Source organism: Homo sapiens, chromosome 3 (assembly GCF_000001405.40).
Source record: "Homo sapiens chromosome 3, GRCh38.p14 Primary Assembly".
NCBI classification, from domain to species: Eukaryota; Metazoa; Chordata; class Mammalia; order Primates; family Hominidae; genus Homo; species Homo sapiens.
Window position 1 is genome coordinate 40354537 of NC_000003.12, and position 286113 is coordinate 40640649.

Here is a 286113-nt window from a genome sequence, read left to right on the forward strand (position 1 = left end):
AAGGGCAGGGATCTTTGTTTTGTTTATTGATGGATCCTAAGAATCTGGATCAGTGCCTGGCACACAGTAGGCACTCAATAAATGACTGTTGAATGATTTTTTTTATACTAAGATGGAACATAGGAAATTTTGGTCATGTATTTGGTCATGAAGGGAACATTAACAAACTGTAAAAAGCACAAAGTATTAGAACACATTTAATGACCAGAGTTCAATGTAATTAGAAATTAACAACCAAGTAACACTTTTCAAAAAGCTTTCCACTTCTATAGTTTGAAACAGTTTTCTGTGTCTTTTTTTTCTTCCTCCCTTCTCTCTCCTTACCTCATCCGGCCCTGGCGCCTCCCACGAAGCATCTACCTGGATTCCCAGGTGATGCTCCACAGTTCACTCCTCCAGGATGCTCTCATTTCTGAGCTGTAAGGCTGCAGTGGAAGAGGAGCACCTGGAGGATGTAGTGTGGGGCTGCCACTAGCCAATAAGCAACCACTTACACACGAAGTCCGGACCACAGCCTGTCCATGAGATGATAGTCCAAAGAAGGAGAAGACTGGGGAGGAAACGGGGTACAGTATCTTGTGTAGGGACAATGAGTACTTTGTCACTGATCGAAGATGCAGCCTGCCCCAAAGCAGGCAGTCATGCCAAGAGTCCAAGCCTAGGGACCTGAGTTTTCCACTGGCTGTGAGCACTGGTCCATCTCTGTGCAAGTTGGTTATGTGGTCCATGTGTCTGTTTCAAGAGTAACTGTGACCATGGGACTCAGATATGTGATGCTCACCATCTTCGCTTTCATTTTACTTTACTGAATACACTTCTTAAATTGAAGTGTAGCGTACATTCAGAAAAATGATCAAATCATAAGTGAATAGCTCTCTATGGACTGAATTGTGCTCCCCCCTAAATGTATATGTTGAAGCCCTAATACCCAATATGACTGTGTTTGGAGACAGGGCCTGTGAGGAGATGACAAAGATTAAACAAAGTCATAAAGGTTGGGTCCTAATCTGATAGAACTGGTGCCCTTATAAGAAGAGGAAGAGATACTAGAACTCTCCTCTCTTTGCCATGTGAGGTCACAAGAAGGCAGTCATCTGCAAGCCAGAAAGAGAACCCTCCTAGGAACCAAACTGGTGGACACGTTGATCTTTAACTTCTCGGCCTATAAAACAGTGAGCAAATAAACTTCCATTGTTTGAGCCACCCTGTGTATGATATTTTGTTCTGGCTACTTGAGAAGACTAATATAAGCTCAATGAATTCTCACATAGAGGGCACACCAAGTAATTACCATCTGGGTCAAGATATAGAATATTACCAGCATCCCAGAGTCCTCATTATTTCTCACCCCCAACCCCCCTCCTCCCAAAGTTAGCCAACTTTGGACACCAAAAGCAAGTTTTGACTATTTTTGAATTTTTAATAAATAAAATTGTACAGAGGAAAAATAAAAATCTTTCTAAATAATTCAATAATTCCTAGTCTAAGAACCAAAAAAAGGAAACTATAAATTATTGTCTTAGAAATAAAATCATGATATATAAAAAAATCTGTGATACAATCTACAATCTAGTGACACTAAGAAGAAAATTTTTAGCCTTACTTTAATTTATTGGAATAAAAAATTGGAAAGAAATAATCTACGAAAAGAACAATTAAGTAGAACTGAAGAAATTAGTAAAAATAATTAATAAAGGCCAAAAACTGTAATAGAGAAATTAGCATAGATCAGTAAAATCAAATCTGTGTCCTTTTTTTTTAAATTGTGAGACTGTCTTGCTCTGTTACCCAGGCTAGGTAGAGTGCAGTGGTGCAATCTTGGCTCACTGCAGTCTTGACCTCCCGGGCTCAAGCGATCCTCCCACCTCAGCCTCCTGAGTAGCTGGGATTACAGGTATGCACCATCATGCCCAGCCAATTTTTTTTTATTTTTTTTTTTTTTTTTTTTTTGTAGAAATGTGGTCTCCCTATATTGCCCAGGCTGGTCTCGAACTCCTGGGCTCAAGTGATCCTCCTGCTTCAGCCTCCCAAAATGCTGGGATTACAGGTTTGAGCCACTGCACCTGGCCAAACCTGTGTTCTTTAGAAGGACAACCTGGACTGAGCATCTTCCATTTGTTCCTCCAAAAAACACAGAGTCAGCTGGAGAAGGGTGAAGATGCTGGAAGTCTTCAGGACACTGAAGTTCCCCCAGCATCTTCGCCCTTCTCCAGCTGACTCTGGTCCTGGGAGACTGATCTCTATGTACTATATCCAGAGGTGCCCAGTTGTTTGGCCAGAGGGGAGCACCAGCTGGAGTTATGAGGGAGAGGAGAGTCAGGTTAGAACATTTATTTCTTTAGCTTGATCTCTGCAGGCATCTTCCTGTGTCTGTCACTGCCAGATCTGAGCTCTTCTAAAGGAGGCCTCTTCCATGACTCTCTCCTTTCAGCTTCTGGTCCCTGCTGCCTCCCTCCACCAACTCATGTCTAGGAGTGATAATGCCCCTCATTACTAGCCCCTTGCATTTCCCTATACCCTGCCCACATCTGTGTAAAGAGTCCTTTATTAAACTCTCCTCAAATTATTCTATGTGGGTATGCCTAATGTTTCCTGACTGCAGCAACTCCCCAAAATTAAAAAATAAAATAGAAATTAAATTTTAAAAGCATTTTAGAAGGTTTCACCAAGAGAAAACACACACACACACACACACGTGTGTGCACGTGCACACACAACTACAACAACATTAGGAAAAGGAAAGGAGAAACAATTGCAAATATGGAAGAGGTTTTTTTAAGGATAAATCAATTATATGAAATTTTATATCAATAAATTTGAAAATCAGGGAATGGATAATTGTTTAGGGCAAGATAAATGATCAAAATTGGTTTAAGAAAACAAGCAGAAAAGAAAAGGCAGTCAGGGATTTAACCCCAGGTGCCCCTAAATGAGGCACCTGGGGTTAAATGATTAAATAAGACCAAAGAATTTTCATGTTACATAAGTTGTTCTACAGCATAGAAAAAGATTAACATTTCCCCAACTCCTTTGTGAACCTGTCATAAACCTGATACCAAAATTAGCCAATTAGAAGAAAGTGATTAGTCAATTCCGCTGAGGAATATAGATGAAAAAAATATCCTAATAAAACTCCAGCAAATTGAGTTCAGCAGTGGATTAAAAGAAAAACATATAATGGATTTATTCCAAAAAGGGAAAGATGATTCAACAATAAGATATCTATTACTGTAATTCAGTGCATTAAGAGATTGAAGGGTGGAAATCATACAGTATCTCGCTAAATGCTGAAAAACCATTTGATAAAATTCAACACCCATTCCTGTATTAATTTTTTAAAGTATCTCCTAGCAAAACAGCAATTAAAAGAAACTGCATTATCTTGATGATGGGTATCTTACCAAAATCTGCAGCCAACAAGCAGGGAAGGAGGAATTAGTCATAGCACGGACCTCAAAGAAACAGGGCTTTTTTTAAAAGATAGTTTACTAACAGATAATACGTTGCATGCTTCAAAATCCAAAAGACATAAAAGGGTGTCAAAGAAAAGTCTTTTTTAGCCCATTGTCCAGTGATTCAGCTGCCCTCTCAAGAGACAAGCAATATTACTAGTTTCTCAGTTATCCTTCTGGAGCTAGTTTATGCATTTGCAAGCAAATTTGTAAATCTGTATATTTTTTCACACAATGGTAGTAAACACTGGTTCTTCTCATTGGCAAAATATTATTCTATATCAGTACATAATGAGATCCCTCATTCTTTTTTTCTGGCCAAAAAACATCACTTTGGATAAATGTAAATTTGTTCATCTACTACTCTGCTGTGAGATAGGTCGTTTCAAAACTTTTGCTATGATAATGCTGCAGTTAATATGCTTTATATATTTATCGTTTTGAGCACATGTGAATGTATATGCATTATTGTGTAGTAAAGAATTCAATCTTGCACAGAAAGAAGTTCTGACCTCTGCCTTTGGCTTCTAAAAGGTAATTTATGTCATACCAGGTAGGAGGATCTTTGTTTAAGGTGGAGACTAGCCACACCAGATCTTAAAGTAGCATTATTCATACCCAACAGCCTTAGTGTCAAGGTTGGCCATGTCAGAAAGACTATGTGACTTAGGGTGGAGACTTTGGGTCATGCATATGATTCAATCTGGGGACTGAGTTCAATCACGTGGGCAATCAATTAACAAGTCACACCTATATCATGGAGCCTGAGTAAAAACTCTGAACACTGAGGCTTGGGTAAGCTTCCCTGGTTAGCAACACACATGTGTATTGTCACACATTGACACTGGGACAGTGACACATGCTGACTCCATGAGGAGAGGACAATAAAAGCTTGAATTTGGAGCCCTCCTGGTTTCTGTCCTATGCTTCTCTTCTTTGTCTTATCTTAAATTCCATCTTTTCCAAGAAAAAACTCTATCCTTCCCCTGTAATAAGCCATCACCATTTAGTATAACAACTTTCAGTGACTTTTGTGAGCCCTTTAGTGAATTATCAAACCTGAGGGTAGGAACCCTCCAAATTTGTATCAGAAATGAGGACCATCTTGTGTGGAGAACATGCCCTCTAATCTTGTAGTTGGCCCTAAGCTCCTCACAAGGATAAATCCAGGGGAGTAGAATTTTTTGGTAGAGGTATATGCATTTGAAAGTTTTGTAAATATGAACAAAATGTCCTTCATTGAAATTATGCCAGATTGTATTCCCACTAGCAATAGAGCAGAGGTTTTAACAAAAGGGTGGGGTGAAACCATAATAATCACTTCCCCACCCTGGATTGTGAGAAGGTAAAGTCACTTCTTGGGAGGGCTGTAGACATTAGGGGAAAGCAGAGTTTAAAGGCAAGGAGGCAGGGAGAATATTCCCAGATGTGATTGAGGCAGGAAACATACACAGGGTTTGGGGAAGTTGAGAAGAATGGAAGCTGCATTGAGGACAAAGAAGAACAGAATGTGCAGCTCAATGGGGAAGTAGAGTGGCCATCTTCAACATGGAGCACTCATGCTCCTGGGTGATACCAAGGGCTTTGTGAGGGCTTTGTGAGACAGGATTTCCAGATCCTCAATGTCCTTATGTACCCTTTCCTAAATAAACCTGTCTGAGAAGATGCTTGTGATCTTCTATTTCTCCTTCTGCCCCTGTACCAAGAAAAGATTCATGTTTCATACACCCGAAAGTTTCCAGAGGGAATTGTCTTGGGACATCAACAACTCCGGGACATCCAAAAAATTGACAAGTAGAAAATGCATCATTCCTGAGGGAGACTGTGGCTCTACCTTTTCTGTACAGTGATGTCGTTGTCAAGGAGCAGATGTAGCATACTCATTTTATTTTTAAAATGCAGCCAGACTTCTTCTGAGAATAAGTAAGCCTGATTTGGTGGATAGTTTGGACCAAGAGGACTGGCATTGCCAATTAGGTTGTATGGCAGGTATTTTCATAAATTAGATAAGCGAAACCTGCAGCCATAATGTTTTGACAAAACATATTTAAGGCTCATATATAGTATGTGTACACTGAAATTATATCTTTTGCAAGTATTTAATCTCAAGATGAAAAAGTAAACAACTTAAAAATGTGTGAAAGATGCATAGTTTTACAATAATATGTAGGTACAAGAGGTTCAAAAGAACTGCAGTAGAAGTCTCGGGAGGTTGGAACCAACTAAAGGAAATAGAGATTGTAATGATCTCTTGTAGGGTGGGGGTGGATGCTGAACTGGAGGGCTTACTTCGTCTGAATGAGAGAACCAGGAACCTTGGACTCTGCAGATGTTGGGGATGGAAGAGGGAGGGTTAATGGCAGACATAAAGATCATCATGTTATTCCAGGCTGGGCGCGGTGGCTCATGCCTGTAATCCCAGCACCTTGAAGGGCCAAGGCAGGCGGACCATCTGAGGTCAAGAGTTCAAGACCAGCGTGGCCAACATGACAAAACCCTGTCTACTAAAAATACAAAAATTAGTCAGGCTTGGTGGCGCGTGCTGTAATCCCAGCTACTCGGGAGGCTGAGGCAGGAGAATCGCTTGAATCCGGGAGGCTGGGGTTGCAGTGAGCCAAGATTGTGCCACTGCACTCCAGCTTGGGTGACAGAAGAGATTCCGTCTCCAAAATAAATAAATAAAAATTAAAAATCGTCATGTTATTCCTTTGAAATTTCACTTGTCTCTCTCAAGCATGTCAGCATGTCTTTTTTTTTCTGTCTTTGCTTTTCTTTCTCTTTTTGTCTCTGCCCACCACCTTTTTCCTTCTCTGTTTACTTCTGCCTGAGCTCCCATTCTCTCCCCTTCAGATTTCTTCCTCTATCATTTCCTCACCCCTACCTTGATCCTTGCAACTGAATTAGCATGAGTACTGAGCTAATGAATATATTCTATTAATTGCATGTTTTAGTATCTCAGGTTCCTAATTCTTCTAAAAATTGTGTGAGATGTATTTTATTTTCTGTTTCAAAAAGTGTAATTTAGTTACCACTGACTTTCTAAAGATGCCTGATTGCTTTATTCCCTCTGGACCAGAAGCTCTTGTCAGGATAGAAAAAGGCTGCCAGTCTTTGTCCTGAGCATATCAAACTATATACTTTTCACCTGAGGACTCTGCTTTTTGTTCTCTCAGAAACCTGTGAGCACAGCAGTTCCTGTGGAGTCGCTCCTCAGTGCATGGCAAGCTGCAGTTCTCCTGTCCCTTCATTCCACACATGTTCCCTTCTTTATCCCACCTGTCTATAGATGTCACTGGGGACTTGACTTTATTTCTGGTTATTGCACATCCTGATTTCTCCCCTCACAATTTCCATTATCCATCCATCACGTCCTGAGGGTTTTACTGCTGTGGTCACCTCCCAGCATGTCCACTCACATAGGCCGTGCCGTTGACGAGGAGCGTCGGCGGGGGGAGGTTCCTATGGGGGCAATTTCCTTCTCTTTGGCAGACAAGAGAAGGAAATTGCCGAAAAGAAGGAAAATGCCCCCAGAGAAACCCCTGCCCCACCCCCGACCCTCTTGGTTTCCTTCTCTCTTCCAGTTGTTCAGTTGGAAAAAGTCAAGGAGCCCATTGGATCACATTTCCAGAGCCTTACTGTGAAGAGTCTTTGTTGTTGTTGTTGTTTTAACTATAAAAAGAGTTGTTGAACATCATTGTCTACAGTTCTTTTACACCTTTAATAATCTATTGCATGGACCACAAGCAGGTTGAAAGGTGATTTTTATCTCAGTTCTATAAATACTGGTGAAAGTCTGTGGGCCAGTTGCTTAATTTCACTGGGCCCCGGTAGGAAAGATCACTTCTAGGAAAGCTTCCAGCTCCAGAATGTATGATTCCATCAAGTTCTCCAGTTAGTTGGTATCACAAAAAATAAAGGGCATCTTCCCTGTCTGCCTTACTCCTCCTCTTTATACTTCCTGAGCATAGCCCAGCACTGACACATGGTAGTCACCTATGGCAGACTTTTACAGACTATATGGAACCTGCTTTGTCACGAACATGGCAAATGACATGACCATCATGGAGTTATAAGGACTGGGCTTCTCACACCTCCCTCTGCAATGAAACTGGGCATTAGAGATGCTGTTATTCTTCTCCTCACTCCTTACCTTGGTCTCCTCTATCCACTAAGTATCATGCTTGAGAATGAATCCTGAGAGTCTTGAGGAAAAGTGTTTACCAAGTACTGGATAAAACACATGGTGATTAATAACAAGTTAAGCTGCCCAAAATTTCATCTTGTCTTTATCAATACCTGTAATTGACTTTTAGCTAAACCAGCAGCCAACGTCATCATTAGCTCCAGAAGAAGGGTCTTTTATCAAGTTTAAGGGCACATGATTTGGCTTGTAGTCAGCATACTTCCATTCTAAAAATGGCAGCAAATACGAGAAAAATTAAAATCTAGGACCCACACTTCTAAGAAAGAAAGAGGAGTTATAAGGATTGCAAATTTCTTGATTTTTAATTTAATGATATAATTATTTTTTCCAGAAAAACTTTTATTCAACAGTGGTATGGATTAATGGTTCCAAGGAATTATGACATTCTATTAACTTTCCACAAGAATTACTTCATTGCATTTAGATTAAATTTATTTTATTAGACTGTGAGAACTATGTCTCAGCAGATTTCCTTTTTGCTTCAACCCTTTTGAAATTCTTTATTTTAGTAAAAACAATATAAACAAATCATCTTTGTTTCTTATTATTCACTTGTGCCAAAGATGACTTTTTATTATTATCATGTTTTATCTTTGGAACAACACACAAGAAAAAAAAACTGTTGGTTGCTTTTGCAGAGGGAAACTAGGTGGCAGGAAACAGGGAATAAGGCCAAATTTTTATTGTACCACTTAAATTTTGAAACATGTGAAAAGACTTTCATTGGAAAAAATTAATAATGAAATAATACAGGCACATAATTTAAAAATCAATAGTATTAAAAGACATTTCTCTGCCCCACCTATCATTATTCCCTCTACTTCTTTAGAGGCATCTACTTTCAACTCTTTCATCTGCTTCTCATACTTAGCCTCACATTTCTAAATAGGATGCTCTTATTGCTTCTTCTAAATTTATCAACTTTAGAGAGTGTCTGTTAATTTCCAATTATGACATTGGAAAGTTTAATCCTTTTATACATCATGACAACTTGCTTCCCCTTTGTCATCTTTGCAATCTGGTTGTATCATAGTTTTTTAGTTTAACAAACAGCCAACGTAAGTATCATATACTGGTGAATCAAGTTGGTCTACAATTTTCTTCCTTCCTCTTATGGTTTTCTACTTTCCCTCTGTTTATATTTGCTTAATTTTCTGTGATATTTTTTCAAGTGATTCGATAGATCTGTTACATGTCCAATTTTTTCAAATGCTCAAATGCATACATCACATTTCCCCCAGAATTTTTTTAAGAATTCTGGCTATCCTGAGATTACCAACTCTGGTTATCAACTACAGCACTCAAGGTTACTCACTCCTTTCTTAAGAGCCTCCTTTGTTCACACTAACTTTTCACTGAAACTCTGTTACCAATATCGTTCTACTTGGAAAAAGGTAAATTAAATTCTGTTTCCCCAAGGGACATTTCCTCCTCTCCAGGAGCTGCCAAAACACCGTGACTATTCTTCCTTTGAACTCCCTCTCTTTCTTTAAAAAGTCAGTGAGGGCTCAAGGTATAAATAAGCTTCATTCACTACCAGAACACATATTATTTATTTTATTTTATTTTAATTATACTTTAAGTTCTAGGGTACATGTGCACAGAACACATTTTAATGTAGCAAGCTTGCATATCAGTAGACACGTGTTTGTTTATATGCCAGCATCACAGTGGATGCCAAGTATCAGACATGTTCCCTAATGTCAAAGACTTTACAATCTGGCTCACGTAACACAGGAGTGAAACAGAACTAACAATCAACAGTTCCTTTCTATCTCTGATTAATAGTTCTTCCATACCTTAAATGTATTAATCTTTGTAAAATTATCTATTTTTTGTTCTTTTCTTCTGTCTTTTTACTCTCTTATCCTGTATGCTAGCTATGACACTAATGTCTCACTGCCTAATCATTGTATTTTTATAATTTTTGGAAACTGTCACATTTTGCCTCCAAAGCTGACCTTTCACAAGTTACTTAATCTTTTTGCATCTCATTTCTTCATATGTAAAATGGGGATAATAATGTTACCTTTTAAATTTGTTTTGAGCATTAAATGAGATCAATGTGATGAATTTAGCCCAGTTCCTGACACTTGATAAAATAGTCAATAGATAGTAACTATTGTCTGCATATTGGAATTATTTGTTATTATCATCATTTTACTTGGACATAGGAGGGAATCTTAAAGCAACATTTCACTATCTTCTAATAGCCAGTGTTATTATTAAGAAGTCTGATGCTAATTTCATTTCCATTACTTGTAAGTTACCTTTTCTCTTTCTCTTTCTCTTCCTCACTGCCCTCTCCCTGTCTCTAATTTTCTCTCTCTCTCTTCTCTCCATCATCACTGTTTTAAAAATTCACAATGGCATGTTTTTATTTAGCACTTTTAATCTGGACATTTCTTTTCTCCACTTCTGGAAATTTTCATTCTACTTCTTTGATAATTTCTTCCCTCCATTTTCTCTGCTCTATTTCTGGAATTTCTTAAAACTGCCAGTTTTCTTTTATTTCCATTATTCATGGTCTGATTTATTTTTGGTATTGAGTTCATGCTAATATCTGCAGCTGTCAGTGTAATTACCATTGTCATCTTAGTGTGATGGTTCTAGAGCTTGAAATTTCTATATTTAAAAACAACATTATACTTCACAATTAAAACTAAAAACTTAAGTTAGAAGTGTAGGCTAGCGGCCTACATATCACATCTTTTGACTTTGCTCTGGAGTAATTTTTAAATTACACTATTCAAAGGAATACATTTTGCTCTGTTCTCTTCTCCGTAAAGAGTAATAGCAGAGGAATTTAAAAATGAAAGAACACAAGAAAGGCCTTGAGGATGAAATGTGTTTCATCCATCTCTGAATTTTATCTTCTTTTCATCAGCTGGGCTATAGGATGGACCTAAAAAATTGGAGTTCTCTCTTATCAACATGAAACATAGCTAGCAGTCCTGACTGTATCTAAACCCATCTGAGCTATTTTAAGACCTTTGTAGATCTTCAACATTCTGGTTTTTGAAAGCCCCACTCAGAGTCTTATTAAAACTTTTTTTTTTTTTTTTTGAGACAGAGTCTCGCTCTGTCACCCAGGCTGGAGTGCAGTCGCACAATCTCGGCTCACTGCAAGCTCTGCCTCCTGGGTTCACGCCATTCTCCTGCCTCAGCCTCCCCAGTAGCTGGGACTACAGGAGCCCGCCACCATGCCTGGCTAATTTTTTTGTATTTTTAGTAGAGACAGGGTTTCACTGCGTTAGCCAGGATGGTCTCGATCTCCTGACCTTGTGATCCACCCGCCTCGGCCTCCCAAAGTGCTGAGATTATTAAAACTTTTAAAATGCACTCATATCACAAATAATATTGTCCCAGGCACTGTTCTAAGAACTTGGCATACATTAGTGAACAATACTAAGACCCTTACCCTTGTAAAGCCTTTATTCTATATAATTGATATCCAGCTAAGGAAGAGTCAGGTTGAATTGAGTTGAGTATAATTAAATGGTTGGCATGTTGTGTTAGGTAGACACTTATGTTAATACGTCAGGTTAGTCTAGACTGTACTGAGGGAACAAACAGTCCCCCAAATCCCAGTAGCTTAACATAACACAAGTTTATTTCTGGCTCACGACATGTTCATTATAGTTTAGAAGGGCTCTGCTCCATAGACGTAGTCACTGGGAACCCAGACTTCAGAAGGCATCACTGTCTTGTAGCTGCACCAATGAGTACATACGACCTCTTCAGTCTCCACAACTGGGAAGGAGTAAGATGGAGAGTCATGCATTGACTTTTAAATGTTTCATGCTAAAAGTGACAAAGGCCACTTCCAGTCACACCCAATGGCCAGAACCAGCCACAGGCCCTGCCTAACGGCAAAGAGACGGGAAAATGTGGGAAAGCCCAGGAATATTCATAGGTAGTAAATATCTCCACAATAAAGCTTATTTTAATACTTGTTTATTTCATTCTGAAGTTTTCCTTTGACACTTTAAAGTCAATAAATGTTTTCAAGTCTCAGATGTTTGCAGGAAGAACTCATAGGCCCTAAGCATTGTTCCTACAATTATAATAGTTTGCATTATATTTACTGAAAGGTTATTACATGCAGGCATTGTTTTAGGTGCTTTATATGAGTATGTAAATGTGTTGCTCATTTACTCCTCACAACAATGCTATGACGTAGGTACTGTTCCTACCCTCATTCCACAGCTGAGGAAATAGAGGCACAGAAAGGGTAAGTCACCTGCCCAAGTCACACAACTAGTGAATGACTATGCCTGAACTTGTGCCACCTCATCACACTGCCTTTCAGATGTGAAGGATAAACAGCCTGTGGAACATGCAGCATTTATATTTTCTGCCTGTACCAACACTTATGGTCACAATAATGAAAGAGGAAAGAAAAGAAAGAGGAAAAGCAAAACTTCTGTCCAGTTTGAGACCAGTAGTGAGCAGTTCTCATTTTCCTTTGGGTGTGTTTCTAGGCAGAAGAGTACATAAAGAGACAGGAGAAATAGGAGATAACCTTCTTCCTTGAAAAGCTTGAGATTACAATACCCACTACAGCCTGCATGCTGGAAAAAATGGGATAAAGCAGCTACCTAACCAGTGCTATCCTAATGGAATTTATTTTGCCTTCAAATGAGCATCTAATGTGATTAAAGAATGGAAGTTATTAAACAAACAAGGTTTACCAAGGCATTTCTTTCCAATTTTTGTGTGTGAAACAAATGTAAATGTAGCCAACTGGCTCAAGATGTTGCCTTACCCGAAACCTTGCAATTAGAGATTGTAGAACATTCATGACTCAGCACATCTATTCACAGTGCAGGCTGTTTATTTCTGGTTTTGTATTCAATGTGTCACCAAAAAGTGCAAGCAAGACTCAGCAGCATGCAAGCCTGCACTAACATGCACATGCTCAGTAAACTTAGACTAAGAATCTACACTAGACCAAGAGCACATACTGTGCAATCCCATTCATACAGTGTTCAATAACGGGCACCAACCAAGAATTTCATATCCTGCCAAACTGAACTTTATAAGCAGATGAGAAATAAAAAATTTTCCAGACAAATAAATGCTAAGGTAAGGTAAGGCAAGTGATTGTTACCACTATACCAGCCCAAGAGATCCTTAAGGGAGTTCTAAACGTGGAAACGAAAGAATAACACCTGCTACCATGAGAACACACATAAGTATATAGCCTGCAGACCCTAGAAAGCAACCACACAATAAAAACTACAAAGTAACCAGCTAACAACTTCACAATAGGATCAAACCCATATATTGATATTAACCTTGAAATATGTAACTGGCATAATTGCTCCTACTTGAAAGGCACACAATGGCAAGTTGGATAAAAACAAACAAGACCTATCCATCTGCTATCTTCAAGAGACTCATCTCACACATAATGACACCCATAGGCTCAAAGTAAAAGGTTGGAGAAAAATCTACCATGTAAACAGAAAACAAAAAAGAGTGGGGGTTGCTATTCTTATGTCAGATAAAGCAGACTTTAAACCAACAACAGTAAAAAAAAAAAAAAAAAGGACAAAAGGGCATTACATAACGGTAAAAGGTTCAATTCAACAAGAAGACTTAACTAAATATATATGCACCCACATTAGAGTAGCTAGATTCATGAAACAAGTGTTTCTAGATCTATGAAAAGACTTAGGCACATAATAATAGTGACTTCATAATAATAGTGACTTCAGCACTTCACTGACAGCATTAGACAGATCATCAAGGGAGAAAACTAACAAAGAAATTCTGGACTTAATTTCAACACTTGACTTATTGGACCTAATGGATATCTACAGAATACCCCACCCATCAACCACAGAATATACATTCTTTTCATCTGCACATGGAGCATACCGTAAGATTGACCACACACTTGGACATAAAGCAAGTTTTAATAAATTCAAAAAAATCAAAATCATACCAACCATACTGGACCACAGTGAAATAAAAACAGAAATCAATACCAAGAAGATTTCTCAAAACCACATAATTACATGGAAATTAAACAATCTGCTCCCAAATGACTTTTGGGTAAACAAAATCAAGGCAGAAATTTTAAAAAATCCTTGAAATAAATGAAAACAGAGACACAACATATCAAAATCTCTGGGACGCAGGAAAAGCAGTGTTAAGAGGAAAGCCTGTAGCACTAAATGCCTACCTCAAAAAGTTAGAAAGATCCCAAATTAACAATCTAATATCACACCTAGAGGAACTAGAAAAATAAGAACAAATTAACCCGAAAGCTAGGAGAAGAAAAGAAATAACAAAAATCAGAGCTGAACTGAACAAAGTTGAGACCCAAAAAATTATACTAAGAATCAACAAAACCAAGAGTTGTTTTTTTGTAAGGATAAACAAGATTGATAGACACTAGCTACATAAAAAAGGAAAGGCTCAAATAAGCACAATCAGAAACAGCAAAGGTAACATTACAATTGATTCCCCAGAAACATACAAGATCCTCACAAACTATTATGAACATCTCTACACAAAGAAACTAGGAAGTCTAGAGGACATGGATGAATTCCTGGAAACATACAATCTCCCAAGATTGAATCAGGAAGAAACTGAAACACTGAAAAGACCAATATTGAGTTCTGAAACCAAATCAGTAATTTAAAACAAACCTATCAAACAAAATACCCCCAGACCGAATGGATTCACAGCCAAATTCTAACAGACATACAAAGAAGAGCTGGTACCAATACAACTGAAATTATTTCAAAAAATTGAGAAGGAGGAACTCCTCCCTAACCCATACTATGAAGCCAGCATCATCCTGACATCAAAACTGGGCAAAGACACAAAAACAAAAACAAAAAAACTACAGATCAATATCCCTGATGAACATAGACACAAAAATCCACAACAAAACACTAGCAAACCAAATTCAACAGCATATCAAAAAGTTAGTTAATTCACTATGAACAAGTAAGCTTCACTCCTAGGATACAAGTTTGGCTCCACACATGCAAATCAACAGATGTGACATAAACAGAATTAAAAACAAAAGGCATATATGTTAGTTCCGTTTCACACTGCTGTACAGAACTACCTGAGACTGGGTAATTTATAAAGAAAAAAGGTTTAATTGACTCAGTTCTGCATGGCTAGGGAGACCTCAGGAAACTTACAATCATGGCAGAAGGCTAAGGGGAAGCAAGGCACATCTTTCCAAGGTGAAGCGGCAGACACAGAGTAAGCAAGAGAAGAAGTGCCACACTTTAACACCATCATATCTTGTGAGAACTCACTCACTATCATGAGAACAGCATGAGGGAAACCGGCCCCCATAATCCAATCACCTCCCACCAGGCCCCTCCTCGTGCATGTAGGGATTAAAATTCGAGATGATTTGAGTGGGGACACAGAGCCAAACCATATCACCATATGATCATCTCAATAGACACAGAAAAAGCTTTTGATAAAATCAAGTATCCCTTCATGATAAAAACTAGGCATTGAATGAACATACCTCAAAATAATAAGAGCCATCTACGGCAAACACACAGCCAACATCATACTGAACAGGCAAAAACTGGGAGCATTTCTCTTGAGAACTGGAGCAAGACAAGGATGCCCACATTCATTAATCCTATTCAACATAATTCTGGAAGTCTAGCCTGGGCAATCAGGCAAGAGAAAGAAATAAAAGGCATCCAAATAGGAAAAGAGGAAGTCAAATTATTTCTCTTCACTGATGACATGATTCCATACTTAAGAAACTCTAACTACTCCACCAGAAAGCTATTAGAACTGATAATTTTAGCAAACTTCCAGACTACAAAGCCAATGTACAAAAATCAGTAGCATTTCTATACACCAATAATATTCAAGCTGAGAGCCAGATCAAGAATGCAATCCCATTTACAATAGCCTGAAAAACATAAAATACCTAGGAATACACCTAACCAAGGAGGTGAAAGATCTCTACAAGGAGAACTACAAAACACTGCTGAAAGAAATCACGGACGACACCAACAAATGGAAAAACATTCCATGCTTATGCATTGGAAGAATCAATATCATTAAAATGGCCGTACCGCTCAAAGCAATCTACAAATCTAATGCTATTCCTATCAAGCTACCAACATCATTTTTGGTAAAAATGAAAATTTTCACCAAAGAGAATTTTGGAGAGTTGGAAAAAAAAACTGTGCTAAAATTCATACGGAACCAAAAAAGAGCTCAAATAGCCAAAGCAATTCCAAGCAAAAAGAACAAAGCTGGGGGCATCACATTACCCTACTTCAAGCTATACTATAAAACTACAGTAACCAAAACAGCATGGCACTGGTACAAAAACAGACACATAGACCAATGGAACAGAATAGAGAATTCAGAAATAAAGCCACACACCTACAGCCATCTGATCTTTGACAAAGTTGACAAAAATAAGCAATGGAGAAAGGGCTCCCTATTCAACAAATGGTGCTAGGATAGCTCTCTAGCCATATGCAAAAGAATAAACTGGACCCCTACCTCTCACTATATAAAAAATTAACTCAAAATAGATTAAAGATTTAAATGTAAGACCTCAAACTGCAAGAATCCTAAAAGGAAACCTAGGAAACACCATTCTGGAAATGGGCCTTGGGAAATAATTTATGACTAAGTCCTCAAAAGCAATTGCAACAAAAACAAAAATTGACAAGTGGGATCTAATTAACTAAAGAGTTTCTGCACAGCAAAAGAAACTATCAACAGAGTAAATGGACAACTTATAGAATGGGAGAAAATATTCACAAACTATGCATCAAACAAAGGTCTAATATCCAGAATCTGTAAGGAACTTAAACAATTGAACAAACAGAAAGCAAGTAACCCCATCTTAAACTGGACAAAAGACATGAGCAGATACTTCTCAAAAAAAGACACACAAATGGCCAAAAAACATATGAGAAAACGCTGATCATCACTAATCATTAGATAAATGCAAATGTAAACTACAACGAGATGCCATCTCACACCAGTCAGGATAGCTATTATTCAAAAGTCAAATAACAACAGATGCTGGAAAGACTGTGGAGAAAAAGGAATGCATTTACACTGTCGGTGGAAAGTTGTTTGCAGATTTCTCGAAGAACTAAAAATAGAACTGCCATTTGACCCAGCAATCCCATTACTGGGGATATATCCAAAAACAAAAAATCATTTTACCAAAAAGACACACCTATGTGACAGAGGCAATATTTTTGGAGATAAAATCTGAGAAGTTTTCAAAATTAAGGTATAAATTTTCAGATAAAAAGATCATTCAGCATCCAAAGTGGGAATAAAACAAATTATTAATCCATTATAGTGAAATGAGAGATCAAAAACAATAAGAAAACCTTAAAGACATCCAAAAAGAAAACAGATTATCTCAAATGGAACTGAAATTCGGCTGACAGCACTTATTATCAGCAACAAATAAATGCCAAAAGACAATTTAATATCTTCAAAGTGCTGAAGGGAAATAACTGCCAGTGTTGAAACCTATACCAACTAGATTCTTAGTCAAGAGTGAGAATAAAATAAAATGTACCAGTTGGGGTCGAACCAGATAAGGAGAACCAGTAGGAGATGAGAGAGAGAGAGAGAGAGAGAGAGAGAGAGAGAGAAATTTGTCAGAAATAATTGGTTTACACAACCGTGAAGGCTGGGAAGATCACAAACAGGCTGGAACTTCATGGACAGGTGCTGAAGCTTATTGTCCACAGATGGCAATCAGGAAATCAAGATTCAGGGAGAAGGGAGAGAGCCATTGCAGACTCATAACTGTTCAGAGTCTCCCACACAGGGAATGGCTAGGCCTTCCAAATGATGTCTTCACAGCAGTACCTAAATTAGTTTACTTGAATAGCTGAGAAGTGTATATACTGGAAAATGGCTAGTATCTCTCTTCCATCCTCCAGCTCTTGGAGGAGAATATTCCTTGTAGCCCACCATAACTGGAAACATTCTGTAAAGGAGATTCTGGGGATTGTAGTTCAGTCTAGCCAAGTTGCCTCCCATTGGCAATCCAACCACGAGGCAGTTGGCAAGAGAGCTTAGGTGATGCAACTTGTGGGCCAGAGCAGGGAGAGAAGGGTGGAGAATGTGCACAAAGGACATAGCAGTATTTATGTCTGACAGAAAGGACTTTAAGATCAAAGCATTATTAGGAGTGAAAAGGAGCATTGCTAATGATAAAAGGAGTAGTTCACCAAGAAGATATAACAATACTGGACCTATACAAATCTAACAAAATAAGCTTTGATATTTAAAGGAAACATCACAGGAGTTATAAGGAAACACCCACAAATATACTACCATAGTAGAAGGTTATAACAAAAATCTCCCAGAAAGTGATGGATTCAAATGACAAGAATTTTCTGTCTATAGAAAGTACAAACAACCCAGTAAGTTTCATATAGTGAACATATTTAGAATTCTACTCCCAATAATTAAGAACATACAGTGTAACTGAAAACCATCTAAATGTCCTTCAGCTGGTGAATGGATAAACAAAAAAAGTAAATGAATTGTTGATACATGCAACATGAATGAATCTCAAATGCATTATGCCGAGTGAAAGAAGCCAGACTCAAAGGGTCACATATTATATGATTCCATTTATATAATATCTGAAGGAGGCAAAAATTAAAGGAACAGAAAACAGATCATTGGTTTCCAGGAAGGTAGGGAAGTGGTTGACTACAAAACAGCAGTCCAAGGGAATCTGTTTTGGGGGGGCATTGAAAATGTTCTGCCAGCCCAGGCAACATGGCAAAACCCTGTTTCTACTAAAAATATAAAACAAAACAAAAAATTAGCCAGATGTGGTAGCATGCACCTGTAGTAGTCCCAGCCACTCTGGAGGCTGAGGTGGGAGAATCACCTGAGTCCTGGAAGTCAAGGCTGCAGTGAGCCAAGATTGTACCACTACACTCCAGCCTGCGTCACAGGTGTGAGACCCCAAGAAAGAAAGGAAGGGAAGGGGAAGGGGAAGAGAAAGAAAGAAAAGGTTCTGTATCTTGATTGTGGTGGTGGGGTGGTGGTTACATGACTCTCTGCATCTGCAAAAACTCACAGGACTGTACACCAAAAAACAGGGAAGTTTTCTGCATACAAACACGTTTTTAAATTAAATGTTAAAAAGTCTTTTCAAGCTCAATAAAATAACTACAAAATTGACCGAGAACAGGATCACAAAGAATGTCTTAAGAACTATCAAATGTCAACACCTCAAACCCCAAATTTTCTAACTATGGCACAATAAAACTCCCAATCAGTTATAAAAATTTAGTTCCTGAATCTTCTACTTTTGGAAACCAAAAAAATACTTTGAAATAATTCAAGAAGGCCAGGCACTGTGGCTCACACCTGTAATCTCAGCACTTTGAGAGGCCAAGGTAGGCAGATCACCTGAGGTCAGGAGCTTGAGATCAGCCTGGCCAACATGGTGAAATCCCATCTCTACTAAAAATACAAAAAACTAGCTGGGTGTGGTGGTGGGCACCTGTAATCCCAGCTATTCAACAGGCTGAGGCAGGAGAATCGCTTGAACCTGGGAGGCAGAGGTTGCAGTGAGCAGCGATTGCAGCATTGCACTTCAGCCTGGGCAACAGAGCGAAATGCTGTCTAAGAAAAAATTAAAAATAAAAAAATAATTCAAGAAGAAATCACAATAGAAATCATCAAATATTTAGAACGGAATAATAACAAAAGTATTAAATATAAAAATTTGTTGAGCATAGCTAAAGCAGCACTTGGAATAAACAGCATAGTCTTAGATGCGTATATGAAATACAGAAATTTAAAAAATAATAAGCCAAGTGTTTTGCTCAAGAAGCTAGAAAAAGGACAACAAAAATATTTTTTAAAATAGAAAGAAGAAAATAATACAAATAAGAATAACATTAGCCATAATTGCAAACGAAGGCACAACATAGAGAGGACTGTTAATAAAATGACAGTAGAATTGTGGCTGAGAGCCAGACAAAAAAACTATGAAAATAATACAGAATCCAAACAGGTGGAAAAGAGATAAATTGAAGCCAGTCAAGTGGAGAAGGAAATTAGGTGTATTCCAGCTAGGAGTATAGAATTTCATTTCCCCAAATCAGGAGATAAAAACTGGAAAGTGATTACTATTAATATTGGTGCCCAGGGAACATGTGAGGCACTTGTTTATAAACTCATTCCCACTGAAGGGCTTTGGCTGGACCTGCCCATGCCTGCTTGGTCCCAGGAAAAGACAGAGTCCAATTCTTAAAAAGGGTTTAGTGTGCGCCCATCTGTGCTTGGGTAGAAATTGACTTAATACAGAAGTTCTCAGGAACCCCAAAAGCATTTATTTCCATGAAGTTTAGTTCTCAATATTTAATGCATTAGAGTTAAAAACTTTATTCATTTAAAAATAAAAATAATAAAACCAATACAACATCATTTGCAAACAATGCAAAAATGAGAACAATCAAAATATCCACAAATAGGGAAAACCATTAGTGAACTGTAGTATATTTATATAATAGAATACTATACAGCCTATTTTAAACTAAATCTATAAATATTATCATGGATAAATCTCAGGAAAAAACATTTTGAGTGAAAAAGACACGTGGCCAAAAAAGTGGAATATACAATATCATGTATGTAAATTTTTTAAGGCAGGAAAAAATTAATTGGTAGAAGCAGATCTCTGAATGCCAGGCTGCCTTTGAATTTATTCCAGTAGGCAGTAAGAGATCACTGTTGAATGAACGAGTCATAAAAAGAGTTTGAGCAGGGAACCACATAACTTGACCTTTTCTATAAGGAGATCAGTCCTGCAGGGTTCTTAGTCTAGGGGCCATATAGAGAATTCAGGGGGTTGTGTCCTTACATGTGGAAAAAATACATCTTTGTTTATAGAAAATGTAATGTTTCCTTCAATTATGAACACAGGTAATGAAGCACAATATTAGCAAGACCTATGCCATTGTCTCCAATAGAAATCACACATGTTTTCATGTCACATTATAGTTGTGATGGATGTCTTTAAATATTCTTTATGTTCATCACACTTTAAAATGAGAGTGGAAGTTAGACCTGCTTCTGGATCTCATTATGTAATGATTTAATAAAGAAGCATATATATATATATATATATATATATATATATATATATATATATACACACACACATATATATATGTATATATATATGTTAAACCACAAATTTGATTTTTGATATGGTTTGGCTGTGTCTCCACCCAAATCTCATCTTGAATTATAGCTCCCATAATCCCCATGTGTCATGGGAGGGACCCAGTGGGAAGTAACTGAATCATGGGGGCGGATTTTTCCCATGCTGTTCTCATGATAGTGAACAAATCTCATGAGATCTAATGGTTTTATAAAGGAGCATTCCCCTGCACATGCTCTCTTGCCTGCTGCCATGTCAGATATGATTTTGCTCCTCATTCACCTTCAGTCATGATTGTGAGGCCTCCCCCACCATGTGGAACTATGAGTCCATTAAACTTCTGTTTTTAAATAAATTACCCAGTCTTGGGTATGTCTTTATTAACAGAGTGAGAACAGACTAATACAATTTTTAAAACATTTTGAAATGAATTTAATATAAAGAATTCCTGTGTAATTCTGTTTCATTTTATATATTTAATAACATGTTTTGAGAACATCTATCAGCTTAACCAGACTGCCAAAGGGGTTCATTGTAAAAAATGGTAAAAACTAAGTAAAATGGCAAAGAATGGGAAGAAGCCTGAACAGACCAATAACAAGTAACAAGATTGAATAATAAAAAGTTTTTCATCAAAGAAAAGTCCAGGACCTGATGGTTTTACTGCTGAATTCTACCAAACATTTAAAGAACTAATACCAATTATTCCCAAACTATTCCAAAAAATTAAAGAGCGAATTCTTCCAAACTCATTCTATGAGGCCAGCATTACCCTGGTATGAAAACCAGAGCGAAACAACAACAAAAAAGAAAACTACAGGCCAATACCTCTGATCAACATAGATGTTAAAATTTTCAACAAAACGCTGGCAAACCAATTCAACATCACATTTAAAAGATCATTCACCTGTATACATACGTAACTAAACCTGCACGTTGTGCACATGTACCCTAAAACTTAAAGTATAATAAAAAAAAAAAAAGATCATTCCCCATGATCGAGGAAGACTCATCCCAGGGATGCAAAGATGGTTCAACATATGTAAATCAATAAGCATGACACACCACACTAACAGAATCAAAGACATAAACCATACGATCATTTCAATAAACACACAAAAAAGCATTTGATAAAATTTGATATCATTTCATGATAAAAACTCTCTACAATCTAGGTATAGAAGGAATGTGCCTCAACACAGCAAAGGCCATATATGACAAACTCACAGCTAACATCATACTTAACAGGGAAAAGTTGAAAGCTTTTCTTATGAGATCTAAAAAAAGACAAGAATGCTCACTTTCAACAATTTCATTCAACATAGCACTGAAAGTTCTACAGATCAGTTAGGCAAGAGAAAAAAATAAAGGGCAACCAAATTGGAAAGGAGGAAGACAAATTATTCCTGTTTGTGGACAACATAATTTTATACATAGAAAACCCTAAAAACTTCACAAAAAACTGTTGAAACTAATAAACAAATTCAGTAAAGTTGCATGATATAAAATAAACATACAAAAATTAGTAGCATTTCAATACACCAATAGTGAACTTTCAGAAAAAGAAATCGAGAAGCAATCCCACTTACAAAAGCTACCAAAGAGAAGAAGAGAAAGGCAGGCGGGAGGGAAGGAAGGAAGGAAGGGAGGAAGGAAGGAAGGAAGGAAGGAAGGAAGGAAGGAAGGAAGGAAGGAAGGAAAGGGAAGGGAAGGGAAGGGAGGGGAGGGGAGGGAGGGAGGAAGGAAGGAAGGAAGGAAGGAAGGAAGAAAGGGGCTCAGGCCTGTAATCCCAACACTTTGGGAGGCCAAGGTGGCAGATCATCTGAGGTCAGGAGTTCAAGACCAGCCTGGTCAACATGGCGAAAACCCATCTCTACTAAAAATACAAAAATTAGCCGAGTGTCATGGTGGGTGCCTGTAATCCCAACTACTCGGGAGGCTGAGAAGGAGAATCACTTGAAATCAAAAGGTGGAGGTTGCAGTGACCTGAGATTGTGCCACTGTACTCCAGCCTGGGTGATAGAGTGAGACTCTGTCAGAGAAGAAAGCAAGAGAAGGAAGTAAGGAAGGAAGGGAGGGAGGGAGAGAGAGAGAGAGAGAGGGAGAGAGAGAGAGAGAGAGGGAGGGAGGGAGGGAGAGAGAGAGAGAGAGAGAGAGAGAGGGAGGGAGGGAGGGAGGGAGAGAGAGAGAGAGAAAGAAAGAAAGAAAGAAGAAAGAGAGGAAGGAAGGAAGGAAGGAAGGAAGGAAAGAAAGAAAGAAAGAAAGAAAGAAAGAAAGAAAGAAAGAAAGAAAGAGAAAGCAAGCCTAGGAATAATCTTAATTAAGGAAGTGAAAGTTTTATACAATGAAAACTGAAAAACATTAGTAAAAGAAACTGAAGAAGACACAAATAAATGGAAAGATATCACATGTTCATGGATTTGAAAAGCTAACATTGTTAAAATGTCCATACTATACAAAGCAATCTATAGATTCAATGCAATCCCTATCAAAATATCAATGATACTCTTCACAGAAATAGAAAAAAACAATAATAAAAATATTTGTATGGCACCACAAAAGACTTTGAACACCCAAAGCAATTTTAAGCAAAAAGAACAAAGCTGGTGGCATCACATGACCTGATTTCAAAATATACTGCAAAGCTATAATAATCAAAACAGCCTGGTACTGGCATTAAAAATAGACACATAGGCCAATGAAACAAAATAGGGAACACAGAAATAAATTCACGCACTTACATACACATTTATAGCCAACTGATTTTTGACAAAGAGCCAACTGATTTTTGACAAAGATGCCAAGAAGACACACAGAGATATCAGAGGGGAAAAAAAAACAGCATTTTTAAATAAATGGTCCTGGGAAACTGGATATCCACATGCAGAAGAATGAAACTAAACCCTTCTCTCACCATATACAAATATCAAATCAAGTGGATTAAAGACTTAAATGTAAGATCTGAAACAATAAAACTACTAAAGAAAACATAGGGGAAATGTTTCATGACATCAGTCTGAGCAAGAATTTTTTTGGATCAGACCTCAAAAGCACAGGCAACAAAAGCAAAAATAGACAAATGGGATCACATCAAATTAAAAAACTTGTGCACAGCAAAGGAAATAGTCAACAAAGTGAAAGAATAATCCACAGAATGGGAGAAAATATTTGCAAACTATTCATTTGACAAGGAGATACTATTTAGAACATGTAAGGAACTCAAATGACTCAGAAAAAAAAAACACAAATAATACAATTTATTTATTTATTTATATTTATTTTTGAGATAGAGTCTCACTCTGTCGCCCAGGCTGGAGTGCAGTGGCGCAATCTCTGCTCACTGCAAGCTCCGCCTCCTGGGTTCACACCATTCTCCTGCCTCAGCCGCCCGAGTAGCTGGGACTACAGGCACCCGCCACCATGCCCAGCTAATTTTTGTATTTTTAGTAGAGATGGGGTTTCACCGTGTTAGCCAGGATGGTCTCGATCTCCTGACCTTGTGTTCTGCCCTCCTCGGCCTCCCAAAGTGCTGGGATTACAGGCGTGAGCCACCATGCCTGGCCAATACAATTTTTAAGTGGGCAAAAAACCTGAGTAGGTATTTCTCCAAAGAAGACATACAAATAGCCAACACATTTATGAAGAAATGCTCAACATCATTAATCATCAGGGAAATGCAAATCAAAACGACAATGAGATATCACTTCACCCGAATTAGAATGGCTATTATAAAAAAGACAAAAAAATAACAAATGCTGGCATGGATGTAAAGAAGGAGGAACTCTTTATATACTGTTGATGGGAACATAAATTAGTACAGCCATTATGGAAAGCAGTTTGGAGGCTCCCAAAAAAGTTAAAAATGAAACTAGTATATGATTCAGCATTCCATTGCTAGATATATATCTAAAGGAAATGAAATTAGTATGTCAAAAAATATCCATACTCTCATGTTTATTGTAGCACTATTCACAATAGCCAAGATATGGAATCAACCTAAGTGTCTGTCACGTAAGTGTCTATCACTATCAATGGATGAGTGGATAAAGAAAATGTGGTATATATACACTAGAGAATACTACTTAGCCTTAAAAAGAAATTAAATCCCGTCATTTGTGACAACATGGTTCAACCTGGAGACTATTTTGTAAAACGAAATAAGCCAGGCACAGAAAGACAAATACTGCATAATTTCACTCATATGTGCAACCTAAAAAAATTGATCTCATAGAAGTAGGTAGAATAGTGGTTACCAGAGGCTGGGGAAAATACAGAGGAGTAGGGCATAGGAAAAGTTTGGTGAACAGGTACAAAGTTACAGTTAGATAGAAGGAATAAGTTATGATGTTCTATTGCACAGTAGGGTGACTATGGTTAACAATATTATTATGGTATATTTCAAAATAGCTAGAAAAGAGGACTTTTAGTGTTCTTACTACAAGTAAATGATAAATGTTTGAGGTGATGGGTTTGCTAAATATGCTGGTTTAATTATTACACAATGTATACATGTATCAAAACAACACACTGTATCCCATAAATATGTACAATTATTATGTGTTAATTAAAAACAAACAGGAAAACAGAATGGGGGGGAAGGTTGGGGCAGATTCCTGGAAGGCTGTTGCAGGAGTCTGCAGTCTGATTCTGTGATAAAAGGGCCCAGACAAGGGTATAGTAAGAGGAAAGGACTGAAGTTCTGATACACGAGTGTCTGACTCATTTCCTGCCCAGGCCCAGTATCTAGCACAGTGCCTGGCACATAGAGGCCACCAAGTCAAATCTGTTAAATGAATAGAAAATGGAACTGGCATGAGAGGCAAGTGTGAAGTGGAATATACTGGGTTAGTCCAGCGAGTAGGATTATGAGGCTAGGAAGAAGGACGGACCAAAGGCATAGAGGCTGTTGCATCAAACTTAGATACGTTCCAGTGAAGTCTGAAGCTAGAGCAGGTGCAAGTGGATGGCAGACTTGCAATGTGCCTACCAAAAGTAAAGGGCTCATTTGTCTTCTGAGCCTTTGGATAGCCCATAATCACACATTGCTGTTAGTTTTTAATTTCACTGGATCTTGTTCCAGATTTGCTTTTTCTCCTTTATACACGGGCCTCTTGAGCATATTTGTCAGTCCTCCTGGATGTTGTCCACAAAGTCAAGTTTGGATGAGGCTTTTCCTAGCTCAGAACTTCTATTGCAAGGAAGAGTTTGCCCTACTATATAATACCACCCAGACAAGACCTGAATCTAGGGCCAGAATCACAAATTTTTTTCAAAAGCAATTGGATTTTATGATGGTTAATTTTACATATCAAGTTGACTAGACTGAGGCAGGGGGTAAGATATTTGGTTAAACATTATTCTGAGTGTGTCTGTGATGTTGTTTCTGTAAGATTAACATTTGAATCAGTAGCTTGAGTAAAGGAGTTTGCCCTCCCCAGTGTGGGTACACATCATCCAATCCTATGACGGTTTGAATAGAACAAAAAGTCAGAATAAGCCAGGTACAGTGGCTCATGTCTGTAATCCCAGTGCTTTGGGAGGCTGAGGCAGGAGGGTTGCTTGAGGCCAGGGGTTCAAGGCCAGCCTGGGCAACATAGCAAGATAGCATCCCTACCAAAAAAAAATTTTTTTAAATTAACTGGGCATGGTGGTACACACTTGTGGTCCCAGCTACTCAGGAGGCTGAGGGAGGAGGCCAGGAGTTTGAGCTCACGAGTTCAAGGTTGCAGTGAGCTATGGTTGTGCCACTGCACTCCAGCCTGGGCAAGAGAGTGAGATCCTGTCTCTAAAAAATAAATAAATACTTTTTAAAAGGTGGAATAAGGGAGAATTCACTGTCTGCCTGCTGTCTTCTAGCTGAGACGCTGGTCATCTCCTGCCTTTTGGCTTGGGCTAAGACTGAAACTTACGCCATCAGCTCTCCTGGTTTTCAGGGCTTCAACCTCAAATTACAACTATATCCTGGGCTCTCCTGGGTTTCCAGTTTGCTTACTGCAGATCCTTGGGCTTTTCGGTCTCTGTAACCACACAAGCCAATTTGTTATAATAAATCTATTTACATATATACAGATATACGATTCACTTTCTCTGGAGAACTCAGACTTATACAATTTTTTTGGAAATTTTAGTTGGACACAATCTTCTTTGTCTACAACTCTCCATCCACAAAAACATTACAAGACCATAAATTTAGAGCAAAATCATTTGTTCCTTGTGCTTGTTAAATTTGCTGAGCCAACAAGGTGCATCAAGAAAAATGAAGAATAAATTTCAGAAGAACTTAAGTTTGGCTAAAATGGGGAGGGTGAGGTCTGCTTTGAAGGGGGCAGAAAAGAGGGTTCTGTGGGACACATGCACACATGGGCACACAAACAGGCACACACACACACACACCTGCTCCATTTCCTCCTCATCTGCTCTTCATGACTTCTGGCAGTCTAACTTCCATCCCAAGGCTCCACTCTTAGCCCTTTACTCCTGTTCATCTCTACTTTCTCCCCAAACTCCAACTATTCCCTTTGTGTTAATGATATATATACCTCTAGCCTTGTGCTTTCAAAAATAATGGAATCACAGCCTGTCTGATTCATCTAATGCCTTCATTTCACAGATGAAAAAATTGAGGATCCTAGAGGTCTACAGATATGCCTAAGATCGCACATCTGCTGGTAATTAGAAGAGTTGAGACTCAAGCCAGGTTTCCTAACTACCAGTATAACATTCTCTGATAACGTGGTTGTCCCTCTAGTCTATAGTTAGCTATGAATTATCTCCAATACTACAAGCCTCAACATACAATCAGAGAGATAGCAGTCACTTGTAAAATGTTGAGTCTTAAATAGATAACTGGAGAAAAGTATTTATCATATAAGGTAGTAAAATGGTTAATATTCTTAATCTATAAAAGAGCATCCTATTCACTCAACACATATTTACTGAGTGCTCACTAGACAGTTAACAGTGCTAAGCACTGAGAATGCAAAAAGTGATGTAAGAAAAGCATGATTTCTGCTTGCACGTGGTTTACTGTCTAGTGGACAGAGAAAGACTAACGAGAGAATTCCTGTTATGAAAGGCAGTTGTGCACAGCTTCTCACCCCCTGCATCGTTACATAAGAGCAGCCTTGGGCCTGGAACATTTTCTTGCACAGAGATAAAGAGTCATCATAGCCTGTGCTAGGCACATCTCTGCTTTGTAATAACTTTCCCCGTTCCGGGTTTCACGTGTACTTCTTTGTTCTTAAGCGCATGGGTCAATGGCCATCAAGTGCACCTCCAGCTTTCTATAGTTCTGGCCCCAGGGGGATGGGTTGAGGATCTTCACCTGCAGCAACAGAGCAGTGTATGCATTCCATCTCCCTGCATCAGCTAGAGGTCAAGACCCACTGCCATGGGGGCACACAGTCATCACTGAAGCTAATCCTGTTCCATCTCTTCTCTATATGAGTAAAGTGTTTTCCATCCAGTGCCTGTGTGAATCATCTTTCTTGGTGACATGGACATCTCCAAACCATACAGTAAGTTAACATCCTGGGACTGCTGCTTTGGTGATAAGCAACAGGGGTCATTTGCTCAACAACGACTGTAATGAAACTCTAGCTGAAAGAAAGGAATGCCTGCTTTAAAAGCACATAATTTAGGGACTTGACCCAGTTTGGATGTATGATCCAGATTAGGGGATGCCGGGGAAGTATCAGTGAAATGACTGAAGTGAGAAAAAAAGTATAAACAAGTGCTAATTAGTAAAATAATGTACAAAGGTCCTATGGCAGGAGTAAACATGATATATTTGAAAAACTGAAAGAAGGCTGGTTTGTCTTCAGAGCATGAAGTAAGAAGTAGTATGGGTTAATAGAGACTGGAAAGAGAGATAGAGAATATACCTTGCAGGGCCTTCCAGGTCACATTGAGAATCTGATTGTGAATCCACTAAGAAATGGACAGCATAGAAGAGTGTTTTACAGAGAGTTTTGACACAGAGAGATCTGGGTTTTGAAGAGATGGGGCCTGTTGGCTTGGGAAAATGGATCAGAGAGGAAGAAAATGGACACAGAGAGATGTGTGAGACCGTTGCCAAGATCCAGAAAAGTGTGCATGGTAGCTTAGACCAGTGGTTCTCACCAGGGAAATTTTACTCCTCTGAGGACACTTGGCAATGTCTTGAGACATTCTTGGTTGTCACACCATGTGTGGGAGGATGTTACTGGCAACTAGTAGGGAAAGGTCAAGGATGCTACTAAACATCCTACAATATACAGGGCAGTTCCCTCAACAATCATCTGACCTGAAATATCAATAGTGCTCCAACTGAGAAATCCTGGCTCAGACCAAGATGGTGGCTGAGAGAGAAGGAAGTACATATTGCAGAGACGATTAAGAGGCTAAAATCAGCAGTAATTAGTGACTGATTGATCGTGTATAATGGGGGAAAGACTATCAAAGGCAACCCTCAGGTTTCTGGCTTGCTCACCTGGATGAGTGGGGAGTGCCGAGATGAGAAATGCTTGAGGAGTTGATGGTTTGGTAGGGGAAGATAAGGAGCTCTGCTTGAAACCCTGTAAATGTGAGGTGCCTATATGACACTTGAAAGATGAAAAACACAATTCTCTAGGTCTACAGATCAAGAGGGGAAGCCTGAACCCTGTATTTGAGAGCTTCTGTGAATAAAACAGAAGACGTAGGCATGGATGAGATTACCTAGGAAAAGAATACAGAATGAGAAGAAAATAATCCTGGAGACTGAGTCTTGAGAAACTCCCAGGAAAGGAGCAGGAACCAGCAAAATTGTCTAGAGAAGTGGGAGGACATGGCACGCATCAGATGCTTCAAGAGGGCCTGTTTCCTGGCACCTTCTCCAACACAAGCACCACTGATTATTATTGCTATTTTTTTTTGAGACAGGGTCTTGCTCTATAGTCCAGGCTAGAGTGCAGTGGCATGATCTCAGCATCTCAGCTCACTGCAGCCTCCACCTCCCAGATTCAAGTAATTCTCGTGCCTCAGCCTCCTGAGTAGCTGGGACAGGCATGCACCACCACACCTGGCTAATTTTTGTATTTTTTGGTAGAGACGGGGTTTCACCATTTTGGCCAGGCTGGCCTTGAACTCATGACCTCAGGTGATCAGCTGACCTCGGCCTCCCAGAGTGCTAGGATTACATGCGTGAGCCCCTGTGCCTGGCCTAGATCTTTTTAAACTTTGCTAAGCTAATCAAGTCTAATCAGTTTTTTTTTAATCTTGTTTAAATATACCAAAGTTTTAGTTGACAATTTTTGGTAAATAATGAGATTAAGCATCTCTGCCATGTTAGTCAGCCATTCATATTTCTTTTGTAAATTGGCCAATGCATGTGACTTGCCCATTTTCTATTTCAGATATTCATATTTTTCTATAGACTTTAGTATATCTTACGGTTTTAAACTCTTTACTGTCACATTCTTAGGTATTTCCTGAGAATTTATCTTTTTTTTGGTGGGGGGGGGTTGCAGTGGGTGGTGTCTTTCTATTCAGTCATTTTTCATTTTCATGGATTCAAATTTGTTGACTTTATTTCTCTTCCTGCTTTGACTGCATAGTAGAAGAGACTGTTCTTTCCCAAGGATGATAAAAATGTTCTTCTACATTTTTTAGTATGTCAAATTATTTTATACATTTAAATTTTTAAACCACCTAAAATCTATTTTTGTGGGTGATGAGTAATTAGAATCCTTTTCCAAATGAGCCAGTTGTTTCAATACCAGTTATTGAATAATATGTTATTTCAACCTGTTCTTTATCTTATAATCCTATATCCAATAGTCTGTTGTGGCCTATCTTTTTTGTTCTTTAGATCTCTCAGTATATTCCTGTGCCCAAGCCAGGCTGTTTTTATTACTGTGGCTTTACAATATGTTTTGATAGCTGGTGGGCAAATCTGTATTATTTTATAATCAGGAAAACTCACAAAGGAGTGTGTGTGTGTGTCTGTGTGTGTGTGTGTTCTTGCATGTGGAAGGTGGATGAGGAAATGCCTTTGAATGACTAGGTCTACTTTGGAAGCTGCAAAGGAGTTTGACACAGTGCCTGGAGCAGAGTTTCCAGAAAAGCTTGGAAAAATAAAAGGAGAATTGGAGACTACAGGGCTCTCAAAGGAGGCTGATGCTCACACTTACAAGGTCTGTAGGTTGATGCAAGCAGAGAGGAAAGCTGGCATGGACTGATCTCTGTTATTTTTATACACTAGCACTAACTGCCTTTCAAGGCCCATTAGGCCTGGAAACCTTTTCCCAGCCCCTGGGAAGTCACTGGGGATGCTAAGGTTAGTCATTCACCCACTGGGGCTATCTAACTGAGCTCAGGTCCGGGTGCACTGCCAGCAGCTGTTTGTGTACTTACAGCCCCCTGGGTGCAGACGGACCCCCAGCTGCCAGCCATATGCCTTATGTTTCATTGTCCCACAGCTTTCAAAGAAAACAAGTCTTTTAATTCAGCAAGTATTCACTGAATGTCTGACACCCCCAGTGCAGACCCTGTCCCAATCCCCCAATGGGGTCCACCTCTATCCAACTCTGGGTGAATGACCATGGTGCTCTTGCGCGCGGGCACACACACACACACACACACACACACACACACACACACACAGGCACACACACATAACTCAGGCTTGGGGCCCACCTCTCTGGGCTCAGAGGTATCAAAGCAGGGGCATTCCTATCTTAAGGACTTCTTGTCTTAGGGGCTTTGGCCCCACCTGCACAGGACAGAAAATTAGTGGATTTCTAGGAGAAAGCAGGCTATGGCAGGGTATAGCCAGGGACTCAGCTCTTCCTTCCAGACATGCAGGAACCATAAGGAGGGATGGTCAAACAGGGCCTGCTTAGGCCTCTTGCTGGGATCACTCCAAGGGTCTCTGGGGTCACTCAGAGGAGCCGGGAGGCTGCCTGCTGCTGTACACTGAGACAGACTCCTGGGGTGTTTGGATCACGGCAGCCCACATGCTGCCTTTTTGTTATCTTTTCTGTTTTGCCTCTTCCGGGCTGTACTTGTCTTGAGTTTTTGGCCTTATGACATCCATATTAAATGGGGTAGGGCAGAGCATTGCTCAGTAAACAGCAAGAATGGCCCTGGGCATGGCCAAGGCAGTTCTGCTAAGTGTGAAAGGGAATGTGCCTGCCATACTTTGTGCTTTAGGCCCAAGTGACCTAGGGGCCAGCCTGCCTACTGGCCTCACTCCCAACATTACAGGTGTTTGACTCTACTCCACCCCGTGGAGAGACGGAGCACAGGAGCCACCCACCGGGGGACCACATAAGGTCATGCACACCCACAGAGTGCCCAGTCCCTGCCTGGCCTTGTCCCCATTTTCCCTCCACCTAGGGTTGGGGTGACAATGGAGGTAACTAGAAGACAGATCAAAAGGTTCTTGGTCTTGACACAGATGCAAGAAGGAGGCAGATAATAGACACCTCCCTTCCCCCTCGCCCACATAGGCTCCGGTGGGTTCTCAGGGCAAGGCCTGGCTCCCTCCTCTCCGACTTCAGGTACAGGTGAGTGTGGAGGGAACTGAAAGAGGAAAGGTGAAGTGCTGTTTGGCTTCGACCTGGAGGGGGACAGAAGGCTCTCTGGGCAGGCAGGGCCGGTCTTTTGGCAAGAGGCGCGCTCTCTCTCCCTTCCCCTTCCATCGAGGGCTGGGTGTGAAGGTGAGAGCAATCAGAAAAGAAGGTGAAGAGGTACTTGGCCTTGACACGGACGGGGGGGGCGGTCCCAGGCCGAGGCCGCCCCGCCCCCGCCCCGCTATACCCGGCGCCGCCTCCCGGCGTCTGAGCTGACACCTCCTTAGCGCTGGCCGCGGGCCGCCTCTGCGGCAGCGCTAGTCGCCTTCTCCGAATCGGCTCCGCACAGGTAAGATCAGGGGACCCGGCGCCTGAGCTGCCGAGGAAGGAGTCGGGGGTGCTGCGTGAGACTGAGAGTTGGGAGGCAAAGAAACAAAATCGGATTTCCTCAGAGGGCCAGAGGAAGAGACTGAAACACGGTAGCCCCAAATCCTTGGGCGGCTGGGAGGTGGTCCCTGTCATGCCCACGACGGGTGGGCGCGTCTTTACCGACAGCCTGCATGGATCCGCAGATGTGCTGGGCGCTTAGATGCCTGCGGCTATGCAGAGACGCAGTCCAGAGAGGTGACCCCAGATCCTGGTGGGGGCTGGATCCCAGGGCCCCGACATCCCTTTGCAATTTCCAGCCAGCAGCTAAAGACTCCCTTCCCGGGGCTTTAGAGAGGCTCCAGGCTCGCGATCCATGAACACACAAAAACCTTCCTTGCTCATGTTCTGAAAAAAAGCCCCGCCTCAGCTTTGTGAATGTTAATAATAGGGGGAAGATTTGTTCTCTCTTGGGTGTGTGTACAGGTGGAACAATCTGCAGAAAAAGACCTTTTTTCGGAAAACCTTTTCAGTTTGAAGTTTCAGCAAATCCATTTTTCATTTCCTTTCATTTGGGGAGATGACATGAAATTTAAGCTCCAGCTTTGGGGCTGTCTCTGAAGTTCTGGGGTTCGGCTTACCTTTCCCGGGATGAGGTTTTGATTTGGAGGAAGTAAAATGGGTTTTGTCTTAACCTGGGCTCGTTCTTTAAACTTGTGAGGCCGGGGCGGTGGACTTACTGACATCCTGTATTCTCTCACCTGCAGCTAGGAGAAAAGATGTTCACTGTGCTGACCCGCCAACCATGTGAGCAAGCAGGTTAGTATCTCTCAGCAGGTAGCAAGCGTGGTTTTGCCAAATCGCAAGAGAACCCCAGCTTCGGCCTACAGTTTTTCATCCATATCCCCTGCAAATGATTGTTTAACTTTATTGGTTTGAGACTCAGTACTCAGCTGGGTTTCAACACCGGCATTCCTCAAATAAAAGTAATGCTTTTCATCAAAGCCACACAAAACAAGGACTAACATGCATGTTTCACTTAAATGGTTTTTCCGGTTTGTATAATCCATTAATTTGGCCCTTGTGGTTTCCCTTAGCTAGCTGTGTGTAACGTTTGCTTTAGAATACTGTATTGTTGATTTTGTGATCAATTGTACAGTACTTGGATCTTTCCTGTATTCCCATCCAAATGTTGCTGGCACAGTGCCTACAACACCCCCACCCCTCACTGTGAGTCAGTGTTGTTATGGTTGATACTGCAGGCACAAGTGCAGGATTTTCTCACACTGGAAGGCACACACACACAGACACACACACACACACACACACACACACACACACACACACTTCTAAGCTTGCCCCGCCTGCCTCTAGAGCACTTTTTGGAGTTGCTCATGTGGAAGCCCAGAAGGCTCTGGCTTCTCCAAGCTCAGGTAGGTACCTTGCAATTACCATGTTTGTCCAGCCCTAATGACAGCACAGCTCTAGGCTGCATTTCCTAAATGAGTAAGACCTGGTCTCATCCATTTTGCTTTGTAATAAGCTTTTCTGCAAGGACAAGAGTTTGCTTAAGGTAATCATAGCTTTTTACTTGAAAACTGCTGAAACACAGAAGACTTAGGAGGCCAGCCACGTAGCTGTGGTCAGGAAACTGCATACATATCACACACTCCTCCCCCATGGATAGACATTCTTTAGTCATGCCCCTAAATTGGGTATTCTTGTCTTCCAAAAGGATATGATTTTAGGATAGTAAGGGCAATCTATATGAACTTTTATTTTTGTAAAGGGACATTGCACTTGAGGAGCTGTTTTCCTTTGATCTTTAGGTTTTCCCCCAAAACACTTTGAAATGTTAACACAGATTGTAACGTCACTCATACAGACTAACCTGTTACATTCCTTCCAAAGGACAAGTTTAACTTGGCAGATTAAATTTCTACCCCATTTTGTTAGAGGGAAAAAATCCCTTAAACTTCTATAACTAACACTGACAAATGCATTCTTTGAAAGCTAATGCAAAAGTTTGCCTCTGTGGATTAACTGGTTCCTGTACTTTTATTTGGAATCACAGAAAAGTGATACAGGACCTCTTTACATGCTCTGCAGGTCAACTCCATGGCAGTTGGCTCTCCTTTCCATTGCTATTACCCACAATTCTGTAATGAGTAACCTTGTGTCTAAGTCATTTTACACATGTGGAGCTAGTTCTGTGGGATAACTTCCCAAAAGAGTGATTGTGAGTCAGATGGCATGCTTATTTGCAGTTTTCATAAATATTGACAAGTTGCCCTCCATTGATGCTGTACCAGTTTACACTTTCAATGACAAGGTAGGAGGATTAAGGTGTTAAGTGACCAACTTTGACACCAAGAAGTGTCTGTGACTGCAGCTACACTGCAGGGGAATCAGTTGAGATGGAAAGAGTTAGCTGTTCTGAGCCATGAAGACCTACTGCGTGACTGCCCTCCTGTAGCAAATGTTGTGATGTGACTGAATTTGGGGGCTGAATCTAATTATATCGTGGGCGCATAGACATGCCCTGTTATTCTTCTGGGAAAATGGCTTACAGAAATAATGGAGGGGTAAAGCATAGGTTATAATGATCTAGGAATAATGTTCTGGAATAAGACAGGATCTATCCAATTGCTGTTCAATTGATCTTCCTATAATGATGAAAATGTTATATGGCTGCACTGTCCAATATAGTAGCCACTAGCCCACATGTGGTTATTGAACACTGGAAATGTGGCTAGTAAGATTGAGAGACTGCATTTTTTTATTTTAATTAATTTACATTTAGATAGCCAATTGATTAGATATATATTGGAATTCGATGAATCTAGTGATCTTTCTATTAGTGTTCATCATATTTCAACCATTTGGTTGTCATTTATGTTGATGTCCCAATAGTTTTACCAAGACTATTATTATTATTTTTTTAGAGACAAGGTCTCACTCTGTCACCAGGCTGGAGTATAGCGGCACAGCTCACTGCAGCCTTGAGCTCCTGGGATCAAAGGATCCTCCAACTTCAACCTCCTGAGTAGCTTGGGCTACAGGTGTGCACCACATGTACAGTTGATTTTTTTCATTTTTTGTAGAGACGGGGTCTCACTATGTGGCTCAGGCTGGCATCTAACGCCTGGCCTCAAGCATCTTCCCATCTCAGCCTCCCAAAGCTGGGATTACAGGCATAAGCCACTATACCCAGCCCAAGATTATTATTTAGTCAGTATTTTCATTGAATGTCTTTTTATCTTTTTAAAAAATTAGGTATAACTTCTATTCAGTGAAATGGATAGATCTTAAGTCGTGCCCCTAAGTTGGGTGTTCTTGCCTTCTAAAAGTATGTTTTTAGAATAGTAAGGGCAATTTATAAGTTTATAATGTTTTTTTAAAAGGAAATTATACCTAAGACACTGATTTGCTTTCATTTTCAAGTTTTCTCCAAAGGACTTTGAAAGGTTTGATGAGTTTTGACAAATGCACACATCCATATACTCCACACTCTGTATAGCGCATTGCCATTACCCCAAGAAAGTGCCCACATATTCCTTCTCAGTGAATCCCTGCCCCAACTTCTGCCCCCTGGCAATCACTATTCTGATTCCTGTTACCTTCCTACTTTTGAACTTCAAATAAATGAAATCATTTCAGTATAGTATAGTACTAATTTTTTTATTTTTATTTTATTTTATTGAGACAAGGTCTTATTCTGTCACCCAGGCTGGTGTGTAGTAGTTTGATCTCAACTCATTGCAACCTCCACCTCCTGGCTTCAAGCAATTCTCCCACCTCAGTCTCCCGAGTAGCTGGGACTACAGGCGCATATGATCACACCTGGCTAATTTTTGTATTTCTTGGTAGAGACATGGTTTCACCATATTGGCCAGGCTGGTCTTGAACTCCTGACCTCAAGTGATCCACCCACTTCGGCCTCCCAAAGTGCTGGGATTACAGGGGTCAGCCATCTGCCCAGCCTAATTTCTTTTTCTTTAACTGAGATTATTTTTAAATGAAATATTCTATGAGATTATTTTTAAGTGAAATATTCTATCACCTGGTTTAATTTTTTAAAAATAGATTTTTTGAATCTCCATTAAAACTAATGTTAGCTGGGCGTGGTGGCTCACACCTGTAATCCCAGCACTTTGGGAGACCGAGACAGGCAGATCACTTGAGCCCAGGAGTTCGAGACCAGCCTGGCCAACATGGTGAAACCCTGTCTCTATTAAAAATACAAAAATTGGCTGCCGTGGTAGCAGGCACCTGTAATCTCAGCTATTCAGGAGGCAGAGGCAGAAGAATCGCTTGAACCTGGGAGTTGGAAGCTGCAGTGAGCCAAGATCACGGCACAGCACTCTAACCTGGGCGATAGAGTGAGACTCCATCTCAAAAAAAAAAAAAAAGAAAAGAAAAAGAAAAAAGTAAAACAAATGTTATTGTAATTCATCTCAGGGATAACCAAAATATCAGAAAACTAGACCATGCATACCCTCCCTGCAACACTGTTTTAGTACACAATTTGTGAGGAAGGGCAAATAGGTATTGTTTGTGCTTCCCCAAAACTGGGGAGAAGGGGAGCTTATTTGCTACTCCATCTTAGAAGTGTGGGTCTCGCTAACACCAGAGAAGGTGGTTTATGCACCTGATTATGGGGCCAGTCCATCAATTCTACAAAGAATACCAGTGCCTGGTTTTTACCTCCCCCTCAAGTGTCTTCTGGGTCTTCTCATTTTAGGCCTCAAGGCCCTCTACCGAACTCCAACCATCATTGCCTTGGTGGTCTTGCTTGTGAGTATTGTGGTACTTGTGAGTATCACTGTCATCCAGATCCACAAGCAAGAGGTCCTCCCTCCAGGACTGAAGGTAAGTGTGAAGGGACTGGCAACAAAGGGAAGAAATGAGCATAAAGGGGAAGAAATCAATTATTCCAAAACCATGAGTTAGAAGAGCAGAAAATCCTTTCCCCCCATCTCTGGCTGAAGCCAGGAGAAGTTAGTGTAAGACGCAAGGGAGAAGGTCTGGACATGCTGGGTTTGTGATATTTGAGGCTACAAATTGAGGGTAGTGACTGACACCTTCTCCAAGGACTGTGTAGTCTTGCTTTGACTTCTGACTTCAAAGCTAAAATTTGTAACCAAGAGTTGCAGATAGCTATCAAAGATTTACCAGTTCAGCCAGGTGCGGTGGCTCACGCCTGTAAGGCACTTTGGGAGGCTGAGGCAGGTGGATTGCTTGAGTCCACGAGTTCGAGACTAGCTTGGGCAACATGGTGAAACCCATCTCTATCAAAAAAAAAAAAAAAAAATTTACCGGTTAGTGCACTTTCCATTTTGACCAGTTTATCTGTTCTCCCAACCACACAACCCTGATAATGAGTAAAGACCGAGGCTGAGCACAGTGGCTCATGTCTGTAATTCCAGCACTTCGAGAGGCCGAGGAAGAAGGATTGCTTGAGCCCAGGAGTTCAAGACCAACCTGGGCAATATAGAGAGACTCCATCTCTACCAAAAAGAAATTTTTCCAAAAAAAGGAAAAAAGAAGTCAAGACCAGGAGACCCAGGCACCTCTTCTAGCCTAGGCTGAGTGAACAAAAAATCAAGAACTTGAGAAGGTCTCCTTGAGCTCTATTTGTGCTGCTACTCTTGAGTCTAGAACATGTGCTGTGTTCCTTCCAACACTTCCCTCAACAACACCCCCCCGGCAAAAAAAAAAAAAAAATTACTCAGGACCTTGTGCTTAGTCCCAGAGGCCCCTCTTAGTTCTCAACAAGTCCATCCCCAAATGATCTTTAGGCTCAGAATCATAATATATCCCCAGGCTTGGCTCTGAGGGTGCCCTTGGAGACAGGAGGTGATTCCATGAGAGGCTGACAAGGGAAAGATGAAGCAAGTTGATGAGTCCTTCAATCATTTTGGGTAGGGGTCAGCAAACATTTCTCATAAAGGGTCAAATAGTATATATTTTAGGCTTTGAGGTCCATTTATAGTCTCTGTTTTATAACTCTTCTTTGTTTTTTGACTCATTAAGAATGTACAAACCCTTCTTAGCTGTGCCATAGGGACCAGGTAATTCAGCCATGTTCTTTGAATCTCATTTAACATTTACACTTGACCTCACAAGTCTTTTCCATATCTTCCTGCTGTTAGTGACTATTCAAAGGTAATATTTGAAATACATAGACATTTTTAAAAGAAAAGAAACTAATATTGTTTTGGACTCTAAGGATGGGTTTGAGCTAACATTCTAAGGCAGCTTTTCTAAAAGATTAGAGTAAAATCTCCATTAGATAATATAATAGCATTTGGTTCCTTGATAGGATATTTTATTTAAGAATCTCAGCCCTCATGAATAATGTGAATTAAAAATTAAAAAAAAACCTTATGCAATCACCCAATAATGAGAAGAAAGCAAATTACCCAGTTGTCCAAAGATATTAGCTGAGGCCTAAAAGAAGGTGTTTTCCCAAGCTCCAGGCACTGCCTTCTACAAACTACTGTATATAAAATTGGGACTTTGGGAGGCCGAGGCGGGCGGATCACGAGGTCAGGAGATTGAGACCGTCCTGGCTAACGTGGTGAAACCCCATCTCTACTAAAAATACAAAAAATTAGCTGGGCGTGGTGGTGGGCGCCTGTAGTCCCAGCTAGCTACTCAGGAGGCTGAGGCAGGAGAATGGCGTGAACCCGGGAGGTGGAGGTTGCAGTGAGCTGAGATAGTGCCAACTGCATTCCAGCCTGGGCAACAGAGCGAGACTCTGTCTCAAAAAAAAAAAAAAAAAAAAAAAAAAGGAACTGCAACTAAGAGTAATATATTTTTTATTTTTTATTTTATTGTTATTATTTTGTGAGACGGAGTCGTGCTCCGTCACCTAGGCTGGAATGCAGTGGCATGATCTTGGCTCGCCCCAACCTCTGCCTCCACAGTTCAAGTGATTCTACTGCCTCAGCCTCCCAAGTAGCTAGGATCACAGGTGCCCACCACCATGCCCAGCTAATTTTTTCTTGCTGTATTTTTAGTACAGATAGGGTTTCACCGTGTTGACCAGGCTAGTCTTGAACTCCTGACCTCAGGTGATCCACCCACCTCAGCCTCCCAGAGTGGTGGGATTATAAGCATGAGCCACCGTGCCCAGCCGCAACTAAGAGTAATATCTCTTTACACTTTGTATAGTGCTATTCAGTTAAGTCAGCGCTTTTCCCTCATTACATCACTTAGTTCTTATGCCAACCATAGAAGGTGGACAAAGCGAGCACCATGACTGCCATTTTGAAAGTGAGAAAATACAGGTTTGGTCAGTGAATGACAGGTCCAGAACTGAAACCTGGTCCCTTCTGTTCCCAAGGCCAGGGCTCTCTTCACTGCCTCCCACTTCTCCCTGACCCTGAGTTCTGAATGGAGATCCCAAATGGAGGGAAGGGATTGGCCTCAGATAAGAGAACACTTCCTGCTTTGCACAGGATGGAAAGGTAGGGAGGATGCATGCAGATGTGGGAAGGTTTGTTGAATTGAAGGAGAGGAGTTAAGCCTAGTACCACCCTTAGACCCTGATAGCTGGGCTGCCTGCCCTGGGCCCCACATTTCAGAAGGACCAGCTCTAGTTGCACTTCAGGCTTATCTCTCTCTATGACCCAAACGAATGTGTTTACCCAGAGCCCATGTTTCCCCTTCTAGAACACACTGTGGTGCCCAAGACTTCAGAATCTAGGGTCTTCGTGGACCTCCAGAAGGTGGACATCACCAATGGTCTGAGGGGTGGCCAAGAGGCAGCTGCTTACAGGGAGTGTAAACAGAGCATAGCTGTGTGGTCTGAACTGTCCACACACAGGTGCATGGGCTCTTTATTCTGTGAGAACAGGTTTGGGAAAGGGACAGGGCAGAAGCCTCTATTCATAAAATTTTGTCTCTAATCCTACAAATGTTAGAAATGGGCTGGTTAAGGCAGTTGCCAGCTGATGGCTTCTACTTGTTCTGGACAGTAACAGGCAAGTCCTCTGTTCAAAATGGAGAGACATGGAGGAATCAGATGGAAGACTAGTAAAATGAGTAGATAAAAATAGATCCCTGGGCAGTCTAGAGGGCACTGTTGAAGGAGAAAACCACACATGTTGAATGCTACTGTCTTAGGTTGGGCTCTCCAAGTCAAAGACATACGTGCAAGTAGATCATCTGGGGATGATCCCAGGAAACACTGGTGAGGGACTAGGGAACTGAGATGGGTCAGGCAGCCAAGAGAGGGCCTGCTATGCAGCAGGTCGGCACTGTGGGCAACTGGGACTCAGTCCTGCTTGAGACCCTGTGAGCTGGTACAGAGAACTCAAAGTTGTCCCATATCAAGGGGCATACAGGCATGTGCCTCCCAGATATCCCAGTCAAGGGCATATTTATTCACCAGCTTCCATCAGTCATTAGCTGAGAGGCTGCTCCCTGGATGTTAACTCTCTAGTCCTTCTGGCATATTTTGTGATCAGGTAGACTCGGGCCACTAGTTAAGCCTTCAGGCAGGTGGAAGATGGATAGTTCTACATCACAGTAGTAAGGCCTGAGGGGATGTGGGCAGAGAATTGTCAGTGACTACTCCATGTAAATAATATTGTTATTATCCCTGTATTGCAGATGAGAAAACAGGAAAAGAAAGGGCAAATAGCTTCCCATAGTTACACAGATTGAAAATAGCAGAACTGGTGTAAAGGAAAGAAAAGAGAACAGACAACAGTGGCCTTAAACAAGGGTTTGGAGGAACCAGGAGACACACCCTCCACCAATCAGCAGGCAGTTCAAAGAGGGGATTTTAAATCTCTTCTGAATCTTGGTAACAGACCCTAGCCACCATTGCAAGGGACAGGAAATTGTAAAACACAGGAAGATGAGCTCGGAAGGTCCATTCTGCTTAATTGGGTGGATTAAATGTGAGAAAAGACAGATGTTCTGGGCCAGTTGAACCAGAAACGGAATGACAGCTTTGGAAGAGAGTGTTCCACATGCAGTTTTTCTCAGGATATGGAGAGATCTCTCTTTTTTTGTTTTGAAGAGGATTGCAGGTGATGAAGTTGAGCAAATATGAGGGATTTTAAATTATTTGTTATGTTTATTTTTTTATACCATGAGCCCTGTTTTGCTTTCGTGTGCAGCTGACAGTTGGTTCTAAAGGGCCAGCTCTACAACAGCCTGTCTGGAGGGCTCTGAAATGTTACAGAGGACTCTCATGCAAGGTCGTATCTGGCTATTAAATCTAACCTTGGCTTGCCTAACCCTGGTTTATGTGAGGTTATGGTCAGAACTATTAAAATGCAGTCAAGGGGCGAAAATGTCTGAGTCTCTTGTGTTACTGGTCTGACTTGCTCCACAAGCTTGAAGAGTAAACATGATGCCATCACTTGTAATTTTCACTCGGCCCCCAGTCCCCCGCTTTATCATCATGAAGTCCAATACCTTCCTCTTGAGGCTTCACCCTCCCTACCCCTAATCATAACCATCCAAGAACTTTAGAGCTTCTCAGTCCAATGATCAATACTATTGTACTGCCTCTTGCAGCCATGTGATGTCACTGTTGAAGATGGGTTCTGCACAGTCTAAAGGTTTTAAGGATGGGCTTTTCCACTGTGACCTGCTCAGCCCACATTAGTTCCCCATACTGGGTCCAAGATCATAAGCCATTTTAGTCTACACTCCCATGCTCAGCCATTACTCTCCAAAGCAAAACCACTGGCCCAGTCTGTGTTGAAATCATTCCCTTTTAACCCTCATTGAGCCTTGCTCATCAGCCTGGATTTCTGGTGCCTTGTAGCCCACCCTGGTCTACTTCTTGGAGAGTAAGAGTTGGATAATTAGTTTCTTTTTTTTTTTTTTTTTTTTCAGAAAGCCTCGGTCTCCTTATGCAAATGGGTCCTCTCCTCCAGCCAGATCTGCACACCCCTTAACTAAGACTTTACTTTCAAGGGACTTTTTGTTTAAATAAGAAAGTCTGCAATGCACCTGATTACTGAACAGTCATGCCATTACACTTGGTTTCCTTGGAGCTCAGTGAAAACATCATGGCTATGATTACTGAACAGTCATGCCATTACACTTGGTTTCCTTGGAGCTCAGTGAAAACATCATGGCTATGAGTACAGGTTTTAGAGTCCGTTAGACTCAGGCTTGATCCCAGGTCTGTGATCTTGGGCATTTACTTACTACTGTAAGCCTCGGTTTGCCCATGTGTCGAATGGTATGATATGATATGATATGATATGATAACATATGTCTTATACAGGCAATAACACAAAGCACTTTCTGCAGTGCCTAGAATAAGTGCAGGACAAGGCTTATTACTACTACTATTTATTATCATAGTAATAATGATAATAATAATAAACAAATCTAAGAAAGTTGACCTTATGCTTCTGCTTTCGCTATTGCTTTAGACAGATCACACAATCCTTAAGTGTTGGACCAAGGAGACTGGCCCTTTCAGTTAACATTAATTGCATTCACTGTTAGATACAGAGTAATTTAACCAGTTTCCTTATTCTATACATTTCTAAACTGAAAGACTGCTTCCTTTCAGTTAATCCACTGTGTCTTCAGATCCACATTTGAGCCATGGTTTTTTCTGACACTGCATTAGACAGAGGATTACTTACTACTTTTTATCCGAACATCACCTTGCCAGCTGAACTGAAATTCATTCCCATCCCCTCTCCCCCAAAAGAATCACACTGAGTTTCACTGTTTAGGCAAAAGAGCTCTGAAAACTGGTTAAAGACCATTTTTCCCACTTTTGAAAATGTCAGTGAATGATGGTAGGGCTAGATCCGTGTGAGTCGGTAGAGGTGGGCCTATATCAGCAGGTGCCGGAGGGACAGCCATTTCTCCAGTCTCACAGAGCAAAGTCTGGCTGCTGCAGACCCTGGTGAAAGCTGGATCCCAGTTGGAGTTACAAATGAGAATGGATACTCTTCTCTCTGATCTTGGCCCAGCAGCCCTGAGCTTCAGAAACACAGGAAAAACATGCACCCTTTTTGAAGGGTTGGAATAAAGATTTGAGGAAAGGAAGGTGACAGTTTTTCTCCTATTCTCTCTCTCCTCTTGTTTTATGGTTCAGCACCAGGCGTGGCAGGGCGGGCTGGAGTGGTGGTGATCAGGTCAGGAGCAGGGGGGAGGAAAGAAAGCAGACCAAGAATATAGAGGCCTGGACCTCTTTAGTTTAGTGCCTGGTTTCCTTCTTGCCTTCAGTTTCAACCTGTACTTTAATCTCCCTGTGAGTCGCTGCCTGTGACAGATTATGAACAATGCCACCCTTGTTCCCCATGAGGGATGTCAGGTCAGGATCCTGATCAACATTCATCATACTGAAGGGCTGAGATTAAGAGGCTGTCCAAGTTCACATACCAGTGAACACAGATGTTCTATTTCAAAATAATGGAGAGGCTATGATTCAGGAGCTGGAGCAACTTTTTAAAAATATGGTCCCATTTCAAACAAAACAAGCATTTGTAATATAGATAATAAAAAGTTGGAAACCTCCTAAATGTATAGGATCAGGAAATTGGTTAAATTACTCTGTACCTAAAAGTGAATACAATGAATGTATGAAAATGGTGATATCAATCTGTTTCTACTGTCAGGAAGACATGTTCATGATATACTTTTAAGAAAAGAGCATTGCATGGCCAGATGCGGTAGCTCATCCCTGTAATACCAGCAGCATTTTGGGAGGCGGAGGTGGGTGAATCACTTGAGCCCAGGAGTTCGAGACCAGGCTGGGAAACATGGCGAAACCCTGTCTTTACAAAAAATATAAAAATTAGCCAGGTGTGATGGTGCACACCTGTAATCCCAGCTACTCGAAAAGCTGGGGCTGAGAATCGATTGAGCCTGAGAAGTTGAGGCTGCAGTGAGTCGTTGGTGGCACCACTGCATATATACAATGATATATGTATATATCCAGATACATATATACATATATTGTTAGAAAAGATACAACAAGGGCTAACGCAATAGTTGGATTTGAGGGATGCTTTGTTTTCTTTTCTGTTTTTCTTGTTTTGTGATTTTATTTGTTTCTTTTGCTTGACTGGCTTTTCTATATATGCTAATAGCCTGTATTTATGAGTAGCCATTAAGCATTAGGCATATAGCCTTCTATTTACTTCTGCAAGTAAGTCCTCTAAAGATGAGGGAACCCAGAAAGGTTAGGCAACTTACCCAGTCCAGCATCATAAAATCGAGAATCCATCTGAGTCAGCTTGCCTCCAGACCCAACTTCATCATCTTCTGTGGGACAGGCTAGGTTAACCCAAAGGTGGTGCGGTGGGAGACTTCAGGCCACCCTGAAGGCCTCTGGATGCCCTAGGATGACTCTGAGCACAAACAGATACGGGGCTTAGGTATGCATTGCTAATTCCAAATTCTATAGGCTACTAATACATGCTCTTTCCTGGTCAGGTTTGGTCCAGAGCCTGGGCTGGGCCAAACCTGCAGGTGAAACTTTCTAGTGCCTGCTCAAGTTGGACAAATTGGTCCAGGACTCTCAGCCTACTCTCCTGCACACAGCCAGCCCCAGCACTGCCCAGCAACACCTGCCTGTTCATTTGTTGACATACACATTGCCAAAGTGTGATCAATATGTCAATATTATTTTTTTATTTTGCTTTTTTTCTCCTTAATTATGAATACTTTAATTCTGAGCACTGATACAGGTATTAACATGCCTCAGCCGGGCACGGTGGCTCACGCCTGTAATCCCAGCACTTTGGGAGGCCGAGGCGGGTGGATCACTTGAGGTCGGGAGTTTGAGACCAGCCTGCCCAACATGGTGAAACCTTATCTCTACTAAAAACACAAAAATTAGCCAGGGATGGTGGTGGGCACCTGTAATCCCAGCTACTTGGGAGGCTGAGGCAGGAGAATCACTTGAACCCGGGAGGCAGAGTTTGCAGTGAGCTGAGATCGTGCCACTGCAATCCAGCCTGGGTGATAAGAGTGAACTGCATCTCAAAAAAAAAAAAAAAAAGAAAAAAGGAAATGCCTCTACCCTGTGAAAAACTTCTTATAACTTCTTCCTATGCTTTTATTTTGGTTGTTTATTTTTAGACTGATAAGCCTAGAAGTTTGGAAATAGAGGGCATCCAGGTGACTATTCATTTTCCGTCTGAGACGAAGATGGCTTTTGTACCTCTCCCCAGAGGTCTGAATGAGGAAGAATCAGGCAACTCAATTGTATGCAAGATCCATCATGAAGTACAATTCTCAACCTTGGCTGAGTGTTGGACTCACCTGGGACTTTTAAAACCTGTTGATGCCTGAGTCCACTCTCAGAGATTCTGATTTAATTGGTATGGGGTGTAGACTTGGCATTGGGGGATTTTTTAAGCTCTCCAGGTGATTCTAATGCATTGCAAAGTGATAATTATTTCCTAGAACCTGCCCTACCTTTCCTCATTCCCTTCCCTCACAATCCAAGGAGACAAAATTGGTTTGGAGAAAATAATTTTTCTTATTGATTAGCCCTTCCCTAAGCGAAGCAGTGTGGATTAAGGTACTCAGGGTTCTCAGTGGCCCACTGAGAAAGCAGTCCTCAGAGGAGTCCCGCCCATTCTGACTCTCCCTTTCCCTTTTTATTCAGTATGGTATTGTGCTGGATGCCGGGTCTTCAAGAACCACAGTCTACGTGTATCAATGGCCAGCAGAAAAAGAGAATAATACCGGAGTGGTCAGTCAAACCTTCAAATGTAGTGTGAAAGGTAAGGACTGAAGTGTGTCTGGGAGTCACAATGGGCAGCAAGGTAGAGTTCTAAGTGTTTTGGAGGCCTGGAGAGGTCCTGAGATGTTGCTTGGAGGCAGGGAATGAGCATTGGACTGGGAGTCAGGAAATAGGAGATCGTGTGCTAGTGCTGCTACTCATCAGTGGAATAAACTTGCTCTAGTCACTTCCCTTCTCTGGGCCTCAGTGTTTTATCTGTATACATGGAAAGGGGTGGCGTCAAGAACTGTGAATGGTCTGAGATTTTACCCTGCCATATTTTCATGGGTGCTGGAAGACACAAGACTCCTGGGTCAGAAATAAAGGACAATTTGTTACTCACAGGAGTAGCCCAGAGTATCAGCATTTTCTTATACTGGTTCTGATTCCCAATTTGCCCAGGATGATGGAAAGACGGACAGATAGTATGCACTCATGCAATAGGTTCTGTCATAGGAAAGGAAATCTGGGATTTTAGGGAAGCATTTATAATGGGCAGTGAGCATGCCTGCCTTTTGCTGTGGAGGGAAACACAAGGGACACATGGATAGCTGTCTTCCAGCAGTGATAAGGAGTAGTCCTGTGTATTGATGGCGAGGCAGACAGAGAATGACAATATGTAAACAAATGGACATGGCTCTGTTCCAGTAAAGCTTTATTTATGGACACTGAAATTTTGAATTTCATATAATTCTCATATCATGAAATGTAATTCTTCCTGTAAATTTTTTCCCACCATTAAAAAATGTAAAAACTCTCTTAGCTCACAGGCTGTACAAAAAAAAGGTGGTATACTGGATTTGGCCCATGGGGTGCCAACCCCTGAAATGGAGTATTATCAGCAATGATAATTAATGATCCGCCATGCAGCTCCCTGTCTTTTCCACAACATATTCTGAGTTTTATATTAACTGTTTCCTTGTTCTTTATAGTTTTGTCTTATGTATGTAGTGTTTCTGTTTTTTAAAACAAAATTAAACATGTATTTATATAAATGGAATCAACATATTTTATGCCGTATTTGCTTTGTTCACTAACAACATTGGGTTTTTAAGATTCATCTGCACTGATATGAGTAACTATCTTGTTCATTTCCTTTCCTTTTTTTTTTTCTTTTTTTTTTTTTGAGACAGAGTCTCACTCTGTTGCCCAGGCTGGAGTGCAGTGGCATAATCTTGGCTCACTGCAATCTCTGCCTCCTGGGTTCAAGCGATTCTCCTGCCTCCACCTCCCAAGTAGCCGGGATTACAGGTGCCTGCCACCACGCCTGGCTAATTTTTGTATTTTTAGTATAGATGGGGTTTCACCATGTTGGCCAGGCTGGCTTCGAACTCCTGACCTCAAGTGATCCACCTGCCTCGGCCTCCCAAAGTGCTGGGATTACAGGTGTGAGCCACCGTGCTCGGCCTCATTTTTCCTTGTTGATGGGCATTTGTATTTTCTTGGTTATTAATAAAACTTAATATCTTTCCATATATTTATAGGCATTTCTGTTTTCTGTGAAATGCATGTTCATGTCTTTTGTTCATTTTTCTATTGAATTGTTGAATTTTTCTTACTAATTCATTGAAATTCTTTATAAATATTCTAAATATGAATTCTTTGCCATTATTATTATCATATTATTGCTAATACCGTCTCACAGTTTGTAGTTTGTCTTTTTAGTTTCTTTGCGATGTGTCTTGATGAAAAGAAGTTCTTGATTCTTATGTAAATACAACCATCAATATTCCTTTTTGTGGCTTGCTCTTTTGTATGTTTTATTTAAGAAATCCTTTTCTATCTTGAGGTCATACAGACCTTTTTCTATGAAAAGTGTTATAATTTTGCCTTTTACAATTAAGTAATTAGTCCAAGTAATTGAGCCTAGTTAGGGAGTGTGTATATGTGTAAGCCTTTTTCAAAGCCACTTATCTTCCTCGTTCGAGCATTAGGATCTTCAGTTGGCCTGTAGCCTCCCAACCAGGGTGTTCTGAATGTGCCCAGTGTATCCTTGAGCCCACAGGACAACAGGTTAGAGACTCCAGACCTGTCCTCCCAGCCCGAGCAGCCTCCTTTGTTTCCCTCCGTGAGCTGCCAAAACATTGTAAGTTCATGGGGATCATGGCATTGAAAAACTTGGAAAGCAGAGTTAGTCTTTCTCACCGGGAGACCAAGAGTCTTCTTTGGCTAATCAGAGTGAATTCTGATCATCTGCCCTCCGAGGAGGGCAGCCAGGAGCTTGCCTACCCTGATGCACAGGTGTTCCAGGTTAGGCTCTCCAGAAGCAGATGTAGAGACAGATTATGGAGTGCAAGGTGGTTATTAGAGATGCACTATTATAGCAGAAAGTGGGCAGAGAGAAGTACTGGACAAAAAAAGAGAAGTCAAACTTCAACTCAGGCCTGATGAAGCTTCAGCTGATCCGTTATGCTGCACTGGGTTGAAATGGTGTAAAGTGGCTTGGCTGTAATACCCCCTGTTGCTGCCACTCTTGGATGTTTGCCACCCTGGAAAGAGCAAGATCTTGAGCAAGGCAGCTCTCTGCAGCTCAGGCAGACCCTGAAGAAGCTGACAGCTGGGACAATAAGTCTATTTGAAGGGGTATATTGCACGGCACGGTTTTGGATTCACCACATAAGGGACTTGGATATTTTCCTTTAATTTTTTTTTTTTTTTTTGAGATAGGGTCTCATTCTGTCTCCCAGGCTGGAGTGCAGTGGCACAATCATGGCTCGCTGCAGCCTAGACTTCCTGGGTTCAAGCAGTCTTCCTATCTCAGCCTCCTGAGTAGCTGGGACTACAGACATTGCCACCACATCTGGCTAATTTTATTTTTTGTAGAGATGGGGTCTCACTATGTTGCCCAGGCTGGTCTTGAACTTCTGGGCTCAAGCCATCCTCCTGCCTCAGCCTCCCAAAGTGCTGAGATTACAGGTGTGAGCCACTGCACCCAGCGGATATTTTCTGAGTATTGCTTGCTTGTTATCCACAAGATGCAGGCAGCTGTAGCCTTGCTCTGACCTCAACCAGCGATCCTCTATCTGCTCAGGTAATGCCTGAGCCATTTCCTCACCTTCAACCATGAAATAGGGCAGCAGGCTGCTCCTTTCAAAGACAGAGACTATGTGCTCCAAGGAAAGAGAAGATAGTGTAGGATCGAGATTGAGACTTCACCTCATCCCTACTGTGTGAACCCTGGAAAGTTATCTAACCTGAGTCTTGACTTCCTCATCTCTAAAGTAAAAAACATAATAATAGTTATACCTACCCTACAGGAGTGATTTGAAGACTAAATGACATAATGTTGTAAAAGAAATGCCTGGCATACAGTAAGTGCTCAATAAGCATTAACTGTTATTCATGGGGCACCACAATCAGAGCTCCTGGTGGATCCTCTTGCCACTTGTTACTCTGTCCCACAGTTACAAGATCTCTGTCTTTAGACCCAGGAGGGCAATTCAACCAAGTTAGTCCTGATGGCCTTACAACTGTGGGGAAAAATAAGACTTACATGGGGAGGTGTTATGGCAGTCCCTCAGGGGAAGGGTTCCTTGGCCCACCCTGGATGGCATATGTGATTTGAGGAGGCACAGAGTCATGGAGGCCACAGCATATCCATAAATGGATCTTCCCTTCTTTGATCACAGTAGCCTCAGGGATCTATATATACTCTGAATGAACAGAAGACCACAAACTAAAGCTCAAATTACAGAGTTGAAGGTCAGCAAGTGTCATCCCCTCAAAGGCTTGTGGCTTCTCCAAGGATAATTTGGGTTTCTGCTTCCTCCATTGCAAACTTCCCAGGACTCCCCTGTCTTGGCCAAACAGAAGGGGGTGATGAATGCTTGCTCACCCAGCAGGGATTCCCAGATGCCTAGGCCCTCAGAAATTTCTTTCTGGTTGGTATCAACCCCCAGTTGCTACTGTTTTCCATGAGTTCATTGCCTTTGCTGGCGGTTTCTGTGCTGGTGTCTGTACCTCTGGCTGCTTGTGGTGAAGCCACCTCCTGGAGGTGCTGGGTTCTCTGCATGCGTCTCATCTCATCTGCAGTACTCATGCCTGCTGCTGCCTTTCCCCACAAGGGACATTCATAATGTCTTTCCTTTAAACCAGTGACTAAAAATTACTTAAGCTCCACTAGAGCCTAAACTTAACTATCTCCTCCATTAAAATCCCTCAAAGAGTTGCATCAGAAACCAGGCCACCATAGTATTAAAAAAACATCCTTTGCCTCTGGGTGCAGTGGCTCATGCCTGTAATCCCAGCACTTTGGGAGGTGAGGCGGGTGGATCACCTGAGGCAAAGAGTTTGAGACCAGCCTGGCCAACATGATGAAACTCCATCTCTACTAAGAATACAAAAATTAGCCGGGCTTGGTGGTGGGCGCCTATAATCCCAGCTTCTCGGGAGGCTGAGGCAGGAGAATTGCTTGAACCCAGAAGGCAGAAGTTGCAGTGAGTGGAAATCATGCCACTGCACTCCAGCCTGGGTGACAGAGCGAGACTTCATTTCAAAAAAAAAAAATCATTTGCCAATAGTTGGCCGGAGCTCAAGCTGAGGTGCGTGTCTTTGGCTTCTGTTTCCCCTCAAGTAAGTTTTGTGCCGTCTGTTTAACCCTCTCTCCCCATATTGAAATAGCAATTTCAGTGCTCCTCTCATGGGACCAAGTATCCAAGTCCAAGCAGCTTAGAAGCCTGTGAATCCTATCTCCTTTTCCCTCTAGAAGGCTTAATGGACCTTATGCAAACAGGCTGTCTGGTGACATACTCCCAAGGTTTCACCATTCTATCTCGCCTCTCACCAGCCGCTAACCAGAGACCAGCTCCTTGCAGATTATATTTTGTTTATCCCAGATTGGACTAGCCAATCTCCTTACTACAGAGATGTATAGTGGTTTGAAAGTCTCATTGATTGATTGATTTAATAAATATGTATTAGGTGCCTGCTGTTTGATACGAACTGTTCTTGGCACCAGGAATTCAGAAATAAACAATATATACAAAATCTGTGGTTATGTGTTATGAGACTTGCATTCCAATGAGGAAGATAGACAAAAAAATAAACGGGCATATAACGAGTGTCAGGCAGACATGATGTGAAGAGAAATCAGGCAGGGCAGGAAAAAGAGAGTGATCATGCTGTTTTGAACAGGATTGTCAGGGAAGTATGAAGAATATGACAGCTAGGCAGAGACAAAAGTGATATGAGACAATGGGCCATGTAAATGTGTGGGGGAAGAACATGCTGAGCAGAGGCATGGCAAGGGAAAAGGCCAAGCATGGAAGCTGCTCAGCATTTTCCAGGAAAAGCCAAGGGGCCAGTGTGGCTGGAAGAAAGATGAGAAATGAGACTGAAGCTAGAGCCAAGGCCTGCTCCTTGGAGGGACTTGAGGTGTCCTAAGGGTTTGACTGTGACACAAATGAAGTTTCTTCAAAGTATATTGGGAAGCCATTAGAAGATTCTAACTAGGGAACTAATACGATATGACTTCTGTTTTTAACGGATCACTCAGTTGATATAGAACACGTAGTCAGGGGCTAAGATTGGAAGCAAGGACACCAGTTAAGTGCTGTTAAATCAGTACGGGTGAGAGATTAGGTGATGGTCAATTTGCCCTTGACTAGTGCTTCTCAACACAAGGTGAATTTGTCTCCCGGGAAACATTTTGCAATGTCTGGAGATCTTTTCGATTGTCATGACTGGGTCCGTGGTGCTACTAGCATCTAGTGTATAGAAGACATTTCTCATCTTTCTTCCAGCCACACTGGCCCCTTGGCTTTTCCTAGAAAATGCTGAGCAGCTTCCACACTTGGCCTTTTCCCTTGCCATTCTACAATGTTCTAAGCATTGTACAATGCACAGAACAGCCTCCACAACAAAGAATTATCTACCCCAAAATGTCAGTAGCACCAAGGTTAAGAAACCTTGGTTTACGATGGTTCTGGGGAAGGGGGTGAGAAGTGCTTAGATTTGCGAGGTATTTTGAAGGTAGGACCAACATGATTTTATGATGGACTTGATGTGAGGCATCTGAGTTCATAATGCATGAGCAAGAGTTTGGATATGAGCAACTGTGTGCATCACAACACCATTTACTGAGATTGGGGAACACTGGGAGTGGAGCATATTGGGGGCAGGGCAAAGCTTAAAGAGTTTGGTTTTGGGCATATTAAGTTGGAGATGGCTATAAATCATCTGAGTCAGGGGAGGCAAACTTTTTCTGTAAAGAGCTACACGATAAATATTTTAGACTTGTGGGTCATATGGTCTCTGTCGTAACTGCTCAACTCTGCCCCTTTAGCATGAAAACAGCCATAGACAACAGGTAGATGAATTAGCATGTTTGCATTTCAAAAAAAAAAAACTTTACTTGTGGACACTGACATTTTAATTTCTTATAATTTTCATATGTCATGAAATGCTGTTCTTCATTTTATTTTTTTCCAACTACTTGAAAATATAAAAATTATTCTTCACTTGCAATCCATACAAAAACAGGTATGGGGTCAAATAGCTTGCTCATTCCTGATCTATACAGTGATGTGGAGTTGTCAGATAGGCAAGTCGGGAGTTCGGGGGAGGGGGAGGATGAAGAAATAAAGCTGAGTGTCATCAGAATACAGACGATATCCAGCCCCAGCTCATCTAAGGAGTGAATAGATACTGAAGAAAAGAGATCTGAGGACTTAGCCTTACACACTCCAGTACTGAGAGGTTGGGGAGAGGAAGAGGATCCAGCAAAAGAACTTAGGAGGAATGACAGCCAGTGAGGGGAGAAGAAGGTCAGAACCCAAATCCAAGGTAGTTGAAGAAAGAGGAAGTGCGCAATTAGGTGAAAAGTGATGGGGAGCTTATAATCTAAGAAGTCAGACAGACATGATATGCCCCCAGTGCGGTGATGTACACTAGGAAAAACCTAGCACACCTAGGAAGTGCTCTTGCCAAAAAATCAAATCTGAATCTGATCACATTTCTAGAAATTAACTCCCAGTTTATAAAAAACACAGAAGACAAAGGAACATGTTCAAGGACACCTCACGGATCCAATCAGCGAAATCCAAAATAAGAGACCTACTCCATTAAAATGATTTCTTTAATAAATAAATGGCAAGATAAAAGGGGGGCAGGAAAACTGTTACAGAATGAGAATCTTAAAAAACATCCAAATGCACATACAAGGTATGGACTTTGGTTTCTGCATCACACTATAAAGAAAAAGTTATTCTGGGAAATTTGAACACTGACAGGTCTTTAATAATATTAAGAACTTTTTTAGGAGTGATTTTTTTCTTAGGTATCATGGTTATATTTTTCAGAGTTCTTCCCTCTTAAAAACATATACTAAAGTGTTTGTAGATGAATTAACATAATGCCTGGGATTTTCTTTACAATAATTCCTAGAGATGGAAAAAAGAAAGCATATAAATGAAAATAAGATGGGCTGTGTATTGATTAACTGTTGAAGCTGAATGATCAGTATATGGGGATTCATTTCACTAGTTTCACAGTAAAGAATTAAGACTAATGTGAGCACTGACCTGTGATGTTCAGCATAGTTTTGTTGTTTTTGTTGGCTTTATTGGCATTTTGGAGAGAAAAACCTGTTAACTAACCTATCTCATAGGAATATGCCTGAGAGCTTAATCTCACATTTTATTTACTGAGAGAATTGTGTGTCTTTTTAAAAATAACTTTCTAATTACAAAATAATATATTTTCATTGTGTGAAAATCAGAAAACACAGGTAAATAAAATGGAACCAGGCACAATGGTGTGCACCTATATTCCCAGCTACTCAGGAGGCTAAGGCAGAAGGATCACTTGAGCCTAGGAGTTTGAGACCAGCCTGGGCAACATAGCAAGACCCCATCTTTATTTAAAAGTAGAAAAGGAAGTAAGATCATCCATAATCCTTCCCACCAGAGGGGAACATTTTTCTTTTTTTAGGATTAATATATTTTTATATTAAAAATTATTCATACAGGCTGGGTGCAGTGGCTCACTCCTGTAATCCCAGCACTTTGGGAGGCCAAGTGGATCAGCTGAAGTCAGGAGTTTGAGACCAGCCTGGCCAACATGGTGAAACCCCATCTCTACTAAAAATACAAAATTAGCCGGGTCTGTTGGTGCATACCTGTAGTCCCAGCTACTCGGGAGGCTGAGGCAGGAGAATCACTTGAACCTGGGAGGCGGAGGCTGTAGTGAGCCGAGATCATGCCATTGCACTCCAGCCTGGACAACAAGAGCAAAAACTCCGTCTAAAAAAAAAATTATATATACATACGTATATAAACATATATATTTATTTAATTGTTGTTATTGTTATTAGTGTTTCTTACAGCTACTTCAGTTCTGAACTCCTGAGATCAAGCCACTGAGTTCATCAAGCCCACGGCTTATGGTGCTGTCATTTGTCTGTTGTAGGAGGTCATTGCCCCAGGAGGGAAAATTACATTAGAGGCTCTGTCCTTGGCCAAGGTTGAGAAAGCCTGTCCTTGCTTCTCTAGCACTGTCGATGAAATCCACGTCTGTGCATCTTAATGGACACATCCAAGCAAAACTTGTAATTACAATGCTCAGGTTTTTTTATTGGTTTGTGGTAGTTGGAAGATGGGTGGGAAAGGTTAAGAAAGGGCAGCTGAAGGAGGCAGTGGCTCTATCAATTCCAAAGAAGGAAGTTTCCAGAGGGACCATATTCTCTCCATCTTCCTTGTCTGTCCTATACTTTGTCTTCCTTAAAGTAGACTTATTTAAACTCAGAGCCTGGACTGGGAGAACAAATTAAGTTATGTTCATGCAATGGCATGCAATGCAACTGTAAAAAGAAATGAAGAATATTTATATACTGCTATGGAGTGGCCACTAGGAAGTATTGTTGAATGCAAAGAAAAAAAAAGTGGAGAAAAGTATATATAGTAAATTACCATTTATCTAAAAGTTGGGGTGATTAAAAATATATATTTGCTTATTTTAAACAAACATTGGTTAAACTTTTTTTAAAAAAGAAACTACTTACAGGAAGAGGAGACAAGGAGAGAATCTAGATGTCTCTGAATATACCTAGTTTTGTAGATCTAATTTTAGAACTACTTAATTATTTTAGTAACTATAAAACAAAATCGTTTTTTAAAAAGTAATTCCTAAAACTCAAAAGTAAAATGCAACAGGCCAGTCATGGTGTCTCACACCTGTAATCCCAGCACTTTGGGAGGCTGAAGCGGGTGGATCACTTGAGGCCAGGAGTTCGAGACCAGCCTGGCCAACATGGCAAAACTCTGTCTCTACAAAAAATACAAAAATTAGCCAGGCACGGTGGCACGTGCCTGTAATCCCAGCTACTTCGGAGGCTGAGGCACAAGAATCGCTTGAATCTGGCAGACAGAGGTTGTAGTGAGCCGAGATCACACCAACTGCACTGCAGTCTGGGTGACACAGTGAGACTCCATCTCAGAAAAAAAAAAAAAAAGAGAAAAAGATATCACTATTTGCAACCCCTAATGAAATAATGGAGCTAAACCATTATCATTGATGATAACAGCACAAAAAGAGAAACAACCAGATACTGTGCCTCCTATTGTAAGTCCACACTAATCCCTATATATTTTTTTTAAATTTCAAACCTGATCTGATCAAGCCTCTACATTCAGTTAACCATTTATAGAAATACAAGGGACCAAGTAAGATGTTAATTGAACTATGAGGGTACAATCGACAAACTCTAGACTGTGGAAATTCTTCAGGACGAAGAAATTGCAAGTAAAATTTTTAATAATTAGGAGAAAAATAGAAAGGGAAGGCAGAACTAATAGACAGAAAGAGACTTAAGATTGCACTGTACCGAATTTATTGGGATCCTGACTCATACAAATGAGAAGAGGGTGATGGATGAAGGAAGAAGGAGGGATGAAGAGGAGGAGTAGGAAGAGAAAGAGACACAGAGGATGAGAATGAGAACGAATATGGAGGCAATGGGAACCATGACTGGATAGTTAATGATATTAAGAAATTATTTTTTTGGCAAGGCATGGTGGCTCATGCCTGTAATCCCAGCACTGTGGGAGGTCGAGGCAGGTGGATCACCTGAGGTCAGGAGTTCGAGACCAGCCTGGACAACATGGTGAAACCGTGTCTCTATAAAAAAACCAAAAATTAGCCAGGCGTGGTGGTGCACGCCTGTAATTCCAGCTACTCATGAAACTGAGGCAGGAGAATCACTTGAACCTGGGAGGTGGAGGTTGTAGTGAGCCGAGATCGTGCCACTGTACTCCAGGCTGGGCGACAGAACAAGACTCTGTCTCAGAAAAAAAAAAAAAGAAAAAAAGAAAAGAAAAAGAAATTATTTTTAATTTGTACAGGTATAATAATTCAACTGTAGTTAGGGCTTTTTCAAAGAATGTTTACTTTTTGTGACACATACTGAAATATGGGAATTAAATGACACATCTGCATTTTGCTTTGTGGGAAGCAAGTGGAAGATTGTATGGATGAAATAAGAGTCGATCATTGTTGAAGCTGGGAGATAGATGCATGAGTTTCAATATACTATTCTCTCTACTTTTATTTATATTTGAAATTTTTATAATGAAAACATTTTTTTAAAGTAGGCCCTGGCTTACTTTTTATACAATTGTAATTCATTCTTTTAGAGGTTGCAAGTATACTGATCAGTGTGACCATACGGGACTTACCACATCCAGCTGTTTTCGACCCCCTACCAAACCCCAATAATTTTCAAAGCCAATTTGTTTTTTATTTAAAAGTTGTATCACTGCGATTGGTTCCTGGAAATGCTGACAGATGCTGACTGCTTGCTTTTCAGGCTCTGGAATCTCCAGCTATGGAAATAACCCCCAAGATGTCCCCAGAGCCTTTGAGGAGTGTATGCAAAAAGTCAAGGGGCAGGTTCCATCCCACCTCCACGGATCCACCCCCATTCACCTGGGAGCCACGGCTGGGATGCGCTTGCTGAGGTAAAGGCTAAGTGGCACAAAGGAGCCCATTTGACCAAAATAACCAAGAATATGTTGAATCTTGCCAAGAATGTAACTCTATTTCTGGGAACAACCCTCGCCCCCCAAAAAGAAGCCCACATTCTGCCATAAATTTGGGCTTTAAAGGTTGGGAAACTTTTAGTTTTTATTTTAATACCCAGAAAGAAACAGTTCTAAAATTGTTTCCCTCTCCCTTGGTGATTTTACTGAGAACTTTGAAAAAGAGAGAGGTCATATGAAATCTGCTCATGGGATATAACTCTAGTTCTTTGAAAAGTAGTTGTTTTGACAGTTGGCATTTGACACCTGTGAACAACCAGCTAAGTTTGGTAGTAAGTACAACCCATAGCTATGTAGCTTCCGCTTGTGTACAAAATACCACTGAAATCTGCTTTAAAACAATGGCATGTCTGCACCTCAAATCAGTCAAAGCTTTTGGAGTTGTTATGAAACAAGCATCTAATTTCACTCACTCAAATTAGTTCCTTCTAAATTTGTAGTCATGGCTTTTAGCCCAGTTGCATTGTTTTTGAATGTCTTTTCTCTTTTTTCTCCATTATAGCATTTCCTTGACCTTGAAATTTCAAAAAAAAATTCCAAAAAGAAACACCAAACTTAAATCTACTCAGAGTAAAGGCTACTACTCCAAGTGTTGGAATAAGGTTTTATCACAAGAAAACAACACTCATTCTGCTTCAGAGCCACTTTATCTACGATTCCAAGCACGCAAAATTATCTATGTCTGAGCATTAATAAAAAAAGAACAAACAGAGCTCCTTTAACATGATAATGAAAAGAAATCATGATGTGCTCTCCATTAGACTGGGCCTTTTCCTTATAGTCTCATAATTCTTGTTTCTAATCTGATTTCCTGGTTGACCACATTGAATGTGGAAGGAAGTCAGATTTCTCTGCTCACTCTTGGAATCTGCAGTGTATTTCCAAATTATTTCATTTACGTGTAATAGAAATGATCTAAAAACTCCTTCCTTTTGCTTTTTCTTTCTTATAAAAACAGTTCTTCCAAAAAGGATGGAACTGAAACCATGTAATCTCAGAGAACACAGAAAGGCAGCCCCTTTACAGGCTATTAATTCCATGGACCTAAAATCCTCATCTGCTATAGTGGATGCTTCCTTAACACGACATGTGTGGAGCTACTTATAGAAAAGCCAGCTGCAGGATGTGCTCATGAAGTTTTCAATTTGGAGACTGAATGCTTAGAGCTTAGTTTGTGAAATCCTTCTGCTTTCAGTCTATTCAATTCCCATTTTCAGACTGAATTTCCTATTTCAGAATACATTAGGATGCTGTTTACTCTCCCTGGGACTTGACTTCAGGTAATAAGTTTCAGAACAGGACCTGAGCAATACCAACAATATGAATGTGATAAGTGACTACAATCAGGGAGAAATACTGGTTCAATTCCATTAAATGTCTGTAAAAGTTACTCTAAAATATCTTTGCTTTACCAGTAGTGTTTGTACATATGTAAACTTCTTGGTTGAACTGGCTCTGAACTTATGACTTAAGTAGACTTCTAGTACTCTAAAAACAAAAACAAAACAAACAAACAAACAAAACAGCTCTTAAGAAACTGACTTTTTCTTGGTTGCTTCCCCTCCCTCCCCCAGTCTTTCAGTGAGAAATAATTAAAAGGCTCTGCAATTTACAGCTCATGACAAAAACCATGGAACAGAAAGCTCACCTCTTAGGAAAAAATGAATGTCTCCTTTGAATAAATTAAGTACTAACTCTTTCTTGTAAAACTGTTTTCTAATGATGATCTATTTCTTCTGAGAAACTAGCTGATATTTTAATTACTAGACAAGTAAAATAGAAAAGAAAACAATTAATGAGAATTAGCTGGGATGAGAATTGATGAAACTGGGAAAACTCTGAATTATTTTCCAAGAAGTGATAATTGGCCACGGAATTGGAATGGATCCTGCTTATAGCCTTGCTCTTTCTTCTTCCTGAGCCAAGAGTCAGCCAGTGCCCCTGGCTTTCTACCCATGGATGAAAGATGAAATAATCTCCCAAGTGAGCTTTCTTTCATAGGGTAAAATGGCAGCAGATGGACGCCATAACATTCTGTCACCAGGGATAGAATGCTGTGTTGCCACTCCTCTAAGAGTCAGCACACCAATGGTTTTTCAATCCAGTGACAGCCATGATGACTGTCATATCCCTTCATGCTGAAGCCCTCCCAAAGAGTGAAGCAAAAACAGCTAAAAACTCAATGTTCTTCCTTTCCCCCTTCCTACTAAGCTCCCTTTCCGTCTGGTCAGATGAGGGTTCCTTCATATGGTGCCTCCAAGAGATTATTTATGCCACTCTTATGACTTCATCAATCCCCTTTCCTCTGCTGATCTAAGACAGAGCAATGGCAGTTAAATAGGAGGCTCTTTTGATACATGAACAGATGAGATGGGTGGGGAGAACAAATTGTACTTATGCTGAAAGCAATTTTCCTGCTTGGCAGTTTGACAGGTAACAAGTGCATCCTGCCTTCACAGTTGCCCCAGAAGGCTTCAACTTGCAAAAGGGATTGTGGTGTACAGCACACATCTGGAAAATCATTCATCCCCACCAGCAGGGAGACGGTGAAGTTTGCATTTTCACCTGAGTGAGACTATGTATTTTAAGACTGTATTGTCTGGGCACTCAGACTTGTTTGTTCTGTGCCTTGTACAGGTTGCAAAATGAAACAGCAGCTAATGAAGTCCTTGAAAGCATCCAAAGCTACTTCAAGTCCCAGCCCTTTGACTTTAGGGGTGCTCAAATCATTTCTGGGCAAGAAGAAGGGGTATATGGATGGATTACAGCCAACTATTTAATGGGAAATTTCCTGGAGGTGTGTGCAAACAAATGCATGGTTTTTAATCTTACTGTTTATCCTATCCCCTGTGAGTGATAGCCTAAGTAGAGGTACATGCCATCAGGGATATCTGCCCTGTATCACTCCTACCATGTAACGCATTAGGGAAATACCTATGAGACAATAGCTAAGAAAGACATATATAGCTGGGGAGAAAACATGGTCATAAACAGGACTAAATGCTAGGGAGGGAGGGAATCTTGTCACTTTACTAGCTTGTAAGAAATTGAAGGGGGTGGGATCTAAATTTAACACTAGGCTATGGGTCTTTGGGAGGGCAGTTGAAGAATAACCCTTCAGAGAGGCTCCATGACCATCTGAAATGTACAAAGCCCTCAGGAAGTCTGTATCCCTAAGTCCCCAGAGACAGGAGGAGGTCTTCACTCTGTGTTCCCAGGTCTCCTCACAGTCCAATCCCTGCACTCCCTGCTCCCTTGGTGCAGAGGAAAGTTGACTCCAAGAGACAACTGCCATGTTACAGGGGGCACAAAACAGGAGTTACTCAGAGCATATCCAGCCCAAGACCTATTTTGTTCACCTTCAAATGTATTTTAAATTTTTAAATAATTACCAACAATTAACATTTGGGAAATTTCACATAAAAATCCATACTTCTAGCTTCTTCTGACCTCCTCACTCCTCCCAAAAATCGGAGGAACTGGTCACAGTAGACTCACATTCCTGCACGGTAACAGGAACAGAGTGTAAATCATGGACTCTCCAGTTTGCCACAGACCCACCAGTCCCTATTATACACCTAATCTACTTCACTCATTTATTACTTACCTATGTTACCTGCCCAGTTCCTGTAAGCATTTTAATTCACCACCTCTAAAAGAAAAGGAAAGAATTGGCCTCACATGCTCCCTCTGTCCTACTTCTTAGTAATAGGAGACGAGGCTTGGGTGGAGAACTCTGGGCAAACAGAGATGGTGCCTTTGGCTTTCTTTCTCACTTCCTTTTCCCACTGTGCAGAAGAACCTGTGGCACATGTGGGTGCACCCGCATGGAGTGGAAACCACGGGTGCCCTGGACTTAGGTGGTGCCTCCACCCAAATATCCTTCGTGGCAGGAGAGAAGATGGATCTGAACACCAGCGACATCATGCAGGTGTCCCTGTATGGCTACGTATACACGCTCTACACACACAGCTTCCAGTGCTATGGCCGGAATGAGGCTGAGAAGAAGTTTCTGGCAATGCTCCTGCAGGTACTTGAGTCGGGGGTAGGGGGTGGCAGGTGTTCTCTTGAGGGTTTGAGCTGAGGGGAGAATGCCCTGCCTTCTGGGGTCTGTCCTCTCCACTTCAATTGAAAGGTAGATGGAAATAACAGCATTTTCCAATTTACTCCTGGGGGTCCAAGTCCCTTTCCTCTCTGTCTCTTTCTTCCCCTCCGTCTCCCTCTCATGTTGCCCACTTCCAGTAAATTTGAGTAAGAAGTCTAGGGAAGTTCCAGAGCTTCAGTTGTTTTGTAAATGACTCAAGACCTGGAATCCCTTTATGGACACAAACTGTTTTAAACCAGGAGCTAAATAAGCCTGAGAATTTTGAGACTCCCCTGGGTGTAGACAAAATAATATTAGTGGTCACAAGAGAAATGTGTGCTGAAGGGGGAGAGGGCAGAGCCCTTCCCAGGCTCAGCCTCCTTTTAGATGGGTCTATATTAGGCAGACTTGATACCCTTATATGGCAGAACTTTAGAGCAACCACATTCCATCATGTTGATCAGTAATTCATTTGATAAGTGTTCCAGGGCCCAGAAGGCTAATTCAGGCATCAGCTAGAAAGCTATTGCTAATATTAAACTCAACATTATGCAGTGTGTGTTCATGAGGGCACTAACTCCACAGGTGAGACCCCAGACCCAAACACCAGTGCTCAGGGGACATCAATCTTAGCCATGGCTGGGTGGCTGAGAGGATGGGCCTTGACTGCCTAGAGGGGTATGAGGAAATCAGAAGCCACAGATCCTGGCTTCTTATGGGACTCAAAGGCAGGGGAATCAGCCTATGAACAAAATGGACACAACTTCAGTAGGTTAACCCACGTTCGTCCAACCTACTCTGATAACTGAAGACAGGAACAGACTCTATCCTGCAGAGGAGTTGAAGGGATCACAAAAGTGCATCTTCAGCAGGACTCACAACTTCAGACCCCTGCATTTACCCAGTGTTCATGCAGGGTAGGTTGTGGGAACTCAGCTTCCAGTTCTGGCCCCTCCCCCAAACATCTCCCCAATCCTCCCAGAAATGGCTGAGGCCCCAGGACACATGCATGGGACATTTATTGTCAGGAGAGTCTGAGCACTGCCTGGAAAGGACAGATGTGAGAACCCTGCAGACAGCCCTCAACTACCCTTCTGTAGTAATCCATGCTCACACTACTATAAAGAAATACCTGAAACTGGGTAATTTATAAAGAAAAGAGGTTTGTTTAATTGGTTCATGGTTCTGTGAGCTGTACAGGTTTCTGCTTCTAGGGAGGCTTCAGGAAACTTAAAATCATAGTAGAAGGCGAAGCGGAAGCAAGCCCTTCTTACATGGGGGAATAGGAGGAAGAGAGAGAGTGAAGCGGAAGGTGCCATACAATTTTAAACAACCAGATCTCCTGACAACTCACTCACTATCATGAGAACAGCAAGGGGGAAATCCACCCCCATGCCCCAATCACCTCCCACCAGGCCCCTCCTCCAACACTGGGATTACAATTTTACATGAGACAAAGCCAAACCATGTCACCTTCCATGGCTCCCATCCCAACTTCCACCTCCCTGCCCAGTCAGCCAAACCAAACCCTACAGGTAACTCAATCAACCCTCCCTATCAGGGGATCTCAATACTCACCACTCATCCCCACTTGCTCATCAAAGTAGTTCAACCAACATGCTTCTTTCTTTCTGGGAGAGAAGCTCTGGAAAATCCTCTTTTCTCCAGCTCCTTTTACCTCTAGCAATGCCTAATGTCCTTTGCTCCAGCTCTGACCCTAGCAGGGGTAGAATGTGGAGGCTCAGGTGAAATCCTCCTTTTTCCAGGGTGAGTGAGGATCAGAGAGGCTAATCTTTTAAATTTGGCTGGCCCTATGGAATGTGTGTGTTTCTGTCTGTCTGCGTGCCTCTGTGTGTTTTTGTACTCATACAATGTTTACTAAAGAATGATTATCTATGTATCCAGCAGTCCACAGAGAAGAAGTAAATACTTCACCTTTCTGAGGTCTGATTTAGGCTTGAGAATGCCAGTCTCCAAATGTGAGCCCAGCACTGGCCATGGAGAAGTGAGCACCCAGCCTCTCACAGTCAGCTCACAGGGACAGGGACACATGTCTTCAATTTGCATGGTAACCTCTAGATGCCTGATAGGGTGGCTCTGCCCTCAGAGGCTTCTGACTCATGCAAGAGGAGAGACCCAGATGAGATGAGGATTACTGACAAATTCATGTCAAGACTCACCTGACCAACAGTTTCATAGGTCAAATATGTATTGCCAAGCCCTGACTTGGAAGGTTCACACAAATTATTGCATTGTAAACACTGACTGAGTAAATTCCATCAGTCTGGATCTTGTTTCCTCATCTGTAATATAAGGAACTACGTAGTGTGGTGAGAATGATAGCTGGATATGTACTTTGCAAGTTACTTTCTTATCAATAAGTCTCCAGTCACCTTAGAGCTGAAGTCTCACTCTGACAACATGTTAGATATTAGGAATGTGCATTCACTTTCTATCTTTCCCTTTTTAAGTAAGAAATTTTTCTTCTGTTTTTAATGTAATATATGTTCAGTGAAAAACATTTAGGAGATGCACACCAAAAACTATAAAGGATTTATTTAAAAACAGAATTAACCACTATTAACATACTATTGCATTTTCTTCCATTTTTTAAATGTATGAATGTGTAAAAACTTGGCTTCATATGGTATATATAATTTTATATTTACCTTTTATTTTACCTAACCATATATTATGATCATTTTCCTGTGTTGTTAATGTCCTTTTAAAATACGATTTTTTATGAGAGCATAATATTCCAAGTGCCATAACTTAAAAAGAAAAAAAATTGACCATTCGATTATGAAAGAAAGTACATTCTTATTGTAAAAATTTAAAACCATAGAAAGAGTGTTAAAGTCAAAATGAAAGATCCTCCTTCCAATCCCATTTACTGAATGCCATCACTGGTCAAAGCTTAATATGTTGTTCTTCTACACTTTCCAGGTCAGTATATTAACTTATTTTCTTTACTATTTACTATCCCATAATTTATCAATCATACCCTCCCTCATGGACATCAGGCTATGTCCTGTTTTGTTGCTACAACAATAATATAATAAGCCTTCTTACTCATATAATCTTAGCGATTTTATTTCTGTAGGACAGGTTCAAAGGACAGGTGTATTTTTTTATTTAAATGAACAAATAGGTAATCTTCCAACAAAATTAGAACCATTCAGATTACCACCCATGTTGTGATGACTTTTTGAAATAAGCTTCAGGAATTCCAAAACATTCTAATAATAAGTACTTAGATAATGAGGATCTGTTTCTGGATTTTCTGTTCTATACATTCATTTTTCTATTTTGGGGCCAATATCATGTTGTTCTACTTGCAAAAGTCTATTTTTCTACTCTCAGAGGTTTATTTTGAACTTCAAAGTCATTTGAAGCAGTAACAAAAAAGGAAGTTTTTTGTTGAGATTGTGATTGCAATCACATTGATTCATATATTAATTTGGTTAAAATGTGCTTATTAGTGACATCAACAATTTCTATCCAGAATTATACAATGTATTTCCATTTATTTAATTCTTGGCTTGTATCCTTCAATAAAATGTATAGTTTTCATCATTGGTTCTGTACCTCTGTTGTTAAATGTATTTTCTTTGTGTATATTTTTTAAGCTTTCTATCACTATCAAGAATAGTTTCTATCATTGTTTTTTCCAGTTTTAACCAGTTTTACTCTAAGATCAGATTATGCTGTAGTTTTCTAGTGGACTTTTCTCCCTCGAGCCCATTGACTGACTTTTTCATGACAGTGCCCTGCAAACACTAAGCTCGGTGAAGACTGTTGAATGTTGAATGCCTGAACTTGGCACATTGGCAAATTATACTTAAAGAATGCCATAACAAAAATTCAAACACACAAAAAAAGAAAAGAACTAATACTTACTAAGCTTTTCCTATGTACTAAGTCAGAAATAATTTATGTTATCTTGTTTCTTCTCTGGGCCAAGCCAGAAATAATTTATAGTTTTAATCATTTTAAAAGTATAAATCTCCCTTCAGACTATACTAGAAAAGAAAAAAAGTACAAATCAGATTTGGAAGTAGATACTAAATAGCCAATTGATTAGTTTGATTTTTTTTTCTTTTTTCTTTTTTTCTTTTTTTTTTTGGAGATGGAGTCTTGCTCTGTCACCCAGGCTGGAGTGCAGTGGTGTGATCTTGGCTCACTGCAAGCTCTGCCTCTCGGGTTCACGCCATTCTCCTACCTCAGCCTCCCGAGTAGCTGGGACTACAGGTGCCCGCCACCATGCCCAGCTAATTTTTTCTATTTTTTTTTAGTAGAGATGGGGTTTCACTGTGTTAGCCAGGATGGCCTCGATCTCCTGACCTCGTGATCCGCCCGCCTTGGCCTCCCAAAGTGCTGGAATTACACGTGTGAGCCACCACGCCCCGCATATTTTTTCTTTCAACCAATATTTCAGCCATAGGGTGACCCAAGTATGATATGCTATAGATTATATGTAACAATTTTTGAAAATCATAGATTTTTTTCATACCATAGAGGCAGAAAGGGGCCTGTTTGCCTCCTTCTCAGTCATATGAAGATTTTTCTGGAAAACACTCATTTGGGTTATATTTGATGAATATTAAGCTTTTATAGGATTTTTGCAGAATCTTGTCACTGACCTTTGTTAAATAATTGCATTACTTGAATATGTACCTCAGTTTCCTCATCAGTAAAATGAAAGGGTTGGGCTAAATGTCTGAGTCAAGATTTTACTGTAGGGTGGCCAGGTGCAGTGGCTCACACCTGTAATCCTAGCACTTTGGGAGGCTAAGGCAGGAGAATCTCTTGTGCCCAGGAGTTTGAGACCAACCTGGGTAACACAGGGAGACCCCACCTCTACAAAACAAAAAATAATAATAATTAATTAATTTAAATTTTTTTTTTTTTTTTGAGACGGAGTCTTGCTTTGTCACCCAGGCTGGAGTGTAATGGTGCAATCTCGGTTTGCTGCAACCTCCGCCTCCCGGGTTCAAGTGGTTCTCCTGCCTCAGCCTCCTGAGTAGCTGGGACTACAGGTGCGTGCCACCACGCCTGGCTAATTTTTGTATTTTTAGGAAAGACGGGGTTTCACCATGTTGCCCAGGCTGGTCTCAAACTCCTGACCTCAAATGATCTGCCTGCCTCAGCCTCCTAAAGTGCTGGGATTACAGATGTGAGCCATCACACCCAGCCAAAAGAAAAGATTTTACTGTAGGGGAAGCAGTATGCCTTAGTGGCTTAAGTTGAACATAGTTCAAATCCAATTCCTTAGAAAAGAGAGTTCATAAATTGAATCAACAACATTCAGGACTTTAGCATAAAATAGAGTATTTTGCACCAGTAGATTAAAGATTGAATAGTCATATGGAAAAAGTAAAGCCAAGTCTCTGAGTCTTTAAATCAAATAAATTTCAATGGATAAAAGATTTATATGTGACAAGGATATTTGTTTGTAATGGCAAAATGATTGGGAACCACCTCAATGTTCATCTAGATGATATTCCTTAAATAAAGTATGGTTTATTTGTACAGTGGAATACTATGCAGCTACTAAAAAAATAGGCCACTGTATAAGTACAATGAATGGAAAGATCTCAAAGATATATAATTTTAAGTGAGAAAAGCAACGGGTAGAATGGGGTATATAAAGTGCTACCATTTATGGCTTTAAAAAAAGAAAAGCATGGGAGAAAATATATATATTTGCATGTGCATGCCAGATCTTTGGAAGGATACACAAAAACTGGCAATAGTGATTGTTTCCAGAAAAAGGCCTGATGGCTGCAAGTGGATGAGAAGGAGACTTCACTTTCATATGTTTATTTGTACCTTTTGGATTATTTTGCTAGATGGATGGGTGATATTCTACTTAAAATGATACATTATATATATCCATTTTCTCACCAAGTGAAGTTCATAAAACCTGGTTCATAGGGCTATCATAAGAGCTGGATCAGATAATGTGAGAGAGAGCCTAGCGCTATGCCTGGTACGAGGTAATTGTCACACACACACACACACACACACACCCTTTTCCCACCCCTACTTGAATTATCTAGACAACCTGTGATCAAAGACATGCTGACACAGAATGGTATTTTTTGTTTCTCTCTTGGCATTGGAGGGTAGTGATAGAATTTGCAAAAGGGAAATACTTGGCTCTCCACAAAAAAAGTGGTTTCTAATACCTTACTCTTTTTTTTTTTTTTTTACTTAGAGATTTTATTATTATTATTATTATTATACTTTAAGTTTTAGGGTACATGTGCACAATGTGCAGGTTAGTTACATATGTATACATGTACCATGCTGGTGTGCTGCACCCATTAACTCGTCATTTAGCATTAGGTATATCTCCTAATGCTATCCTTCCCCCCTCCCCCCACCCCACAACAGTCCCCAGAGTGTGATGTTCCCCTTCCTGTGTCCATGTGTTCTCATTGTTCAATTCCCATCTATGAGTGAGAACATGTGGTGTTTGGTTTTTTGTCCTTGCGATAGTTTACTGAGAATGATGATTTTCAATTTCATCCATGTCCCTACAAAGGACATGAACTCATCATGTTTTATGGCTTCATAGTATTCCATGGTGTATATGTGCCATATTTTCTTAATCCAGTCTATCACTATTGGACATTTGGGTTGATTCCAAGTCTTTGCTATTGTGAATAGTGCCGCAATAAACATACGTGTCTAACACCTTACTCTTATACCTACAGAATTCTCCTACCAAAAACCATCTCACCAATCCCTGTTACCCTCGGGATTATAGCATCAGCTTCACCATGGGCCATGTATTTGATAGCCTGTGCACTGTGGACCAGAGGCCAGAAAGTTATAACCCCAATGATGTCATCACTTTTGAAGGAACTGGGGACCCATCTCTGTGTAAGGAGAAGGTGGCTTCCATATTTGACTTCAAAGCTTGCCATGATCAAGAAACCTGTTCTTTTGATGGGGTTTATCAGCCAAAGATTAAAGGGCCATTTGTGGTAAGAGCAAAACCTTCTGAAAGATTCCTTTCCCCATTGAATATTCATTTCTCACTTTTCTGTTTCTCCTCTGCTGACTTGTTAGCCACCTTCTTATTCCTCACCCATAAACCTTTCTATTATACCCCATTCTGAGAACTAATTTTCTTCTGTATTACTTATTTCCAGGCTTTTGCAGGATTCTACTACACAGCCAGTGCTTTAAATCTTTCAGGTAGCTTTTCCCTGGACACCTTCAACTCCAGCACCTGGAATTTCTGCTCACAGAATTGGAGTCAGGTCAGTATTTAAAGAGAAGGGATCAATGTCAGTACAAAAAAATATGGTAGAATCTATTCTATGTGTGTGTATTCTGAATTTAGCCTTTATGCTCTTCTATTTCCATCACATCTGTAAAATAAAAGGAATAAGGGAATCTACTCCCACACCTGTGGTGTGAATTAATGTTATAACTACATGCACAATGGTTAGAACAATATTTGGCATATAATAAGCACTCAATGAGTTTAAAGATTAGTATATTGTGATATTATATAGGGATATTTTCATAATTATATTGTGTGATTATATGATTGTATTATAAAGTATTTTCTATTATGAAATTATGGGTGATAAGATTCTTTAAAACATGACTTTTAACCCAAGGTGTTCATTTTAAAACATACCTGCCTGCCCTGCCTCTCAGATGTTTTAAACCTTTCAGCTCCCACTGCTGCTCCCCAAATTTGATGAGGTATATGCCCGCTCTTACTGCTTCTCAGCCAACTACATCTACCACTTGTTTGTGAACGGTTACAAATTCACAGAGGAGACTTGGCCCCAAATACACTTTGAAAAAGAAGTAAGTTAAGCACAAATCATTTTCTCTTCTTCTTCCCAACAGAGAGGTTTGTATGTGTGTGTGGAACAAATGTAGAAGGTAAAAGGGTATTAATGAGTTAAACTCACTGGGTGGAAGCTGATCAGACTGATCCCTTGTGAGTTTCCCAGAAGAGGTCATGGAGAATTTAGAAGAGTTGCTCATGGGTATACATTCTCCTGGAAAAGACTGGAAGCCAAGGGCCAATGGACTAGGCGGTCCTGGAGGGCAGAGACCTGTCTTGGTATCTTCATATTCCCAGCACTCTGCACAAGGAATAGAGCCTAGAAGGTACTTAGTAAATGTTGGTTGAATTCATAAATAAATATGTTAAGGATATGAGACTTTTCATCCTGAAAAGAAGCTTTAAATGTAACAGTTTTTTAAAGAGGATAGTAACTAATTCTTCTCCATTTTATTCAGATATCAGAGTAAGATACAGGCCTTAGGGCCTGATGGATTTGCATTAGCATTAAATAAATATTTTCTCTTTGAATGAACCTGAAGTCATTATATTTACTGACAAAGATTTGGGGGATGGGGAAGATATTCTTAGCTCAGGGTTTAATATATTTAAAAATATGTATATTTATAGATATCTATAAATACATACATATATATATATGATGGTCAAGTGACCAGAATGGTCCAAAGCTGGAATCACAGCTGTCACCTGGTGACAGGTGAAAGGACCTCCATACCTTGTTTTTAGGCAGGGCTAAGCCTTGTGAATATGTTCAGCCAGCACTATGTTCCCCAGGTTCCAGAGAATTTTCTCATTTCAGGAATAGCTGATATGAAGCCTGAAGGATGTCTGGAGTCAGCCTGTTCAATACCAGCTTCAGCAATAATTAGATTAAACCAATCAATATCCTGCATTAGGCCTCTGACTATCTACTTTTACATAAATAAAATTGAGTCATCTACAAAAAAATAAGGATGTCTGGAGACATAAGGACTGTTGGTAGCATGTACTCTCTAAGCTTTGCTTCTAATAAATCTAATTACCAGTAAAGTATATTATAAGAATGGAGAATGACTTTCCATTTGAATGCCAGTTTGAGTTGACATAATATTCTAAGTTAAAAGTTCCCTTTTTTTAATTATAAAGAATTTTGTGTCCAGCCAAATTAGTATTTAAATGTGAAGATGTAGGCTGGGCACGGTGGCTCACACCTGTAATCCCAGCGCTTTGGGAGGCCGAGGCAGGCGGATCACCTGAGGTCAGGAGTTTGAGACCAGCCTGACCAACATGGAGAAACCCTGTCTCTACTAAAAATACGAAATTAGCTGGGCATGTTGGTGCATGCCTGTAATCCCAGCTACTCAGAGGCTGAGGCAGGAGAATCACTTGCACCTGGGAGGTGAAGGTTGCCGTGAGCCGAGATCACGCCATTGCACTCCAGCCTGGGCAACAACAGCAAAACTCCATCTCAAAAAATAAAAATAAAAATAAATAAATAAAAATGTGAAGGTGTAAAAAGACTTGAGAAGATTTGCTGCACAGAAGACTTACAATGAAAATATTTTTGGTGGAAGTAATAAAATAAGAAGAGAAATAAATCCAGGAGATGTTACAAAAACACTGGAAGTAAGAATAAATGATGTTGTGGCTTAAAATTTACATTAAAAAAGCCGGGTGCTGTGGCTCATGCCTGTAATTCCAGCACTTTGGGAGGCCGAGGCAGGTGAATCATTTGAGGTCAGGAGTTCGAGACCAGCCTGGCCAACATGGCAAAACCATGTCTCTACTAAACATACAAAAAATTAGCTGGGTATGGTGGCATGTGCCTGTACTCCCAGCCACTCAGGAGGCTGAGGCAGGAGAATTGCTTGAAACTGGGAGGTGGAGGTTGCAGTGAGCCGAGATCTCACCATTTCACTTTAGCCTGGGCGAAAGAGCAAGACTCTGTCTCAAAAAAAAAAAAAAAATTATATTAAAAAAAACAGAAAACGAACACTAAAGAAAAGTATTTAAAAAAAACTCCATTCATATGACTCAAGTATAGAAAATATCCACATGATAAGGGTGTGGTAAGGAGTTATAAGATACAGGGACATAAGAGTAACCTAAAATTCTCTTCTTGTCAAAGGAAACACAGAGATATCTTTTTCTTTTTCTTTTCTTTTTTTTTTTTTTTTTTTGAGACGGAGTCTCGCTCTGTCGCCTAGGCTGGAGTGCAATGGTGTGATCTTGGCTCACTGCAGCCTCCGCCTCCTGGGCTCAAACAATTCTCCTGCCTCAGCCTCCTGAGTAGCTGGGATTACAGGCACCCACCATCATGCCTGGCTAATTTTTGTATTTTTGTAGAGACAGGGTTTCACCATGTTGGCCAGGCTGGTCTTGAACTCCTGACCTCAGGTGATCCCGCCTCGGCCTCCCAAAGTGCTGGGATTATAGGCGTGAGCCACCATGACTGGCCACAGATATCATTTTTAAGGCAGGAAAGAAGAAAAAATATATATAGAAAAATAGCACTAATTGAAAATTTAAAAGTAAGATATTAGAAAGAAGTGTAAATATATTAATAATCACAATAATTATAAATGGACTAAACCTACCAGTTAAAAGAGAGATGTCAAATTGAATTTTTAGAAATCAAGCAGGTGCCATTTATAAGAGAAACATGGTTCAAGCATAAAGACATGGAAAGATAGAAAGATAATTTTGTTAAATTATCAAACACTACCCAAAAGAAAGCTGGTATAACTATTTAGTATCTGGCAAAGCAGTCTTTAAGACCAAGAGCCTCATTCTAGACACAGAGGGTTACAACATAATGATAAAATGTTCAATTCACTATGAAGATTGCAAAGGTGAAACATTTATACACCTAATAAAACACCCTAAAAACATGTAAAGCAAAAATAGATAGAACTACCAGAATAAATTGACAGTCAGCTTCCCATTTGGGCTGATTTTCTATTCTTAGGAACTGGTCCTGGGATCAGTAAACCACTCATTAGCCTCTTTCTCTAGCCACAAACACTCCTGTGCTCCTGGACAACAGGAACACTTTCACTGTTATTAACTGTGCCGTCTTCACTCTTGGCTGTGACAAGATTGTGAGAATTTGTTCTTTTGACTATTTCTTCTGCAGCGCTGGAGGTGAGATTTCCCCAAGCCTTTGTGGCTACAGTGTGGTGTCTTAACTTGGGCAAGTCCTTTGACCTCTTTGGGCCACAATTTCCCATGGGAGCTTTGTGAGGTTGATAGCAGTATGACTCCGGTATGTGATTGCAGCCTTGAGCCTTGCCCTGAGCGCTGAGCCATCTCCTCTACTCCACAGGTGGGGAATAGCAGCATAGCCTGGTCTCTTGGCTACATGCTCAGCCTGACCAACCAGATCCCAGCTGAAAGCCCTCTGATCCGTCTGCCCATAGAACCACCTGTCTTTGTGGGCACCCTCGCTTTCTTCACAGCGGCAGCCTTGCTGTGTCTGGCATTTCTTGCATACCTGTGTTCAGCAACCAGAAGAAAGAGGCACTCCGAGCATGCCTTTGACCATGCAGTGGATTCTGACTGAGCCTTCAAAGCAGCTCCTGGAGTCCAATGGCTGCTTAGAGTCAGCCTGGGTGGCACCAGGCAATGCAGGTGAAGTGGCTGCCTTCAGGAAATACAACTAACTAAAATCAAACACCTAGGTCACGTGCCTCTCAAATACTGATTTCTGCCACAGCACCTCTTGAGGCATCCCTTGGCTATTCTGTGCATATTGTTCTTCAGAGACCTCACTACCCACATGCTGATCTATTGGGGAACAGAGAAGAGACAGGCCACGAAGGTCAGGCTCTTTATATTAAGTTCCCCAGAGGAAGAGTAAGTTGAGAAGGTATCAGTTTAATGTTGAAGAATTGACCTCAGGGCTCAGTTTCCATTTCCCTCCCTCAGTATTCTTCCTGGCAAGATACCCATTAAGCATTTCGCCAATCAGAATCTCATTTTATAGTTTTTCCCATTGGTCTTTAACTAAGACTTTCTTGTAGCAATCTCGTAAGCAGTGAACCCCCTCAGATCAGTAGAATATAGTATCTGGGGGAGAAGACTTACTTCCTTCAGGGCAGCAGCCACAGCCAGGCTTCTGTCATACAGGTAGATCCCGAAGCACAGAGACATAAAAAAGGTCTCCCAGAAAACTATAGACCATTCTCCAAGTGGAATTCCCACTTAGGGCTCTGGTCACTAGATTGCAACCTGTGTGTTTGTCATCATCCTCATCTCACCATTGTATTGCTATGCCCTCCCATAAAAACACATTGATCCCTAGCAAGATTATTGCATTCCAGATTTTACTGCCTTTGCTAGGCTTTTGCTTAGCAAAGGGCTGACTTTCCATTGTTATCATGGTGTATATATTTTTGTCACCATTCCCACAAGTATACTTGATGTTGTCATAGAACGAACATCCTACTCTATGATTTACTAACCAATTACTTTCCCAGATCATAGACCTCTCTGCATAGTAGTCATAGGTCTTGACTTTGGGGAAAGAAAAGGAAGCTGCAGGAATATTTATCTCCAAAGTCGAATGAGAAAGAACTCCAGCAAATCCAATGGCTACAAACTAAAAATCAGCATTATTTCATATTGCTGTTTCTTAGCTGAATATGGAATAAAGAACTATTATTTTATTTTGACTTGCAAGGGGTGTGTGTGTGTTAACTTCCATATGGTACTCTTTCTCCTAAGGACCCTAGGTGATATTTATGAGAGAAATTTTTTTCCCTAGCAAATTAAGAAACCCATTCATTAATATCACCTTTATTCCAGAGAGTTCAAAGTGCTTTTACTTTGATAAACCTTTGACTGCTTGAGATTATTGAGTCAAGCATTTCTGTACCTTATTTGAAATTCTAAGCCTCTGTGAGTCCACAACCTGACACTCAAATCTTGGTTCTCATCCAGAACGGCTACTCCTATCCCAAACTGTACCTTTGCTCCCGCCATCCTCTCTACTATATTATAGATCCTCCTCCCACCCATCCAAATCATGTATGTTTCTCAAGGTCCAGTTCCTTCATATAAGTCTTCCACAAAGCTTTCCTTGCACACACATACTATGCTCTATCTCCTGGACCACTTTTTCAAAACCAGCCACGTAAGTCCTCATATTGTTATTTATCTTGGCATATGTGTACAGCTTATTTCTAAAAGACAGAGTAGGCTACTTAAGGGCAAAGCCTATTGTACATCACTCCTCATTTATTCAACAGACATCTAAAAACACCTATTATGGCTGATACCTTTTACGTGTGATTTTGGATTTGGACATATGCTATGAACATAGTATTTATTCATATTTGTTGATTGAGGTTGTTTCCATGAGTGACTAAGAAATGGGCAATAAACTATAGAGATAGCAGGGAAAAAACAGCATCCAAATCACCAAGAGTTTGCAAGAAAAAAAATTTGTATGTGCAAGAAAGAGAGCCAAAGCTCCATGAAGGCAAATCCTAGTCAACATTTCTAACTCATTTGGGAAGTTAGAATAAACTGAGGTACTTCAGGTTTTCTGACACACACCGAAGAATTTTTGACTGGGTGCAGTAGCTCACACCTGTAATCTCAGCCTTTTGGGAGTAGCTGAGGCAGGAGGGATTCCTTGAGCCCAGAAGTTCGAGAGCAGCCTGGGAAACGTGGCAAAACCTCTTCTCTCCAAAAAATACAAAAATTAGCCAGAAGTTGTGGGCACACCTGGAGTCCCAGCTACTTGGGAGGTTGAGGTAAGAGGATTGCTTGAGCCTGGGAGGTGGAGGTTGCAGTGAGCCGAGATCATGCCGCTGCACTCCAGCCTGGGTAACAGAGCAAAACTATCTCTCTCTCTCTCTCTCTCTCTCTCTCTCTCACACACACACACACACACACACACACACAAGAATTTTTATAGATAGACCATTGTGAAATCTGCAGTTCAAGTGGCATATCTAGCACTGTTACTGTGGTGAACAGAATACTCCTTCCCCCTCTGGTGTTACTCCAATTATGTGGTTACATTGTCACATGGCAAAAGGATTTTGCAGATGTAATTACAAATCAGTTGACCTTAAAATGGAGAGCTTATCCAGGTAGGTCTAACCTCACCACATGAGCTCTTTAAAGGCAGAGCATTTTCTCCAGAAGACGAAGTCAGAGATTCAAAGCATGAGAAGAATTCCACATGCAGTTGCCGGCTTGGGGATGGAGGGCGCCGTGTGCAAAGGCCCTAAGTGCAGCCTCTAGAAACTAACAGCAATCCCTGGCGGCATCAGCAAAAAACCAGGAACCTCAGCCCTACAGCTGCAAGGAGCTGGATTCTGCCAACAACCTGAATGAACTTGGAAGCATATTTTCCCCCAGAGCTTTCAGATAAGAGTCCAGGTCAGATCATATCTTGATTTCAGCCTACTGAGACCCTAAGTGGAGAACCCAGTTGAGCCCACTCTGACTTCTGACCTACAAAACTATAAAGTAACAAAAAGATGACGTTTAAAGCCACTAAATTTGTGGCAATTTGTTACACAGTCACAGTAAACTAATACAACTATAGAACCCCAAACCCCAAAGCTCCAACCAAAGCAAGTCTTTTGATTTGAAATATGTGAAGATAAAAGTGATGAGTAGCACAAATAGTGTCTATTCCTAATCACAGCTATGTAAAAAAAGCATGGGTTCAGAGGTAAAAGTACCTGACAGCATTACTCAGTCACTGAGTGATTTGGGGAATAGGGATCGGGGCTTGAGCTTTGGGCCTGGTTGAGTCTAAAACCCATTGCATAACTTTGCCTTTCACACAGAAAGGCAGTATCATATAGTAGTTAGGAATTTGGCTTTATATTTCCGTAGTCTAACATACCCATTCACATACAGACACCTGATTTATAACAGAGGTGTCACATCAGAGCAGTGGGAAAATGCAGGACAATTGGATATCTTAATGGAGAAAAAATGAATTTGACCCTTTCCTCACTCCACTTGCAAGAAATGTTTCCAGGTAGCTTAAAGACCTAAGTGTGAAAAACCTATAAAGGTTTAGAAGAAAATGTAGGAGAATATTTTTAGGATACTGGGTAAGGGAAGGGTTTCTTAAACACTACACAAAAAGCATTAACCATAAGAAAGTATTTAATACATTAAAATGTAAAACTTCTGTTCCTCAAAAAACATCATTAAAAGAGTGAAAAGACAAGCCACAGAGTGGAAGAAGGTATTTACAACATATATAACTGATAAAGGACTACTTTCCAAATTATATGAACAACACTTACAAATCAGTAAGAAAAAGGAAGATGATTCAATTTTTCTAAACAGGCAATAGTCTTGAGAAGACACTTTTCAAAAGGAGACAACTAAGTGTCTAATAAACATAGGAAAAGATGCTCAATCTCATTATTGGGATAATGCAAATTAAAACTACAGAGAAATAGTACAATATGCTCATTCGTTTGGCAAAACTTAGAAGTCTGACAATACCAAAATTAGTGAGGATGTGGAACTGGAACTCTCCTATACTGCTGTAGGAATGTAAATTAATGCAACCACTCTGGAAAATGGAGGTATTGTCTAATAAAGTTGAAGAAATTCCAGTCCAAAGTATATACCTTAGCGATATATAGTCTTAGATATACCAGGATACATGCCTAAGAATGTTTTAAGCAGCAACCAAGATGCCTATCCTACGGAATAAATGAATAAATAAATAGCGATACAGCCATACTAGAAAATACTGTACATCAATGAAAACAAAAGAACTACATAATCAAAAGGTTTTTTGTTTGTTTTTGTTTTGTTTTATTTTTGTTTTGAGATGGAGTCTCGCTCTGTCACCCATGCTGGAGTGCAGTGGCTCAATCCTGGCTCGCTGCAACCTCCACGTCCTGGGTTCAAGCGATTCTCCTGCCTCAGCCTCCTGGGATTACAGGCATCTGCCACCACGCCCAGCTAATTTTTGTATTTTTAGTAGAGACAGGGTTTCACCATGTTGGCCAGGCTGGTCTCAAACTCCTGACCTCGTGATCCCCCTGCCTCGGCCTCCCAAAGTGCTGGGATTACAGGCGTGAGCCATTGCACCTGGCCTAATACAAAATTTAAAAACAGGCAAAACTAAACACAGAAGGTTAAACGCTAAAGAAAAGCAAGGAAATTATTACTTTGAAATTTGGGAGGAGATGGAGGCTGTATCTGGAAAAGGATAAATGGGTGTCTTAGGCTGCTTGAACTGCCATAATAAAATACTATAAATTGAGTGGCTTAAACAACAGAAATTAATCTTCTCACAGTTTTGGAGCCTGGGAATTCCAACATCAAGGCATCAGCTGACTAATTCCTGGTGAGGGCTCAATTCCTGGCTTGCAGATGGTGGCCTTTATGCTGTGTCCACACGGCCTTTCCTCTGAGCTCTCAGGGAGAGAGAGTGAGAGAGAGAGAGAGGGCACTCTGGGATCTCTTCTGACAAGGGCATTAATCCCACCATGAGGGCCACTCCTTCATAACCTTGTCTAACCCTAGTTATCTACCCTCCCAAAGGCTCCATCTCCAAATCCTACACTGGGGGTTAGGGCTTCAACATATAAATTTGGGGGATCACAAATATTCAGTTCATAACAACAGGGCTTCTGGGGTGACAGTGTTATTCTACAACTAGGTAGTGGTTACAGATGTTCCCTTTTTCAACCATTTATACATCATCTGTATGTCCTATACTACAATATAAAGTGACAGATCTGGGTTAACTCAAGAATTTTCTCCTTATTACCTCTATGGTTTTCATCATATCTTTCAGTCTCCTTGAGTCTTGACTTCCTCCATATATAAAACAGGCATAATACCTACCTCATGGGATAGTTAAGAGAAAATACAGCACTTAGCCAGTGCCTGACATGGATGTAGCTAATAAATACAAGTTTTAAAACATATTTATTTCACCCATTTACTTATTCACTCATGATACTTTCACCAAAAGTCTACTGTGCGACAAGCCCTGAGCTAAATGACTAAGGGTGTAATAGAAATGAGACAACTGTCTTTTCTCTCGAAACATGAGACTTGAATGCCCTCTGTTGGAGCTATGGAAAAAATTCTTCCCAGGGTGAGCCTCCCACCCTTTTTTTAAACCTCTCTAAAGGTATTAGAAAAAAAAATCATTAGTTCAAAAATAGTTTTAATAGTATAAAATAAGGAGATAATTGGAAATCTGAACACTGAACATTATCAAGGAATTCCTGTTAATTTTTGTTTAGGTAAAATAATGGAACCGGCCTGGCGCCATGACTCATGCCTGTAATCCCAGTACTTTGAAAGGCTGAGGCAGATGGATTACTTGAGGTCAGGAGTTCGAGACCAGCCTGGCCAACTTGGTGAAACCCCGTCTCTACCAAAAAATACAAAAATTAGCCAGGTGTGGTGGTGCACACCTGTAATCCCAGCTTCTCGGGAGGCTGAGCCAAGACAATCACTTGAACCTAGGTGGTGGAAGTTGTAGTGAGCCGAGATCACGCCACTGCACTCCAGCCTGAGCAGAAGAGCAAGACTCTGTCTCAAAATAAGTAAATAACTAAATGAAATAATGGTATCTTGGATTTTTTTTTCAAGAACCCTTGCTGTTTAGATCAATGGTCCTCAACCTTTTTGGCACCAGAAACCGGTTTCAAGGGAGACAATGTTTCCACGGACAGTGTGGGGCTGGGTGGGGATGCACAGATGGTTTCAGGATGAAACTGTTCCACCTCAGATCATCAGGCATTAGATTCTCATAAGGAGCAAACCTAGATCCCTCACACACGCAGTTCACAATAGGGTTCGCATTGTTGCTGATCTGACAGGAGGCGGAGCTCAGATGGTAATGCTGGTTTGCCCGCTGCTCAACACCTGCTGCGCAGCCCGGTTCCTAAACAGGCCACGGACCAGTACTGGTCTACTGCCTGGCTGAGGGTTGGGGACCTCTGGTTTAGATACTTGCTGAACTGTTTCCAGATGAAATGATACGTCTGGCGTATCAGTCAAAGTTCAACCAGAGAAATAGAGCCAGTATTAAGAGATCTATTGCAAGGAATTGGCTTGTGAGACTATGGGGCTAGCTAGGCAAGTCCTAAATCCACAGGGCAGGCCATCAGGAAGAGCAGGCTGGAACCCTCAGGCATGAACTAAAGCTACAGTCCACAGATAGAATTTCTTCCTTCTCAGAGAAGTCCCAGTTCTGCTCTTATGGATTTTCAACTGATTTAATCAGGCTCACCCAGATTATCTAGGATAAGTCCCCTTAAAAATCTACTAATTATGGGCAGTAATCACACCCACAAAATACTTTCACAGCTACACCTAGATTAACAAATAACTGGGTGCTATAGTCTAGCCAAGTTGACACATAAAATTGACCACCACATCTGTGAATTGATTCAAAATTACAGGGGAGGGAGAATGTAGGGGTAGAACTGGCCCATACTTTGATGGTCCTTGAGGTTGGGGTGATGAGACATAGGAGTTTATTATAGTATTCTATCTGCTTTGTGTATGTTTACAATTTTCTAAATAAAAGTTAAAATACATATTTTGAGGCCAGGCATGGAGGCTCACGCCTATAATCCCAGCACTTTGGGAGGCTGAGGCGGGCAGATCACCTGAGGTCAGGAGTTCGAGACCAGCCTGACCAACCTGGAGAAACCCTGTCTCTACTAAAAATACAAAATTAGCTGGGCATCGTGGTGCATGCCTGTAATCCCAGCTACTTGGGAGGTTGAGGCAGGAGAACTGCTTGAACCCGGAAGGCGGAGGTTGTGGTGAGCTGAGATCATGCCATTGCACTCCAGCCTGGGCAACAAGAATGAAACTGTCTCAAAAAAAAAAAAAAAAAAAAAAAAAAAAAAATATATATATATATATATATATATATAAACACGCAGAATCTCACTGCTGTATATTTGATATTTTTCTTTCTGAATCTTTTTCTCTACATATTTGTACATAGTTAAGATCATGCTGGAATTACAATTTTATATTTCCTTCGTTCACAGCATTATACCATTAGCATTTTCAGATCTCATTAAAAATTATTCCCAAATATCAAACAAAATGATTAAGAACTCAGGCTTTCACATCACAAAAACCTGGTTCACACATCCTAGTTCTGCTGTTCATTGTTGTGTGATCTTTGTCTAAAAATCTTAAGTTTTCTATGCCTCAGTTTCCTTTAATACAGCCATTCAATTCAACTGCTTGTTCATTTGTTCATTCAACTAATATTGATTGAATTCATCCTCTGAGTAAGATCCTGTGTAGGTGGCATAACTCCACCAATTAACAATGTAGACAAAGTCCTTGCCTTCAGGGAGCCAACGTTCTAGTGGGGGAGACAGACACTAACCAACTAAATACACACTGTACAGGGGATTATAAGTGATCTGGAGAAATATAAAGAAAAGTAAGGGGAAAGGAAAGTGCCAGGAGCATGAGATGGGGACGCCATTAGGTCAGAAAAGTCTTTTCAGATAAGGTGACGTCTGAACGAACACTTGGAAAATGTGAAGGAGTCGGCCATTTGAATATCTGGAGGAAGAGCATTCTAAGCAAAAGAGACCACAAATACAAAGGCCATTGTGATTGGAGCAGAATAAATGACTGGAAGATGGAGGAGATAGGGTAAGGGAGTTAAGACGGAGTAGATGGTGCAAGGGGGCCCCATTTAGAGTTCTGAACAAAGGAGGGGTATCTGGCTTCTGTTTCTAGTTACAGTGATAAAAAACAAAGGAGACAAGAGCAGAAACAGGAAAACCAGTTGGTGGGTGATTTTAATAATCCAGATGAGAAATGCTGATGGCTTGGATCAGGTTGGTAGCAGTAGAGGCTGTGAGCAATGGTCAGACCCCGGATATATGTGAAAGTAGAGCCCACAGTGTTTGCTGATGAATGTACATGGAGTGAGAGAGAAAAAGAGGGGTTAAAAGTTATTCCAATATTTTTGCCTGAGTGACTGAAAGGATAGAGTTGCTATTAAATGACATGTGAATATAGCAGGGAGAGAGGGTTTAGTAAGAGGAAGGTTAAGATCCAGACTATTTTCTTAAAAAAACAAAAACTGTTTATACCAGCACATATCCATAAGCATGGAGAGAAAAGAAGAAAAGAAAACAACAAAAACATTTTGGCATGGTGGACCAGGGGTAACTGACTTAGCAGACCCAAGAAAGCACAATCCTAAAACAATGAGAAAATAAAAAATCAACCAATGTAAACAGCAGTGTTCTCAAAAAGCTCAGGAATCTGTGGCATCAAGTACAGCTGCAAGTTGGGTTGGCAAGCACAAAATAAAGATAATTAAAGCTGTTTAAGAATAGTGATTCTGGCCAGGTGCAGTGGCTCATGCCTGTAATCCCAGCACTTTGGGAGGCTGAGGCGGGTGGATCATGAGGTCAGGAGTTCAAGACCAGCCTGGCCAACATGGTGAAACTCTGTCTCTACTAAAAATACAAAAATTAGCCAGGTGTGGTAGAGCACCTGTCATCCCAGATACTAAGGAGACTGAGGCAGCTGAGGCAGGAGAATCGCTTGAACGCGGGAGGCAGAGGTTGCAGTGAACCGAGATTGCACCACTGCACTCCAGCCTGGGCGACAGAGCAAGACTCCTTCTCGAAAAGAAAAAAAAAAAAAGAATAGTGGTTCCTAGATACCTTCTACTCTTTGCTGATGAGTGACTGCCTCTTCCTAACCCAAGCACAGGAACTGGAAGGCACAAGGCACAGTTACAGGTGGAGGTGTCATACCAAAACAACAAGATTAAGGAAACCAAGGCATATTCAGTGTTTAGACTCCAAGCCTCTAACCCCATCAACTCCCAGGTTCTAGGTTAACTCTACCCTCTAGTCAGGACTTTGGAAGATTCTTTTGTGAGGAATCCAAGAAGTCCAGGAGAAAGGACACAAATGTGCTGGCATTTGCAGTTTGCTAGTCAGATTATCCTACAGTGAAGCTTGAATCAATAACTCAAAACTTCCAATCAGCTTTTTATCCCCTCACCTTAAACAGAAAACAAACGAGGTGCCAGGAGTGGTGGCTCGCTCATGCCTGTAATCCCAGCATTTTGGGAGGCCAAGGCGGGTGGATCACCTGAGCTCAGCAGTTCGAGACCAGCCTGACCAACATGGTGAAATTTCATCTCTACTAAAAATACAATAATTAGCTGGGCAGGATGGCAGGTGCCTATAATCCCAACTTCTCGGAAGGCTGAGGCAGGAGAATCGCTTGAATCCAGGAGGCGGAGGTTGCAGTGAGCCGAGATTGTGCCACTGCACTCGAGCCTGGGCAACAGAGGGAGACTCCATCTCAAAAAAAAAAGAAAAGAAAAGAAAAAGAAAAAGAAAGAAAAGAAAAGAAAAGAAAAGAAAGAAAGAAAACAAGGCAAGTATTTAAGGACAGCCCCCACTGTTGTTCTAGTCAGGCATCAGGAAGATATGCACTTAGATATCAGTTTGTGTTTTATCAGCCATTTTTACCCAGAAGTCTGTCTCTCTTGTTATTGTTACCTCCCTCTATCTTCTGTCATCTGCTTTCTTCTTTTCTAAATAAAAGTAGAGTTCCAAGAAGCCCATGTTTTTATTTTATTTTATTTTATTTATTTATTTATTCATTTATTTTAGAGATGGGGTCTATGTTGCTGAGGCTGGACTTGAACCCCTGGGCTCATGCAATCCTTCCTTCTCAGCCTCCCAAGTAGCTGGGACTACATGTACACACCACTATGTCTGGCAGGTTCCTGCTTGTGTCCCTTTGCTCTTATCTGCTTAAAAGTCACCTCTGAATCATCACTAGAACTTGACTTCTCACAGATGAAAAGGCGGTGTGATGAATACAAGTAAAGATTGGGATGATGCACTTGAAAGATGGAGGAAGGGGCAAGTCAAGGAACATAGGTGGCCATGAGAAGCTGAAAAAGCAAGGAAACAAATTATCCCCTCAGAGTCTCCAAAAGGAACCTCTAAAAGCCAAAACGTTGACTTTAGCCCAGTAAAACTGAATTCAGACTTCTGACCTTTAGAACTGTAAGAGAATAAAACTTGTTTTAAGCCATTAAAACAAAACAAAACAAAATTTGACCTCTCACAACAGAGAGGAAGTCTTACTGCCTTTCTGTAGATTTCAGAACCATGGTCAGGGATCCAAATACACTCTATGAGGGTGACATGGGCTCCATCACACACTCCAGAAAGGAGTGTAAATTAATCTAACGTTCCGAAAAAGTAGCTATAATATGCTGCAAGATTTTAAAAGTGCACATTCCTCAATCCAACAACCGTATTTCTAAAAATTAATTCTAAGGAAACCTTTTTTAAAAATACGGACATTGTTATTACAGATACATATTGAAATATTTATGGATACACTGATATAATGTCTGGGATCTGCTTCACATTAATCCTGTTTGGTGAGCATATTCACATTTTCTCATAGGGGAGCCACTAGGCACATATGGCTATTGAGCTAGTCCAGTTGAGATATGCAATGAATGTAAAGTACACACTAGATTTTGAAGACTTAGTACCAAAAAAATTAAAATATGTCATTAATAACTTGGAAACTGGTTATATATTAAAACAATATTTTGGATACATTGAGTAAAATAAAATGTATTATTAAAATTAATTTCACAGGCCAGGCACAATGGCTCACACTTATAATCTCAGCACTTTGGGAGGCTGAGGTGAGATGGGAGGATCACTTAAGGCCAGGAGTTCCAGACCAGCTTGGGCAACACAGGGAGACTCTGTCTGTACAAAAACTTTAAAAATTAGCAGGCCTGTTGGCACATGCCTATAGTCCTAGCTACTCATGAGGCTGAGGCTGGAAGATCGGTTGAGTCCAGGAATTTGATGCTTCAACAAACTATGATTGCACCACTACACTCCAGCCTGGGCAATAGAGTAAGACCCTGTCTTAAATAAATAAATAAATAAATTTCACTTCTTTCTTTCATATTTTTCAAATGTAGCTACTAGAACATTTTAGGTTACATTAAGTTAGGTTTTAAATTACAAACATGGTTTTCCTTTGTAGTTTACATTATATTTTTATTAGACAGCACTGGTATAGAATCCATATACTATAGATAAAACAAGATGGCCCATTAAACATGAACATCTTTGGATACTTGACCAAAAATGGCTATTGTTGAAACTAAATAATGGGTATGCAGGAGTTTATTATACCATTTTCTTTACTTTTGTACATGATTGAAAATTCCATAATGAGTCTGGGCACGGTAACTCACACCTGTAATACCAGTACTTTGGAAGGCCAAGACAGGAGAATTGCTTGAGCTCAGGAGTTTGAGACCAGCCTAGGCAACATAAAGAAACCCTACCTCTACAAAAAAAAAAAAAAAAAAAAAAAAAAAATTAATTAGTTGGGTGTGGGTCACGTGCCTGTAGTCCCAGCTTAACCAGAAGGCTGAGGAAGGAGAACAGATTGAGCCTGGGAAGTCAAGGCTGCAGTAAGCTATGATCGTGCCACTGTGCTCCAGCCTGGGTAACAGATCAAAATCCTGTCTCAAAAAAATATATATTACATAATGAAAGTTTAAAAATATGTGACTAAAGCTGCTTTCAGAAAAATACCAATCCCTATTTATATAATAGTAAAAAGTGAAAAAGTAAGCCCGATCTTCAATAGCAGTAGAGGAATGGCGAGGTGAATTATGTTCATCTATATGCTATGCTAAAAGAGTATGATGCAGCCATTAAATAATAAAATAAAAAATAACATCTAACATTTGAATGCTTACTATATTCCAGACCTGTGCTAAGCAAATTATATGCATTACATCACTTAATTTTTATAACAGCTCTCTGAGTTGGATAAAATTTTTATTCTCCAACCTCTTCCCTTGACTCCAAATTTATATATTCATTAGCCTGCCAAAACCCATTAGCTAGATTATATGGATAAAGAGCCTAACAAACTAAAAGAAAAAATGAATTGGCAGAAACAGAAACTATGCAAGGAAAAAAATATTTTAAACAAAAAAAAGAAACTCATTAATATTATAAGAAAAATAAGGGACACTGCATCAATGAAATAGAAACAATTTTTTTCTTTTTCTTTTTTTTTTTTTTTAAGACAGGATCTTGCTATGTTGCTCATGCTGGCCTTGAAAACCTGGGCCCAAGCCTCCCACTTCAGCCTCCCAAGTAGCTGGAACTACAGGCACACCCCACCACATCTAGCTCAGAAACAATTTTTTTTAAAGGAAAGATGAGATATTCAGAACAAAGAAACAGTTCTTGGAAATTTAAAACATGATAGCAGACATTAAGAACTCGCTAGAAGGGTTGAAAGATAGCATTGAGGCAAACCCTCAGAAAGGAAAGAAAAAACACAAAGAAATGGGAAAAAGAGTAAGAAGACAAAATTCTAAGACTAGCCCACCAAAACCCCCATCTGAATAACACAAGTTTCAAAAAGAAGAATCACCCATGAAATACATGGAAAATTTTACCCTGACCAGAAGGATATGGACATGATTGAAAGGGCCCAGCCCAATAAATAAAAATTACTTTACACCAATGTACAATGCTATAAAAGTTCAGAACATTAAAAAGAAAAAGAATACCCCTTATAAACTTTCAGAGAGGGAGAAAAAAAAAACAGGCCACATACAAATGATCAAGATGAGAATGGATTTAGTTTTCTCAACAATAACTCTGGAAGCAAGAAGCCAATGGAGTAATGCCTTCAAAATTCTGAGGGAAAATCATGTTTGAGCTAGAGTTCTGTATCCAGCCAAAAATGATCAATTAGGTATGAGAATAGAAGAGAGACATTTTCTGACAGCTTCCTTTTACAGGGAGCTAACTGGAAGGTGTGTTCCACCAAAAGAAGAGACTAAACCAAGGAAACAAAAGGCATCGACTCCAGAAAAAAAGGAGATCCAATATGGGAGAAAATGGGAAGGAAATCTCCAGGATGGTGATGAAGGTGTAGAGGGGACCAGCCAGAATGAAGTGACTCAGTAGCCTCTAAAGGAAATAGCCAATAGACACATGAAAAAATGCTCATCATCACTGGCCATCAGACAAATGCAAATCAAAACCACAATGAGATACTATTTCACACCAGTTACAATGGCGATCATTAAAAAGTCAGGAAACAACAGGTGCTGGAGAGGATGTGGAGAAATAGGAACACTTTTACACTGTTGGTGGGACTGCAAACTAGTTCAACCATTGTGGAAGACAGTGTGGCAATTCCTCAAGGATCTAGAACTAGAAATACCATTTAACCCAGCCATCCCATTACTGGGTATATACCCAAAGGATTATAAATCATGCTGCTATAAAAACACATGCACACGTATGTTTATTGTGGCACTATTCACAATAGCCAAAGACTTGGAACCAACCCAAATGTCCATCAATGATGGACTGGATTAAGAAAATGTGGCACATATACACTATGGAATACTATGCAGCCATAAAAAGGATGAGTTCATGTCCTTTGTAGGGATATGGATGAAGCTGGAAACCATCATTCTCAGCAAACTATCGCAAGGACAGAAAACCAGACACCGCGTGTTCTCACTCATAGGTGGGAATTGAACAATGAGAACACTTGGACACAGGAAGGGGAACATCACACACCGGGGCCTGTTGTGGGGTGGGGGGAGTGGGGAGGGATAGCATTAGGAGATATACCTAATGTAAATGACGAGTTAATGGGTGTAGCACACCAACATGGCACATGTATACATATGTAATAAACCTACACGTTGTGCACATGTACCCTAGAACTTAAAGTATAATTAAAAAAAAAAGATGATGATGAAGTTGATAGAACTTTACATCTGGGCCATGCGTGGTGGCTCATATCTGTAATCCCAGCACTTGGGGAGGCAACCTAGTGAGACCCCCGCTCTACCAAAAAAAAAAAAAAAAATGGCCAGGTGTGGTGATGTGTGCCTGTAGTCCCAGCTCCTTGGAAGGCTGAGGCAGGAGGGTTACTTGGAGCCCAGGAGGTCGAGGCTGTAGTGATCCATGATTGCACCACTGCACTCCAGCCTGGAGGACAGAGTGAGAACCCATCTCAAAAAAAAAAAAATTGTGTTACACTCATGCAATGGAATACTACTGAGCAATAAAAAGGATTGAACTCCTAATACCTAGAATAACATGGATGACTCTCACAGACATAATGTTGAGCTGAAAAAATCAGACCCAAAAGAATACATACTGTATGATACAATTTATATGAAGGCCAAGAATAAACAAGAGGAATCTATGGTGATATAGAGGCACAATAGTGGTAGACTCCAGGAAATGAAGTTAAGAAGAAAGAGGGAACTTAATTCGGCCACAGAAATGTTCTGTATTTTGGTCTGGATGGTGGTTACGAAGTGGTTCATGCCTGTAATCTTAGCACTTTGGGAGGCTTAGGCAGGCAGATTGCTTGAGCCCAGGAATTTGAAACCAGCCTAGGCAACATGGCAAGACCTCGTCTCTACAAAAAAATACCCCCAAAAAAATTAGCCAGGCATGGTGGCTGTACCTGTAGTCCCAGCTACTTGTGAGGCTGAGGTGGGAGGATACCTTGAGCCTGGGAGGTGGAGGTTGCAGTGAGCTGAGATCATGCCACTGCACTCCAGCCTGGTGACAGAGTGAGCCTCTGTCTCAAAAAAAAATAAAAAATAAAAAATAGAAGGGTAACCTGTTGACAAGAACTTCCAGCCCAGGATTTTATACAAGAAGGCTGTTTTCTGTGTAAGCAAAGCAGTTTATTTTAACGTTTTATGGTTTCTCCTAGGAATATGCCATTGATTAAATTATGAAAAAGCTTTAGGCGGAGCACGGTGGCTCACGCCTGTAATCCCAGCACTTTGGGAGGTCAAGACGGGCAGATCACCTGAGGTCAGGAGCTCAAGATCAGCCTGGCCAACATGGCAAAACCCAGACTCTACTAAAAATCCAAAAATTAGCTGGGGTGGTGGTGGCTTCCTGTAATCCCAGTTACTTGGGAGGCTGAGGCAGGGGCATCGCTTGAACCTGGGAGGGGGAGGTTGCAGTGAACTGAGATCAAGCCACTGTACTCCAGCCTGGGCAACAGAGTGAGACTCCATCAGAAAAAAAGAAAAGAAGAGAAAAAGAAAAAAAAAGATACTTGGCTGGGTGCAGTGGCTCATGCCTGTAATCCCAGCACTTTGGGAGGCTGAGGTGGGCAGATCACTTGAGGTCAGGAGTTTGAGACCAGCCTAGCCAACATGGTGAAACCCCGACTCTACTAAAAATGCAAAAACTACCCAAGCATGGTGGTGCACGCCTGTAATCCCAGCAGGAGAATCGCTTGAACCCAGGAGGCAGAGGTTGCAGCGAGCCAAGACTGTGCCACTGCACTCCAGCCTGGGTGACAGAGTGAGACTCCATCTCAAAAAATATGTATGCATATGAAAAAGTTTTAGGGCCGGGCATGGTGGCTCATGTCTCTAATCCCAGCACTTTGGGAGGCCGAGGCAGGCGGATCACAAGGTCAGGAGTTCGAGACCAGCCTGGCCAACGTACTGAAACCCTGTCTCAACTAAAAAATACAAAAAAAAAAAAAAAAATTAGCCAGGCATGGTGGCAGGCCCCCGTAATAGCAGCTACTCGGGAGGCTGAGGCAGGAAAATCGCAAGAAAAGAAAGGAAGAAAGAAAGAAAGAAAGGAAAGGAAAGGAAAGGAAGGAAGGAAGGAAGGAAGGAAGGAAGGAAGGAAGGAAAGAAAGAAAGAGAAAGAAAGAAAAGGAAAGAAAGGAAAAGAAAGAAAGAAAGAAAGAACAAACAAAGAAACAAAGAAAGAAACAGAAAGAGAGAAAAAGGTTTAGACCCAATTTATACTTTCCATGTATACCTCCTCATAGGCTAATTTGTTCCTCAGTTTGGCGGTTTTTTGATTGTTTCTAAAATGCTGTTTCTAAAAGAACACTTATCTGCCCTAAAATGACATTTTTGGGGTTTTGAACAAAATCCCCAGCTGGTGTTTTGTGACATTGCAGGAACAAGCCTATGTTTTCCTGTATAGATTTCAGTGACTACTTATGACTATCATTTCCATCCTATTTCAACTGTGCCATTTCCATATAAAGTCTTAAGATTTAAAATTTCACATCCTATAGCTTGCTGCTGCCCACATAACATGTGTAAGTAGTAAGTACCCATTTCCTGATATTTACTTTTGCTTTTTTCCATAGTAATAGTTCTAGAATATCTGATTTTTAGCAAGGCTCATAGCCACCAGAAGTGGAGACTCAATTTCCCAGCATTGCTTGTAGGTTTGGTAATGAGGCTGAGTTCTGGCCAACGGAAAGGAAGCAGAAGTGTCCTGATATGGCAACCAAGACTCTTCCTGAGAGAACAGTGGACACCCATCTTTTGCCCTTTTCCTTTATCCTGCTGCAAAGTGTAAGGGCAGGATCTGTAGGCCTGAAGTAATGAGAATAAGAGCCACCTCATGGATGTTAGGGATGTAGGGAGAGTAAGCTGGGTCCCTGAGCTGAGGGACCAGGCCAGCTCAGGACCCCCACAAAAGAGGAAAATAAATGTTTAAGCCACAGTTATTGAGAGACTCTATAACTCATTGCTAAAATTGATGCACACTAACTCCCCTCCAGATGCCTCTTCTGGGTCTGATGCCACCACTAATGGGCCAGGTGACCAGAATTGAATGTAATCAACTTCTTCTTCAGATGTGACCCTATGATTTCGCTCAAGTTTCCTGGGCTCTCCATGTCCTGCTCATGCTGAAGCTCCAACCTGTGGATGTATCCTCAAACTCATTCTTTCAAAATGGTCAGTAGAGATTTTTATTTTCAAATGCCCAAGGGGGGTTGTTGTGCACAAATGGACTATCAACAGTTACTAGCCATTAAAATAATATTTAATTTTTAAAGTCTTATGTTTAAAAACCTAGATTTTCTTAAACCTTTTATTTCAACTTGTAAAGTTATTATTCTGTTTTATAGGTAGTAATTTTTATGTAAATTAGAAACAATAACTTTAGCTTGCTCTATGATGAATGTTCAAATAAGTCAAGTCTAAGAGATTAAATTTCCAGAAACATTAGCACCACTTAAAATCATGATTAATTAAATCCCCTGAAAACTTTAAGTCTACTTCATTAATGTCATATTGGTGGCAGCAGTGACCCATCTAGAGTGGCCACTGCCAAGACATCGGCTGCAGCAGGGAGGCACGGCTGGGGTTGTACACTCCATGGAACAGGCAGAAGCCCTGCCCTCCCCAGGTGCCACTGCAGCTGCCCAGGCCCGGCTGCAAACCCAGGCATCTCTGTGCTCTTGGGGGCCCAGGAAGGCCCCCCTGCGAAGTGTCTGCTCCCACTGCCTGGCCTCTCCCTGCTCCCAGTGCCCGCTCCAATCATGAAGCAAGGTTGGGGCCGAACCCGGGCACTGTCACAGCCCAGCCAGGTGGGCACACACTGAGGTTGGCACTGACACGCCAGACCCCTGCCACCTTGGCCCCTTCCGGACTTTGGGCACTGACACATACAGGAGGGAAGCCAAGCAGGGGCTGAGGACAGTTGAAACATGATGAATGTGTTAGATGTTTTTAAACATTAGAGATACTTTAATAAAAAATACTCAGAGATTGGCTACATTTAACAACAAAATGTATTATTATGGGTTTGATTTACTAAATGATGGCTCTATGTTTTCCTTGTGTTGCAGACTCTCTCACCCAACTTTAGTAGCATAGCCTGGATCACAGGTGAGCCGAGATGAATGGGTCAAAGGTGTAGGATAGCAATATAATTACCCACACGTCAGATACAGATGTTTAAGTCCAGGACACAGGAGCTGGCTCCACATACATCATGGATGATTCTACCTTAGCCACAACTTAAAACACAGAATCTCCATTTGCTATTTCAACAAGCTGCTCCAAACCTTTCAGACAGGATTTAGTTTCACAATTAATAAACTACTTAACCCATTTATTCAACACATATTACTGAGCGCAAGCAATTAATGAGGCAATGTTCAAGGCACTTGGGTTACAGGAAAGAACAAGACAACGTTTTCTGCTTTCTCAGAGATTAAATTTTAGTAGGAACAGACGGAGGGAAGACAACAAAATAATGATGTAATAAAGCAATAAATTATTTTCTGTCAGAACTGAAAGAGGATAGCCAGGATGGGCCTCACTGAGAAGGTGACATTTGAGCAGACTTGAAGAAGATGCAGGAGCCAGCAGGCAAGATATGGGAGCCCTTGAGGGAAGAGTGTCCTAGGAGAGGGGACAGTCAGTGTGTGGGCTCCGGGCAGCAGGTTGCTTGCCATACTGAAGAACAGCAAGGAGGCCAGAGTGCTGGAAGAAAATTTGCAAGGGCAAGAGTGATAGGAGATGAGGAAAGAGAAAGGATAGGGGATCAGACCGTGAAAGGCCTTGCAGGACACTTAGCAGGGAGGTGAGTGTCATGATGATCTGACTTATGTTTTAAAAGGATCTCTGACTGCTGTGTGGACGACAGATTGTAGTGTAAAGGTCGAAGGAGGGAGACCATGTAGGAAGCTGTATTAAGTATCCATTGCTGTATTAACAAATACCTCAAAACTTTGTGACCTCAACAGCATTTATTATCTCACTGCCTCTGTAGGTCAGGAATCTGGGCACAATTTCGCTGAGTCCTCTGGTTCAGGGTCCTTCACAGGCAGCAATCAAGTTGTCAGCCAGGGCTACAGTCATCTCAAGGATCCACTGCAGAAAGATCCACTTCCAGCTTCACTTGGGCAACTGTCAGCAGGATTCAGTTTTTTTCAGGATATTGTATCCTGGGCCTCAGCTCTTGTCTGTTCAGGGGGCTTCTCATTTTCTTGCCATGTGGGGCTCTCCACCGGAGAGCTCACAACAGGGCAGCTTGCTTCATCACAGCAAGCAAACAGAAAAGAGAGGGAGGCAGAGAAAGAGAAAGAAAAACAGAGAGACAAACAGAGGTGTCACAGTCTTTTATACTCTAATCTCAGAAGTACATCCCACAACTTTTGTCATAGTCTATGCCTTAGAAGAAAGTCACTAAGTCCAGCTGTTTCTGAAAGGGAAGGGATTATGCAAAGGTGTGAATACCAGAAGGCAGAAATCACTGGGGGCCATTTTAGAAGTGTCCACCACAGAGGCTACTGCAGTTATCCAAACAAGAGATAGTGGTGGCTTGCACAAGGTTTATTATAACAGAGGAGGAGAGTAGTCAGGTTCTTAATAAAATTTTAAAGGTAGAGCCAACAAGATTTTTTGTCTGACTGGATATGGGGTGTGAAAGTGAAACATCAGCTGGGCAAGGTGTCTCACACCTGTAATCCTATCACTTTGGGAGGCCAAGGTGGAGGATCACTTGAGGTCAGGAGTTCAAAACCAGCCTGGCCAACACAGTGAAACCCCATCTCTACTAAAAATACAAAAAAATTAGCCAGGTGAGGTGGCGGGCGCCTGTAATCCCAGCTACTCGGGAGGCTGAGGCAGGAGAATCACTTGAACCCAGGAGGCAGAGGTTGCAGTGAGCCAAGATCGCACCATTGCACTCCAGCCTGGGTGATGGAGAGAGACTACGTCTCAAAAAAACAAACAAACAAACAAACAAAAAAACAAACAAAAAAAAAAGCGAAGGATTGAGGGTGACTTCAGGGTATCTGCTCTGAACAACTGGAAGGATGGAGTTGCCATTGACACAGATGGAGAAAACTAAACAGTAAGGTTTAGTGGATTAATAGGGAGGGGTTGCTGAAGATCAGGAGCTCTATGTTGGTATGTTAAGTTTGAGATCACCAACAGATGAATGGATAAAGAAAATGTGGTACTTATACACAATAGACTGCTATTCAGCCATCAAAAGAATGAGATTCTGTCATTTGCAATAGCATGGATGGAACTGGAGATCATCACGTTAAGTGAAAATAAGCCAGGTACAGAAAGACAAACATCACATGTTCTCACTTACTTGTGAGATCTAAAAGTCAAAACAATTGAACTCATAGGGATAGAGAATAGAAGATGGTTACCAGAGGCTGGGAAGGGTAGTGAGTGGTGTGGTGGGGGGAGGTGGGGATGGTGAACGCATACACAAGAAATTTAGAAAGAATGACTAAGACTAGTATTTGATAGCACAACAATGGGACTATAGTCAATAATTTAATTGTACACTTAAAAATACCTAAAAGAGGCCGGGCGCGGTGGCTCATGCCTGTAATCCCAGCACTTTGGGAGGCTGAGGTGGGCGGATCACGAGGTCAGGAGATCGAGACCATCCTGGCTAACACAGTGAAAACCCATCTCTACTAAAAATACAAAAAATTAGCTGGGCATGGTTGCAAGCGCCTGTAGTCCCAGCTACTCGGGAGGCTGAGGCAGGAGAATGACTTGAACCCGGGAAGCGGAGCTTGCAGTGAGCTGAGATTGTGCCACTGCACTCCAGCCTGGGCAACAGAGCGAGACTCCGTCTCAAAAAACAAACAAACAAACAAAAAACCTAAGACTATAATTGGGTTGTTTGTAACACAAAGGATAAATGCTTAAGGAGATGGATACCCGATTTTCCATGACATGATTATTACGCATTACATGCCTGTACCGAAATATCTCATGTACCCCACAAATATATACACCTGCTATGTAGCCATGAAAATTAAAAATACAAAAAAATTAAAAATAAAATTAAAAATAAAAAAAGTTTGAGATCATGATCTGACAACTAAGTATATCACAAGTCCTTGAGCTGTCCTTCAAGTTCTCTTTAATTTTTATCATAACTTCTTTCAACTCAGGTTTGAGTAGATGCAATTTTATTCCTCGACTAGGATCGCTGCTAATTTCCTCAATCTAATTGGATCCACCTAACAACTTTACACCCTCAATGGATTCTGCACGGTTAAGAGTATGGACTCTGGGTCTGAACCATGCACTGACTAGCCATCTGAGGGGGCACAAGTTATTTAGCCTCCCTATCCGTTTCCTCACCTGCAACGTAAGGATAATAATATCACCTCTATTCTAGAGGTTACATCTTGGGCTTTTGCAAGGATTAAACAATTTAATATTTGTAAGGCACTCAGAATGGTGCCTAGTGTTTGTTAGAAGTGCTATAAGGACTAGCTACACAAATGTTCTATGTGAGTGTGTGTGTGTGACTGGTTCTCAGCCACAATTCTGGAGTCACTTGATAAAAATTTAAATACTGGTCTTCCCAAAACTGATGTTGTCTCTTGGAAGGCTTTTGATCAACTACAGGCTCTCAGAAAATATGGACAAAGGCGCAAGAACCCCTCCAAAACTGGAATAAATACTTGAAGATATTAGGGAATTTTTGTTAATTTTCAGGTGTGATAATACTATTGGGGTTATATTTATTTTAAAGAAATCATCGTTTAGATACATATTGAGGTATTTATGGCTAAAATTTCTTGAATTGGCTTTTAAAATAAAACAGAAGACAGAGTAGTAAATGAGTAGAAATGAAATAAGATTGGCCCTGTGTGGATAATTTTTGAGAAAGTGTAATGTGTACATGGGAGTTTATTATACATACTATTCTATTTTTGTATATGTGGAAATTCTTAATAATAGAAACATTTTTGATCCAGGATCTATGCCAAGAGAAATTTAAGCCCTAGTACTGCTTCCCATGGTAAATATTTGGTACAACTTGGGTTCTGAATATTTATTAGCACCACAGTGACCTCTGAGACAGTGTCCCTGCTGGTATGGAGACATACAAAACACAGGTTTTCAGGCCCAACATTGTCCTTTTAACATATTACTACTGCCTTTAATGAATGTTAACTCATGTAATCCTTTAAAAAAAAAAAAAGCCAAGATGTAACACCCATCCAACTTGTCTCCAGCTGCAACCTTGCCTCCTACTGTCTATGATGAGGAGGGCATTCTTAACCCAACAGCCTGTACCATCTTTAAAAACATGTCAGATCATGTCACTGCTCCATTTAAAGCATCCACTGGCTCCTATCTTGAGAGTGAAAGCAAGTCCTTCCAGTGGCTTCCAAGGTTCCACATGCCCTGGCTCCTTCATCTTATACTATCTCTCCCTCAATCACCCCACTTCAGCCTCATTGGTCTTCCTGCTCTTCCACACGCATGCTGAGAGAGAACTTGCTGTTCCCTCTGCCTGGAATCCCAGACATCCACATGAATTGCTCACTCATCTCCTGAAGTTCTCTATTCAAGTGTCACTTTTTCCTCAAGGCCTTCCCTCACTTCCCTATTTAAAATAACTACCCTTTCCCCCTAAAGCAAATCCACCCTAGTACTCTCCATCCTCCTTTTTATTTTTCTGTGGCACTTACCACCATATGACACACTATTTGTTTATTTTCTGTATCTACCCACTAGAATGACAGTTCCATGAGAGTAGAACTTTTGCCTGTTTTATTCACTACTATGTCTTCAATGCCTTGAATAGTTTCTGGCACACACGAGGCATTTAGTGTTTGCTAAATGAATTAATACATGCTCATTCCTTCTAGATGGCACCACGTTAGCATCTCTTCTCCCTGAATGCCCTGTCACTCATTCTGCATCCTTGTTCACCACTATGTTCACTATGCTGCATTATCCAGCACCTGTCCTTGTAGTCATTCCTTTTGGGGAGAGTTGTTTCCATGGTGACACAGGAGCTTTTCACCTACTTAGCAGGCCTCTCAGAAAGCTCTTTGCACCCTGGTTCTATTTCTAGTGTTGTTAAGACTCCAACACACACAGAACTTTCCATTCCTATCCTGGAAAGCATTCTCGATCAGTATAGCTAGCTGGTGCTTTTCAGCAGTTCTGCAGGCAGGTTTATTTAAGCAGACCTCTTTTGATAGACATTTAGTATGTTCTAAGGCTTTGCCTTTTCATTCATTCACTCAAAATATTTATAAAGGGCCTATTCCACTCCAGGCACTGTTTTAGTCACCTAGCATACACCAGTGATTCACCCTGGTTTCCCAGAGTTGAATTATCATAAATTACTCCACCTATTGTTTATGTTGTTGTGAAAAGTGTCAAAGATCTTGATCTTGCTTGCTGATCTCTAGCTCCTGACTTTGCAGCCCACTGATGCGAAATATGTACAGTTAAAAAACAAAAAACAAAAAACAAAACATGGCGCGGTGCAGAGGCTCACGTCTGTAATCCTAACACTTTGAGAGGCCAAGAGGATCACTTGAGTCCAGGAGTCTGAGACCACCCTGGACAACATAATGAAACCCTCATCTCTACAGAAAATTCAAAAATTAGCTGGGCATGGTGGCACATGCCTGTAGTTCCAGCTACTTGTGAGACTGAGGTGGGAGGATGGCTCAAGCCAGCAAGTCAAGGCTGCAGTGAGCTGTGACTGCACTCCAGCCTGGGTGACAGCAAGACTCTATCTCAAAAAAAAAAAAAAAAAGTACAGAAACCAACACTACCTCCTTGTTTGTTAAATACAATGGACAGACCACACACACACACACACACACACACACACACACACAAAAGCCTATCTAGGCATTTGGAGTGTTGGACAAACTTGTACTACTGAGGAGTTGGGCACTGCATCCCAAGTGTCCTGACCCATTCCAGAGTCTATCAGCCTCTTTGGGAACAGGAAGTTGGAAGTGGGCAATCACTGAATTGCTAAGATGACCTTCATTTGCTTCTCACTCAGATTTCTGTAATAGGCCAATGTTCCTCTTCATTATGGACATTTTTGATTCCAGAGTGTGTCATTACCTGTGGTTTGTGAGCTTACCTCCTGCTTTGCAAAAGATCTAGAACTTCCCCATTGATATAATGCTCAGAATACCTTCTTGCTATACCATCAGCATTCCTAAGGAATAAGTAAATACAAGCTCAGTTGAGAAGAAAAATCTGCATGGTTATTCATCAGGCAGGAAAAACAAATACAAATAAAGACAGCTGCAAAGTTAACAAGAGACTATTGCTGCCAAGGACATGCTTAATCTTTAGTGTCATAATAACCCTCTTTGAGTGACTACTGCTTTCTCACTTTCTCACTGAGAAACTTTGTTCCTAAAATCAAAGACCCTCAGAAATTTGCTGTTTGAAATTTTATCAGTAGGAATAAAATATCTTGCTTGGAGGACCTAAGTCACTTTAACACAGAGATACAGCTTCAATTTACAAGCAGCCAGTTGCAAAGCTTCAGAAAAGGTTTTCAAAAAAACAGGACAATGGGTCCACTCTGCAGTCTAGGCCTGATGTTGACCCTTTTTCACAGTCCTGCTTTGTTTTGAGGCTATTAAAACCCTGCTTCATTTAAGTTCCATCTAAACTTTACACTTCCTCAAAATCCTGTAACTTTATATTTTCCTTCCCCTGGTAAAATGTCCCATGGTGTCTCTGGTGTGCAATCTCCCTCATTAAAAAAGATCGATAGACCTGGTTTTGCTGACTACAGGTTTGTCCCTGGTGGTCTTAGGCTGACTGGGCTTGAACAGTCTTGCTCAGCTTCAGGGTTCCTAAGATTGCAAATTTCAAAAACTGATACAACAAACATTTTTTCACTCCTAAATACAAATGCACCTGTCCACGTTGCCAGGTAGTTATGCACATGGCTACCATGTCAATTTGGTCATAACTAGGGTTAGGTCACTTCTCTGGAAGGTTAGTTATTAAGAACAAGAAAGAAAGTCAGGGTTCTGCACAGCTTTTGGTTTGATTCTTGTACTGACTTATGTTTCTTTTTCTTTGGGGCTACAGGTAAATATTTTGTCTGCTAAACTGACGCCCCCATCGCCAGTGTCTGAACAAACAAAACTGAGACATATCTAGTCAGCTGAAGCTGACAAATACAGGGGCCAATCTGGTTACAGGCAGGCAGTCCTGGCCTCGTGACACCGCAGAGACTGTGGGACAAGTGGACGTGCTCCTACTGTCCCTCGCATCCCCCATCTGGGCCGCGGGACTAGTGCCCTCAGGTCTATGACCCACTGCAAGAACCCAAAGCTCGACGCCCGCCCAGCCCTTCACATCCGTCCCTTGCAACAAGCAAGAGAAGAGGGGCGCGGCTTCAGGGGACGGGCGACGGTTTACAGGACAGCTCGTACACAGTACCAGCTGACATCCCCTAAGCCTGAGTGTCTAGGCCCCTGCCTCCACATTTAAGAGCCGACTGCGCCCCTTGGTGATTGGACGTCCGGACGCACCTTGAGTAGAGGCCAAGCAAACTATCGAGCCCGTCCAAAACGCCATATTTGTAACTGACGTCATCCTCATGTTGCCTTTCCTCTCTGTGATTGAGGAACCAATCAGTTGGGTGTAGCAGACGGGGCGTGGCTCTTCAGGTAGAGGCCGAAGGGGCTGAGAGCGGTCCCAGGCGGCCATCTTGATTCCTGGCATCACTCTCAACGTGCCCTCCCTCTCCGTGATTGGACGAGCAGGGCGGGCCTTCCGGAGGCACACAGCCGACCAACCAGAGATCTGCGCGTGCTCGATCTGGTCATCTGTTTTCTGACATCTGGAGCCACTAGCAGTTATCCTGTTCATTCCTGGGCGCCTGCGACCTTCCGAAGGAAACAAGACTTGCTTGGGGAAAGTTGCCTTGCCAGTATAGTGGAGCTTGGTAGAAACTTAAAAACTGCCTGGGGCTGCCTGGGATGGGGATCTCGAGATGCTTGTGGGGAGCACATTTTAGGAAACAGGGGGCTCAAGCTGCATGAAATGCTGCGGGAAATAGGAATGAGAGACGCAGAATGGTCGGAGAAAAAAGCTAGGAAGGTGTTTGGGAGTAAGATTTTGGAGTGCCTTGAATGCCAGACTAGGGAGTTTGGACTATATCCTGTAAGATAGGGGATAAAAATCAACTTTAAACAGGAGTGATATAACAAGATAATGTACTTTAGAAAATAATTCTGTAACTGTAGGGGGAGTCCCAAAGTGTTTCTCAAATTGTGTTCGGGGAAGTTCAAAGTGTGTTTGAGAGCTTGTTTTTATATGCAGATTCTTGCCCCTCACCAGACCTGCAAATAAAGTTCTCTGGTTGTACAGCCAGGAAACTGCATTAAAAAAAAACTTTTTAGGTTAACATACATTTGGTGAGAAAACGCATAAACCATATGGATAGGGCTCTGAATTTTCACAAGCAAACACTTCAGCCAGGCGGGGTGGCCCGTGCCCCTAATCCCAGCTACTCGGGAGGCTTAGGCAGGAGAATGGCTTGAGGCCAGGAGTACCAGATCAGCCTGGGCAACATAGCAAGACCCGTCTCTAAAAAAATTTAAAACAAAAATAATAACACACTCCCGTAGTTAACACCAGATGAAGAAACAACATGGCCAGCAGCTCAGAAGCTCCCCTTTTCCCCTTTAGCCACTGCTGCCTGCACCAAAGGTAAATATGATCATTACTTATAAGAACTGTAGATTAGTTTTGCCTGTTTTGAATTTGATATAAATAAAAGCATACAGGATATATTGTGTCAGCTTATTTGTTAGTGTTATTTATGAAATTCATCCGCATTGTTCCATGTAGTTGCTGTAGACTCCGTTGCTATAGATTGTTATCACAATTTATCCAGTCTCTTGTTTATGGGCCTTTGGGTAATTTCCAGTTTGGAGATAGTAGCAAAAAAAATGCTAAAATGAACATTCTTCTTCATTCATATCTTTTGCTTTGTAAATTATAAAGCAAGACAACAAGACCTAAAGACTGATTCATTCACTACCTATTTATTGAGCCCCTTACCAGACTAAGGTGAGAAAATAAAACAGAAAAGACAGCAAAGGTCCTGCCCTCATGGAACTTATTCTAACTGGAACGAAACAACACCTACGTGGGCAGCAAAACAAGTCAAACAATTGCAATTGTGATAACTCTGAGGGAAACAAGGTGAGCTAGAAAAAGAAGGGTGGGGACTTAACCTTTTTTTATGTGGTAGCCTGGTTAACTCTCAGAAAAATATCTAGGAAAAAATACAAGAGATAAGTTGGCACTGCTACACGATGAGTATTAACAATGGGTAGACCATTCCTGGCAAGAGAGACACCATGTATAAAGGTCATGGAGGAGGAGAGAGCTTGGCCCATTCAAGACCAGTGTGGCTTCAACACAATGAAGGAGGGATGGCATAAGGTGTATCTGGGTATTAAAGCATATGATACAAGGCCAGAGTAAGAAGTTGAGATTTTATTCCAAATATTATGAAAAGCAATCGAACTGTTAAAAACAGGAAATAATGTGATCTGATTTACTTACTTAAAAGATCCCTCTAACTGCTGAGCAGAGAACAGATTAAAGACAGAATTTAGGAGGCTGCTAGAGCAGTCTCAGGGAAGATATGCTGGCATAGAGCTTAGAGGAAAGGCTTGAAATACATCTGGGAACTGTCATGGCAAAGATCATCACCTTAATCAAGTGATAAAAGGTAACACCTCTCTGCACTGGCCTGGGTAAAAATCTAAAGAATAAAATACCACCACAATATTGGGAACCCATGTGTGGTGGTGTATTCCTGTAGTCCCAACTATTCTGGAGGCTGAAGCAGAACTGCTTGAGCCCATGAGTTCAAGGCTGTAGCAGGCTACAATCAGACCTGTGAATAGCTACTGCACTCCAGCCTGGGCAACACAGCCAGACCCCATCTCTTCGAAAAAATGTATATGTGTGTGGCCAAGCACAGTGGCTCACGTTTGTAATCCTAGCACTTCTGGGAGGCTGAGGCAAGTGAATCACAAGGTCAGGAGTTCAAGACTAGCCTGGCCAAAATGGTGAAACCCTGTCTCTACTTAAAACACAAAAATTAGCCGGGCGTGGTGGCAGGCACCTGTAATCCCAGGTACTTGGGAGGATGAGGCAGAGAACTGCTTGAACCCGGGAGGCAGAGAACTGCTTGAACCTGGGAGGCAGAGGTGGCAGTGAGCCGAGATCGCACCACTGCACTCCAGCCTGGGTGACAGAGGGAGAGTCCATCTCAAAAAAAGAAAGAAAAAAAAAAGTGTTTGTGTGTGCGTATATATATAGAGAGAGAGAGAGTGAAGAGAGAGAGAATGTATTCTGATGTGATGCACCAAGGACATAGCATTTCTACCAAAAATTCACTATCTGAATCCAATGAGGAAAACTCCAACAAACCCATGTTACAAATTTAACAGTTAAATCTAAAACTATCAGTTAAAGACTAGAGACCTGATAAATAATTGCAATTTGTAATCCTCCATTAGATCAAGAGCCTGGAAAAACAATTTTTTTTCCCATTTGCTCCAAGGAACATAGGAGCAACAACTTATAAATTTGAATAAGGACTGAAGGTTAGATAATAGTACTATTGCAATATCAATTTCCTGATTTTGATAAGTGTACTGATGACATAAGAGAATCTCTCTGTTGTTAGGAAATACACATTTTAAGAACGTATAGATAGGCTGGGCATGGTGGCTCACGCCGGTAATCCCAACACTTTGGAAGGCCGAGACGAGAGGATCGTCTTCACTCAGAAGTTAGAGGCTGCAGGGAACCATGATCGCGCCACTGCACTCCAGCCTGAGCGACTGAGGGAGACCCTGTCTCTATAAAAGAATGTAACGCCAGGCACGGCGGCTCACGCCTGTAATCCCAGCACTTTAGGAAGCTGAGGGAGGCAGATCACGAGGTCAGGAGTTCGAGACCAGCCTGGCCAACATAGTGAAACCCTGTCTCTACTAAAAATGCAAAAAAATTAGCCGGCCATGGTGGCGCGCGCCTGTAGTCCCGGCTACTTGGGAGGCTGAGGCTGGAGAATCACTTGAACCCGGGAGGCGGAGGTTGCGGTGAGCCAAGCCCCCGCCACTGCACTCCAACCTGGGCAACAGACCGAGACTCCGTCTTTAAAAAAAAAAAAATGTAGCGATAGAAGGACATCATGTCGGCAATTTCCTTTCAAATGATATAGCACATGCAAAACGTTAACATTTGTGGAATCTAGAAGGGTTTGTGGGAATTATTTGTACTAGTTTAGCAATATTTCTGTAACTGTGAATTACTTGAAAATGAAAGGTTAACAAAGTTACTGAGATTAGGAGAGAACGTGAGGAGCGAACAGACCTAGCCATGAATAACCAACAAATAAAACTCGAGGAAATAAAAAGGAACTCAAATGGCATGCGACCAACGGAAGACATAGCTTCTGTACTCTTAACCCTAAATTACTAAGCGATGACCCTCCTGCAGCTTTCTAATCCAAATCACCAAAAACAATCTCGCCGCCCAACTTTGCCAAAAAGCAACTTAACGCCAGCCGACTCCGCCATGTTTTCCCAGTGAGCTTGCGAGCGCGTGCGTACGCACGCACGCACGCACGCACCAACCAATCGGTGCTCACGTCGGTGACTCGTTACCGCAGGGGCGGTGCGTTCTTCTACACATGCGCAGGGTTGGGCGGGTCTTCTTCCTTCTCGCCTAACGCCGCCAACATGGTGAGTCTTACTGTTGCGGGCTCCGGGGCCGTCGACCATGCCGCTCGACCTCCACCTCCGCTGGGAAGCTGAGGCGCCAAACGGCTCCCAGAGGGTCCCGGGAAGCGCATGGTGAGGGTCCCCGGGCCGGCTGTGCAGCGGAATCGGGCCCTTCCCGGACTCGCGCCCTTCCCGGACTCGCCGCTGGCGAGCGCGTGGAGGGCCCGGCAGGCCTGGCGCGCCTTGGGCCACGCGTGCGCGCCTCCGCCGCTGGAGCTGGATGGCTGATGCGGCTCGTGGTCCGAGAGCCTTGTCCTGCCGTGTGGGCCTTGCGGACCTGGGAGCTGGCGGGCGTTGGGAACCGGGCTTAAGCTACTGAGGCGTTTGCTGATTTCGTCCATCCAGGTTGGCGCCTGGCTCTCGGGCGTTTGTTCCCTGCAGCATTCTTTTTCGCTGAATTTAACCATGTTGTCTTTAGCTGCAGAAGGTGACATATGTAGCGAGTATTTCTAAGTAAGTTTCACTGTCCTTTCTCCTCCAATTTTAGGTGTTCAGGCGCTTCGTGGAGGTTGGCCGGGTGGCCTATGTCTCCTTTGGACCTCATGCCGGAAAATTGGTCGCGATTGTAGATGTTATTGATCAGAACAGGGTAAGTGTCACAACTTTTTACTAAACATGGCAGTGGACATGTGCCCTGCAGATGGCAATAATGAATTGTCTCGATGGCTGTGTAAGATGAGGATGCTATGGGTAGTCGCTTTATTTTACCATTGAGGAAACAGGTAATGGTACGGGTTTTAAGCACAGCCTGAAGTTAGCTATTAGTATTGAATTTCAGTATTAGCCACTTAAGCTAGAGCCAGTTATAGGCTGAAACGTTGGTTAGTTTTAAATGAGTTACTATACGTAAAGTGAGTTTAGAACAGATCCAGCACGTAGAAAGCACTTTTGTATTTACTGCTGTGTATTTGAAACAAGCAAACTAAGGAGTTGACCACTGACTATAAATCAGCAGGGATCAGAGTCCTAAAGTTGCCTGTAAATTACATGTGGTTGGTTTCTATGGGGTACTATATAGTTTAAGAAGGAGCATTTAATGATGTGGAGAAATGTTTGTGTTGAGCAAAAGACATACATATATATAACCCAGATAGGACAATCCTTGTCTTTTCTGAGCAATTTATTAAAATAGTAGTGTGGGTTTGATGGCCCTGAACGGATAAGTAATGTTACAGAACCATCTGACCATTTTAATTGCTGTTAGATTTTGCACTGAAGTTCTTGATGTTTGTGTTCTAGGCTTTGGTCGATGGACCTTGCACTCAAGTGAGGAGACAGGCCATGCCTTTCAAGTGCATGCAGCTCACTGATTTCATCCTCAAGTTTCCGCACAGGTAACTGTCCACTAATCACTCCTCCCTCCCATCCCCAGATTTGTTTATGCTAGTAAAAGTTTGTTTTGGAGTAAACAATACGGAAGATTCAGAGCCATCCTGAAGAGGGATTTGCATCATAGAAGTAGACAGGGATTATTTACTTTTAAAATGTCTTGCCTGCGCGTGATAGCTCATGCCTGTAATCCCAGTACTTTGGGAGGCCACGGTGGGAGGGTCTCTTGAGCCCAAGTTTCAAGACCAGCATGGGCAACATGGCGAAAACCCCCATCTCTACAAAAAATAAAAAAAAAATTCGTTGGGCATGGTGGCACGCGCCTGTAATCCCAGGTAGGGGGGCCTTGGGGGTGCTGAGTTGGGAGGATCGTTTTAGCGAGGTCGAGGCTGCAGAGAGCCGTGATCATGCCACTGCACTCCAGCCTGGATGACAGAGTGAGACCCTGTCTCAAAAATAAATAAATAAAATAAATGCCTTGAGGTCACTTTTCTATCCTGGTAGTTTAGGGCTTTGCCTTTGTTTAGATTTGCCATCTTCTTTTCTTCTGGTTTCTGCCAAATTTTTAGCTTAAAGTAAACAACAATACTAAGTCTTGTGTTTATTGCTACTAGCTATCATTAGATAAGCTCTCAGTGTGTGTCAGTTACACAGTATTTAATATAAGAGGTTTTATCCCTAGCTTACATTTAAGTGAGGCAGTGAATAGCAGTTCTTTTTTGACATGAAAATTAAAACACTTTAGTGTGTTGCTATACAGTTAATTCAACCCACAATGATGGTTGCAGTGGAACATGTAATTTTGCATGCTTTAAAAAATAGTCAAAAACTTGCTGTATGTTGGCCGGGCGCGGTGGCTCACGCCTATAATCCCAGCACTTTGGAAGGCCGAGGCGGGTGGATCACGAGGTCAGGAGATGGAGACCGTCCTGGCTAACACGGTGAAACCCCGTCTCTACTAAAAATACAAAAAAAAAATATTCCGGGCATGGTGGCGGACACCTGTAGTCCCAGCTACTTCAGAGGCTGAGGCAGGAGAATGGCGTGAGCCCGGGAGGCGGAGCTTGCAGTGAGCCGAGATCGCAACACTGCACTCCAGCCTGGGTGACAGAGCGAGACTCCGTTTCAAAAAAAAAAAAAAAAAAAAAACTTACTGTATGCTGAGCACTACAGGCACTGTGGGACGTGTATTAACACATAATGGATTTTGAAGTACTGGTAGTTGAAAACATGCCACTTGAACAACCTCGAGTGAACATAGCCATGCTGCTACTACTGTGACATACCAATTAGGGGTGAAGCTTGAGGATACTTGTCAAAGTTCAAAGCAGTAGAAAATACTTGGTAACTTAGATTTTTCACTAGGTACTCTTGTAATTCTGCCTTGGATCCCTGGACACCCTGGATTTTATTTTTAGGATGTTTGGCCACAAATTGTTACTGTAAATTTTTTTTTAAAAAAAAGCCTAACAGTTAATATTAATTACCTTGTTTGTTACGAGAATGAATGGCTCGGATGTGTGCAGTGGCTCATACCTGTAATCTCAGCACTCTGGGAGGCCAAGGCAGGTAGATAACTTGAGGTCAGGAATTTGAGACCAGCCTAGCCAACCCCGTCTCCACTAAAAGTCCAAAAATTAGCCCAGTGTGGTAGTGTACTCCTGTAGCCCCAGCTATTTGGGTGGATGGAACAGAAGAATTGCTAGAACCTAGGAAGCAGAGGTCACAGTGAGCCAACGTTGCGCCAGTGCATTCTCCATCCTGGGTTACAGAGCAAGACCCTGTCTCAAAAAAAGAAAAAAAAAAAGAATGGTTTTCAACACGTCCACTGCCCGAGTGGAATTATATATAGTCAGAGGTGGGTTTTTTGTGTTTTTTTTGAGGGTTTTTTTTTTCTTTTGACACGGAGTCTCACTTTGTCACCCAGGCTAGAGTGCAGTGACGCAATCTTGACTCACTGCAACCTCAGGCTCCCAAGTAGCTGGGATTATAGGCACCTGCAACCACGCCCAGCTAATTTTTGTGTTTTTAGTAGAGATGGGGTTTCACTATGTTGGCCAACCTGGTCTTGAACTCCTGACCTCAGGTGATCCACCCATCTTGACCTCCCAAAGTGCTGGGATTACAGGTGTGAGCCACTGCGCCTGGTCAAGAGGTAGTTTTTAAATTCATAAAATGGGCTGGGCTGGGTGCAGTGGCTCATACCTGTAATCCCAGCACTTCAGGAGGCCAAGGTGGAGGGTTGCTTGAGCCCAGGAGTTGGAGACCAGCCTGGGCAACGTAGCAAGACCCTGTCTCTACAAAAAATATAAAAATTAGCTGGGTGTGCTGGTATGCACCTGTAGTCCCAGCTACTTGGGAGGCTGAGGCAGGAGGATGGCTTGAGCCTAGAAGGTTGAGGCTACAGTGAGCCATGATCATACTATTGCATTCCAGCCTGGGTGGCAAGCAAGATCCTCTCTCAAAAAAAAAAAGGGACTGGATTACAGTTTTGATTAAAATATGCTTGAAGTTAATAACCTATTCTGGCTTACTGAACACAAAAATAAGTAAAATACATAGTGTACCAGGTGTTGTGTAACAGGAAGAGTGCTTTTCAAGGAACAAAGAAAGTGTCTTTGATAATGAGTGACTTCAAAGCTGATTTCTTAATCTGTGGTCTTGGCTCGTTCTAGTGCCCACCAGAAGTATGTCCGACAAGCCTGGCAGAAGGCAGACATCAATACAAAATGGGCAGCCACACGATGGGCCAAGAAGATTGAAGCCAGAGAAAGGGTAATAACTTAGGGTCATTTGAATTCTGGTCCTTTCTTTTTTTGGAGGGTTCAAGATAGTGTGAGAGGGATAATTTTTATTTGTTGTTTTTTTTTTAACAGAAAGCCAAGATGACAGATTTTGATCGTTTTAAAGTTATGAAGGCAAAGAAAATGGTAAGATTTAAGATCTGTATTTTTGTGTAACTTAGCTTTAAATAATAAGGGAGCAGTAGCCAAATCCCATTTCAGGCTGCCAGCTTCTTGGAAGCTTTCTGTAAAAAAGGAGAATTTATCTTCATTTGTATTTCATGATGTCCCTATGGAATTGTTACCTTTCTTCAGATGTAGTTGTAGGGAAACAGACTACTTAATGCCCTTTCTAAAACCAGCATAAATTGGATTTTATTGTATGTATACACAATAAGTGCTTTCTTACATTGATAATTTTCAGAGGAACAGAATAATCAAGAATGAAGTTAAGAAGCTTCAAAAGGCAGCTCTCCTGAAAGCTTCTCCCAAAAAAGCACCTGGTACTAAGGGTACTGCTGCTGCTGCTGCTGCTGCTGCTGCTGCTAAAGTTCCAGCAAAAAAGATCACCGCCGCGAGTAAAAAGGCTCCAGCCCAGAAGGTTCCTGCCCAGAAAGCCACAGGCCAGAAAGCAGCGCCTGCTCCAAAAGCTCAGAAGGGTCAAAAAGCTCCAGCCCAGAAAGCACCTGCTCCAAAGGCATCTGGCAAGAAAGCATAAGTGGCAATCATAAAAAGTAATAAAGGTTCTTTTTGACCTGTTGACAAATGTATTTAAGCCTTTGGATTTAAAGCCTGTTGAGGCTGGAGTTAGGAGGCAGATTGATAGTAGGATTATAATAAACATTAAATAATCAGTTCCTTTTTTTTTTTTTTTTTTTTTGAGATGGAGTCTCGTTCTGTTGCTCAGGCCGGACTGCAGTGGCGCTATCTCGGCTCACTGTAAGTTCCACCTCCCGGGTTCATGCCATTCTCCTGCCTCAGCCTCCTGAGCAGCTGGGACTACAGGTGCCCGCCACCGCGCCTGGCTAATTTTTTGTATTTTTAGTAGAGACGGGGTTTCACCGTGTTAGCCAGGATGGTCTCGCTCTCCTGACCTCGTGATCCGCCCGCCTCGGCCTCCCAAAGTGCTAGGATTGCAGGCATGAGCCGCCGCGCCTGGCCTAAATAATCAGTTCTTTAATCTCACTCTCTGCCCATACTTGGATAGGTAGTGCAAAATCATTGCAGTCATAATTGATCATGTCATGAGAAATCATGATAACTTAGAACACCAAGTGACACAAGTGACATTTTTTTCTTATGGTCACCTTGGCTTCAGAACATCTTTTTTCCTTGTACAAATATGTTTGCCATAAATAGGTAAAGTGACAGCCTCTTGATGCTCAAGAGTCTAGCAGATTTATTTTATTTATTTATTTTTTTTTTTTGGAGACAGAGTCTTGCTGTGTTGCCCAGGCTGGAGTGCAGTGGTGCGATCTCAGCTCCCTCCACCTTCCGGGTTCAAGTGATTCTCCTGCCTTGGCTTCCCAGGTAGCTGGGACTACAGGCGCCCACCACCATGCCCAGCTAATTTTTTTTGTAGAGACTGGGTTTCACTATGTTGGCCAGGCTGGTTTTGAACTCCTGACCTCGTGATCCGCCTGTCTCGGCCTCCCAGAGCGGGGGATTATAGGCATGGGCCACTGCACTTGGCCTTTTTTTGTTTTTTTGAGACAGAGTCTTGATCTTATCACCCAGGCTGGAGTGCAGTGGCACGATCTTGGCTCAGCGCAACCTCTGCCTCCTGGGCTCAAGCGGTTCTCCTGCTCAGCCTTCTGAGTAGTTGGGACTATAGGTGTGTGCCACCACGTCTGGCTAGTTTTTGTATTTTTAGTGGAGATGGGGTTTCACCATGTTGGCCATGCTGGTCTCGAGCTCCTGACCTCAGGTGATACACCCGCCTTGGCCTCCCAAAGTGCTGGAATTACAGGTGTGAGCCACTGTGCCCGGCCTGCAAATTTTCTTATAAAAAGTAAACTAGGAAAATAGGGCAAGTATAAAAATTGCAGGTTGAGCATATTTCTAATCCAAAAAGCTCTAACCTCTGAAACTGAGCTATGACACTACAATTTAAAAATCCCTAGCCTACCCGCATGGTGGGTTATGGTCAAAATACAGGTACACAGCACTATTCAGTGTCCCTGAGGAAGAAATAGTTAACCTTCAGGGTACATGTATATGAAGCATAAATGAATTTCCTGTATAGACCTAGGTCCCATCCCCAAAGTGTCATGTATATGCACTTAACTCCAACATCAGAACACATCTCGTCCTAAGTGTTTCAGATAAGAGATACTTATCCTGTGTATAGTAGGTTGGACTTCTGTTTCTCTCTACCACAAGATACAGGTAATTTGGGGCAGTAAAAGATCCTGGATAGATTTAAAAATACTACAAAGCTGTACATGAAACAGGATTACTTTTTTTTTTTTTTTTGAGACAGAGCCTTACTCTTGCCCAGGCTGGAATGTAGTGGCACGATCTCAGCTCACTGCGACCTCCACCTCCCAGGTTCAAGTTGTTCTGCCTCAGCCTCCCAAGTAGCAGGGGTTAAATGCGTGTACCACCATGCCCCTCTAATATTGTATTAGAGATGGGGTTTTGCCATGTCAGCCAGACTGGTCTTGAACTCCTGACCTCAGGTGATCTGTCCGCCTTGGCCTCCCAAAGTGCTGGGATTACAGGCGTGAGCCACCGCTTCTGGCCAGGAATACATTTTAAATAAATTTGTTTCCTAACCAAAAGCTAGCTTCAGGCGTCACTGGGGTAAAGGAAAAAGCACATTGATTTGCTTGATAATAGGCAAGTGGTATGGTGTAATAAGGAAAATATGGATGATTTCGGATTACCTGTTCTACTCTGGGAGGTAGAGAATTGTCTAGAGAAAGTGGCATCTATACCTAAAATAAGAAGAAGGTGGTGTAAGGGGAAGAATGACACGAGATAGGAAATAAACGAACTGATAGTGTAGAGGACTGGCTCGGGACCACATCAAGGAAGTAGGTTAGTGGTTAGATCGTGTAGGGGAACACGGGAAGCTACTGAGGGTTTTTTAAAATGGCGTGATATCTCAGATTTAGATCATTGAACTGTTAAGACTGAATCTTATGGGATCAAGACTGGGAATGCTCGGGTTGGCAGTATGAAGTTTGGCAGTAATCCAAGGAAGTGACAGTGGTAATGCCATTTAGGTGGTCTTGATCATGCATTGGACTGCAGAAATAAGGGAGAAAACAATGTGTCAGGGTTTCTGGTTTGTACCTCTGGTTCATTGGTTGTGAGGGAACATGAGGCAGGGTAAAGTTTATCTAGGTAAAATGAGTTAGTTTTCATGTAGACTATCTGGGTGTATATGCAAAGACTGCAGACAATCTATACTAAAATCCTGGCTCTGCCTCTTGAAAGCTATGTAGTTTAGGCACATAGTCAAAATCCAGTTTCCTCATCTATGTGGTACGCTTCAGAGTAGTTAATCATGATATGTAGTCCAGTGACTGGTTCCCTTGGTAAGAGCTGTGATAATGACACAAGGAGGAGAGGTTTCAGGACAGACTTGGGATTCATGAATATGTAAGTGGTCACTGATTCCCCAGGGGTAGGATGACAACAATCAAGAGACGAATAGAGGTTGGAAAGGAGTCATGAGGGGTGGGAAACTAGCAGGGGCACATGGAAGCTAGGGAAAGAATTTTGCTTGAGATCGTCAAAGTGAGGGGAAGAGGGTAGTAAGCAAAGGAGAAATGTTATATGGGGTTCGGAGGTTTTGTGTTTGTAAATCTGGAGTGATGGGCATGTTCAAATGCTTCTGGGAAAGGAGCTAATAGGAGAGAAACTTAGCCCTTCGAAAAACAGGAAGGGATGGATCCTAGGGGAGAGGAGGAAGGATTGGCTTTAGAGGAAAGATGTCCTTTACGTGAGGAAAAGGAAGAAAAGGTGGGTTTAGATACTAAATCTGTAGGTTTGCTGTTAGGAAATTAAGGACTTTTCACCTTTATCTCTGAAATTTCTCTGGAGTTAGCAAGGCAAGGTCATACACTGAGAAGGAGGGATGAGGCAGTGTAGATTTGCAGACATACAGGTTGTAATTCCTTATGGAGGAAAGGGGAGAGCACTTTTGTCAGACTGCCTGTGGCTTTGAGAGCCCTTTGGCTACAGTCCATGAGGTGCTCAGAGGATGAGAAAGCTTCAGGGTAGAAGCAGTATTCAAGCTGCACCTAGAAAACAGTGCAATACAGAACAGTGGAAATTGGAAATTCCAATCTTGGAATCTCTAGGAAAGTAACTGAGGCATACGATGCCTGAAAAGGAGTAGAAAATAAAATTAATAAGGTGGGACCATATGATAAGAGATTTGAGGCCGGGCACTGTGGCTCACACCTGTAATCCCAGCACTATGGGAGGCTGAGGCAGGCGGATCACCTGAGGTCAGGGGTCCGAGACCAGCTTGGCCAACATGGTGAAACCCCGTCTTTACTAAAAATACAAAAATTAGACAGGCATGGTGGAGCATGCCTGTAATCCCAGCTACTTGGGAGGCTGAGGCGGGAGAATCGCTTGAACCCAGGAGGTGGAGGTTGCAGTGAGCTGACATTACGCCATAGCACTCCAGCTTGGGCGACAGAGGGAGACTCTGTCTCAAAAAAAAGACTTGAGCAAGGGCGTAATCTTCAGGAAGGTCAGTCTGGTAGCATAGTGTGGATTGGGTTGGGGGATGGGGAAGGAGAGCAGAAAATTATTGAAATATCCAGGTGCATAAAAGTCTACTTTGATTATGGAGAACTACACACTTGTTCAGTCACCCTCATTGGAGACGGGGGATGGCATACGAAAAGAATGCTGATTTCAGGCTGGGCACGGTGGCTCATGCCTTTAATCCCAGCACTTTGGGAGGCTGAGGCAGGTGAATCAGGGGTTCAAGACCAGCCTGGCCAATGTGGTGAAACCCTGTCTCTACTAAAAATCAAAAAAAAAAAAAAAAAAATGGCTGATTTCAGAGTCATATTCAGGTTTAAATTCTGTCATTCAGCCCAAACTCATTACTTTATGTTACTTATGGGAACCTCATCTAAAAAGCAAGGATCCTGATACCTGCCTCATATTGTGGCAAGGATCAAATGAGTCAAATAAGATGCTTGTGAAAGTGAGGACAGGATCTATCCTCAACACCTAGTGCAATTCTTTTTACACATTAGGTACTTAGTAATTTGGGTTGAATTGTGTTGAACTAACCTGGCGGTATAGGCAAAATTTGGAAGTTTGGTTTTCAGAAAGTCTTGACTTCCTCTTATCTCTAAGTAATTGGCATGTCCTCTAATTCATATTTTCCCCCCTCATCTGTTGGGTGAAATACTGTTTATCCTTTAGTACTAAAATTAAAAGTTACCTCATTCTTCTAGCTAGCTGATTTTTTTTTTTAATCTAGGCTAAATCATGAATACATTTACATTTAAATAAAATATTACAGTTGAAAGTAAAGGGTCCTTTCATTATCTCCACTTCCAATTCCAGTACCCTGTGTAAAGGAAAACATATACATCTTGCAGACATTTTTTAATGTGTTTGTAATATAGGTACATAAAAATATATGTGCTTGTTTTAAGCAAATTTCATACTCTGCAACTTGCCTTTTTTCTTAATACGTTCTGGAGATCTTATCTAGTCAGCCTCTAAATTAGAGTTCTTCAGAAAACCAATGGGATGGATGAATGGACTCAAGAGATTGTGGAAACCAAGAAGTCCCACAAAATACCATCTGCAAGCTGGAGAACCAGGAAAGCTGATTGGGATAATTCAAACTGGGTCCAGAGGCCTGAGAACTGGAAGGGCCAGTGGTGTAAGTCCTGGTCTGAGACCAAAGGCTTGATCAAGAATCAAGAGCATCAACAACCGAGGGCAGGAGAGGATGGGTTTCCCAGATTAAAAAAGCAAATTCACGCTTCCTCCCCCATTTTGTTCTATTTGAACCTTCCGTGGATAGGATGATGCCCACCTGCATTGGTGAAGGTCATCTTTACTCAGTCTACCCATTCAAATGCCAATCTCTTCCAGAGGTAATCTCACAGATTTAGAAATGTTTCGCCAGCTAGCTGAACAATCCTTAGCCCAGTCAAGTGCACACATAACCATAACAATTCTTACTAATCTACCTCATTCTTTTTTATCTTCTGCATAATAATCCACAACATGAATGTTCACGTTTGACCTCTATTGATAGACATTTCGGATGATGCCAATTTCTTTTTCTGGTTTTTGTTTTTTGTGTGTGTGTGTTTTTTTTTTTTTTGAGACGAGGTCTTGCTCTCGCCCAGGCTGGAGTGCAGTGGGTGGGGTGATCTCGGCTCACTGCAACCTCTGCCTCCCGGGTTCAAGCAGTTCTCCTGCCTCAACCTCCTGAGTAGCTGGGATTACAGGAGTGTGCCACCACACCTGGCTAATGTTTGTATTGTTAGTAGATACAGGGTTTCACCCTGTTAGCCAGGATGGTGGATGGGCATTTGAATGGGTAGACTGAGTGATCCTGACCTCGTGATCCACTCCCCAGTCTCCCAAAGTACTGGGATTACAGGCGTGAGCCACGGCACCAGGCCCTCTTTTTCTATTTAAACAGTGCTTCCGTGAATGTCCTTGTGTACACCTCCTTCTGTACACAATGATGTTTATCTGATGCACATTGCCAATCAGTGCACTTGCTGGATTGAAGAATGTGAGTGTTTGTATCACTCTTTCAGTAGGCTGTACCAATTTAGACTTGCTCTACCAATTTAGATTTCCATCAGCAGTAAACAAAGACATTCCTGCCTGGCAGTCTTGAACTCCTGCTATTATCTCTTAAATTTTTGCCAGTGTGTGAAAAGTAGTATCTTACTTTAACTTGTATTTTCCTGGTCCAATAGTGCACTAAATGCCCGAGTTCTGTATTTATTCTATTTGGATAGCCATTAGATAGCCATTAAGTCCACTCATAGAGTTATTTTAAATGTTTTCCTTTAGTTTCCAACCACATTTTCAAATAAAATTTAGAATTAGCTTGTCAAGTAAGTTGTCATATTGTGATTTTTGAGATTGCATTGAATTTATAGATATGTTAGATAGAACAAACTCACCGTCTTCATAATACTACGTCTTCGATCCAGGAGCATGGTATATTTCCAACTACTTGGGCCGTCATTCTTTTCAAAATTAAAACAAAAAAACAAAAAAAAACTGTATCTTGGCTTATTCCTGGTGATTTTTTGTTTGTTTGTTTGAGATGGAGTCTCGCTTTGTTGCCCAGGCTGGAGTGCAGTGGCGCAATCTCAGCTCACTGCAAGCTCTGCCTCCTGGGTTCACGCCATTCTCCTGCCTCAGCCTCCTGAGTAGCTGGGACTACAGGCGCCCGCCACCACTCCTGGCTAATTTTATTTTTTTTATTTTTATTTTTTTTTTGTATTTTTAGTAGAGACGGGGTTTCACCATGTTAGCCAGGATGGTTTTGATCTCCTGACCTAGTGATCCTCCCGCTTTGGCCTCCCAAAGTGCTGGGATTACAGGTGTAAGCCACCACGCCCAGCCTCTGTTTGTTTTTGAGACGAGTCTCTGTTGCCCAGGCTGGCGTGCAGTGGTATGATCTCAGCCCATTGCAACCTCTGCCTCCTGGGTTCAAGTGATTCTCCCCCCACAGCCTCCCCAGTAGCTGGGATTACAGGTGCGCACCACCACACTGGCTAATTTTTGCATTTTTAGTAGAGATGGAGTTTCACTATGTTGGCCAGGCTGATCTCGAACTCCTGACCTCACATGATGCACCTGCCTGAACCTCCCAAAATGCTGAAATTACAGGTGTGAGCCACCACGCAGGCCATATTCCTAGTGATTTTGAACTAGTATCAGTTCCTAGTATTTTTTTTTTTTTTTTCTGAGACAAGAGTCTCGCTCTGTCGCCCAGGCTGGAGGGCAGTGGCGCGATCTCGGCTCACTGCAAGCTCCGCCTTCTGGGTTCACGCCATTCTCCTGCCTCAGCCTCCTGAGTAGCTGGGACTACAGGCGCCCGCCACCACGCCTGGCTAATTTTTGAGGCCGAGTCTTACTCCATCGCCCAGGCTGGAGTGCAGTGGCAAGATCTTGGCTCACTGCAACCTCCGCCTCCCAGGTTCAAGCAGTTCTCGTGCCTCAGCCTCCCAAGTAGCTGGGATTACAGGTGTCCACCACCATGCCTGGCTAATTTTTGTATTTTTAGTAGAGATGGGGTTTCACTGTGTTGGCCAGGTTGGCCTTGAACTCCTGACCTCAAGTGATCCACCCGCCTCGGCCTCCCAAAGTCTGGGATTACAGGCATAAGCCACCGTGCCTGGCCCCTAGTATCTTTTCTAACTGGACGTTGATGGATGTAAAGGGGCTGAGGATTTTTGTATTTAACATCTTATGTGTGTCCACATTGCTAAACTCTCTTATTGTTTTAATATAATTTTTTAGTTGATTTTTTTTAATTTTCTTTTTTTTTTTTCCTTTTTTTGCCCCCCTTGAGACAATGTCTTGCTCTGTCACCCAGGCTGAGTGCAGTGGTATGATCATGGCTCACTGCAGCCTTGACCTCCTAGGCTCAAGTGATCCTCCTGTCTCAGCCTCCCAAGTAGCTGGGACTACAGGTATGTGCCACCATGCCCAGCTAATTTATTTTTATTTTATTTATTTATTTATTTTTGAGATGGAGTTTTGCTTTTTTTGCCCAGGCTGGAGTGCAATGGTGCAATCTTGGCTCATTGCAACCTCTGCCTCCCAGCTTCAAGCGATTCTCCTGCCTCAGCCTCCCGAGTAGCTGGGATTACAGGTGCCACCCCCGCCCCTCCCACCACCACCACCGTGCCTGCTAGTTTTTTTGTATCTTTAGTAAAGATGGAGTTTCACCATGTTGGCCAGGTTGTTCTCAAACTCCTGATCTCAGGTAATCTACCTGCCTCGGCCTCACAAAGTGCTGGGATTACAGGCGTGAGCCACAGTGCCCGGCCTTTTTTAATGCTTTGTAGAGACAGAGTCTCACTATGTTGCCTAGGCTGATTTCGAACTTCTGAATGCATACAGTCCACCTGCCTTGGCCTCCCAAGGTGCTAGGATTACAGGTGTGAGCTACTGCGCCTGGCTGGATTTCTTGGATTTTCTGTGAGGATAATGATGAAAACAACTTCTCCATTAAAAAATTGTATTACACGTCAGGTATAGAAAATCTCAATAAAATGATATATTCTTAGCTATTTTAATGGATAAACATGCAACTCTTTTCAAATCTATATTATTGCCACTCCTTTCAAATAACTGTTTGGAACATTGCCCTCCCGGATGAGTACCACACTGTCTTATCTCCCATTCCTTCATGTCACAAGGCCCCAAGGCAATTCTTGGAAAACGACTGCCTGATTTTATATCTTTATAAAACAAATCCTGTAACTGTGATGTGCTAAGGAATAGAAGTGTTTACCCAGCCCCTGGTTAGTGAAAATTCCTCCTTTCCTCCAGTGAACATTTTATAATAATGAAGTCTTATCGTTAAATTCTGAGTCTGTGGTCTTTTCTATAATAATAATTATGTGATCTACAAATAATGATAATTCTGTTTCCTATATCTGCTACATTTTTTTAAATTTATTTTTATTTTTGCTTTTTTGTTCTGATTTCTTCGTCCTGTCCAACTGAAACTTTGTACCCTTTGACCAGCATGTCACCATTTACCCATCTCAGCTGCTGGCAACCACCATTTTACTCTCTGCTTCTGTAAGTTTAACTTTTTTGAGAGAGAGAGAGAGTCTTGCTTCGTCGCCCAAGCTGGAGTGCAATGGCGCAACCTTGGCTCACTGCAACCTCTGCCTCCTGGGTTCAAGTGATTCTCCCGCCTCAGCCTCCTGACTAGCTGGGATTACAGGCATGCACCACCACGCCCAGCTAATTTTTTTTTGTATTTTTAGTAGAGACGTGTTTTCACCATGTTGGCCAGGATGGTCTCGATCTCTTGACCTAGTGATCTGCCTGCCTTGGCCTCCCAAAGTGCTGGGATTACAGGTGTGAGCCACCGTGCCTGGCCAACTTTTTTAGGTTCTACATATAAGTGAGATCATACAGTATTTGTCTTTCTATGCCTTATTCACTAAGCTTAATATCCTCCAGTTTCATCCATGTTGTGACAATGACAGGATTTTTTCCTTTTAAAGGAGGAATAATATGTCATTTTGTGTGTGTGTGTGTGTATACACATTTTCTTTACCATTCATCCATTGATGGACACATAGGTTGTTCCATGTCTCAGCTGTTGTGAATAATGCTGCAATTAACATGGAAGTACAGATACCTCTTTGACATACTGATTTTATTTTCTTTGGAAATGTATCCATGTAATAGGATTGCTGAATCATATGGTATTTCTATTTTTAATTTTTTTTAGAAACTTCCGTACTGTTTTCCATGATGGTTGGACAAATTTGCATTCCCATCAACAGTGTACAAGGGTTCCATTTTCTCCACCACCTACATGTTATCTGTTGTCATGTTATGTTATGTTATGTTATGTTATGTTATGTTATGTTATGTTATGTTATGTTATGTTATTTTTTATTTTGAGACGAAGTCTCACTCTGTCACCCAGGCTGGACTGCAGTGGCATGATCTCAGCTCACTTCAACCTCCGCCTCCCTGGTTCAAGTGATTCTCCTGCCTCAGCCTCCCGAATAGCTGGGATTATGGGTGCCCACCACAACCCCCGTCGTCTGATTTTTGTATTTTAGTAGAGACGGGTTTTTGCCATGTTGGCCAGGCTGGTCTCTAACTCCTGAGCTCAAGCGATCCACCTGCCTCGGCCTCCCAAAGTGCTGGGATTACAGGCTTGAACCACTGCACCCAGCCATCTGTTTCTTTTTGATAACAGCCATTCTGGTTGGGCATGATGTCTCACGCCTGTAATCCCAGCACTTTGGGAGGTCGAGGTGGGTGGATCACTTGAGGCCAGGAGTTCGAGATCAGCCTGGTCAACATGGCAAAACCCGGTCTCTACTAAAAATACAAAAATTACTCGAGTTTGGTGGCGTGCATCCGTAATCCCAGCTACTTGGGAAGCGGAGGCATGATAATTGCTTGAGCCTGGGAAGCAGAGGTTACAGTGAGCTGAGATCACTTCAGTCTGAGCAACAGCGAGACTCTGTCTCAAAAAGTAATAATAATAATAATACAGCCATTCTAAGAGGATTATGGTGATTATCACATTTGCATTTCTCTGATGATGAGTGATGTTGAGCATTTTTTCATCTTTCTGTTGGTCATTCGTATGTCTTCTTTGGAGAAATGTCTATTCAGGTACTTTGCCCATTTTTTAATCTAGTTATTTGTATTCTTGCTATAGAGTTGAGTTTCATATATATTTTCTTTTCTTTTTTTTTTTTTTTTTTTTTTTTTACACAGCGTCTCACTCTTGCCCAGGCTGGAGTGCAGTGGTGCAATCTTGGCTCACTGCAACCTCCGCCTCCTGGGTTCAAGTGACCCTGGTGCCTCAGCCTCCCAAGTGGCTGGGATTACAAGCACGTGCCACCACACCTTGCTAATTTTTGTATTTTTAGTAGAGATGAGGTTTTGCCATATTGCTCATGGCTGATCTCGAACTCCTGACTTCAAGTGATCTGCCTGCTTCAGCCTCCCAAAGTGATGGGATTACAGGCGTGAGCCACCATGCCCAGCTGAGGTACATTCCTTCTTTTTTATTTTTTTGAGACAGAGTCTAGCTCTGCTGCCCAGGCTGGAGTGCAGTGGCACAGTTTCAGCTCACTGCAACCTCTGCCTCCCAGGTTCAAGCAATTCTCCTGCCTCAGCCCTCTACAGTAGTTGGGATTACAGGCGTGCACTACCATGCCTGGCTAATTTTTCTATTTTTAGTAGAGACTGGGTTTTGTCATGTTGGCCATGCTGGTCTCGAACTCCTGACCTCAGATGATCCACCCACCTCAGCCTCCCAAAGTGCTGGGATTACAGGTGTGAGCCACCGCGCCTGGCCTGAGCCACCATGCCCAGATGTACATTCCTTCTATGTCTAATTTGGTGAGAGTTTTTTTTTTATCATGAAAGTATGTTGAACTTTGTCAAATGCTTTTTCTGTATCCATTGAGATGATCATATGATTTTTATTTTTCATTTTGTTAATGTGGTATATCACACTGATCGATTTACATATGTTGAAACATTCTTGCATCTCTGGATGATCATAGTATATGATCCCACCCTATCATGGGCAGGAGAATCGTTTGAACCCAGGAGGGGGAAGTTGCAGTGAGCCGAGACCGCGCCACTGCACTCCAGCCTGGGTGACAGAGGGAGATTCTGTCTCAAAAAAAAAAAGAAATCAGAAAAATAAGAATAATCAAACATGAAGTATGACTAAAACAGACTCAGAAGAAAGCTTATAGACATAAATACAAGTATGAGAGAACCAAAAAGCTATAAAAAATTAGGCATGCTATTCAAAAACTAGAAAAAGAATATACGTCTTTCAGATTTTAAGAAATAAATCAATAATGATAAAATGAAACACGATATGGTATTAGACGTGTTCATGAAAAAGAAAAATGATACTAAAAATCAATGATATAGAAAAAGCAATGAAATATGAAAAAACTAAAAGTTGGTTCTGTGAAAAATTCAATAAAAGAGAAAAAGTATAGGTAAACAGTAATTGATACAAGAAAAGGGACAAATCCCTTCAGACATGGACATATAAAAAGTAAGATGATTTTGTATCAGTAAATTTGACAGCCTATGCCAAATTATTTTCTATGGAAGAAAGTACCAAAATTGGTTAAAGGCATTAAAAACCTGAATGGACTAATAACCACACAAGAGACGGAAAAGTTGTCAAATATAAAAAGGTGTTGGGTCCAGAATGACTTATAACAGGTGAAATTTTCATACCTTTATAGGACATTTTGGCCCTAAGTTATGCTTTCCTAAATAATATGAAACTGTATATATACCTTCTATAGACATGGTCTCACTCTGTTGCCCAGGCTGGAGTTCAGTAGTGTAATGAGTTTCTTGGTTGGATGCAAACTGGTGCATTCACTGAGGTGGGGGAACCCTGGAGGAGGAACAGGGGGATGAGGGAAGGATGATGAGATTAGTTTGGAACATTTTGAATTTTAGGCTTTTGTAGAATAATTAGAAATCAACAGGCAGTTTCAAACCCAGACCTCTAACTCCAAGCTATCTGCACACTGCCTGGCCAATAGGAAGCACTATTGCCATGAGTGTTATTAAATCTGGACTGCAGAAAGAGATACGGGAGTGTCTTACAGGAGAGTGGTGAGATACGCACGAATAATAATAATGTCAGCAATAATATAGCACTTATTTTGACTTAGTTCAGTACAGAACTGGACTCTGTCCATAAAAAGAGTCAAACTCAGTAAAATATTTAAAGAGATTTATTCTAAACTAAATATGAGGACCAGTGACCCACGACACAGCCCCAGGGGGTCCTGAGATCTTGTGCTCAAGGTGGTCGGGCTACAGCTTGGTTTTACATGTTTTAGGAAGATATAAGATATCAATCAATAAATGTAGGATGTACATTAGCTCCATCCGGAAAGGAGGGACAACTCGAAGTGGGGAGTGTGGGGGCACCTTCCAGGGCGTAGGTGGATTCAAAGATTTCCTTTCCTTTCCTTTCCTTTTTCCTTTCCTTTCCTTTCCTTTCCTTTCCTTTCCTTTCTTTTCTTTTGAAGATTTCTAACTGGCAATTAGTTGAAAGAGTTATGGACTGGGCACGGTGGCTCACGCCTGTAATCCCAGCACTTTGGGAGGCCGAGGCGGGCGGATCACGAGGTCAGGAGATCGAGACCATCCTGGCTAACACGGTGAAACCCCGTCTCTACTAAAAATACAAAAAATTAGCTGGGCATGGTGGCGGGCGCCTGTAGTTCCAGCTACTCAGGAGGCTGAGGCAGGAGAATGGCATGAGCCCGGGAGGCAGAGCTTGCAGTGAGCCGAGATCGCGCCACTGCACTGCAGCCTGGGCGACAGAGCAAGACTCTGTCTCAAAAAAAAAAAAAAAAAAAAAAAGTTATTAGCTAAAGACCTGGAATCAATTGAAGGGAATGTCTGAGTTAAGATAAGGGGTTTTGGAGACCAATGTTCTTATTATGCAGATGAAACCTCCAGGTAGCAGGCTTCAGAGAGAAACGATTGTAAATGTTTCTTACCAGACTTCAAAAGGTGCCAAACTCTTAGTTAATTCTCTACTGGATCAAGGAAAACACTTTGAAAGTGAAGGGGATTCTTTACAGGATGTAGATTTTCTTCACAAAAGACAGCTTTACAGGGTCATTTCAAAATATGTCAAAGAAATACATTTTAGGGTAAAATACTTCAGTTTATTTCAGGGCCTGTTATCTGTCACATGAGACTATACTAGAGTCAGGTTAGAATTTGATGTCTTATTGCTATAAAGAGTTTGTTTTGGGCTGGGCGTGGTGGCTCACGCCTGTAATCCCAGCACTTTGGGAGGCCGAGGCGGGCGATCACGAGGTCTAGTTCAAGACCAGCCTGGTCAACATGGTGAAATCCCGTCTCTACTAAGAATACAAAAATTAGCCGGGCGTGTTGGCACGTTCCTGTAATCCCAGCTACTCAGGAGGCTGAGGCAGGAGAATTGCTTGAACCCGGGAGGCGGAGGTTGCAGTGAGCCGAGATCGGGAAACTGTACTCCAGCCTGGGCTACAGAGTAAGACTCCATCTCGGAAAAAAAAAAAAAAAGTTTTAGTCAGTCTCAAGATCTCTGTTTTAATGTTAATGCTGGTCCGTAGTGCCTGAATTCCAAGGGCATAACGAGGCAAGTCCGATCCCCTGCTTCCCATCATGGCCTGAACTAGATTGCCAGGTTTTCTTTGGAATGTTTTGGCTGAGAGAAGTGGTCCATTCAGTTGGTTGGGGGACTTAGAATTTTATTTTTGGTTTACAAAACTGTTGCATGAATTGACTCAGTTAATTCACTGAATTTATAAATTACAAACTTTTACCATTCTCAACTGATAAATTGAGGCAACGATTTAAGTATAACTTGAGCAAGTCCATATAGAGTGGAGCCAGGAACGCAGACAATGAGACACCATACCCCATGGTCTTAGGTCACAGTCATTCAGTGGGAGACAGGGGCTATAAATTCATTAGAAGGTTAAGTTAGGAATTAAGTAATTAGGTAAGGAATTAGGAATTCAGTTAATTAAGTTACAAATTGTTAAATATGGAGGAATTTATCATGTAGTTGGGGTACTAAGACATAAGAGAAAATAATAAAGAAAAACAGGAGCGGCCGGGCGCGGTGGCTCACGCCTGTATTCCCAGCACTTTGGGAGGCCGAGGCGGGCGGACAGCTTGAGCTCAGGAGTTCGAGAACAGCCTGCGCAACATAGCGAGACCCCCGTTTCAAAAAACACACGAAAAAATTAAAATTAAAAAACAAACAAACCAGGCGCAGAGCGGTTGTGGAGAAGGGAAGCGAAGGGTTGGAGTTTCGTTTCGTGGGAACCATAGAGAAGGGCCAGCCTCCCGGCTTCCTAGAGAGGCTGTAGGGACCGACGGCCGGCCAGCTAATGCTTCCGTCTTGGCCACCTTGCGAGCGCTCGGGTTGAGTTTCCCGGGCTTCCCTGACTCGGCTACCTGTTCTGGAGGTCAGGCTTTGGGCCCTTGCAGAGGTCGCCGAGGGGCCCGCGCCGCCGCCAGAGCCTGGGCCCAGTCCCCAGTCTTCAGAGACGCCCTCGACCTTCCTGCTCCGAGGAGCTGGCCTGATGTCCTCGGGTCGCGGTATTCATGGGGAGGATGGGAGCCGTGACTATAGGGTCTCCTGCTTCCCAGGGTGGAGCGTTCAGATCCCGGTTAGGTCTTCGGTCAGCATCACCCGCTGGGACATTAAGCGTCTTACCCTTGTCACCCGGGGCTGGGTCACCACTTATATTTTGTCCTGCAGCCTGTGGTTTGTTTAGGGGTCCCCGTTATATCCTACTTTCTCTCCAGAGACTTGTTTTGGGTTTTTGCCATGAACACTAGAAGCATTCAATACAAACTGTTTAGTAATGCATTCATAGTGGGGCCAAGAATTTTTTTTAAAAAACAGCCACGAATCCACTGCAGTTCTTGACTCTTACTTTACAGATATTCTTTCTAGAGTTTCCAGTGTCACCAAGCAGATCTATAGGAGAATATGCAGAGGGAGCATTTGCAACATCCCATGAATCAGTGGAGAGGGTGAATGACAGCAGCTAGTGTGCCAAGAATATCTGCAATGCTAGTGGCAGGAGACAGAGGGGAAGAGGCGGCAAGTGTAGGAGACGAGACAGATCAGTCTCATTGTGGTTCTCTCTTAGCTCCGCAGGTTCTTACTTTTTCAAACCTAGAGGGCAGTGCATGAAGCCAGGGGTCATCAGCCATGCTCCAGACAGTGTGGTTCCAGGTGAGCAGAGCTTTCTTTCAGCTTTCCATACTCAGAACAGATATGGAAGGTCAGTACAGCCCCAGTAGCCTGACTTGGCCAGTCTCATGCTTAGTTTTACATCCTTCAATAAAGTATGTAAAAACAGTATGCGAGGGGAGTTGACGAACGAGAGTAGGTGAATTTGGGAGAGTCAGGTAGGTTGGAAAAGAAGGAATGAATTATCCTAGAAAGTGGGAATCTGCATTCATGAGAACTGAAAGTGTGGCCTGGAGATGAGCAGCTTTTGCATTACAGAGGGCTCTTGTTAGGCAAAATGTCAGGCCCCCTCCCCAGATCTCCTAAATCAGAATCTACATTTTTACAAGATCTGGAAAATTAAAGGGCAGATTAAAATTTGAGGAGTGCTAGTCTGCGTTCACAGTACACAAAGAAAAGCCATTTCTGAGGTTAAATAGACACTTCCAAGGGAGGAGTTTACCCTGCAGACCACTCAGTTAAGGTACAGTGAAGCCAGAACTGGAAACATGTGGAAAATGTAGATTGATGAGGGAGATGTATTTTTGGAGGAATGATGAGTTTGGAGCTGAAGCCAGTGCCTTTAGCTCAATGCGAAGACGTCAGTCTAACCTCTGTGAGAGTCTATATCCTTTCTTGGCTACAAATTCATGTAGCATTGGGAGGACTTTTCCCTCCAGTTTTCTTGGTGGTAGATGATGGTTTTACTGGATTTTTCTCCAGTGTCCTAGATCATGGAATGAGAAAGCTGAGTTTATCATGTAATGGATGTATCTTGTAATGAGAAAGCTCCATCCCAAGGACTTAAAAACAATGTGTGTGTCCTTTTGGTGGATATTGGACCATCCACTTCTGTTCGAGAACTTCAGCAAAAATTCATTCCTACAAGTCAGGAAGTGTGCTGTGGGGGTATGCTGTGCTCTCCTGGTGCTTTGCCTGAAGTACAGAAATCACTTAGGATTAGATTCCCCAAAGAGGACCCCAAATGACAGTGGATTAAACGAGGTAAAGGCTTCTCTCTCATACAAAAGTATCAAGAGTCAATACAGGGCTAGTGTGGCAGCTCCCCTATTATGCTCTCAGGCTCTGTCTTTCTGCTCTACCATCCTAGCAGTGTCTCACCTGCTCTAGGCCACTTTATTGTCCAAGGTGGCTGCTTGATCTCTAGCCATCATGTGTGCATTCCAGCTAGAAGAGGAGCTGCCCAAAAAAAGATGAACCTCTCTCTTTTAGGAACCTTCCCATAAGTCCCCAACAATATTTATACTTGCATTTCATTGGCCCCACTTGGTTGCCCGGGTTGAGTGCAACCTCAAGTAAAATTAGGATTCCAATACTAAGAAAGAAAGGGGGTACACACACACCTGTCAGTCTTTGCTACAATCTCTAAGAGGAACATTTGTCATTTAGAATCTTCTAGGAAGTTCCCCCAATCTCATCTGTGGTTGTAGTAAGTGCTGAGATTTAGATGATATCATGTGCCAGGTGATATCTTCGTGCGTTACAGATAATAACTTAATGCCATTCTTGTAAGAGTCCTTTCAGATAATTACTATTGTTATCCCAGTTTTACAAATGGGGGCAACTGAGGCACAGAAAGTTTAATTGTCTCATCCAAAGTTAACAGCTAATGAGTATTAGAGATACTATTTGAACTTAGGGAGTCTAGCTTAGAGCAGGGTTTTTCAACCTTGGCATCATTTACATTTGGGCCAGATAATTCTTTGTTTGGGGGATGTCCTGTTCATTATAGGATATTCAGAAATGGCCCTGGCCCACTATCTACTAGATGCCAGTAGCACTACCATTACCACCACACTGCAGTTCTGACAACTAAAAATGTCTCCAGATATTGCCACATAGTCTCTGGGGGACAGAATTGCCCCCATGTTGAGAGCCATAGCCTTAACATCTGTGCCATTTGCCACTATGTTGTGCTGCCCCTGTAACCCACTTCCTATAGAAGGGAGTCAATAGCCCCACTTAATGGAGAAAGAGTAAGTGCAAGTAAAGGACAGAAGAGTGATCACAGATAGAGAAGATCTGGAGAAGCTAAGTGTTTCAGAAAACAAGGAACCAAAGAATGTGCTGATAATTAGAGTGATGTTTCAGAGGTATGGAGAGGTAGAGCATAATGTCAAGAAAAGTTGAGGTCCATATTCCCAGCTAGTTGTTGACTCTGAAGGAAGTAAGAGAAGAGTATTAACAGATGTATCTATTCTGCACTGTCCAGGAAGGTACCCCCTAGCTACATGTGCCTATTTAAATTGAAATCAATTAAAGTTCCTCAGTCATGCCGGCCACCTTTGAACTTTCTGGCTAAGGGGTATTCTGATTACTGTATAGTTACTGTTTTCCTCTTGTAACTAATAAGCAATCTATGAGGAGACATTTAAGATCATGCAAATATTCTGCTTCTCATCAAAATTTCCTCCTAGATTTAGCATCCATTGATGATTTTTGCCCAAACCAATCTTTACAATGATGACTGCATAGTACTTTTTTTTTTTTTTTTTGAGACGGAGTCTTGCTCTGTCGCCCAGGCTGGGGTGCAGTGGTGCAATCTCGGCTCACTCCAAGCTCTGCCTCCGGGGTTCACGCCATTCTCCAGCCTCAGCCTCCCGAGTAGCTGGGACTACAGGTGCCTGCCACCACGCCCGGCTAATTTTTTGTGTATTTTTAGTAGAGATGAGGTTTCAGCATGTTAGCCAGGATGGTCTTGATCTCCTGACCTCGCGATCTGCCCGCCTCGGCCTCCCAAAGTGCTGGGATTACAGGCATGAGCCACTGTGCCCAGCCCAAATCTTCTAGTACTTCTATGTTAGATTTCTTCACTCAGAAGAGACTTAAGTACAAAGAGAAGGTTGTTGACATGATGAATTGAGAAAGACTACAGTGTGAGTCAGAGATAGATGTTTTAATGGGACTAATTTATATAAAAGTGGTCAGTTCATTTTGAACTTTTTGCTTCCTTATACAACCTTGTAATAAATACTCAAAGAGGACTCCTTTTAGTCTATTTCAAAGTGCTTAATATTGCTCATTCCCATCATCTGAAAATGGAAATAATAATTCTTATTTCACAGATGTGCTATAATGATTGAGCAAATTGATTTAAAAGTAACTGACACAGGACAAAGCTTTAAACAACCTGTGATGGTGTCCTTCTTCCCTGAGAAGCTGGAGGTGGTTTTAGTGGGAAGCAGAAAGAGAGAGACACATAATGAAGAGGACAGCATTGGCAGGTCAGACAGAGCTTAGGTGATCAGTGGGCAGATTTCTGCAGAAGGATGGGAGATTGCCATCCTGTCCTGGAGTGAAGTGTGTTAGGAGACAAAGAAGTAACACTGCACATCACCTTCAAGGGAGAACTATTAATAGCTTCTGATAAGGCAAGATGATAGAAAGGGGAGAAATATCCAGGATGAAAGGAACTTTATCCTCATGAAATCACTCCTCTGTCTGTAGCAGAAGATGTAGAGGAGGAAGACCAGAAAGAAGCTGGGTGGAGGGCCCTGATACGTGCTTCAGGATGGATGGAGGCAGGGTGAAAGACGGTTACCTGCTGTGGTCGATTTAGAAAGCATGCCAGAAAAATATACCTGGCCTGTGGAACCAGACATGGGTTGACATGATCACCAGGCAGAGAACAACAGGTGCTGGGCTGTGTACTTAGGATGATAATATTAGGGCCCCAGAGGTATGCACATGGAAAGTTGGAATGCTGGCTCGGGGCTGCCCCTGCTGGGGTCCTGTGTGGCTCTCCTTGCCAGTACAAACCTTCCATGGGGCTCAGTGCCATGGATTCCAGTAAATTTATCCCTTTCCTGGAATTCAGGCCTCTCCCTCTGTTCTTGTGCAGGGCTTGGGCAGGAACCTGTTGTTTCAGGAGCCAGTAACCTTTGAGGATGTGGCTGTGTACTTCACCCAGAATGAATGGGCCAGCCTGCACCCTACGCAGAGGGCCCTATACAGGGAGGTGATGCTGGAGAATTATGCAAATGTGACTTCCTTGTGTAAGTCCTCCTTCCTCTCTGAAACTCAGCTTCTGCCCTTGGGAGCTCCTAGATTCCTCCTTAGCAGAACTAGGATCTCTTTAATACCATCAGAATTGATGCCCTATGGGCTGAGCTCCCTAATCCCCAGTGCCAGGGGTAGCTGGATGGAGAAAGAGCTCGGTTCACTTTGGTGTTTAACAGGACTTTTCTCTTCCCTGGTTCCTAATGGAGACCCAACTGCAGGGGGCTTTCCTCTGGATACAGAGAGAACTGAGAAGGTTCCTGGTGCACTGTCTTCATTCCTTCCATCTTCCAGTTCCCTGGAGCTGATCTTGGCCCTATTGCCTATGTGTGAGTCCCCTAGGGCCCTCGTGTACACACCCCCCAGTGACTCTGGGAGCATTCTGTCCTCTTAGAGGCCAGAGTAAGCTTCAAGCCCTTCCTTAGATTCTGCAGATTCACTCCTCCCTGACTTCACTTAGTCTCCTGGGCCATCCTCTTCTATTTTCATCTGGCAAAGCAGAGTGTAGTCTGAGGGAGGTCAGTGTTGATTCTCCTCAGCTTCATGTTCCTTTTCTTTCTCCTGTAGCAGCATTTCCATTCCCCAAACCAGATCTGATATTCCAGCTGGAGCAAGGAGAAGCAGCATGGGGCCCAGATCCCTGGACACTTGCTGGGGGAGAGGCCCTGAGAGGCATGTGCACAGGTGAGCAGGAGAGCCTACCATCCTCCTTTCCAGCTTTGCCTCCTCCTTTCTTTTAACAATTTAGCATGAAAAAGGTTTTTCCTTGTCATATGATGGTTGTGGGGATTAAAATAGTCACTCTTATTCAAAGAAGTGTTGCTTACCAGAACTTCATCCCCGAACTAGAAAAGACGAGTCCCGCCATTTTATTTCTGCCATTTTTCTTTGTAAAGCTAAAGGATTTCAGGCTGGATGTGGTGGCTTACACCTATATCCGAGCACTTTGGGAGGCCAAGGTGGGAGGGTGCTTGAGGCCAAGAGTTCAAGACCAGCCCGAACAACATAGCAAGACCCTGTCACTACAATAAATAAATAAATTAGCTGGGCATGGTGGCATGTGCCTATAGTGCCAGCTACTCAGGAGGCTGAGGCTGGAGGATCCCTTGAGCCAGGAGTTTGAGGTTGCAGTAAGCTAGGATCACACCATTCCACTCCAGCCTGGGTGACAGAGTGAGACCCTATCTCTAAAAAACAAAAGATTTCAAACAGGCTTCTGTTGGTTCGTCAGCTCAGGAATATAAACACAATATAGTAAGAACTTGGTTTTGGTTTTTTTTTTTTTTTTGAGATGGAGTCTCGCTTTGTTGCCTAGGCTGGAGTGCAGTGGCGCAGTTGTGGTTCACCACAACCTCCGCCTCCTGGGTTCAAGTGTTTCTCCTCCCTCAGCCTTCTGAGTAGCTGGGACTACATGCGCGTGCCACCATGACTGGCTAATTTTTGTATTTTTAGTAGAGATGGGGTTTCACTGTGCTGGCCAGGCTGGTCTCGAACTCCTGCCCTCTTGGTCCGCCCCACCCTCGGCCTCCCAAAGTGCTGGGATTACAGGTGTGAGGCACCATGCCTGGCCAAGCACTTGGTTTTTAAAAAATAGATTTATTTATTTATTTGTTTGTTTATTTTTTGAGACAGAGTTTCACTTTTGTTGCCCAGGCTGGAGTGCAATGGCGTGATCTTCACTCACCGCAACCTCTGCCTTCCAGGTACAAGCGATTCTCCTGCCTCAACCTCCCAAGTAGCTGGGATTATAGGCATGTGTCACCACACCCAGCTAACTTTGTATTTTTAGTAGAGATGGGGTTTCGCCATGTTGGTCAGGCTGGTCTCGAACTCCCAACCTCAGTTGATCTGCCCACCTCAGCCTCCCAAAGTGCTGGGATTATAGGTGTGAGCTACTGCACTTGGCCTATTTATTTATTTTTTGAGTCAGAGTCTTGCTCTGTCACTCAGGCTAGAGTGCAGTGGCACTATTTCGGCTCACTGCAACCTCTGCCTCCCAGGTTCAAGCGATTCTCCTGCCTCAGCCTCCCAAGTAGCTGGGATTACAGGCGCCCGCCACCACACCCGGCTAATTTTTGTAGTTTTAGTAGAGACAGGGTTTCACCATGTTGCCCAGGTTCGTCTTGAACTTCTTACCTCAAGTGATTCTCCTGCCTCAGCCTCCCCAAGTGCTGGGATTACAGGCATGAGCCACCGCGCCCAGCTAGAACTTGTTTTTATAAGAACATTTTGTGTGTGTGTGTGTATAAAACTATATATGTAAATGGAATTTTTCTAAGTTCATAAACACTGAATTTTACATTAGCTTTTGAAAGAAAGCTTGTTTATGTATTGGGAATGAATGGTTTTCTTTTTTGAAAGATACTGAATTGAGTTAAATGTAAAGACCAATCAGAGATTTGGTATACAGCTTTCCTTATTCTATGGGCTCTGTTATCATATTCTGTCAATCTTTTATGCTATTCAGAGCCTCTGTAAGGCAAATGCTCCTTTCTAATTTCCCCACTTTGCCTTAATCAATACCTTAAATTGATTTCAGCATTTCAGATCATGTAGGGGCTTTCCCAGTATCCTTCCTGCAGTTGTTAGTGTTTCCCCTTGCCACAGGTGTACATTTTCTATTTAGCCTGCCAGATGAATCACATGAACACCTGAAGTGTGTCTAGTGCAGCTGAGGAACTGAGTTTTTAATTTTATTCCATTTTAATTAATTTACATTTAAATAGCCACATGTGGCTAGTGGCCACCTTTTGGGAAAGTGCAGCCTTAAACAATGAAAACAGCAGCCTCAATCTGTTTTTTGTAGTTTATAGATTAGTAAATTTCAAACTCTCGTATGTATCAGAATTACTTGCAGAGCTTGTTAAAACACAGATTGCCAGGTGCCACCTCCAGAGATTCGAATTCAGAAGACTGGTGTGGGGCTGAGAATGTGCATTTCTTTTTCTTTTTTTTCAAGATAGGGTCTTGTTATTTTGCCTAGGCCAGTCTCAAATTCCTGGGCTCAAGTGATTCTTTCACCTCTGCCTCCTAATTAGATGGGACTACTGGCACACACCACCAAACCCAGCCCCATTAATATGCATATCTAACAAGTTCCCAGATGATACTGGTCCAGGGACCACCATTTGAGACCACTGTTCTTGACAATCTAGAACCATATTCTTTAAACTCTGGGTTGCAACTCATCAATGAGTTGTTACCAGCATTTAAAAATTAGACTACATTGTATTAGGTGTAGATAAAGACTAAAGTAGTATAAAGTCTATTGTGAATGCATCATTTTTTTTTTTTTTTTGGAAACAGAGTCTTGGTCTATCCCCCAGGCTGGAGCGCAGTGGCGCAATGTTGGCTCACTGCAATCTCTGCCTCCTAGGTTCAACCAATTCTCATGCCTCAGCCTCATGAGTAGCTGGGATTACAGGTGCCCGCCACCACATCCGGCTAATTTTTTGTATTTTTAGTAGAGATGGGGTTTTGCCATGTTGGCCAGGCTGATCTCGAACTCCTGAAATCAGGTGATCCACCTGCCTCGGCCTCCCAAAGTGCTGGGATTACAGGCATGAGCCACTGTGCCCGGCATGAATACATCACTCTTAATAAGGACATTGTTTTGTTTCGGTTTCAGCTGTGTGTGTGTGTGTGTGTGTGTGCACATGTCTGTATTGTTTTAGGATCCAAAATGTGAGTCATGGTCAACAAGCCTCAAAAAACACTAAGATGAAAGTTTCATTTGTCAGATCTTTGGTGCTTGACAGGCAAAAAAGGTTTCTATGTTGTGGTGCTACCAGTGAAAGCATGATCCCCATACCCCCGCTCCAATTGCCATCTCCATTATGGGCAGGTTCTTGGCTGGGCCTTTTTTCCTTTCAAAGGTCAGTCTCCCAAAGGACAGCACTTGGGTTTTAAAATTGTGGTCTTCTCATGAACCCTTTATAAGCAGCAGTGTTACAAACTGCTTTCTGTCCAGCCAGGCTTGTGATAGAGAACTAGAGAGCATTTCTTTAAAAATTACAGAATATTTTAAAGTATTTTGACAGGTTTTATGCCTTGATTGGACTTTGAGATCCACTGTTGTAGACAGTACCTCCCAGCCCTCTGGATACTATGTGGTGCTAGAGCTGCCTACCCATCTTTCTCTTCTCTGGTTTAGAGATTGCTTTTCTCACCTTTGGTTTCCTCTACTTTTCTTCATTGCTTCCCCTTCCTGCAACTTCACCCCATTCCCATTTTTCTTTAACCATTTGCCTCAATTAATAGCTTCTGCCATCCACACTGTTTTTGTCATCCATGTGGGATTGCTTACCTTCTCAAACTCCAGTTTGTTTACTTTCCCCTTGAGGTACCATCAGATGGCTGTGTCTCTCTCAAAAAATTCATGTGTCTAGTGGGCGTGGTGGCTCACACCTGTAATCCCAGCACTTTGGGAGGCTGAGCTGGGCAGGCTGACCTGAGGCTGACCAGAGGTCAGGAGTTCGTGACCAGTCTGAACAACATGGAGAAACCCTGTCTCTATGAAAAATACAAAAAATTAGCCGGGTGTGGTGGCACATGCCTGTAATCCCAGCTACTTGGGAGGCTGAGGTAGGAGAATCACTTGAACCTGGGATGCGGAGGTTGTGGTGAGCCGAGATCATGCCATTGCACTCCAGCCTGGGCAACAAGAGTGAAACTCCACTCAAAAAAAAAAAAAAATTCATGTGTCTAGGGCAAGCTGTTACTGATTAACCCTTTTCCCTTCTGGAATAAATAAGGGACTTTTATGTTTTCTTTTTATCATGCTAGGTGGTAAAACCAAGACTGAGAATGAGGAAAAAACTGCACAGCTAAACATTTCTAAAGAATCAGAGTCCCACAGACTGATAGTGGAGGGACTGCTGATGGACGTTCCCCAGCACCCTGACTTCAAGGACAGGTTAGAGAAGTCACAGCTACATGATACAGGGAATAAAACAAAGATAGGGGATTGCACAGATTTGACAGTCCAGGATCATGAATCTTCCACCACTGAAAGGGAGGAGATAGCCAGGAAATTGGAAGAAAGTAGTGTCAGCACACATCTCATTACAAAGCAGGGTTTTGCCAAAGAACAGGTGTTTTATAAATGTGGTGAGTGTGGCAGTTACTACAACCCACATTCAGACTTTCACCTGCATCAGAGAGTTCACACTAATGAGAAGCCCTACACATGCAAAGAATGTGGGAAAACCTTCAGATATAACTCAAAACTGTCACGGCATCAGAAAATCCACACTGGAGAGAAACCATACTCATGTGAGGAATGTGGACAAGCCTTCAGTCAAAATTCCCACCTTCTTCAGCATCAGAAGCTCCATGGTGGACAGAGGCCCTATGAATGTACTGACTGTGGTAAAACCTTCAGTTATAATTCAAAACTGATTCGGCATCAGAGAATCCATACTGGGGAGAAGCCCTTTAAATGTAAGGAATGTGGGAAAGCCTTCAGTTGTAGCTATGACTGCATCATCCATGAACGAATTCACAATGGGGAGAAGCCCTATGAATGTAAGGAGTGTGGGAAGAGTTTGAGTTCTAATTCAGTTCTGATTCAGCATCAGAGAATCCACACTGGGGAGAAACCTTATGAATGTAAAGAGTGTGGCAAGGCCTTCCACCGCAGTTCGGTATTTCTTCAGCACCAGAGGTTCCACACTGGGGAACAACTCTACAAATGTAATGAATGTTGGAAAACTTTCAGCTGTAGCTCCCGCTTCATAGTGCATCAGAGAATCCACAATGGGGAGAAACCCTATGAATGCCAGGAATGTGGGAAGACATTCAGTCAAAAGATCACTCTGGTTCAGCATCAGCGAGTTCACACTGGGGAGAAACCTTATGAGTGTAAGGAGTGCGGGAAAGCCTTCAGATGGAATGCAAGTTTCATCCAGCATCAGAAGTGGCATACTAGGAAGAAACTCATCAATGGAACAGGGCTATCCGCAGTTAAGCCCTACTGTCCCTGCGCCATCCTCTCTCCTCTGCCTCCCCAACATACCTGCTCTGCCCTAGCCCCACCAGGGCCTCCCTTATCTTCTTCACATGCAGTGGTACTTCCTCCCTCTGTGCCTTTCTTCCTGCTGCTTCCCTCATCTGAAAAGGCCAACCCTTCACCTGTCCAAATAGCACATTTTTTTCAGGATCTCGCTTTTCCTGGGAAGTCATCCCTTCAGAGCCCGAATCCTTTGTCTCACTCCCTGTAAGCCCCGTCACGTTCTCAAAATCCTTTGCACCTCAAGTTAGGGATTCCACTGGTCTCCTGATTGTGTCTATTGATATTCCTCTGGTCTTGTCTTGTATAAGTTGTTACTGTTTTCCTAACTTCATTTTAAATTCTCACGCTTAAGGACCATGTTTGATTAGTTTCTTTTATCCCCCGGTAGGAAATGGCAGTACTTATTCTTTATCGTGTCCACATTTGGGCTGTATTATCAGTCTGCATCTCTCTTCTGGGGCTACTGGAGTTGGAAGAGTTTGCAGAACATTTTGGGGTTTAGGGCATATGGCATTATGATTATGATGAGATGGGGCATTATAATTAGAGACTAGGAGAAATGCAAAGCCTATGGGAGAACATAATCAGATAAAGTGTCCAATGATTGCTTTCAAGAGCTTTTTTTTTTTTAGGGGGTGGGGGGTGGTGCCGGAGTTTCACTCTTGTCACCCAGGCTGTTTGCAGTGGTGTGATCTTGGCTCACTGCAACCTCTGCCTCCAGGGTTCAAGTGATTCTCATGCCTCAGCCTCCCGAGTAGCTGGGACCACAGGCATGCACCACCACGCCCCGCTAATTTTGTATTTTTAGTAGAGACAGGGTTTCACCATGTTGGCCAGGCTGGTCTCAAAATCCTGACCTCAGGTGATTCACCTGCCTCAGTCTCCCAAGTGCTGGGATTACAGGCATGAGCCACTGCATCTGGCCTGCTTTCAGGAGTTAAGGAGGGCCATTTGGTGGACCAGGGGCAAGGCTCACTGAAAGAATGTAAGACTTGGAATTTTTTATTACCTTGATAGTATAAAAAATTATGAGGGTCCTTTTATGCAAAAAGAAAATGAAGTGATGAGTTGGCATTGATAGCAATAATGTAAAATTATGTCTTTGAGCTTTATTGGAAGGGGATATGGTTTTTCAATTTGGGTTCCTTCTCTATTTTCATTTTCCTTTTTTTTTTGAGACAGGTTCTTGTTCTGTCATCCAGGCTGGATTGCAGTAGTGCGATCATGGATCACTGCAGTGTGTTGACCTTCCAGGCTCAAGCAATCCTCCCACCTCAGCTTCCCAAGAAGCTGGGAGGTAGTGCAGCCTCCCAGTTTCTCAGAGGGCTGAGGTGGGAGGATTGCTTGAGCCCTGGGGGCATACACCACCACACCCAGCTAATTTTTGTATTTTTTGTAGAGACAGAGTTTTGCCATGTTGCCCAGGCTGGTCTCAAAACTCCTGGACTCAAATGATCCTCCCACTTCAGCCTCCCAAAGTGCTGGGATTACAGGCTTGAGCCACCATGTCCAGCCTCTATTCCTTTTCATATCTGTTGAATTTCAGTACCCACTCATATATGTAGGTACAAAAAGTGACTTGGACTTGTACCCTTTAGGGTAGATGCCTGAGTATAGTAATCTCTAAAGCTGTACATGGATGGAACTTGTTGGCATCACACTGGTGAGCACCAGAGGCAAAGAAGAGAAACCTGACCATGACTTGCTGTAGTTTCTCAGAAGTGAGTCCATTCCTGATGAGTTACTATGCAGGCCCTTGGATATGTCCTCACACCTACTCCAGATTTCCCTATGATTAAATCTGAATTTTATTGGTGGCACTTTTAAATTAGTTTTATAAAGAACTGTTTTGATGACACCAAGAAATGTTTTCAGTGTGCAGATTGCTATTGTTTGAATATCCCCAGCAAAATTCTTGTTGAAACTTAATCCCCATTGTAACAGTACTGGGTGGGGGGTCTTTAAGAGGTGATCAGGATTAGCCAAGTTCATCAGGGTGGAGCCTCCATGATGGGACTGGTGGCTTTATGAGGAGAGGAAGAGCAACTGGAACTGGGACACATGCTTGCTCTGTCTTGCCTTTTGATGCCTCCTGCCATGTCATGATGCAGCAAGTAAGCCCTTACCAGATGCCTGCACCTTTATATTGGACTTCTTAGCCTTCAGAACTGTGAACTAAATAAACCTCTATTCTGTATAAATTACCCAGTCTATGGTATTCAGTTAGAGCCACACAAAATGTAACAAGACAGAATATTGATAGCCATAAGTAGGTTTGCTGCTCTGACATTTACATAAAAATGTAGAAGTGGCTTTGGAACTGAGTAATGGGTAGAGGCTTGAAAAATCTGGAAGATCAGGTCAGACAAAGCCTGTATTATCTAATGGAGCATTAAGGGTGATTTTGGCCAAGGCTTAGAAGAGAAGACTAGGGAAAGTCTGAACCTTCTTAGAGATTACAGGAGGTCCTTGAACAACTTGGGTTTCAACTGTGTGGGTCCACTTATGGACTTTCTTCTGCCTCTGTCACCCCTGAGATGGCAAGACCAGTCTCCCTCCTCTCCCCTTCTCAGCCTGCTTAACAAAATGACAAGGATACAGACCTTTATGATGATCCATATAATATAGTGAATTATATTTACTAAATATAATTTCTCTTATGATTTTCTTAATATTTTCTCTAGCTTTATTATAAGAATATAGTGTCTAATATGTATAACATAAAAAATATGTGTTAATCGACTGTTTCAGTAAGGCTCTGGTCAACAGTAGACTATTAGTAGTTACATTTTTGGGGAGTTAAAAGTTATACATGGCATGGGGGTTGGTGCCCATATGATGGGACTGATGGCTTTATAAGAAGAGGAAGGGAGACCTGAGCTGACATGCATGCTCTTGCCATCTTGCCATGTGATGCTTTCCATCATGTTATGACACAGCAAGAAGGCCAGATACGGCCCCTCCACAGTTCCCAGCCCTCGGAACCATGAGCTAAATAAACTTCTTTTCTTTATAAATTACCCAATCTGTGATATTCTGTTATAGTAACAGAAAACAGACTGACACTGATCTTACCAGACATTATGATCTCACTGGTTTGGCCTACTGCCTAGAGACTGACCCTTCTCAGAATCACTGCTTCAGGGCAGTATAACAACATGCAAAGGTTTATTTATTTATTTATTATTTTTTGAGACGAAGTTTCACTCTTGTTGCCCAGGCTGGAGTGCAATGGCGCGATCTTGGCTCACCACAACCTTTGCCTCCCAGGTTCAAGTAATTCTCCTGCCTCAGCCTCCCGAGTAGCTGGGACTACAGGCATGCGCCACCATGCCTGGCTAATTTTGTATTTTTAGTAGAGATGGGGTTTCTCCATGTTGGTCAGGCTGGTCTCAAACTCCTGACGTCAGGTAAGCTGCCCGCCTCAGCCTCCCAAAGTGCTGGGATTACAGGCATGAGCCACCGCGCCCGGCCACAAAGGTTTTTTAAAAAAACCTTTGTTTTTTAAAAAACTACATTTTTAAAAAAACCTTTGTGGCCGGGCGCGGTGGCTCATGCCTGTAATCCCAGCACTTAATGTAAAAAAACAAACTGTGAAAAATATTTCAGAGACGTTTAACCTGAGCCAATGTGAAGTGACCGTGGCCTGGAGAAAACACAAACCCAGGAAACCTTGAGTAAGTAGTCCTGAGGCAGTCAGAATGTAACTCTGTTTTATGCATTTCAGGGAAGCAGAAGCTACACAAAAAGCCATCAATCAATACATGGAGGTTATACATTGGTTTGGTCCCAAAAGGCAAGATATCTTGAAGCAGAGGAATACAGGTCATAGGTGGGTTCAGAGAGTCTTTTTTTTCTTTTTTTGAGACAGAGTCTTGCTTTGTTGCCCAGGCTGGAATGCAGTGGTGCAATTGAGTTGAGACGGCGTTTCACCATGTTGGCCGGGCCTGTCTTGAACTCCCGAACTCAAGTGATCCACCCGCCCCAGCCTCCCAAAGTGCTGGGATTACAGGCGTGTGCTAAGATTACATGCGTGAGCCACCGTGCGGGGCCAGAGATTATTTAATTTGTAATTGTTTAGAAGAACAAAGTGTGGTCTAAGAACTTGGAGTTACCAGAAAGGAATGTTTAAGTTAAGGAAGTTTGTAGCCAGGTGTGGTGGCTCACACCTGTAATCCCAATACTTTGGGAGGCCAAGGTAGGAGTATCACTTGAAATCAGGAGTTCAAGACCAGCCTGGGCAACATAGGAAAACTGTGTTTCTACTAAAAATAATTTTTTAAAATTTAATTTAATTTAAAAAAGGATAATGTTACGCATCATATGATGCTATGCTAGAGTTGAGTTGTGAGACCAAGCCACTATATATATATTTTATAAAATATATATAATATAGGCTGGGCGCAGTGGCTCATGCCTGTAATCCCAGCACTTTGGGAGGCCGAGGTGGGTGGATCACCTGAGTTTAGTAGTTCGAGACCAGCCTGGCCAATATGGTGAAACCCCGTCTCTACTAAAAACACAAAAATTAGCCGGGCATGGTGGTGGGCGCCTGAAATCCCAGCTACTTGGGAGGCTGAGGCAGGAGAATCGCTTGAACCTGGGAGGCGGAGGTTGCAGTGAGCCAAGATCTTGCCACTGCACTCCAGCCTGGGCGACATATCTGAAAAAATAAATAAAATAAATAAATAAATAAGAAATATATATATATACACACACACATATATGTGTGTGTGTGTGTATGTGGGTATGCGTGTGTATATATATAGTGTGTGTGTGTATATATTATACACAGACAGAGTCTCACTCTCGCCCAGGCTGGAGTGCTGTGGGGCAACCTCGGCTCATTGCAAGCTCCGCCTCCCAGGTTCACGCCATTCTCCTGCCTCAGCCTCCCGAGTAGCTGGGACTACAGGCGCCCACCACCATGACCAGCTAATTTTTTGTATTTTTAGTAGAGACGGGGTTTCACCGTGTTAGCCAGGATGGTCTCGATCTCCTGACCTTGTGATCCGCCCGCCTCAGCCTCCCAAAGTGCTGGGATTACAGGTGTGAGCCACCGCGCCCGGCCCCAAGGAGTTTCCATTTCTTCTTTTTCTTTTTTTTTTGAGATGGAATTTCACTCTGTCACCCAGGCTGGAGTGCAACGGCGTGATCTCGGCTCACTGCACTCTCCGCCTCACGGGTTCAAGCGATTCTCCTGCCTCAGTCTCCTGAGTAGCTGGGATTACAGGCATGAGCCACCACGTCTGGCTAATTTTTGTATTTTTACTAGAGACAGGGTTTCACCATGTTTGCCAGGCTGGTCTCGAACTCCTGACCTCAGGTGATCCGTCTGCCTCGGCCTCCCAACATGCTCTGATTACAGGCATGAACCACCGCACCTGGCCTTCTATTTCTTCGGAAAGTGAAATGGTTATAGCTAAACATACTGACTTTTCCCCTTGTGATACTGTAATACAATAAGAAAGATATATTTGTCCTTTTCCCCAGTTTCTGGCATAAAGCTGCTAAAATCCTTGTAGTTTCCTAGTAATAAGAGCATCTTTTGTTATAATATTCAGTCTTAGTTCTTGGCACGTGAACTTCTGAGACCCTTACAACCTCCAGAGTGGTGTGTCTTTTGTATGCTAATGAGATGACTGGTAGCTGAGGTCCCTGAGATAGCTTAGGGATGGGGTCTGGTGGCAGAAAGATCAAGGAATAATTAGAGGGCTGGAACATTCAACCCCAACCTCCAACCTCTGGGAAGGGGAGAGGGGCTGGAGGCTGAGCTAATCATCAATGGCTAATAATGTAATCAATCATCCCTATGTAATGAAACCTCCATACAAACCCTAAACAAGGAGATTCAGAGAGCTTCCAGGTTTGTGAACACATGGAGGTGCTTGAAGGGTGGTGCATGGAAGGTCCATGCCCCTCCCTCCATACCTTGCCCTTTGTATCTCTTCCATTTGGCTGTTCCTGAGTTGTGTCCTTTATAATAAATCAGTAATAGGAAGTAAAGTGCCTTCCTGATTTCTGTGAGCCATTCTAGCACATTATCAAACATGAGAAGAGGGTTACGGGAACAGAAGTACAGTGGCCCAGAACTTATGATTGGCATCTGAAGTGGGGACAGTCTTGTGGGACTGAGCCTTTAACCTGTATGGTTTGATGCTAACTCTGGGTAGTTAGTGCCAGAGTTGAATTGTTAGACACCTAGCTGGTGTCCAGAGAGCTGAAGAACTGGTTGTTGGTGTGGGAAGAAACCCAAATACTTATGTGAGAATTTGAGCAGAAACCGTTCATACTCCCCTCTACTTGCTAGTTCAAGATTTGCGTAAGGAATGTCCACTTTCTTCAGGAAAGACGGATGGCTATTAACTAAGTTGTGCTGTTTTCAGACTTTTGCCTTTAACAGTGAGTTAGCTAAGTGTGCTATTTAGGATTCTGTTTAAAAATAGCAGAAACCTACTTGAATTAACTTAAATACACTTAATTTATTATGAGGATTTCTGCATGCACCCTGGCACCCAAAGGCAAGAATGCAACTAGAAGTTCTGGAGCGTGGAAAATCCAAGCAATCAGGAACAACAGGCAGCACACTCAGGTTCAATCTCAGCTCTTTCCTCACTTCTGATCCCTTTTTTGCTCTTTGCTTTCCTGCTTTCTCTGATCCTAGGCATAGGGCAGAAATTGCCAGAGGTCCTAAGTTTACAACTCCATTTCAGAGACCAGCCCAAATTCAGTTAGAATCTCTCAGACTTAATTCCTAATTCTTGGCAGAGAGAATCGGATTTGCTTAGTTTGGGTTGGTTGTTCACTTCTGGTCTGATCCTATGGCCCAGGGGGCTGGGTCATGTGATGTAAATGAAGCTTCCAGGGCCCCATCCTTTGGGAGGGGGTGGTTAACCGGGCTGATGAGACACCCAAAAGATGCCTGTTGCTAATTAGATCACAGTCTTTTCCCTCATTTCTATTGCTTCATGTCTCCTGACAACTAAGATAACTGAGAAGCCTCAGGATTTTTTTTTTTCTCTTCTGCCTGGAAGCTTTCATAAATTTATTTTTGACAATTCATTCTGCCTTGGTGTTGATTATACTCTATTAACGTTTTTTGGCTCTCAGTGATCTCTCAGACTGCATTCACATCTTCCTCTGATGACAGTTTGTGACTGGCCAGTGGGTGGAAGAGCTGGTGGGGTTAGGGAAATGGGGATATAGTCTCCTCTGATTTCCTTGGGGCTCTGTCTTTGGGGTAAACAGCCACCTCTGGCCATAGCTGAGTGAGTTGGGTCTTTCTGTTTGGGATATATGTGTGCAAGCAACTCAACAGTAGCAAGGCTGGCTCTCTGGCTATAGCTCTCCATTTGATTCAGTTCTGGTTATCCCTCCCCTCCCCTCCCCTCCCCTCCTCACTCCTCTCCTTCTTTTTTTTTTTTGTATTTTCATATCCACTCCAATATGGAAGCTGTCTTGGTGGTAACAACAACTGTGTGGCTGCATGATCTCTCCTTTAATTCTGTCACTACTGCCATTCCTCCTAATAAGTCTCTGGAATCTCCTATTCTACCAGAATAGGTCTCTGGTAGGGTATTTCCTGCCTCTCCTTGAATGCCCCTGCCCCTAGCCGTCATCTTCCCAAGCTGAGATTTCTTAGTAGCACCTTCAGACACATCTCATTCCATAAACTCCCCGTTCTCTCTCTCTATATATATATATATATTTTTTTTTTTTCTCCAAGAAGGGTCCTTGCTCCCATAGCCGGAGTGCAGTGGTGTGATCTTGGCTCACTGCAGCCTCCACCCCCCGGGTTCAAGTGATTCTCCTTCCTCAGCCTCCCGAGTAGCTGGGATTACACGCATGTGCCACCATGCCCAGCTAATTTTTGTATTTTTAGTAGAGATGAGGTTTTGCCAGTTGGCCAGGCTGGTCTCGAACTCCTGACCTCGTGATGCCCCCGCCTCAGCCTCTCAAAGTGTTAGGATTACAGGCATGAGCCACTGCGCCCGGCCTGTTCTTTATATCTTAACAGCAGTTAACAAGCTGTGGGGGAAGAACTCTGCCTCTTACAGTTCAGTCCAAATTATAATAAGCTTGGCTAATACACCTCTGCACTTGAGAGTATGAAATTGGGCTACTTCTCTAGTTTGTAGGCTTCCCCTTGGGGGAGGGTAACACTCAGTATGTCAAAGCTTGCTGTGTTAACAAGGACTTTAGAGGGAATGGCGATGGAGCACAGACTGGAGATGGTTAGATTCATCTTTACCAGTCCAGCCCCCCTGGACAAGGTCCTAGGAATGGTGAGGGCTTATAAAGAGACACAAACAGCTATTAATATTTCCCTATATGATGCCATGCCCTGGAGGCCAAATCCTCCTCTCCTCTTTTTTTTTTTTTTCTTGACAGGGTCTCACTTTGTCACCCAGGCTGGAGTGGAGTGGGGAGATCTTGGCTCACTGCAGCCACCTCAACCTCCTGGGCTCAAGCCATCCTCCTGCCTCAGTCCCCCAAGTAGCTGGGACTACAGGCATGCACCATCATGCTTGGCTAGTTTTTTTTTTTTTTTTGAGACGGAGTCTTGCTCTCTTCCCCAGGCTAGAGTGCAGTGGCATGATCTCGGCTCACTGCAAGCTCCACCTCCCTGATTCACACCATTCTCCTGCCTCAGCCTCCCCAGTAGCTGGGACTACAGGCACCCGCCACCACACCCGGCTACTTTTTTTGTATTTTTTATTAGAGACAGGGTTTCACCATGTTAGCCAGGATGGTCTTGATCTCCTGACAGTCAGGAAATGATTACTGTAATGTTATAGTATGGATTGATATATGGGTACAGCAAATTTCCTTTTTCCCCAAAAAATATTCTCACTAGTCTTTTCATCTGTCCCTCTGTATAAGCTTCATAATCCAGATTCTTTAGAACTTTAGAATAAAAAATTATTTCCTTTGGGATTGCAGTGACTTATAGATTAAATGAGAAATGACAGTTTTAGAAAAATAATGCTTTCCACTTATGAACATGTTCTCTCTTGTTATTTATTCAGTTCTTCTTTTATGTTTTTCAGTGAAGGGGTGTGTGTGTGTGTGTGTGTGTGTGTGTGCGCGCGCGCGCGTGCGTGCGCGCGCATGCGTGCACACGTGCATGTGTGCGCTATAGGTCTTGTCCATCTTCCAACTGAATTTTGGGGTATACTATTGATTTTCTATGTTGGTCTTCATCTGGCCATCTAATTATCTACAGCGCATCTGCTTCCTTCCCACGTTCCCACCCAGGGCTTGAGTAGGAATCTTTTGTTTCAGGAACTAGTGACCATCAAGGATACAACTTTCTATTTCACCTACAAACAATGGGCCAGCCTGATGCCTGCTCAAAAGACCTTGTACAGAGATGGTATGGGAGATACAGTTCTGTTGCTTCTCCAGATGACGCCCTCTCTAGGACTTAGCCTTTGTACTTAGCTTCCTGGCTTCTTTCCTCTTATAGGCTGAGGTATCTCTCATAAGCTCATTTTCAGAATTCCATGAGCTGAGTTACCCAACTCACCCGCCTCAGGGACTGCTGGCCAGGGAGAGCCCTAGATTCTCTGTAGTATTGAAACAGATGTCCCCAGTTCCCTAGTAGAGGCTCTGCTTTGGGCACAATGGGAAATGAAAATTTTTTTGATGCCCTAATTGAGCCCTCTGTCCCTACACCATCCCTGTTTTCTTGAGATCTTAGCCTCCTACCATGTGGGTGGGATACTACCACTATTTCAGCCCACACTCTCACAGGGCCAGATGTGTTACGCTCCTTCCTGAGTAAGACAGTTGGGCTCCTTCTGTAGAGTGCTCCACTTTCCCTGAGATCCCGCCTCACTTGTTCTCCGGGGTGTTCCAGTTCTTCCTCCACTTGCTAAAGGCAGAAGATGGGCTGAAAAGAGTTCCAGATATCAATTCTGGTTGACTCCCCACATTTTCCTATTCCTTTTTTTTCTCCTTGAGAAACATTTTATTCCCAAAACAAGTTCTGATATCTCTGCTGGAGCAAGGGGAAATACCATGGGGCCCAGATCCCTGGGTGCTGCTTGGCAGAGAGGCCCTGAGAGGTGTCTGTTCTGGGGAGTGAGAGAACCTGTGAGCTTCCCTTCCTGCTTTTCCTCTTTGTTTTTGTGTTTGTCTGTTTGCTTGTTTTAAGAGATAGGGTCACTGGGCACGGTGGCTCATGCCTGTAATCCCAGCACTTTGGAAGGCTGAGGTGGGTGCATCACTTGAGGTCAGGAGTTTGAGACCAGCCTGGCCAACATGGTGAAACCCGGTCTCTACTAAAAGTACAAAAATTAGCTAGGTGTGGTGGCAGGCGCCTATAATCCCAGCTACAGGCCCTGGTGTGTGATGTTCCTCTCCCTGTGTCCATGTGTTCTCATTGTTCAACTCTCACTTATGAGTGAGAACAGGCGTGTTTGGTTTTCTGATCTTGTGATAGTTTGCTGAGAATGATGGTTTCCAGCTTCATCCATGTCCCTGTAAAGGACGTGAACTCATCCTCTTTTATGGCTGCATAGTATTCCATGGTGTATATGTGCCACATTTTCTTAATCCAGTCTATCATTGATGGACATTTGGGTTGGTGCCAAGTCTTTGCTGTTGTGAACAGTGCTGCCATAAACATACGTGTGCAGGTGTTTTTTATCGTAGAATGATTTATAATACTTTGGGTATATGCCCAGTAATGAGATTGCTGGGTCAAATGGTATTTCTAGTTCTAGATCCTTGAGGAATCACCACACTGTCTTCCACAATGGTTGAACTAATTTACACTCCCATCAACGATGTAAAGCATTCCTATTTTTCCACAACCTCTCCAACATCTGTTGTTTCCTGACTTTTTAATGATCGCCATTCTAACTGGCATGAGATGGTATCTTAAGACTCAGAGGTGTTCCTCTCCATGGAAATCTTTAGTAAAAGGTGAAAGATTTATATGATCTGAAGAGAAGCCAGAGTATAATTTTCTACTATTTTCAATACAAAGATGTGTTTTCATTACAATTAGAGGAATATAGGCTTCTGTGAGCTAGCCTGGAAGCAAACATAATCATTATTGTTCATTGTTTCTGTGAGAAAATGTAATGCTGTTTCTAAATATTGACCTAACAATAAACTCTGAGGAATTCATGATTGTAACTGGATGGAAACTGGCTTTCTTCATTTGAAATAAATTAATTGAACAAGATAAAAAAAATCCAGAGACATATATTTTGGCTTTTCTTCTTATTTTCAGCCTGTTCCAATTTCAAATCAAGCTATACAGAATCCTTTTATAGCATAGTGCCTTTCAATCCAGCCCCACCATTACCTTGAAGCACTCCCTTCCCAGTAATGACCCTGCCCTAGGACTTAAGGCTATTTCAGTAAGAAAACTTCCCAACAGTCCTTCTGCATCTACTTGTGAATCCTCTTTGCTGCAGCTATAGGTCATCTGATTAGTCCACTAATGGCCTTCATTAATGAAAAGAATAGCCTTCTAAAATTGTAGATTAACTAAGAATATTCCTTATGCAGCCAGTAGCTTTCTTATCTGCTTTCGGTATCAGCCAACTTTCTGATGAAGATTTTCTCTCTTATCACAGAATATTTCATGGGTAATATTTGAACATAGAATTTTCTGGAAGTAAGAGTCGTTGGTTGGGTGTTGGAACCCTCGGTTCCTGGTCTGTGCTTCTCAACCTGCTGGATCTGGTGTGGTGCTGCAGCTGCTCACCTAGCCCTCTCCTCCAGACCCAGGCACATCCTGTTTCTTCTTCCCATGCTCTTGCTGCTGCTTCTCCCTCTTCCACCTCACTCTTTTCTCTAACCTCCTTCCCATCTTGAAGGGACCTGTTCATCTCCCTCTACACTCTTTAATTCTTGTCGCCCTGCTTCTGGAAACAAAATAGCTCCTCTTTTGACCCATCCTGTTAATTACCAGCATCTTCAGTTTTCTGTGGGATCCCATTAGGTCTCTGTCCTTGTTTCCTCTGGCCCTTATGCAGCCATTTTAGTCTGTTGGGAAGAAACCATATACTCAGAAAGTAACCTAGTAACACTTGATTGACTTTCTCCTCCAGCCCAGCTAATGATTGAAATTTGACCCTTCCTTCCCTCCTTCCTTTCCTTTTCCTTCCTTCCTTCCTCCCTCTCTCCCTCCCTCCCTCCCTCTTTCTTTCTTTCTGAGTCTTGCTGTCACCCTGGCTGGAGTGCAGTGGTACAATCTTGGCACACTGCAATCTCTGCCTCCTGGGTTCAAGCGATTCTTGTGCCTCAGCCTCCCAAGTAGCTGAAACCACAGGCACATACCTCCATGCCCAGTTAGTTTTTGTATTTTAGTAGAGATGGGGTTTTGCCATGTTGGCCAGGCTGGTCTCAAACTCCTGACCTCAAGTGATCTGCCTGTCTCGGCCTCCCAAAGTACTGGGATTACAGGTGCGAGCCACCATGTCTGGCCTTGTCTTTTCTTTTTGTTATGTCACCATATAAGACCAGAATTGTCATTAAGGGACTAATCCACAGTTGCCAACTTCTGAAGAAATAGAACCCCAAGGACTGACATCAGCAAGGGATGCAGTCTAGCACTCTGACCATTAGGGCAGCTTAGAGTGGCAGCAGGGTCATTGCACAAGGAAGAAAAAGACAAAGAAGAGAGGTTTCATAGATGTATCAGTCAGGCAATATAGGTCCCTCCACTGTTCAGAAGAGAAGTTTAAGAAATTAGGTAAAATCATTAGTGACAGCATGCACCTTGTTACAAATCTGAGAGTTCACACAGAACAGATCTAATGAATGTGGTGAGTGAAGCTGATGTTTCAAACTAAGGTCAGTCTTTCACCAACATCAGAGAATTTACCCTGGGAAGATATCATACAATTGTAAAGAATGTAGAAAAGCCTTTAAATATAGGTCAGAACTTTCACAGCACCAGAAAATCCACATAGGGAGAAACGGTACGCCATGTAGGGAATGGACAAGCTTTTAATCAGAACACCCACCTTCTTTTTTTTTTTTTTTTCTTGAGATGGAGTCTCGTGCTGTCACCCAGGCTGAAGTGTAGTGGTGCAATCTTGGCTCACTGCAACCTCTGCTTCCCGGGTTCAAGCAATTCTCCTGCCTCAGCTTCCCGAGTAGCTGGGATTACAGTGCGTGTCACCACACCACACCTGGCTAATTTTTGTATTTTTTTTTTTTTTTTTTTTTTTTTTTTTTTTTTTTTTTTTTTGTGACAGAGTCTCACTCTGTCGCCCAGGCTGTAGTGCAATGGCACGAGCTCAGCTCGCTGCAACCTCCACCTCCCAGGTTCAAGCGATTCTCCTACCTCAGCCTCCCAAGTAGCTGGGACTATAGGTGCCCGCCACCATGCCCGTCTAATTTTTATATTTTTAGCAGAGATGGGGTTTCACCATATTGGCCAGGCTGGTCTCAAACTCCTGACCTTGTGATCCACCCGTCTTGGCCTCCCAAAGTGCTGGGATTACAGGCGTGAGCCACCTCACCCATCCTAATTTTTGTATTTTTAATAGAGACGGGGTTTCGCCATGTTGGCCAGGCCAGTCTCGAACTCCTGGCTTCAAGTGATTGGCCCGTCCTCTGCCTCCCAAAGTGCTGGGATTACAGGCATGAAACACCTGCCCGGCCAGAACACCCACCTTCTTTAGCATCAGAAAACTCCACGGTGATGGCAGCTGTATAAATGGATGGAGTGCGGAAAAAAACTTAAGCTCCAAGATTGCCTTGAATTCTGATTCATTCTGTACCAGAAACTAAACATTCAGAAGACAATTGTTCAAGGCCAGGCACAGTGGCTCACACCTGGAGTTCAAGACCAACCTGGCCAACATGATGAAACCCCCTCTCTCCTAAAAATACAAAAATTAGCCAGGTGTGGTGGCGGGTGCCTGTAATCCCAGCTACTTGGGAGGCTGAGGCAGGAGAATCACTTGATCCCAAAGGTGGAGGTTGCAGTGAGCCAAGATCGCACCACTGCACTCCACCCTGGGTGACAGAGCAAGACTCTGTCTCAAAAAGAAAAAAAAAGGCACTTGTTCAAGAGTAGGGCTGTCCACAGTTAGACCCTGCTAAGGAATGACTGTTCGTTATCTCACCTCCTAATTACAGGGAAAGAGTGTGGTCTGGCCCCACTCAGATCATATATTCATTCTTGATTAATTCAACTATGGGTGGGGGAGCAGAATTACACAGTATTTACACAGCTATCTGGGACTCACTGCTGTTGGTGAGGAGGGCAGTTAAAGGGGCTGTTGTATGCTGATAGATACTCTACAAAGACCGTACCATGTTGAGCATATACTTCCTAGACTAAGTTCATTTCCCTCAACACTCCATGCCAGAGGCTCTTAACCCAACTGCCCATTAGAACCACTTGGGATGTTGTGTTTTTGTTTTTGTTTTTTAATACCAATGCCTAGGCTGAATCCTAGACCAATTATTTCAGAATCTCTGGGAGCAGGTCCCAGGTATCAGTATTTTTTTTTTAATTCCCTAGGTAATTATAAGGTGATGCTACAAAGAACCACTTTTTTTTTTTTTTTTTTTTTTTTTTTGAGATGGAGTCTTGCTCTGTCACCCAGGCTGGAGTGCAGTGGCGCGATCTTGGCTCACTGCAACCTCCACCTCCCAGGTTCAAGCAATTCTCCTGCCTTACCCTCCTGAGTAGCTGGGATCACAGGCATGTGCCACCATGCCCAGCTAAATTTTTTTTGTATTTTTAGTAGAGACAGGGTTTCACCATATTGGCTAGGCTGGTCTCAAACTCCTGACCTCAGGTGATCTGCCTGCCTCAGCCTCCCAGAGTGCTGGGATTACAGGTGTTAGCCACCGCGCCCAGCCAAATAACCACTTCTGTAGACCTTTGCTACTCAAATTGTCACCTGAAGACCAGCAGCATTGGCATCACCTGGGAGATTTATCAGAACTACAAGCTCACTGAATCAAACTCTACTCTTTGACAATGCTACCAGGTGACTTCGTGGACACACTAAGGTTTGAGAAGCATTACTCCAGACCCTGCTCCATGTGTGTGTCTTGGCATCTAATATTGCCAAGAAGAAGTCTGAGGCAGCCTGATTTTGCTTCCTTTTCAGTCTGGAAATTTGCAGAACTTTAAATCTTAAATTTTCGTAATTTCACTAGGATATGTCTTGTTGCTGGTTTTTCCCCATTAAAATTTCCTAGAATTTAGAGAGCATTTTCAGCCTGCAGATTCTCCTCCCTGATGAATGGCTTTTTCCTTCAAGTTTGTCCTATCAGGATTAGAACTAGGGTTAGATTTAAGGACACAACCCATTTTAAGATTATGTTGTCTTTCTAGTATGTATATATTTTTTAAATTGAGGTATCACTGACATACAATAAGCCATGCATAAAGTGTATGATTTGATAAGTTTTGCCATATGTATATGTCTCTCAAAAAATAACACAATCAAGATAACAAACATAATCATACCCCAAAAAGTTTCCTTATGCCCTTTTATAATCTCTCCATTCCAGCCTGCTCCTCTCCTGCCTCCAGCCCCAAGAAACCACCAATCTGTTTTCTTTTACTATAGTTTTCCTTTTCTAGAATTTTATATAAATGCTATCACACAGTATGTACTCTTTTTAAAGTTATTATTTTTTTTGGTGTGATGTCTTTCACAACACAGAATTATTTTGAGATTCACCCATGTTGTTGCATATATATCAGTAGTTCATTCCTTGTTATTACTGAGTAGTATTCCACTGTATGGATATGCCACAACTTAACTCAAATGATGGCCATTTGAATTGTTTCCAGTTTTTGGCTATTATAAATTAAGCTGTTATGAAAATTTGTATGCAAGTCTTTGTAATGTAAGGACATATGTTTTCATTTCTCTTGGGTAAATAACAAGAGTGAAATGGCTAGATAATAAGGTAGGTGTATATTTAATTTTTAAAGAATCTGCAAAGTTTTTCCAAAGAGACTGTGCCATTGTACATTTCCATCAGTATTGTATGGGTTCCACTTCTGATACATCTTTGCCTACACTTGATGTTGTCTCTACTTTTAGCTTTTCTAGTAAGTGTGTAATACTGTTTCACTGCGGTTTTAATTTGCATTTCTCTAATGACTAACAATGTTGAGCATCTTTTCAAATATTTAATTGCTTTCCATATATCTTCTTTGGTGAAGTATCTGTTCAAATCTTTTGCCTATTTTTAAAAATTGGTTTATTTTCTTATGAGTGAGTTTTGAGAGTCCTTTATATATTTTGGAAACAAGTCTTTTATCAAATATTTTTGGTATTTTCTCCCAGTCTGTGGCTTGTCTTTTCATTCTCTAAAAGTATCTTCTGAAAAGCAGAAGATTTAACTTTGATTAAGTCCAATTTATCATGTTTTTTTCCACTGGCTAATACTGTTTAGAATTTGTGGTGTATATGTATGTACGTTTATGTGCACCCACTCATGGTAAATGTTCATTTTAATAGGTTTAGCGAAGGGACAGTATGCACATGTATGTCCTTGTCATGCCATTGTTTCTGGAAATCTAATTATTTAAAACAAGTGCTGTGCATAAACTTTAAAGTGAAAATACTATAGATTTTATAAAATGAACTGTTTCTGTGACAGTTAAAATCTCTGTGCTAGGTGGCCCCACAATGGCTCCCAATGGTTCTCATATCCTGGCATTCAAACCTTGTGTATCTCTTCCCACACTGAATCATGACTAATCTGAGGAGAATGTATTGAGGAAATCATGATGCATGATTTCCAAAACTAGGTCATAAAAGCTTTGGCCTTGGCCTCTTGGATTGCTCACTTTGGGAGAAAGCTACATGCCATGTTGTGAAAACCCTCACATGGGAAGGAACTGACGCTTCCTGCCAACAACCAGCACCCACTTGACAGCCATGTGAGTAAACCACCTTGGAGGTGGATCCTCCAAACTCAGTCAAGCTTCAGATGACTTCAGCCCCACATGACACCTGACTGCAACCTCAGCAGAGACCCTCAGCCAGTACCACCCAGCCAAGCTGCTCTTGAATTCTGGGTCCACAGAAACTGTCAAAAGATAACAATGTTTATTGTTTTTAGCCACAAAGCATTAGAGTAGTTTATTATCCAGCAGTAGATACATAATATACTCTCCATGGCAGGACTTGTTTTGAAAGTGGTGGATAAATCTAATTCCTGTGGAAGGAATAACTAAAATCTGTTTCCAGGCTGGGCCGGGACACACATCCCAGTACAGGGCAGGAAAGGGCTCTAAGCCAAATGTTAATAGCTCTTTCGCTAAACTTCGAAAATTGTCCTTAAAAAAATCTATTTCCCTAAAGCACGCCACATATTGGAGTCCCAGCAGCACCTATTTTGTGTCTTCAAAAAACACAATTGGAAAACAAAACAATACAAACTCACGAGTACATACTATGTGCCAGGCACAACTGTAAATAATTTACCTATCAATTAACTAATTTAATGAATTAACCCTGAACAGCCTCAAGAGGTTGGTACCACCATCATAATACCCATTTAATAGACAAGGAAACCGGGGCAAAGAAACTTGCTGCAGGTCACACAACTAGCAAGTGGTGCAGCTGGGTTTCTGGACCTACGTAGTCCATACACATTCGGCCTTCTGAGTAATGGGTTCGCCTTTCCCCACACCCACTTTTCCCACTGCAGCGCACCCACACAATCCAGACAGTTTTGGCGCATGTGAAGGGCGCGATGGTCCCTTCATTATCTGGAAGGACACCCAGAGTGGCAAATGCCAGATAACCACGAATAATACCCAGGATAGTAACCATTCTGTGGCCTGAGCTGGCCAGACGTCATGCCCCGAAGGAGCTACCAGGTGTGGGCGCTGCAGGACCCCTGCCTGGGGCCGCCCGCTCGGGCCCGTGTTGTCTCAGGCAGTAGGGACACTGGCGCTGACGGCGGGGGTAGGAAACCACAGAGACTGGCAACTTCCCAGGTTCCTAGAGAGGAGGGGCATGGAAAACGCACTTCCGGCGGAGGGTCTCAAGCTTTCCCCGGTGTCGGCGGCAGGTGGAATTTCCACGCTTTATCTGCGCCTGCGCCGCGCGGGATTCGCGGTCCGAGCTGAAGAGGTTCGCGGTCCGGGTAACTGATTGGTTTTCCTGGGGCTTGTTCTGCCTGGTTTTGCAACCCCTTTGCTTTTTGGGGTGAGGAGTTGGCGGAAAGGAGAGGGGCCCAAGTAGCACAGAGGGCATTTGCGGGGTGCGAGGCAGCATCAATCTCACCGGTGCTTCTTTATTTTCTCTTCAGTTTCACTTCTCCGAACCCTGAGGCAGTGTGTGAAGCTGGGACGCCAGCCATGTTCCAGACCGCTTGGCGCCAGGTGAGTGAGCATCCTCTCCCTCCCTCCCACCCTTTAGATGTCAAGAGAGAGCAGGTGTCACCTCTGCATTCAGATCTTGAGTTGTGTAGGCCAGTGGCTTCCATTGTGCATCTGTCACTATGAGAGGGATGGAGAGGTGAGAATGCCCAAATTAAGACTAGAAAACTAGTGAGTGTGGGGGGATTGGTTGGGATTTGGCATTTGAAGCCAGCTTAAAAATAAAAATTATGAAATGTGGAAATCTGCATTATTACATCCAATAAAGACCCCTTTCACCCTAGTCCGCAGGCTTGGAGAAGTACTTACTTCTTCAGTATAGCAATTCTAGTAACTGTTTTGTAGATTCCATTGTATTTTCTACATAGGTCATCTATGAGTAAAGATAGTTTTACTCCTTTCTTTCCAGTCTGGATGCCTTTTATTTTATTTTGTCTTGCCTTACTGCACTGGCTAGAAGCATTATTTCAATATTGAACAGAAGTGGTGAGAGCAGATATCTTTGTCTTATTTATGCTTTTAAAGTGAAAGCATTCAATCTTTCACACTGAAGACTGATGTTCACTGTAGGTTTCTTGCTTTTTTGTTTTGTTTTGTTTTGTAAATGTCCTTTATCAGGCATTCTCTTCTAGTACTACTTTGGTGAGAGTTTTTATAGGAATGGATGTTGGATTTTGACAATTGCTTTTTCTGTGTCTATTTAGATGACCATATGGTTTTTTTTTTTTTTTTTTTTTGAGATGGAGTCTTGCTCTATCGACAGGCTGGAGTGCAGTGGCGCGATCCTGGTTCACTGCACCCTCCACCTCTGGGGTTCAAGCGATTCTCCTGCCTCAGCCTCCCGAGTAGCTGGGACTACAAGCACGCGCCACCACACCCAGCTAATTTTTGTATTTTTAGTAGAGACCAGGTTTCACCATGTTGGCCAGGATGGTCTCGATCCCTTGACCTCGTGATTCCCCCACCTTGGCTTCCCAAAGTGCTGGGATTACAGGCGTGAGCCACCGTGCCCAGCCTCTCTTTGTTAATGTGGTGAATTACATGATTTTTCTTTCAAATATTAAACCAACTCTGCGGTGGGATAAAACCGACTTCGTCATGGTGTATTATTATTTTATTAGTACTATATATTGAATTTAATTTGTTAAAATTTTATTTAGAATTTCTGTATCTATGTTTATGAGGTATTGATTTGCAGTTTTCTTTTCTTGTGATGTCTTTGTTCCATAGAATGAGAAATATTCCCTCCTCTTTAATATTTTGGAAGAATTTATGTAGAGTTGACTGCATTTCTTCCTTAAATGTTTGGTAGAATTCAACAGTGAAGCTATCTAGGCATGGGGTTTTCTTTCTGATAAGGTTTTTAAGTACAGTTTTGAGTCCTTTGGTAGATACAGGGGCTACTCTGGTTATCTCTTTTTATTTATTTATTTTTATTTTTTGACAACGGTTTTCTCTATGTTGCCCAGGCTGACCTCAAATTGGGCTCAAGCAATCCTCCCCGCTCAGCCTCCCAGGTACCTGGGACTACAGGCATGCATCACTACGCCCAGCTTAAATGAGTTTTGGTAACTTGTGCCTTTCAAGGAACTTATCCATTTTATCTAAGTTGTAGAAATTATTCACATAAAGTTGTTCATAATATGTGCTTATCTTTTATTACCTGCAGTGATGTCACTTCTTTTATTACTAATATTAATGATTTGTGTATTCTCTCTTTTTTTCTGGTCACTGGCTAGAGGTTTATGAATTTTATTAATTTTTCTTTAAGAACTAGCTTCTGGTTTCATTACTTTTCTGTTTTATGTCATTAGTTTTCACTTTGATCTTTAATGTCTTTTTTATATTTATTTTGTGTTAAATTTGCTATTCTTTTTTTAGTTTTAAGGGGGAAGCTGAAGTCACAGATTTGAGATCTTTCTTTTTTTTTTGTTTTGTAAAATAGGCATTTAGTGCTATACATTTCCTCCCAAGTACCGCTTTAGCATTATCCCGCAAATTCTAGTACATGGTGTTTTCATTTTCATTCAGTTCAAAATACTTTGTACATTCTCTTATGGAAGTGTGTTACTGACTTTACAAATATTTGGGGATTTTCCAGGAGTCTTTCTGTGATATCAAATTTAATTGCATTACAGTCAGAAAACATACTTTGTATGACTTGAATCATTTTGATTTTATTGAGCTTTCTTTTATGGCCCAGAATATGGACTGTCTACCTATCTACATTGTCTTATATGAATTTAGCCACTGCAGCTTTTTTTTTTTTCTTTTTTCCTTAGAGACAATCTTACTCTGTCTCCCAGGCTGAGTGCAGTGGTGCAATCACAGCTCACTGCAGCCTCCACCTCCCAGGCCTAAGTGATCCTCCCAAGGAGTTGAGACTAAGTTGAGACTACAGGTACAGACCACTGTGCTTGGCTCTCTTCTTTTTCCTAGAGACAAGGTTGCCTAGGCTCTTCTCAAACTCCTAGATGCAAGCCATCCTCCCGCCTCCACCTCCCAAAGTGCTGGGATTACAGGCATGAGCCACCATGCCTGGCCTTACAGTTTTCTTTGGCTAATGTTGTCATGGTATGTCTTTTTCTATTCTTTTGCTTTTAATTTATCCCTGTCTTTATATTTAACGTACATTTCTTGAAGGTTCTTCAAGCAATGTACTATCTTAAGCAGATAGTAGGTTCTTATTTGCTTAAAAGTCCAATATGACAATGTTTGCCTTTTGGGATGTTTAGATTATTTACATTTGATACCATTATTGATATGGCTGGATCTGGGCCTGTCATCTTTCTACTTGTTTTGTAATGGTCCCATCTGTTCTTTGTTTCCTTTTATTCTCTTTTTCTATTTTCTTTCTTTTCTTTTTTTTCTTTTGTTTGAGACAGAGTCACTGTGTCACCCAGGCTGGAGTGCAATGGTATGATCTCGGCTCATTGCAATTTCTGCTTTCTGGGTTCAAGCGATTCTTGTGTCCAGCCTCCCACGTAGCTGGGATTATAGGCACACACCACCATGCCTGGCACATTTTTTGTATTTTTAGTAGAGATGGAGTTTCATCATGTTGGCCAGGCTGGTCTCGAACTCTTGGCCTCGAGTGATCTGCCCACCTCAGCTTCTCAAAGGGCTGGGATTACATGCATGAGCCACCGTGCCTGGCTCTTTTTTTTCCTATTTTCCATAGGATTAATGGTGTGTAAATATCAGGCATCGTTCTTTTCAGTCTTTCCAAATGATCCTTTCTCTGGCCTTGGTTAGTTTTCCCACACCCATGTACTGATCTGTATTTTGTTGAATACTCTAAAGGGACCTTCTGCTGATAATTGAGATTCCATCTCTATGCAGCCCTCTCCTCTCTGGCATTCTGTCCTATAAACTCAAGCTGCCTTGGTCTCTTCAGACTCTACAAGGAAATATGCCAGGTTCTGCCTCAGTTCCCCCTTCCTGTGTTGCAGCCTGGAAATTCCTCAGGGTAGTAGCTTAGGGAATTATAGGGCTCACTTCTTTTCTTTCCTGTTTCTCAGGGATTGTTGTCGTTTTTTGCATGATATCTTGAAAATTGTTTTATATAATTTGTCTGGTTATTTTGTTTCAGGCAGGAGGGGAAATCCAGCCCCTGTGATTCCACCTAGATAAGAACTGGAAGTTTTCCCTTAGCATTTTTTTTTTTTTGAGACAGTCCCACTGTCACCCATGCCAGAGTACAGTAGCACGATCACGGCTCACTGTAGCCTCAACCTCCCCTAGGCTCAGGTGATCCTCCCACCTCAGTCTCCCGAGTAGCTGGGAGCACCACCTTGCATGGCTAATTTTTGCATATTTTGTAGAGACGGGGTTTCACCATGTTGCCCAGGCTGGTCTCGAACTTCTGAGCTGAAGCAATCTTCTCACCTTGGCCTCCCAAGGGGCTGGGATTACAGGTGTAATCTGTAATCCCTGCATTTTCAAAAACATTACCCTTTTACTTTTGGTGTTTAGTCTGTTGCCATCTCGACTTCCCAGTCTTCGTGTGTGTTGTTTTTCCTTCTCTGAAAGCCTGTAGGATCTGTTGTGTATTCTCATTTTTCTGAGATGTCTCAGTTACATGCCTATGTGTAGATATTTTTCATTCATTGTCCTAAATACTTTGTTGGTCCTTCCTTCTCTATGTTGCTTTTAAGGAGATAGAATATTTTACCAAGTTATAAACAACAGTGCACATTTACAAAATCCTTAGCTCATCCTTAGTTCTGTGGTGTGAATTGGGCCCCTTTTTGTTTGCTTCCCCTTCTGCCAGAAGTTGAGTTTCATCTTTGTCTGCTTTTCTAGTCTAGTTATCATTCATTCTCTTTCTGCCTTCTAAAATTCTGTTTATACCTCTAGTTGGCTTTGATTCTTCTCTCTCTCTCTTTTTTTTGAGACAGGGTCTCACTCTGTCACCCAGGCTGGCGTACAGTGGTGCAAACACAGCTCACTGCAGCCTCGACCTCCCCGAGCTCAGGTGATCCTCCCATCTCAACCTCCCAGGTAGCTGGGACTACAGGCATGCACCACCACACTTGGCGAATTTTTGTATTTTTTGTAGAGACGGGATTTCACCCTGTTGGCAACATCGCCAGGCTGGTCTCAAGCCATCCGCCTGCCTTGGCCTCCCAAAGTGCTAGGATTACAGGCGTGAGCCACTGTGCCCAGCCTGCTTTGACTCTTCTCTTGGGCTATTATGTTACTATCACTTTAATGGGGTTAGGGAGAGAGTGAAGATCAGTACAAAAGTGTTATTCACTGTGTTTATACAGATGTCCCCTGTGCATGTGCACACAAAACCCACACTGGGGAAAGGAGCCCAGAGGAACAGATGGGCACACAGAGCAGGGCACAGTGGAGGCAAGCAGAGATCAGCAGATGAAAATAGAGCTGTTTGCTGGGGATGACCACAAAGGGGTGCAATGACCCTTGGACTCCCCTGTTGGTGCGGGCAAAGATGGCTGAGGGCTGGCCTCATGGTGGAGTGCTGGATAACTGTCCTTGGCAATACCACTAGACCCAGTAGATCTCTGCCCCACTACTTAGCCTGATCCTCTGCCCTCACACAGGGTTTGAGCAGGAACTTGTTGTTTTAGGAACCAGTGACCTTTGAGGATGTGGCTGTGTACTTCACCCAGAATGAATGGGCCAGCCTGGACTCTGTGCAGAGGGCCCTGTACAGGGAAGTGATGCTGGAGAATTATGCAAATGTGGCTTCCCTGGGTAAGACATTTCTTCTTGTTTTTGGCCTCTGCCCTTTAAGCATCCTGGCTTCTTTATTCCTTAGAACTTTGTGGGGTTTTTTTCTTTTTTTCTTTTTTTTTTGAGACAAGAGTCTCCCTCTGTCGCCCAGGCTGGAGTGCAATGGCGCAATCTCGGCTCACTACAACCTCCACCTCCCAGGTTCAAGCGATTCTTCTGCCTCAGCCTCCAAAGTAGCTGGGATTACAGGTGGGCGCCACCACACCCGGCTAATTATTGTATTTTTAGTAGAGATGGGGTTTCTCCATGTTGGCCAGGCTGGTCTCGAACTCCTGGCCTCAAGCGATCCTCCTGCCTCAGCCTCCCAAAGTGCTGGGAAGACATGTGTGAGCCACCGCTCCTGGCAGGAGAACTTTGTGGGGTTTCTAATAACTCTCTGTTGCCCTGAAGGCTGAGCTGCCTGGAAGTTTCTGGGTGGAGAGAGCCCTGCGTTCCCAGGTTTTGAAATCACCTGTCCCTCCAACCCTGGGAGGGGCTGTACCCAAAACATGGGGGGGAAAGGAGCTCTTGGGAGCACAGCAAAGCCCCTTGTGTCTTCCAAGTTCTCTGAAGAAAACTTGAGATTCCCTTATGTGAGCGTGGGATTATTCTGGGACTCTGTGCCACTTTGTGGGAAATTTCTGTCCTCCAGCAGCATAGATTAAGTTTCTCCCTGACTCACCTTGTCTCTCACTACCTGGCTCAGCAGATAAAGATAAAGGGGGCTGCAAGAGGATCCTGGTTCCTGATTCCCCTTACCTTTTCCTGTTTCTTTCTCCCTGGGCAGCATTCCCATTCACCACGCCTGTTCTGGTCTCCCAGCTGGAGCAAGGGGAACTGCCATGGGGCCTCGATCCCTGGGAACCTATGGGCAGGGAGGCTCTCAGAGGTATCTGTCCAGGTGAGCATGAGAACCCACTAGCTGCCTTTTTGGCTTGGCTTGCTTTCTTGTTTTCACATTTCATTGTGCAAGAAGTGTTTCTTCTCTTGGGAGACTGTTTTTGTTCCTGTGGAATCATTACATGTGATTCTCTGAGTTCATGGTGGTAGCCTACCTCAACTGGGGAAGGGCCAGTCTCTTTTAAGACAGGAATGACTGTAAGATTTCTTTGCATATTCGTCTTTGCCTGTCCTCCTCACAACCTGCCAAGGGAGACTGTCTGATTGGGCAGCACTTAAACCAGCTCATTTCTTCTCTGTCACATGAAAACATTTTATTTTTCTGCCAGTTTGTTTTTGCAAAGATGAGGATGTCAGCCACCTTTGGAGGAAAATAGGCTTCTGGCAACATGGCTGGCCATCTGCATATCATAGGCTACATTGTTTAAGCACTGACTTAAAGAATAAAAAGTTTGTTTTTATAATGGAAATTTTCAAATATATGCAAACACCAGCATAATGCACTCCATGTATCCTTCATCCAGCTTCAACAGTCACAAATATCCTTTGATTCTTATTTCATCTTTCCCCCACAGATACTTAAAAAAATTTCTGAAGCAAAATTTATTGTAAATTAAAGGTGAATAACTTTCTCACTTCGATGGCTATTGATATAAGAATTAAAAATAGGCTGGGCATGGTGGCTCATACCTGTAATCTCAGCATTTTGGGAGGCTGAGGCAGGTGGATCACTTGAGGCCAGGAGTTCAAGACCAGCTTGGCCAACATGACGAAACCCCGTCTCAACTAAAAAAAAAAAAAAATATATATATATATATATATATATATATATATATATATGGCCAGGTGTGGTGGTTCATGCCTGTAATCCCAGCACTTTGGGAGACCGAGGTGGGTGGATCACCTGAGGTCAGGAGTTCGAGACCAGCCTGGCCAACATGGTGAAACTCCATCGCTACTAAAAATACAAAATATTAGCATGGACGTGGTAGCACGTGCCTGTAATCCTAGCTACTCAGGAGGCGGAGGCAGGAGAATCGGTTGAACCTGGGGAGTGGAGGTCGTAGTGAGCTGAGATCATACCATTGCACTCCAGCCTGTGGGCAGCAAGCCACCCAGGTGCCAAGGCAAGAGACTGAGGGCACAAGCTGTTCCAGTATAATAAAGAAAATATATAGAATAAGAATAATTATGCTAGAAATAGATTATAGATATGATTATATATTAATATTATTAATCATTAGTTTGTAGCATTACTCTTTATTCCAATATTATAATAATCTCTGTTCTACAATTATAACCTAGGAAAAACCAGGCCATACAGAGATAGGAGCTGAAGGGACACTGTGAGAAGTGACCAGAAGACAAGAGTGTGAGCACTCTGTCAAGCCGGGACAGGGCCACCAGAGGGCTCCTTGGTCTAGCGGTAATGCCAGTGCCTGGGAGGGCACCCCTTACTTAGCAGACCTTGGTCTAGCGGTAGCGCCAGTGCCTGGGAAGGCACCCGTTACTTAGCAGACCGGGAAAGGGAGTCTCCCTTTCCCCGGGGGAGTTAGAGAAGACTGCTCCACCACCTCTTGTGGAAGGCCTGACATCAGTCAGGCCCACCCGCAGCCATCCGGAGGCCTAACCATCTCCCTGTTGATGCTGTGCTTCAGTGGTCACGCTCCTGGTCCACTTTCATGTTCTGCCCTGTACACCTGGCTCTGCCTTCTAGAAGAAATAATGATGTAAGCTGTCCCCTCTCTCTCTCCGCCTCGGCTACCAAATAGGGAAGGGCCCCCTGTCTGGTGGACATGTGACTCGTGTGACCTTACCTATCATTGGAGATGACTCTCACTCCATACCCTGCCCCTTTGCCTTGTACATAATCAATAACAGCACGGCCAGGCATTCAGGGCCACTACCAGTCTCCGCATCTTGGTGGTAGTGGTTCCCTGGGCCCAGCTGTCTTTTCTTCTATCTCTTTGTCTTGTGTCTTTATTTCTACCATCTCTCGTCTCTGCACATGAGGAGAAAAACCCAGAGGCCCAGTAGGGCTGGACCCTACACCAGCCTGAGTGACAGAGCGAGACTCTGTCTCAAAAAAAACCCAAAAACATCAAAAATTAGCTGGGTATGGTGGTGTGCACCTGTAGTACCAGCTCCTGGGGAGGCTGAAGCATGAGAATCACTTGAACCCAGGAGGTGGAGGTTGCAGTGAGCCAAGATTGCACCACCACACTCCAGCCTGGGTGACACAGCGAGACTCTATCTCAAAAATAAATAAATACATAAAACATAGTATATTTTTTAATCTTTCTTATTCTGCTTCACCCATTCTCTGCCTGTGAAAATTTTCTGTGCTCTTCTGCAGAGAATGCCCATTACTGATCCACCCCCAAGTCTTGAGTTTAAGTTGTACCTTTCTGGATGTGACCTCAGGACCCTACGTCATCTGAGTAAAAATATTTTCTGAACAATTTTTTGTGAATGCATGCAGGCTGAAGATTTTACTTAGTCTGCAAAAGGTTTTGATAGTGGAGGGAATATTTCTCTTTGGTTTTCCCTTATTATCATGTGAGTTTAGTAGTTCACTTTTCAAACTGTTGTATTAAACAAATGCACAACCTATGAGACCTTTTAGGAAAAATGGCAAGCATCGTTACCAGGCCCTCTTTGGGACTTACATTCACTCTTGGAAGAGTTCTTCACATTTCCAGTGCTTTTTGGTTTTAAAGGCAAGCCTCCAAACCTTCCTTTCTCCTGGATGCTGTGGTGGTTGCCATGCATGGCATCCTCAACCACTGCATGGGAGCCTGCTGCTTTACTAGAGCCAGCTTGATGGTAGAGATCAGCTCTCTTTTCAAGGTTATGACATGCATGATGTCTTTTAACAAGCATCTCTTAAGGAATCTCAGCCTGTGGGACCTGTTGTAGTGCTTGAACTGCTCAGCCTGCCCCTTCTCTAATCTTGGGAGTCTTCCTCTCACTTATGGATTTCCATTTGTTACTTTTTTTATGTTTGCATCTTTATCCACCTCATTCATTTTTCTCTTAGTCTTTCTGCCCTAATTAACAGTCTTTGCAGTTTTCTGGTTTTCACACTGTTTATGGGAATGCCTCCTGGCCTTGCTTCCCTCCCGTCTCATAGAGTTTTCATGTCCCTTGCAGGGCTCTGTTGTGTGGTGATCTTAGGCAGCCATCTTGTGAGCATATTAGAAAATATCCATATATTCAGGGCAAATTAGAACCACTTGATTCTGTTTCTTCTTCAGCACAGATATTGTGTGTGTGTGTGTGTGTGTGTGTGTGTGTGTGTGTGTGATATCAGGGACTGACATTTGTATTTTCTTTTTGTGATAGGGGATGAGGCCAGAACTGAGAAGGAAGGATTAACTCCAAAGGATCATGTGTCCAAAGAAACAGAGTCCTTCAGACTGATGGTGGGGGGCCTGCCAGGGAATGTTTCCCAGCACCTTGACTTTGGGAGCAGCCTAGAGCAGCCACAAGGTCATTGGATAATTAAGACAAAGTCAAAGAGGAGACATTTCACAGATACCTCAGCCAGGCACCATGAGGCCTATGAGGTCAAGAATGGAGAGAAGTTTGAGAAATTAGGAAAAAATATTAGCGTCAGCACACAACTCACTACAAATCAGACAAATCCTAGTGGTCAGATATCTTATGAATGTGGACAATGTGGCAGATATTTCATTCAAATGGCAGACTTCCACCGACATGAGAAATGTCACACTGGTGAAAAGTCTTTTGAATGCAAAGAATGTGGAAAATACTTCAGATATAACTCATTACTTATTCGGCATCAGATAATTCACACTGGAAAGAAACCATTTAAATGTAAAGAATGTGGAAAAGGTTTAAGTTCAGACACAGCCTTGATTCAGCATCAGAGAATCCACACTGGAGAAAAGCCCTATGAATGTAAGGAGTGCGGCAAGGCCTTCAGTAGCAGCTCTGTCTTCCTCCAGCACCAGAGGTTCCACACTGGGGAGAAGCTCTATGAATGTAACGAATGTTGGAAAACTTTCAGTTGCAGCTCAAGTTTCACTGTCCATCAGCGAATGCACACTGGGGAGAAACCTTATGAATGTAAAGAGTGTGGAAAACGATTAAGCTCCAACACAGCCTTGACTCAGCATCAGCGAATTCACACTGGGGAGAAGCCCTTTGAATGTAAGGAGTGTGGGAAGGCATTCAATCAGAAAATAACCCTGATTCAGCACCAGCGAGTTCACACTGGCGAGAAACCTTATGAGTGTAAAGTGTGTGGTAAAACCTTCAGCTGGTGTGGAAGATTCATTCTGCATCAGAAACTACACACTCAGAAGACACCTGTCCAAGCATAGGGCTATCCATAGTTAGGCCCACTGTGCCTCTCCTTTTTTCTCTTTATTTTCATGCTTTTTATCAGTGTCCTCGCTGTCCTTCCTGGTTAGACACTTGGCTTTCATCATGAACTCTTCTTTAAGTTTTTTGAACCTGTTTCCCCAACATGAAGTCTCTTTATGGTTAGAGAAGACCAAAAAACAAACAAACAAACTTAGAAACATAAAAGGAAATGTAAGTTTCCAGATTTAAAGGACATGCTGGGTGCCCAGCAGGATGGATTCAAGGGAAACCTACATTAAGGAAAATTGCTGTGAATTATGAAAACACCAAGTTTGAATAAGAGGATCATGGAGAAAAAATGAGACCCTAAAAAGTTTCTAGAGAGAGAAAACAAAAGATCAGAAATGAAAGCGGGGCCAGGCGCGGTGGCTCGTGCCTGTAATCCCAGCACTTTGGGAGGCTGAGGCGGGTGGATCATGAGGTCAGGAGTTCGAGACCAGCCCGCCCAATATGGTGAAACCCCGTCTCTCCTGAAAAAAAAAAACACAAAAATTAGCCAGGCATGGTGGCGCATGCCTGTAATCCCAGCTACTAGAGAGGCTGAGGCAGGAGAATCACTTGAATCCCTGAGGCAGAGGTTGCAGTGAGCTGAGATCGCACCACTGCACTCCAGCCTGGGCGACAGAGTGAGACTTTGTCTCAAAAACAGTAAAAAATGAAAATGGCATTAGATTTTTCAAGAGCAACCTTCAAAGTCAGATGACAATGTGTATGCCTTCAGACTTCTCATGGAAAATGTTTTCCCCTGCAATTCTATACTCCAAAGTATAAGTATAGAATAAAGGCATTTCAGACCCTTTAAATCTGAAATCTTTATCTCCCATGCATCCTTTCTCATATGTGCAACACTACACAAGGAGTAAACCAGTAAATAAAAAGACAGATATATGGATTCCCTATTGCAGTCCGTACGTCAGAAGTCTCCTAAATTCAAAAACGGGCCCTGTCCATGTGGAGCCAAATGCATCTTGGAAGACATTCCTAGTAGGGTGCAAACTTCCAGAGACCTATCTCAGGTTCAGTGTCCACCCACCCTACTTATTCTTCAGTTTGTCTTCACTAGACAGTTGTACTCTGTGCCTTTGCAAAAGTCAGGATGTATATACTCTTTGAGTCAGGTGCAAGGCACCATTTGTCTTAAATTTATTCTCATTGCTGTTTCAAGTGACCTCAAAGCAGGCAGCATTTTCTTGCAATTCCATCTAGTTATTTTTTATGATCATGGAAGAACCTACCATTATTGCTGTTACCTGTGGAAATGAGGGAAGATGTAAATGTGTTAGGTTTTAGCATCCCCTCTGGCAGCCAGCTTGATTTTGCAGGAAGCAGAGAGTAGTGATTAATAATACAGAGCCAGGCAGACTTTGGTTTGAGTCCAGGTGTTTGTCCTTGGTTAAGTTACAAAAACTGCACTAGTTTCCTTATCTGTAAAATGAGGATGACAGTTAATCTACCTCATAGGTTTGTGTTGGGGATTAAATGCATTATTTGTAGAAGTGTTTCAAACAGTGACTACATATAATAAAAGTATTACCTATTATTGGCCGGGCACAGTGGCTCATGCCTGTAATCCCAGCACTTTGGGAGGCTGAGGTGGGCAGATCACAAGGTCAGGAGATCAAGACCATCCTGCTAACACACTGAAACCCTGTCTCTACTAAAAGTACAAAAAATTAGCTGGGCGTGGGGTGACATGTGCCTGTAGTCCCAGCTACTTGGGAGGCTGAGGCAGGAGCCCAGGGAGGCAGAGGTTGCAGTGAGCCAAGATCATGCCACTGCACTCCAGTCTGGGTGACAGATTGAGACTCCGTCTCAAAAAAAAAAAAAAAAAAATTTTTACCTATTATTATAATCCTATTGGTAAGTTTTGACTTATCAATATACTAGTGAAACAATTATCACAGTTCAAGATAATAATCAGCCACCACCCCAAAACTTTGCTTGTACCCCTCCATAATCCCTTCCTCTTGGCCCTTCACAGGCAACCACTGGTTTGCTTTCTGTCACTTGGATTAATTTTCCTTTATTTTTTGGTCTGGTGTCTTTCACTCAGCATAATTACTTTGAGATTCACCCATGTTGTTGCATATATATCAATAGTTCATTCCTTTTTATTGCTGAGTAGTATTCCACTGTATGGATATGCCATAATTTGTTTATTCATTGACCTGTTGATGGCCATTTGGGTTGTTTTCAGTTTTTGGCTATTACAAATAAAGCTGCTATGGACATTTGTGTCCACATCTTTGTAAGAATATATGCTTTCATTTATCTTGATACAGGAGTGGAATGGCTAGGTCATTAGGTAGATTGGTATAGATTAAACGTTTTAAATTTTTATTATGTTTTTATTTTTTAGAGGTTGGTGGGGGGCAGTTCTTGCTTTGTTGTTCAGGCTGGACTCAAACTCCTGGGCTCAGGGTATCCTCCTGCCTCAGTCCCCCTGTCCTACTCTTAGTAGCTGGGACTACAGGTGTGCACCACCATACCCTATTTAACATTTTGAGAATCTTCAAAACTGTTTTACGAAAGAGGTTGTGCCATTGTACATTTCCACTTGCATTGTATGACAGTTGTACTTCCAATACATCTATGCCTACACTTGATGTCAGTTTTTAAAATTTTAGCTATTCTAATTGTTTAATGCTATCCCATTGTGGTTTTAATTTGCATTTCTCTAATGACTATTGTGCTTATTTGTGTTCCATATAACTTATTTGATGAAGTGTCTGCTCATATTTTTTGCCCATGTTTTTATTGTGTTGTTTTTGTTTTATTAATCTTTGAGAGGTCATTATTTATTGTGGATACAAGTCTTTTTCAGATATGTGATTTTTAAATATTTTCTTCTAGCCTGTGGTTTGCCTTTTCATTCTCACAATGGTGTCTTTTTTTTTTTTTTTTTTTTTTGAGATGGGGTCTCACTCTGTTACCCAGGCTGGAGTGCAGTACCACCATCTTGGCTTACTGCAACCTTTGCCTCCCAGGTTCAAGTGATCCTCCCACCTCATCCTCCCGAGTAGCTGGGATTACAGGTGCACATCATGACAGTGTCTTTTAAAGAGCAGAAGACATTAATATGCATGAAATCCAATTTATCAGTTTTTTATTTTTAAATAGAGATGAGGTCTCACTATGTTGCACAGGCTGGTCTTGAACTCCTGGGCTCAAGCGAGCCTCTTGCCTTGACCTCCCAAAGTGCTGGAATTATAGGCATGAGCCACTGTGTCTAGCCTTTTTTTTTAATGGATCATGGTTTCAGTGTCAAATCTAAGACATCTTTGCTGTACCCACATTTGCAAAGATTTTTTTCCTAAAGTTTTCCCTTTAGAAGTTTTATAGTTTTTGTGTTTTTTTTTTTTTTTTTTTTTTGACAGAGTCTCACTCTGTTGCCCAGGCTTGAGTGCAGTGGCAGGATCTCAATGATTGCAGCTTCGGAGGTTGCTCACTGCAACCTCCACCTCCTAAGTTCAAGCGATACTCCAGCCTCAGCCTCCTGAGTAGCTGGGATTACAGGCAGGTGCCACCATGCCCAGCTAATTTTTGTATTTTTAGTAGAGATGGGGTTTTGCCATGTTGGCCAGGCTGGTCTCGAAATCCTGACCTTAAGTGATCTGCCCACCTCGGCCTCCCAAAGTGCTGGGATTACAGGTGTGAGCCATCGCACCTGGCCAGAAGTTTTATAGTTTTAGGTTTTACATTTAATTCTATCATCTATTGAGTTAATTTTTGTCTGAGGCATGGATCCAAGTTTTTTTCTTTTTCTTCATATAAGTATCCTATTGTAGCACCATTTTTTTCTTTTTTAAGAGATGGGTCTCACTATGTTGCACAAGCTGAAGTGCAGTGCTATTCACAGGCATCATTACAGTGTACTGTACCCTTGAATTCCTGGTCTCAAGTGATCCTCCTGCCTCAGCCTCCTGAGTAGCTGGGACTACAAGTCTGTGCCACTATTGCCTGGCCTGTAACACCATTTTTTGAAAAAAGTTCCCCCACTGAATTGCCTTTGTACCATTGTTGTGAAGCAGAAGTCCATATATGTGTGGGTCTATTTCTAGATACTGTTCCATTGATCTGTTTGTCTGTCTTGATGCCATTAAGGCACTGCCTTTATTATTATAGTTATCTAATAAGTGTTGAAATCTAATAAGTGTTGAAGTCATATAGTGTTAGTTCTCTAACTTTGTTCTTTGTCGAGGTGTTTTGGCCATTAGAGGTCCTTTGCATTTCCATATGAATTTTAGAATCAGTTTTTCACTTTCTACAAAACACCTCCTGGGAGTTTGATTGGGATTGCATTGAATATAATGACCAATTTATGGAGAATTGACAAATATACAGAGTCTTTTGACCCATGGACATGGTAGAGCTCCCCATTTATTTAGATATTTATTAATTTCCTTCAGCAATGTTTTGTAATTTTTACTGTGCAGATCTTTCACACTTTTCCTCAGATGCATCTAAAAATTTCATCTTTTTCATGTATAAATACTTAATAACTTATGATACTTGTAATAATAAACAGTAAATTTCCAGTTTTTGCTGACATATAGAAATATAATTGGTTTTTATATATTAACCGCATATCCTTCAACCTTGCACAACTCACTTATTGGTTCTAGTAACGTTTTATAGATTCCATAGGATTTTCTAACATTGAGAATCGTGTTTGCAAATAACAGTTTTACTTCTTCCTTTCAAATTCTGGATGCTTTTTTATTTCTTGCCTTATTGTAGTGGCTAGTGGGTGGGGATAGTGTGTTTTTAGGGAAAGCTAATCTCTCTGGCATTGATCAGGTGAGAGACATTCAGCTCCAGAGAGTTTAATTTTGCTGTTAGGTGAACCGACTCACAATTGCAAAGTCTGAAGTTTCCCATATCTTTTGGTTCACTTTTGCCCTTTAGCTTCCTCTAGGCAGCACTGCCTATAGTTTGCTTCTGTTGAGGCTGTTCTGGAAAAGAATGGGCCTCTTGTAGCATGGTCCCAATTTTCTCCTCTGACTGCTCATGATTCCTGTCATGGTTCCAACCTGGGGATTTTAGGCACTTAGTCTTGCCTACCAAAACTTTCATCTCTTCTCTCTGCACCATAATACCAAATGGAGGAGTTACATGTCCAATCTTGTTCCCTCTAGTTAATTCAAATTAGAACTAATTGTAATAACTGTCTGATACTCTAGAGTTTGTGGTGTAAAAATGTGTACATGTATGTACACCAATATATGTGTGTCCATTTCTCTAGATTCATGGTAGATACTCTTTTTGATAGGCTTAGAGAAGGGGCAGTGTATAAATATATGTTCTAATGCTATTGTTCTTGGAAATCTAATTCATCTATTTAAAACAATTGTGCTTCATAAATGTTACAATAAAAGTACTATAGATTATAGAAAGGACTGTTTCTGTGGTAGGTAAAAAATGTGTTTAGCCAGCTCCCAAAATGGTCCCCAGTGATTCTCATTCTGGCATTCACACCCTTGTGTATCCAACACTGAATCATGACTGGCCTGTGATGATAGTATATTGAGGAAATGACAGAGTGTGACTTCCAAAGCTAGGACATAAATGATATTGCCACTTCTGCCTTGACCTCTTGGGTTACTCACCTGAGATGGAAGTGGAAGTCTGCTCCTGTGTTGTGAGGATACTCAGCCATGTACAGATACGCGGTGTGCGAAGGGAGGCTTCTTTTTCTTTTCTTTTCTTTTTTTTTTGAGACAGTCTTGCTCTATATCCTGGGCTGGAGTGCAGTGGCGGGATCTTGGCTCACTGCAACCTCCGCCTCCTGGGTTCAAGTGATTCTCCTACCTCAGCCTCCCAAGTAGCTGGGGTTACAGGTGCCCGCCACCACGCCCAGCTAATTTTTGTATTTTTAGTAGAGACAGGGTTTCGCCATGTTGGCCAGGGTGGCCTCAAACTCCTGACCTCAGGTGATCTGCCTGCCTTGGCCTCCCAAATTGCTGGGATTACAGGTCTGAGCCACTGCACCCGGCGCAGGAAGGGAAGTTTCACACTAATAGCTGGCATCTATGTGCCAACCATGTGAGTGAGTTACCTTTGAGGCAAATCCCCAGCCTCAGTCCAACTTTCAAGTGACTGCAGTCCCAGGTGACACCTGACTAGACCCTCATGAGAGATCCCAAGCCAGTACCATCCAGCCAAGCCACTCCCGAATTCCTCATCCACAGAACCTTTTTTTTTTTTCCTTTTTCTCTTTTTAGGACTGACTGACTATGTTCACTGATTCATAGAAACTTTAAGAGATAATAAGTGTGTTTTGTTTTCAGCCATAAGGTTTTAGGGTGATTTGTTATGCAGCAGTAGATACCTAAGATACTCTCCATAATAGGACTTCATAAGTCAGTCTAATTCTTAAGAAAGGAATAACAAATCCAAGAAGTGGGACCCCTGTAATAAAGCAATATATCTAGATATCCAGGATCATTTTTTATCTTTTAGTGGTGGGAGACCAATTCCCCTTTATAGCATGGAAATGCTTGGTGGTGAGGAGCCTGGTATCTGGAACTGTGTTCAGGAGAAGTTATCAGCGTGATTAAAGTAAAACAAAGTCTGGGCCGGGCGCGGTGGCTCACGCCTGTAATCCCCAGCACTTTGGGAGGCCGAGGTGCACGGATCACAAGGTCAGGAGATCGACACCATCCTGGCTAACACGGTGAAAACCCGTCTCTACTAAAAATACAAAAAATTAGCTGGGCGTGGTGGCGGGGTGCCTGTAGTCCCAGCTACTCGGGAGGCTGAGGAAGGAGAATGGCGTGAACCCAGAAGGCAGAGCTTGCAGTGAGCCGAGATTGCGCCATTGCACTCCAGCCTGGGCGACAGAGCGAGACTCCGTCTCAAAAAAACAAACAAACAAAAAACAAGCAAAAAAAAAAAAAACAAAGTCTGTCCATCTTAGCAACCACTTTGATACTGGAGAAAGGCTCCTGTCCAGAAGGAAGGGCACAGTAGTGAGGTACTTGCCAATGAGCTGGGTAGAGCTGCCACTGGCTGGCTTCGGGAAGTGTTTATCACTGACTGGCTCATGTTCAGAAGCTTGGAGTGAGGCTGTTGTGTACTGGTTGATTTTCAGAGTACGTGTACTGATCTAAAATTATGTAAATTAATGGCAAGTACTTGTTAGTGACTTGGGACTTTGGTCAAAAAACAGTCTTTTCCTTTCCTGAATATGAAAAGTAAGTTCTTTTAATTAGCAGCCTCCCCTCTTCACTGTTTTTTCTTCCTGCAGTCCAACTAACAGAACAGACCATAAAGGTCTGTCCAGATCATTATTTATGGAAGTATGAGATATATATATTTCAGCTGGTGTTAACATTTTATTTAAGTGCCAGTTACTGAGCAGAAAAATAGCTGTAACTACGAGTTTTTGTAATTTATTGGAAAAAGCTAAATATAAGACATTTAGGGTGTCCTCCCAAAGTCAACACAGGACAAGATCATTTAATATAGGACATGTCCTGTGTATACAGGATGCCTAGCAACTGTATGTAGCCACGGGTGTTTTGGTTGTTAAATGAATCTGTCCTAAAAGGTTCTACGCACATCTAGGTCCTTGGAAGGGAGAGGGCTAAAACGGCGAGTGGAAACCATGGTTTCCCTGAGGACTGCCCAGCTGAGGACCCAAGCAAGATCCTGGGCTTGGGCCTCTTAGAGATGACAAAGCAGGCGCCATTCTCCCCTCACCTGCACGGCCCAGGCTTCAGGTGAGCCACGGGGCCAAGGCGGCCAACAGCTGAGGCGCAGCCCGTGAACTGGGGGCCCACTTGTGCCTAGAGGGCGAGGTCTCGGTAGAGCCAGGCTGTATCAGTCCGTGACACTCCAGCCAGAGGCGATGCCGACGGCTGCCGGAGAAAGCCGGGCTTAGAGCGCCACAGTTCCACGCCCGCCGCCGGCCTCTCAGCCCAGCCGGTCGCCGCAACCTCGCCTCTTCCGCAGGGCGGGGCCAGCCATGAAAGGCGGGGCGGGTCTGGCCACGGGGCGACCGAGATGGCGGCCTCCGGGGGCCTAGAGGGACCCTGGGCGTGCACTCGCCCTTCCGGCTCGGCCTTTAGTTAGTGACCAGCTCCTCGGCGTTCTGCAGAGCGTGGGTTTCAGCGAGTTCTACGTGCCAGGTCCGCCCGGTGCCGGCTTCCTCGCTGCCCCTGGCGGCTCGTCAGCCCCCACTACCCCTGAACTTGGTCCCAATGGCGGCCCGCCCCTCCTTCACCCGGACCGTGGGCATCTGGGCCTCGCCGAAGCCGTCAAGGTGGCTGCTCGGGCTTCTAGAGCCCGTGTCCAGCCCTTTGCCACCGAGGCCTGATCCTCTTTTCTGCCCTAAAGAACTTGCCCTGACAGCCTCTGGCTCCCGGTACTGACGTTTCTGATGTTTGGGGTTGCCTGTTTTCTTGGGTGGAGTGTTAAGATCACGGTTGGGTGGGGTCTCCGGTCAGCATCACCCACTGGGACGCTGAGTATTTTACCCTTAATCCGCATTCAGCCACCCCAGTCCCTCTTCTCCTGAGGTTCTTTCTTTTGGGTCCACGTCATCGTCCCTGTAAGCATTCTGTAAAGACTCTTTACGTTTGTAGAGACCCAACACAATAGGGACAGGGCTCTTGGGTCCCTCAGTTTACCCGTACGAATGGGCTCAAAAAAAGCTCTTCGGACTGAGCAGGCAGGTGGAAGATTGTCCTGAAGACTAGGCAGAACAATTCATAAGAAGTTTGGGGCTATCAGCGTGAGAACAATTAGAGGGAGTCCTAGTAGAATCTCCGTGCATCCAGTGCTGGAAATGTGGAAACTGGGAGGGCCATAGGTTGCTGTAGGTGGTGGACGACAGGGTCCTTAGCACTCATGGCTCTTTTTCTCTTAGCTCTTGAGGATCTTGCTTGTCCAAACCCAGAAGACAGTGCATGAAGCCAGGGGACATCCGCCATGCTCCAAACAACTTGGCCTCAGGTGAGCTGAGCTTCTTTCAGTTTTTTTGTTTGTTTGTTTATGTTTTTTTACTCACATTAGCTATCAGATAATCAGGAAAGGATGAGGAAGGCCTAACTTGGCCAAGCTGTGTTTTCCCCTTTGTATCTATCTCCAGGGCTATGGCAGATGTAAATATGTGCTGGGGAAATGAAAGTTTTGTGTATAGAGAGTGATGAGTTTGGATGTATAGATTTAAATGGAAGAAAGGGGACCTATACCAAGAAATTCTTTCTGAATGTGGAAATCCAGATCGTGTTCTAGAAATGAAAGTCACCTACTGAAATCAGACTCATTTTTTGTGAGACGGAGTCTCACTCTGTCGCCCAAGCTGGAGTGTAGTGGCACTATGATATCGGCTCACTGCAGCCTCTGCCTCCTGGGTTCAAGTGATTCCCATACCTCAGCCTCCTAAGTAGCTGGGATTACAGATGTGCGCCGCCACGTGTGGCTAATTTTTGTATTTTTAGTAGAGACGGGGTTTACACCACGTTGGCCAGGCTGGTCTTGAACTCCTGAGCTCAGGTGATCCACCCGCTTCGGCTTCCCAAAGTGCTGGGATTATAGGCATGAGCCACCGCACTAGCTTGAAATCAGAAATTCTTTATTGGAGAGATTGCCCACAAATTGTATTGTATGTATCCCAGAGAGACTAGTATTGTTGCTTTAATATACATTTTCTAAATGCTAGATGCAAGGACTCTGAAGTTGCAGAGAAAGCTGGATGTACTCTAGAAACTGGAAGGGGTCAGAGAAAGTGGTTCAATATGAGATGGAAGAAATAGATACCTGTATTATAGGTCATGGTGAGGACAGTGGTTTCTGTACTGGTTCATTGGGAAGGCACTGAAGAATTTTAAGCAGGGGGATGACATGGTTGGATTTACATATTAAAAAGATTTTCCTAGCCCTTAGTGGCAAATTGATGGTAGAAAGGTGTTGGTCAATTAAGAAGATATTAAGTGTTGTCCTTTTATTTTTTTTGTTTTTGAGACGGAGTTTCGCCTTTGTTGTCCAGGCTTGAGTGCAATGGCGCTATCTCGGCTCACCGCAACCTCCACCTCCCAGGTTCAGGCAATTCTCCTGCCTTAGCCTCCCAAGTAGCTGGGATTACAGGCATGCACCTGTTTTTTGTTTGTTTGTTTGTTTTTTTGAGATGGAGTCTCACTGCAACACCCAGGCTAGAGTGCAATGGTGCGATCTTCGCTCACTGCAACCTCCACTTCCCTTGTTCAAGTGATTCTCCTGCCTCAGCCTCCCGAGTAGATGGAATTACAGGTGCCCGCCACCACGTCCGGCTAATTTTTGTATTTTTAGTAGAGACGGGGGTTCTCCATGTTGGTCAGCTGATCTCGAACTCCCGACCTCAGGTGATCCGCCTGCCTCAGCCTCCCAAAGTGTTGGGATTACAGGCGTGAGCCACTGTGCCTGGCAAGTGTTGTCCATTTTTAAATTTTTTTTTTTTTTGAGACAGAGTCTCACTCTGCCACCCAGGCTGGAGTGCAGTGGCATGATCTCAGCTCACTGCAACCTCCACCTCCCGGATTCAAGCAATTCTCCTACCTCAGCCTCCTGAGTAGCTGGGATTACAGGTGCACACCACCATGCTGGGCTTATTTTTGTATTTTTAGTAGAGATGGGGTTTCACCATGTTGGCCAGGCTGCATTTTACTTTTTAATGTAATTAATTTATTTGTAGTTTTTATTTTCTGGAGCAGTTTTAGGTTCACAGCAAAATTAAATGGAAGGTACAGAGATTTCCCATATATTCCCTGCCCCTACACATGTATATACAAGTTCTGATAGAAGTTCAAATACAAGTCTGGTATCAGCACAGTAAAATGTCAGTGTCTTTAAAAGAATGGAAATGCTTTTTTTCTTTCCTTATTCTCTGATATGTCCTAAACAGCATATGTGGTTTGATTGAGAAATAACTTACCCTGAAACGATTCAACACTGGTACTTAAAATAGTTTTTTAGAGCAGTTTTAGTTGATAACAAAATTGGGCAGAAAGCAAGAGTTCCCATTTATCTCCTGCCACCACAAAACACACAACCTTCTTCAATATTAATATTCCACACCAGAGTAACACGTTTGTGACAAGGAGTGAACCTACACTAACACATCATTGTCATCCAAAGTTGATAGTTTACATTAGGGTTCACTCTTGATGGATGACACATATCCACTATTATAGTATTATATAAGCAGAATAGTTTCACTGCCCTAAAAATACCTTATGCTCCTCTTATCCATCCTTACTTTCCCCTTAGTCCCGTCCCAATTGACAACCATCAATTGATTTTTGTATTCTCTTCATAGTTTTGCCAGTTCCAAAATGTCATATAGCCAGAATCACACAGTACGTAGCATTTTCAGATTGACTTCTTTCATTTAGTGGTAATGCATTTCGTTTCCTCTGTGTCTTTTCATGGCTTGATAGATCGTTTTGTTTTAGTGCTGAATAATATTCCATTGTCTATATATACTACAGCTTATCCATTCACCTACTGAAGGACATCTCGGTTGCTTCCAAGTTTTGGCGATGATGAATAAAAGCCCCTGTAAATGTCCATGTACAGGTTTTTATGTGGACATAAGTTTTCAACTCCTAAATTTAGTTAAGCACCAAGGAGCATGACTGCTGGGTTGTATGGTAAGAGTGTGTTTAGTTTGTAAGAAATTGACGAACTGTCTTCCAAAGTGGCTGTCCCATTTCGCATTCATTAGCACCAGCAGTGAATGAGAGTTCTGTTGTTTCACATCCTGGCCAGCATTTGGTGTTGTCAGTGTTTTGGATTTTGGCCTTTCTAATAGGTATGTAGTGGTGTCTCACTGTTTTTATTGCAATTCCCTAATGACATATAATCTTGAGCATAGTTTCATATGCCTATTTGCTATCTGTATATTTGCTTTGTTGAGGTGTCTGTTGAGGTCTTTTGCCTGTTTCTTAATTGGCTTGTTCATAAAGAGTTCTTTGTACATTTTGGATAATAGTGCTTTATCAGATATGTCTTCAGCAAATATTTTCTCCTAGACTTTAGCATGTCTTCTCATTTTCTTAATGTGTTATCCTTTTAAAATACAGTTTAATTCCCCCTCATTTTGTTTTCAGTTGTTTTCTCCAAAACATTGTTTGCTAGTTTTTCACACATGCCTGTAATCTCAGCCTGGGTGCCAAGCTGTAAGAATCAGCAGCAGTTACGGGCTCCAGAGCTGGGTAGATGGGAGAGTGTTGGGGCTCCCCATTTGAAAGTGGAACTACTGGCTGAGGGCTCGCCCCTGGCTGTGGTGGTGGGTGTTCTTGTTGAGCAGACCTTACATGGGGCTCAGAGTTGTGGATGCAGGCAGGTTTATCCCTTCCCTGAAGCTCAAGCTGCTCCCTTCTTCCTTCTACTTCTCACTCAGAGATTGAGCAGGAACCTGTTGTTTCAGGAGTCAGTGACCTTTGAGGATGTGGCTGTTTACTTCACCCAGAATCAATGGGCCAGCCTCGACCCTGCGCAGAGGGCCCTGTACGGGGAGGTGATGCTGGAGAATTATGCAAATGTGGCTTCTCTGGGTAAGGCCTCCCTCTGTGGCCCTTTGTAACAGTTTGCTATCTTCCTCAGATGTTTTGGGGATTCTAGTAGCCCTTGGGTTTGATGACTTCAGAGGAGAGTTTTGCAATCAGCAGCCTCCAGAAATACTGGGTAGGGAAATCCTTGGTTCTCTTTGTTTTTTGTTTGTTTGTTTGTTTTGTTTGTTTGTTTGTTTTGAGACAGAGTCTCGCTCTGTCACCTAGGCTGGAGGGCAGTGGCATAGCCATGGCTCACTGCAGCCTCCAACTCCTGGGCTCAAGCAATTCTCCTATTTCAGCCTCCCAAGTAGCTGGGACTATAGGCGTGTGCCACTGTGCCTGGCTTCTCTTTGGTTTTGAAATTAGACTTCCTTATACTCCAGGAACAGTGTGGTCCTGGGCCCTGAGGGAAAGCATTCTTTCTGGCACCCTAAGTGAGCCCTTTGTTCCTTTGTCCATCCAGTTTTCTGGGGATGTTGGCCCTCCCTTTGTGGAAGGTTCTCCCAGGGGAGCAGTAGGTACATTTTTCCTGAGGGAGTTTGCCTTCTTCTGAGTCAGGGCCAGAATGCAGTTTCTTTCTGAGAAGAATCATACCTCCTTGGCTTTATCGTGGAGCACAGTTTGGACCTCCTTGTCAGAACTCTCACTTGGTCTGCTGGTGTTCAATTTCTCTCCCAAGTAGCCTGATGGAGGGTGGGCTGAGAAAGATCCCAGGAATAGCTCTGGACGTCTCCCCTCAATTTGTCTTTCTCTTTTCTTCATGAAGTAGCGTTTCCATTCCCCAAACCTGCTCTGATCTCCCACCTGGAGAGAGGGGAAGCACCATGGGGCCCAGATCCCTGGGACACCGAGATTCTGAGAGGCATCAGTCAAGGTGAGTATGAGAATCCAGTGGTGAAGTTTCTTGTTTTGCCTTCCTGGTTTACTAGGTAAGAAGTGTTTCTTATGCTGCAGGGTACAAATCTCCCAGTTATTTATAAGTCGATACTCACTGTACTCTCTGACCTCACACTGAGTTCTGACCCTGAGCTTTGAAAGACCACCTCTGGGAGTACATGGCCTCATGCTGTCTGCACATTCATGTGGCTATCCTCCAAGGCAGAAAAGCTGTGACCCAGTAGCTCCTAAACCACTTCTTTCTTACTTACTGGTGGAAAAGTTTTAATTGTATGCCATTTTTCATTGCAAAGAAGTGGGGTTTCAGCCAAATTTAAGGAAAATATGATTTTTTGGGGCCAAACTGATTTATTTGTGCTATAGCTATAAATTTTACTTTAGGCCTTCAGCCCTGAAAAGAATGGCTTTAATTTGCCTTTTTAGTATCTAAATCACTTAAGAGTTTCATTTGCCATAATCTTTAGATCTACATTATATTTACCATAGATGGGACTGTAGAGGAAAGGGCTAGGAATATTCTCCCATCATAGCCCCCTACGCACACACATGCATACACACAAACACATGCACACACGCACATGTGCACACACACACCACCTAAAATTTCCCTGAGATGGCTTACCAGTCCTGGAAGGTTTTGTTTACTTGCGTTTCCATTTCTTCAGAAGAAAATTTTCAAGCCTTCTCACACATTTATGCTTTTGTATATAGTGGTTCCTTTAGCACAGGTACCACAGTGGCTTACAGCTCTCTGATCCAACTTCTGTTCCAGCTGACTTTCTGAAACTAATCATCTTGTATCCCTGAATATTGTGTGGGATATTTAAATATAGGATAATTAGGACATTGTTTAGAATTTGGGGTGATTGCCTGGGTTACAGGTAGGGCTTTGGGATCTAGTTTTTTCCTGGTTTGTGTTTCTCAGTCTGCAAGACCTCTTGTAGTGCTGGAGCTGCTTCTCTATTCTTCCCAGTCTCTCATTCCTTTCTCCTCTTCTGGGTTTCTGTCTCTCTTTAAACATTTTTCACATTTCTCACTGTTCTTTCTTATTCTCTCCTTCTTTTTTCTTTTTTGTCCCTCCTACCTTCTTTCCTTCTCATTCTTGATTCTCCTTCTTCCCATCACCTACCTTAGTTCAATTTTCCAGCCTTCCTCGTGGGGAGCACTTCCTGGCTATCTTTCCTGTTCCATTTCTGTGTCTTTACTTCTCCAATTCTATGTCATTATTTTTCTATTTTTTTAAGACAGGGTCTAGCTCCGCTGCCCAGGCTGAAGTGCAGTGGCATGATCTCCACTCACTGCAACCTCTGCCTCCCGGGCTTAAGTGATCCTCCCACCTCAGCCTCCCTAGTAGCTAGGACCACAGGGGTGCGCCACCATGCCCGGCTAATTTTTGTATTTTTTTGTGGAGATGGGGTTTCACCATGTTGCCCAGTCTGGTCTCGAACTCCTGAGCTCAAGCCATCCGCCTGCCTCAGCCTCCCAAAGTGCCAACATTACAGGCATGAGCCACCACACCTGGCCTGTCATTATTTTTCTTTGTCTCTCTCATCCTCCTTTATAGATGCTTGTATATAACCATTTCACAGGTATCTTTAAAAATTACATTCTACAAGAGAAAATTAGGAACACTGGATCCTACTTTTCTTCCAGTTTTGTAACTAGGAACACTTGTGGTTTCTTTGGTCAGGTGGTGAGTCCTGGATCAAAAATGAAGGGCTAGTTATAAAGCAGGAAGCCTCTGAAGAAACAGAGTTGCACAGAATGCCAGTAGGAGGACTTCTCAGGAACGTTTCTCAGCACTTTGATTTTAAAAGGAAGGCACTGAAGCAGACTTTCAATCTAAATCCAAATCTGATACTTCGAGGTGGAATGAAGTTCTATGAATGTAAAGAATGTGGGAAAATCTTCCGATATAACTCAAAGCTTATTCGGCATCAGATGAGTCATACTGGGGAAAAGCCCTTTAAGTGTAAGGAGTGTGGCAAAGCTTTCAAGTCCAGCTATGATTGTATTGTACATGAGAAAAACCACATTGGAGAAGGGCCCTATGAATGTAAGGAGTGTGGCAAAGGTTTGAGTTCCAACACAGCCTTGACTCAACATCAGAGGATCCACACTGGAGAGAAACCCTATGAATGTAAAGAGTGTGGAAAGGCTTTCCGTAGGAGTGCGGCATACCTGCAGCATCAGAGATTACACACGGGAGAGAAACTCTATAAATGTAAGGAATGTTGGAAAGCTTTCGGTTGTAGGTCACTTTTTATTGTCCATCAGAGAATTCATACTGGGGAGAAACCTTATCAATGTAAGGAGTGTGGCAAAGCCTTCACCCAGAAAATAGCCTCCATTCAGCATCAGAGAGTTCACACTGGGGAGAAGCCTTATGAATGTAAGGTGTGTGGGAAAGCCTTCAAATGGTATGGAAGTTTTGTTCAGCATCAGAAATTGCACCCTGTGGAGAAGAAGCCAGTCAAGGTCCTTGGGCCATCCCTGGTCAGTCCCCAGTGCTCCTCTCCAGCCATACCTCCTGTTCTTCTCCAGGGATCCTGTTCTGCTTCAGCCGTAGCTGTGCCTTCACTGACCTTTCCACATGCTGTGCTCATTCCTACCTCTGGGAATTTTTTCATGCTGCTGCCTACATCTGGAATACCTTCTTCATCTGCCCAAATAGTGCGTGTCTTCCAGGGTCTTACTCCCACTGTGAAACCTTCCCCAGTTATTCTCACCCCTTCTTCTCACTCCTCATGAGCTTTATCTTGGCAGTCTTACGGCTCTTATGCCTAGCAAATCTCCAGCCTAATTTTATATATTTTTTTGAGAAAGGGTCTTGCTCTGTCACCCAGGCTAGAGTGCGGTGGTGTGATCTTGGCTCACTGCAACCTCCCCCTCCTGGGTTCAAGCGATTCTCCTCCTTCAGACTCTCGAATAGCTGGGATTACAGGCACGCCTCACCACGCCCAGCTAATTTCTGTATTTTTAGAAGAGATGGGGTTTCGCCATCTTGGCCAGGCTGGTCTCAAACACCTGACCTCAAGTGATCCGCCTGCCTTGGCCCCCCAAAGTGCTGGGATTACAGGAGTGAGCCACTGTGCCCAGCCTCCAACCTAATTTGAGTTTCATTTGTATTTTTTTCATCACCTTACATGTGTTAACAGCTGTTTCAACATAAACTCCATTATAATCTATATACATTTAAAGACCGTGTTTACATAATCTCTTCTGGGTAGAAAATGGAAATACTTAACCTTTGCATTGGTCCCTTTCAGGCTTGAACAACAGTGGCTGTATCTGCATCGTGGGGTTGCTGGTGGTAGAACACTTTGGTGTTAGGAAAGTTTGGAAAAGAGGATATCCCTGTATTAGGCCATTATGATTAGAGATAAGCAGCCTGGGAGAAACATACAAGACCTGTGGCTACTGGTAGAGAATTGGAATAAGCTTCCAACAATGGACTGTAGAGATTAATGGAGATTGTTTAGTGGGCCCATGGCTAGGTGGGGTATTAATACAGTTGAAGTTATGTTGCCCTTGGCACAGATCTTTGAGAATCTCATACATCTGTGAAAAAGATAATGTGAAATAAACAGTAAAAAAAAAAAGTATGTTGATGGCAGTGAGAGTAATCATGTCTTTAAACGTGAAGTTTTTTTTTCTTTAGTTTTGCTCTTGATAGCTAGATGTTTCTTTTAACTTTTATTTCGTAAGTAAATATACACAAAGGCATTCATCTTTGTTGAATCTGTTGTGCAGATTTTTCTTGATGAGCATTCTGTTTTTTTTTCTTTGTGAGCACTGGCTTCTATATTTTATTTCATATTTATGAATTATAAATATGAATTTAATTACTAAAGAAATAAAAATAATGGTGTAAAGCCAACTCGAGGGGAATCTGAATAAGCTTCCAAAATTTTTTTTTTTAAGAAATAAAGGGAGCTGTGTAGTGGGTCAGTGGCTAGGTAGGTTAGTGAAGTGGAATTTGGGGTTGCTCTTGGAAGTGGCCTTGATGAGGATCCTTTACAACTATTCAGAGGACTGTGTGAAGTAGTTACTGGAAAAAGAACTTGAATTATGCATTTATTGGCATTAATGTAAACAGTAAGTCCTAAGCTTTGATGGAAGGGTCCATACATTTTTTTTTTTTTTTTGCTGATGTTGCTATCTAGATGTTTCTCTATAGCAATTAATAGCAAAACCTTTACATTCTTGGTTTTTAAACTTTACCATGTGTCTGAATTACATAGTGTGCTTGTAAAAAGAAGAGTTTTCTCTCTTGCACAAATTCTGATTTTGGCTATCTGTGGTGATGGCCAGATCTTTAGCATGGACCATACTTTGAGAGATATGCTTCAAACAGAAAATGCCCACCCCTCCTCCTTTACCCAGCATAAACTCTATGGTTAATTCTTAAAATAATGCCTTACAGTCTCCATTAACTCCCTTGCCCTTCTCTTGCTTTGTCATGCTCGCTTGGCAAAACCTCATCTCTGACTAAATGCAGTTCTTTGCCTTCTCTGTTCCTGCACCAAAAATGATCAGGAGAAAGCATATTACCAGGCTGAACTGTCACTTTAAATTCATGACCAGTAACTTCATGGAGGCCCTTAACGTTTCCTGATGGTCATACTACAATTTTTGGAGTCCACTTAACTCCCCTGCTTTCCTAGGCCACTACTTTATACTTTCTCTCTTCTGTAACTTCCAAAGCATCCCTCTCAGTTCTCATGCTCAGCTGATGGTTATGTTTCTGCCTTCGGCGAGAGAACAGCAAGCTCCAGAAAGTGGCTGCGCCTTCAGCCCCGTGCTAGAATGAGAACATATGGAGCCAACTTGAGTTCGGAAGGGCTGTGGCCACCTCGTTTCGCCCATCTACTTTTCACCTTGCCGTATCTGATTCTTCACCACCGTATTCTCAGTCACTTCCACTAAACAGTGCCAGTGTTTTAAGGTTCTGTCACACTCAGTAACCCACTTCTGGTTCCTCATTCCGTGTCAGTGATCAGCAGTAGACTGAAGAATCTACCTTAGATTTGCTCCATACTATTAATTAGCTTACAAAATGTCTAAGAGGAGCTAAGCTGGGATGCCACATAGGCAGAAGCCAGGAAAAATGACCAACCACAGAACCAAGTGGTTCCAGTGGAAACTCAGCAGCTGCTGGTGCCTGCTACTGGACTGCCACCCCCCATTGAAGAGACTGGACCACCAGGAAGGTCGTTTCACATTCTGTAGTAAAAATACCCCTACAATCATTTTGGTAGGGTCTTCTGTCTTCAGCCAGGGTGTACCTGCTCGGTGGGAGTTGGTTATATATGTATGTCCAAGTTGCAGGGGCTTCTGGGAAATACAGGTTTTGGATTCTGCCTGGGAAGAGAGTCATAGTATGAAGAAGTCTGAAAATGGGGAAGGGATTTTCAGAATATGTTGAGCAGCTGTAAAATATCAGATACCCATTATAGGCATTGAAGGTTACCTAAATGACAGAAGGATGCACTATATTCATGGGTAGGAAAGATTAGTTTCATCAAGATTTCAATTTTTATCAATTCATAAATTAAAAACAATATAAAAATTCCAGAGGGGTGTGTGTATAGAGAGGCAAAGGACACAGAGTAGCTAACCTAGTTTTGAAGAACAAGATGGGGGGTTTTATGCTACCAGATATTATATACAATGATCATCAAACACAGAACAAAGCAAAAAACAAACTCCCCAAACCCAAGTTGAAACAAAAAAAACCCCCAGACTGTAATAGTATTATTATTATTTTTTAAGATGGAATCTTGCTCTGTTGCTCAGGCTGGAGTGCAGTGGTGCAATCTTGGCTCACTGCAACCTACACCTCCCGGGTTCAAGTGATTCTCTTGCCTCAGCCTCCTGAGTAGTGTGTGCCACCACGCCCAGCTAATTTTTTAATTTTTAGTAGAGACAGGGTTTCACCATGTTGGCCAGGCTGGTCTTGAACTCCTGGCAGCCTCAAGTGATCCACCCACCTCGGTCTCCCAAAGTGTTGGGATTACAGGCGTGAGCCACTGCACCTGGCCTGTAACATGATTTGCTGAAATTTTTAAAAATCTTAAATAATGTACTGTTTAGAAATATACATATTTTATACAAAATTATAAAGAAAGCATAGAGAGGTAAGCATTAGTGGCACAGCTGAGAAAATATAAAAGGTAGTTCTGTCTCTATCCTGTCTCCTTTATTCTGCTACTGCTCTCATTCTGTCTCATCCCAGGAATCCAGTCCCAAGTGCTGCCTGCCAATCGTCCAGCACCCTCCACCTTTGCCACCTATTTCTTGTTGTAAAACAGATGTTTGTTTCTAAAATATAATGAATTAATGATTATCAAAGTACAGGCATACCTCATTTTATTGCAGTTTGTTTTATTGTGTCTTGCGGATATTGCATTTTTTACAAACTGAAGGTTTGTGGCAGGCCTGTGTTGAGCAAGACTATCAGTGCCATTTTTTTTCAACAGCATGTGCTCATTTCATTTTTCTGTGTCTTACACAGAAACTTAAAATATTTCAAACTTTTCATTATATGTGTTTTGGTGATTAGTGACTTTTATGTTTCTATTGTAATTGTTTTGGGGTGCCACAGACTGCATCCATCTAAGACAGTGAGCTTAGTTGATGTGTGTGTGTGTGTTCTGATTACTCCACTAACTGATGGTTCCCCATCTCTCTCCCTCTCCTCAGACCTCACTATTCTCTCAGACACAACAGTATTGAAATTAGACCAATTGATAACCTTACAAACACCTTTAAGTGTTTAAGTGAAAAAGTCACATGCCTCTCACTTTAAATCAAAAGCTAGAAATGATTAAGCTTAGTGAGGAAGGCTAATGTCAACAGCTGAGATAGGCCAAAAGCTAGACTGCTTCTGCCAAACAGTCAAGTTGTGAATGCAAAAGAAAAGTTCTTGAAGGAAATGAAAAGTACTTCTCCAGGGAACACATGAACGATAATAAAGTGGCCAGGTGCAGTGGCTGACACCTAGAATCCCAGCACTTCGGGGAGCCAAAGCGGGAGGATCCCCTGAAGCCAGGAGTCCGAGACCAGCTTGGGCCACAAAGTGAGACCCCTGTCTCTACAAAAAATTAAAAATTTAGCTGGGTGTGGTTGTGCATGCCTGTAGTCCGATCTACTTGGGAGGCTGAAGTGAGAGGATCCCTTTAGCCAGGGAGTTCGAGACTGCAGTGAGCTATGATTGTGCCACTGCACTCTAGCCTGTGTGACAGAATGAAACCAAAAAAAGTGAAACAGCATTATTACTGATATGGAGAAAGTTTTAGGGGTCTGGATCAAACCAACCACAAATTCCCTTAAGCCAAAACCTAATCCAGAGCAAGGCCATAACTGCCATTGTATGAAGGCTGAGAGAAGTGAGGAAGCTGCAGGAAAGTTTGAAGCTAGCAGAGGTTGGTTCATGAGGTTTAAGAAGTCATCTTATCATAAAAGTGCAAGGTGAAGCAGCAAGTGCTGGTGTAGAAGCTGTAGCAATTTATCCAGATCTAGCTAAGTTAATTGATGAAGTTGCTACACCACGAGATTTTCAGTGTATTCCAAACAGCCTTCTTTTGGAAGAAGAAACCATCTAGGACTTTCATGGAGAAGAGAAGTTAATCCCTGGCTTAAAAGCATCAAAGGACAGCTCGTCTCTCTTGTTAGGGGTTCATGCAGCTGGTAACTTTAAGTTGAAGCCAATGCTCATTTACCATTCAGAAAATCCTAGGGCCCATAAGAATTATGCTAAATCCACTCTGCCTGTGCTCTAGAAATGGAAGATCAAAGCCTGGATGACAGCACATCTGTTTACAGCATGGATTACTGAATATTTTAAGCCCACTGTTGAGACCTACTAAATATTAGGAAAAAAGAATTCTGTCAGGTGTGGTGGCTCACACTTGTAATCCCAACACTTTGGGAGGCCAAGGCAGGTGGATCAGTTGAGGTCAGGAGTTTGAGACCAGCCTGACCAACATGGAGAAACCCTATCTCTACTAAAAATACAAAAATTAGCTGGATGTGGTGGTGTGTGCCTGTAATCCCAGCTACTTGGGAGGCTGAGGCAGGAGAATTGCTTGAATCCAGAGGCAGAGGTTGCAGTGAGCTGAGGTTGCACCACTGTGCTTCAGCCTGGGTAACAGAGTGAGACTGTCTCAAAAAAAAAAAAAATTTAGTTCCAAATATTACTGCTCGTTGATAATGTGTCTGGTCACCCAAGAGTTCTGATGGAGATGTACAAAGAGATTAATGTTTTTATGTCTGCTAAACAACATCCATTCTGCAGGATCCATTACTCCATGGGTCAAGGAGTAATTTTGACTTTCAAGTATTATTTAAGGAATACATTTTGTAAGGCTGTGGCTGCCATAGTGGTTGTTCTGTACAAAGTAACTTGAAAACCTTCTGGAAAGGATTCATCATTCTAGATGCCATTAAGGACATTTGTGATTCATGGGAGAAGGTCAAAATATCAACATTAACAGGAGTTCAGAAGACATTGACCTCAACCCTGATGGATGATCTTGAGGGGTTCAAGACTTCAGTGGACGAAGTAACTGCAGATGTGGTGGAAATAGCAAGATAACTAGACTTAGAAGTGGAACCTGCATATGTGACTGAATTGCTGCAATCTCATGATAAAACGTGAACAAATGAGGAGTTGCTTCTAATATAAGAGCCACAAAAGTGGTTTCTTGAGATGGAAACTACTCCTGGTGAAGATCCTGTGACCATTGTTGAAATGACAACAAAGGACTTAGAATATTACATAAACTTAGTTGATAAAACAGCAGCAGAGTTTGAGAGGATTGACTTCAATTTTGAAGAATGTTCCACTGTGGGTAAAAGGCTATCCAACAGCAACACATGCTACAGATAAATCTTTCGGAAAGGAAGAGTCAGTTGATGTTGCAGCCTTCCTTGTTGTCTCATTTAAAGAAATCTCTAGAGCCACACTAACCTTCAGCAACCACCACACCGATCATTCAGCAGCCATCAACAGTGAGGCAAGACTGTCTTCCAGCAACAAAGACTCACTGAAGACTTAGATTATCGTTAACATCTTTTAGCAATAAAATATTTTTAAATTAAAGTATGTACATTGTCAGATATAATGCTATTGCAAACTTAATAGACTATAATATAGATTAAACATAACTTTTATAGGTACTGGAAAATAAAAATAATTGTGTGACTCCCTTTATTGTGTTAAACATTTTATTACAGTTGTCTGGAAGCAAACCTGCAATATCTCCAAGATATGCCTGTATTTTTCAAAATGTGGTCTTTTAACATTGCTATGAAGTTTATCAGTAATAATATCTTATTTCATGGTTGTCCAGAAGTTACATAACTTGTCTTAATCTAAAAATCATATCATTTAAAAAGCCTGATGATTTAATATTTTTCATAAAGAAAACTTTTGACAATTTGTTTTTAAGAGACAAAGTTTTCTATGTTGCCCAAACGATTTGAACTCTGGGGTCAAGCGATCCTTCTCCCTCAGCCTCCCAAGTAACTGGGACTACAGGGCATTTGACAGTTGTATTACATGAAACCCAATTGTAAGGCTAGCTCATATCTTTCTCTTAAATGAATCAGCAACAAGTGTTACGATTTCATTTCCACTGGTCTACTTATTTGTTTCAATGGATTTGTGGTGTTATAGGAAATTTCAGTTGGCCCAAAAGTTTCAATCTACTCCATTTTGCTGCTTCCACAAGGGCACCTTGGATTTTAATAATGATAAAAAGATATACTTTCCTGGTACTATTCCCCATTTGACATTTAAGCACAGGGCATTGAAAGGTTAGACTTTTACATTTCAGGTTTGTATAGAAAGAAATGAGGCTCCGGAGAGAGTAAATGACCTTGCTAATGGTTGCAGTGGTTGGGGACAAAGTTGAAGTATATTAATGTGCACACTCAGCCCTGATGCTAACTTTCTAACAATAACAGTCTCAAGTTATAACAGCAGTTTTCAGTGTATCAAGTGATTACTTACATGAAATAGGGTTTTTTTTGTTTTTATTTCTGTTTTTGCAGGTAGTCTTAGCAGTTCAATTGTAATTTGTTCTTCAGTAACTATCAAACTGGTTAATTATGGAAGGAGTGATGTCCATTAGATTGTAGAGGTGTAAATAATGAGTGTCAAATATATAGGCAGCAGAAATCTGAAGACAAATTGTGCCTGTTACTGAGAAGGGAGGTTCTCTTCACAGCTGCTGTGAGCTGGGGACAGAGCAGTTTTCTTGTACTTTTCAGATCTCTCATTTTCCATAAACAAAGTGCTTAATTGTTTTATAAACAATCTAGAAGGGATGTCTATATCACTTGTACAGATTGTCCATTTTTAATCTCTTGATTATATAAGCAGCTTTTTTTTTCTGAGATGGAGTTTTTGCCCTTGTTGCCCAGGCTGGAGTGCAATGGCATGATCTCGGCTCACCGCAACCTCTGCTTCCTGGGTTCAAGCGAGTCTCCTGCCTTAGCCTCCTGAGTAGCTGGGATTACAGGCATGTGCCACCATGTCTGGCTAATTTTGTTTTTTTAGTAGAGACGGGGTTTCTCCATATTGGTCAGGCTAGTCTGGAACTCCCAACCTCGTGTGATCCACCCGCCTGGGCCTCCCAAAGTGCTGGGATTACAGGCGTGAGCCACCGCGCCAGGCTATATAAGCACCTTTTAAATTTAAAGAATTGCCCGGGCGGCTCGACGCCTGTAATCCCAGCACTTTGGGAGGCTGAGGCGGGCAGATCACGAGGTCAGGAGATCAAGACCATCCTGGCTAACACGGTGAAACCCCTTCTTTACTAAAAATCCAAAAAAAACTAGCCGGTCATGGTGGCGGGCGCCTGTAGTCCCAGCTACTCAGGAGGCTGAGCCAGGAGAATGGCGTGAACCCGGGAGGTGGACCTTGCAGTGAGTAGAGATTGCAGCACAGCACTCCAGCCTGGGCGACAGAGCGAGACTCCGTCTCAAGAAAAAAAAAAAAAAAATTAAAGAATTGTTTTCTACTCAAGCAGGGAACTGCTTAGGGCAAACCTGCCTTCTATTCAAAGTCACTCCTCTGCTCACTGAGATAGATGCATATCTGATCTGCCGCGTTTGGAAAGAGTAATCAGAAACTCTAAAGAATGTAACCCTTTGTGTATCACCTAGCTGACCTGGAAGCTCTCTCGGTGCTTCAAGTCTTCCTGCCTTTTCTTCAAGTTGTTCCGCCTCTCCAGACCGACCCAATGTACTTCTTACATATATTGACTGATGTCTCATGTCTCTCCCTAAATATATAAAACCAAGCTGTGCCCTGACCACCTTCGGCACATATCAGGATTTCCTGAGGCTATGTCACGGGCACATCATCAATCTTTGCAAAATAAACTTTCTAAATTAACCGAAATAAATAAATAAATGTTTTCTAACTATAAAAGAAATATGTGCTTAGAGCAAAAAACTTACCTAGAAAAGTACCTAGGCCTGAATTCCACCACTTTTAATATTTGGTGAACACACATATGTACACATACACAAATTATAAATTGCATATTCTATTGTACGTTTCTGTTTCTCAGCAGAATATCATGCACATGTCCCAATTAACAAGCTATGTTTAATGGATGCATCATATTACATTCCATGGACTTATACTCTTTACGTAAGCAGTCTCATTATTGAACATTTAGGATATTTCCATTTTGAATCTCATTTATTTATTTAGAGACAGGATCTCGCTTTGTCACCCAGGCTGGAGTGCAGTGGTGCAATCACAGGTCGCTGCAATCACTGCCTTCTGGGCTCAGGTGATACTCCTGCCTCAGCCTCCTGAGTAGCTGGGATTACAGGCATGTGCCACCACAACTGGCTAATTTTTTCATTTTTTGTAGAGACAGGTTGTCACTATGTTACCCAGGCTGGTCTCAAACTCCTGGGCTCAAGTGCTCTTCCTTCCTTGGCCTCCCAAAGGGCTGGGATTACAAGCATGAGACACCGTACCCAGCCTTTGAATCTCTTTTAAATACTTTGAGAAACAACTTGTACATACATGATGATACAGTCATGATTTTTAAAAGTTTATTTCCAAGGATTTTTTTTTTTTAATAAAAGAAATAGGGCCAGGTCTGGCGGCTCATGCCTGTAAATGCAGCACTTTGAGAGGCTGAGGCAGGTAGATCACTTGAGCCCAGGAGTTGGAGACCAGCCTGGGTAACATGGTGACAACCTGTCTCTACAAAAAATGAAAAAATTAGCCAGTTGTGGTGACACATGCCTGTAATCCCACGCTACTCAGGAGGCTGAGGCAGGAGTATCACCTGAGCCCAGAAGGCAGTGATTGCAGCAACCTGTGATTGCACCACTGCACTCCAGCCTGGGTGACAGAGTGAGACCCTGTCTCAAAAAAAGAGAGAAATAGAGAAGAAAGAAAAAGAAGGACGGAGGGAGGGAGGAAGGAAGGAAGAGAAATATTTAAATTAAAGTGAAGGGAGGAAGGAAGGAAAATATTTCAATTAAAGTGGAGATCCCTTTTGTTGTTCTCCCTGTTTCCCTCTGTTATTTTCCCAGAGTTCATAAGAAATATATAATATTGCTTTATGTATTTATTTTTGAGACAGGGTCTTACTCTGTCACCCAGGCTGGAGTGCAATGGCCCAGTCATGGCTCACTGCTTCCTAGGCCTCTTGGTCTCAAGCATTCCTCCTACCTCAGCCTCCCTAGTAGCTGGGACTCCAGGTGTCCGTCACCACACCTGGCTAATTTTTTAATCTAATTTTTATAGAGATGGATTCTTTTTTCTTTTTCTTTTCTTTTTTTTTTTTGAGATGGAGTCTCCCTCTGTCACCCTCTGTCACCCAGGCTGGAGTGCAGTGGCACGATCTCGGCTCACTACAACCTCCACCTCCTGGGTTCAAGCGATTCTCCTGCTTCAGACTCCGAAATAGCTGGGATTACAGCACCTGCCACCATGCCTGGCTAATTTTTTTGTATTTTTAGTAGAGACGGAGTTTCACCCTGTTGGCCAGGCTGGTTTCAAACTCCTGACCTCAAATGATCTGCCTGCCTCGGCCTCCCAAAGTGCTAGGATTACAGGTGTGAGCCACCACGGCTGGTGAGATGAGTTCTTGCTGTGTTGCCTAGGCTGGTCTCGAACTCCTGGCCTCCAGCCTCGGCTTACCAAAGTGCTGGGATTGCAGATGTGAGCCAGGAGACTCACATCTCCTGCATCCATTAAACATAGCTTACTTGTTAATTGGGAGATGTGCACAATATTCTGCTAATTTGTACATTTTAAAAAGTTACATAGATGCTGTTGTTCCAGGGGCACTGGAGACAGTTATGCCAGGTACAACTATGTACAGTGATTCTATATTAGTTTCAGTGTATCATTTAGCAACTTTTTTCTATTAACAAATTGCTTGAGATATAGTACTATAGAACATGTGGTTTAGCAAAATTAGGGAATAAACCAAAAAAGAGAAAAGCTTTGTGTCCAGGAAATGGAGGATCAAATATTCATAGAAAAGTGAAGGAACAGGAAGACAATTGTGTGCCTGTCTTAGGCAACAACCAGTTCAAATTGGTGGAGGAGGAGGAGGATGAAAAACTGAGAAGAAGGACTCCAGGAAAAAAGGGCAAAAAATTAAAAAATCCCAATCCATTATTGTACGATGTCAGAACACCAAAGATAAAGAAAAGATTACACATCAGGAAATTGGATTCAGAATGGCATCAGGCTTCTCAATAGCAACATGGGATGCTGAAAGATAGTGAAGGATCTCCTTCAAAATCCTAAAGAAAATTATTTTCAACCTAGAATTACACCCATAGTCAAATATCAATCGAAAGTAAATTTATGTGAGCAGAATGCCACGCACTGACTGATAAACGTACTGACAATGCTGGAGTTAGAAAAATAATCATATTGCAAGCATTATAGTAAAGATTGGTTCAGGTAACAATCATTAATGGATGCTGAATCTAGAGGGAAATTTAATGAGGAGGAGAATATTTGTATAGTCTTAAATATCTACCCATGGAAAGCTTATTAGTTGCAAGAGAAAGCACAGTAAGCATCTAGAGATTGTACAACATCTTGACTGGACACAAAAAATTAACACCACCAATGAGAAGTATGTAGAAATTGTGATCTCCATATGTGATGATCTGAAAAAGGCACATCACTTGAATGAATTTTCGAACCAGAGACAAATATCTGGATCTAACCACAAGGATGCACCAGATAAGCCCAAAATAGAGTACGTTATATTACAAAAGGAGTTTCTGTATTCTTAAAAAAGTGTTAATTGGTGTAAAAGACAAAGATTGAGAAAAGATTCCAGATTATGGGTGACTAAAGAGACATGTCAACTAAATGCAATGCTTGATCTGACTGAATCTTCTACTAGAGGAGAAATAAACTGCTAAAACAGACATTGTTGGGCCAATTTACAACATTAGAATCTAGACAATATATAAAAACATTGGACCAATGTTAAATTTACTAAAGTTGATAACTGTGTTATGGTTATTTGGAGAATATTTTATTCCATGGAAATATTATATATACACTGAAGTATTTATAGAAAAAGGGCCATGGTGTATGTAACTTTTTTTTTTTTTTTTTTTGAGACGGAGTTTCGCTCTTTTTGCCCAGGCTGGAGTGCAATGGCATGATCTCGGCTCACCGCAACCTCCACCTCCCCGGTTCAAGTGATTCTCCTGCCTCAGCCTCCCGAGTAACTGAGATTACAGGCATGCGCCACCATACCTGGCTAATTTTGTATTTTTAGTAGAGATGGAGTTTCACCATGTTGGTCAGGCTGGTCTCAAACTCCTGACCTCAGGTTATCTGCCCACCTCAGCCTACCTAAGTGCTGGGATTACAGGCATGAGCCACCACGCCCGGCCTATGTAACTTATCCTTAAATATTTTAGAAAAAAATGATTATTTGTCTATCTAATCTTCTATCACGTATTCATTCACCCATCCACAAGAGAGAAAGAAAGGAAGAAAAAGAAAATGCTGAAGAAAATTGAGTAAAATATTAATAAGTGAGTCTGGGTAAAGGGTAACAAGTGTTTCATGTATATTCTTATTCTTAACAGCTCTTCTATAAATTTGAAATTTTTCCAAAACAAAAAAATATTATAAAGATATTTTAAGCATTCAGGGACTAAATAATTTAACCATCATGTTATAAGAATATATGTGTTTCAGAAAAATGAGGAAATAATGAAAAGATTTAGGGGATCCAGGAAATTGGGTATCCAGCACAGAAGAAGGAGAGAATGATTCTCCTTCTCTCGTACAATTGTATACTAGGGTTAGGCAGCAACCAATCAAGATTCTAATAGAACAATAAGAGGTTGTGAGAGGGACATATTCTGGAGAAAAAAAAAGGTGGGGGGAATTGATAGATTGCTTGAGGTGCTTAAGTGTTGGGGAAAATACTGTTTGACAGGTCTGTGGGAGAAAAGGGTCATAAAAAACAAAGCAAATTACAAAAAGAATTCAGGCTACTGTGAACTACAGGAAAAACAAAGTTGAGTGAGAAAAAATGTAATTAGAAAACACTACTTAGTTTAGAAAGTAATATTTATGCAGCCATGATAATGTAAATGCTGCATTTCATTACAACCAAAATTTATGGATATAATAATATTGAGAGAATGAGAGTAATAATGTTGGGAGAATGGGAGTATAGTGAGATGTAAAACAGCTAAATCCTCAATAATTACAACAGGAACTTAACTGATTCTAGCTAAAATGGATAACTACCTCTATGAAGAGCAGTGTAAACACATGTGGCAGCTACAGTTGGTTGTCTACAAAACATCCAATCGCTTCCTTCCTTCTGTCTGGGTTTCGTTCAGCATTCCCTCCCTCCATTAGCCATGCACAGCAAGGTGCATCTCCAGAGGGTAGACATTGCTTGCTCCAAGTCAATTATGCTGTTTCTGTACCCCTTCCTGACCAGCTAGGGCACAGCAATGTGCTGCAATTCTAGCCAATAACACACAAGGGAGGGCTTCTTAGGAGCTTGAAGGAGTAAATTTTTTACTCTTACAAAAGAGACACTGAGGAAGTGGCCTTTCGGTATTGTCACGTCTGGATGTGGTATTCAGAGCTGTTGCATTCATCTTGTGAGCCTGAGGTGAGCCAGACAAAATGACAGAGGGCAGACAGAGCCCAGATAATCTCCGAGAAGTGGAGCCCGGATCACACTACACCTTATATTTTCTTTTGGAAACATCTTTAAAAGATAAAATCAACATAAAATAAATATAAAGTAAAAAAAAAAAAAAAAAGAAAGAAACTAGTACTTTTTGCCATCTAAGTCCTTCATCCAGATGTTATTGTGAACAGGGTGCACATTATTTAGGTCATTTTCCATATGCATATGTGATTTTTAAAATAAATGTATGTATGTTCATACATACATGAACACATATACAATTTTTAAAAAGCCCAATGGGGATCATACTATAGGCCAGTGATTCTCAAACTTGAAAATGCTTAAGAATTCTCTGGAGGGTTTCTTAAATACAGATTACTAGATCCTATTCACAGAAATGCCACACTGCAGGGCATGCTCAGTCCTTCCAAGGATTAGTGGGCAGACACATCTGGAGGCCTGGCCACCTCAGACCTTCTGAACATTCATGACTCATGTCTCCACTCCTCCCACTGCTCTCTCGAGTCTTGAGGGAATAATCCCATTCTAGATTCCCCTTCTCAAACAGAAAAACACAAGGCCTGCATTGAATCCTCTCTCCAGGCTAGTTAATTCCCTCAATAAACTTAGGCTTTTAAGAGAAAATGCCTGTTTTTAGGGATTATTTTCATGTCAGTAGATTCCAATGTGCAGTTTCTTTCCCTCCTTCTCTCCCTCCCTCCCTCTCTCTCTTTCTTCTTTTTTTCTTTTTCTTTCATTCTTTCTTTTTTTTAAGAAACATAAACACATTATTATTATTATACTTTAAGTTCTAGGGTACATGTGCGCAACGTGCAGGTTTGTTACATATGTATACATGTGCCATGTTGGTGTGCTGCACCCATTAACTAGTCATTTACATTAGGTATATCTCCTAATGCTATCCCTCCCCCCTCCCCCCACCCCACGACAGGCCCCGGTGTGTGATGTTCCCCACCCCGTGTCCAAGTGTTCTCATTGTTCAATTCCCACTTATGAGTGAGAACATGCGGTGTTTGGTTTTCTGTCCTTGTGACAGTTTGCTCAGAATGATGATTTTCAGCTTCATCCATGACCCTACAAAGGACATGAACTCACCCTTTTTTGAAACACAAACACTTTTTAACTGCTCCCATGAAAAGAGAAAAATCCAGATTTTAGTACCCAAGATACTGGCTACTCTCCTGGTAGAGGAAACAAAAATAACTCACTCCTTGATGGTTGGCAGCAGCAAAATCAAGCAAACGAACCGTAAGTCACTTTTTAAATTGCCCTGCCACATCCATGTATGCCAGATGCTGCAGTAAGACCCATCAGATGAACCTTTTCAAGATGCTTTCTGCCTGATTTACTCTTTCTGCTCTTTACAATATATTTTCCCTGCAAATGAGTGCATGCTCATTCTGCCTGATTTTCTACCTCCCGGCAAACCTTCATTACAAAGATACTGAGAAACAGGCTGGCAGAAACCTTCAGGGAACATCAGCAGACTTGAATCTAAAATGATTATGGGCAGGCGCGATGGCTCATGCCTGTAATCCCAGCACTTTGGGAGGCTGAGGTAGTAGGATCACTTGAGGTCAAGAGTTTGAGACCAGCCTGACCAACATGGTGAAACCCCGTCTCTACTAAAAATACAAAAATTAGCCGGACATGGTGGCGGGCACCTGTAATTCCATCTACTCGGAAGGCTGAGGCAGGAGAATCACTTGAACAAGGGAAGCGGAGGTTGCAGTGAGCCAAGATCGTGCCATTGCACTCTAGCCTGGGTGTCGCGGTGAGACCGTCTCAAAAAACAAACAAACACAAAACAAAACAACAAAAAAATGATGATTGGCTGGCATGGTGGCTCATGCCTGTGATTCCAGCACTTGGGGAGGCCTAGGCAGATGGATCACTTGAGGTCAGGAGTTCTGACCAGCCTGGCCAACATGGTGAAACCCTGTCTCTACTAAAAAATACAAAAATTAGATGCGTGGTGGTGCGCGCCTGTAATCTCAGCTACTCGGGAGGCTGAAACAGGATCATTGCTTGAACTTGGGAGGCAGAGGTTGCAGTGAGCCGAGATCATGCCTCTGCACTCCAGCCTGAGCAACAGAGCGAGACCCTGTCTCAAAAAACAAACAAACAAACAGAAAAAATGATAACTGTTCTTTGAAGACAAATTTATTCTAAATTAAGTGTGCTTTTCTAACAATAATGAGATATGCGACAGTTGATGACACATTGGTGAACCCACTAAACAAATTAATTCATTCTCTTAACAATACTTATTGGGTGCCTACTATGTGCTAGGCATTGCGCTAGGACTAAGATATCGTGATAAACAAGTCATCCCCTCTTGGACCTTATAATCTTTTGAGGGAGACAGTACAACAGATAATTGAGCAAGTTATGATAATTTTGGTAAGCACTTGAAGGAAAGGTATGGGGTATTGTGAGTAAAGAGGAGGGGCTGAGGGAAAAACGCAAATGTCCTGCAATAGTCAGGTACATGGCTCATTTGAAATACTGAAGGAAGTTTGCTGTGGCTCGAATAATGAGTGAAGGATGGAGAAAATAAAAAGTACACGATAGTACCATTTTACTAGTGTAACTTGCTTACTTGTTAAATAGAGATTTTTTTAAAAAAATTCTTTTTGTAGAGATGGGGTCTCACTCTGTTGCCCAAACTGGTCTTTAACTTCTAGCCTCAACTGATTCTCCCACCTTGGCCTCCAAAGCACTGGAATTACAGGTTTGAGACACTGTACCTGGCCTCTATCAATTATTGAGAATGGAGTATTGAAGTCTCCAACTATATTACTGAGTTGTCTCTTTTACAATTCAATTCTTTTAATTTTAGTTTCATGTATTTTGGGGCTCTATTATTAGGTGCATGTATGCTTATAATTATTATTTCTCCATGCCAAATTGAGTTTTTTTTTAACTGTTACAAAACATCTTTCTGTCTCAGGTAACTTTTTTTTTGTCTAGAAGTCTCTTTTGTCGATATAATACAACTACTTCAGCTCTCTGATGGTTACTGTGTGTATAGCATATCTTTTTGTCATGATTTTATTTTTAGTTTAATTGTGACTTTGATTCTAAATTGTGTCTTTTAAGATAGCATATAGTTTGATTATTTAAAAAATCTATTTTGCTAGTCTATGCCTTATAAGGCCTACTTCATTTAAACTTAATGTAATTACTGATATGGTAGGATTTACATCTGCAACTTTGCCATTTGTTGCCTATATGTCTTATGTCTTTTTTGTTCCTGTGTTCCTCTACTGCCTTGGCCTCCCAAAATGCTGGAATTACAAGCATGAGACACGACACCCGGCCCTGGACTCATGTTCTTAAAAAGTTATTATTCAATGTGTTATAACCAATTTCAGTCATTATTATTATTCCTTTTTTTTTTTTTTTTTTGAGACAGAGTCTTATTGTGTCACCCAGACTGGAGTTCAGTGGTGCCATCTTGGCTCACTGTAACCTCCACCTCCCAGTTCAAGTGATTCTTCTGCCTCAGTCTCCTGAGTAGCTAGAATTAGAGGCTCATACCACCACACCCAGCTAATTTTTGTATTTTTAGTAGAGATGGGGTTTCACCATGTTGACCAGGTCTGATCTCAAACTCCTGACCTCAAGTGATCCACCCACCTCACCTTCCCAAAGTGTTGGGATTACACGCATAAGCCACCATGCCTGACCATTATTCTTATTCTTGAGTTGTCTTAAATTTGGCTTCTAGGAGCCCTTTCATTCTGGCTCCTGTGTCCTTTGGCCCTCCTCCAACTGGTATTTGAGCATTTTTGTGCTTGCTGATGCAATATGATGTCCTACACTTAGTTGATACTTCCTGTCTCAGCCCTGGAATCAATGATTTCTCTGAGGAGCTCTGGTATGGGATGGTATTCAGACACCAAGAGCTGGCTAGATAGCTTGTTATCTTCACCATGGATTATTCAAGACTAGTTCATTGGTGTGGGCTGCTGGACTTTTCTTTCCTTCTTTCCTCCTTTCCTCCTTTCTCTCTTTCTCTCTTTCTCTCTCCCTCTCTCTCTCTTTCTTTCTTTCTGAGGGAGTCTCGCTCTGTCACCCAGGTTAGAGTGCAGTGGCGTGATCTTGGCTCACTGCAACCTCCGCTGCCCAGGTTCAAGCAATTCTCCTGTCTCAGCCTCCCAAGTAGCTGGAACTACAGGTGCACACCACCATGCCTGGCTAATTTTTGTATTTTAGTAGAGATGGGGTTTTGATGGGGTTGCCATGTTGGCCAGGCTGGTCTCGAACTCCTGACTTCAAGTGACCCACCCACCTCAGCCTCCTAAAGTGTTAAGATTACAGGCGTGAACCACCATGCCCAGCCAGGACTTTTCTTTATGTCTTGAATTATAGCTTCATGTGGAAACCCAAAGTGAAGAACAAGATTGATTGCTATGATCTTGGTGCTGAAGGATGATGACAAGGGATATCAACTGTTGGTTCTCATTTGAACCTTAGTCATTGTGGGATTTTTATTATAAGAAACAAGTAGGCCGGGCGTGGTGGCTCATACCTGTAATCCCAGCACTTTGGGATGCTGAGGCAGGTGAATCACCTGAGGTCAGGAGTTCCTGACCAGCCTGGCCAACATAGTAAAACGCTGTCTCTACTAAAACTACAATAAATTAGCCAGGCGTGGTGGTGGGAGCCTGTAATCCCAGCTACTGGGGAGGCTGAGGCAGGAGAATTGCTTGAACCCAGGAGGCGAAGGTTGCAGTGAGCCAAGTTTGCGCCACTGCAATCCAGCCTGGCCAACAGGAGTGAGACTCTGTCTCAAAAAAAAAAAAAGAAACAAGTAAATAATTTATGATTGGCTGACATGTCTAATTTATACAGCTATCTGATTTCCAAATAACTAACAGAGTACTTGGCATATTTGTAATCACCAGGGAGGTTCTTCCTGCCTGCTGCACAGACAAAACCAATTCACTGAGACCATATGGCACTGCAATAAAGTAAGAGTTTAATTGACATGAGGTGGGCCATGCCATGCAGGAGAGAAAGTTATTATTCAAATAAATCTCCCTGAAGGTTCATAGATTAGAGGTTTTCAAGGATAGTTTGGTGGACTGGGGACTAGGGAATGGGGAATGCTGATTGGTTGGGGATGAAATCATAGGGGTGTGGAAAATGGTCCTTGCTGAGGTGCTGAGTCTGTCTCTGGGTGGGGCCACAGGACCAGTTGAGTCATGGGTCATGAGTCCAGGTGGGGTCAGTCTGAACAACATTTCAAAAAACCAATGTTAGGTTCTACAATAGTGATGTTATATCTAAAACTAATCTTAGGTTCTATAATAGTGATATTATCTATAAGCAGTTGAAGAAGCCACAAATCTTGTGACCTCTTGAACAATGGCTGGTTATCATTTAACTAAGCCTATATCTTAACAGAATTCAGGCCCCTCTCTAATCCTAAACTTGTGGATTTTCACTAATTATACAAAGGCAGTTTAGTTTTGGGAAGGGCTATTCATCCTTGCTTTAAAGTTAAACTATGAGTTCTCCCAAAGTCAGCTGGTCTACATGCAGGAGTGACCAAGTATAGCTTGGAGATTAGAAACAAGGTGGAATCGACTATGTCAGATTTATCTTCTGTCATAATTTTGCAAAGGTGGTTTCGGTTAAACTCCGTCTCTACCAAAAATACAAAAAATTAGCCAGGCGCGGTGGCGGGCGCCTGTAGTCCCAGCTACTCGGGAGGCTGAGGCAGGAGAATGGCGTGAACCCAGGAGGCGGAGCTTGCAGTGAGCCAAGATAGCGCCACTGCACTCCAGCCTGGGTGAAAGAGCGAGTCTCCGTCTCAAAAAAAAAAAAAAAAAAAAAAAAAAAGGTGGTTTCAATCTCTTCCTTGAGTTTTAGTACATATCAATCCTGAGGTGTGAGCTATGGAGATGGGGATGGGAAAAGGGCAATGACTGCTTTTCTTCCTGTTGACAGGGGAATAGTTGGGGTAGGGTTGCCCATAGGGTAGGAGGATTGAAACCATCTAGCAGTTGTTTGCGTGTATTCACAGGTCCCTGGGTTGGGATACCAAGGTCTTCATAACAAAAACATTAGTACTCTTATCCACACAGCACTTAAGTGAATCACAGACTATAAGATAAATAATGAGCCCAACTTAAGGAATGATAGTCTTAGCTTCAGGAATCCCTGTAGAACTGACCTGAAGCCTTGAGAGATCCAGGTGAATGACCCTGAGAACCAATCAGATATTGGGTCATTAGCAGTGACTCAAAAACAATGGACAAGGTTGGAATCTAATAACAGGCAAACTATAGTTTTTCTGAAACATAATTTTTCTCTCTCCAATTTTCCATTTCTACCTAAAACAAATCATAATAGGACCAATTTATTTGCAAAATAAGTTTTAGTTTTATAATACTTGGCTCAATTATTTGTATACTGAGCAGCAAGAATAAGTATTTGCTATATAGGCTCTTTTGTTTTTAATAAAAGGCTTTCCTGGAATTTATTTCATAAGGAAGCTCAGATTAAATCTTTTAAAAAGCCTCTTGAGCCCAGCCAACTATTTATCTGTGCCTGCAGATACCTGTACAAATTGAGTGAGTTCTTCTCTTCTTGAGATCCCAAAATAACTTGGGGTTCCTAGGCCTGTCAGAAAGCAACATTCTTTCATGGTCATGAAAGGCGAAGGAATTGTTCCAGATTAAAGGAGATTGAGGAGACATGACAACTAAATTCAATGTGTGATCCTAAATTTGGATTCTAGATGACAAAAAGTACATAAGAACGTCCTAAACTTAGATTCTAGATGACAAAAAGAACAATTGGTAAAAATTTGAATAAAGTTTGTAGGTTAGATAGTGCTGTATTAATGGTAATTTCCTTGTTTCAAAAATTGTAATATGGTTATATAAGAAGTTAACATTTGGCCGGGCGCGGTGGTGGCTCATGCCTGTAATCCCAGCACTTTGGGAGGCCGAGGTGGGCGGATCACGAGGTCAGGAGATAAAGACCATCCTGGCTAACACAGTGAAACCCCATCTCTACTAAAAATAGCCAGGTGTGGTGGCGGGGCACCTGTAGTCCCAACTTCTTGGGAGGCTGAGGCAGGAGAATGGTGTGAACCCAGGAGGCAGAGCTTGCAGTGAGCCAAGATCACGCCACTGCACTCCAGCCTGGGCAGCAGAGCGAGACTCCGTCTCAAAAAAAAAAAAAAAAAAGAGTTAACATTTGGGGAATCTGGATACATACAGGATTTTTGTACTATTTTTCAACTTTTTTGTGTGGCTAAAATTATTTCAAAATAAAAGGTTAAAAAAAAAAAGAGTGACGTTCTTTATCTACCACAGTTTAGAAACCCTGTAAAGGATAAAGTATGAGGCCAGTTTTTCCAAAGAGTTTTGACTGGCTCTATTAGATCAACTTCAGTTCCTCAAAACAGTCTGAAAACATGTCATTCCAGCCAAAGCAATGGTAAAACAGCCAGCGTCTCCAATTGTGTCCTGTTACAAAAGAAAACAGATCCTTATTGAAATTATACAAATAACAATATTACCATAAGCTAAGAATACTCAGAAATAGCTTCCAAATTCTAGAGAAATCAGGTAGAGAGAAATATGCTTTAAAGTTCGCTCACAGGAGTGTACATTACTCAATTGTTAAAAGATGTAAATAGCTCAAAAGACAAGAAATTTTTTGACTCTTAAAAACAAAACACAAAGAATCAGCCACATTTCAAGCAAAAAGTCATAACAAGATTATTTCAGTCTTCTATTAGTTCAGTTCATGCAATTAACTCCTGTTCTGCTTGATATTGATGAACACATCAGCTCTCCTGTGAGAGTCCTGGAAGTTTTTCCCTCTACTTTAATGGCACAGTTTCCAAAGTTATCAGAAATCTGCAGCCAAGAGTATCTTTTAAAAGGCAAACCACCTTTTACTTATTTTATTTTTTAGAGACAGGTTCTTGTTCTGTCTCCCCAGCTGGAGTGTGGTGGTGTGACCTTAGCTCACTGCAACCTCAAACTCCTGGGCTCAAGTGATCCTCCCACCTCAGCCTCCCAAATAGCTGAGAATATGAATGCATGCCACCATCTCTGGCTAATTTTTGTAGAGATGGGGTCTTACTTTGTTGGCCAGGCTGGTCTCAAACTCCTGGCTTCAAGTGATCCTCCTGCCTTGGCCTCCCAAAGTGCTGGGATTACAAGTGTGAGCCCCCATGCCCAGTCACAAACCACCTTTTTAAAAGGATCAATCAAGATAGTAATTATCTGTGACAAATATCTCAGGAAAGCAATGGTTAAAGACACAATCAACAAGGAAATCTGGTCACCTCTGTGGCACACAAACAATTGAATGTAACAATTATAAATATTATTGATAACGTATACGGAGACATATTAGAATTATAGGAAGCTTAATTTTGGAACACATACTGATAATATATTTATATAAATATAACCTAAATAAATTTAAACACCATTTTATATTTGTCAATGTTTTCTGTATGGTTTTGGTATGCCAAAGGTGATTATGTCTCTTTCGGACTTTAGGGGACCCTCAAAAAAGACTTACTTTAGCATTTGGTTTTGGAAAGTGTGTCAAATATCAAAGGTTTAAAACACTTGATACCCCAAAATAGGATTATAGGTCATTTATTTAGCTGAAGTGATAACTAAAAAAATTTTAAAGTGCAAAAACCTTTACTTGTTGGTAGAAGGGAGACTCAGCTTTCCAAATAAGACCCAGTAAAGACAATATGAACTCAATTGAGGCTGTCTCTTTTCTTTCCCATCTTTTTCCCTTTTTTTCCTGCAGTTTATTTAAAAGGTAAAGAAAAATCTTTCATCATCTCTCAATATTATGTGAAAATCTTGTTCAAAAGAGAAAACCAAATTCTACCTTTTCATTGTATTATTCATGTTAAACCTAATTTTTAATAAAACCTTATAAAATCATTCTTAATCAATTTGACCATATGGCAAGATTTCCATAAACCCTCTATAATTCATTATAATTTTCTATCAAAGAACAGACCAATGTTCCAAGGTAACCCTGTTATTCTGACACATGGGCCCAGATTCTAGCCCTGCATCAGTGTGCTTTTTATTTTAATGTTTAATTTATAGAAAAACTAAATAAGTTTTTTCAAATGTTAGCCAACTTGCTTAAACACATAGAACTTCCATTACGAGATCGATGTTTTACAAATCTTTTACAACTTGCTTAGCCTTTCAGTTTTGTCCTATAATTTTTTTAACTTAAGATAATCCTTAAATTTCTAAACTAGAAAAAATTACTTTCTCTTTAATAAAAACCATACTTCTTATAAAAACCATGTCTTCTTATAATCTTTTATGAAAACACATTCTACTTTCCTTATATGCCTTGCATGTAAAACTATTTCTCAGTAGTCTCAATTACATATGTTACAGTGTTAACTCTTAGCAAACTTTTATTTTTGGTGAGGAACCTGAAATATAAGCAAGTTTAACCATGTATCAGATTGCAGAGCCCAGGATAAGGATAGAGCTGCAGACATGTCTGACTCTTCCCAGCATAGCCAGGGGACATGGCTAACTCCATGTCTACAGGCCTTATGTAAAATTTAATGGCTGTAAAACAGAAAAGTCAAACAATTATTAAAAAAGTCATAAAAGCAGTTTATGACCTTAAAACTTATAGCAAACACCATATCTGATCTGCCTAATTCAAACCAATTGTCTAAATTCTGAAAATATTTTTATTTTATTTTACCAATAATTTTTAAAACCATATTTACCAAAGATTATAAAGTGATTAAAGATTCTATTTTTCTGGCAAAATATTTGATTTAAGTGCTTTTTTTTCTTTTCTTTTTTTTGTTTTTGTTTTTTGTTTTTTTGAGACAGAGTCTCTCTCTGTCACCCAGGCTGGAGTGCAAGGGCATGATTATGGCTCACTGCAGCTTTGACCTCCTGAGCTCAAGTGATCCTCTCACCTCAGCCTCCTGAGTAGCTGGGACTACAGGCATGCACCACTGTGCCTAGCTAATTTTTAAAATATTTATTTTTTATTTTTAAATTTTTTTTTTTTGTATTTTTAGTAGAGATGGAGGTTTGCCATGTTGCTCAGGCTGGTCTCGAACTCCTGGACTCAAGTGATCCGCCTGCCTCAGCCTCCCAAAGTGATGGATTACAGGCATGAGCCACTATGCCTGGCCAAAATGTATTCTTATTTTTATTTTTTAACTTTTATTTTAAGCTCAGGGGTACATGTGCAGGTTTGTTACATAGGTGAACTTGTGTCATGGGGGTTTGTTGTATAGATTATTTTATCATCCAGGTAGTGAGCCTAGTACCCATTACTTATTTTTCCTGATCCTCTCCCTTTTCCCACCCTCCAACCCCTGATAGGCTCAAGTGTATGTTGTTCCCCTCTATGTGTCCATGTGTTCTCATCATTTAGCTCCCACTTATAAGTGAGAACATGTGGTATTCGGTTTTCTGTTCCTGTGTTAGTTTGCTAAGGATAACGGCCTCCAGCTCCATCCATGTGCCTGCAAAGAACATGATCTCATTCTTTTTTATGGCTACATAGTATTCTATGGTGTATATGTACCACATTTTCTTTATCGAGTCTATCATTGTTGGGCATTTAGGTGGATTCCATGTCCTCGTTATTGTGAATAGTGTTGCAATGAACATACACATGCATGTGTCTTTATAATGGAATGATTTATATTCCTTTGAGTATAAACCCAGAAATGGGATTGCTGTTGAATGGTATTTCTGTCTTTAGCACTTTGATGAATCGCCACACTGTCTTCCACAATGGTTGAACTAATTTACACCCCCACCAACAGTGTATACTAATGGTTGAACTAATTTACACCCCCACCAACATTCCTTTTTCTCCACAACTTTGCCAGTCTCTGTTATTTTTTGACTTTTTAATAATAGCCATTCTGACTCATGTGAGATGGTATCTCATTGTGGTTTTGATTTGCATTTCTCTAATTATCAGTGATGTTTAGTTTTTTTTTCATATGATTGTTGGCTACATGTATATCTTCTTTTGAAAAGTGTCTGTTCATGTTAAATTTATTTTTTTTTTGAGACAAGGTCACACAATGTTGCCCAGGCGAGGCAGGATAGTTAGTCAAGGAAGTAACTATGTCCTCAGGATGCAGCAACCGTGATGACCACGCTTATTCAAGTATAGCTATCTCTAGTAGGGAATTGCCCCTGTAGAGAGCACGTTGATTTTACCTGACCTCAGACTGACCCTTTGTTCATTATGATAGTAAAAAACACACCCCTGGGTGGAGACTTAAGATCTAATGAGACATGTGATGTATGAACAAGCATATACAACTACTGCACATTTGTGTTGAGAGGACCGTCCAGAACATGCTTGTTGGTAACACCTCTTCCCATCCCCTTTTGAATAATCACGTAAGACTCCTATAAAGGGAGTTTCCCCAGTAACAGCCAATGCCGTCTTAGCCTCATGAGCAGCCTACTCTGAACCCTCTCTCAGGTTGTACTGTTTATTCTGCACCTAACTTTCAGAGTATTCTTTCTCCTTTGCTATACATTGCTCTATGCTGCATCTCCTTTGTCATGTGCCTGTTGTTTAAATTCTTTTAAACTCAGAAGACAAGAATTGAGGTTTCACAACAGCCATCAACAAGGCTGGTCTCGAACTTTGGGGCTCAAGCAATCCTCCTGCCTTGTCCTCCCAAAGTGCCAGGATTATAGGCATGAGCCACTACTCCCAGCCTAAGTGCTTATTTTTCTTTAAGCCAATTAATTAGAGCTCTTTTATATATTTTGGTAGTGAAACATCACACACCTGACACATGTGAATACAAAGACAGAAGTAGATCTGGTAGCATTATAAGATTCTTCATTTGCCAGTTTTTAAGTTTCTCTTCCTTTTTTATACGGTCAGTCTCTTGATTACCTGTTCCTTGCCCTAAATAATTCTTAGAGAGAAAATTGTAAATTTGCATTTTTTTTTTTTGAGACAGAGTTTTGCTCTTGTTGACCAGGCTGGAGTGCAATGGCACGATCTCGGCTCACCGCAACCTCCGCCTCCCGGGTTCAAGCGATTCTCCTGCCTCAGCCTCCCAAGTAGCTCGGATTACAGGCATGTGCCACTACGCCCGGCTAATTTTGTATTTTTAGTAGAGATGGGGTTTCTCCATGTTGGTCAGGCTGGTCTCAAACTCCCGACCTCAGGCGATCCGTCCACCTCGGCCTCCCAAAGTGCTGGGATTACAGGTGTGAGCCACTGTGCCTGGCCTGTAAATTTGCATTCTTAAAGGGACAAGGTGAAACAAGATACAGAATTTATGTTTTACTCAAATCACGGAAAATGGTGTAGAAGTCCAGCTAAGAATGCCAGGAAAAGCAAAGACCTTTCTTTATACATGGAGTATTTCTGTAAAGATTTAAGTTTATAAATTGGATTAGTGGCTTTAGGGTGGAACGTTTTAAGGAATGGGCCCAAGAAAGCATGCAGTTTCTAGGGCCTAATAAACAGGAATAGCTGGAAGGCAAAACAGATCCTCCAAACTCAAGTATCTCATTTTTACATTGGATCCTGGGTCCCCCAAAAGAGGAAACCGCTATGGGATGAGACAGTGCAATGCTTTTACCATGCATGTCACTGCAACGATATTCTCTTGAGGCCTGTGAGCAACCCAAAGCCAACCAGCACATTCTGTAATCAGCCCATCCCCAATCCTTACCTACCAGGTGCCCAAGAGCATGATTTTCTTACCCAAAGAACCGGCATCGTCCTGTAGTAATATCCACTCACTGTAAGCAACTGCCATTACATTAGCCATCCCTAAAAGTATACCTTCTACCTACCTATTACACACCAAGGCTAACAACCCTTTCATAATGCAAAGTAACTTCTGATGCCCCAAAAGTCAAAAAGGCCAGGTAACGCAATGAAAAACAGAGCAGGGCCTTAGATTTTGAGAGGGATCTGTCTGCTTACACTTTTTGGGATTCCATGAGGAAGACAGGTTTTTTCCAAAATGGGGTCTGTAGCATCTCCTCTGTTTCTCCCCAAAAGTCCCAGGCTCTCTGGAATTACCTTAGGTCTTCTCATGCGGGCATTGAGGGTGGCAACAAGACAGACAAAAGTAAATGGAGACACAATTCAGTTGACTGAGAGGAAAAAAACTTTTTTTTTCTCTAAAAACAAGACCCAAGAAGAGAAAAAAGCATAAAGGCCTTTTGAATATATGCATAGTTTGGATATCCACTTTTAATTAAGTTGACTTTTAACCATAGAGCTCTTTTAAAAAAATCGTTTTAAATATCTTATTACCAGACTCTAGCCAGGACAAACAGCCAACACCTCTGGCTTTTAAGCTTTATTTTTGTTCCCCAAAGGTATTTTCCCAAGTGAACCCAAAATCCTTAACTAAGGTTATGATTTATCTGTGGACACATGAAGTGTTTCCAAAGAGATGACAAGCGGTTTTTACAAGATCTAGAATCACCACTAAGGTATCTTGGAGAAAGGAAAACTCAAGATAGAAAATCAGAAGCTGTCCATGGAGGGAAAAAGAATCAGTAAACAGTAAAAGTCCCACAATTTTTTTTTTTTTTTTGAGACGGAGTCTCGCTCTGTTGCCCAGGCTGGAGTGCAGTGGTGCAATCTCGGCTCACTGCAACCTCCACCTCCCTGGTTCAAGCAATTCCCCTGCCTCAGAGCCTCCTGAGTAGCTGGAACTACAGGCGCACGTCACTACAACTGGCTATTTTTTTTTGTATTTTTAGTAGAGACAGGGTTTCACCATGTTGGCCAGACTGGTCTCCAATTCCTGACCTCAGGCAATCCGCCCACCTTGGCCTCCCAAAGTACTAGGATTACAGGCATGAGCCACCGCGCCGGGCCATTCCCACAAGTATTAAACCAGAAAGAACTCATTCCTTAAGCCAGGAATTGAATCCAGGCCACCATTTTGAAAGGGAAATGGCTTAGCTACTGAACTACAGCATGAGGCGACTATCATCTTCTTTCCCAGAAGGAGTCTAGAGCAGTCATTTTCAAGCTTCAGAGGATTTTAACTGCTCAAGAGAATTTTCTGAGACTAGCCATGGCTTTATCATGTGTCCTTCTTTTAATTCAAACCTTTAAAAAAATGTTGCAAGTAAAAGTTCTGTAAAATCCGTTTTAAAAAATGGCATACTTAATTCCAATAGCGTCTCAGTCCAAAAGCCAGTTAAACCAGATGGTAACTTTCCCAGATTTTACCACATAAGCAAGAAGTGTTTCTACAGATGGGGGAGAGGAGACATGTCTATGGTCCCCAAGAATTCACTCTCAGAAATGGACTTAAGATAGTAAAAGATGACTGTCAGACTTCTGAGCCCAAGCTAAGCCATCATATCCCCTGTGACCTGCACGTACACATCCAGATCGCTGGTTCCTGCCTTAACTGATGACATTCCACCACAAAAGAAGTGAAAATGGCCTGTTCCTGCCTTAACTGATGACATTGTCATGTGAAATTCCTTCTCCTGGCTCATCCCAGCTCAAAAGCTCCTCCACTGAGTACCTTGTGACCCCCCACTCCTGCCTGCCAGAGAACAACACCCCTTTTTCCTTTACCTACCCAAATCCTATAAAACGGCCCCACCCCTATCTCCCTTCACTGACTCTTTTCGGACTCAGCCTGCCTGCACCCAGGTGAAATAAACAGCCACGTTGCTCACACAAAGCCTGTTTGGTGGTCTCTTCACATGGATGCGCATGAAATTTGGTGCCGTGACTCAGATCGGGGGACCTCCCTTGGGAGATCAATCCCCTGTCCTCCTGCTTTTTGCTCCATGAGAAATGTCCACCTACGACCTCAGGTCCTCAGACCGACCAGCCCAAGGAACATCTCACCAATTTCAAATCCGGTAAGAGGCCTCTTTTTACTCTCTTCTCCAACCTCCCTCACTATCCCTCAACCTCTTTCTCCTTTCAGTCTTGGCACCACACTTAATCTCTCCCTTCTCTTAATTTCAATTCCTTTCATTTTCTGGTAGAGACAAAGGAGACACATTTTATCCATGGACCCAAAACTCCGGCACCAGTCATGGACTGGGAAGGCAGCCTTCCCTTGGTGTTTAATCATTGCAGGGACGCCTCTCTGATTATTCACCCATGTTTCAGAGGTGTCAGACCACGCAGGGATGCCTGCTTTAGTCCTTCACCCTTAGCGGCAAGTCCCGCTTTTCTGTGGGAGGGGCAAGTACCCCAACCCCTTCTCTCCATGTCTCTACCCCTTCTCTGCCTTTCTGGGGGGCAAGAAACCCCCAACCCCTTCTCCTTCACCCTTAGCAGCAAGTCCTGCTTTTCTAGGGGAGGGTCAAGTACCACAACCCCTTATATCTCTGTGCCCCGATCCCTTATTTCCACACCCCAACCTCTTATATCTCTGTGCCCCGATCCCTTATTTCCACACCCCAACCTCTTATATCTCTGTGCCCCGATCCCTTATTTCTGCACCCCAACCTCTTATATCTCTGTGCCCCAATCCCTTATTTCCACGCCCCAACCTCTTATATCTCTGTACCCCAATCCCTTATTTCCACACCCTGATGTCGTATCTCTGTGCCCCAACCCCTTCTCTGCTTTTCTGGAGGGCAAGAATACCCCACCCTTTCTCTGTGTCTCTACTGTTTTCTCTGGGCTTGCCTCCTTCACTATGGGCAAGCTTCCACCTTGCCCATTCCTCCTTCTTCTCCCTTAGCCTGTGTTCTTAAGAACTTAAAACCTCTTCAACTCTCACCTGACCTAAAATCTAAGCATTTGATTTTCTTCTGCAATGCCGCTTGACTCCAATACAAACTCGACAGTAGTTCCAAATAACCGGAAAACGGCACTTTCAATTTTTCCATCCTACAAGATCTAAATAATTCTTGTCATAAAATGGGCAAATGGTCTGAGGTGCCTGACATCCAGGCATTCTTTTACACATCGGTCCCTCCCTAGTCTCTGTGCCCAATGGAACTCGTCCCAAATCTTCCTTCTTTCCCTCCCGCCTGTCCCCTCAGTCCCAACCCCAAGCGTCACTGAGTCTTTCTAATCTTCCTTTTCTACAGACCCATCTGACCTCTCCCCTCCTCCCCAACCTGCTCCTCGCCAGGCCGAGCTAGGTCCCAATTCTTCCTCAGCCTCCGCTCCTCCACCCTATAATCCTTTTATCACCTCCCCTCCTCACACCCGGTCTGGTTTACAGTTTCATTCCGTGAGTAGCCCTCCCCCACCTGCCCAGCAATTTCCTCTTAAAAAGGTGGCTGAAGCTAAAGGTATAGTCAAGGTTAATGCTCCTTTTTCTTTATTAGACCTCTCCCAAATCAGTGAGCATTTAGGCTCTTTCATCAAATATGAAAAACTCAGCCCAGTTCATGGCTCATTTGGCAGCAACCCTGAGACACTTTACAGCCCTAGACCCTAAAAGGTCAAAAGGCCGTCTTATTCTCAAAATACATTTTATCACCTAATCTGCTCCCGACATTAAATAAAACTCCAAAAATTAAATTCCAGCCCTCAAACCCCACAACAGGATTTAATTAACCTTGCCTTCAAGGTGTACAATAATAGAAAAAAGTTGCAATTCCTTGCCTCCACTGTGAGAAAAACCCCAGCCACATCTCCAGCACACAAGAACTTCCAAATGCCTGAACCGCAGCAGCCAGAACCTCCTCCCCCAGGAGCTTGCTACAAGTGCCAGAAATCTGGCCACCAGGCCAAGGAATGCCTGCTGCCCAGGATTCCTCCTAAGCCGCGTCCCATCTGTGCAGGACCCCACTGGAAATCGGACTGTCCAACTCACCTGGCAGCCACTCCCAGAGCCCCTGGAACTCTGGCCCAAGGCTCTCTGAGTCCTTCCCAGATCTTCTTGGCTCAGCGGCTGAAGATTGACACTGCCCGATCACCTCGGAAGCCCCCTAGACCATCACGGACGCCGAGCTTTGGGTAACTCTCACAGTGGAAGGTAAGTCCGTCCCCTTAGTCAATACGGAGGGCACCCACTCCACATTACCTTCTTTTCAAGGGCCTGTTTCCCTTGCCTCCATAACTGTTGTGGGTATTGATGGCCAGGCTTCTAAATCCCTGAAAACTCCCCAACTCTGGTGCCAACTTGGACAACACTCTTTTATGCACTCTTTTTTAGTTATCCCCACCTGCCCAGTTCCCTTATTAGGCTGAGATATTTTAACCAAATTATCTGCTTCCCTGACTATTCCTGGACTACAGCCGCATCTCATTGCCACCCTTCTCCCCAACCCAAAGCCTCCTTCGCGTCTTCCTCTCGTATCCCCCCACCTTAACCCACAAGTATGGGACATCTCTACTCCTTCCCTGGCAACCGATCACATGCCCATTACCATCCCATTAAAACCTAATTACCCTTACCCCGCTCAATGCCAATATCCCATCCCACAGCACGCTTTAAAAGGATTAAAGCCTGTTATCACTCGCCTGCTACAGCATGGGCTTCTAAAACCTATAAACTCTCCTTACAATTCCCCCATTTTACCTGTCTAAAAACCGGACAAGTCTTACAGATTAGTTCAGGATCTGCGCCTTATCAACCAAATTGTTTTGCCATCCATCCTGTGGTGCCCAACCCATACACTCTTTTGTCCTCAATACCTTCCTCCACAACTCACTATTCCGTTCTCGATCTTAAAGATGCTTTTTTCACTATTCCCCTGCACCCCTCTTCCCAGCCTCTCTTTGCTTTCACTTAGACTGACCCCGACACCCATTAGGCTCAGCAAATTACCTGGGCTGTACTGCCGCAAAGCTTCACAGACAGCCCCCATTACTTCAGTCAAGCTGAAATTTCTTCCTTATCTGTTACCTATCTCAGCATAATTCTCATAAAAACACACGTGCTTTCCCTGCTGATCGTGTCCGATTAATCTCCCAAACCTCAATCCCTTACAAAACAACAACTCCTTTCCTTCCTAGGCATGGTTAGTGCAGTCAGAATTCTTACACAAGAGCCAGGACCACACCCTGTAGCCTTTCTGTCCAAACAACTTGACCTTACTGTTTTAGCATAGCCATCATGTCTCCGTGCAGTGGCTGCTGCCGCCCTAATACTTTTAGAGGCCCTCAAAATCACAAACTATGCTCAACTTACTCTCTACATTTCTTATAACTTCCAAAATCTATTTTCTTCCTCATACCTGATGCATATACTTTCTGCTCCCCGGCTCCTTCAGCTGTACTCACTCTTTGTTAAGTCCCACAATTACCATAGTTCCTGGCCCGGACTTCAATCCGGCCTCCCACATTATTCTGGATACCACACCTGACCCTCATGACTGCATCTCTCTGATCCACCTGACATTCACCCCATTTCTCCATATTTCCTTCTTTCCTGTTCCTCACCCTGATCACGCTTGATTTATTAATGGCAGTTCCACCAGGCCTAATCGCCACACACCAGCAAAGGCAGGCTATGCTATAGTACAAGCCACTAGCCTGCCTCTTAGAACCTCTCATTTTCTTTCCATCGTGGAAATCTATCCTCAAGGAAATAACTTCTCAGTGTTCCATCTGCTATTCTGCTACTCCTCAGGGATTATTCAGGCTCCCTCCCTTCCCTACACATCAAGCTCAAGGATTTGCCCCCACCCAGGACTGGCAAATTAGCTTTACTCAACATGCGAGTCAGATAACTAAAATACCTCTTAGTCTAGGTAGACACTTTCACTGGATAAGTAGAGTCCTTTCCTACAAGGTCTGAGAAGGCCACCGCAGTCACTTCTTTCCTTCTGTCAGACATAATTCCTCAGTTTAGCCTTCCCACCTCTATACAGTCTGATAACAGACCAGCCTTTATTAGTCAAATCAGCCAAGCAGTTTTTGAGGCTCTTAGTATTCAGTGAAACCTTTATATCCCTTACAGTCCTCAGTCTTCAGGAAAAGTAGAACGGACTAAAGGTCTTTTAAAAACACACCTCACCAAGCTCAGCCACCAACTTAAAAAGGACTGGACAATACTTTTACCACTTTCTCTTCTCAGAAGTCAGACCTGTCCTCAGAATGCTACAGGGTACAGCCCATTTGAGCTCCTGTATAGATGCTCCTTTTTATTAGGCCCCAGTCTCATTGCAGACACTAGACCAACTTAGACTGTGCCCCCAAAAAACTTGTCATCCCTACTATCTTCTGTCTAGTCATACTCCTATTCACCGTTCTGAACTACTCATACATGCCCTGCTCTTGTTTACACTGCCGGTTTACACTGTTTCTCCAAGCCATCACAGCTGATATCTCCTGGTGCTATCCCCAAACTGCCACTCTTAACTCTTAAAGTAAATAAATAATCTTTGCTGGCAGGACTATGCTGAATCTTCTTAGGCGCTCTCTAATCAGATGTCCTGAATCGTCCCAATTCTTAGACCTCTTATACCTGTTTTTCTCCTTCTCTTATTCCATTTAGTTTTTCAATTCGTACAAAACTGTATCCAGGTCATCACCAATAATTCTAAATTACAAATGTTCCTTATAACAACCCCACGATATCACCCCTTACCACAAAATCTTCCTTCAGCTTAATCTCTCCCACTCTAGGTTCCCACACTGCCCCTAATCCTGCTGGAAGCAGCCCTGAGAAACATCACCCATTATCTCTCCATACCACCCCCAAAAATTTTCACCATCCTAACACTTTACCACTATTTCATTTTATTTTTCTTATTAATATAAGAAGACAGGAATGTCAGGCCGCTGAGCCCAAGCTAAGCCATCATATCCCCTGTGACCTGCACGTACACATCCATATCCCCGGTTCCTGCCTTAACTGATGACATTCCACCACAAAAGAAGTGAAAATGGCCTGTTCCTGCCTTAACTGATGACATTGTCTTGTGAAATTCCTTCTCCTGGCTCATCCTGGCTCAAAAGCTCCCCCACTCAGTACCTTGTGATCCCCCACTCCTGCCTGCCAGAGAACAACCCCCCTTTTTCCTTTACCTACCCAAATCCTATAAAACGGCCCCACCCCTATCTCCCTTTGCTGACTCTCTTTTCGGACTCAGCCCACCTGCACCCAGGTGAAATAAACAGCCATGTTGGTTGCTCACACAAAGCCTGTTTGGTGGTCTCTTCACACAGATGCGCATGAAAATGACAAAAGCCTCATAGGATGGGGCCTTTTAAGACAAAACTCACCTAAGTGCTTGACACATTTGGGATGAAGAGTGTACTGACACATTTCAGACACTCGGTAACTTCAGACTGGCTGCCTGACATGAACCTGAAAATTTCTACCTTCCAGATGGTAGAGACAAAGAGAGAATACTCCCACACGTTTGCAAAGTCAAGCTCTCAAGGACATAAAACAAGACGAAAGGGAAACCTCATCTGGTTTTTGTTTCAGGGACCTGAAGCAAAGTTTGTAACTGACCAGTCTTCAGAGCTAGCTTGAAGAGAGGGCTTATAAGGGACCTACAGCAGCGTTTTATCCCATAGTACCCCTCTTTATGACAGAATAACACAGAAGGACAAATTTATAGCAGAAAGTACACCAGGTTTGCTACAACCTAAGATTTGTCACACAAATCCTTTTTCCCATTAATCAAAACTTTGCAGAGGAGACAAGCGGTGATTTTTACCATTCACTCAGCCAGTTTGCACAGAGAGAGAGAAGTCAGAAGCCTGACTGTAAGAAATCCTTACCCTTTTGCCAACTTGCCAGGTTTCTGGGTTCCCTTTCTCCGAGTGGTTTTGAGACCCTGTTTGCTATACTGTAGCAGTGGGGGCCAAGCTGCATTACAAAAGAAAATCATCTTTTTCTGTTCATGGAAACATAGGGAAAAGCCTCTCAGTTTTGCATGATGCAGCCCAACTGGCTGCATGGGGAAGTGAATTAACATTTTCCATTCAGGCCAAAACAAAATATACGTGACAAAACACAGACACCAGTCACCCCACTCAGCACCCAAGTATCAACCTGGCAAGGCTCAAACTTGCCCCTGTTGGTTCCTGCTGTCTTTGATCCACTAAGTGGGGTGGGATGACCTCTGACCAGGAGTATCAATGGGTGGCCTCCAGGTAAGATGGAAGAGTGGACGGTCACCGTTGAGTTATGCCTGTTGAGCTTCCTTCAGGGCTCACTGAATGTGACTGATCAGACAAACTAGGAAAGCCTGCTGGACTTCTGTCAGCAATTTCCATGGGAAATCCTCTCCACACATACAAACATGCACAGCAAGGTAAAGACAAACAAAAAAGCCTTCCAAACCAATATTCCAGACCAGAAGAGGATTCTTCCAATCTAACCTCCTATTCTCTGTCTAAATGGGGAGAAATCTTCCCAAACTGAGGTTCATCCTACTATTTAGGGACAGCCAGCTAAGACCTTGGAAGGAGCCAAACTGAGTCCTCACAGGAGCCAAACTGAGGCCCTCCATAAGTGCTGAACCAAGACCCCTGAAGGCATTGAACTGAGACCCATCCTAAAAAACTGAGACTCCCATAGGAGCCGGACTAATTGGGAGAAGGAAAGAGATGCTAGCTGGGCTTAGAACACTCACCAGACCAGTTTAAAAACATCTTTCTAGGATGTAGAGTGGTGGCTCATGCCTGTAATCCTAACACTATGGGAGGCTGAGGCAGGCAGATCACTTGAGGCCAGGAGTTCGAGACCAGCCTGGCCAACATGGCAAAACCTCATCTCTACTAAAAATACAAAAATTAGCCAGGTGTGGTGGCACACACCTGTAACCCCAGCTACTTGGGAGGCTGAGGCATGAGAATTGCTTGAACTCGGAAGTTGGAGGTTGCAGTGAGCTGAGATCAAGCCTCTGCACTCCAGCCTGGTGACAGACCGAGACTCTGTCTCAAAAAAGGAAAAAAAAAAGAAAAAAAAGACAACTTTCCAGGAACTAGTTCTTTATTGCATTGCAATTAGGCTCAAGCACCATGGTCAACATCACCTTACTGATAGGGAGAGCAGCAGAGATGGCCTTCAGTGCAAGAGAAATAAGTGGCCACCAGGGCTCACATTCAGGTCCATCATACCAGCAGGAGGTTAACAAACCATGAGCAGGCACCCACCCACAAAGGTGGATCCTAGATGAGCCCTCAAATTTGTAATTGCTTGACAGGTTCTTCCTGCCCACTGCACAGACAAAATCATTTCACTGAAACCAGGGCACTGCAGTAAAGTAAGAGCTTAATTGACACAAGACAGGCCATGCCACATGGAGATGAAGTTATTAATGAAAATCAATCTCTCCAAAGGCTCAGGGGTTAGGGGTTTCCAAGGATAGTTTGGTGGGCAGGGGACTAGGGAATGGGGAATGCTGATTGGTTTGGGATGAAATCACAGGGTGTGGAAAATGGTCCTTGTGTGCTGAGTTTGTCTCTGAGTGGGGCCACAGGACCAGCTGAGTAATGAGTCACAAGCCTGGGTGGGGTCAGTCTGCAAACATCTCCAAAACCAATTATGGGTTCTACACCAGGGATGTTACCTACAGAAGCAATTGGGAAAATCACAAATCTTGTGAATTCTGGAACAGCAGTTGGTTATGGTTTAAGCCTATATGTTAGCAGAATTCAGGCCTTTCTCATAATTCTAACCTTGTGGACTTTCATTAGTTTTACAGAGGCAGTTTAGTTTTGGGAAGGGCTGTTATTATCCTTGCTTTAAGGTTAAACTATAAACTCAATTTCTCCCAAAGTCGGCTTGGTCTACACCCAGGAATGACCAAGGACAGCTTGGAGGTTAGAAGCAAGATGAAGTCTACTGTCGGATTTCTCTTACTGTCTTAATTTTGCAAGAGCAGTTTCATATTTAAGGGTTTCAACATGTGCTTTTTAAATAAGTAAATTACTAAAACATCTTTGTATAAATAGTTATTGCCTTTATCATAATTCAAGCTGCAACTTAATGTCACCAGAAGATTAAACAGTAAATATACAGAGGCTCATGAACTACAAATTGTAAAACAGCTCTCACTGTAAATTAAAATACAGATAAATAATTTCTACAGATATTCGTTTATAAATTGAAGAAACTGCTCCCATAATTATAGAGTTACTTTAAGGACATACGGCAAAAAAAAAAAAATCTTAAAAATTAAACTTGTATATTGTATAGACTTGTATACTGGTAGGTAAATGTTTGTTATTAGCATAAGGGAGGGACATAATGTGAGAATCAGCTAGTTTGGTCTTTCCTTATTAGTGGGGAAAGGGGCAAAATTAGGCATTGTTTACAACTTTATTTGACATGACCCAGATTTTGAGAAAATTGTCTTTTTATCTTTCATTCCTATATTGACAATTGTCATGTGAGAGAACACAGGTCAATCATGGAAACAGACATTTTGAGTCATTTCAACTCATCTAGCTGGACACGCATAGACCCAAAACATAGTTCAATTTATTTCTATTCCAAAATAGAGTTCAATTTATTCCTCAGGAACCAACTGAGAGGTCTTCTGACTTTGCTGGTATGCTAGTGTAAACCAATAAGTATCTGAGACAGGTCTCAATCAATTTAGAGGTTTATTTTGCCAAGGTTAAGGACTGCGGCCCATGACACAGCCTCAGGAGGTCCTGAGAATGTGTGGCCAGGGTGGTTGGGTTACAGCTTTGTTTTACACATTTTAGGGAGACAGAAGTTACAGGTAAAGACATAAGTCAATATATGTAAGTTATGCATTAGTTTGGGCCAGAAAGGCAGGACATCTCCAAGCAAGGGTAGAGGGTGTAGGGGGTTTCCAGGTCATAGGTGGATTTAAAGACTTCTCGATTGGCCATATGGTTGAAAGAGTTAAGCCCTGCCTGAAGAGTTGAATTCAGCATAAAGAAATGCTTGAGTTTAGATAAGGAGGTTGTGGAAGCCAGGGTTCTTGCCACGGAGATGAAGCCTCCAGGTAGCAGGCTTCAGAGAGAATAGATGGTGAATGTCTCTTATCAGACCTTAAAAGGTGTCAAACTCTCTGGAAAATACCTAGTAAGGGAAAGAGATTCTCCACTGAAAACAAATTTCTCTCATAAGAGACAGCTTTGCAGGGCCATTTCAGAATATGTCAAAGAAATATATTTTGGTGTAAAATACTGTGATTTCCTTCAAGCCTGTTATCTGTCATCTGATACTACACCAGAGTCAGGTTGGAATTTGGTATCTTACCGCTACAAGGAATCTATTTTGCCAGTTTTAAGATCTCCGTTTTAATGTTAGTGCTGGTCAGTTGTGTCTAAACTCCAGAGGAAGGCAGGTACAATAAGACAAGTCTGACCTCCCACCACCCTTCTCATCATGGCCTGAACCAGTTTTTCAGGTTTCTTTGGGGTCCCAGTGGTCAAGAGGGGGGTCCATACAGTCAGTTGAGAGGCTTATTTCTGGTTTACACTAGTAATCCAGAGAGGGGATTAAACCCTGTTTAACTCTCCACCCTCATTTTCACCTTGTTTGAAAAAAGATTCACACAGATCCACCAATCATTATTATTATTATTATTATTATTATCATTTTTGAGACAGAGTCTTGCTTTGTCACCTAGGCTAGAGTGCAGTGGTGCAATCCTGGCTCACTGCAACCTCTGCCTCTGGGTTCAAGTGATTCTTGTGCCTCAGCCTCCTGAGTAGCTGGGACTGCAGGTGTGCGCTACCACGCCTGGCTAATTTTTTGTATTTTTAGTAGATACAGGGCTTCACCATGTTGTCTAGGCTGGCTTTGAACTTCTGTCCTCATGTGATCTGCTGGCCTTGGCATCCCAAGGCATAAGCCACCACGCTCAGCCACCAATCATTATTATTGTTAATTTTTTCTTTTAATACACTGTTGCTGGCTTGAATTTTTTTTAACAATTTTTTTTTTTTTTTTTTGGTAGAGATGGTTCTTGCTATGTTGCCCAGGCTGCTCTTGAACTCCTGAGCTCAGGCAATCCTCCCCTGTCAGCCTCCCAAAGTGCTGGAATTATAGGCATTAGCCACCACACCTAGTTCAACAATTATTAACAATTTCCGTAGTTTGGTGTCTCTCTCTCTTTCTCCACACACACACACACACACACACACACACACACACACACACGCACACGCACACACAGCTTTTTTTTCTCTTTTTTTCTGAATGGTTTGAGAGTAAGTTGCAGACATCATGTCCCTTCACCCCTTCACCCCTAAATATTTCCATGACTATATCCAAAGAGCAATAACATTTGCTTATTTATGTAACCTCAACATAGTTATCAAATTTAGGAAATTTAACATTGATCCAATACTATTTTCTAATTGACTGTCTATATTCCAGTTTTGCCAGTTGTCCCATGAATATCCTGTATATAGCTATTTTTATTTCTAAGCCAGGACACACATTGCATTTAGCTTTCATATCTCTTTAGTCTCTAATTTGGAGCACTTTCTCAGCCTTTCTTTGTTCTTCATGACTCTGTATTCTTTAACCTAGGTTTGTCTGATGTTTTCTTATCTTTGAATTCAAGTTATATGTTTTGGACAGAATATCCTAGAAATAATATTGTGTCCTTCTCAGTGTATTACACCATGAAACATACATTGTGAGACTGTCCCATTAGCCATGACAAGAATGGATAAGGTGGTGTCCATCAGGTTTCTGCACTGCTAAATTACTATTTTTTTCTTTTGTAATTAATGAGTACTTTTGTGGGCAATAGTTAGGGTGTATGTGAATAACCTGTTCCTCACAAACTTTCACCTATTCTTGGCTGAATTATCACCCTAATTTTAAAATATAGATAATAGATAGATATATAGATATATCTATATAGGTATATATATCTGTATAATGAGCGGAGCATGAGACAGAAACTGAATCAACTTTTACAATTCTACTAAATTATCCTTGGCGTGTAAAATAGTTGCAGAATGCCAGCAAACTTCCAACTAGTTCTTCAGTAGATTGACAAACCAACCAGTCAGGTGAAAGCTGCAGATATTTTTAAACAGAGCTATCAGCAACCCCAAGAAAAGAAAGAATAAATTCAGGCTGAGACTGAACCTGGTAAGTCCTCAGGTTACATTCTCCTGCTACTCAGAGCCAGATAAACCTTGACTGTGTGACCCTCAGGCAATCCACCATTAATCTCAGGACAGGGAAAAGCCTTTATTTCTGTACGGAGTTACTGAATGCTTATTTTCAAAATGTGCTTGGTTTCCAAGGCAGAAGTTCTTTCCTGAGGAGGGGCTTTCCTTGTTTGCAACCAATCTTGACTAGTAAAGGAAATGCACAGGCCACACCCACCTTGTGCTCCTCCAGTGCCTGGCGATTAAGGGCAGAGAGGTCCCTGGCTTTGTGGGGATGGCTGGGATTGGGCTTTCTCTGGCTGCTTACATGTGGTACATTTACTTCTTTCTAAAGAAATCATTTGTTTTATATTCATTGGTTCTGCATGTCCCCTGACATACATCATATGAAAAAGTGTTAATTCAGAAAGAAGACCTCAAATCGGATGGTCGATCAGTGACAAAGTTCTCCTGGGCTTTTCTAAGCACCTGTGGCTCCAGGATGGAATTATTCTCACAGCCAAGTAACAGTACAGTTATTTTCATTCATCTGTTTACTTGGAAAGAGAATTAATGTTTATGGGCTTATACAGAGATTTATGTATAAGGAGAGTTTCCACAGCATTATCATAAAGAAAACTGATGGTCAAAATAAGTGTTCTTCAAGCAAAACAAAAAAGCAAAAAACAATCTACTAGAATGGCAAGAGACCAAACTTAGTTTTTATTCAAATATAATTAACATACAATGAAATGCACATATCTTGAGCATTTGATGAATTTTGACAATTGTATATACCATGCACCACCACCAAAACAAGATATATAGAAAATTTTCATCACTTCAGAACGTTCTCTCCTGTTTCCTTCCAATCACTACCCATTACCTACAGGCAGCCACTGTTCTCATTTCTCTCACTACCTTCCCCTGCGAGGTAACTGCTATTCTAACTTGTATCTCGAAAGGTTGTTTTTGCCTGTTTTAGACCTTCATATAAAGGGAACCATACAGTATGTACTCTTTTTGGAGTTTAGTTTCTTTTTTTTTTTTGAGACGGAGTTTTGGTCTTGTAGCCTAGGCTGGAGTGCAATGGTGCGATCTCAGCTTACTGCAACCTCCACCTCCCGGGTTCAAGTGATTTTCCCGCCTCAGCCTCCCAAGTAGCTGGGATTACAGGCATCTGCCACCACGCCCAGCTAATTTTGTATTTTTAGTAGAGACGGGGTTTCTCCATGTTGGTCAGGCTGGTCTCGAACTCCTGACCTCAGGTGATCAACCCGCCTTGGCCCCCCAAAGTGCTGGGATTACAGGTGTGAGCCACCACACCCTGCCTGGAGTCTAGTTTCTTTATTCAACATGTGAGATTCTTCCACGTAGTTGTAATATTTTATTGGTATGTAATATTCCTCAATATGATTTTGAAGCAAATTTCAGACATCATATCATTCTGTTTATAAATATTTCAGTAGGTAACTCTAAAAGATGACGGGTCTACAAAGACCCTAAATTGTTATACCTGAAAGAAATCAGCACAAATGCTGTGGCACATTCTGGTTTTCAGTCTAATGCGGGTGTTGAAAGTTGTGTCCCAGGCTGAGTCAGGAATAGGCAGAGGGGTGGGAGCCTGCTTGTGGCAGAGGAGTGAGGAGTGGGAGGAGAGAATTTATGAACACTTAGTGGGGTTCTGGGGAAGGGCAAGGCACAGAGAATGAGGGAGGAGGGAGGATGCTGTCACAGCACTTGGGGCTTGATAAATGTATGTGGAATAAATGACAACATCAAGGACCTTGGATGGAAAAATACCCTGTTTTCCACTGCTTTTGTCTTTTAGTTCTGGGTTTTCAGCCCCCTGAACTACGCATGTTAAGAAACATTTATAAGGAGTTATGTGTATTTATTATGCTTAAAGATTCAACTAGCCTGCCTTAAGGTACGTAATATCTCTCAACCCCAAATACCCTTTCTTCTCTTTGTTTAAAATGCATCTTTATTCATATACCCAATTTTTCTTTTTATTGGTATTAGATTTTGACTACAAGAGATTGGTCTCATTCCCAGGTTACCATGAATATGCCTGCATATCATCTTTTTTGTTCATTAAAAACATTTTTTCCCCATTTTAGTTTTCTATTCCAAAAAAAAGTGTGTATTGACCCAACCCGCATGCAAATCAGTAACAGCACATTTCATGTTCTTGGTATATTTCCCTGTGCTTGCCTCTATTTCTGCAGCCCTCCTGCTGTTTTCCTGCCTGTGTGTTCTTTTATTCTGTTGATAGCTTTCATTTTGGTCTTCCCTTTGCATCTGGCCCTTCAAGCTGGGCTGCGGTTCCGCGCTGCGGTTGGGCCATTCAGTGATTGGACTCTGTCCAGCCCCTGCCAAATGCTGTCTCTTTCTGTAGCAGGAAAATGAGCTTAGGATATCTTTCTTATGGTGTCTTGAATGATGTATTTTGCTTTGGGTGCAAAAGCCCATACCAACTTGAAATGCTGTCTATGCTCTGTATTTAATAATAAATAGAGTAGCAACAGTAATAATAATAGTAGAAACAGCCTTACACTTTTGGAGCCATTGTTGAGCACAGCCCTCCCCCTTGGCTATTATTTTTCGATAATAGTCAAAAAGGTCTATAGATTATATTGCAAAATATCTTCATGAATGTTTTGTTGTGCCAACATTTTTCCCTGTGCTGTTATGGATTGTATCATAGTCCTCTCAATAGAAGTGAAAATTTAAAAATGAGAATTATTCTAGCTGATGACCAGAATAAATATTCATAAGAAAAAAAACTCTTCTATAATGGCAGGAGAGTAAGCCTTATTTTTATTGAAATATGATTAGCAGACAATGAAATGCACATCTTAAGAATTTGATGAGTCTTGACAATTGTATACAGTCATATACCATCACCAAAACAAGATCATAGATCATTTCCATCACCTCAGAATGCTCCCTCCTGTTCCCTTCCAGTCAATACTCACCCCTCAGAGGCAGCCACTGTTCTGATATTTATCACTATAGAGAGGTTTTGCCTGTTCTTGAATATTGTATAAATGCAGTATGAGTGCTCTTGTATCTGACTCTTTTTTCTACTTATTATTATGTCTGTGAGATTTATTCATGCTGTTGTGTGTATGTATAGTCCATTCCCTATTATGCTGAGTAGTATTCCATTATGTGTCAGGTAATTTGTTTATCTGTTCACCTGTTGATGGGCATTTAAATTGTTTTCAGTTTTGGACTATTTTGAATAAAGTTGCTATGAACATCTGTGTGCAGGTCTTTATGTGAGTGTGGCAGAAGTCTCTAAAATGTCTCCCAGTGATCCCTGTCTCCTGTTGTTCTTGACCCTGTGCAGTCACCTCTCTTGAGTGTGGGTGGGACTTGTGACTCCTTCTAACTAACAGAATCTGGTAAAGGTGATGGGATGTCATTTCCATGATTATGTCACATATGACTGTATCTTTCATCCTGTTAGCAGGTGCTGTTGACTCTTCTGCTGGCTTCTATGAAATAAGCTTCCCTATGGAGACACCTACATGACACGGAGCTAGGGGTGACCTCTGATCAAGAGCCAGTGAGAAATTGAGGCCCTCAGTTGAGAGTCTGCAGGAAACCAAATCCTGCCAACAACTATATGAGCTTGGAAGTGGTTCCTTCCCTAGTTGAGCCTCTGATGAGACCTGAGCCCTGGCTGGTACCTTGTTGGCAGTTTTATGAGAGGTGCTAATGAGGAGGACCCAGCTAAGCCAGGCCCAAACTCCTGGCCCACGGAAACTGTGAGCCAATAAATGCAGCTTTTTAAAGCTGTTAAGTTTGTGGTAATGTTACACAGCAATAGGTTAAAACAGTGGGCACGCATTTTTAACTATCTTGGATAAATATCTAAGAGTGGAATGACTAGATCATATAGTAAGTGTATATTTAACTTTTGAAGGAACTGCCAAACTCTTGTTCACATGGGTGTATATTTTTATACTCCTTCCAGCAGTGTATGAGAGTTCCACTTGCTCCACGTCCGCAACAACATTTTGTGTTGCCAGTCTTTTTGATTTTCCATTCCAACTGGCATGGAATTATCACATTGTGGTTTTTAATTTGCATTTACTTGATGACTAATGAGGAATAAACCTGTTTTAACCCATTATGCAACCTGTTCAAAATTTGTTTTTCTTCCAAGAGAAATACAGCTCGTTTGTTAGCTTAAGGTTTTTGGTCCTTGTTATTTGAGATACACAGATGAAAAGACAGGATTCCTGACTTAAAGAAACATAATGTAAGGAACACATCAACATATTATTGCATGTAAAATATAAAATGGGGAATAGAAAACATGAGATATTTACTATATACCTCATATATAAAATGAAAAATGAAATGGAAAAATGAGTAAATTAGTATACTGATTGCTAAGTGAAATAACATGTACTACTATGCCTTAAGGTAGGTGTTTGCAAATTTCATTTTAACATAAGGAATCTGAAGCTTACAGACAATTACCAGTTGAAATGGGCTGGGCTATGCTGCAGTAACAAACATCTCTCCATATTTCAGTGGTTTAAAACAACAAAGGCTTATTTCTTGCCCATATATACGTCCATCATGAGTTGGTCTGGAATTCTGTTCCGTATCTTTGTTGTTTTCATTGTAGAACTCTGGCTAACAGAGTGTGCACCACATTGCTGATACAGTGGCAAAAGGAAAAAAAAAGCATAGCAAAGATTGCACAAGCTCTCAAAGTTTCACCTAGTAGTGATATATTCACTTTGCTCACTTTTGTGGACAAAGGACAAAGGACTCCAGTGGGGCAGGGAAATATAATTCCATCCTCTAGAGGTAAAGTGATTTACCCTAAAGAGCAGAATCTTGACTCAACCCGGATCTTAAGATTCTAAACCTAATGCTTTTCCTTCTACACCGTAGTTGTCCTAAATGATCCTTAAAATAATATTGTTTCATTTACCTACTGTTTCCATAGTGTTTTTGTTCTATTTCTAAGGTTGAAATATTCCCTTATTCATTTTTCATCAAAATGAGCCAGATAGCTCATGTAAAAAGAATTTATTTATTTAGCATGCCTGCTTATACACAGATGCGTATTTTCAATTTCTTCATTTCCAGTTCAGAAAGCTCTGTTGGTAATGAATTTTCATTAAAGTAGTACAAGATTGTAAAATAAAATAAGCTTTGACACATTTTCCAAAATAATCAACACAAACCCAATGTGAGAACCAGTCAATTATTACCTCTGGAATCAGTCCCAGATTATTAAAATGCAATTATACTCAGAAAAGTAACCCAGCAGGGGACCACATTTTTTTTTTTCTCAGTCATTTTCACAGTAAATTTTTTTAGGGTCTAGTGGACACCTCTTCCACACTCTCCTCCTGATAGCTGAACAACACTGTAGGTTCACCCAGGACTTAAGAATACCAGAATTTGTTTCTCCCTCCATTGGTTTCAAAGACACCAATTAGATACTAAATCAGATATGGTTAGATATGATCTGTAGATGGGTTTTATAGCTCACAGTGTTTACAACTTTAAAAGATTAGCTGCCGGTACTTAAAAATTGTGCATATAAGTTTGGATTTGCAGCTTCTCTTGGAAAACTGAAAGAGCTGATAACCCTGGGCCTCATTTCTATGTGGCAATACTTGCCTGATACTGAGTGACAGCTGGCCCTTTAGGAGGGCCAGGTGCCACAGAGATCCTCATAGTCCCCACCTGGGACCTCTTCACTTACCTGAGTTTCCCGATGAAGGTACACAGAAATTGAAGCTTTCTCAGCATCTGTCTCTTCCTGATTCTCTGCAGTTTTCCAAGCCCCAGCTGTCAGAAGCCCCCTGATACCTTGAGCTGCTCAGCAGATCTTCCCTAAGAGCTGCCTGTAGGGGTAAGAACCAGATGCCATAGCAGTAATGGCCAGTGAATTCAGCCCAGAGCAGTGCACAATTCCCTTGGTTCCTGTCAGGAATTTAAGGCAATGCCTGAGCTTCCCCTGACTTGGTTCCCCAACTTGCCTTTCTGCTTGGGCCCTTGTTAAACTGACAGTCCACCCCTTGTTCATTCCTATGAGGTGTACAGATTCTCAGAGGTGGCTGCAACCTTCTATTCCTTGATAGCCCTCTCCTGGTTTGGACCCTAGGCTTCCTGCTTACCTGTAGCCTCCGCTTACAGCCTGGAACTTACCTCCTTCGACTGCCACAGCTCAGGGCTTTCAAGTGGGCATGGTGTTGCATCAAGTTGTTAATTGGCTTACATTTTGTTATTTATTTGCACAGGGTAAATATGTAGCAGGGTCTTTTTTTTTTTGAGGCGGAGTCTCGCTCTGTCGCCCAGGCTGGAGTGCAGTGGCGCGATCTCTACTCACTGCAAGCTCTGCCTCCCGGGTTCACACCATTCTCCTGCCTCAGCCTCCCGAGTAGCTGGGACTACAGGCACCCGCCACCACACCTGGCTAATGTTTTTGTATTTTTTTTAAGTAGAGACGGGGTTTCACCGTGTTAGCCAGGATGGTCTCAATCTCCTGACCTTGTGATCCACCCGCCTCGGTCTCCCAAAGTGCTGGGATTACAGGTGTGAGGCACCACACCTGGGCTGTAGCAGGGTCTTTGCCTTAGGAGGCAGGATGATGAACTGACCAATGGGACACAACAGGTAGTCCAGAAACCAGAAAAACACCTATATAGCCACCTGATTTATGACAAAGGTGACACTACAGTATAGTGGTGAAAGGTTGTATTTTTTATTTTATTTATTTTTTTGAGATGGAGTTTTGCTCTTGTTGCCCAGGGTGGAGTGGAATGGCGCTATCTTGGCTCATTGCAACCTCCGCCTCTCGGGTTCAAGCTATTCTCCTGCCTCAGTCTCACAAGTAGCTGGGATTACAGGGGCACACTACCACACTCAGCTTATTTTGTATTTATAGTAGAGACGGGGTTTCTCCATGTTGGTCAGACTGGTCTCAAACTCCTGAGCTCAGGTGATCGGCCCGCCTTGGCCTCCCAAAATGCTGGGATTACAGGTGTGATCCACTGTGCTTGACCAGGTTGTTTTTTTAAAATAACAGTGTTGGGTGTATTGTATATCTACATATAAAAAGTCTGTCTTTATCTCTGCCTCACACATACACCAAACTCAATTCCAGGTGAATTGCAGATCTAAAACAAGTAGGACTCTGAAAGAATACATAGGAGGAATCTTCAGGAGCCTGCAGTACTGCTTGTTTATTTAGTTCACTTTTTAAGTCATTCCACACAAAGGAGGATTGAAAGCCTACCATATATTGGGCTTCGTGCTGGGCAGCAGTGATACAAGAGTGAACAGTTTAGTTGCCCTCCAAGAGGATGCAGTTTAGTTGGGGAAAGACACAAGAAGCAAATGAGTACAACAAAGGGTGATGAACCCCCTAACAGTATATTAAGGGAGCCCAGAGGCAAGGTGAAGTAGGGTGAGGGAAGACTTTCACCCTAGTGCATGAGGGAGGAGTTAGCTGGGAGGAGTGGGGATAAGGGCACGTCTGGCAGAGAAACCAGCATGTGCAAAGGCAAGGAAGAACCGGGCACACAGATTGCTACCCATTTCTTAAAAAGGTGTAGAAACTCTCTTGAATTATATGCTGGCTTCTTGCTGAGAAGTATCACGTGTCAGTTTAGCACATATGTCACAACATGTGATGTCAATGATGGGTATTGTTATCCCAGTTTTACTGATGGGAAAGTGGATTTGGGGCACTTGGATGACTTATCCAAGTCCATCCAGCTCTCTAGTTGAGATGGTGGAATTAGAACTCATGTCTTTGGATCCCTACTTTTGTATTCTTTCCATTATGCCATGTGGCTGCTAGGTCAGCCCAAATCACGCCTTTGGAACATCATAGAGCCGAAGGCTTTAAGGGGAGTAGGAAGGACGCTCACACAATCTCTGGCTAGGTTTACAATTGGCCAGGTTAATGCCTTCAGGCTGCCCAGCATACATAAAGCTAAGGGACCAGCAAAGGGAAGGTTATATGAATGTGGTTACAAAGGGTCCAGGTCACAGATGTGCTGAGTCAAAAGTGTCTATTTTACACTATATGACTCTAAATGGAGGGGGGTGGTCCTGAAAGGAAACGCATACTTGGACGCCATGCCCAACATCTGCCACTAGGTGGAGCTCAGATGCAGGCATAAACCCTCAGTTTAAGGGTTTGGCAGAGGCTGCATTAGCACAGAGGGTAGGTGACTGTGCTCACATCTCTAACAGAAACCAGGATGGAGGCAGGAGGCCTTGGACACAAGCAGGATGACAATCCCACTTGCAGGCCTGCTAAGATCTGCCTAGGTCCATTTGCAAATCCTGGGCTGAATGTCATTGTTGGCTCCATGAGGTCTCTGTGCCCTGAAACCATCAGGGAAGCTGGAATTAGGAGCCTGGGCTCTTACCTTTGCTTTGCCTGCATTTATCTGTGGGGGTACACAAACAGCTGTATTTGGACTTTGAAATGATTATGGTACCTCACCTTTTTCCCACATGTGTAAAACACAACACTGGCCCTACAAGACCCCAAAACATGCATGATGCCAACTGGCAAGGAAGCATCTTTCTAAATTTCCTTGTGGCAAAATTCTGCTTGGGCTCATCAGACCTATTCTCTTTTTCTCCTTTCCTGGTGCCCTGTTTTGATATCCATTGGGAAATCCATGTGAATGACTAGCAAATCTCTTGTCATTTCACAATGTCAGTGTTTTCATGTTGTGATGTGGGGACAGCTTGTGCCTTGTAGGGCTGCTGTGAGCAACACATGTAAGAACAGAATCAAGAGGGCTTTGCAAACTGGGAAGTGCTCTATATGCTTATTGCAGCTCCACTTGTGGTGCCAAGTCCTCTGTTGTGCTATTTATGCCTCCTCCTCCTCCTAGACAGCATTTTTCATGTGCGAGGCATGGTTCTAAGTATTTTGTCATTCAGAAATCTTCCCATATCCTGTAAGGCAGGTGCTTCTATATCTCTTGCAGGCTAGTTTGTGGCAAAGGGGGCTTGAAATGGAGGTTCGTTGCTTCAAACTTTGAAATCAGGGGCCTCACTACTACCCACAGATGGCCTCTCCTGCTCAAAGACATGTTGCTGCAATGGAAATCCATGTGCCTTACTTTCCACATTTTCATTTGTTACCAGATGGAGGCTTAAAAGTAGTTCTCCCTGTGGTTCTCACCTCCCTTTGTATTCGCCTCCAGCCTCAAGGCCCTTGCTTGGGCCCAGCTGTTCTCCACGCCCCATCTACTTCTCTCTTCTGGGATGGAGCAGAAGAGAGGAGGAAGATTGAGGGGACCTGGGAGAGCAGAATGGGTGAGCCCTACTCTGTGTGTCCTGCTGCAGGGAGGGTGGGTGTTGCCTTTGCAGGGATGAGGAAAAAGTAAGGGGTCCCTCCACTCCTAAGCACCATTAACCTTCTGTTAAGCATAGGGACACCTCCAGGATATAGTTGTCATTGATCCATTTGGGTGCTGTTGGTTGAAGTCACACTGGGCATGGCGAATTAGAAAATGCAAGACACTTTTCTTCATGGTAGCAGCCTTCTCATTGCCTGAGGGTCATCACCTCCAACCTTGGGCCAGAAAGGAAGCTCGTGATGCACCCTCCCTCCCTTCTGTCAAAGGGCCAAAGGGTGTTCAGGAGCCTCCCAGGTCACAGAGCTTCATCCAGGAGCTGGGCAGGGAGCAAATGGCATTGGACCTGGGGCTTTTTCATTTTTTGTAATTTCATGAAGGGATGCCTGTTTTTACAAGGTTCATGGTTAGTGCTCAAATTCTAAATTGATGAGAATAGTAGGGGGCTGTGCAAAGGGGGAGGGGCAGGAGGTATGTTTTATAAATGTATCAAGCTATAGCACCAGCACTGAATGAAAAGAAGGAAGCCAGCTAGACAGAAAGAGCATTGGTTGTTAAGGTCCCCTTTGGTCCTAAGATCTGGGATTCAAAGACTGGATCTTATTCATTTGTTTTCATTGAGGTGTAAATGACTGACACATTGTTCTGCTGTCCTTATGGTTTACTCAAGAATGATAGACAAACTTCTCTGAGCCAGATTCTCCAGGCAGCTGTTCCAGGGGAAAACAAAAGCAACTGCAGCTCTGTGAGGAGCCCTCCTGTAGCTCCCAGCTACATACAGGAATAACCTCTGCCAACCCTTCCAGGAGGAGGAAGCTCTAGTGGGTCAGACAAGCCAGGGTGGACCTGGATCCATAGCTCAGTGACACCTCCTTGGGCCTGTCACCCCACCCCGGGCCCCATCGGCACCTCTGGCCAAATCACACTGGAATGATACAGTTGGCTCCTTTCCTTGGCCACCCAGGGGAGGGAGTGGGGCCAGAAGGGAACTTCTCCTCCCAGAACAAACCCAAAGGCAAGTATTTAGACCTGTAGACAGGTCTCAAGTCCCAGTTTCCAATGCAGCAAGTTTGGGTCCCTGAAGACAGGGGTGGTCATGTGCAGATGAAAAGCAATCAGGGAATCAGCCAAATCTTTGCTGAGCGTGTTACAGCTGACTCTATGTGGGAAGACAGGACAGTGGTGAACAACTGCCTGGGGAAGTAAACGTCATAGGAATACACAGGTGGGGGTGAGGTGGGAGCTCAGAGCAGGGGCATGCAGGAGAGGGAGGACGTTGCAAGAGTTGTCTGACAAGTCCGAGTCAGCCACATGAAGAAGGGGTAGAAGATTTTCCAGGCAAGGGAGCAGCTTGTGCAAAATCACAGAGGTGGGGCTGGGCACGGTGGCTCACGCCTGTAATCTCAGAACTTTGGGAGGCCGAGGCGGGTGGATCACCTCAGGTCAGGAGTTCAAGACCAGCCTGACTAATATGGTGAAACCCCGTTTCTACTAAAAATACAAAAATTACCTGGGCATGGTGGCACATGCCTATAATCCCAGCTACTTGGGAGACTGAGGCAGGAGAATCTCTTGAACCTGGGAGGCAGAGGTTGCAGTGAGCTGAGGTTGCGCCACTGCACTCCAGCCTGGGTGACAGAATGAGATTCTGTCTTAAAAACAAAAAACAAAAAACAAAAAAAACTCCAGAGGTGGAAGACAGCAAAGCAGCTTTGCCTTGCTTGAGAGGTAAGTGGGCCACTTAGGAGGGTTCAGAAAAGGAAGGAAAACCCAAAGGTACACTACAGAGTCTTAAACTAACAACGCTGGCAGAAAACCAAACGCCCTCAGGAGTGTCTGGTCGTTCCTGTGACAGCCAGGACTAGGCAGGCCAGAGGGCCCAGATGAGCGCTGGCCTTGCCTGTAGCAGCAAGGCTGGAGGTCCTTCACACTAGATTAAACACAGATCACTTGGAAGGCCCTTGCATGCCCAGCCCCCTCTGAAGGTCACTGATCCTGAGTGTCTGGCACTGAGTTGTAGCTGCGGCCAAATGGGAAGTGCCTGGTCAGAGGTTATGTTGGCATGGTGTTTACAGAGTCAGTCCCTGTGTGCGGAGACACAACCCAAAGCGGCCAGGGCTGGTGGAGAAATGCAGGGCCATCAGGAGATTCCAGAGGCCATAGTGTGATCAGGATGTTTCTCGCTCTACAAATTTTCCTGAGCCCTGGCTCAGGGCCTGGTACTCTGCAGGGGCCTGGGATCAAGAAGCCTCTCCTAACTGCCCAGCAGGGGTAAAGACCCCTGATCCAGGACCACACCCAGCTTGAGGGATGGGAAGATACCTCCTGCCGCCCTACTCCTAGCTTGGCCCTATGGGCCGGGTGTCTTCTGGGCTGGTATGGTCCAGTTTGGGTACTGGAGCTGCAGTTCTATCATTCCATCTTCCCTGAGGAGAGGATCTTGGTGTTGATGGCCAACCGCACATAGGGCCATGGAAGGAGCACCAGTGTCCAATACCAAAACTGGATAAGCCAGTTGCATCCAATGGGTAAATCTCTTAACTTCTCAATTTTTCACCTGTGAAAGGGATTGACGTCTCTACCTTGCAGGGTTAATGGTTGAACGGGACAATGTGTAACGCTGAGGCCCAGGCCCAGCTCAGTCTTCCAGCTATAGCCTGGCACCTTGTAGAGGAGCATTCTCCTGCCACCCTGAGCTGGATGGACAGAAAAAGTCTCCACTGATGAGCAGAGGCCTGGCTGAGCCATTGGCCCCCGGACTTGGCTTGCTTTCTGGCCAGCCTGAGGCTCATGGCCTGCAGGGGGCAGCAGCGGGACGCACCGCCTAGGCCAGGTCTCCTGGCCCGGCTGCTTGGCTCTCTCTGCAGAGTCTGGGATGGAAAGTTCTCCTTTGCGCAGTGAATGCAGCTTGGGTCGATTTGTTTTTAAATGGGTAATGTTTGCAGTTCTTTTATACAAGCCCTTCACATCTGGCATTCAAAGAAGATAATCAGTCTAGACTATCAGACCCGATAGCAGCTTGTATGAAATTTGGGCCCGACTTTGCAGTAAAAGTGCCTCCCTGCTCCACGCCGGCGCTCCCTCCCTCTCCCTCCTTCTCTTCTTGTGACCTTTTATCTCAGCGGGAGCCCTGACTAGAAAGAGGGTTCTGGAAATGTGGTGTGTTTCTCATTAAGTTTCTGCAGCATAAAAGTCACGTGATGCAAAGCTTTTTTTTTCCCCTGTCTCCTGTCTTTCCCCTACGTAACTACAGTAACTCCTGCTGCTTAGGTTCCATTTAATTTGAGATGATTGAAGGCCGAAATCTTGTTGATACGAAGATTAAAAAAAGTCTGTTTCTAGGGTGCTGGTGGTATGTTTGGTTCATTTTTCCTTGGCAGTATGTTTTCCTTGGTGGTATGTTTGGTTCATGTTTCCTTGGTCAAACAATTCCCAATAAAATCGGTCCTCTGCTAGGGACCAAACAGCCCCTTTTCTTTTCTCTTTGCACATCTGTAAATTTCTTTCTTTAAAACTTGAGGCTCTGACTTGGGAGATTTTCATGCTGGGTGGCCAGACTTCTGAGAGGGCCCAAAGGAACCTTGTGGGGCTGTGAGGAGTCTCAAAGCACTAGGAGGGCCACTGCCGTGAACAGCTGCTCTCTTCCCTGCATCTGTTGAGAGACTCTCATCTGAGCCCGGTGGTCTGTGGCAACAAATGGAGACAGAGAGCAAGAGAGAGCGAGAGGTAACGAGAGAGAGAGAGAGCACCATAGGTTCTGACAACTGCTCGAGTCTCCTTTATCTTCTCCTGGGACCAGAGGCTGCAAGCCCTACACTACCTCTCTCAGTATAAAGCCACAGGTTAAAGTTTGTGCAGCTGATGTCTCAAAATAGGCCCCCAGCTTCATGCCTAAAGCACAGTTTCATGAGAGCATGAATTGAGTCACACTTGTGCAAGTGAGCGTTACAGTCACATTGTTGGTGCAGACCAAAGGTCCCTCCCTACCCACTGCTCTACAATGCTCAGCCACTGGCCTCCTCTTCCCTTGGGCCCCTCAGCATGGTCTTCAGCAGCTGGGGGAGGGGCCAGCCTTGCATCTTCCTTTGAAGAACAATGGGGTCCTGGAGTTCAGGGGTCAGTATCATCACTGCCTCATAGTCTTTGAGGGGCAGACTTGCCCATTGGGAGGCAGATCCTCAGGTGATGGCTGTCTCAATACCTGGCTTTTTGCTGACTTTTGTCCTTCCCTTCCCCTCCTGCAGCATCATTTCACCCTCTATTACCAACATTCACAGAAGCCTTTACGATTCAGCCCCACCCGCTTAAGCTTTAGTTCTGAACAACAGAAGAGAAACGAGGAGAAGAGGTATCCATTTCTAGTCTGACTGCCATGAACTCCCTGGGAGACCCTGGGGAGTCCCATCCACCATCTGCGCTTGTCCTTGTCTTCACAATCTGGGGTGGATTTGAGGTTTGCTCAACTCCCTTCCAAGTCAAAGAGTTTGTAGTAGGGGTCAGGAAACAATTGCCTGGAGAAGTCTGCTTTTCTTTCCTTCTTTTTCTCTTTTAGCAGCTTAGTCAATAAATTTATTGTCTTTATCTGAAAAATTCTCATAGAAAATTTCTTGGTTTAGCTCTCAGCAGCCTGTTCTCAAGCTCTGATGAAGCTTGCCTTCTTTTGAGCTACCCAGTGTTTCTTCTGGGCAAGAGACGTTTTGGGACAATTCCACTTTTTCTCTTTAGCTTCTTTCTTGGGCTTCTTTTCATAACCTGGATTCTCTCATATAGCAACGTGGGCTTTCTTACACATCTCCTCCATCATGTATGGAGTTATGCTGTTCTTTATGTATTGAGAAAACTGTTTCTTGTAAGATCTTCAGCTTCTTCCATTAGGTAATGCATGTAATCTGCAACATTCTGACCCATGATGTGCTTCCTATGTACTTCTGCATTAGATGCCTTGCTTTCAGAATCATAAGCAGGGAATCTGTTATTGTGTACTGTGAGAGATGGAGAGGCCTCCATTCACAGCCCCCTTCAGAGCCCCCAAAACTTTATTACTAGTGGTGGTTCTGGCAAGGCCTGCCTTCAAATAGCAGGTAAAATCACCCAGCTGACCATCAATGTTTTCCACGTTGTGTTCATCTCTGGTCACCTCCACTTGGCCTTCATAAATCTTGACCATGCCAGACTTACTGAGAAGCCTGCAGGCCAGCAGCAAGCCAGTACAATATGCTGTAGCATAATGTGTCAGGCCAACCTTCACACCATATTTTGGCAGTTCATATGCTTAAGCTGTGCAGACTATCATATCCCCTCCTATACAGGCATAAGCAATCTGACAAATGATATCTCTGTTTGTCACCAAACTATCATCCTGTATTTGGGTGTGTTGTACTTATTTTTATACAGTATCACCAAGCGTTTCCAAGTATAATCTTCAGTTTTTACGCTTCTATCATTTTCTGAATTTCACTTGGTTTCTCTTAAAGCAGGCCTTGTTTTTGACAACTTTAGCAAACCCCTCCTGTAGAACAGAGACCCATGTTCACAGCTCAACATACCTACAGGCCTCAGAGGTCTGCTTTTCTAAATAAAGTTTTATTGGAACCCAGCCACACTCATTCGTTTACAAATCAGGTCTGTGGCTGCTTTTGCACTACAATGCAGAATTGAGTAGTTACCACAGAGACCATGTACCTGCATAGCCTAAGATATTTACTACCTGGCCCTTTACAGGAAAAGTTTGCCAACATCTGGTCTATGGCTTCAATTTTATTTTATCTTTCATAGGGTGAGGCAGACTTGTCCTCAGAGCCACAGGAATTTTATTTTGTGGAACAAGATCTTGGTGACTTGAATACAACTGAGGAGGCTCTTCCAGGATCCAAGCCATAGAGCAGGTGAAGGAATCTGTATTAGCTTGGGCTGCCTTATAAAATTCATCGACTGGATGGCTTAAACAACTGACATTTATTTCTCACAACTATGGAGGCCAAAAGCCCATGATCAAGGTACTGGCAAGGTAGGTTTCATCCTGTGGCCTTTTCTCTTGGCTTGTAGTGGACACCATCTTGCTGTGTCCTTCCTCACATGGCCTCTTCTTTGTGCATGCAGAGAGAGAGAGAGAGAGAGAGACAGAGAGAAAGAGAGAGAGAGAGAGAACACAAGCCAGCATGTGAGCTGTTGGTGTCTTTCCTTATAAGAACACTAATCCTATTGGATCGGGGTCCCTTCCTTGTGACCCCACCTTGCCTTAATTACTTCCTTATGGGCTCTGTCTCCAAATATAATCACATTGAGGGATTAGGACTTTAACATATGAATTTTGGGGGAACACAATTTAACTCATAATAGAACTCTAATCTTTTTCTCAGGAGACTTTCTAATTATGCTGACCTGACAGATGGAAAACTATAGCAATGGAGGTCAGAGGTTTGCTCTGTGTCTTCCTGAGAGGAAGACTTATGAGAAAGTGATGCATTGAGGAAGCGCTCCTTGGGAGATTGGTAAGGGAGTCGAGGCAGGGCGGGGGGAGAGATAGAGTGAAGTCCTGCAGGGGTAGCTTCCTCCTGATCCTTCAGGGGAGCTCTGAAGTGTGAGTTACATCTTGGAATCTGACGCACCTGCATCTGTCAATCACTGGCCTGGGGCTGCCTTGCGGGGATGTTGGCTCCCAGGCATTTCCAATCTCTGCAGGTGTGGGCAAACTAGCTCTAGCCACCTGAGGGCAGTCCTCTAACAGGAGTTGCAGGTGTAGGCAGCAGAAACAAGATCCCACAGAGGCCAGGAGAGCAACACACAGCAACTGTAAAAGGACTTAGTGGGTGTCTGGGTAGAGTGTTGACTGTGTTGCCACATCCCACAAAGAAAAGTCAATAATAAAGGGTATATCGAAGACTGTCTAGGCTTATTCCGATAAAACAAAATTTGGCACATCTGTGGGAAGGTTCTGTGTTTGAAAGTTGTCTGAAGAAGGGACTAGACCTTTTGTATTCTTGCATTCCCAAACCTGGCACACAGTAGGTGCTCAGTTAGGCTTGAAGACTTCTGGTAGAGTGGGTGACTGGATGCCTGCAGGGGGCTGGAGTGATGGATAGCACGCTGGGGTCAGGTTTTAGAGAGCTAGCCTCTGTCCTGGGCTTCTCCTCACAGCTTGGGAATCCACTCTGGTCCTGACAGTCTAGGAATGGGGGAAGTTTGGCCATTTGACTCCAGCAAAGGACTTTTCTGTGTTTGGATCTCAAAGACTTTCCTCTCAACACAGGGGAGTAGCCTTTCGGTGGAGGACAGTGGAGTGGGTGGGAACAGATGGTTTGCATGTAGCACAGGTGGAATTTTATTTCTACCTTGATTTTATACACATCTTAGAACAAATTGAATGGTGGTGGCTGATTTCATGCATTTTTATGAGTTTTGTCACATCGCCTAAACTTTTTTTTTCCTTTGGGAGAATTGACCTGAAAAATTATTAGAAATAATGAGAGTTCAGTAAGGTAGCAAGTTACAAAATAAACGTACAAAAATCAATAGCTTTCCTATTTCCAACAGTAGCCACTTAGAAAAAAATAATGGAAAAGAAAGATCTCATTCACAATAGAAACAAAAGATATTTATCACCTTGCAGCAAACTTGTAGGAGACGACACATGTACTGCACTTCCTCCCTCTGTCCCAGGCATCCTTCTCTGGTGGGAGGGAGAGAATTGTTATGGCTACAGCTTGGATTCCTGGCCCCTGCCCCTCAGACCTTTGCCATAGGAGGATTGGGGGCCAGTGTTTCCCTGGCTCCCTTGGCAGGAGGTTTCTGCCTCTTCTGAGGCATATTGAAGATATGAGCTCTGGGCAGCTACCAAGAGCCCTCTGAGCATGCTGGTAGCCCACTGTGGTTACTGCAGGTGGTTACCCTAGCTTAGAGCAGTGACTGGGTCACAGGACATTAAATGGAGCAGGAAGCTATAAAGGTGATGCTGGTTTCCTGGAGTACCCACTGACTCTGGAAAGCTTCAGGGTTGGCTGCTTCTACCAGTCTAGGGGGTCTCAATGATGATCAAGCTGGCTGTGATCAGTGTGGGTGCAGGGCACAAAAGATATTGGTGGAGGTTTTTCCTGTACCACGATGGTGTCATATCTGGGATGGGAGTAGATTTAGGAAGCAATCCATGGATATTTTATCCCAGAAACATTCTAGGGTTAAATAGGACGACCTCTCATTGAGTGGAAGTTTTACATATATTAATATTAATCAGGATGCTTTTCCTTTGAAAATGGCAGAAAGCCTAGTTTAGTCATCCAAGTCCTACAAAAAAAACCCCAAACAATACAAAGCAAACATATCCCATCCATTCCTCCTTGATGCTGTGCACACCAGTTTGGCTGCTGACTGCCAGCCCCTGCAACTCTGCCTGAGGAGTCTGCTTTGTCCGTTCTCACAGTGGGTCCAAAAATGAAGCCCTGGGAAGAGCCTGACATATGGATAGGTAGGAGAGGGAGATGAATACCCCAGCTCCTTTGCCTCTTGGATGGCGTGGCTCTGAGATGTGTCCTCCACAAGGTCTCCCAGAGTTCCCGAGAGGGACTGAGCCTAAGTTGCCTTTTACTAATTAATTAATATTTATTTATTTATTTATTTATTTATTTAGAGACAGAGTCTTGATCTGTCACCCAGGCTGGAGCACAATGGTGCTATCTCAGCTCACTGCAACCTCCACCTGCTGAGTTCAAGCAATTCCCCTGCCTCGGCCTCCCGAGTAGCTGGGATTACAGGTGCCCGCCACCACCCCCAGTTAATCTTTGTATTTTTAGAAGAGATGGGGTTTTACCATGTTGGCCAGGCTGGTCTCGAACTCCTGGCCTCAAGTAATCGTCTGCCTCAGCCTCCCAAAGTGCTGGGATTACAGGCGTGAGCCACTGCGCCTGGCCCCAAGTTGCTCTTTAGGAGTTACTTGCTCAATGATGCACCCTTTACTGGCTGCCTTCTCTTGCCCTCACTTTCTAATTACCTTACTGGTGTTTTCTAATATTACTTCTCAAATAAACTCTTTGCCTATCAATCCTTATTTCAGGATCTTTCTTTGTGGTGGAGCAGGGGCTCAACTGAGAGAGAGAGAGGGAGAAAGAGAGAGGGAGAGAGGGAGAGAGAGAGCGAGAGAGCGAGAGAGCGAGCATGAGAGCAAAAGCAAAAGTACATATAATTGGAGTCCAGGCATAGCTTTGGCTTCAGGTAGGACTGGACCCAGAGGACTCAAGCAATATCTTTAGGATGATCAGGTCTTCCCATCACTTGATTGTGCTTTCTTCTCAGGTGGACTCTGTCAACCCAGTGGATCTCAGCAGTTCCAGGCTTAAAGTCTTCAAACTAAACTACCCTAGCAGAAAGAGGAGAACTTGTTTTTGTCCTAGGATATCTTAAAATTGCAAACCACTGGACTGACTTGCACGCCTCTAAGCCCATCATCGAGGCCAGGTGGATGGAATACTTTGTGTACTAGTAGTCAGGTTTTTCTAGAGGGACAAAACTATTTTATATATATATATGAGTTTATTAAGTACTAACTCACACGATCACGAGGTCCCACAATAGGCCATGTGCAAGCTGAAGAGCAAGGAGAGCCAGGTCGAGTCCCAGAACTGAAGAACTTGGAGTCTGATGTTCAAGGGCAGGAAGCATCCAGCAAGGGAAAAAGATGTAGGCTGGGAGGCTAGCCCAGTCTTGCCTTTTCACGTTTTTCTGCCTGCTTTATATTCTAGCTGTGCTGGCAGCTGATTAGATGGTGCCCACCCAGATTAAGGGTGGGTCTGCCTTTCCCAGCCCACTGACTCGAATGTTAATCTCCTTTGGCAACACCTGCACAGATACACCCAGGATCAATACTTTACATACTTCAGTCCGATCAAGTTGACACTCAGTATTAACCATCACACTCTGATTGGCCAGTCCTGATTCATGTGACTATGGATCCCTTTTATGTCCTCCTCTGTACACTCCCATTCCACTTTTCCCACACACTCTAGTGGTATACAATGGAGAGAAATCAGAAGCAGGGATGAAGGTCCTGTGTTTTGGAAGTAGATAAAGACAGACACACGTCTGCATGCATGTGCTGATGTCTAATTGTGTAGAATCTGATCACTTGCTAACTATCAAACAATATTGGTGAAATATTCAAAGAATCTGTGTGTAAGCTAGACCACTCTTTTTTTTCAATGTTATGAGAGAAATAGAAAACAAATATCCCAGCTGAAGTCCTGCATCTTACTTCTTTTCATATGAGTGATTTCTGTAGAAGAGACCAATCTTTGGCAAGAAAAACAGAAGGTGAGAGAAAAACTAGTATCTAGAGAGTTCCTAGCTGTATGTCAGTCATTGTCTTAGCACTGTATGGTTGTGACTTCATTTGACATGAAATCTATAGTGCTCATTTTATAGGTGGCCACACTGAAGCTGGATGATGTTAAGTCAGGTGCTGAAGAAGGCTCAGAGCCTGGACTGTTTGACCCCTCAGCCATGGTATTTTCACTATTCGAGATGTCTTCTCTCAGAGAACGGTACTGGGAGAGGGAAGTCTGCTCTGCTCATTCTGTGAATGAAATAAACCCTCTTCCCGCTAGTCTAAGTACTATGATGTTAGAAAGGAGGCATTTTAAACAAATGGAGCTTCCAGTCATACATGGTGTAAGAATTAGAAGCACTCCATCAGCACTTGTGAAATCACAAAGAGCTTAATTAAAAAAAAAGTAATTTGCTCATATCCCGGCTGGAGAAGCCTGTCTATGTAGTCCACAAAGCAAACAAAAGAAAAAAAATACAGATTACCTCCCTGAAGGCAGGACTTTGCTTGAAAGTGTTATGATTTTGTCCCCTGAGCCTAGTACAGTGCCTGACACATTATGAGTGCTCAGTATATATTTGGTGAGTGAATAAAAAAATTGCATACACATTAATAGTTTTTTTAAAACAATACTACTTTCTAAATATCTTTCCATGACAATGAATAAATCATTTCATGATGGTTGGAATGGTTAAATTTATTTAACATTTTATTGGATTAACTATTTTTGCTTGTTTGACATATTTAACTATTAAATTCCCTCTTTTTGGATTGGTAGGCAGTTCATATTTTTGAGGATAGTAAACAATGCTATGAATGAACATCGTTACACTTAAGCTTTTACAAATTTTTCAAATAATTTATCTAGGGTATATACAGAAAAGAACTGCTTAGTTAAATGGCATGCATGTTTTAAGCCTTGTTTTGGAAATACACAGGCAAATACATATCCATGTATAATAAGGAAAAATGTGATTTATTTTGAAAATTAAATTATCACAGTCTTCAGCTAAACCTAACAGTCATATCTTAGCACATTTAGCAGTCTAAAGTGAATTAGTTAATTTTTATGGCTTATTGTTTGAGGTAAGTGGGCCACTAGATAAGATTTGAAAACTGTTGCTTGCTTTTTATTTCCACCATACTGTTCTGTGAGTCTTTGGGAAATCTCTGGAGAGTCTGAGTATCTTGTCTTTGGGTCTGCAATGCCATGTCTCATGTAGCTTATATCCTGTTTTGCCTCCTCTCCACCCCCAGAACCTCATTAGTATCTCTCACACAGAGGATTCAGATTCCAAAAATATTTGTGGAATTAAGTGTTGGCAAGAGAGTGAGAAACCCAGACTTGCGCACACTGCTGGTGGGAGTATTTAATTGGTACAGCCACTTTGAAGGCAATTTGGCAGTGTCTATTAAAATGTAAAATGTGCGTACCCTGTGATTCAGCAATTACACTTCTCCGTGTCTTCTCAAGAGAAACTTTTGCTCATGTACAGATGTGCACTCAGCACGGATCATAATAGTGAAAACCTGGAAAGAATCTAAATGTCTATCAATAGGGAAATGATTGAAACAAATTTGAAAAGATTCTACGCTGTACATTAGTAGTTAAGGAGAATGAAGTAGACCAGAGACAATATATTCGGGTCCTGAAGGCCAGATCCAGGCCAGCAAAAATATTTTATTCACTTTACATAGTATTCCCCTCCACCCCTCCTTGCCATATATTTTATAACTATTTTAGCAAAGTCTATTCTTGTTATTTGGGGTAGTTATGCTTTATAAAGTCACTGCATACACTGAATCAGGGGAAATACAGGATTAGATTCTTGTGAACCTCTGGTCACATTTTACTAATCAGTCAATACATTACCTTGTTTAATGTGTGTTTTTGTTTAAAGACACCTTATTTAGTATATATTGTTGAGTTGTTAACAATGAACTCACAGCCAACAGGACTATAATTCATACCTGAACAAAGCCTCTCTAATACACAGAAGGCACATCACAGCCTCCTTGCTCTTAGGAACATGAGACAGCACTTCAACACTATGCTGGGGGGCCGTTTGTTTTTTGTTTTTGTTTTTTTTTTCCCTTAGATGAAGTCTTGCTCTGTTGCCCAGGCTGGAGTGTAGTGGCGCGATCTCGGCTCACTGCAAACTCTGCCTCCTGGGTTCAAGTGATTCTCCTGCCTCAGCCTTCTGATCAGCTGGGATTACAGATGGCTACCACCACGCCTGGCTAATATTTTTTGTATTTTTAGTAGAGACAGGGTTTCGCCATGTTGGCCAGACTGGTCTCGAACTCCTGACTTCAGGTCATCCACCCGCCTGGGCCTCCCAAAGTGCTGGGATTACAGGCCCTGGCCAGGGGCCGTTTTAAACAGGAAAATCACCAACAAAAAGCACCAAGATGGAAACATATGGCATTAAATACACCACAAAAAGGACACTTGTTTACATTTATGTGAGCTGAAAAAAGAAGGCAGAGCGTTCCCCTTGTTCATTCTGGGCTGGTAACATGCACATTGGGCAACTCAAATATTTTGCTGTTTTGCGCATGTCCACAAATGACATGAAAACACCGGGAATATTGATTTTGAGGTGACAAATAAACTTTAGCAAGTAGGCAAATTTGCAAATACAGAGTCATAAATAATGAGTATTGACTGTATATATTTCTGAAATATAAGGACTCTTTTATAAACATCTCAAGTACCATAATTACTCCTAGATTCCTTAGTCTTTTTTCTTCATCTTTGTGTATAAACTGGAGATTCCTTAATATTATTGAATATCCAAAGTGCACATTTTCCCAGTGTCTCACTAAAAATCATTATGAATTCATGGATTTAAGCATACTTGGTAAATTTTAATTCATGATAATGATGATGATTATGAATTTTATTTATTATTATTTTTAAACTTTTATTTTAGGTTTGAGGATACATGCTCAGGTTTGCTATATAGGTAAATTTTATGTTACAAGGGTTTGATATACAGATTATTCTGTACAATCTGTGCTTCTCAAAGAATGGGGGGAATCACCTGAAAAATAGTCACATGGTCTCCCAAACTTGCAGTGAAATTAATGAGGGACTGATGGGCATGACTCCCCAAATTTGGATGATATGGTTTGGCTTTTTGTCCCCACCCAAATCTCATCCCGAATTGTAATTCCCACATGTCAAGGGAGGGAGGTGACTGGATCGTGGGGGTGGTATCCCCCATGCTGTTCTCATGATAGTGAGTGAGTTCTTAGGGGATCTGGTGCTTTTGTAAGTGTTTGGAAGTTCCTCCTTCATTCTTTTCTCTCCTGCTGCCTTGTGAAGAAGGTGCTTGCTTCCCCTTCACCTTCTGCCATGATTGTAAGTTTTCTGAGGTCTCCCCAGCCATATGGAACGGTGAGTCAATTAAATCTCTTTCCTTTATAAATTACCCAGTCATGGGCATTTCTTTATAGCCGTGTGAAAACAGACTAATACATTGGGTCTGAATCCCCAGATTCCAACATTAAAAGTCCACTGGAGAGAGGTGGTGCAGTGAATGGGTAAAAAAAAAAAAAGAAAGGAGAAAGTGTAATCATTCTTCCAACAGGGCCACTGCTCTTCCCTGGGGAAAGAAACTGTTGTGATGAAGGTGAGAGCAACAGTGAGTGCACCATGACATAGCGCAACCAGCACAGTTTTAGAGCCAGATATTACCTGGGTTCCAATTGAAGTCTTACTTCTTACCGGCTGCTGACCTGAGGCAAGTTGTCTAACTCCTTGAGCCTTAGTTTTCTTATCTGGACAATGAGAATAATCACTACCCCACAGAGTTGTTGGCAGATAAAAATCATATATGTGAAGAATATGACACATAGTAGGTATTTATAAATGCTAGTTGTTTTTTTTTCAGTATTCAGTTTCCTTTAATGACCCCCATCTCCCTGAAGGGCAGGTGCAGGCAGGTAGGCAATGGCAAGAGTTGCTCATTTGATGATTTTGCCCTGACTGAAGGCTTGGCCCACATGCTAGAAGGCCCCCTCCCAGTAAAAGTACTCTCGAACCAGTGCCTGGGTCTCCTTGCTGCCAGGATCCAGTTTCCACTATGTATATGACTTGTAGTCTCACCTGCCAATCTGGACTCAGCGAAAAGGGAAGCTCCTGGCCCTGGAAGACCCAGACTCAGAGCTGCTGTTGTTGGTTCCAAAGAAGACACTGACAAAAACATTCTTCCACAGCTTGGCCAGTCACTAGAATATTCCAGTGATGAGATTGCAACTCATGAAGATCTGGGTGAGTTCTTCAAGGAAGTGATACTCTGAGAACCACAGGAACCAGCTGTCCTTATTGAACTGCTCCCAAAAATATGGCAGCACCACAGAGAGTGTGTCCTCCTTAGAGTACCTGCACTGAAATTTATCCAACACAAAGGTACTCTTGGATGGTAAGTGAAGGGGTCCTTGGCCTTGGGCTCAGCAGCCAGCACCTGCTCACATTCATCCATCTCCTCCTCAGAAGCAGGGGCAGCTGCCTTTTTACCCTCTTTCTGCTCAGCCTGGGGCTTCTGCTTCCCTTCCTGTGAACACTTCCTTTTCCATGGGGTGTCCTGTTTAGGGTGGCTCTCTGCAAACTTTTTAGCATCAAACTGGGCCATGTTCTCACACAGACTCACTTCCCCACAAACAACCTGGAATTGGGGCTGGTTAATGCAGGTGAGGAACCAGCGGTTGGTATTGGGGAAGGCCTGGTGGAAAGAAGCCTCCAGGACCTGCTTATAGAGCTACAACAGCATGCAGACAACTGTGATATCAGCCAGTGGCACTTGTTCACCCACCAGAAAAGTCCTCATCTTCAAGTGAGCATGCAGCAGCCCCAGAATTCACCTCACCTCCTTCTTTGCACTCTCAGTGGCCTTTTTGTTATGCTGCATGATGCCCACGGTGAGGAACACCCAGGTACTGGCACTGTATCGCTGTCAGCAAAGCTCACCCACTGCACCACTTGGGCTGTTGCCGCTGGAGTACTTCCCTGCAGCTCCTCATAGTAGGCAATGGCATTGCTCTCAAACACACAGAATCCATCATCACCCTCTAATACTGGAAACTTGCCGGCAAGAAACTTGCAGAGAAATTCAGGGGTGTTGTTGGTTTGGCCAAAGTGGGAGTGGGGTGGTGCGGAGAGCACGTGGACCTGAGACTCGCTGTACTGAGTAGCAATGAACACCTTGAAGGCCCTCAGGTTTTCAGGATATGAGTACAGGGTCCCAGCTGCCATGGTGATCCTGCAGAGAAAGGGGGTGTTGCTGTTATTTTTATCATATGCCTGATTGAGGCCCTCTGAGGAAGGCCTATAGGCAGACTTTCTATCACCTATGAGCGAGGCAGTGGGGAAGGGAGGCAAGAGGAAAAGACATTGTGGTCAGGTGAGTCACACCACAGTGGTAGGATGGGGCTGAGAGTTGAATTCCTGGCCCTTGGTCCATAGCTCAGTCTAATTAAAGGAGCCAGATTCTTGATGAAGGTGACGCTGGGTCTTTGGCTTTTGGGTCTGTACCACAACGAAACAGAGCACCCCTTGATTCTTAATTTGGTCCCTGTTCCTTAATCCATTGCCTAAATGATTAAAAAAACAAAACAAAACATACCAGCCCTGGGGACAGGTACATGTTTTGCTCTCTGACCCTAGGCCACCTTGCCCAGAGAGGAGGCCGAGCACTGGGCAGCCTTGTTTATCTGGCCTCTTCTCATCTGGGTTGTGGCTTTATCTGGATAGAGTCCCCAGCTGTTGACTTATGTTTCTCCCCCATGCACTTCAGGACAGAGAGCTGCATCCATTGGGATGGAGCACCCCTACTGAGTGACTTCTCTGGCCTTCTTAGGACACATTACCCTTAGACTATTCAAGTGTGTGTTTGTGTGTGGGACCAGGACAGGGTGGCACAGAACTCTAATTCAGATTAACAGGAGGTCTAAAAGGTGAAAAACTCCATAAAGAATATGAATCAGAAACAAGAATCACTTCACAAAGAGACTCCCTTTCCCCTTTCTCTTTCCCTCATTCTCTCCATTGTTTTGATAAATTTGATTCTCACCCCAGCTATGGCATCATGGTAAAGACTAGACTTTTTTATATTATCAGTTTTCCCCATAAGATGGAGTTATTCTGAAGAACTGAGCTACCCAATGTGAGCTAGTATGGACTAGTGGCAAAGTCAGTGGATTTGGGTAGAGATGGCCTGAGTTTGTGTCCTGGCCCTGTAACTCTGGGGATGTGAGACCTGGAGTAAGTACCTACTCTGAGCCTAAGCTATCTTATATATGTAAATGATCTTGGTTTGCTACATTTTCTAAGAGCCTCAATTTTTTTGCAATACTTGTGTTCTGATTGAAACTGGAACTGTGACATGTTTTGAGAGTGAATAAATACTCTCAATTTATTGAGATGAATCAATATTGAAATGTTAGGTGATTATAATCATGCCTTGGAATGTTCTGGGTCATGTTGTTACTGAGGAATGGTTTTGCTATCCATGTGCATAGAAGTCAATACTATAGGATCAGCTTTTGAGAAAGGAAAAAGCTTTATTGCAAGTAAACTGGCAAGGAGACAGGAGGCAACGTTCAACACTGTCTCCCCGAGCTGCGGTCTAGGGGCATATTTTAAAAGCAGAGAGTAACAATGAGAGAGATAGGAAAATGCAATGAGGCACGATCTAAATTGGTTTATGCAAAGAGGTGATGCTGAGTCCTTGGCTTTTGGGTCTGTACCGCAACGAAACAGAGCACCCCTTGATTCTTAATTTGGTCCCTGTTCCTCAATCCAAGCACTTAGGTTCCACCTGTGGTTGACTTTGTTATTCTGGCTGGCATTGGGGTCACAAATTGGGCATGCTGGTTCATCTGGGTAAGCTCAGGTTATGTGACCTGCAACCTGAGAGTCCATTGCACTGAGAAACAGCTCATTATTTTGTTACTGACAAAGTTGAACCACATCGAAGTGGTTCTGTGGTTACAATGTCAGGATGTCAGAGAAAAGGCCAAAAATGTTCTGAGGTACTATGTGGGGGAAGAGCCAGAAAAACTGCAGATTTTGCATAAGGAAAGACAAATCAATGTCTCTCATTTTTAATGTCAAGAATCAGAGCATTGAAAGAATAAAGATCTCACACAATATGGACTACGGAGCATGACAACGGGTTATTCTTGGCAATCCTAGAAATAGCAATGGGGCCCAAACTCTGCTTTTCTATATTTGTCCTGCTCAAAAAGAACAACATTGGGGGCCATTGATGGCCAGGTGCCTAGGATCAGTCTTCTTAGTGCCTAGGATCAGTCTGCTTAGAGCTAGAGTTTCATCCAACAAAGCCACGGTTTCTGCACTAGCGATGTCCTGAGACTGTGGAGAGCTTGTTGTTTGAGAGGTCCTACACTGGGTGGGGACATGAGGGGAATGGGAGAGTTTCAGATTGTTCACTGTTTGACTGTCTTCTCATAATCCACTTCTGCTTTAAGAGCCTGGGAGACCGGCTATTAATGGGGAAGGGAGGGTACTATATACAAACTTTGATGGACTTGGGTTGAATCTATGGTAAAATGTGCTTACTGGAAGGTGAGGACTGTAGGAACTCTGAGTTTAGCAAAAGGCAGTGACTGGAAAGAACCTGTGTCCTAATAGATTTCAGTATAATGAAGCTAAACCAGGAAAGGGAGAAAGCAGAGGTTTTTGGATTTTAGGTGGCTTGTCAAAAGCTTCTTCAAAAAAGGTTTGTTATTGTTGTTGGTGCTGGGTCTTCTGACTCTGTGGAAGGTGCCCTAGCACTCCTGCCCATAGCTCCTAATCCAGGGGTCTTTCGGAACATCTGTCAAAAGGGGTACAAGATAAGTATAATAAAAGTGCTTTGTAAACAGTGATCTTCATGAAACTTTAAACTTGTGTAACCATTGTTAATAATACATTGATCTTCAATGGAGTGCTTTCATTAATTACAAATGAGGTATAGAGAAATCTCTCCCTAATATTTGGTTGCAAGTCTTTGTTGCTGTTCCAAGAAGAAAATTCTCCTAGGAATGTACCTTCGTGGAATCATTTCTGGATGACGCCATTTTCTTCTAAGTGTTTATTGGTGAACCTCTGGAGCAATATCATCCCCAAGATACATTAGTTTGAATAATATCTGACCTCTTATTCTTTTTAAAAAAGGAGAATAATCTTGGTAGTTTGCCTGCCATATGTTGTATGTGACAATTTATTTTCTTTAAAGGAGTTAGAAAAAGAGATTTCTATTCTGGTAAATTGGGAGATTGGAAAATCTGAAACCCTTCTATTACCACACAACTAAAATGATAGATAAAATGTAAGAGACATAATTTTAAATGCATGGATGGCCTTGTAAAAAAATGAAGAAAGTTTTCAGAGACCAGGGATGAAGTGAGAGTGGGAATGAATAAGCACTGATGTTACTGGCTGTCTGGGGGCATCTGTAGCCACAGACATGGAAGGAGACAAGGCACCAAGCCTGGAGAGAGTTGGAGTGGTATCTTTTCTCCACTCCATATGAAGATATGATCCACAAAGGGCTACACTCTCAGTAAAAAGTAAACCAAGAAAAACCCTCCTGCAGAGGCAAGATGCAAGAAAACTTGCCTGTCTCAGCCTAACCTTGATTCTGGGTAAAGGGGAAAATATATCCTCTATGTATCAGTGGACATGGGTTGGCCCTGGGGTGGGGTTGGTGCCAGAATGCCTTTTGCAAAGTTTGATAGTAAGCAAGCTAAAATTTTGATGAATTGGAAACGAGGCCCCAAAAGAGAAGAAACACACATACACACAATCATGCACAAAGGAGAAACAGGATTAATAGCAAGGAAAAAAAATGGTAGAAATAAATCCAAATACATTTGTAATCACAGTAAATGTTAGTACACTAAACTGTTTAAAAGACATAGATTACCAGACTAGAGGAAAAACCCCAAAGTATACTATTATAAAGAAAAAGAAGAAGACAGCAGAAGTTTGAGAATAAATAATACTAAAAGCTATAACAGGCAAATAGTAACAAAAGAAAACTGGTTTAATAACACTAATGTCACACAAAATATACCATGATCAAGAAGCTATTTCTAGAGATTGATAATTCTTATATAAGAATAAAAGTTTTAGTTCACTAGGAGGACATATTTCTAATCCACTTATACTTAATATCTCTGAGTTATGTAAAATAAAAATTAACAGAACTGTAAAATCCCCAGAATAGTAGGATATTTTAACATATTTCTCTCAGCAATAAATAGATCAGAAAAGAAAATATGCAAGAATAAGGAAAACTTGAACAACATAGTTACTCATTCACTCATTCAATATTTCATTGAATGCCTATAATGTCAGGCATTGTGCAAGACACTAAAGAAACAACAGTGACAAATGGGTTCTCTTGGAGAAGTACTTACACCAGGAGATATACTCAACAATGTCCATAACAGTATTGTTTAATAGCAAAAAGTCTGGAAACAATACAAACAACATTACAGAATAGTGTATTCGTATACTGAAATACTATACAGCAGAGAAAGTAATGCTACACATTTTAATGGAGAGTACAATCAGAAATATAATGTTGAATAGAAAAGCAAATTGCTGAAGAATTAATACACTGTAATATTATTTCTATAAAATTCAAAGGAATGCAAAACTAAGTCAAATGTTTTTTAGAAATACGTACATCTGTTGCAGAACTATAAAGAAAAGGAAGGAAATGTTAACATAAAGTTTAAGAAAGTGGATCCCTCTGTGGAAAGATGATGTCTGCCATCAGGGGCACTAGAGAACTTCAAAGGAAAGCTCCCTGTTGTTCATGTTTTATTTTTCAAGTTGGCACCAAGTAGATTTATGGTGTTTGTTTCATTATAATGCATATACTTTACATACACATTATATATTTTAGTTCATGTGAAATATTCCATAATAAAAATATGATAGTATCCCTATCCCTAAGGAACTTAAAATTACCCAAGGCAGGTAGAGAAGAGATAAATGAAAAAATATAAATGATGAGAGACTAGGACACCCAAAGGTCATTCAACCCAGGGTGATTTTAGAGATTAAAATGGGACCAGATGGCTGCACGGGGGCTGGGGAATACAAGGGTGAGTTAACAAGAGACCTGGTCTCTGACATTTTGAAGCTTGTCCAAAGGGGAATCAATGGATTTCTTTTTTCAAGAGGTTCTTATGTCCTGTGATAGCAGAAGGCATCTAATTTATGCATATGAATATAAACTCTGTGTATGTTTGGTTATTGCTGTAACAGGTCATGTCAAAACAATGGCATAAGGCAACAAACTTTTTATTATGCTCACAATTCTGTGAGTCAGGAATTTGGGCAGGGTATGGCAGAGATGGCTTGTCCCTGCTCTAAGTTGTATCAGGTCTTAACTGGAGTAGCTCAAATGGTTGGAGATGGTGGGGAAAACTTGACTGGGGCCATATATCCAGAACCCTTGGTTCTATCAGCTGGGTTCCCTGTTTTTTTCTCCACATGGCATCAGTCAGGTCAAAAACACCTAAAATGTTTTCACTTACATACTTACCTCCTGGGTTGTAGAACTGAAACAGCCAGGAGTTGGTTAGGCAGTTTTCCATGCAGCCTCTCCACATGGCTAAGCTTGGGCTTCCTCACAGCGTGGCAGTCTCAGCATAGTCAGATTTCTGACATAGTCCAGGCTTCCCACAGAATGAGTGTTCCCAGATAACAGGGTTGAAGTTGCAAGGCTTCTTATGCCTAGACTTGGAAGTGATGCAGTGTCTCTTCCACCACATTTTATTGGTTACAGAGCTAGCCTGGATTCAGTGTGTGAGTAAGTGTATGTGCATGCTCATGAGTGTGTGTGTGTGTGTGTGAGTGTGACTATATAAAGACATAAGTACTGAGAGGCATTATTCATTGGGGGCTGAGGGGGCACCTTTGGAGACAATCTCTTACAGTGTATGAGCATATATCCCTGAATATGGAGAGAGGAGACAAGAGACAACAGCTGTAAATACCATGAAATTGGTCTGTACACAAAGTCTGTATATGGGATCCAGAGCTCTGGGATTTGTTGACTCTCTTCTCTAACCCAAGTGACTTTGGACTGTCACTTCCCTCCTTTGATATTACTTTGTTACTGAATGGGAGCTGAGGAGACCTGAGCCCCTCCTATTCTCTGAATTTCATTGAAATATAATGATTCATTCATTAATGATGGATTGAGGGTTGAAAAATAATGATATCTAGTTTTATCATTTATTTTTTCATTTATTAGCTGGAAGACTTCTCTGAAGAGGCACTTCTTTTGGTCTACTATTTCATTACCTAGTGGAAGAGTTCCTATAGAAAGTCAGGATTAATGATTGATTTTTTCCTTTATTTACAGGTTTTCGACAGAGGGAGACAACTAGACATTATGAGTCTCTTGATGGAAGAACATACTTCTAAAGTTCTGCCCCCACAAAACCAAACCTGAATCTGATCTTGCCTTTACACACAGCTACCTGTTTATAGGAAATACAGAGGACAGAGGGATATTTTGCACTATACCAAGAGGATGCAAAGACAAAAACAAGAACAAACTAGTAATGGCTTGTGGGAAACTTGATGGATCAAATTTCCTTTAACAAATAGAAAGGGGTAAGAGTGGGGGGTGAGGGAGAGAAAACCTATAAACAAAGAGACATATGAAACTAAAAGGCATATGAAATAAATTAAAGAACAGGCACAGGTAAATTATATTGTTCAGGGATTTATCCTGGGTGATAAAACTAAAGAATTGCAAGGAAGCAATTGTAAAGACACATGCATGCATATGTTCACTGCAGCAATATTCACAGTAGCAAAGACCTGGAATCAACCTAAATGCCCATCAATGATAGACTGGATAAGGAAAAATTGGTACAAACACACCATGGAATACTATGCAACCTTAAAAAAGAATAAGCTTATCTTCTTTGAAGGGACATGGATGGAGCTGAAGGCTATTATCCTTAGCAAACTAGCACAGGAACAGAAAACCAAATACTGCGTGTTCTCACTTGTAACTGGGAGCTAGATCATGAGAACACATGGGCACTCAGAGGGGAACAACACACACTGGGACCTACTGGAGGGTGTAGGGTGGGAGAAAAGAGAGGATCAGGAAAATAACTGATGGGTACTAGGCTTAATACCTGGGTGATAAAAATAATCTGTACAACAAACCCCCATGACACGAGTTCACCTATGTAACAAACCTGCACTTGTACCCATGAACTTAAAAGTTAAAAAAATGTGAGAGTAGTGGTCTTGTTTGGAGAGTGTGTTTGTGTAGTGATTGAGATGGGGCACACAGAAGGGCTTCTCATGTAGATGCAAGTTCTAGTTCATGACATAGGTGTAATTACAGAAGGGTTTGACTTAGAGTAATTCACTAAATTATATTTTCGTTTCATGAGTCTTTGTATATCCTTGTTTTATATTAGAAGAAAGAAAGCTTTTAGAAACGAGGAGAAGCATACTCACAATCTGGAAGCCCCTCAACCTCCCTCCATCCCCCCACATACACATGCTTACCTCCTCTGTTTAGCCTCGAGGCAGTGCTAGTCTCCAGGAAAGAATACATCTTTGGAATTCAGAGACCTGGCTTTGAATTCCAGTAGAGTACTTATTAGTTCTAGGGTGACCAACCCCTTTTAGTTTGTCTGGGGCTGAGGGGATTCTTGGGATGCAAGACTTCCAGTGCTAGACCCAGGAAAATCCCAAGCAAACTTGGACAGTTGGTCACTCTGAGTTACCCCCTGAGCCTCAAATCTCTTACTTGTAAATGGGGACATGAATCCCTACGGTGTTGAATTATGAGGATTAAAGAAAATGAGAGATATGAAAACCCTGAATATACTGTTATCAGACTGTAAAAACTTCAGCTCAATTTTGCTCATCAATTACTAAACACATATAATTATAGCTACCACATGTAACATTCACTAAGTGAGGCAGGCTTCTAAGTCCTTGCTACACAAAGTATGGTCCTTGGATCAGCACCACTGGAATAACCCAGAAGCTTGTAAGAAACATAGTTTTTCAGACCCCACCCCAGACCTGCTGAATCAGAATCTGTGCTTTAACAGGATCCTCACATATTTCGTGTGCATGTTACTGTCTGAGGAGCACTGCTCTCAGCATGTGAAGAAACTCATTTAATCCTTAAGACAATTATTTGGTTCACATTCTGATTCCAGAACCTCACCCAGTCTTAGAGTTCCAGTACCCAGCACAAGACCTGGCTCGAGGTAATGATCCTGAATAAATGTATATTTTATTCCTTTTCCTGTCTGGAAGAGTTGGGAGAGGGCTGCCAAGGGCAAGATCATGTCTGGGAAGGATTTACATTCCATAGGGTTTAGAGGGACTTGAACTCCTGAGTCCTGGGGCTTTATCTGTTTCAAGTTTATGGTGGAACAGAGTGAGAATCTGGATTCCTTATTCCAAAGCTCTGCAGCCATTTCTAGTCCATTAATTCACTCAATTCTTCCTCTGCAAGAATTGAGTGAGAATAAGGAAATCACCGGTTTGATGACCCAACCTTCTCTTTTGATAAATGGGTGTGTATGTGGTTGCAAAAGAGCCAGGAGGACCCTGAATGGGGGAACAGCCTTGAGAGCCAACAGCCAGGGAAGAGCTGGTGCCGTTTGTAAATCAGTGAATGGATTGCTCTGGGTATGTTTTGAAAGCTCTTGCTCCCCTTCTGGGTTCCTCAGCACTTGCCCAGAGGGAATCATTAATTAGCCTGATCACCTTAATTAAAACTCCCCAACAATTTTATTGGGGATTTATATCTATTTGCAAAAAGCTCAGTTTTCAGCCATTAGGTGCAATGAGCTAAACTCTGAGTCATAGTGGACTCTAGATTCCATCAACACCACCAGGGCTGAGCAATGCATGGATGACTTTGAAGGTTTTATGTACGTAGAATAATTATTACTACCAACCACCATTACCACCACTACCATTACTACCACCATTACTAAATAACAGCAGCTACTGCTACTATACACCAGGCACTGTGCAAAGTTTTTAAAATGCATTATTTTATTTCATCTTTACAGCTGTCCTATGAAGTAAGAATTATTATCCCTATTTCATAAATGCAGCAATAGAAATTTCAAAAGATTAAGTAACATGCTCAGTAGCAGAGCTAGTGAATGTCACAGCTGGGATTTGAATACAGTTAGAGTCCATGTCCTTAACCACTGCCTCCCAAGATGCCAAGGTTTTATTATGCTTCTCTCACTTTTGTGACCTCATGGCATTCCCATGAAGATCTTTCTCAACCCTTTCATTGGTAAAGGGATTGTATGTGTTGAAATGTTTTTTTGCAACAAATACCTGAGTACGTGTCTCTATCTGGCTTAAACTATCAAGAAATATGTCACCTTACATTATTGAATAATCATCCAGAGTAAGGTAGGCATCAGAGAGTGTATCATCACAGTGGCTCTGGAGCTGTGCCTCTGTGATCACTCTGGCTGGATTTTTGCCTGCGTGGAGACTTCATCCTCAGAGGGGCTTCTCTCATGGTGCTAGTGTGGCTATAGCCACCCTGGGCTTTGCTTCCATATGCCAGAGGAAAACAAAGGAGTGATTACTAGGAATGCTTTTTTTTACAGTGAGAAAATTTCCCTGCCTGAAACCTTCTGAAATCCACACTCATGTCTTAAAGTCCTGAATTTGTTCATCTGCACATCCCTGAACTAATTCCTTAGATCGAGGAGATGCCATGAGCTGGAAAAGGCATGGAAAAATTAAAAGTATACTTTTGTTATAGGTAGGCATAGGATTAAGCTGGTTGGGTTAAAAACAATAAGAGCATCATCCCCACCCTCAACCCCTAGATTGGAGTAACATTTCTCCCAGACTTCCTGGAAACTGCATAGTAGATATAGGATGAAAAAGATGTTGGGAAGAGAATCAAAATGTCTCATTACTCCTTCCTCCTCCTGCTGGGTCCTATTTTCTTGGCGGATACTAGGCAACTAACTAGAGCTATGTAGATGGCCTTGGTGTGCTACATTATAGTGGTTGGGGTAGACCTGTGAGTTGCTGTTCTCTTATAACGTGGAAATTCTATGGTCTTAACTTGAACTGGAACCATGGATAAACTCTTGACACTGTAGCAGTGGGTGAGTTATCTTCAGAAAAAAGCCCTTCTGATGTCTCTCATTGCACAAACGTTTCCGGATGGTTAAAACAAACTTAGTAGTCTTGTAGGAAGAACACTAAACTAGGGTTCAGAAGAATAAACAAAATGACTCCTGTAAAGGACCTCACCGAGCCTGGCATGTAGTAGGTGCTGGCATATAGGAGGTGCTGAGTAGGTCAGCCATGTAAAACATCATTACATCCATACAGATCTGTTTACCAGCTCACGGTCTTGGTCAGGTCACTTAAATTCTTGGAGCTTCAGTTTTCATATTAAAAGGTTTGGTTGCTCTTACCTATAAAATGGAAACAGTACCATCTTGCAGCATCTTGGGTGGGTTATTTTGTGGTTTAGATGAATAAAGGTGGTGGATGTGTTTGTAATCAGTAATGTAATGCTCAAAAGAGAGTAGCAGCAGGGTGCTTTGTCAATGCTTTATTTTGAGGAATAAATTAATATTTTCAATAAATGTTATTGAGTATTTACTATTAACTCAAATGTTATTATTTACTCGTGTTTGAGATGCAATGTTGAATAAGATGCATTCTTGGCCGGCAAGGAGCTCATAGTCTAGCTAAGGACACTGAGAAGTGACCAAGAAGTCATCCCAGGTCTCTCTGGGAGCCTAAAGGAGGACCACAAACTCAGTATGAGCAGGATCAAGAAAGGTCTTTCTAGGACATGACACTTGAGTCTGAGGGTGAACTGGAGTTAATGAGGAGGAGGTGGTTGGAGGCAGTGGAAACAGTCAGTGAGAAGATAAGTGCGATAGAGCTGGACCACTCCAGCCTGGCTGGAGCACAGCAGTGGGGGCATGGAGAGGGCAGGGAGAGGTTGGCACTGTCAGATCACACAGGGCCTTGTATGCCACGCTAAGAATTTGGAATTCACCCAGAGGGGAAGCCCTTTGTGAGTCATTAACACCCACAATCACTTTAGCTGCTTTGTGGAAAATAGATTGGAGAGGAAAACACTAGAGTAAAGAGACCAAGCAAGAAGCTATTGCAGGAATTCAGGAAGCACTGAAGAAGGAAAAAGAAATGGACATACCTGGATGATAGTTAAGAAGTCAAATCAACAGGATTTGGGGACTGATTGGATGGAGGGGTGACAGACAAAGATTTGAGGGTTTTACCAAGTCTCTGACTTGGGTGAATTGTTGAGGCCATTCAGAAAGATGGAGAAAGTAGGAGGAAGAGCCAGCTAAAGGAAGCTGTACACTTTGCAGGTGTCTAATGGTTCCGGATGCCACTCTGGAAAACCTCCCAAGGATGACTGTAATGAACATCTGGATCTGAGGTTGAAGCATCACTGTTGGGAAGAGTCTCTGTGCTCTTCTTCATGTCCTCAGTGAAGATGGCTTGGCAAGCAGAACACATCAGTGTTCACATGTGTGCCAAGTGGATGAGTCTATACATGCTGATAATTGGTATTCAGTCAACCAAGACAGGCAGTAGGAGGACTTTCGTCTGTGTTTTTGTGGCATTTGCTTGGTTTGTCTCAGACAGATTTGAATGTCTCTTTGCTGCTTGCAGATGTAGCTGCATGAGAATGCATTCCTTTTTCTTGTCCAAATATTAATAAAAATATTTTGCATAGAGCTGTGGGTGCCTTTCTGGAACATCTAAGGGCGTCGAACAGCTCTGGCTGAGAAAGAATTGATCCCTGCAGAGAAGGAAGCTGTGTCTCTGTGTTCCACACCCGAGTTCCTCAGCTGAGGATTCAGAGCTGCTGCTGGTAAAGGGAATAGGATTCTCACTATTTTTCAGAGGTGTTAGCATCTTCTGAGATGGCTCAGTTTCTATTTCAGTACTGGGAACCAATATGTCTGACTCTGTCCTGAGCTGAGCCTGGAAAGAAGACCAAATTCAATCCACCCAAGTGGAGCTGAGCTTAATCACAGGAAGCATGGTTTTCTCCCACATTCCAGGCCACTCACTACTTCTCATTTTGGACAAAGGAGCCCTGGGTGGAGAAGTGGAAAGAAATGAAGAAGGTGTGGTACAGGTGCCAGGCTAACCATGCATTTCTGTTTGCCCTTTAATTTCCAAGACAGCTCTGTGAAGGAGACAGTCTCATTCAACTTAGAGATGAGAAACAAAGCCAAGAGAAGCTCACTTTACCCAAGACCACACAGTGGCACTTTTAATATCATTGTGAATATATTAATAAACTCATTCTAAGTGAAAAAAAAAAAAAAAGGGACAGCCTGGGGTGAAGTCATGGCTCTAGTCCTAGGGCCATGCACCTTTCTCATGATGCACATTTCTCAATAGGATACAAGAAGAAAGAAGAGAAGATCCACAGGGAACCTGGGTGACAATCATGATTCCTTGTCTAAAATGAATACGACACCCCAAATGCCTAGGGAATCAGCAAGGTTTTGCTGAACTAATGGAAACCATGAAAACTGAGGACAGACTCAAGGTCCAAAATGGCCTCAAGGGGCTGAAAAAAGGCCGATTCTAACAAGATGATATGGAATGAGTGTCATATGTCAGATTCTTGAAAGCAGCACTAACTAGACCTGCCCGAGCATTGTTACAGGTGCTTTATACAGATAATCTCATTTAATGAGCACGATTATGCTCAGAGGTAGGCAGTGTCATCCCATTTTACAGAAAGAGCTATGGTGTAGAGAGGCTAAGTAATTGGTCAAGGTCATGATGCTAAGTAAATGGTGGATCCAGATGTGACTCAGGACGTGGCAGTCTCATCTGGAGATCCTTCCTCTTGACTGCTATGCATTGTCAGCTTCTGACAGCAGCTAACTCAAACCCCGCTGAGTGAAACATTAGTTGTGTTTCCATTAACGTCAAGGGAAGAAATAAGTATGCTCTCCATTGGTGCTATTTAATAACTTAAAAAATTGAGTAAATAGAGCAAAGGAATGAGCAGAATTAGGGCTGGGCTAATCATTACTCATGGATGATATTATCATCAGCTTAATAAAAACAAAAAGAGATTAAACTAAAAAACTATTTATAATAATATAAGATTGCAGTATGAGGGTGATATTTAAATGTAGCAAAATCAATGATTTTTCCATGTCAGTGATAGTCACTTATAAATCTTACTTTAAAAATCCCACTGAAAATAGGAATACAAATATAAAGTCCTTAGGGATAAACTCAGCAAGAAATATACATAAACAATATATAAGCTTTAGATAACAAAAATTCTCTGAGAGACATAAAAGAAAACATAAATAATTTAAGGAACATACCAATTTGAGAGTGGGAAGACCCAGTTCTTACGTGTATCAGTAGTTTCATATTAATTGTTGAGTTGCAATTCTGTTAACTCTATGTCAACATATTTTTAAAATCAAGAGAATACATATTCATAGGATGACAGTAATCCTCAAATTAATTATTTGGTGATTTCTTTTAACTATTATATATTTTTATTATGGGTTTTAAAAATTGAGGTAATACATGTGTTTGGTTAAAAAAATCAAATTAAACAAAAAGACTTATAAAGAGAAACAACTCTTTCTTGCTTCATCCTTCCCATCATGAGCCCCATTCTTCAGAGACAGCCTGTTTTTTTCTTCTGAGATAGGGTTTCTGTCCCCCAGGCTGGAGTGCCATGGCACAATCATAGCCACCGCAGCCTTGACTTTCGGGAGGCTGTGTTGTATACTGCCTCAGCACCCCCTCCACTGAGTAGCTGGGACCACAGGCACATGCCACCATGCCCAGCTAATTTTGTATTTTTTGTAGAGACAGGGTTTTGCCATGTTGGCCAGGCTGGTCTCAAACTCTTGGGCTCAAGCGATCTGCCTGCCTAGGCCTCCCTAAGTGCTGGGATCACAGGCATGAGCCACCATGCCTGGCCCAGAGACAGTCTTTATTAACACTTTTAGCTATTTCTTCTGAGCATTACCTCCCTATTTTTAAAATATATTTTGCCACAATTTATAGATTGATCGATTCTAGACATTAATTACTGACTTCTTCCTATGACAGATGAAGATTTAATTCTCTTCCACCACCTCTGCATCTCTCCTTAACGCTCAATACAATAATATCATTCTTCCCTTTTTCTATGGGTTACATTTGTTACTTTTAGTGATTTGTTTATGCTTTTTTTCTAATTTGGTCAATAAGAGCATCTTCTGACTCCTCATCTTGTAAGATGAAGGTGCTATCATCCCCCACAATCTCCTACCCCTTTCCACTCTCATTATCTGTACTTAGATGTCTACGTTAAGGTGGAGGATGTTTTTATCGTGTTATTTTACCCTAAAGTCTTTTTGTTTGTTCTTGTTCAACTTTAAAAGTTGACAATCAGTAAATAGGGATTACATGGCTGTGACTATGGAATCATAATTCACTTCAGAGCCAACTAGTGCACTGTGAGGACAGTGCTTTCATTGAACAGTATTTTTTTTTCTTGCTGGAGTTAAAAAAAGAGATTTTTTCTTTTGTTTTTTCGTTGTTTGCCTTTATTGTCTTTTTAAGTCTAAATTGTCATGAAAATGACACAAATCTCTCCGACTCCAGCCCCCAGTTTGCCTCTTGTCTCCTGTTTGGGCTGATTGCTCATCTTCCCAAGACTTCCCTCCACACTTGCTGATGCCTGGCTCTCCTGGTCCCCACAGGCCACATTTACACCCTTATTTTGTTGGGCCTTATCTCCTCATGACTTTCCAAGCAAAGACAGATAGGAAATAATTTTTCTCACTTTTACATAACTAAAATTGACTTTATTCCACTCTAATACCAAATGGCTTTAACTTTTGTTGATGATCTTTGCCTGAATCCTTTACTTCGTTTAGGGCTGCAAACGGGTGATTTTCGAATTCCTTGGTTCCTTGCATATTTATTAGCTGGCATTCTTCTGTAAAGATGATTTTTTCATCATCAATGAGGTGTAAACTACTATTCCTAAAAGTGGGGAATTGCTTAATCCTTTTTTTTTTCCCCAATTTTCAGGGTAAGGAGTTGATGAAAGTGTCACAGGCCAGTTTTTTTTTTTTTTTTTTTTTTTTTTTTAATGTCAAGTGAACATATATATGAAACAGAAAGCAAAAGTTGGGTTGCCCTCCTATTGGGCCGACACATAAGCAATCCTCTGTGATTGACGGATTTCCTCCTATTTGGGAATCAAAAGGACAGGGAAGGTTGGAGGGTGCTGCACCAAACAAATTCAAATCCTAAACCCTTGCTCAGCACAGGTGGAGGAAGAGGACAGACCTTACCAACTGGGAAGGCTTCCTGACCAGCCTCTCCCAGCAGGAGAGGCAATGCACAGGAAATATCCTGGGCAAAAACTCTACCCATTGTAATGCTTGTGTTTTAAATTTTCATGCCCCAGATGTTTTTAGAATAATTGCTGTGCCTAGTGAAGCTGTGCCTGCCTCCGCAAAGGCAGTCCCTTCCCTGAGCTTCCCGTAAGCCCCATCCTCTCATGGGGCTTAGGTAAAGGAAGAAGATCTCAAATGACTTCCCAGTCCTATTTGGTTAATCTGTTGTGCTACGATGAATACCCCTGGGTTTGGAGTTCACTGAAGCTTCGCAGTAAAACGAGAAAGGGAGGACATTTAAAAGGCTTCATAATCCTCTTGTGTCTTGAAGCAAAGATTGTAATTTCTGGTTCAAAGGAACCACAGCACAAACCATCTGCTTTGTTTTGTTTGTCCCAGGGGAAAACATATAACCAACACAATAATACAACCTCTGGTTCTGTTCTGGACCCTGTGCTAGGCAAGGCAGCCATGGAGATGGAACGCAGATGTGGATGTGTAACCATATTGACGGGGGTAGAGAGTCATTTCCCTGCAGTCCCTCAAGAGAGCGTTTCTGCAAGCAAAGAGTTTCCCTATCAGGAAAGTGATGAGGTGGAACTGGGCAGAAGTCCTGTTCACAAAATGTCCTGTACAGTGTGGGCACAAAATAGGTATCTATAAATATCACCTTCACGCCCACTCTGTCCCCCACAAAGGCAATCTCTACAGTCTCCTCTAGATCTGCAGTTCTGCGCCTCCATCTGCAAAATGGACTGATAGGGAGGATCGAGTGGAATGCTTGGAGTGGAAGTAGAGAAGTAGATAGGAAAGCTCTGTGCTCACAGGCAACGAGTTTAGTAGTGCCCCTTATAAATGAGAAAAGCTTTGGAGAAGACTCTTGGCCCAGAACCTCCCATCCCTACACATGTAAAGGGGAGCATTTCTTTCTTTTCTTGTGGAAGGAGGGCACTGGAAAGGCAGAGCTGGAGGTGGTGGTTTGGAGTGACCACAGGGACCGCAGGCCTTCCAGATACTCTCCTGGAAGAGAAAGCAGAGTCTAGAAGGCCTTATCTCCAAGGAGGAATGGCTTCTGCTTCTGGAATTCGGTCTTCCCATGGCTCCCACTTGCTTTGCTATACATACATATATATATATATATATATATATATATATATATATATATATATATATACATACACACACACACACACACACACACATACACACATATACATGGCTCCCATGCCAGTCTTCCCATGGTTCCCACTTACTTTGCTATATATATATATATATATATATATATATATATATATGTGTGTGTGTGTGTGTGTGTGTGTGTGTGTGTGTGTGTGTGTTTTAGTTTTAGTTTTTGGAGACAGAGTCTCACTCTGTTGTCCAGGCTGGAGTGCAGTGGCAAAATCTCAGCTCACGGCAACCCCTGCCTCCCAGGTTCAAGCGATTCTCCTGCCTCAGCCTCCCAAGTATCTAGGACTACAGGTATGCACCACCACGCCCAGCTAATTTTTTGTATTTTTGGGAGAAATGGGGTTTCGCTATGTTGGCCAGACTAGCCTCGAGCTCCTGAGCTCAGGCAATCCGCCTGCTTCAGCCTCCCAAAGTGCTAGGATTAGAGGCATGAGCCACCGTGCCTGGCCCCATTTTGCTATTTTTTTTTTCCTTTCAAAATGGATCTATTTTTTCCTAAGACTTGAACATTATTTTAAAAAATTCAAACCCTACAGAGAAAGTTCAGGTCCTTCTATCTCACGGAGGAAACTACTATTAACAGGCAGATCTACAGTCATTCAGACTTAAAAGATAAATATGTAGATATCTGAATAACTTACATTTTATTACATAAATGGAATGTCTTTGATTCTGCACCCCCCAACAACATACATATACATTTCTCCCCATTGTTGGTGTAACCTGGTGTCCCTAACATCTCTCCAGGTCTGCCCACATTTAAACAGAATTTGATCCTCTGGAGTTTCAGAGTCCCTTTCCTCTTCCTGGCTGCTCCAAAGATTTGACACTCCGCTCCATCTGGGACTCCTTGTGGAGTTATTGCCGACTTCTCACCTCAACACACTTCCCAGGAAGCAGAGTTGTGGATGCGTATGTCTATGTTTTAGCAAATATTTTCCTCTCCAGGGGCACAAACCATGGTGACATTTTGAGAGAGAGAGAGAGAGAGAGAGAGAGAAAGAGAGAGAGAGAGAGAGAGAGAGAGAGAGAGAACATGCACAGCACCAAGACCCTGATTGTTTGGGGACGCTCACTATTCATGAAATGCGCTTCATGGTTCTCTCCCCAAGAAGGTAAGTCTGAGAAGTTCATAACCGGCCCTCTGCTCTGGCCTTTTTTTCCCCCTTCCGCTTTTCATTTTTGATTAAAGCATAACTGAGATACAGTAAAGTGCACACATCTTCTATTTACAACATCATGTAAATAATATTGTAGCTGTCTGGTGTCAATTTTAGACTTAAGGGATTTTGATCTTTCAAGATTTCTATGTTTGGGATTATGGCCCAAACCCTCAGCTATCTGTGTAACCATCACCCAGACGAAGGACTGGACATTCCAGCAGGGTGCTTCCTCTTCCTGGCCTCCTTTCCCACTGGCCCACGTTGTAGAAGTTCCCGGGGTGCTTGTTAGGCCACCACTGTCGGCTGGGCCGCTCCTTTTCCTATCCCCAGACATCGCTTCCTCACTTCCCCCAGCACCTTTTTCGAAGAAGTCACTACCCTGACAAAAACCAGACCCTTTCCTTCAGCTTCTTGGTTCTTCCCAGCTTCATTTTCCCTGCATCCTCACTTAGTCCTGGACCCAGATGCAGACCAAAGCTCCCAGCAGCACCCCCGCCTGCAGCCCTGACATAGTCCAGAAAGGGTTAAACCCGGGCAAGCACCAGCTCCACGCAGTTAATCCGGGATTCTCGGCACTGATCTCTGTGCCTGTCATTTGCATTTCTCTTCTTTGTGCAGGCTTTTCTTCCTCCCTTTCCCGGGGCCCAGGCGCCGGCATTAGCATACTGCGCCCCGCGCGCCTGCTGCAGGGGGCCCCCCGCTGTGTGCCAGCCTGCGCAATCTGCAGGCGCCATCAATTTTTCAGCACTTTTCTCATTTCTCATTACCGTCAGGCCCATGCGGCTCCCCGCTCAACACCCTCCTCGGCCGGCCGGCCGCACTGCCGGGGAGCAGGCCAGGGGCTGTCATGTCCCTGCCGACCCTCCGGAGCACGCACTTGGTTGTTGAAACTCCCACCATAATTAATCACAGTATTAATCCTGGCCAAGCCTGTCTTCCTGAATAATTATGTCAACACGCTTGGGTGCCTGTGCCCGACAGAAATTTTACCAACCTTGAGAACTAGACTATATCCCTGAAGCCAGGACTGCCATGGGGGCTCGGGCTCCCTGCCTGCCCTCTGCGGCACACTCACAGCATGCACACACATACATGCACCTGGCCTGCTCGCACACATGTACAGGCACACACACTGCACAGAACCATAGGCGTTAGAGAGGAGCAGAATGCTGAAACTCACAGTAGACAGCATTTCTTTTCAAACAAGCAAGCATGGCCACACAATGAAGTTATCTTTAGGTAGCCAAGTGGGCGGTTGTCATAGCGATGTGTGCATTATTAAGAGAGTGTTGTTCATCCTGGCAGCTAATATCATAATGAGGTTGGCTCATTATCAGGTTGAGCCAAAGTTGGCTTTTGCTCTCCTTTTTTGCTGGGGCCTGGGGTCCAGCGAGGTCTCGATTCCACCTCCAAGCTGGATCACCGACTCCCAGCATCTGTCTTTTATTTGGTTACCCCAGCTTCCTTCTGTGCTCTTCTAGGGGAGCAGATAAAGGAGGACGGCTGGGCGGGGCTCCTGGTGCCTTCACCTAGTGTTCGTCCTGTAGCAGGGTGCCTGCTATAGTTTGTGAAACACTTAACAGCACTTGAGAACTATGTTGTCCCAGGCAACTGGGACATGTGAGATTAAACCGCAGATTGGTCTGCAGACAATCAGCTACTCTGCTTTCCTTCTGCACCTGTTTCTTTTGCCTACTTGGTTCCACGAAACCAGCTGTAAGGACCAAATGGTACCTTTTGTGTCATGATCACCATTTAATGGGAACTTCTTAATTCCCAGTGTTCACTGCAATTTTGTGAATTCCAAGATTCGTGAAAAGTCTACCTGTCACCTCAAGTTCAGGTGCCTGGTGGCTGTTTCACCTTATGACCAGATGTCCAGTTAATTTTAAATCAATTTGGAGATTGTTTGCCATTGCTTTCTTTGTCTGTCTCTGTTTGGGTTTTTTTTATAGGATGCTACAATGGTCTATTTGGCTCAAATTTAGATTTCATGCTGCATGTGATTTTCATTCTTGCCTCATGTTTTAAAAAATTAAGTTGCTTCTAATTTTCTCACTGTTTGGGCCAGCAGAGCATCCTCTTCAGAAGGAAAGGAGAAAGCAAACAAAATAATCTTGCTCAAAGCTTCACCAGGGAGATGGTGGCCACTGCCTGAGAGGTGAGTCAGGAAAAGGAAATGGTTTGTACCTTTATCACTAAGTGTCCTGTTGCGGTGAGCAAAGATGTGCCCTCTCAGGTACAGCCCTTGGTGATGCCCCCAGCACTGCCCTTGCAGACGCCCCCAGCACTGCCCATCTTCAGTACACCCGTTCCTCCAGAGCCTTTGGCAGTGTTCTGCAGCCCAGTGAAGGGATGGCATTTTATGGTAGGTTTTCTTAGAGCACAGTCCACTAACATCAGAGTCACTTGAGGACTAATTAGAAATGCAGATTTTGGGGTCCCCTGACAAACTGTTCCTCAGCTAAGCATGATGCACATCGATTTTTTTTTTTATGAGCCTTTTTGGTGTGTTTCATTTAGTAGTGTTTTTCCTTGTCCTTTTTCCTTTTTAAAAAGTAATATAAGGATATCGTAAAGCTGGTTTAAACAATGAAAAGAGAAAATGGTTTCTAGTCCCCGGTCTGTCTCCTCGGGGACTCCTATACTTTTCTGTTTTTATTTTGTGTGTATCTTTCAGAGATATTCCTCACATACATATGTATATAAATTCTCTTAAAATCCACAGTGGCAGCTTCCTAAATACACTGTTCTGTCACTTGCTTTTTTTTTTTTCCCCTCTATGCAATATATCTTGGCTATGGTTTCATACCAGCATATTAAGATCTTCCTCATTTTTAAAAATGACTGCACAGTACACTTTGTATGGGATGTAGCATGTTTTATGGGTTTTGAACAAAGCTGGTGTCTGCTCCTAATCAGGTACCTTTCTCTCCTTAGGCTTTAAGAATATGGTCTCATAAATCTGCAACAACCCTTGGCAAAAGAGAGACTTTTTTTTTTTTTGGCCCTATTTTAACCATAGGATAGCCCGTCTTGGTTTGGGTTCACCAGAGGTAGAAGCTGACACCAGGATTCCAGTGGGGGTAATCTGGAAGGTGATCATAGGTAACACCTGCAAGTGAGACAGGGAAGGAAGTCATTAAAGGGGGTGTAATCAAGCAGGTTACCACTGTGGGCAACTGGGGCTTAATTCTTCAAGGGCCACTCCAAGGCAGTGCAGAGCATGCCTTGGGGTTATTCCACCTGAAGTGTGGTGGAGCTGGCCACTGGTGACTGACAGGTTGCTTGTGGGAGTGGGGGTGCTAAATTCCCCTACCATTTCTGGCCTGCCTCACAGGGTATGGGGACTCCATTGACCAAAGAAAAACCTTAGCCCAAGAGATGCAGGTGCCAGTAGCTGGAAGTTGGGCAGTTGTGCACTGAAATGGTAAGGGCAAGGGTTATGATTGTCATACCAACAGCAGTCACCACACAGCTGGAGGCTAGAGCTTCTAGATTCATCTATATACTTAAGAAGAGCAATGGACATGGATGCAGTGCCAGAAACACAGACTGTTTTCCTAGCTCTTCTCTTATGGTGACTTTGGGTGAGTTGAGTCATTCAAGCTTTTGGAGCTTAACTTTCATAATCTGGAATATGAGGCTAGTGGCACTCACTTCTCAGGATAACTTTGTGGACTAAATGAGGATTTCCAGTTTTGGAAAAAAGATTTCAGAGTCCTGAGTGCTAGTGATTACTGCTACTATGTAGCAGCCAATACCCAGGAAAGAAGGCCATTAACATCCTTCAGAACCTACCCAAGATCACCACATTTGGTGAGATCAGAGCCCCCATTCCCTGCACTCATGCAAGTTATTCTCCAAAAATGCCAGAAGTCAAATTCAAACCAATCTAAATGGCACCAGGATGCCAACAAGAAGAGGAGGACAATGCTTCCCAGGGACATTCCTTCCATCAAGAGCACAGCAGACAGACCCTTTAATTCTGCAGTAGCAGGAACATCATGTTTGCTTTTCTGAAACAGCCTAGATTTTAGAGTCAGAGAGGTTCTTCGGAGTCTCGCTGTATTGCTCATCCAGGCTGGAGTGCAGTGGCGCGATCACGGCTCACTGCAACCTTTGCCTCCCAGGTTCAAGCAATTCTTCTGCCTCAGCCTCCTGTGTAGCTAGGACTATGTGGTGGCATGTGCCACCACGCTCAGCTAATCTTTGTATTTTTAGTAGAGATGAGGTTTCACCATATTGGCCAGGCTGGTCTTGAACTCCCGACCTCAAGCAATCCACTTGCCTCTGCCTCCCAAAGTGCTGGGATTACAGGTGTGAGCCACCACACTTGGCCAGAAAGATTCTTGAAGCTTGGTTGGCTCATTGGTTTCAAACATTTTTAGCCTTCAAATTCATTCTTTTTTCTGTTTATTTTTATTTACTTATTTTTTTTAGACAGAGTCTCGCTCTGTCTCCAGGCTGGAGTGCAGTGTCACGATCTTGGCTCACTGCAACCTCTGTCTCCCAGGTTCAAGCAATTCTCCTGCCTCAGCCTCCCGAGTAGCTGGACTACAGGCGCCTGCCACCACACCCAGCTAATTTTTGTATTTTTAGTACAGACAGGGTTTCACCATGTTGGCCAGGGTGGTCTCAATCTCCTGACTATGTGATCTGCCCACCTCAGACTCCCAAAGTGCTGGGATTACAGATGTGAGTCACCGTGCCAGGCCCAAATTCATTCTTTAAAGAGAATGATACTCAGAAGCTTTGTCTAACAAAAGTGGAGGGCTCCTTGGGTGTGATTTGGTGGGGATCCAGGCCCTCTCTCAGATCCTGCCACACCCACCTCCTCCTTTGTCCACACCAGCAGGCCTTAGGCTCCCCCAGGCTCTGCAGGTGCTGTTTAAAAAACAACTTGTCTGGTACATCCCTTTTCAATGAACAGAAGAAGAGATAGGGCACATGGTGACTTCATGCTGGGGCTTCTTTAAATGGGTACAGGGAACCCAGGCCAAGGCACTTTGGTAGGGTGAAAAATCCTTGTCAGGGCTGTAAGACCCCCATCTTGGAGAGGATGAAACTGGTGGCGACCTCCCCCCATTGCTCTGATTCTGTGCTTTAAGGATAGGTTTTTGGGTCCTTTTGCCTCTGATCCCCTTTAACCCCTCTCCTAAGCTTCCAGTCTGGCACCAGGAGCTTGTCAACTCATTTCCTGTCTAGCTGAGCATGCTCCTTCCCCCATTACCCTTTGCTCTCTGGCACATAGACCAACAGAGATTCCTACTTCCTACCTGGCCTGGAGGCATTGTACTGCTCGGCTCATCTCCCTCCTGCCAAGCCTTCTGCTTAGGAGAGGGGGCAAGATGCCCAGAAAGATGAGGTGACTCGCCTAGTGTAGTCAAGCTGGTGCAGAGCTCTTTGGACCACATGTGATTCTGAGAAGTTTTTAAGCCACAGTTTTCAGGCATCTTCTGTTTTGCCTTTCTTCTTACCCAGATTAGCCTCTTCTAAGGAGGCCCTGTCTCCACTCCAGCAATCAGCCAAATGGCACTGGAGAAGGGCAGATTCTTGATTACTAATGAGCATATCGTTTCTCCAGGAAGGAACAGTTGGAAATGGGGTTGGATGTTGTCATGTGGGTTGGCAAGAACAACACTGATCTTTCTGTTGTAACTCATTTCCTGGCAAGTGGACCCCTGGAGCCTCAGTTTTCTCGTCTGTGAAATTGGCACTGTGACACCTTCCCTCTTGAGTTGCTTTGAATACTACATAGAATGACATATGTGAAAGGACTTTGGAAATAGGAAAGGCTGCAGAACTGGAAGAAATTGTTTTATTATTGTACTTTGTTGATGGCTGTGGAGGTATGACGTTACTGAGGCTGAACACCAGCCTCATAGGGAGCCTGGCATGGTGGGTTGAAAGCACCTGCTTCTTCAGGGAAGCTCACTCTGCCTGGTGAGAGCTGTTCTTTCGCATGCCCACCAGCAATGGGGATGGGAGTCAGTGGATGGGGGATGGGAGTCCAACGGCCCACTGGAAAACAGGCTTCCCATGCTCCAGTGGGAAGATTCTGAGTATGTCCTCCTTGGTATCTTAGAGGTTCCCTGGCAGCATCAGGCCCCAGTAAGCTGCTTATTAATGTGTACTTTACTGGCTTTTCTCCCTTCCCTGCCTCACTTTCCCCTTTTTCCCTCATCCCTATTTCCTGGGGGTCTCCTCCCAAATAAACTACCTGTATCCAAGTCCTTGTTTCACAGACTGGTTTCAGTGGAACCCAAACTAAGATGCACAGCCACTTGGGCAGCAGTGGGAAGAGGGCTGAGAGAGGGTGTAGAAAGATCACAGAAGGTTAACTGTGAGGGAAGCAGGGCAGCAGAGACTAGAGATCCTGGTTAAAAGGCCCAGGGAGGCTATAGGACCCCTAGAAATACCTAACCCCTGCTGGCTCGACGCCAACTGGACCTAAACCTTCCAGCCCTGGCAGCTTGTCTTCAGAGTGTTCTCTGCCTAAGTCCACTGCGAGGCTCACCCATGTTCAGCTGTGGTGGGGACAGAGCACACAGGTGTTTAGTGCCACAGCAGAGGTTCAACATCTCAATTCAGTGCATGCCTGCTGAGCACTGTGCCACGTGGAGCCTCTGAGGCTTTGCCTCTCAGGCATTGGGGAATTCAGGCAGTGGCATAGGCATGGACACACATGGCACATTTAGGGACAGCAAGTGTTCGCTGAATCAAGTGTGGCTGGCCACAGGGAGGGATGGTTGGGGTAAGAGTATTGGGAAGATGAGGCTGGTCAAGAAAATTGGGGGCAGTTTGTAAAGAGTCAAGTGTGGGGCTGAGGAGTTTAGACTTTATCCTGAGGGTAGTTGATGAAAGTTTTAATCAGGGAGGGACAAGTTCAGGGTGGCACACTCATTTTTTGAGATTTCTTCTTGTGTCAGCTACCCCATAAACCACTGATTCCTGGCTGTCCTGAGAACCTCTGGACTTTCACTCTGGCTTCCTAACCTCTTTTATGACCGGATCTTCCCAGGAGCCACTTATGCTAGCGGCTTTTGGTCATATCCTACCTTGTCAAATAGAGAACCTAGGCCCATTTCTTTTCCCATGGAGTTTTTGGGAGTCAGAAAGACCTGAATTCTAATTCCAAGGCTACCAATTTCTGGCTGTGTAACTTCAATATATACATCCATATGTATATCCATATGTATACATCTATATATACACACACACACACATATATATATCCAATATATACATCCATATATATATAGTTTATATATATATATATATAAACTTTTATTTTAGGTTCAGAGGTACACATGCAGGTTTGTTATATTGATAAACTGTGTCATGGGGGTTTGTTGTACAGATTATTTTGTCACCCAGGTACTAAGCCCAGCACTCAGTAGTTATTTTTGCTGATCCTCTCCCTCCTTCCACCATCCACTCTCAAGTAGGTCCCAGTGTCTGTTGTTCCTGTCTTTGTGTCCATGAGTTCTCATCATTTAGCTCCCACTTATAAGTGTGAACATGTAGTATTTGACTTTCTGTTCCTGTGTTAGTTTGCTAAGGATAATGGCCCCCAGCTCCATTCATGTTCCTGCAAAAGACATGATCTCATTCGTTTTAATGACTGCATAGTATTCCATGATATATACATACCACATTTTCTTTATCCAGTCTGTCGTTGACGGACATTTAGGTTGATTCCATCTCTTTGCTATTGTGAATAATGCTGTAATGAACATTCACGTGCATGTGTCTTTATGGTAGAATGATTTCTATTCCTCTGCATATATACCCAGAAATGGAATTGCTGGGTTGAATGGTAGTTCTATTTTTAGCTCTTTGAGGAATTGCCACACTGCTTTCCATCAATGGTTGAACTAATTTACACTCCCACCAACAGTGTATAAATGTGTCCTTTTCTCCACCACCTCACCAGCATCTGTTATTTTTTGACTTTTTAATAATAGCCATTCTGATTCTACAGTGATGGTATCTCACTGTAGTTTTGATTTGCATTTCTTTAGTGAACAGTGACATTGAGCTTTTAAAAATATGCTTGTTGGCTGCATGCATGTCTTCTTTTGAAAAGTGTCTGTTCATGTCCTTTGCCCACTTTTTAATGGGGTTGTTTGTTTTTTGCTAGTAAATCTGTTTAGGTTTCTCATAGATGCTGGATATTAGACCTTTGTCAGATGCATAGTTTGCAAATATTGTCTCCTATTCTGTAGTCAACCAATATTTTTAATCCCTCTGAGTCTTTTTTTCTCATCTGTAAAAAATTCATGTCTTTGATGATTAAGTAAAATAATTCTTAGGCGTAGATCAAAGATTTTATCCTCCTCAACAGATACTAATTTCACTAATACTTTAAAAATACTCACAATGTGGGAGATACCAGGATCATTAACACACATTTTCTGTTTTCTGGCAGCCCAACACCTCATGGGAAGGTCTGGCTTGTAGTTTAACTGATGGTGTATAGTAGGTGCTCAGTTGCCTGTTTGGTCCTTTCTCTCTTCTTGATCACCCCTTTCCTCTCTGGCTCCCACATATGGTTCAAAACCTGAACACACACATTGGCCTGCTCCTCTTCTGGCTCACAAGAGAAATGAATTGGCTGGCAGGAGACCAGTATCCACCTGATGAAGCAATAAACCATGTGGCATGTAGATATTGGCTATAAATAGCTTCCCTTCATTATCTCCTCACTCAAAGCCCTTGCCTTTGAGTACCACGTCATCCCTTGGTGCTGACACACCCAAACCAAAGCCAGTCTCCCTAGCAACTGAACCACAGTCAGTGGTGGTCTGACCACACCCTCTCATGGTTGGCAACCATGCACAGTTCCTCATTTTATTTCTGCTGCAGGACAGGTTGGCTACTGGCTGATCTTTGGAACTAGAAACATCATTTTGCTCCTTAAATGATTAAAAAAGGCACACATGGGGCTTCTTTGTGTTAGTTCTTTTGTATCTCCATATCCTGTCCCTGCATGGATTATTTTGGTGCATGCTGCAGACTTGTTTTTGGAACTTGAATCCTGAGCAAGTGAGAAGACTTACTGGATGCTGTTCAAGGCTCTGCATGACAAACCTTGCACAAATACAAGGTATGATTGCCACTGACAGGGAGGATCATGAGCTAGCTGGGATGTAGGGAAAGATCAGGTGGCAAAGGTGTTTCAGGTGCAGGTGTATCTTGCCCAGGGTGCCCACCTCAGCAAGTGATAACAAAGGCTAGAGTTACAGTGCTAGGCCCTGGACTTAGACTGGGGAGACAAGGACAGGATGATCACAACAGACATTCCTGTTTAAAAAGGGGAGGAAAAAGAGAGACATAATAGTCACTGGTCCATAGTAATTCTGAAATCTCACAATAAAGAAAAAGAGATGGGGAGAGAGAAAGTCTCATTTCTTTAAACAGGAGGGTGGTGAATATGTATAGAAAAGGGGAAAAATGATTACATTTTATCTTCCTGAATCTTCTGGGCAGACCCAACTTGCCAGCTAAGGTGATGTCATCGTTGTGGCATCACAACACTTCTAACAGTGTCCCAATCTGGCAGGAGCTGTCATTGAAAGCAATCACTGGGGTTTGGCAAAGTGAGGTAGGTGGGGGCTCTACCCTCAGCAGTGACCAGCAGGTTGAAAATGGTTTGACCCAGGCATTCCTAGGAAAACCGGTAAAATAAAATTAAATGTGCATGTTTTGGTTCTGTGTGGTACATGGATGTCAATAAAGTGATTATTTCATACCATATTTATCTGACATTGGCTGGTGCTTGTGGGTTGGTACAAGTGACTACTCCCAGGGAGAGCAGTAAAAAGGCATAAACAGCATTATGGAAAAGGGAGAAAGGACAAGAAGGCACACAGGAAAGGGGCCCACTGGGATATGGGGGATAGGGATAGGAATCTCTGATTCTCCATAAGAGCTCAAGGGGTGTATGTGTGTGTTTGTCTGTGTGTGTGTTTTGTGGGTGTCTGTATGCGTATGGGTCTCTGCAGGTATATGTGCCTGCGTGTGTGTGTGTGTGAAAGCATCAAGAAATAGCAAAAAGAGAAGTTCTGTTGTTGAAGGAGACATTCCAGAGTGAAGTCATGGATGAGGCCTGTGTGGGGAAGGTGGGAGGCAGGACATAGGGTCTAGGCAGGCTAAGGGAGCAATGCAAAGAGAAGGAAGTGAGGTGGGCCTGTGAGATAAAATAGGGGTTTTTTTTTTCCAAGAGAAAAAAGTAAGCCAGGGACAACTACAGTCTAATTTAGCCTTTCTGGGCTGGGGCACTTGTGTGGGAACCAGTAGGCAAGGATCTATGTGGTCCCCCAGGCTAGGCTGGGTGGACCCAAAGGAGTGCCTTGCTTCTATGTTCTTCCTACCTTGAATGGAGAGGTGATGCTTGCAGCTGCCGCAACCATATCTTGACCAAGAGACAATAAATCACCAGTCTAAGTGGAGCATAGGGAAAATAAAGTAGAAAGATATCTGAAAAATGCAACTTGGGGGCATCAATGAGCCCTGAACTGCTACCTTAGATTACCACGCCTCCGCCTTTTTTTGTGTTTCTCTGCTGACATCAAGAAATGACTACAGCAGCCCAGAATGGTGGGGGACACAGGAGACATCTGGAGGATGTCCAGTTGGTGAAGAAAACCTGGGATCTCACACTAGGACCACAACGTACTATGGATTATTTTTATATGTTGCATAAATGTGGAAGGATAATTTTTCAAAAATGTAAACTGATGTTTATATTTTTAGTTCCCTCATTTTTACCATCGTGTCTCTCCTGCCCCCCTACTTTTCAAGAAACTAGGAGGCAATCCTGAGAAAATTGTTTCAGGAGAAAAAGTGACAGCCAGAAAGTGGAATGTAGCCTGAAAGTTTCTTCCTGAATTTGGGCCCTGAAACTGGAGTTCTCAGAAGAGGAAAAGGACCCTGGGCATAGACAGAATGCTTAGGAGACATACCACGAAGGAGAGTAGAGTGTTTGAGGAGAAGAGGCTTCTCCCAGGGTTGGGGAGGAGGAGAGCCAGACAGAAAGTATGAAAGCACAGGTTCTTGTGGCCCTAGAGAGAGAGATCCCAGTTGTAGCTTCTCAATCAATGGAGCATCAGGGAGGCAGCTGAAGCCAACACAGGCTGGTGAGATCTGAGAGTGGAGTTCTATGCTGTTTCCTCTGTGGAGTCCTGGGGAGGTGGGGCATGTGGCATGTGGAAACAACCTGACAGAGAGATTCTGTTGTCCTTCCCATTCCATGTAGCATGGCATAGAAATAGGGAATAGAAACAGGTTTGGGGGTCTGAGGGAGTTATAGGACAGGAACAAGGAACAACTCAAAAAAACAACTTATACAGACTGGTGAATGGGGACGATGGGATGAGGACTTCTTATCTGATACCTAAGGGGACAGGTGACTTGCTGATCAGTTGTTCAGTCCCATCCTGCCCTTGCTATGCCTTGGACCTCTGGATGTTCTTAGGAATTTAAACTGTACTAGTTACAGTTTCCCTGAAAGCAGAGTCTGAGACAAGCATTCATGTGCAAGTAGTTTATTTGGGAGGAGTTCCCAGGAGGAGTTCCAAGGAGGAGTCAGGGAGTGGGATGAGGGACTGAGGGAAGGAGGATAAGTCAATAAAGGAGGCATTCATGAGGAAGTTATCACTGTGAGCAACTGGAGCTCAGTTTCTCTGGGAATCCTCTGAAGAATGAGCCTCAAAAATTGTCCTCCCAGAGAATAAGGAGGCTAGGATACATTGTCACTGAGGCAGCAAAGCACAGATGCATGGCAGCATGTGCTTGACTTAGGTGCAAACAGCATGCCTGTCTTCCACAACTGGGCTGAAACCAGATGCTTGAGGGGCCTTGGTGTGGAGCATCCCAAGAGCCTATTGCACAACCCTGGGAAGGGCAGAGTCAAGCCATTGCCTGAGTTTAAGTTATCATCACCATGGTGGAATGAGCTTGGAAGATAAATTAAATGGGGTAAAAGAAAACTAAAGAAAGTTATATTTGTGACACATCTGTGTTTCTAAATTGAGATTTTATGTTTGCTTTATAAAAAATATTAAGACTAATGTCAGTTCCATATAATGGGATGAATATACATTTTAGAGTCAGACCAGCATTGGATTTGAATTCAGATTCTGTCACTTACTAGCTGGGTGACTGTGGGTTTATCATGTCACCTCTCTGATTTCTGATCCTGCATGTGTCAAACCAAGAAGTTTGCTGAGGGGTTAACAGTGACTCGTGAAAGTCCCAGTGATGAGTTCATATGCATCATTTTACTAAACCTTAGTTAGTTTCCTTTATATGGTATAGGTCCACTCACTATTAAGAGAATATTGTCATTCAAAAAGTTCTTAGTAAAGCTATTTCTTCTGTTGTAAACAGATTTAAATGGGGGTGAACCCAGGTGACATTGTCTTCAGGGCCCTGGAGCCTGGGACAGCTGTACCTGGCCACTCAGAGACTAGCATTTTGTTATTTTTCTCTCCAAGCATGACACATATTGCACATGGGCTCATTTTCCTAAATCACCTTTGCAAATTAAGCATCTTACTTTGCTACTTGTTTTTGGGTTGGAAGCAGTATAGTAGAGAAATTCTCTTCCTTTCTCCTTTCCAACGTCCCCTACCACAAGTCACTAAAGTCTGAATGTTTTTCAGTTCATTGCTACAAGTGGTGAGAAAAGCATCAGTATTTGCAAATGCCAAATGATACAGCTTCAATGGAGGATATACAAAGCAGTGAGGTAGCAGCGCTGCCTGGTGTGCAGTTGTCCTTGAAAACCAATGGACTCAGTGGAGACTCCTGCAGACAAAATGTCTGCCCTCCTCAGAGGGCTAAACTGGAGCACATTGCAGTTCTCTGAGCTTGAAGGAAGGTATGGACTGTGGAGCACATGATGCTGCTCTAGACTCCCTTTTTCTCCCGAGGTTCCCAGCAAAGTGGTCTTTGCTGCAGTGGGCAGCACCCACTTTGGGACCCCCAGATTGACATTTCAGTATCTGAGCACACTTGGAATCCTCAATGGCCCCTCTTCACTCACATTGCAAGCCTCAGGCATGCTATGGAAAGTCCTCAAGGCTCAGGTCCTAAACCTGGCTAGGCATCTGATATGGTTTGGCTCTGTGTCCCCACCCAAATCTCATCTGGAATTATAATCCCTATGTGCCTAGGGAGGACCTGCGGGGAGTTGATTGGATTATAGGCACAGTTTCCCCCCTGCTGTCCTCCTAATAGAGTTCTCATGAAATCTGGTTGTTTGATAAGTGTGTGGCTCCTCCCTAGCCTCCCCCTCTTTCTGCCTTGTGAAGTAGGTGCTTGCTTCTCCTTCACCTTCCACCATGATTATAAGTTTCCTGAGGCCTCCTCAGCCATACAAAACTGGATCAATTGAACCTCTTTTATTTATAAATTATCAAGTATCTTTATAACAGTGTGAAAATGGACTAATACAGAGAATTGGTACCCGGGGCACTGCTATAAAGATACCTAAAAATGTGGAAGCAACTTTGGAACTGGGTAACAGGCAGAGGTAGGAACAGTTTGGAGGGCTCAGAAGAAGATAGGAAGATGTGGGAAAGTTTAGAACTTCCTAGAGACTTGTTGAATGGTTTTGACTGAATTGCTGATAGTGATATGGACAATGAAGTCCAGGCTGAGGTGGTCTCAGATGGAGATGAGGAACTTATTGGGAACTGAAGCAAAGGTGACTCATGGTATGCTTTAGCAAAGAGAATGGTGGCATTTTGCCCCTGCTCTAGAGATCTGTTGAACTTTGAACTTGAGAGAGATGACTTAGGGCATCTGGCATATGAAATTCCTAGGTAGCAAGGCATTCAAGATGTGACCTGGCTTTTCCTGAAAGTGTACAGTTGTATGTGCTCACAAAGAGATGGTTTGAAATGGTAACTTACGTTTAAAAGGGAAGTAGAGCATAAAAGTTTGGAAAATTTGTAGCCTGACCTTGTGGTAGAAAAGAAAAACGCATTTTCTTGGGAGAAATTCAAGTCTGCTGCAGAAATTTGCATAAGTAACGAGAAGACAAATGTTAATAGCTGAGACAATGGGGAAAATGTCTTCAGAACATTTCAGAGATCTTCACAGCAGCCTCTCCTATCACAGGCCCAGAGGCCTAGGAGGGAAAAATGGTTTCTTGAGTTGGGCCCAGGGCTGCTCTGTGCAGCCTTGGGACATGGTGCCCTGCATCCTAGCTTCTCCAGCTCTAGTCATGACTTAAAGGGGCCTAGGTACAGCTTGGGCTGTGGCTTCAGAGGGTGCAAGCCCCAAGTCTTGGTGGCTTCCGTGTGGTGTTGGTCCTGCAGGTGCACAGAAGACAAGAGTTGAGCTTTGGGAGCCTCTGCCTAGATTTCAGAGGATGTATGGAAATGCCTGGATGTCCAAGAAGAAGTCTGCTGCAGGGGCAAAGTCTTCATGGAGATCTTCTACTAGGGCAATGCAAAGGGGAAATGTGGGGTTGGACCCTCCACACAGAGTCCCCACTGGGGTGCTGCCTAGTGGAGCTGTGAGAAGAGGGCCACCATCCTCCAGACCCCAGAATGGCAGATTCACTGACAGCTTGTACTGTGTGCCTGGAAAAGTGGCAGGCACTCAACATCAGCCCATGAAAGCAATTGTGGGCACTGTACCCTGTAGAGCCACAGGGGTGGAGCTGTCCAAGGCCTTTGGAGCCCACCTCTTGTATCAGTGTGCCCTGAATGTGAGACATGAAGTCAAAGGAGATTAGTTTGGAGCTTTAAGATTTAATGACTGCCTGGCTAGGTTTTGGATTTGCATGGAACCTGTGGCTTCTTGTTTTGGCCAATTTCTCCCATTTGGAATGGAAACATTTATCCAATGCCTGTACCCCCATTGTATCTTGGAAGTAACTAACTTTGTTTTTGATTTTACAGGCTCATAGGCGAAAGGGACTTGCCTTGTCTCAGATGAGACTTTGGATTTGGACTTTTGAGTTAATGCTGGAATGAGTTAAAACTTTGGGGGACTATTGGGAAGACATGACTGGTTTTAAAATGTGAAAAGGACATGAAATTTTGGAGGGGCCGAGGGTGGAATGATATGGTTTGGCTCTGTGTCCCAACCCAAATCTCATCTCCAATTGTAATTTCCACATGTCAAGGGAGGAACATGGGGATAGGTGATTGGATCGTGGGGGCGATTTCCACTATGCTGTTCTTGTGATAGAGTTCTCACGAGATTTCATTGTTTGGTAAGTGTGTGGCTCTTCCCTGTGCCCCACCTCCTGCTGCCTTGTGAAGAAGGTCCTTGCTTCTCCTTTGCATTCCACCGTGATTGTAAGTTTCCTGAGGTCTCCCCAGCCATGCAGAACTGTGGATCAATTAAATCTCTTTTCTTTATAAGTTATCCAGTCTCAGGTGGTATCTTTATAGCAGTGTGAAAACACCTAATTTCTTACTTATCTTCTTAGCCCAATTACCCTGGTCTGTTGTCCTCAGTTTTCATTCCACCTTGAGCTTGCCTCTCTGCTCAGTTCTCTGGTGAAATATCTATTTGGCTTTTAGAGTTTCTTTTCACCTTTAGATGCTTTTTCTTAGCTGGACTACCTAGGCTTTTTGTTTTGAGGGCAGAGTTTATCTCACTCTGTCAATCACAATGTATACCAGCCAGTTTTAATGACAATGATACAGCATAAGAAACAGCACACATTGATTGTTTTTGCTTATTGCTCTGTGGGACGGTGAATGTGTCCCTGTTTCTGACTGTGGGTTGCTGGGGGCTCCTCCTTCTGATACTAGAGGCTCCTGGAAACATCTCCTTCTCATGTCAGATGGCAGAGGCTCAAGAAGCCAAGCCAGGCAAAGCAAGCACATTTAAAGTCCCTGCTCACTTCATAGTCATACAAAGAAAACGACAGATAGGCAGATAGGAGGCAGGACTAACTTGCAGCTTCCACTTGGATTGACAGAGCAGCGTGTGGAGACTCACATCAAGAACTTTTGCTCCAAGAACTACTGCAGGAACATACAGGAAAGCCGGAGAATCCATAGACCCTTTGAAGAAAGCAGATTGCTGCTGCAGGCCCCAGGAGACAGCTGAAAAACTGTGAGTGCTCAAAGTGTGAAAGTGTGAAAGGGGGATCACCCGTCCCTGAGCACACACACTCAATGGGGTACCTGAAGGTCCAGATCATGGGATAAGGATTTGAACTTACCTGGAGCTGAGACAAATTTAGAAAGCTGAGTGAAATGTAGGGGTAGAAGAAGCAACAAGAAGATCCCTGTGGGCACTCTTGCTCCCCAGGAAAGCCATTTCTGACTTTATCTCACCGCGATCCTTGGGGAAGGCTGCCAGAGGAACTGGGAAAAGACCACAAGGAGAAGAAAACTTCCAGCTGAACTTTGTAACAATTTCAATGCAACGCAAAGTTTTCTGGACAGAATCTCAGGGACATGGTGAACCAGGAGTGTAGACACAACATAGAAGCTGCAGCAGGAGTGGAAGTGTAAAACCTGAAAGCCCTGTTTGCTTTCTCAGCTGGGAGGCTGGTAGCCTAAGGCAAGTTCTCAGCCCTGATTATCTGCTGCCGGGAAATAAACTCAGTGCTGTTGGGGGGACGTGGTGGGAGTAAGACCAGCCTTTTGGGCTGTGTGGGAGCTGGGTGAGGCCTGTAACTGCTGTTCCCCCCCACTTCCCTGGCAACCTGCATGACACAGCAGAGGCAGCCATAATCCTCTGGGAATATAACTCCATTGGCCTGTGAACCACACCCCCATCTCCCACAGCAGCTGCAGCAAACCCCACCCAAGGAGTGTCTGAGTTCAGACATGCCTAACCCTGCCCCCATCTGACAGACTTTTTCTACCTGCTCTGGTAGCCAAAGACAAGGGACATAATCTCTTGGGAGCTCTATGGCTCTGCCCACTGCCTGATCCTTCCTATACTACTGCAGCTCATGCTCTCCTGAAAGCACCACTTCCTAAATGGAGGCCAACCAACACAAAACTAGTGCAATAAACAAAACTACAATGAAGGACCCTCACAGAGTCCACTTCACTCCCCTGTTACCTCCAATGGACCAGGTGCTGGTATCCACAGCTGAGAGACCTGAAGATGGTTCACATCACAGGACTCTGCACAGACACTCCCCAGTACCAGCCCAGAACCCTGTAGCTCCTCTGAATATCTAGATCCAGAAGAGAAATAACAATCACTGCAGTTCAGCTCTCAGGAAGCCACATCCCTAGGGGAAGAGGGAGAACACCTTATCAAGGGAAAACCTCATGGGACAAAAGAATCTTAACAGCAACCCTTGTGTACCAGATCTTCCCTCTGACCTAGTCTACCTAAAAGAGACACTACCAGAAAAATTCTGGTAATATGACAAAACAAAGTTCTTTAACACCCCCAAAAGATTATACTAGCTCACCAGCAATGGATCCAAACCAAGAAGAATTCTCTGAATTGCCAGAAAAATAATTCAGGAAGGTTAATTATATAGCTGATCAAGGAGGCACAAGAGAAAGGTGAAGTCCAACTTAATGAAATAAAAAAAGATACAAGATATGAAGGGAAAAATCTTCAGTGAAATAGCATAAATAAAAAACAATCACAGCTTCTGGAAATGAAAGACACACTTAGAGAAATGCCAAATACACTGGAAAGTCTCAGCAATAGAATAAAACAAGTAGAAGAAGGAACTTCAGAGCTTAAAGACAAGGCTTTTGAATTAACTCAATCCAACAAAGACAAAGAAAAAAAGGAATAAAAATAAAAGAACAAAGCCTCCAAGAAGTTTGGAATTATGTTAAATGACCAAACCTAAGAATAATGGTGTTCTTGAGGAAGAAGAAAAATCTAAAAGTTTGGAAAACATATTTGAGGGAATAATTGAGGAAGACTTCCCTGGCTTTGCTAGAGATCTAGACATCCAAATACAAGAAGCTCAAAGAACATCTGGGAAACTTATTGCAAAAAGTTTATCACCTAGGCACGTAGTCATCACGCTTCTAAAGTGAAGACGAAGGAAAGAATCTTAAGAGCTGTGAGGCAAAAGCACCAGGTAACCTATAAAGGAAAATCTATCAGATTAACAGAAGATTTATCAGCAGAAACCCTACAAGCTAGAAGGGATTGGGGCCATATCTTTAGCCTCCTTAAACAAAATAATTATCAGTCGAGAATTTAGTTTCTAGTGAAACTAAGTTTCATAAATAAAGGGAAGATACAGTCTTTTTCAGACAAACAAATGCTGAGAGGGTTTGCCACTACCAAGCCAGCACTACAAGAACTACTAAAAGAGCCTCTAAATCTTGAAACTAATTCTCTAAATACACCAAAATAAAACCTCCTTAAAGCATAAATCTCACAGGACCTGTAAAACAAAAACATAATTAAAAAAAAAACCCAAGGCATTCAGGCAACTAATAGCATGATAAATGGGATAGTACCACACATCTCAATACTAACATTGAATGTAAGTGGCCTAAATGCTCCACTTAAAAGGTACAGAATGTCAGAATGGATAAGAATTCACCAACCAAGTATCTGCTGTCTTCAAGAGACTCACCTAACACATAAGGACTCACATAAACTTAAGGTAAAGGAGTGGAAAAAGATATTCCATGCAAATAGACACCAAAAGTGAGCAGGTGTAGTTATTTTTATATCGGACAAAACAAACTTTAAAGCAAGAGCAGTTAAAGAAGACAAAGAGGGACATTATATAATGATAAAAGGACTTGCCCAACAGGAAAATATCACAATCCTAAATATATATGTATTTAACACTGGAGCTCCCAAATTTATAAAACGATTACTACTAGGCCTAAGAAATGAGATAGATGGCAACACAATAATAGTGGGAGACTTCAATACTCTACTGACAGCACTTGACATGTCATCAAGAAAGAAAGTCAACAAAGAAACAATGAATTTAAACACTACCCTAGAACAAATGGACTTAACAGATATTTACAGAACATTCTACCCAACAACTGCAGAATATATGTTCTATTCATCAGCACATGGAACATTCTCCAAGATAGACCATATAACAGGCCACAAAACAGGTTTCAATAAATTTAAGAAAATTGAAATTATATCAAGTACTCTCCCAGACCACAGTGGGATAAAACTGGAAATCAACCCCACCTAAAGGAACCCTGAAAACCATGCAAATACATGGAAATTAAATAATCCGCTTCTGAATGATCTTTGGGTCAACAATGAAATCAAGATGGAAATTTAAAAATTTCTTTGAACTGAATGATGATAGTGACACAACCTATCAAAACCTCTGGGATACAGCAAAGGCAGTGCTAACAGGAAAGTTCATAGCCTTAAATGCCTATATCAAAAAGTCTGAAAGAGCTCAAGTGGACAATCTAAGGTCACACCTCAAGGAACTAGAGAAATGAGAACAAACCAAACCCAAGCCCAGCAGAAGAAAAGAAATAATGAAGATCAGAGCAGAACTAAATGAAATTAAAACAAAAAAATACAAAAGATAAATAAATCACAAAGCTGGTTCTGTGAAAAGATAAACAAAATTGGTAGACCATTAGCAAGATTAAGCAAGAAAGGAAGAGAGAAGATCCAAATAAGCTCGATTAGAAAAGAAACAGGAGATATTACAACTAATACCACAGAAATACAAAAGATTATTCAAGGCTACCATGAACACCTTTACATGCATAAACTAGAAAACATGGAGGAGATGGATAAATTCCTGGAAATATACAACCCTCCTAGTTTAAACCAGGAAAAAGTAAAAACTTGAAATGGTAATAAAAAATATTGCCAACAAAAAAAGTCCAGGACCAGACAGATTCACAGCTGAATTTTATCTGACATTCAAAGAATTGGTACCAATCCTATTGACACTATTCCACAAGATAGAGAAAGAGGGAATCCTCCCTAAATCATTCTATGAAGCCAGCAACACCCTAATAACAAAACCAGGAAAAGACATAACAAAAAAAGAAAACTACAGACCAATATTCCTGATAAACATAGATGTAAAAATCCTTAACAAAACACTAGCTAAATGAATCCAACAGCATATCAAAAAGATAACCCACCATGATCAAATGGGTTTCATACCAGGGATGCAGGGATGGTTTACCATATGCAAATCAGGTCAGGCACGGTGGCTCATGCCTGTAATCCCAGCCCTTTGGGAGGCCGAGGTGGGTGGATTACCTGAGGTCAGGAGTTCGAGACCAGCCTGGCCAACATATTGAAACCCCATCTCTACTAAAAATACAAAAAATTAGCTGGGCATGGTGGTGGGCACCTGTAATCCCAGCTACTCAGGAGGCTGAGGCAGGAGAATTGCTTGAACCTGAGAGGCGGAAATTGCAGTCAGCCGAGATCGCACCATTGCATTCCAGCCTGGGCTACAGAGTGAGACTCTGTCAAAAACAAAACAAACAAACAAACAAACAAACAAACCACAGTGGCAAATCAATAAATGTGATACACCACATAAACAGAATTAAAAACAAAAATCAAATGATCATCTCAATGGACACAGAAAATGCATTTGACAAAATCCAGCATCCTTTTATGATTAAAACCCTCAGCAAAATTGGCTTAGAAGGGACATACCTCAAGATGATAAAAGCCATCTATGACAAACCCACAGCCAACACTATACTGAACAGGGAAAAGTTAAAAGCATTATCTCTGAGAAGTGGAACCAAAACAATGATGCCCACTTTCACCACTTCTATTCAACATAGTACTGGAAGTCCTAGCCAGAGCAATCAGACAAAAGAAAGAAATAAAGGGCATCCAAATCCTTAAAGAGGAAGTCAAGTTATTGCTGTTGGCTGATGATATGATCATATACCTAAAAAACCCTGAAGACTCTTCCTAAAAGCTCCTAGAACTGATTAATCAATTCTGCAAAGTTTCAGGATACAAAATTAATGTACACAAATCAGTAGCTCTGCTATATGCCAACAGTGATCAAACTGAGAATCAAATCAAGAACTCAACCCCCTTTACAATCCCTGTAAATAAATAAATAAATAAAAGACTTAGGATATACCTAACCAAGTAGGTAAAATAACTCTACAATGAAAACTACAAAACATTGCTGAAGGAAATCATGGATAACACAAACAAATGGAAACACATCCCATGTGCAAGGATGGGTAGCATCAATATTGTGAAAATGAACAGACTGCTGAAAGCAGTCTACAAATTCAATGCAATTCCCATCTAAATACCACCATAATTCTTTGCAGGGTTAGAAAAAACAATTATAAAATGCATATGGAACCAAAAAAGAGCCCACATAGCCAAAGCAAGACGAAGCAAAAAGTACAAAGCTGGAAACATCACATTATCTGATTTCAAACTATACTACAAGGCCATAGTCACCAAAACAGCATGGTACTGGTACAGAAATAGGCACATAGACCAATGGAACAGAATACGGAATCCAGAAATAAAGCCAAATGCTTACAGCTGACTGATCTTTGACCAAGCAAACAAAAGCATAAAGTGGGGAAAGGACACCCTGTTCAACAAATGGTGCTGGGATAATTGGCAAGCCATATGTAGAAGAGTGAAACTGGATCCTCATCTCTCGCCTTATACAAAAATCAACTCAAGATGGATAAAAACCTTAAATCTAAGACCTGAAACCATACAAATTCTAGAAGATAACATTGGAAAAACACTTCTAGACATTGGCTTAGGCAAAGACTTCATGACCAAGAACCCAAAAGCAAAAATGAAGATAAATAGATGGAACTTAATCAAACTAGAAAGCTTCTGCACAGCAAAAGAGACAATTAGCTGAGTCAACAGACAACCCACAGAGTGGGAGAAAATCTTTGCAATATATATCTGACAAAGGACTAATATCCAGAATCTACAAGGAACTCAAACAAATCAGCAAGAGCAAACCTTGACATGAATAGACAATTCTCAAAAGAAGATAAACAAATGGCCAATAAACATACGAAAAAATGCTCAACATCACTAATGATCAGGGAAATGTAAATCAAAACCACAATGTGATACCACCTCACTCCTGCAAGAATGGTCATAATAAAAAAATAATAGATGGTGGCGTGGATGTGGTGAAAAGGGAACACTTTTACACTGTTGGTGGGAATGTAAACTACTACAACCACTATGGAAAACAGTGTGGAGATTCCTTAAAGAACTAAAAGTAGAACTACCATTTAATCCAGCAATCTCACTCCAGGGTATCTACCCAGGAGAAAAGAAATCATTATACAAAAAAGATACTTGCACATGCATGTTTATAGCAGCACAATTCGCAATTGCAAAAATATGGAACCAGCCCAAATGTCCATCAATCAATCAGTGGATAAAGAAATTGTGGTATATATGTATACCATGTAATACTACTCAGCCATAAAAAGGAATGAAATAATGATATTTGCAGCAACCTGGATGGAATTGGAGACCATTATTCTAAGTGAAGTAACTCAGGAATGGAAAACCAAACATCATATATTCTCACTCATAAGTGGGAGCTAAACTATGAGGATGCAAAGGCATAAGTATGATACAATGGATTTTGGGGACTTGGAGGAAAGGGTGAGAGGGGTGTGAGGGATAAAAAGCTACACATTGGGTGTAGTGTACACACTGTTTGGGTGATGGGTGCACCAAAATCTCAGAAATCACCACTAAAGAACTTATTAATGTAACCAAACGTCACCTGTTCCCCAAAAACCTATTGAAATAAAAAAAATAAAGCCCCTGCTCACTTCATATCCACTGACATTCCACTGGGCAAAGCAAGTCACACAGCTAATGCATTGTCAGTGGTGTGAAGACGTACACTCTGCTTCTTTTAGACACTGCAGAGTCACATGGGGCACTGCAGAGTCATGTGGCAAAGGACGTGATGGGGTCAGGGAAGAGTTGGAAAGGTAATCCAACTTACCACACTATGCCAGGCCCCATGGTCTGGGCAGCCTCTGGGCAGCCTGGGACAGCCAAACATCTGACTGTTAAAGAGATAAATTACCCTTGGTGGTGAATCATCTTTCTGTGAATTACCAAAAGATGTCTTTTGTGGCAGGTTAATTATCAAAGGTGCCCCTTCCTTTAGAATAACACAGTCCCTAGTCTGGGTGTTTGGCTTGGCAAGCAGAGTACAGTCTGGAACTCAGCCTCCACTTGCTCCCTGGGTGGGTCACGTAGTGCAGGGGATGCTGCAGTCTGTGTGCTGTGACCCTGTGCACACCCAGCCAGTGGTTTATAGGGCCTAGGAAAGTACCTTTGTCATGACTGACTCTAAGCTATGCAGGTTGGAGCAGTCTGGGATAGCTTTTTTGTTGTTGTTGTTTTTGTTTTTGTTTTTGTTTTTTTTTGATAGACCCAAGTTAAAAGGCTTATTATTATTATTATTTTTTACTTCACTTTTAGAGAAGAAATGGGAATTTTTTCCTTTTCAAAAGTCACCTTGCCTGTCAACCACATAGGCCAAAGCTAATGTAGAAGAAACTGATGGCTGTGGAACCTCCCTAATTGTAGAGTAGCACACATGTCTTTGAAGAAAGGCCCTGTTCTTCTTTCCCTGGGAATGACCACATAACCTGCAATTACCCTCGCCTTCTAACGTCAGAGGAAATGCCACACCTCTTCACATAACAGTAATAACTGAGTCTGACCATGCAGGAGGCTCCTGAGTGCCATGGTCCGCATTGACTGGTTCTGCAGTGTAGAGGAAGTGGGCAGTGTGCTCCATCACTGTCCTACAGTTTTTGTGGTGGCCAGATGAGGTCACAAGGTGTCATTCTCACCTTCGTCCTGCCCACTTATCAGAAATCTAACAAATAGATTGGAACTCCGGAGTCCCTATAGGCATGGCTTCTGTTTGGGTTGGGAGGTGAGACTCAGGCTTTGGTCCAAGGGATTATTGGCCCCAAATCCTTTACCCTATTCTACCTCCTCACCCTTGACATAGCCTCTTTGTGGGTAGTTCCCCACCCCTTGACTTTGACCAATGATACATGGGCAGAAGCGAGGATGTGTCACTTCCAAGCCTAGGCCTTAAGAGGCCTTGGATGTTCCTGCTTTTTCTCTGTGCCTCAGAGAGGCACCCCTGGGTAACAACATTCCCCTTAGTCTGGTCCTGGGAGTGGATACTTGTGGAGTAGATATGAGCCAAACCTCAATGAGAGCCAAGACCAGCTACACTCACAGTTTGAGGCAGAGCCACTCAGCCAAACCCAGTCTCATCAGCCAACCTCCTGCTGACCCCTAGACACATAGGCCCACAGATCTGTGGATGCATAAATGAAAATGCATGATTGTTACTAAGGTTTGGGGTGATTTGTTATATAGCATTATTGCAGCAACAATTAACTGATACATTTGTTTTTTAGTAGATTGCCACAGTATATTGACCTTGGATGCCAGCCATGGCTGGGGCACAGGAAGCGCCCCAGCAGAGAAGCCACTCTCTTTTTGACTTCAGGGACAGGATCTGCATGAAGGAGAAAGTGTGTGACTCAATTAAGATACAATTAAGATCCTCCTCCATGGTCTCCCTTTTATCTAGTGTCCTCATTATCCTGGTTTCTTTTCTTCTTGCTGTGGGGATGGCACTGCCGTTGCATGCTGATGAGCATGTCTGTGGCCCAACTTCTGAACTAGAGATTTCTGAGTAATTAATTTGGATTTAAGCTTCTCTAGCCAGCCCTTGATAGACCCAAGATTGAGTGCATTGGAAGGCATTGATTTCTCCTCGGCATTTTTTTGGTGCTTAGAGGTCAAGAGTCCATTTGGTACCTGCCTATCTAAAGTGAGTTTCAAAGTGAGTTTTGAAAAATATGCCATTGTTTCAAGCAACTTGGCCTACTCCTGGGATCCCAAACCCCTCCCCAGTGCTATGAACGTTTTTGCATTTCATCTCTACCATTTTGTCACAGAGCAATTTGACCTCATGAAACTATAGAGTACTGGCTGGGCATAAGGCTTGGCTGGAGCTCAGGCAGAGTACGGGCATCTTGACACAAGGCCCTTACTAATTTGAATAGAGTGATGAGCAGGTAGAAATAAAGATGTAATTCCAAAAGACGAGTTGAGAATTCACTCAAGAACTAACAGCCCCAGTTTTGAACATTGTTGTTTGTGGATATACAATGTACTCTGATTTTTCCTATTTCCAAATCTCCTTTAAGACCTAGTCTTCCTAGATTTCATCAGATTAAGTAAAACCACTCTTGCTCTGAAATTATGCAGCGCTTACTACAATGGCTTTCAAATTTTTGCTGTGTTCCAGGGTAAGAAATGAATTTGGTGTATTAGTTCCACACATTTTTATATAAGTCTAGTTTAAAGTTTTACTCTATGTTCTCCTAGAGGTAGACCTTGAGACAAGGGCTCATATGCAAGTGGTTTATTTGGGAGATGATGCCAGGAAAGACCAGGGAAGAAGAGAAGTGAACCTGGAAAGGAAAGGGGGACATTAAAGGGTGCATTATCAACAGTTGCTTAATTTCCCTGGGAAACACTGGGAAATAGTTTTGTGGGAACCAGCCTTCAAGTTGGCCCCAGCAATCCTCGCCTACTGTATTCATACCCTTGTTTAATCCCCTCCCACACGAACCATGTGTGTGCCTTGTTTGGCC

General features: G+C 42.4%; 5 protein-coding genes, 4 long non-coding RNA genes and 3 pseudogenes across 42 annotated transcripts in view, besides 17 other annotated features; 8 read left to right on the forward strand and 4 right to left on the reverse strand.

Annotated features, from left to right (window-relative positions):
• Nucleotides 32569-32668: a silencer, noted in NCBI's record as "silent region_14231". NCBI's record gives its function as "represses an Ori minimal core promoter by ATAC-STARR-seq in GM12878 lymphoblastoid cells {active_cell/tissue: GM12878}" and the evidence as "EXISTENCE:reporter gene assay evidence [ECO:0000049][PMID:35858748]".
• On the forward strand, nt 32648-74208 carry ENTPD3 (ectonucleoside triphosphate diphosphohydrolase 3). Of its 4 annotated transcripts, none has more exons than NM_001291960.2 (11): nt 32648-32855; nt 33510-33561; nt 37487-37614; nt 46358-46475; nt 57276-57426; nt 60145-60304; nt 61304-61537; nt 68314-68586; nt 68755-68865; nt 69290-69427; nt 72736-74208. In NM_001291960.2, exons 2-11 carry the CDS (start codon nt 33522-33524, stop codon nt 72970-72972), a joined length of 1590 nt encoding a protein of 529 aa, NP_001278889.1. In that variant the 5' UTR covers nt 32648-32855; nt 33510-33521; the 3' UTR covers nt 72973-74208. The 4 variants fall into 4 exon arrangements, with proteins under 4 accessions (NP_001278889.1, NP_001239.2, NP_001278890.1 ...); NM_001248.4 differs by having other exon boundaries at nt 32648-32725; NM_001291961.2 differs by lacking the exon at nt 72736-74208 and adding an exon at nt 70231-70463 and having other exon boundaries at nt 32648-32725.
• ENTPD3-AS1 (ENTPD3, EIF1B and MYRIP antisense RNA 1) lies at nt 36415-98772 on the reverse strand. The gene is made up of 4 exons (NR_040100.1): nt 98586-98772; nt 97169-97246; nt 44938-45092; nt 36415-38033 (listed from the first exon to the last, which is right to left on the reverse strand). It is a non-coding gene; the product is annotated as an ENTPD3, EIF1B and MYRIP antisense RNA 1 (long non-coding RNA).
• Nucleotides 63583-63783: a silencer, noted in NCBI's record as "fragment chr3:40459610-40459810 (GRCh37/hg19 assembly coordinates)". NCBI's record gives its function as "represses an EF-1alpha promoter that drives an FKBP-Casp9 reporter gene in an ReSE screen in HepG2 liver carcinoma cells {active_cell/tissue: HepG2}" and the evidence as "EXISTENCE:reporter gene assay evidence [ECO:0000049][PMID:32094911]".
• Nucleotides 98506-98575: an enhancer, noted in NCBI's record as "active region_19716". NCBI's record gives its function as "activates an Ori minimal core promoter by ATAC-STARR-seq in GM12878 lymphoblastoid cells {active_cell/tissue: GM12878}" and the evidence as "EXISTENCE:reporter gene assay evidence [ECO:0000049][PMID:35858748]".
• Nucleotides 98596-98665: an enhancer, noted in NCBI's record as "active region_19717". NCBI's record gives its function as "activates an Ori minimal core promoter by ATAC-STARR-seq in GM12878 lymphoblastoid cells {active_cell/tissue: GM12878}" and the evidence as "EXISTENCE:reporter gene assay evidence [ECO:0000049][PMID:35858748]".
• Nucleotides 102602-102896: an enhancer, noted in NCBI's record as "tiled region #7904; HepG2 Activating DNase unmatched - State 1:Tss, and K562 Activating DNase unmatched - State 1:Tss". NCBI's record gives its function as "activates a minimal TATA promoter and a strong SV40 promoter by Sharpr-MPRA in HepG2 and K562 cells {active_cell/tissue: HepG2 | K562}" and the evidence as "EXISTENCE:reporter gene assay evidence [ECO:0000049][PMID:27701403]".
• On the forward strand, nt 102803-114051 carry RPL14 (ribosomal protein L14). 2 transcript variants are annotated; one of them, NM_001034996.3, is made up of 6 exons: nt 102803-102938; nt 103354-103455; nt 104106-104200; nt 106871-106970; nt 107072-107125; nt 107403-114051. In NM_001034996.3, exons 1-6 carry the CDS (start codon nt 102936-102938, stop codon nt 107694-107696), a joined length of 648 nt encoding a protein of 215 aa, NP_001030168.1. In that variant the 5' UTR covers nt 102803-102935; the 3' UTR covers nt 107697-114051. The 2 variants fall into 2 exon arrangements, with proteins under 2 accessions (NP_001030168.1, NP_003964.3); NM_003973.5 differs by having other exon boundaries at nt 102803-102827.
• Nucleotides 103039-103088: a silencer, noted in NCBI's record as "silent region_14232". NCBI's record gives its function as "represses an Ori minimal core promoter by ATAC-STARR-seq in GM12878 lymphoblastoid cells {active_cell/tissue: GM12878}" and the evidence as "EXISTENCE:reporter gene assay evidence [ECO:0000049][PMID:35858748]".
• Nucleotides 104302-104596: a silencer, noted in NCBI's record as "tiled region #106; K562 Repressive non-DNase unmatched - State 2:TssF". NCBI's record gives its function as "represses a minimal TATA promoter and a strong SV40 promoter by Sharpr-MPRA in K562 cells {active_cell/tissue: K562}" and the evidence as "EXISTENCE:reporter gene assay evidence [ECO:0000049][PMID:27701403]".
• Nucleotides 114052-122585: 8534 nt separating the features above from the next.
• ZNF619 (zinc finger protein 619) lies at nt 122586-136517 on the forward strand. 11 transcript variants are annotated; one of them, NM_001363277.2, is made up of 6 exons: nt 122586-122821; nt 123382-123467; nt 127327-127480; nt 127664-127813; nt 128052-128168; nt 132270-136517. In NM_001363277.2, exons 4-6 carry the CDS (start codon nt 127810-127812, stop codon nt 133703-133705), a joined length of 1557 nt encoding a protein of 518 aa, NP_001350206.1. In that variant the 5' UTR covers nt 122586-122821; nt 123382-123467; nt 127327-127480; nt 127664-127809; the 3' UTR covers nt 133706-136517. The 11 variants fall into 11 exon arrangements, with proteins under 11 accessions (NP_001350206.1, NP_001138554.1, XP_011531909.1 ...); NM_001145082.4 differs by having other exon boundaries at nt 127694-127813; XM_011533607.2 differs by having other exon boundaries at nt 127694-127813; nt 128055-128168.
• Nucleotides 122760-122899: an enhancer, noted in NCBI's record as "active region_19718". NCBI's record gives its function as "activates an Ori minimal core promoter by ATAC-STARR-seq in GM12878 lymphoblastoid cells {active_cell/tissue: GM12878}" and the evidence as "EXISTENCE:reporter gene assay evidence [ECO:0000049][PMID:35858748]".
• Nucleotides 138518-139017: an enhancer, noted in NCBI's record as "H3K4me1 hESC enhancer chr3:40534545-40535044 (GRCh37/hg19 assembly coordinates)". NCBI's record gives its function as "activates a minimal SCP1, AML or CMV promoter by ChIP-STARR-seq in naive H9 embryonic stem cells {active_cell/tissue: H9 hESC(naive)}" and the evidence as "EXISTENCE:reporter gene assay evidence [ECO:0000049][PMID:30033119]".
• RNU5B-2P (RNA, U5B small nuclear 2, pseudogene) lies at nt 144381-144467 on the reverse strand (annotated as a pseudogene).
• Nucleotides 151503-164200, forward strand: ZNF620 (zinc finger protein 620). 10 transcript variants are annotated; one of them, XM_017006064.3, is made up of 6 exons: nt 151503-151664; nt 151768-151840; nt 154277-154411; nt 156934-157060; nt 157866-157979; nt 161324-164200. In XM_017006064.3, the coding sequence occupies exons 2-6, from the start codon at nt 151817-151819 to the stop codon at nt 162325-162327; spliced, it is 1404 nt and encodes a 467-aa protein (XP_016861553.1). In that variant the 5' UTR covers nt 151503-151664; nt 151768-151816; the 3' UTR covers nt 162328-164200. The 10 variants fall into 10 exon arrangements, with proteins under 10 accessions (XP_016861553.1, XP_047303829.1, XP_005265068.1 ...); XM_047447873.1 differs by having other exon boundaries at nt 151503-151602; XM_005265011.5 differs by lacking the exon at nt 154277-154411.
• Nucleotides 164201-168569: 4369 nt separating this feature from the next.
• On the forward strand, nt 168570-185246 carry ZNF621 (zinc finger protein 621). 8 transcript variants are annotated; one of them, NM_001287245.2, is made up of 6 exons: nt 170424-170738; nt 171243-171328; nt 174783-174909; nt 175673-175780; nt 177494-177670; nt 183750-185246. In NM_001287245.2, exons 2-6 carry the CDS (start codon nt 171305-171307, stop codon nt 183785-183787), a joined length of 474 nt encoding a protein of 157 aa, NP_001274174.1. In that variant the 5' UTR covers nt 170424-170738; nt 171243-171304; the 3' UTR covers nt 183788-185246. The 8 variants fall into 8 exon arrangements, with proteins under 8 accessions (XP_011531912.1, NP_001274174.1, NP_940886.1 ...); XM_011533610.4 differs by lacking the exons at nt 170424-170738; nt 174783-174909 and adding exons at nt 168570-170094; nt 174959-175039 and having other exon boundaries at nt 177494-185246; NM_198484.5 differs by having other exon boundaries at nt 177494-185246.
• Nucleotides 170026-170115: an enhancer, noted in NCBI's record as "active region_19719". NCBI's record gives its function as "activates an Ori minimal core promoter by ATAC-STARR-seq in GM12878 lymphoblastoid cells {active_cell/tissue: GM12878}" and the evidence as "EXISTENCE:reporter gene assay evidence [ECO:0000049][PMID:35858748]".
• Nucleotides 170306-170465: a silencer, noted in NCBI's record as "silent region_14233". NCBI's record gives its function as "represses an Ori minimal core promoter by ATAC-STARR-seq in GM12878 lymphoblastoid cells {active_cell/tissue: GM12878}" and the evidence as "EXISTENCE:reporter gene assay evidence [ECO:0000049][PMID:35858748]".
• Nucleotides 170306-171206: a biological region, named in NCBI's record as "H3K27ac hESC enhancer GRCh37_chr3:40566421-40567233".
• Nucleotides 170394-171206: an enhancer, noted in NCBI's record as "H3K27ac hESC enhancer chr3:40566421-40567233 (GRCh37/hg19 assembly coordinates)". NCBI's record gives its function as "activates a minimal SCP1, AML or CMV promoter by ChIP-STARR-seq in primed H9 embryonic stem cells {active_cell/tissue: H9 hESC(primed)}" and the evidence as "EXISTENCE:reporter gene assay evidence [ECO:0000049][PMID:30033119]".
• Nucleotides 170766-170905: an enhancer, noted in NCBI's record as "active region_19720". NCBI's record gives its function as "activates an Ori minimal core promoter by ATAC-STARR-seq in GM12878 lymphoblastoid cells {active_cell/tissue: GM12878}" and the evidence as "EXISTENCE:reporter gene assay evidence [ECO:0000049][PMID:35858748]".
• A 34545-nt stretch (nt 185247-219791) lies between the features above and the next one.
• Nucleotides 219792-222162, forward strand: LOC124909368 (uncharacterized). 2 transcript variants are annotated; one of them, XR_007095878.1, is made up of 2 exons: nt 219792-219945; nt 221494-222162. It is a non-coding gene; the product is annotated as an uncharacterized LOC124909368 (long non-coding RNA). The 2 variants fall into 2 exon arrangements; XR_007095877.1 differs by having other exon boundaries at nt 221497-222162.
• Nucleotides 229422-229922: an enhancer, noted in NCBI's record as "H3K4me1 hESC enhancer chr3:40625449-40625949 (GRCh37/hg19 assembly coordinates)". NCBI's record gives its function as "activates a minimal SCP1, AML or CMV promoter by ChIP-STARR-seq in naive H9 embryonic stem cells {active_cell/tissue: H9 hESC(naive)}" and the evidence as "EXISTENCE:reporter gene assay evidence [ECO:0000049][PMID:30033119]".
• RPL5P10 (ribosomal protein L5 pseudogene 10) lies at nt 231936-232948 on the reverse strand (annotated as a pseudogene).
• EEF1GP3 (eukaryotic translation elongation factor 1 gamma pseudogene 3) lies at nt 241593-242983 on the reverse strand (annotated as a pseudogene).
• LOC124909369 (uncharacterized) lies at nt 241710-253390 on the forward strand. The gene is made up of 2 exons (XR_007095879.1): nt 241710-242128; nt 249095-253390. It is a non-coding gene; the product is annotated as an uncharacterized LOC124909369 (long non-coding RNA).
• Nucleotides 260902-261429: an enhancer, noted in NCBI's record as "H3K27ac-H3K4me1 hESC enhancer chr3:40656929-40657456 (GRCh37/hg19 assembly coordinates)". NCBI's record gives its function as "activates a minimal SCP1, AML or CMV promoter by ChIP-STARR-seq in naive and primed H9 embryonic stem cells {active_cell/tissue: H9 hESC(naive and primed)}" and the evidence as "EXISTENCE:reporter gene assay evidence [ECO:0000049][PMID:30033119]".
• Nucleotides 261430-261957: an enhancer, noted in NCBI's record as "H3K27ac-H3K4me1 hESC enhancer chr3:40657457-40657984 (GRCh37/hg19 assembly coordinates)". NCBI's record gives its function as "activates a minimal SCP1, AML or CMV promoter by ChIP-STARR-seq in primed H9 embryonic stem cells {active_cell/tissue: H9 hESC(primed)}" and the evidence as "EXISTENCE:reporter gene assay evidence [ECO:0000049][PMID:30033119]".
• Nucleotides 273105-286113, forward strand: part of LOC124906229 (uncharacterized) — a 17805-nt gene continuing 4796 nt past the window's right edge. For 2 of the 3 annotated variants that reach the window (XR_007095880.1, XR_007095882.1), the window contains exons 1-2: nt 273105-273383; nt 284866-286113. The exon at nt 284866-286113 is cut by the window's right edge. This is a non-coding gene — a long non-coding RNA (uncharacterized LOC124906229). The remainder of the gene's footprint in view (nt 273384-284865) is intronic. The other variant, XR_007095881.1, reaches the window with a different exon arrangement.

Excerpts from the sequence above, each read along its gene's own strand:
- ENTPD3 (NM_001291960.2), top strand. The coding sequence starts at position 33,522 with ATGTTCACTGTGCTGACCCGCCAACCATGTGAGCAAGCAG. Across the intron at positions 46,476-57,275 it reads CTTCAAATGTAGTGTGAAAG|GCTCTGGAATCTCCAGCTAT; the intron begins GTAAGGACTGAA and ends CTTGCTTTTCAG. Across the intron at positions 60,305-61,303 it reads TAATGGGAAATTTCCTGGAG|AAGAACCTGTGGCACATGTG; the intron begins GTGTGTGCAAAC and ends CCCACTGTGCAG.
- ZNF621 (NM_198484.5), top strand. The coding sequence starts at position 171,305 with ATGCTCCAAACAACTTGGCCTCAG. Across the intron at positions 171,329-174,782 it reads TCCAAACAACTTGGCCTCAG|GAGTCAGTGACCTTTGAGGA; the intron begins GTGAGCTGAGCT and ends CTGTTGTTTCAG. Across the intron at positions 174,910-175,672 it reads TGCAAATGTGGCTTCTCTGG|TAGCGTTTCCATTCCCCAAA; the intron begins GTAAGGCCTCCC and ends TTCTTCATGAAG.
- RPL14 (NM_001034996.3), top strand. Across the intron at positions 103,456-104,105 it reads ATGTTATTGATCAGAACAGG|GCTTTGGTCGATGGACCTTG; the intron begins GTAAGTGTCACA and ends TTTGTGTTCTAG. Across the intron at positions 104,201-106,870 it reads ATCCTCAAGTTTCCGCACAG|TGCCCACCAGAAGTATGTCC; the intron begins GTAACTGTCCAC and ends GGCTCGTTCTAG.
- ZNF620 (XM_017006064.3), top strand. The coding sequence starts at position 151,817 with ATGTTCCAGACCGCTTGGCGCCAG. Across the intron at positions 151,841-154,276 it reads TCCAGACCGCTTGGCGCCAG|AGACAAGGTTGCCTAGGCTC; the intron begins GTGAGTGAGCAT and ends TCTTTTTCCTAG. Across the intron at positions 157,980-161,323 it reads TCTCAGAGGTATCTGTCCAG|GGGATGAGGCCAGAACTGAG; the intron begins GTGAGCATGAGA and ends TTTTTGTGATAG.
- ZNF619 (NM_001145082.4), top strand. The coding sequence starts at position 123,444 with ATGCTCCAGACAGTGTGGTTCCAG. Across the intron at positions 127,481-127,693 it reads TGCAAATGTGACTTCCTTGT|ACCCAACTGCAGGGGGCTTT; the intron begins GTAAGTCCTCCT and ends TTCCTAATGGAG. Across the intron at positions 128,169-132,269 it reads CCTGAGAGGCATGTGCACAG|GTGGTAAAACCAAGACTGAG; the intron begins GTGAGCAGGAGA and ends TTATCATGCTAG.